General features: G+C 33.0%; 28 protein-coding genes, 3 long non-coding RNA genes and 2 other non-coding genes across 62 annotated transcripts; 20 read left to right on the plus strand and 13 right to left on the minus strand.

The window, feature by feature from the left end:
• Positions 1-58,220: 58,220 nt before the first annotated feature.
• LOC107426620 (sm-like protein LSM5) lies at positions 58,221-64,274 on the minus strand. Of its 2 annotated transcripts, XR_001582202.4 has the most exons (6): positions 63,729-64,274; positions 63,283-63,625; positions 63,050-63,173; positions 61,199-61,271; positions 60,783-60,879; positions 58,221-60,078 (listed from the first exon to the last, which is right to left on the minus strand). XR_001582202.4 is itself a non-coding variant. In XM_016036846.4 (5 exons), the coding sequence occupies exons 2-5, from the start codon at positions 63,548-63,550 to the stop codon at positions 60,847-60,849; spliced, it is 498 nt and encodes a 165-aa protein (XP_015892332.3). In that variant the 5' UTR covers positions 63,551-63,625; positions 63,729-64,273; the 3' UTR covers positions 60,595-60,846. The 2 variants fall into 2 exon arrangements, 1 of the variants encoding a protein (XP_015892332.3); XM_016036846.4 differs by lacking the exon at positions 58,221-60,078 and having other exon boundaries at positions 60,595-60,879; positions 63,729-64,273.
• Positions 64,275-77,032: 12,758 nt separating this feature from the next.
• Positions 77,033-79,961, minus strand: LOC107426599 (sm-like protein LSM5). Its single transcript, XM_016036825.4, has 4 exons — positions 79,776-79,961; positions 79,557-79,680; positions 77,703-77,775; positions 77,033-77,384 (listed from the first exon to the last, which is right to left on the minus strand). Exons 1-4 carry the CDS (start codon positions 79,807-79,809, stop codon positions 77,352-77,354), a joined length of 264 nt encoding a protein of 87 aa, XP_015892311.1. The 5' UTR covers positions 79,810-79,961; the 3' UTR covers positions 77,033-77,351.
• A 1,419-nt stretch (positions 79,962-81,380) lies between these two features.
• On the plus strand, positions 81,381-85,943 carry LOC107426778 (uncharacterized). 5 transcript variants are annotated; one of them, XM_025077248.3, is made up of 4 exons: positions 81,381-81,631; positions 82,658-83,979; positions 84,248-85,437; positions 85,534-85,943. In XM_025077248.3, the coding sequence occupies exon 3, from the start codon at positions 84,271-84,273 to the stop codon at positions 85,414-85,416; it is 1,146 nt and encodes a 381-aa protein (XP_024933016.3). In that variant the 5' UTR covers positions 81,381-81,631; positions 82,658-83,979; positions 84,248-84,270; the 3' UTR covers positions 85,417-85,437; positions 85,534-85,943. The 5 variants fall into 5 exon arrangements, with proteins under 5 accessions (XP_024933016.3, XP_015892545.3, XP_015892546.3 ...); XM_016037059.4 differs by having other exon boundaries at positions 82,658-82,886; positions 84,260-85,437; XM_016037057.4 differs by having other exon boundaries at positions 81,382-81,631; positions 82,658-82,886; positions 83,841-85,437.
• A 543-nt stretch (positions 85,944-86,486) lies between these two features.
• LOC107426648 (uncharacterized) lies at positions 86,487-90,024 on the plus strand. 4 transcript variants are annotated; one of them, XM_060820414.1, is made up of 6 exons: positions 87,283-88,105; positions 88,190-88,274; positions 88,373-88,465; positions 88,670-88,860; positions 89,292-89,526; positions 89,673-90,024. In XM_060820414.1, the coding sequence occupies exons 1-6, from the start codon at positions 88,100-88,102 to the stop codon at positions 89,690-89,692; spliced, it is 630 nt and encodes a 209-aa protein (XP_060676397.1). In that variant the 5' UTR covers positions 87,283-88,099; the 3' UTR covers positions 89,693-90,024. The 4 variants fall into 4 exon arrangements, with proteins under 4 accessions (XP_048336829.2, XP_048336828.2, XP_015892371.3 ...); XM_048480872.2 differs by lacking the exon at positions 87,283-88,105 and adding an exon at positions 86,487-86,651 and having other exon boundaries at positions 88,373-88,860; XM_048480871.2 differs by lacking the exon at positions 87,283-88,105 and adding an exon at positions 86,488-86,684 and having other exon boundaries at positions 88,373-88,860.
• A 904-nt stretch (positions 90,025-90,928) lies between these two features.
• Positions 90,929-95,379, plus strand: LOC107426547 (F-box/kelch-repeat protein At3g24760). 4 transcript variants are annotated; one of them, XR_009640876.1, is made up of 3 exons: positions 90,929-92,377; positions 93,099-93,256; positions 93,416-95,379. XR_009640876.1 is itself a non-coding variant. In XM_016036751.4 (2 exons), exons 1-2 carry the CDS (start codon positions 91,246-91,248, stop codon positions 93,149-93,151), a joined length of 1,185 nt encoding a protein of 394 aa, XP_015892237.3. In that variant the 5' UTR covers positions 90,929-91,245; the 3' UTR covers positions 93,152-93,332. The 4 variants fall into 4 exon arrangements, 2 of the variants coding, with proteins under 2 accessions (XP_015892237.3, XP_024933477.3); XR_009640877.1 differs by having other exon boundaries at positions 90,933-92,377; positions 93,144-93,256; XM_016036751.4 differs by lacking the exon at positions 93,416-95,379 and having other exon boundaries at positions 93,099-93,332.
• LOC107426572 (uncharacterized) lies at positions 95,318-98,326 on the plus strand. The gene is made up of 8 exons (XM_016036791.4): positions 95,318-95,452; positions 96,321-96,401; positions 96,485-96,573; positions 96,834-96,908; positions 97,158-97,261; positions 97,353-97,577; positions 97,707-97,769; positions 97,943-98,326. Exons 1-8 carry the CDS (start codon positions 95,330-95,332, stop codon positions 98,041-98,043), a joined length of 861 nt encoding a protein of 286 aa, XP_015892277.1. The 5' UTR covers positions 95,318-95,329; the 3' UTR covers positions 98,044-98,326.
• A 3,706-nt stretch (positions 98,327-102,032) lies between these two features.
• On the plus strand, positions 102,033-105,512 carry LOC107426600 (protein SULFUR DEFICIENCY-INDUCED 1). The gene is made up of 4 exons (XM_016036826.4): positions 102,033-102,257; positions 104,238-104,450; positions 104,558-104,713; positions 104,817-105,512. The coding sequence occupies exons 1-4, from the start codon at positions 102,147-102,149 to the stop codon at positions 105,216-105,218; spliced, it is 882 nt and encodes a 293-aa protein (XP_015892312.3). The 5' UTR covers positions 102,033-102,146; the 3' UTR covers positions 105,219-105,512.
• Positions 105,513-110,003: 4,491 nt separating this feature from the next.
• Positions 110,004-111,641, minus strand: LOC132799544 (RPM1 interacting protein 13-like). Its single transcript, XM_060811622.1, has 3 exons — positions 111,218-111,641; positions 110,819-110,905; positions 110,004-110,722 (listed from the first exon to the last, which is right to left on the minus strand). The coding sequence occupies exons 1-3, from the start codon at positions 111,422-111,424 to the stop codon at positions 110,537-110,539; spliced, it is 480 nt and encodes a 159-aa protein (XP_060667605.1). The 5' UTR covers positions 111,425-111,641; the 3' UTR covers positions 110,004-110,536.
• A 5,861-nt stretch (positions 111,642-117,502) lies between these two features.
• LOC107426771 (pantoate--beta-alanine ligase) lies at positions 117,503-119,548 on the plus strand. Its single transcript, XM_016037044.4, has 4 exons — positions 117,503-118,311; positions 118,661-118,774; positions 118,999-119,130; positions 119,272-119,548. The coding sequence occupies exons 1-4, from the start codon at positions 117,661-117,663 to the stop codon at positions 119,395-119,397; spliced, it is 1,023 nt and encodes a 340-aa protein (XP_015892530.3). The 5' UTR covers positions 117,503-117,660; the 3' UTR covers positions 119,398-119,548.
• Positions 119,549-119,774: 226 nt separating this feature from the next.
• On the minus strand, positions 119,775-122,825 carry LOC107426772 (vesicle-associated membrane protein 722). The gene is made up of 5 exons (XM_016037046.4): positions 122,209-122,825; positions 121,149-121,290; positions 120,937-121,057; positions 120,667-120,729; positions 119,775-120,198 (listed from the first exon to the last, which is right to left on the minus strand). Exons 1-5 carry the CDS (start codon positions 122,396-122,398, stop codon positions 120,055-120,057), a joined length of 660 nt encoding a protein of 219 aa, XP_015892532.1. The 5' UTR covers positions 122,399-122,825; the 3' UTR covers positions 119,775-120,054.
• A 3,223-nt stretch (positions 122,826-126,048) lies between these two features.
• On the plus strand, positions 126,049-128,589 carry LOC107426577 (uncharacterized protein At4g13200, chloroplastic). Its single transcript, XM_016036797.4, has 3 exons — positions 126,049-126,443; positions 127,324-127,478; positions 128,167-128,589. Exons 1-3 carry the CDS (start codon positions 126,236-126,238, stop codon positions 128,404-128,406), a joined length of 603 nt encoding a protein of 200 aa, XP_015892283.3. The 5' UTR covers positions 126,049-126,235; the 3' UTR covers positions 128,407-128,589.
• A 324-nt stretch (positions 128,590-128,913) lies between these two features.
• On the minus strand, positions 128,914-132,696 carry LOC107426551 (guanine nucleotide-binding protein-like NSN1). Its single transcript, XM_016036757.4, has 9 exons — positions 132,420-132,696; positions 132,056-132,300; positions 131,404-131,512; positions 131,135-131,308; positions 130,673-130,890; positions 130,294-130,558; positions 129,989-130,168; positions 129,659-129,870; positions 128,914-129,387 (listed from the first exon to the last, which is right to left on the minus strand). The coding sequence occupies exons 1-9, from the start codon at positions 132,436-132,438 to the stop codon at positions 129,052-129,054; spliced, it is 1,758 nt and encodes a 585-aa protein (XP_015892243.3). The 5' UTR covers positions 132,439-132,696; the 3' UTR covers positions 128,914-129,051.
• An 89-nt stretch (positions 132,697-132,785) lies between these two features.
• On the minus strand, positions 132,786-132,870 carry TRNAM-CAU (transfer RNA methionine (anticodon CAU)). The gene is given in 2 exon segments: positions 132,786-132,821; positions 132,833-132,870. It is a non-coding gene; the product is annotated as a tRNA-Met (tRNA).
• Positions 132,871-136,532: 3,662 nt separating this feature from the next.
• On the minus strand, positions 136,533-136,617 carry TRNAM-CAU (transfer RNA methionine (anticodon CAU)). Its single transcript is given in 2 exon segments — positions 136,533-136,568; positions 136,580-136,617. It is a non-coding gene; the product is annotated as a tRNA-Met (tRNA).
• A 747-nt stretch (positions 136,618-137,364) lies between these two features.
• LOC107426566 (uncharacterized) lies at positions 137,365-142,332 on the plus strand. 5 transcript variants are annotated; one of them, XM_016036781.4, is made up of 10 exons: positions 137,375-137,502; positions 137,572-137,684; positions 137,890-138,088; positions 138,296-138,610; positions 138,761-138,983; positions 139,515-139,655; positions 139,754-139,875; positions 140,182-140,386; positions 140,673-140,920; positions 141,881-142,332. In XM_016036781.4, the coding sequence occupies exons 3-10, from the start codon at positions 137,979-137,981 to the stop codon at positions 142,047-142,049; spliced, it is 1,533 nt and encodes a 510-aa protein (XP_015892267.3). In that variant the 5' UTR covers positions 137,375-137,502; positions 137,572-137,684; positions 137,890-137,978; the 3' UTR covers positions 142,050-142,332. The 5 variants fall into 5 exon arrangements, 4 of the variants coding, with proteins under 4 accessions (XP_015892268.3, XP_015892267.3, XP_024933396.3 ...); XR_003057325.3 differs by lacking the exon at positions 137,375-137,502 and adding an exon at positions 141,243-141,473 and having other exon boundaries at positions 137,509-137,684; positions 141,881-142,019; XM_016036782.4 differs by lacking the exon at positions 137,572-137,684 and having other exon boundaries at positions 137,365-137,502.
• A 7,310-nt stretch (positions 142,333-149,642) lies between these two features.
• Positions 149,643-150,555, plus strand: LOC132805375 (CLAVATA3/ESR (CLE)-related protein TDIF-like). Its single transcript, XM_060820145.1, has one exon. The coding sequence runs from the start codon at positions 149,834-149,836 to the stop codon at positions 150,221-150,223; it is 390 nt and encodes a 129-aa protein (XP_060676128.1). The 5' UTR covers positions 149,643-149,833; the 3' UTR covers positions 150,224-150,555.
• Positions 150,556-153,852: 3,297 nt separating this feature from the next.
• LOC107426629 (uncharacterized) lies at positions 153,853-161,026 on the plus strand. Of its 2 annotated transcripts, none has more exons than XM_016036859.4 (17): positions 153,853-154,021; positions 154,333-154,453; positions 154,591-154,679; positions 155,044-155,194; positions 155,291-155,429; positions 155,960-156,053; positions 156,309-156,446; positions 156,867-156,967; positions 157,588-157,701; positions 157,814-158,040; positions 158,139-158,197; positions 158,271-158,456; positions 158,552-158,675; positions 158,919-158,977; positions 159,458-159,603; positions 159,729-159,893; positions 160,547-161,026. In XM_016036859.4, exons 1-17 carry the CDS (start codon positions 153,955-153,957, stop codon positions 160,844-160,846), a joined length of 2,280 nt encoding a protein of 759 aa, XP_015892345.3. In that variant the 5' UTR covers positions 153,853-153,954; the 3' UTR covers positions 160,847-161,026. The 2 variants fall into 2 exon arrangements, with proteins under 2 accessions (XP_015892345.3, XP_015892347.3); XM_016036861.4 differs by having other exon boundaries at positions 153,866-154,021; positions 154,581-154,679.
• Positions 161,027-162,066: 1,040 nt separating this feature from the next.
• On the plus strand, positions 162,067-164,954 carry LOC107426628 (probable serine/threonine-protein kinase PBL26). 2 transcript variants are annotated; one of them, XM_016036858.4, is made up of 5 exons: positions 162,067-162,880; positions 163,159-163,349; positions 163,456-163,645; positions 163,832-164,223; positions 164,320-164,954. In XM_016036858.4, the coding sequence occupies exons 1-5, from the start codon at positions 162,757-162,759 to the stop codon at positions 164,701-164,703; spliced, it is 1,281 nt and encodes a 426-aa protein (XP_015892344.1). In that variant the 5' UTR covers positions 162,067-162,756; the 3' UTR covers positions 164,704-164,954. The 2 variants fall into 2 exon arrangements, with proteins under 2 accessions (XP_015892344.1, XP_015892343.1); XM_016036857.4 differs by having other exon boundaries at positions 162,069-162,880; positions 163,153-163,349.
• A 1,074-nt stretch (positions 164,955-166,028) lies between these two features.
• Positions 166,029-168,778, plus strand: LOC107426546 (thiamine-repressible mitochondrial transport protein THI74). The gene is made up of 3 exons (XM_016036750.4): positions 166,029-167,091; positions 167,199-167,619; positions 168,284-168,778. The coding sequence occupies exons 1-3, from the start codon at positions 166,531-166,533 to the stop codon at positions 168,601-168,603; spliced, it is 1,302 nt and encodes a 433-aa protein (XP_015892236.3). The 5' UTR covers positions 166,029-166,530; the 3' UTR covers positions 168,604-168,778.
• Positions 168,779-170,659: 1,881 nt separating this feature from the next.
• LOC107426553 (uncharacterized) lies at positions 170,660-173,560 on the minus strand. Its single transcript, XM_016036758.4, has 5 exons — positions 173,406-173,560; positions 172,776-172,849; positions 172,541-172,638; positions 171,691-172,007; positions 170,660-171,234 (listed from the first exon to the last, which is right to left on the minus strand). The coding sequence occupies exons 2-5, from the start codon at positions 172,782-172,784 to the stop codon at positions 170,816-170,818; spliced, it is 843 nt and encodes a 280-aa protein (XP_015892244.1). The 5' UTR covers positions 172,785-172,849; positions 173,406-173,560; the 3' UTR covers positions 170,660-170,815.
• Positions 173,561-176,684: 3,124 nt separating this feature from the next.
• On the plus strand, positions 176,685-179,911 carry LOC125424000 (L10-interacting MYB domain-containing protein-like). Of its 2 annotated transcripts, XM_060820130.1 has the most exons (4): positions 176,685-176,824; positions 178,087-178,461; positions 178,698-179,039; positions 179,145-179,911. In XM_060820130.1, the coding sequence occupies exons 3-4, from the start codon at positions 178,710-178,712 to the stop codon at positions 179,712-179,714; spliced, it is 900 nt and encodes a 299-aa protein (XP_060676113.1). In that variant the 5' UTR covers positions 176,685-176,824; positions 178,087-178,461; positions 178,698-178,709; the 3' UTR covers positions 179,715-179,911. The 2 variants fall into 2 exon arrangements, with proteins under 2 accessions (XP_060676113.1, XP_048336047.2); XM_048480090.2 differs by lacking the exon at positions 178,087-178,461 and having other exon boundaries at positions 176,691-176,824.
• An 84-nt stretch (positions 179,912-179,995) lies between these two features.
• On the plus strand, positions 179,996-181,370 carry LOC132805422 (uncharacterized). Its single transcript, XM_060820355.1, has 3 exons — positions 179,996-180,487; positions 180,579-180,810; positions 180,898-181,370. Exons 1-3 carry the CDS (start codon positions 179,996-179,998, stop codon positions 181,368-181,370), a joined length of 1,197 nt encoding a protein of 398 aa, XP_060676338.1.
• A 563-nt stretch (positions 181,371-181,933) lies between these two features.
• LOC107426745 (transcriptional corepressor LEUNIG_HOMOLOG) lies at positions 181,934-190,029 on the plus strand. 4 transcript variants are annotated; one of them, XR_009640885.1, is made up of 20 exons: positions 181,934-182,239; positions 182,337-182,403; positions 182,787-182,868; positions 183,016-183,113; positions 183,422-183,531; positions 183,655-183,938; positions 184,061-184,133; positions 184,257-184,365; positions 184,814-184,863; positions 184,974-185,237; positions 185,704-185,775; positions 186,021-186,242; positions 186,586-186,724; positions 186,810-186,919; positions 187,431-187,580; positions 187,792-187,947; positions 188,045-188,161; positions 188,267-188,464; positions 188,979-189,352; positions 189,452-190,029. XR_009640885.1 is itself a non-coding variant. In XM_016037009.4 (19 exons), exons 3-19 carry the CDS (start codon positions 182,837-182,839, stop codon positions 189,120-189,122), a joined length of 2,328 nt encoding a protein of 775 aa, XP_015892495.1. In that variant the 5' UTR covers positions 181,934-182,239; positions 182,337-182,403; positions 182,787-182,836; the 3' UTR covers positions 189,123-190,029. The 4 variants fall into 4 exon arrangements, 3 of the variants coding, with proteins under 3 accessions (XP_015892495.1, XP_015892496.1, XP_015892497.1); XM_016037009.4 differs by having other exon boundaries at positions 188,979-190,029; XM_016037010.4 differs by having other exon boundaries at positions 181,934-182,215; positions 188,979-190,029.
• A 1,459-nt stretch (positions 190,030-191,488) lies between these two features.
• LOC107426809 (E3 ubiquitin-protein ligase PRT1) lies at positions 191,489-196,161 on the plus strand. Its single transcript, XM_016037098.4, has 7 exons — positions 191,489-191,842; positions 192,055-192,083; positions 192,221-192,400; positions 192,965-193,300; positions 193,423-193,626; positions 194,340-194,434; positions 195,242-196,161. Exons 1-7 carry the CDS (start codon positions 191,772-191,774, stop codon positions 195,626-195,628), a joined length of 1,302 nt encoding a protein of 433 aa, XP_015892584.3. The 5' UTR covers positions 191,489-191,771; the 3' UTR covers positions 195,629-196,161.
• A 3,254-nt stretch (positions 196,162-199,415) lies between these two features.
• LOC132799547 (autophagy-related protein 9-like) lies at positions 199,416-201,602 on the minus strand. 2 transcript variants are annotated; one of them, XR_009634258.1, is made up of 4 exons: positions 200,538-200,598; positions 200,220-200,286; positions 199,629-199,683; positions 199,416-199,521 (listed from the first exon to the last, which is right to left on the minus strand). XR_009634258.1 is itself a non-coding variant. In XM_060811632.1 (3 exons), the coding sequence occupies exons 1-3, from the start codon at positions 201,548-201,550 to the stop codon at positions 199,510-199,512; spliced, it is 249 nt and encodes an 82-aa protein (XP_060667615.1). In that variant the 5' UTR covers positions 201,551-201,602; the 3' UTR covers positions 199,416-199,509. The 2 variants fall into 2 exon arrangements, 1 of the variants encoding a protein (XP_060667615.1); XM_060811632.1 differs by lacking the exons at positions 200,220-200,286; positions 200,538-200,598 and adding an exon at positions 201,369-201,602.
• A 4,425-nt stretch (positions 201,603-206,027) lies between these two features.
• Positions 206,028-208,590, minus strand: LOC132799510 (uncharacterized). The gene is made up of 3 exons (XR_009634227.1): positions 208,282-208,590; positions 207,509-207,556; positions 206,028-206,401 (listed from the first exon to the last, which is right to left on the minus strand). It is a non-coding gene; the product is annotated as an uncharacterized LOC132799510 (long non-coding RNA).
• Positions 208,591-212,810: 4,220 nt separating this feature from the next.
• On the plus strand, positions 212,811-216,266 carry LOC107426578 (cyclin-dependent kinase inhibitor 3). Its single transcript, XM_016036798.4, has 3 exons — positions 212,811-213,603; positions 215,443-215,637; positions 215,776-216,266. The coding sequence occupies exons 1-3, from the start codon at positions 213,110-213,112 to the stop codon at positions 215,843-215,845; spliced, it is 759 nt and encodes a 252-aa protein (XP_015892284.3). The 5' UTR covers positions 212,811-213,109; the 3' UTR covers positions 215,846-216,266.
• A 5,233-nt stretch (positions 216,267-221,499) lies between these two features.
• Positions 221,500-224,208, minus strand: LOC107426597 (uncharacterized). Of its 3 annotated transcripts, none has more exons than XR_007242760.2 (5): positions 223,895-224,208; positions 223,549-223,661; positions 223,094-223,191; positions 222,555-222,762; positions 221,693-221,914 (listed from the first exon to the last, which is right to left on the minus strand). XR_007242760.2 is itself a non-coding variant. In XM_016036821.4 (5 exons), exons 1-4 carry the CDS (start codon positions 224,097-224,099, stop codon positions 222,042-222,044), a joined length of 450 nt encoding a protein of 149 aa, XP_015892307.3. In that variant the 5' UTR covers positions 224,100-224,207; the 3' UTR covers positions 221,693-221,914; positions 222,032-222,041. The 3 variants fall into 3 exon arrangements, 2 of the variants coding, with proteins under 2 accessions (XP_015892306.3, XP_015892307.3); XM_016036821.4 differs by lacking the exon at positions 222,555-222,762 and adding an exon at positions 222,032-222,075 and having other exon boundaries at positions 223,895-224,207; XM_016036820.4 differs by lacking the exon at positions 222,555-222,762 and having other exon boundaries at positions 221,500-221,914; positions 223,895-224,207.
• A 3,309-nt stretch (positions 224,209-227,517) lies between these two features.
• Positions 227,518-232,957, plus strand: LOC107426607 (BTB/POZ domain-containing protein At5g48800). Of its 3 annotated transcripts, none has more exons than XM_048480072.2 (5): positions 227,518-227,792; positions 227,878-227,938; positions 228,981-229,047; positions 229,375-230,547; positions 230,713-232,957. In XM_048480072.2, exons 1-5 carry the CDS (start codon positions 227,657-227,659, stop codon positions 231,244-231,246), a joined length of 1,971 nt encoding a protein of 656 aa, XP_048336029.1. In that variant the 5' UTR covers positions 227,518-227,656; the 3' UTR covers positions 231,247-232,957. The 3 variants fall into 3 exon arrangements, 2 of the variants coding, with proteins under 2 accessions (XP_048336029.1, XP_015892320.1); XR_009640751.1 differs by having other exon boundaries at positions 227,522-227,938; positions 230,713-232,082; positions 232,196-232,957; XM_016036834.4 differs by having other exon boundaries at positions 227,522-227,938.
• Positions 232,958-234,687: 1,730 nt separating this feature from the next.
• On the minus strand, positions 234,688-237,006 carry LOC107426813 (cytochrome b5). Its single transcript, XM_016037102.4, has 3 exons — positions 236,755-237,006; positions 235,260-235,326; positions 234,688-235,145 (listed from the first exon to the last, which is right to left on the minus strand). Exons 1-3 carry the CDS (start codon positions 236,839-236,841, stop codon positions 234,892-234,894), a joined length of 408 nt encoding a protein of 135 aa, XP_015892588.3. The 5' UTR covers positions 236,842-237,006; the 3' UTR covers positions 234,688-234,891.
• Positions 237,007-239,283: 2,277 nt separating this feature from the next.
• Positions 239,284-241,292, plus strand: LOC107426592 (large ribosomal subunit protein uL13w). The gene is made up of 4 exons (XM_016036813.4): positions 239,284-239,651; positions 239,784-239,900; positions 240,027-240,114; positions 240,948-241,292. Exons 1-4 carry the CDS (start codon positions 239,380-239,382, stop codon positions 241,089-241,091), a joined length of 621 nt encoding a protein of 206 aa, XP_015892299.2. The 5' UTR covers positions 239,284-239,379; the 3' UTR covers positions 241,092-241,292.
• An 18,928-nt stretch (positions 241,293-260,220) lies between these two features.
• LOC112489152 (uncharacterized) lies at positions 260,221-264,153 on the minus strand. 4 transcript variants are annotated; one of them, XR_009640793.1, is made up of 4 exons: positions 263,270-264,153; positions 263,063-263,181; positions 262,523-262,664; positions 260,221-260,592 (listed from the first exon to the last, which is right to left on the minus strand). It is a non-coding gene; the product is annotated as an uncharacterized LOC112489152 (long non-coding RNA). The 4 variants fall into 4 exon arrangements; XR_009640792.1 differs by having other exon boundaries at positions 262,523-263,168; positions 263,574-264,153; XR_009640791.1 differs by having other exon boundaries at positions 262,523-263,181; positions 263,574-264,153.
• Positions 264,154-264,602: 449 nt separating this feature from the next.
• LOC107426674 (uncharacterized) lies at positions 264,603-265,372 on the plus strand. The gene is made up of 3 exons (XR_007243159.2): positions 264,603-264,736; positions 264,870-264,986; positions 265,114-265,372. It is a non-coding gene; the product is annotated as an uncharacterized LOC107426674 (long non-coding RNA).
• The last annotated feature ends 17,464 nt before the right edge of the window (positions 265,373-282,836 follow it).

Here is a 282,836-nt window from a genome sequence, read left to right on the forward strand (position 1 = left end):
GCTTTTTGGGTCGGGTCAACAAGAATTCGGGTCACTAACTCTAACAATCTCCACCTTGACACGAATTCCATATAAGGAATGAAAAAACATACAAAACTCCAATCTTCGATAAAAGTTGCCATCCTCTTCCACAAAAGCCCCTAAAGGCAAAGCTCAACAACAAACACCAATCAAGTCCAAGCAATGCTCAAACTTGGCTACTAGAAGTGCCTTGGTCATCATGTCAGCAGGATTATCATGAGTACTCACCTTGCTGACAACAATATCTCCACGAGCAATAACATCACGTACAAAATGATACCGAACATCTATATGTTTTGTCCTCTCGTGGAACATCTGATCCTTAGTGAGATAGATAGCACTCTGACTATCACAATTGATGACCGTACTCTCCTGCTCAGAGCTCAACTCACCTATCAACGCCCTTAACCAAATAGCTTCTTTCACCGCTTCAGCTATAGCCATATATTCAGCTTCTGTAGTTGATAGTGCAACTGTTGCTTGCAAAACAGACTTCCAACTGATAGAAGTATCTCCAAGAGTAAATATATAACCAGTAGTGGACCTCCTTCTATCAAGGTCCCCAGCAAAATCTGCATCAACATATCCATTTACACCCTCCTTACTTCCACCAAACTCTAAACAAGTGTTAGTAGTGCCTCTCAAGTACCTTAGAATCCACTTGACAGCTTGCCAGTGTTGTTTGCCAGGATTAGCCATATACCGGCTCACAACACTAACAGCATGTGCAATGTCAGGACGGGTACACACCATAGCATACATCAAACTACCAACAGCACTAAAATAAGGAACATGTGACATATACTCAATATCTCTATCCGACTGTGGTGACATATCAGCAGACAATCTAAAATGAGTAGCTAATGGAGTACTTACAGGTTTAGCGTTTTTCATTCCAAAACGCTCCAGAACTTTCTCAACAAAAGATCTTTGAGTCAAGAAAAGTTTACCTGCAGATCTATCTCTCTCAATCTCCATACCAAGAATCTTCTTTGCCGCTCCCAAATCTTTCATCTCAAATTCACCACTCAATTCTGCTTTCAATCTGTTGATATCGGATTTCTTCTTGGCCACTATCAGCATATCATCAACATAAAGCAACAAATAGATAAATGAGCCATCTTCCAACTTCCTAAAATACACACAGCTATCATATTGGCTTCTAGAATAGCCATGGCTAACCATAAACCCATCAAACCGCTTGTACCACAGACGAGGGGATTGCTTCAAACCATACAAGGATCTTTTCAACAAACACACATGATCCTCTTTTCCTTCAACCTCGAAACCTTCGGGTTGCTGCATATAAATTGTCTCCTCAAGCTCACCATGCAAGAAAGCGGTCTTCACATCTAGTTGCTCCAACTCTAAATCATGCATAGCAACTAGCGCTAACAAAGCACGAATAGAAGTATGTTTAACGACAGGGGAAAATATATCATTAAAATCAACTCCCTGTACCTGTGAATACCCCTTCGCTACTAAACGTGCTTTGTACCTCGTATCTTCAACACCAGGAATGCCTTCTTTCTTTTTGTAGACCCACTTGCATCCCACAATCTTCTTATCCTCTGGAGGTAATGCCAACTCCCAAGTGTGGTTCTTATGAAGCGACTCCACCTCTTCCTGCATAGCAATTAACCACTTTGCAGAATCCTCACATGAAATGGCTTCATAATAGTTGCAAGGATCACTGGGACTCTCGATCTCCTGTGCTGCAACACAAGCAAAAGTGACATAGTCAGCTAAACTAGAGGGCTTCTTGATCTCCCTGCGAGGTCTATCCTTGGCAATCGAATGCTCCTGCACCTCCTCAATTCTCTCTTCTTCCACATGAGTGGGTGTCTCAAATGGGCCTGAAACTGAACCATTCTGTGAAGTACTTACTTCCTCCACCCTAAACTCCACCTGCTTTGGCACACTGTCTGAAACAACGAGCTCCTTTTTCGGATGCAGCATTGCCATCTCATCAAACACAACATCCCTGCTAATCACAACCTTAGATGACTTTGGATCAGGAAGCCAAACTCTGTATCCTTTTACACCCTGCGGGTAACCAAGAAATATGTCCTTCTTCGATCTAGGCTCAAGCTTACCATCATTAACATGAACATAGGCAGGGCATCCAAACACCTTCAAATCTAAATAATTAGCAGGTTTTCTAGACCATACCTCTTCAGGAGTCTTGCAATCGATTGCTGCCGATGGAGAACGATTCACCAAGTAGCAAGCTGTAGCAGCTGCTTCTGCCCAAAATTCCTGTGCTAACCCAGAATTCGACAGCATGCATCGGACTTTCTCCATAAGAGTTCTGTTCATCCGCTCAGCCACACCATTTTGCTGCGGAGTTCCTCTAACTGTGAGATGTCTAACAATCCCTTCGTTTCCACAAAACTCATTGAAAACACCATCACAGAACTCCAATCCATTATCTGTACGAAGGCGCTTCACCTTTCTTTCCGTCTGCTTCTCTACCAAAGCTTTCCATTGCTTGAAGATAGCAAATACGTCATTCTTGTGCTTCAAAAAATATACCCAGACCTTCCTGGAGAAATCATCAATGAAGATCAACATATATCTGCCACCACCCTTAGAAGCAGTACGTGCGGGTCCCCAAAGATCTGAATGAATGTAGTCTAGAGTACCTTTGGTTTTGTGAATTCCAGTATTGAAGCTAACTCTCTTCTGCTTCCCAAACACACAATGTTCACAAAACTCCAACTTCGAGATACTCCGATCACCAAGCAAACTCCGTTTGCTCAACATCGCCAAACCTTTCTCACTCATATGACCCAATCTCATATGCCACAAACGAGTAACATCCGAATCTGACATGGACACTGAAACAGCAGCCGACCCCATTACCACAGAACCCTGTAGCCTGTATAATGTACCAACCAGGCTAGCTTTCATCACCACCAAAGCACCCTTCAGAACCCTCAAAACTCCACCTCCACCAGAAAAAGAACAACCAGACTTGTCCAAAGCAGATAAAGAAATTAAATTTTTAGACATATCTGGAACGTGACGTACCTCAGATAGTGTTCTGATAATTCCATCATGCATCTTCACCCTTACAGTTCCAATGCCGATGACACAGCAAGGATGATCATCTCCCATCAGCACAACACCTTTATCCACCGGAACATAAGAAGAGAACCAATCCCTATGGAGACAGATGTGAAACGAACAGGCTGAATCCAAAATCCATCCCTGCTTGCCCGAACTATCCTCAGTCACTGAATAAACATCTCCATCTTCAATTTCCTCATGTGCGACACTGGCTTCGGCATGTTCCTTACTCTTTTCATTATTTTTATTCTGAAGCTTACGACATTCAGTTTTGATGTGCCCTTTTTTCTTACAGTAGTGACAAATAAGGTTTCTGAACCTTGACTTCGATCTTGGCCGACCACCACCATTGTTATTTTGATCTCTAGATGATGTTCTACCTCTAACAATCAAACCCTCTCCTCCGGAACTCCCAAAATTATTGTTATCTGAACTGCTGGTCAACTCCTTATCAAACAACTCCTTAGAATATAAAGAAACTTTCACGTCCTCCAATTTTAGGGTTTTATTACTGTAAATCAAAGTCTCCCTAAAATTTTTATACGATGGAGGTAAGGAACGCAGTAGCATTAGGGCCTGATTTTCATCATCATATTTAATGTCCATGTTCGCCAGATCCAACAAAATAGTAGAAAAGTCATCTATGTGTGTTTTAACAGATGTACCTTCAACCATAGAAAGGGTGTATAGACGGTGCTTCGCAATCAGTTTCGTTGTGAGATTCTTTGTGATGTACAAAGATTCCAACTTGTCCCATAAGTCCTTTGTTGTCTTCTGATCAAGGACCTCCCTCAAAACTTCATTGGACAAGCATAGCTGAATGGTGGATAGGGCACGCTCATCAACCTCGGCTTTCTTTTCGGCATCCCACGAAGACGGCATCTGCTCCTTGCCAACCAACGCCTTGTGTAAACCGTTCTGTGTCAAAATCGCCTTCATCTTGACTTGCCACATGGAGAAATTCATGTTGCGCTCAAATTTCTCAATGTCGAACTTTGTTGCCATGATCGAAAGAAAAAAAAAAAAATTCCCGAATAGATCGACGCGGCTCTGATACCACTTGTTACGGAATTGGGAGAAAAATAACTAGCAACGGAAACAAAGAAAGCGAAGAACAAACATACAATTTACGTGGAAACCCTTGACGGGAAAAACCACGGGCAGGGAGAAGCAAATCAAATATCGAAAAATTGGTACAAAGGTGAGCAAAATTTCGCGATACCCTAAAACCCCAAATTACAGCCGAAAAACCCCAAAAACATAAAAAAATATATTGTACGGAAGAAACCCTAAAATTGAACAGGTCCGCTTCCACCACAGAGCCCCAAATTTTTCTCCAAAATTAGTTTCACCAAATGGGTCGCACCGCGAGCTTTTCGGATCGGATCAACAAGAATTTGGGTCACTAACTCTAACAATTACTATTATTTTTTGTTGATAAAGATAGTATTTTATGTTAGAGATGAAGAAAATTAACCATGCGATAAATTGGAAAGAATATTCCAACTTGGAAACCTATTTTCCCATCCGAAACCCAAATGCTTTTCATAGTGCGTTACGGAGTTGTGATCAGTATGACTAAACTTTATATGCTTCAGCATTTAACGCGAAACTTCCAGGAGAAGAACATTTCCACTTCGAAGAGGGAAAAAAAAAAAAAACATGAAAATCCCCATTTCGTAAGTAAAAGAAAAAAAAATTATATTCAGTCATATCATAGAGAAAGGGAATAAAAAATAAAAATAAAAATAAATAGAATTAGATTAGCAAGTGGTCGCGTGGGCCAACATGTCAACGTGCCTTTTTTTCCATTAAGAACGACACTTTTCCCACCATGAAATCTCATAAGCACAAATGGTTTTTTTTTTTTTTTTTTTTTTGGTTGTAAGGGACAAAAGTTTTTTATTAATTTTTATTTTTATTTTTGTTGGTAATGGCCCTAATGGAGACGAATGGTAAAGTCATAGACCCAGCCAAATGTGTCTGTCTTGGGCCTGTGCAGGTGCAGCTGTGGTGGCCTAAGTTGTTAGTCGTTAGCTCGTGTATCAATGTGTGTGTTTTCGGCTGCCACTCAAATTCTTCATGTTCCGTAGTCAGTACAAAAAGCCTTTTTTTTTTTTTTTTGGGGTGAATAGGGTCCAATTTTTTTGGATGTACGTAAAAAGTTTCGCTGAATATATATTTCTTTTTGCCTGCTTATTCCGTGGAACTCTTGTTGACGGGAAAGCTTAGTACAACCCAATATCTAATCCGATGCACTCCAATCACATAACCGACCCATATTCTGCCAAACACGATGCATATCCGACTTTATCTTTTTCGCTTTTTTGTCTTGTGTGTTTTGTAAGCATTTATCTACATATATATATATATATATATATATATATATGGAGTTATACAAGTATAAAAAGCATTTTTTTTTTTTTAAGAAGCGGGTTGATTTAATTAAATTTGTTTTATTGTCATATTTCATAAAAATGTCTCGGATGTTTCATTTCTTACAAGATTTTTTTTTTTATTTGTGTATATCAATTAAATTTGATTAGGGAATTTTTCAAACTTATTTAATTAAACATATCTTCGATGAAATTTCGGAAATATATGTCTGGTTGGACCGTTGAGATGTTTTATTTTTTTATTTTTAGTTAAGTCACACTACAGTTGTAATATAAAATGTAGAAAAGAGTATAATTGAAACCTAAAACTTTTGGAAGTGAAGAGTATATCATTAGACTAACTTATTTGTGAACCTTTTGCTAATGGAGAAGATTTTGGCCTTGAATTGATAACCTTTCTCATCTAATCAGTAATCACATGCGATGTGAATAAATAAAGGGACAAAACAGAACATTTATTCAGCAAAAAGGAGAACAAGATCTTCGGTGATTGGCGCTCCTTTAACTAATCTCTCCCAAAGAATATACGACCAACCTAAACAAGTAAAATGGAAAACCCCACTAGTTTTTCTCCACCAAAAATAGTAGTACTTGGTGCCTTGGATGTTACTTTTTCCTAAACCATATATTATTTTCATTCGTTAATTTTATTCTTTTTTAAAATAAAATGACAAAGAAAAAGGATGTGACAAAAAGTCCATTATAGTACTACATGTGGAGCCCGACAAATTCATTAACTAAAATCACAAGGCAACATTTATAGGTTACATTTGCTGTTGGTCCCCAAATATCAATAATTGTTAAATAATTAATATATACAACTCATATTTTATTTGGCGTAACATGTCTGTGAATAAATAACAAAAATCCAATACAATATTACTTGCTATAATGCGAACCCTTTGTATTCATATGCTGCATCATTAATTTGATTTTAATCACAAATAATAACTCATTTATAACTCATGATTCAATTAATTTATACATGGTGGTCGGCGTTGGTAAAATATATCTATATATATATATATGTATATATATTAAAGTGACTGTTATTAGTCAAAGTCCAATCATATATTAGTCAAAATCCAAACATCATGCAACGGTCATTTTCATCTTTCCTTTTTATGAGATTCCTCCCTTCCAATACAGTTAATTAGTAATTATTAAGAACTTGCAATGATAATGGGCAAGATAATATTGCATTTGGTCATATGAAGGCATTACAAAGCTAGATTTTTCTTTTTTTTAGCATTCGCTCTGAAAGCTATAAATGAAGACTCTTTCATCATAAATTACCTTTACTCAATTAATGAGATTCAACTGAAATAGTAAAACTAAAGTCCTTTTATCCCAAATTTCAATTTTCTACTTTACGTTGAAAAACTTTATTAATCAATTTGGTGATGGATTATAGGGTCCAACACATCCAAATCCAAAATGTTCAAACCCTGCTAGGTCCCCTATTCCCTCCACCTTTCTAAACGCTTCTCTCTTTCGCATTCCTCATAAAGTCGTCAAAAGTGGGCCCTACACGATTTTCTGATTTCTCTCCACCCACCTACCTTCTTCTTCCCCAACTTTGCTTTGCCTTTTATTTTATTTTATTTTTTGCTTAGCTTCCTTCCAACTTTTTTAAGTTATACCATCATTTTTTTTTTTTTCCTTTGCTGAACTTATACCATCTAATTTTGATAATTTAAGATGGTTGGTGACTTGATGTGACATTTATGTGTTAGAGAGATAGCCTTACGTTTTTGTTTTATTATTAATAGTATATATTTTTTAAATTTGTAATTTGGTGCATGACTTTGTTGGGTATTCATATGATTAGAAAAGCTGCTCAATGTTAGGATATTATATAGCATTAATAAAGCTTTAATTATTTTCTTGAACCCCAACTTGATGATAAGTGTTTTTCTAACTTATGTAGTAGTCATAAATGTAATAAAATTTATAATTTATTGGTTTTGTATAAGGAGTATAGATGTTCCAAAAATGACAAAATAGTAATGAATGTACAAAACAAAATGCTGATATAGAAAGAACATATCGGAGATCTAATTTCACCTTCTTCCTTTTTATTTGAAAATTTGAGGAAGGTTTTTTTAGCATCAGGGCTGATCCAAACAGGATCTGAGATTTTTTAGTAGAGCTAGCTCATTGACATATGGATTGTTCAAACGGACCACACAAACTTCTTATTAATATAAACAACATGATTTGAAAGAGAATTGAAAGTAACAACTCTATCCATCGAAACCAATTATAATAAGAAAAAAGAAAATTAAATAAATGTGTGAGAAAGCTTAAATATAAATCTAATCCCATTGCACCTGCATGCGCAATTAACTAAACACAAAATAAATAAATAAAAATTCAGTTCGATTAAAATCTTGTTAATTTAATTTGCCTCGAAAAGGGTTGTTGATCAATGCTTCCAAAAATATTTACAGTCAACAGACCTATCAATTTACCTTTACATTTTGACATTTTGATTTTGCATATAATATTTTTCATCTCTTATATATTTAAAGACTGACCCCCACACATTGAATTGATTTGGCGAAGCGAATCTTTGACAATATCATTTAATTAATTTGATGGAAAAAAGTACATTTTTGATATAGCTTAAACACTACGAAACGGAGTTGGTGAGACCACTTTCATCTCACTAAAACGGGCAAAGTGTGGATAAACCATATATAATATATAGCTTCTGATTCTTGATTCAAATTTGAGGGTGATTTGATCAGTCAAAAATATATAAGAATTAGATAAATAATCTAACGATTATATAACAAAAGAATAAACTTGGTTTAACAATCGGAGATGAGAAAAAAAAAAAAAATATTATCCACTACAGGCTATTGATATACATTAAAACAGAGTATATAGAGGGGGGAAAATATCAATCCTATGGTAGTGTAGGAACGGAAGAGGGTGTGAAATGGAAATTTTTTTTTAAAAATAAATGGAATGGAATAGAATAGAAAGAAATGAAGAGTGGAGCATTTATTCAATTAGATTTTGAAATTAACATAGGAATCAACAACATATCAAATTATTTTGACCAAAATACCCTACATACGATATAATTAAACTAATTAATTTTTATTTTTATTTTAAAAAATAACTTAAAATTTCCAGAAAAGCATAATCTGGGTTAGATGTTGATGGTGTAATTGAGGAGAGACAACGTCCTCGGGTCTTGGCATTGTCATGTGAAAGTGGAAGCTTCCTTACCTTGCTTTTAGTCTTTAACGAAATGTGTATTTTTATTTTTTTTTAATTGTATCATCATCATCACTACTATTATTATTGTGTACAGTTTCTATTCCCTTCTAACAGTTGCACTGAAAATTAACTCAGACTCAAGTGTTTCTTTTTTTTGGGTTTCAAAACTGGTATAAAAAACCAAGAGACTCCGTAAAAATTTAATGGCGAAAAAGGTTATGCATATTCTGCAACCGAACCAGGAGGTGGGAATGACGACGGAGTTGCAGAAGGAGGACTTGAACCCACCTGAAACCGGTGAATTTAGAGGCACCGCAGCTGAGCCATGGCCGTTCAAGCCCAAAACCGGAAGCTTATTTCCGAAGAAGAAGAGGTCAGTTAAGAAGATGGTTCTCCGGTATATAACTCGAAGTTTCTCTATTTTCAGCCGCCGCCGTCCTCCACCGCCGTCGTCCTCCGCCGGTAATTTTCATCTGGACAACGGTGAAAGCTGTTTCACGACGATCTTACCGCTCAAACCGATCGACGGTGGACTCCAAGAAGAGTTCCCGTCTTCCGCCGTCTTCCTCCGCCGTGCTTTGCCACCTTCCCCCGGAAACCATCACCGCGACTAGGCGGAATCTGTTTCGGAATAGGTGGAGCATAAGAAGAGCAAAGAAGATAAGCCTCAGTCTGTAGTCTCTGTATAGCAGCATGCGAAAGGTCTTTCTGTGTCTGTCTCTGTTACCTGGTCTCCATTAATTAGTAATGTCTCTGTTATCTGTATTTTGTTCCTGTCACTGTTTGGTTTTTCTATATGAGAATTCTAATTATCTTAATTTTGATTATAAATTCATTGCGTCCCTTCTTGTTTTTCTGTATGAGAATTCTATATTATCTTGATTTTGATTATAAATTCATTGCTTCCCGTGCTTCTTCTCAGTTAAAATCCATTCCCTGCCTAAGGTATAAAAATGCTTTGTTCTTCACTAAAAGTTGTTCGGAAAGGAAATAAAAATAAGATTTTTCGTACAACTTCATATAATCCAGAAAAAAAGACCAACCCTTTCTTCTTCTTCTTCTTCTTCTTCTTCTTCTTTTTCTTTTTTTTTTTTTTTTTTTTGGGTGAATTTAGAGTAAGAATTGAAAAATTTAGAAATGGTAACTCATTGGTCTCAAATATTTGCAAGGGAATCATAGGAAATGAGCAAAATGTTGGATTTTTTCAATTTTAGGAATCATATGGTCCCAATTCCTTGAAAATTAACCAACTTTGCAACGGGATAGAATTTATCTGACCCTGAAGTGACCGTAATAAAAGTAAAACTGAAACAATAGATAGAAGCTAAGTTTGCTCTTTTTTCCATTTTTCTGATATTATCTTTTCATTCAATTTTGAGTCCGATGTCAAACTAGGCTTCATTCAATGATATTAACCCAAAAAAGCAAAAATAAAAAAAAACAAATAAAACAAATTCCCTTTCAGCAACAACGATAAGAAATTTTGCTTCAATCTCCTTGGTACTCGATTTTCTTTCCTTTTCTTGGTGTCCCAAATCAATCCTATCCCGGTCACCAATAAAAATTCCGTTGCTTTTTTCTTTCAAACCCACTTTTTTACCTTTGGTCCTTTTGGTAACAGTAATGCAGGTCTTAGAACCTGGTGGTTCAACCTTCCATTGTGGTGTTTAACTAGTTCTTCTTGTTTCCAATTGAATCTTGTTAGATGTCTTGCAACTCTTTTCTTTATCCTTATTTTTTTTGGTAAATACTGATATTCATTGCGAAAGTTTTCTTTATCCTTGTTCTTATGCCAATGTGTTAGTAGGTGAAATGATATATTAATTTTAACTTAATTTTGTATACAATATTCAATCTTGAATTTTATTAGGTTTATAATTCTTATATAAGATGGGACCCAAAGTTGGTTTCTCTCTCTATCTGACACATCCCCGCCTATTTGGGAAGCTTTCGTCAGTCTCATAGAATATTTAGGACATGCTAAACTTTTGAATTATCTCATTTGTCAATGTTTTATTCCTTATCCTCCTAAGTCCTGACCATTCTGCTAAACAATAAAACAATTACAATGGATTTCTAAACTAGGAAACTTGTGTTGAGTGGGTAGAGTTCTGTGTACATTAAAATTGAAAGGCATAATTTTAAAAAAAAAAAAAAAGTGATGGATTTGTGGTGATAAGCTGATCCATCATTTTATTATTATTATTTTACACAAAGATGTAATGATATATAAACTGAATAAAAAAAGCAAACAAAAAGCTAGCACCAATTGGATACTCAGTAATGAAAGTAGTTTATTGACTTCAACTTCTAAAGCCTTTGAAAGCACTTACTATTTTATAAGATTCTAAGAGTTCCTACAACCTTTTTTGTCAAAATATATATATATATATATAAATAAAAATAAAAATGAAAATGAAAATAAGACAACCCTTTGGCAAAACGCTTTTTGGTGCTAAAATCCACAAGCATACCACCCTATCTTGATTTGCATTCAATTTTGGAAAAAATAAAAAAATAAAAAAATAACACAACCAGATTGATGCTTATAGTAATGAGACGATCGGCTTGTGATTGGAAACTGCCTGTAGCATTTTTGCTTCTTTGGCAGAAATAGTTATTATTATGCTTTTTTTGTGTACATGTGTATTTCATTATTACTATAATTATTATGCAGTGTGAACAGTTTGAGTTTGAGCTTCTATTTCTATTGCCTGCCAACATTTATACTTAAAAGTCGTATTTAAAACCGAGAGAACAACATAGCACAGAGGAAAACTTTGTTGGTGGAAAAGGTTATGCATATTCCGCAACTGAACCAGGAGGGGAATATGGTGACGGAGTTACCGAAAGAGGAAGCGGACCCACCTGAAACCGGAGAATGGGGACCCACCGCAGCTGAGCCATGGCCGTTCAAACCCAAAACCGGAAGTTTATTCCCAAAAAAGAAGAGTTCCGTTAAGAAGATGATTTTCCGGTATATTACTCGAAGTTTCTCTGCTTTCTGCCGCCATCGTCATGCACCGCCTTCGACCTCCGCCGGAAATTTTCAGCTGGACGACCGTGAAAGCTGTTTCATGACGGTCTTACAGCTCAAACCGGTCGACGATGGTCCTGAAGAAGACTTCCCTCGTTCCGCCGTCTTCCTCCGCCGTGCTCCGCCACCTTCGCCGGGAAATTTTCAATGGGACTAGGCGGAATCGGTTTACCATGGATAACACCATATATGAAATCTATGGTCTTTATCTTTTTTTTTTCTTTTTTTTTTTTATGTAATAATCTGGTTTATTAATTAGTTGTTTCTCTGTTATCTCTGTATTTTGTTTGATTGATTTTTCTGATTGAGACTTCTAAATATCTTGAATTTGATTATTAATTCATTGCGTCCGTAGCTTCTTCCAAGTTATAATCCATTCCCTGCCCAGAAACTACGGTGTGTGTAAAGTTGCTCTGCTTTTCACTAAAACGAGTTCAGGACGGAAATAAATTTAAAAAAAATAAAAAAAATAAAAAATAAACCTAAAGATTTTTCATACAACTTTATAATTCATAAAAAGGCCAACTGTTTTGCGAATTTATGTAAAAGATGAAAAATTTAGAAATGGTAATTGGCAACTCATTGGTCTCAAAGGTAGGAGTTTTCAATTTTAGGTACTTTTGGAAGCTAATTTCATGAAAATGACCCCCAACCTTGTAAAAAGTTGAATTCAACACACTAGGAAATGACCCTATAAAAAGTGAAGTTAAAGCAATAGATCGAGCTATATTTGCTCTTTTTAGCATTTTCTTTTCTTATATGATCTTCTCATTCAATTTGGAGAGCCCAATGCTATCAACCCAGAAAGCAAAAAGTAAAGAAAAATTCCCTTTTGTCAAAAATCATAAGAAATTATGCTTCAATCTCCTAGGGACTATTTTCTTCCCTTTTCTTGGTGTCCCAATCCTATTCCGGTCACCATTCAAAATTCTGTTAGCTTTTTTCTTTTACACCCACTTTTTTACTTTTTGGTTAAGAGTAATGCAGGGTTTAGGATCCGGTGCCCAATCTTCCATTGATGGTGTTTTCGGTAGTTCTTGTTTTCAATTGAATCTTGTAAATGTCTTGCAACTATTTTCTTTACCCTTATTCTTATGCCAATGTGGGAGTAGGTGGAATGATATATTAATTTTAACTTTATTTTATGTATAATATCCCATCTTGACTTTTATTACGTTTATAATTATATAATATCACATACGGGATTTAAAATTAAGCAAAACTTAAATATTTAATTTCAGCAAAAAAAAAAAACTTAAATATTTAAATGAAATTTTCCATACAAATCCCAAATAGTACGGAACTGTCAGAAAAGCACACTTGCAACAACTGCTGTCAAGAGTTGGCGTTTATTATTATTAATTTGCAACAATTATTTACTATTATTTGTACGGACAATATAACCAAAAAAAAAAAAAAAGTTAGGTCAAACAAAGTAATCTTTTTTATTTTCTTGACCAATCAACAACACCTAGTAATTATCATTTATTATTATTATTATTCTTTTGTGGTCAACAAAAATGAACTCACAGTCAATCTATGTTTTCTTGTTAATCATGCTCTTGTCAATTCGGAAACTTCCAAGAACGTGCATATGCTTAAGGATACAATTTAGAAGAAGTTGTCCACCGTATAAGAAGGAAAAAGGGGCAAAAAGGTCAAATCTATTTAATAAAAAATCCTAATGAAAGCAAATGGGTCATTCCGACCAGTTACATGAAACTTAAAAAATTGATATTAAAATCGAAAAAATCATCAAAGTCCTGGTCAATTGTGGGCTGTAGCTTATATATAGATCGTGGGACATTCTTTTACTATTGTCGTTGTAGCTTATATATAGATCGTGGGACATTCTTTTACTATTGTCGTTTTTTGTTTGTCTGTTTGGATTTTATTTCAAGATTCACTGTTTCAGTGGGTCATGCATGCACCATATTCAAGTAGCAATGAAAGTTACATCCACAATAACAAAATAAACTAATTGAAAGCAACAAATTAAGAAAACCAATAAAATATACATTGGAAATTGTCCGCAATTGGTTTCAATATTATTTTTTCCATTGATCATATTCAATAGAACTGGTTATAATAATTTAATTAGAACTCACACAAAAAGTGTATTTTATTGAGTAAAATAATGAAATAGAAGACATGATCAAAATCGAAAAGAAAAAAGAAAAAAATGAAAGAAAAATAAATAGTATAATAATAATAGTCATTATCAAGTGCACGTGGGTGTTTTGACCCCCGTCCCATTTAACCATGCCCGGCTCTCCAAAATATTTTAATAATTTTTTTTTCTTTCACTTCCTTACTGTCTTTTTCATATATCTTCACTTTTATGCCATTATTGTAATTTCACTAAGTTGGAAGGTCAGCGTATAATTGAAGTTGTATATATATATATATATATATATAGAAAGGTGGATTTTGTAAGTTAGCCTGTTGCAAAACTTGTCTGACTATGCTTGGTTTACTTTTTTTCAAATAAAATAAAAAAATTGATTTTTTCAACAAATATAATAATTTGAACTTTCAAAGTTAACGTCTATAAAGGTTTTTAAAATTTTATAAATGTTTAAAATTTCTATAAATTTTTATTCTAAATCATTTTTATCTAACTTTTTTAGTGATTTTGAACTCCATTATTTCAAATAAAGTATTTAAATTGGTTTTCTTGAACAAATATAATAATTTGGAATCTTGAAATTAAATTTTATAAAGGTTTTGTATATTTCTCCAAATCTTTGTCTTAGATCATTTTCATACAATTTTGTGAAGGTTAAGTATTCCAAAGTTTCAAATAAAGTATTAAAAATAGTTTTCTTGAACAAATATAATTTGAAATAAACTTAATAAATGTTTTTAAAAATTTTTAAATTTCATCAAATATTTATTCTAAATCATTTTTATCTATTTTTTTAAAATAATTTTGAACTTTATTGTTTTAAATAAAGTATTTAAACTGATTTTCTTGAACAAATATAAAAATTTAGAATTTTGAAATTAATTTTTAAAAATGTTTTTCAAATTTCTCCAAATGTTAAAGACTTTTCCAAATCTTATTTTTTGATCATTTTTATACATTTTTGTAGAGATTAAATATTCCAAATTTTCAAAAAAAAAAAAGTATTAAAAATGATTTTCTTATTTTTTGATCATTTTTATACATTTTTGTAGAGATTAAATATTCCAAATTTTCAAAAAAAAAAAGTATTAAAAATGATTTTCTTAAAAAAATAATAATTTGAACTCTAGAAATTAACTTTTATAAAGGTTTTTAAAATTTTCCCAAATGTATAAAATTTTATCAAAATTTTATTTTAAATCATTTTATCTAATTTTTTTGTGATTATGAACTCCATAGTTTGAAATAAAGTATTCAAATTGATTTTCTTAAACAAATATAAGAATTTGGAGTCTTTAAATTAATTTTTATAAAGGTTTTTAAAAATTTCCCCAAATGTCTATAAATTTGGAGAAATTTGGAAACATTTGGGAAAATTTGAAAAACTTTTATAAAGGTTAATTTCAAAACTCTAAATTCTTATACTTGTTCCCCCCAAAAAAAAAAAAAAATCCAAATTTAATACTTTGTTTGAAAAAATGAAGGTCAAAATCACCAAAAAAATTAGATAAAAATGATTTACAATAAAGATTTGATGAAATTTAAATATTCGGGAAAAGTTTTTAGAAACATTTATAAAATTAATTTCAATAGTTCAAATTATTATATTTGTTCAAGAAAACCATTTTTAATACTTTATTTGAAACTTTGGAATATTTAATCTTCACAAAAATGTAAAAATGATATAACAGAACTATTTAAAGAAACGTTAAACTTTTGAGCAAATTTGAAAAACCTTTGTAAAAGTTGATATCCAGATTCCAAATTTTCATATTTGCTCAAGAAAATCAAATTGAATACTTTATTTGAAACAATGGATTTAAAAGTCACCAAAAAAATATTGATTTAGAATAAAGACTTAACTAGATTTCAAACATTTTGAGAAAATTTAAAAACATTTATAAAAGTTAATTTCAAGAGTTCGAATGATTATACTTGTTGAAGAAACTATTTTTAATACTTTATTTGAAACTTTGAAATACTTAATCTTCACAAAAATATATAAAAATGATAAAAAAAAAAAGTTGGAGAAATTTTAAACATTAAAAATTGGAGAAATTTTAAAAATTCAGAAAAATATGAAAAACCTTTATAAAAGCTTTCTCCAACTACAAACGCACATAATATTATCAGCAATTCAGCACAACGAGGGCTATATATTATCATACTAATTTAAAACTTATTCATATAATATACACACAATATCATCAAGATCAACAAAAGGAAAAAGGCAAAGAAACAATAGAGCAAAAAAAACATAATTAACACTAAGAAACAAACAAGCTTAAATAATGCTATTTGTGCTCCGAACAAAACTTGCGAAGCATGTACCTTTGCCTACTATATATATATATATATATTTATATATATAAAAGGAAAAAAATTAATGTGAAGAATGCGATAGTTAGCACTAAGAAACAAACAAGCTTAAATAATGCTATTTGTGCTCCGAACAAAACTTGCGAAGCATGTACTTTTGCCTGCTCTATATATATATATATATATATGTATATATAAGGAAAAAAATTAATGTGAAGAATGCGATAGTTTCTAATTTTATACTTTGTTTCTTTACCTTTTAGCAAAAATTTAAATGAGAAAAGCTTTGATTTTTTTACGTGAATTTAGATGGTTGGTGGGAAATGGGAATGATGATGGAAGTATGTTGAGCAATAAAGATGTGTCACAAGCACAAGAGACAAGACCGTATAATTTTCATATGAAAAACTTGCTTTAATTAAGAGAGTAAACCTGATAATTTATTATCTACAAATAATAAAAAAAACCTGATATTTTATTTTTGTTATTCTTAAATAAATAAATAAAAACTGATATTTTATTTTTGTTGTTCTTATATTTTAGAATATGTTATATATTTTGTGTTAAAAAAAAAAATAGTATCATAGATTTGAAACTAAATAGTTTTACATCATATGACATTCAGTATGAAACTTTCTAACATAATAATGATATTTGTCAAAACACAAATTATAAATGCTAAATTCGCACAAATTATGTAAACTCTTAATCTCGTTGTTAAATATTATATTTAGTAAAAACCTACAGCTCATTTATTAATGTATTAGGGTCTTAGTGAATTTCATTCATTTTTAATTGTAATGAATGTATATACCTACGGGAATTAATGGATGTACTTTATACTTAATCGTATTACTTTGCAATATCGAATATAAATGTTGATTTCAGATTGGGGTAGACGCTTGGACAGAGGTCTATGTATGTATAATGTCCAAAGAATGATGGGGAAACAGAGGAAGTGAAGTGGGAGGGAAATATGAGAATTTGGAGAATATTATTTGACATTTGCTCCAGTTCCAAATTCTAATTTTGTAATGAAAATTGACCTGTACTTCAACCTTTATATTATTCGTATTGGTTCTAAAGCTGGTATTTATTGTACTGTGAGAGACCAGAAACACGGCAAAGAGGAAAATTAAAGTTTATGGATGGACAAGGGTGATTAATGACCTGAATCCGGACAAGGAAAGTGGTGGGGTTGCAAGATTAATTAGCTATGGAAGTGGACCCAACTGCAAATAAAATGGAAGATTCGCCATCCAACTTTACTAAAATTAACCAGAAAAAAAAAAAAAAGTCTTTTATTCCATTGATGAAAATATTGGAAAAAGATTGCCATTTTTTATGTTTTATTCCATTAATAGAAGAACAAACTTAAACATGCCTATTTGAGGAGCTCCGATATTATCCATTGAGTTAGTCTGCTTTTGACAATGAGCTTAAGAATTTAGAAATGGTGGTAACTAATTCATTGGTGTCAAACAATTCCAGAGAATCACAAACTACAAAGGTGGACTAAAAGGTTTGATTTTTTATTTATTTATTTATTTTTAATATATGTACTTTGGGACCTGGGGTTATGGTGCTATTATTTAAAAACAAAAACTAATTTGTTAAAGGTAGATTCCAATAAGATACTATTTAAAAAGTAGAACAATAGAAACAGTGCTATTTTTCCATTTTCATTTTACTATATGGTCTTCTCATTCAACAAGGAAATTAAGATCATTTGTAGATTGATGGAGACTGAGCATCATTGAATGCTACAACCCAAGAACCAAAAAACCAAAAAAAAAAAAAAAAATGTGATGGATTTTAGGTACCATGTTAACTTTCTATCCTATATTTAACCCCTTGTGTATTTTGGTGCCAAAATCCACAAAAACACCCTTCTATTTTTATTTACTCTCAATTTTGGAAAGAAGGCCCAAAAAAAAAAAAAAAAAAGGACAAAAGGATTGGTGCTTAGTAAGGGGACGGTCTGTTTGTGGTTGGAAACTGAATTTCACCAAACGGCACCCACTGCTGTGGTATTTTTGCTTCTTTTGCCGAAATTATGTGTTTTTCTTTCCATAGGGGACAAGCCAATGTTAATGTTCCCTCAATGTAAATCTTTTTAGTGCTTAAAAAAATGGCTATTAATGTTGATTGCAACCTGTATTGGATATCTTTTTTGCTTTGTACGTGCACAGAATGAAAAACCTTGCTGCTATAACAACATTCAATGGGGGTTGCCCCACTCCTTTTGGTAATTACATAATGGCCGTTAGTAGAAGTACAAAATGGACTATTGTCGAAGTTTAAATTGAACCCACTTCCTTTTTCCACAGCCAAGGATTGAGCAGAGGAAATTTGAGATTCCTTAAGGTATTTGAAAGTTGTAAATATTATTATATTTTTTGCTTTTACATACACGACTAAAAATAATAGAATATATGAAGAGTGATACAAGCCACACGTTTTATGTTAGTATGTTACGGCATTGTGGGAAAAAAGAAGAAGAAGAAAAGGTTGTGGAAACAATCCAGAAAATTCCTATATTTTTAATTTGCATTTCTTTAATTACTTAACGTTTCCCACATAAAATAACAAAAGTGACTACTATTACCATCGTGGTCAATATTCCAAATAAAATGACAAAAAAGAGTTCAAATAAGCATATTAATAAAATAAAAACGTTTCTTTTACTACAGCTATTACTACCATTGTGATCATTTTCCCAAAATAAAATGATCGACAAAATGATTATAAGTTAAGATGTTTCTTTTTTTTTTTTTTCTCAAAAAAAAATATTACTTTCAACCCAAATTGAAACTTTATTTAAAAGACGTAAAGTAAAATTTTACCACCCGAGATAATTCTTTTTCATTAAAGGTGGGATTTGAGCTGTTTAGTATAATATCTATTATATATAAAAAGTTTTATTATCTTAATGAATAATAATAAAGAAACAGGTTTATCAAACTGAAACTGAAAGTAAAAAAGAAAGAAAGTATGAAAAGAAAAGGAATATAAAAGTTCAACCAAAGAACATGGATATTGAAATGGATCATGACTCATGAGGGTGCGTGGTAATTTTTGAGTTATAAATATAATATTATATATACATATGTACTATAAAAGTAAAAAAGAAAGAAAGCATGAAAAGAAAAGGAATATAAAAGTTCAACCAAAGAACATGGATATTGAAATGGATCATGACTCATGAGGGTGCGTGATAATTTTTCAGTTATAAATATAATATTATATATACATATGTATTATAACAGATTGCATTATGCATATATTGATTTAGAACACAAGGGCATGGAAAGGATAAGAAGTAAAGAAAATAATGTAAATAATATAATGGTGATTATATTTACCAAAAAAAATATAATGGTGATTATGAAGGACACGTGGAGGTGTGTGTTTGACTTTTTGACCCAATGGTTAGCGAGAATGCCCCAAGGGAAGGAGGCCGGAAAAGCCACAAAAACTCTTTTCCTTTTAATTCAAGTGCTACACGGTATGAAATACAGACATAGTTTATAACCAAACCAAGTTTCAGAAAATTAATAAAACCAATTCAATTAAGCGCCAGAAAATAAAAAACCTAAAACCCACGAGAGAGAGAGAGAGAGAGACTATAAAGCAAAACAACCATTTAGACCGGAAAGAGGTTATAGACACGGCCGAGAAGAAGGTGGTGAAATCGCCGATCATGGTTGGAACGGAGGCAGAGACAGAGAGGGGATGGCATAAAGCAAAAGCTGCAGCAGCGACTGTAATTCCTGCAAAGAGAAGGTTAGTGAAGACTATGATGCTTCATTCTATTCTCCGACTTATTGCTGGAACTATTAATTCTCGGCAGGCTCACAAGAGTCACAACCTCAATGCCGAAAATGGCAGCTTCAACACCAAGACCAACCGCATATATCCATTTCCACCATAGCCTCTTGTCTTCAGCTATAAGTGCCATACGCTGCTGCAACTGGATCATAGGCCTTAAAGCAATATCGCTCCTACTTGTATTTGGCCTTTGTTGTTGTTGTAGAATTTTTTTTTTTCTCTTTTTGTTTTTTGCTCTGTTGTTGTTGTTTGTAGATTTGATATCTCTCCTACTTGTATTTGGCATTTTGTTGTTGTTGTAGATTTGTTTTTTTTAGCTCTGTTGTTGTTAGAGATTTGTATAGGGAAGGGATGGGTTTATATATTTTTATCTGCAGGGTAATCATTTTCATGTTTCCTAATCGATTATTATTATTATAAATGGTCGGTCCAAATTCCAAAATCTTGGCTTAAACTGGTTTCGATGTGTATTGATCAGTAATATTTTTCTAAAGCTTAGTCCAAAAACACCATTAAAGAATTAGTACTAGCCAGCCGAGTTGAAGCAGGCAAGACAAAAGAAGAAAATACGATTAAAAAAATGGGACCGGTACTATTCGAAAATAGTATTATAGATATAGATAGATGTGGCCCTCTTTGTCATCATTGTGAGTGGTTCCCCATGCCGGAATGATTCGATGTCACCGAACTCCTCGCCGGAATTGAGAATTCAGCTGCAGAGTAGAGTAGATCACTTTTTTATCATTTAGCCGCTTTGGCTCTGTTTTGTCTCAACGTCTCTTCGTTTGTTGTTGTTGTTATTGTTGTTCTCTTTGGGTTTCGTCAAATTCTCAGCTTCTATAATCTTTTCTCTACTCCTTCTCCATTTGTCGCCGGCACGTGTAACCACTTCCGTAGCTGATCCATTTGTTGCCGTTTTTTCCAAAATATTTGTTTCTTCTCCTATATGGTCCATGATTCTTTTTATTTTCGGCATTTTCTTTAGCCTTTCTTACTTTTCTTTTTTTCTTTTTTTGGGTTTTACAATAAAGAACAAAAATTAGCTTGAATTTCTTTTTTTATTATGACTCTGTTTGGATCAAAGAAATGATAATTCAATTTCATATCAAAATTAGTAATCCAAAAAAAGTTAACACCTTAATATCAAGGGAAGTGTTACAGAGAAATATTAAAAAAATAAAAGCTCACAACCCAACAACCCATGAGCTTAAGAGGTATTGAGTTTAAAATTAAACAATTTTATTTAAAAATTAAAAACACCTTATATTAAAAATAAAGTTTACAAAAAAAAAAAAAAATCTAAAATGATAAAACCTATATACGAAGAGAACTGTTAAAAAATTATAAGAAAAAAAAAACTCATTTTCTATTAATTAAAATTTTTAAAAACTAATTCAATTATAATACCTTAAAGAATTAAATGTGCAAGAAAAAATAAATTATAGAACAGTGATTTAAATATCTTAAAAAAAAAAAATTTTCAATTTCCTTGACAGGCTGCTTTTCCATGGGCACCTAAAAAAATGAGGTCAAAACTGAGAATTCGTTAAAAGATAAATAATTCATATTCAGATGACACTGGGTCTTTCAATGCAAGCCTTTAATCCATATTTTCAAAGGAATGCCACGGAAAACTCATTCCAAAACATATATAATAATTAGGCCAATATTGCTTATGGTTTTATCCATAAATAAAAACGTCTTATTTGCAATGGCAATGCTGTTATGATATTGATTGATATATTCAAATAATTTAAATATAAATGAATAAATATTTAAATTAATTAAATATTATCACATTAGATAAATAATTTTGATGATCGGTGACTGTAGCTGATGGATAATTGGTCTGTAAATATATTAGCTTTTGGATCCGTTGGCCTTTTTGCCTTAAGTGGGTTGGGCCCTATCAAATGAAGCTGTGGTGGGTTATCTTCCAGTGTGAGAGGTACCACTTAAATTCCACTTGCTTGCCGATGATGAGGATGATGATGAGGAGGAGGCTGCCGCAAGGACTCCGGTGACAATTGAGTGTGAGTCTTGATCAGAGAGTAGAAAAGTTGGCGGTGGACTCTCATCTTGCAGGATAAACATGGTACTTGAATCACCGTTCATCAGGCTAGGGTGTGGCCGTGTGGGGCCAGACCCTCTATTCCTTTGCCATATTTATCTTAGAGCTATTTTCAGAGTGTGGCATAATGTCTGATGTAATCATTCTCTAATTTAATCTAAATATTTAATATAAATTACCTTGAATAAAGCAAGGGAAAAAAAAAAAAAGGATAATACGTGGAGTATTTCTCTAGTAATTGAAGGCTAATTAAAAAAATTCTATTGAAACAATAAATTTAAGTTTTTTCCATCCTGCGCTGAAAATATTCAAAACCCTCACCCATTCCCTCCCACATGATTTTCTCTCCATCCACCTACCTTTTTCGTCCCCCACTTCTTGATTGTACAAAATTAAACAATCTTTATTTCAACTTATTTAAAGTTATACAATCTTAATTTTGATTTAAGATGGTGCGGTATTTGTGTGTTCGAGAGTTGGCTAGCCTTATGTTTTCAGCCAAAAAAAAAAAAAAAAAAAGAGAGAGAGAGAGTTTTAGCCTTACCTTTTTCTTTTATTATTATTATTATTTTTTTAAATATGTAATTTTGTGTATCACTTTTCCGGGTATGCCTTTGATCAAGAAAGGTGCAAAGTTAGACCCTTATTGTAAGGATATTATATAGTTTCAATGTAAAGATTAAGTATGTTCCAAAATTCAAATATGCCAACATAGTGCTTAGTACCTTCTTTTTCATCACACCACCTCCTCGATAAGAAAATTGTTTACCAACCTATATGTCCCCAAAAAAAAAAAAAAAAAACAAAAAAAGATGTATTATTATTTTATTGATTAAAATTTTGATATAAATTAAATATAAATGAATGAAACCAAATAAATGTTACCTAATAAGACATTAATTAATGTATTTAACAACACCAGAAACCACTGGCCTGCTTTATCCGCATGATGATCAATGCCCAAAAATATTACAACCCTCGAAAAAAAAAAATGTTACAGCCCTAAGCTATACACGTTTATAATTCTACATTCTTTTTGTATATAATATTTCAATATCTTGCCCTTACTTTATCGACATTTATAGAATAACTTCTAAATTTATTTTTTATACCAACGCTGCTACATGTATCAATCTATTGACTTTTTTCTCCTATGAATATGATAAATATAATTTTAAAATGTTCACTCAATTTTTTATCAAATGATACGTTTGAAAAAATTATTGATGGATAAAAAAATAAATATTTAAATAAATCAATTATTTAAAAATAAATCAATTAAATATTATCATATTATCTATATGATTTGATAAACTTTATTATTATTTTTTATTTTAGTGCTTGATAGGCCATATTAATAAATGGATCTATAAAATTACAACTTTGGTGCACATATAGCATATTAATATGACTTAATTCTATTGATAGACCTAGTTTCTTTAGGTTATCTTCAAAACTTTAAGTGAATAGGTGCATAAAAATTGAGGTAGCTTGTGCATGCTCCTTGGTAAAAAGCATTTTCTTAATTTGTTTTACCATTTTTTTTTCTGCAAATTTGAAGATTTAATAGGGAACCATTGGAAACTCTAATAATGAAAATTAAGAGTGAGTTACACTTATTGCAAACATATTTATTTCTCTAAAGTATTTGATATTTGTCATTAATTAGATGAACAATTCATGGTTTCTTTGAAAAATAATCATAGAAAATGATGGGGGAAAAAGAGAAGAAGATCTTAATTCCTTTAAATTTATATGTTTTGTTGAGAATTTTGTGAGTTATCTCTTCTTCATAGTGGAATTTTTGAGATCTCGCTGCCTGTGGATGTAGGCAAATGCCAAGCCACGTCAATTCTTTTGATTTCTGTTCTTTAATTATTTCTCAGTATTTCTATGTGTTTAATTCATGTGCATTTTGACAGATTAATAAATCATCTTCAAATTGATGATTGGTAGTGCTTCTATTTTATTCATTTTTAATGATAAGCTTTTTTTTTTTTATTAGAGAAAAATATATTTTAAAGTGTTTCTCCAAATAAATAAAAGAAAAGTGAAAAAATGAATAAAATAAAATAAAAAAGTACCCGAAGCATTGATTAAGGTATCAAAATATCGAAAATAACCTGATTTTACAGTTTGTAAATTAATTAACCAAACAATCAATAAAAAAATATGTGAAACGCTACAGAATAAAAACATTTGCAAAGAACAATTTCAAGCAAACCTTTTTAGATTGTGAAATTGGTCTCGTATCAGCTATGTCCAATATATTATAATGTCCATTCAAGGTAGGAATTCTCACCAACCAAGTAAACCATCACATCACTTCATTAAAACCAAGATTTCCGCGTTCTATGTGACTGTCACATCGTCATCCTCCTCAGCTCGTAATAAGATCCTTTTTGATATAATCCAATTCAATTAACAAATTAAAATCCCAACCTTACCGTATCTCATCAATCGCAGGTTGAGAAAGAGGAAAAATGTTATCACACATTAAAAAAATATAGGTTATCCCCGGGCTCATTGTTGGAACGTGTTTGAAGGAGTTAATGGATATGGAAATATCTCAGAAGCTTCCCTACAAAATGTATTCCCTTCTAAATTTTCGGTAGGCTTAGAGCTTAGTTTGTGTATGTTCGGATGAATTTTGTTTCTGATTGTTTGGTTATAAGGTTAAGGAATAATAATATGTTAGCAACAAATAAAAAAATTAAAAAAGAAATTAAAAAGAAGAAGAAGGAGGAGGAGGAGGAGGAAATGCATTCCCTTTAAAACAATGAAAGAAAAGTGGAGGAAAATGTTTGGGCTCCTCCTCCACCTCTCATTGTCTTTGTTTCTTGTCTTTTCAAGTTATTTTAATTACATTACTCTGCCCCTTCTTTAACAGGAGGGACTCAAAAAGGACCTTGGTAGTTAACGTATAGTTAACGGAAAGAGCTATTTGGAATTTAATTTGGAATCATAAATAAATAAATAAATAAACAAAGAGAATGATGGGTTGGTTGATTTTGTGATTCATGAAAATGTAACTCAAACTTTTCTTTAGGTAATTTTATACACGTTATAAAATATGTTAGTTATTTTATAGTTTATACTTTCTATAAATTTTTTTTATAATTTGTTTTTTTAGATACAGTAATAATTTATATCTATTTTATTTTTGACAATTTAAAATTAAATATGCATACAGTTCAACCTATAATTTCACTTTGTTTGAATGTCAGAAAGACAAAAAGGGAAAAAAAAATTAGAGTAAAAATAGGGGAAACTATTATAATTTTTCTTATATTTGATTTAATAATTTGTAAAAAAAAAAAAAAATTTACATACAATCTTTTACATATATTAGAAAAAGGTTCAAAGGAGAGAGAGAGAGAGAGATAGAGGTAATAAAGAGAAGACTGTGAACAAAGAGAAAAAGATAAGGGGACAAGAGGGGAGAAAGAGAATATTAGAAGAAGAGGCAACCACGGAAAGATAGATTTAAAAAAAAAAAAAAAAAAAAAAAAAAAAGGACACAAAATCGGTACTATTTAAGCCATTTTATTTTTGAAAATTATTATAATACTAAAAAATTATTAAAATTGTAGTCCAACAGGTAGTGGTAATAGAATTAATCCTTTTCTATCTCACTTTCGTGTCTCCCTCCTTGCTAACTTTTTTTTTTTTTTTTTTTTTCAGGAAAATAATGGGCAAAGGGTAGTTTTGTAATTCGAACATGTATCACTTTTCTTCTTCGTTTTTTACTTTCGTCTCTCTTTCCTTTGCCAACTCTGTTTATTTAAACGTCCCAAGAGCCAGGTTGCAGTGCCGGTGTATATTGAGAGAGACGGAGAGGAAAAGTCCATCGGAGGAAAAAGAAAGAAATGATGATTGTTCTGAATCGAGAAGGAAAAGTTGTTGGGTACAAGAACATGGAAGCGAACCCCACTGGAAAAGGAGAATGGTGCGGTGGAGGCACCGCAGCAGTGCAGCCACGGTTCACGCCAAAACCTGGAAGCTTGTTTCCAAAAAAAAGGAGGTTAGTTAAGATGATGATTTTCCACTCTATAACTCGCAGTTTCTGTTTTTCCAGATCACCGCCAGGTTCCGACTGCAACTTTGAGCCGGACATGGGAAATAGCTGTTTCATGAAGGTCTCAGAGAAAAAGGTGGAGCATAAGAAGAGCAAAAAGATTCATCCCGTTTAGTAATAATCATATAGTTCTATGATACGTTGTTTCTTCTATTATCTGTAGTTTGTGTTTTTGTTTTCTGTATGAATTATGGTTTAATTAACCTGTTTTTTGATTAATCAATTCACGCGCGTCTCAGAAGATTTTGGATTGTTTGGATGCTTTTCATGGATTTTCCGATGGGTTAAATGGAAAAAAAAAAAAAAACACTTAGATTGAACAAATTAAAATCCTTATGAGTTAAAAGATCAATCCCCTAGCTAAAAACCAACATAGGTTGTATAAAAATTAATTCTCTGTTCTCGTATACGAGTTCGGAGTGGAAATAAAAAGTAGGATTCATTTCGCATACAACTTTTACGCCCTGTTTTGAACTCAGAAAATGTGGAGGAAAAAAAATGAGAGGAAACGAAAGAGAAAAACAAAAGATGTGGGGAAAAATAATAGAAAATCGGTAAATTTGAAGTTATTTGTAGAAAAACTCTATAGAAAAAAGCTTCTCTATTGTCAAAATGAAATTTTGCTTTGCTGAAATATCAGATAGGGAGAGAGAGAGAGAGAGAGTGGAGACAGACAGAGAAAGTACATAAAAAAATAAAAATAAAAAAAGAAGACAGAAACAGAGAAAGAAGAGAGAGAAACAGAAATGCGAGGGAGAGGAGAGACACACAGAGAGAGTTATAAGAGAGAGAGAGAGAGAGAGAGAGAGAGAGAGAGAGAGGGGAGAGGACCCAATAATTTTTTCCAAGAAATTCCAATTTTGGAAGAAAATAGAATTCCAAGCTTTAATTTTAATTTTTCCTCTCGTTCTTCCTTTCTTTCATTTTTTTCCAAATTTATTTTAAAACCAAACATGGGGTTGTAAAATCCCTCTACTTTTTTTCTTTTTCTTTTTTTTCTTTTTTTTCTCCCTTAATAAACAAGAAAAGGCCATCCCTGAATTGCTTTTGATAATCATTTAGGGAGAAAAGACGAGTTCAAAATTTTAGAATGGTAATTCATTGTTCTTAAAGATTTACAGAGAATCAGAAGAACTGCAAAGTTGGATTTGTTTTTTAGATACTTCCGGATCTCTGGGGCTCCTGTTCCTTTTTGATGAAAATAACCTTGCCAGAAAGGTGGATTTCATAGGGCCCTATTAAAACTAAAGCAATGCACATTTTTTTTTTTCTTTTCATTTTCTTATATAATCTTGTCAATCAATTTGGAAAGTAAGATAATTTAGATGGTGGGTTTTTTGCACTGTGTTTGGAGGAGATTGAGAACTAAGCTTCATTCATCAAAAATACCAAAAAAATAAAATAAAATAATAAAATAAAATTCTCTTTTGTCAACAACGATGAGAATCAAGTAAATTGTGGAATCTCCACTACGTGTACATCATCAATCCCAAGACCTTCCCTGGCGCTTTTCTACACCTATTTGCTTTTTTACAGTAATCAGTAAAAGTAAGGCAGTGTTTAGAACTAACATGGTGCCCCAAACTTCCATTGTTGTAAATGCAATTTTTACATTAATTTTGACTTTATTTATATATTTTATAATATTCAATCTTAGTTTTAGTTTTATTTATACATACATATATATATATATATACACACACAATAAATAGGACTCAGAAACGGTGTCATTTCACTGCAATCTCCCCAGTTTGGAATCTTTACGAAAATGTTGATTTTGAAAAATTCTCGAAAGTTTTCAACAAACTGGGATTTGGGAAAGCCTGGGATTCGCCTTGCTAGATGAGCCTTCCTAGTCTCATACAATATTCTGGACATGCCAAAGTTTTATGAATTAAATTTCAATTTTGTGTTCAGTGGGTAGAGTTCTCTGTGCACTGAAATTGATTGGATAATTAAAAGAAAAAAAAAGAAAAGTAATGGATTTAACTGCTTTATCCATATATTTAATATTTTTTGGTACCTGAAAAATGGCTCTTGACGTTGATTGCACCTGTACTGGGTAATTTTTCTCTCATAAACAGATTGAATGAATCTCTTTAGCCGTATCATTTTTGTTTTGTTTTTATTTTTGATCTATTTTTCATTATCATTGATATCAATTTCAGTATACCTGTTAAGTTGTCGATTTGCGTACAGTTTCTGCGAGTGAAAGTACAATTGTTGTTTTCAAAGTTGAACTTGAATTTAACCCACTTCGTTTAGATAAATAAGCAGAGGAAAGTTGACGTCAATTTGGATATTTGAAACCAATATATATATATATATATGGAAATATTTTTCTATATAAAATATAAAAAAACATAAACTGGGTAGAGAACGAAGGGAGAGAAATTAATAAATTTTCTAAAATCAATCATAATATATATATATATATATATATAACAATCCCTTTGGGGAAGTCAAAAAGATATAAATATAAACACCTAAACTATACAAGTGACTTGAACCAATGAGATATTTGCAATTATTTCCTTCCTTGTAGACATGATTAAAGCAATCATATTTCAAAATTAGTTATTAGAAAGGAAAAATAAAAGTATCTTCTAACTGTCCTTATTCCAAAAAAGAAGAATATTTTAATTTAGAAAAAAAAAAAAAAAAGAACCGTAACAAACAAATAACAAGACAATTGCTTTCAAGGATATAAGAATGATAAGATAAAAGGAGAGAGAATAGTAATGAAATTGACTTTGTTTTTTTTGGTTACCGAATAAAATTATCTTTGTTCATCATCATAAATTACAACGCCTTAAATAAGTAAAGTAGTGAAGTGGTTAAATTTTTGAAAAACTTAGATTTGGATCATCACTACAAATGGTGTTATTGCTTATATGACTGTTGTTCACTAAAATACATTTAATTATGTGATGATTTTTATTCTAAAAACCATCTAAATTACCAAATGTATATGAATTTTATAATAATTATCATAATAATGACAACAAACATTGTTTTTTAGATATTTTCATTATTTTGTTTTTAGATATTTTAGTTAAGTTAAAGGTATCTATAAAAGTCCATTTTTACACATTTATTTAAAAAAAAAAAAAAACAGAATATTTCATTTACATCCTTTGGAATTTGCAATAAATACAAAAAAATTCCCCAAATTTTTAATAATATTATTCGCACCCCTTAAACAAATTTATATTACTCTTATATTTTTACTTTAAGTTAAATTACTTTCTAAATTCCTTTTATTTCTTTTTTTTTTCTGCAATAATTAATTTGAAAACTTCTAAGTTTTTTTTATTTTTAATTAATTTTTATTTGAATTATGAGATAATTTTTCCACTTTTTATAAAAGAGGGCTATATAATAATTTTAATTACATAAGTTTTTTTAAATTATATATTTGATAAATATATTTAAAAAATTATAATATATTTAGTTGAATATATTCGATAAATTATCACTTGGTTAAAAAAATTATTTATTAAAATTATGGCCTAGTTGTTTTCTTCCAAACTGAAAGATTAAACCTTTGTCTAAAATAAAATTAATTAAAATATAGATTAATATAAATATGAAGTTTTTAAATTAATTATTGTAAAAAAATAATAATAAAAGGAATTTTGTAATTAATTTAACTTAAACAAAGATATAATGGTAATTTAGACTCCTAAAAAAAATATGGATAATATTTTTAGAAATTTAAGAGATATATTTATATGGACGGGACCCTAGGGAAGGAAAAAAATATTTAATATATGGGTCCTATTTCTGTATTAAAAGGGAAGTAAAAACTCCGATTGTATTAAAAGTTTTTCTTATTGTTTATATAAATAATGTATATTTTGTCGAAGAGAAGAAAAAAAAGTTGATCCAACAAGGAAATTATTGTAGCTATTATTTTTCTTTTCAGCAAACAAAATTTAACTCAAATACAATTTGGAAGAAAATTTGCACTGCATGAGGAGGTAAAATAAAAATAAAAAACTAAAATCCATCTAATAAACTCTACGGTCTACACAACGTCCCCAAGTTAACAATAAAAGATTTCGTTCCAGTGTTTATGGCATCTCTTATGTATTGTACGTGGAGATATGAAACGAAATTAATTTTGGTGAGAACAACAACATTCAAAAGGCAATAAGTCATTTTTAGAGATTGGTGGAAGATTTCCCTGAAAGTTCCTCAAATGACAATTCCACCAAGAGGGAGATGGTGATTGAAGGATGGACTCCTCCAGTTGTTGGCCATTGGAAGTTCAATATTGATGCTGCCTTCAAAAATAAGCAAGCGGCTCTGGGTTTGGTTGGACATGATCACTGGGGGAAGCTTGTTACAGTGGCATCAAAAGTTATGTGGTGTGAAAACTCTTTGCAGGAATTAATTAGAGCTTTGGAGTTTGCTCCTGCTTAAGCACAGGCCAAAAATTGGAGGAATGTTGACTGGTCTTCTGATCCTCAAATGGTTGTTAAATGAGATTTGTGGGGAAGGAGAGCCCATTGGCTGGCACACCAGATATGAATCTCTTTCTATTCGTCACAGGTTCAGTAACTGAAGCTGGACTTTAAAGTGGAACTCTAAAACGTCCAATTTTTTAGCTGATAGTGTTGCAAAATTTTCTCTTGAGAATTGCTATAATCTCTATTTTGACGTCTCCAATATGGAGAGCATTCCTGTTATTTTTCTATTTACCAAAGAAACAAACACTAACTCTTTTTCCCCCCCTTTTTTTTTTTTTTTTTTTTTTTTTTGGTCTTTTAGCAAAAGCTGTTGCGACTGTAGTTACCGCTAAGAGGAGGTTAGTGAAGACTTTGATGCTTCATTATGTTCTCCGACTCAGCGACATAACCAAGATCGTTAAAAATCATATTTAAAATCAAATTGTTATTAAAAATTCATATAAAGAAAATCAATATTTAAAATTAAATTATTATAAAAAAATAATAGTATTCAATTTTTATATACATCAAAAAAATTATACTAATAACTCTATCATATTGTTACAATTCAATTATTATAAAAAAAAAATCGTAAATCAAAATATAATTCTATATTTAAATAATTGAATTAAACTATGCATCAAACTCTATAAATTTTAAAAAACAAACAAACATATCATATGATTATGCATATGAATTAAAAATTAATAAAAGCAAAAAATCTTACTTATTCTCTTTGTACACAATTAAAAAGCAAAACACCATTGAAATCAATTTCAATTTGTTTTTGTTTCTTGTTATTCAACCTTATAAATTAGCTACAGGTGGGAAATAAAATGTTTAGATTGATTAGGTTACCCTTTTTGGCTAAATAGTCCATACCCCTTTTTTTTTTTCCTTTTTTTTTTTTTTTGGGTAATATAAATAGTCCATACCCATTAATAAAGAAGTAGCTGGCCAAAGTAGGAACGCAGAAGAAGTGAATATGAAAAAACCGTGGAGTTTACCGATCCCAAAACTGCCAAAAGACAAAAAAAAAAAAATATATATATATATATATATAATAACAAAAAGAAAGAATAAAGGTACCCATTTTTAATTAATAATTTATGAATAGAAATATCATAAATCATAAGCCGACCGTCATGTTTGGCCGTACTATGTTACTATTATTGATAGATTGATAGATAGATCATGGATGTCGACCTTTTTGTCTCTGGGTTGGTCAATCATCGTTCGTGGGTCCCAATGTTGACCCTCTTTCTTTGTAAACTAATCGAGGACTGCTTGCAGCACTCACTTGTACGCCCCCCAACACATTTGCCAACTTCTACAGCTGACATGTGTCTTCTATCTTTTTTCAACAGCTCAAACAAAAATGTTGACCTTTTCTTTTTAATTTATTACAATACTGCCATTTTATTCTTTAAATACAAAACTCATTATTTTACTTATGTTTCTTTTCTTTCTTTTTTTTTTCTTTTTTTTTTTTTTTTTTGTTTAAGAATCTAATTTTCTATCTACAACATATCCAAAATAATAATAAAATTTATATTTGATCATACATAGCTAATTAGTATTATTTTTTTTTATAAAATATAGATAATTAAAATAAAACAAATATTTTAATATAATTAAGAAATTTCTTAATTATATTAAAACTATTTGCTTTATTTAAATATATATTTTTCATAAAAAAAGATTAATTATCTATTTATAAATAAATATAAAACTATTATTATTTTGGGAATATGTTTTGTCACTTTTTAAAACATGTAAATAAAAATATATATTTTAAAAAAAAATTAGGAAAAGAAATATGTGTAAAATAAGAGTTTTGTATCCAAATTAAAGGAATGACAATATTGTAATAAATGCAAAAAAATAAGTTGGAATTATTGTTTTAAGCAGTGCATTGGTTTTGAAAAAAATTGTGAGACATATGTCAGCTGTAGAAGTGAGCGTGTGTGCAAGTGAGTGCTGCTAGCAGTCCTCTGAATTTTATGAATAAAGAAAACCAATAAAATATACATTGGGGATTGTCCTCAATTGGTTTCAATATTATTTTTTCAATTGACTTTATTCAATAGAACTGAATGTATTAATTTAATTATAACTCACAGAAAAGAGCATTTTATCGAGTAGAATAATTGACTAAAGACATGATCAAATTCCCAAAAAAAAGTGAAAGAAAAAGAAATAGTGATTGTAGAGCGCACATGAGTGGCATCCCGTCCTAGCCAACCGGAACAAACCCTTGGCCTCTGCCCTTGCTGGTGCCCGGCTCTCCAGAGTATATTTATATTATTTTCTTTCACTTCTGTACCATTTTCTTTTAAATATATAGAGGGTAGTAATTTGATAGGCTATCTATTTTACTTTTATTATCATTATTTTTTTAATATTAAAAATTTAATAAAAATAAATATTTTTTTTAATTAAAGACAATTAAATTTTCATATAATATTTAAATAATACTGAATTAAAAAAAATTAAAAAATTTATATTTTTTAATTTTATTCTTATTTATTTTTGTGCCATATTAATATTTAATACCATAAAATAATTAGATTGTTTAGTAAATTAATATATATATATATATATATATATATATATATATATATATATATATATATATATATATATATATATATATATATATAAAAGAAGAATTGTCAAAACTCAAACCATAATTTGAAATTGATAGAACTTATGTGAAGCTGGAACCTTGTTCTTAAATATTATATTTAACAAAAACCTACAGCTGAATGATTAATGTATTAGAGTGTTAGTGAATTTCACTCATTTTTAATTGTAATGAATGTATACCTACAGGAATTAAAGGATGTATTTTATTCATTTACTTAATTATATTATTTTGCAATATCGAACATAAATTTTGATTTAAATGGTGTTAGACGCTTGGACAGAGGTCTATGCATATATACTGTCTAAAGAATGACGTGATGGCGAAACAGAGAACGTGAAGGTGGGAGGGAATTGTAAGAATTTGCAGAATATTACCTGAAATTTGCTCCGATTCCAAATTCTAATTTTGTAATGGAAATTGACCTGTACTTCAACCTTTTATATTATTTCAATCTGTTTTGGTACTGAAGCTGTCATGCATTGTAACGTGAGAGACCAACAACACGGCAAAGAGGAAAATTAAAGTTAAAGGATGGCGAAGGGTGATAAATGACCTGAATCCGGACAAGGAAAGTGGTGGGGTTGCAAGATTAATTAGCTACGGAAAGTGAGCCAAAGTGCAAACAGAAAGGAAGATTTTCCATCAAACTTTGCTAAATTTAACCAAAAAGAATCTTTTATTCCATTGTTGAAAATATTGGGAAAATATTGCCATTTTAATGTTTTATTCCATTAATTGAAGATAAATCTTAAACAAGTCTGTTTGAGGCGCTCCTTATTAACCATTGAGTTGGTCTGCTTTTGACAATGAGCTTAATCATTTAGAATGGTGGTAACTAATTCATTGGTGTCAAAGAATTCCGGAGGGTCACAAACTACAAATGTAACACCCCGTTCCGAACCATGTCGGAATTTTTGCACGTTGACCGATGTTGACTGTTGACCGTTGACCGAAGGGGTCAAAAGTTGACTTTTTTACCTGGTTGGAATTCTAGGTTGACTGAGGTACCGTTACAAAGTACACGTTGGCACGAGTTTGTAGACTGGTAGCATGTCGAAATCGGAGCTACGGTTTGAAAGTTTTCAGCAAAACAAGTTGAGGTCCAAACTGTCCAAGGGGTGCCGAAGTTGACTTTGTATTCATGCAAGGTTGAGCGTTGACTCATGCGTGGTTGTGAAGTGCTCGTCGATACGAGTCCGTAAACTAGCGGCACGTCCGATTTGGACATGTGGTTTGAAAGTTATGGACCTGTAAAGTTTTTCAAATACCGTATTATTTTAATATTATTTTTACACGTATAACGATGTGCCACGTGTGACTCAATGAAGGTGGCCATGTGTCACCATGATGAAATGCCACATGTCAACCATGTGAAAAATCAAATTATTTTATTATTTTTGAATAATAATATTATTATTAATATTATTTAATTATTTTTTTATTTTTATTTCTTTTTCTTTTCCTTTTTCTTTTCTTTTTCTTTTTCTTTTTCTTTTCTTTTCCCCACGTGGGAAACAACCATTTCCTTTCTTTTTTTCTTTTTCTTTTCTTTTTTTTCCTTTTTTCCTTCTTCTTCCCCGAGCACCAAACACGCAGACAGTAGTTATTTTTCTTCTCTCCCGACCGTCCCTCTCTCTCTCCCGTGTTTTTGAATTCCGGCCACCTACACAGTACACGCGCCGGCCGGTGACGTGCGGAAGGAGGAGGCGAGCTCGGCCGCCAAGTTTCACGGCCAGCCGCAGCCGGACGGGCGCCGATCGGGCCGAAGAAGCCACCGGCCGCCGGATTTTCTCTCTCCTCTTTTCTTATGTTTTTCGGCCAGCCCACTCCCAATTGAGCCTCCTATCCCCCTATTTTGGGTCCTCTGAATCCAAAAATGGCCTCCAATCTCAAAAATTTGAAGCGGTTTGAAAGATTCCTCAAGATCAAAACCGGCCGAAACTTCCCGACCAAATTCCGGCCAACTCCGGCGGAATTGGGGTCGATGGAGACCGGATTGGTGATCCTCGTCCCACGAGCTTCGATTCGGTATATCATTCGACCATTTTGGTTAAAGTTTGTGTTTGAGCCCCGGGTGCCGGGTATTCTTTATCCGATTAAAATATTAATTTATTTGACTGTCTGTGAATTTTGTTCTAGGAGCACCGGTGAGTCGTAGAATTGATCCCGTGGTGGATTATGGATTAATTGCGTGCTCCAGGTGAGTGACCCACCTTTAAAAATATTTTTGGGGTAATTAATTGTATTTATGTGGTATTAATTTGATATCTGTAATTTGTGTTCATGTGGTGTATTTTAAATATAATCAGGAAAAATATTATTTTATATATATATTTACCCATTGGTAATAAATGGAAATTTTGGGGTCATTAGAAATTCTCGATTATTATTTTATTGTGGTTTAATTTATTATTTATGCATGAGCAAAGTGTATTTTGATAGTATTTGTACGTGGTTTTCAGTATTGATTTTTCGGGCATAATTGGATTAAATATTTTACGAAAATATTTGGTTAAATTTTATAAATTATGCCTGCGGTATTTTTATGGTTGCATCTCGTATTTCGAGGAAAATTGTGATTTGTGGTTATCAATGTTTCGTACTGGGTTATTTAAATAAAAATATGTGGGATGGTGTTTTGTAAAAATTTGGTATACTTCCCACGGTGGTTTTTGAAAAAACGGTACGGTTGGTTGTTTATGTTTATTTTTAGACGCACTCATACAGTATTGGTGTTCTGGTGTATGGTGTATGGACACGTGGTTTAGCACGCGGTTATTATATGGTTTAGCGTGCGGTTATTACTTCACCCGTGAGTTGCCATTGGACCGTGGGCAGGCAAGGTTATTGTTGTGCACAGCCGCCCCCCTCCTTGGCCGGGTGATGGTTTTTAGCAGTCGGTACTGTCGGGACGCCGAAGTGACCACTGCAGGTTTCTCTCTTTAACCTCCCGCCAGTCGGTGCTCGGGACGCTAGGTATCGGAGGGCATCACCGGTATATGGTGTGGTGCGTCGGTGTAAATTGCAAATAATGGTTTAAACCCCAAAGGTGTTCAAAATTTATTTACTATAATTTATTATATTTTTATTATATATTTGGGGTATGTTTCTATTTATTTATTGTTTATCAAATGGTTTAATCCCTTGGTTTTTGGGAGGTATGAACATTGGGTTTTGCGAAAAGGTTTTAAAAAGGGAACATTTCAAACGGAGCGATTGGTGAGAGTTTTGAGGGAAATTATTATTTTCCAACAGTAATTATTATTTATTTATTAATTGCTGGTATTTGTTCTATTCCTTAATTGCTATTACTATTATTTTTATTATCGTAAAAAGGTGTTCAGTAGTTCGGGTTACTCACGGAGATGATTAGCATCTCACACTCTTAAATTCCGTTCCCCTAGGTCCAGGTTGGAGACGTTGATTGTCCGGGACGAGCCCAACGTCTCAGTTCGTTGCCGAAGGTTCAAGAAGTTTTTCTTCCCTTTTTCCTCTTGAACTTGTATTGTTTATTTATCTGTCATTTTATAAATTCCACATTTGTTGTATAATGCTCTGTATACTGTATTGGACGTGTAGTTGTTTTTAATGCACTGGGTTGCTGCTGTTGTTTTATTTTGAAGTGCTGCAATTTGTGGAATCAATTTGTAGTTTGTGGGAGGAATAAGGGGATATTTTTTTGAAGTGTGTTTTCAGTGCAGGTAATTTGTGGTAAGTAAATCCCTTAGGGGAGGCTCTGCCGGATTTTCCGTTGGAGAGTTCGGTAGGGTTTCCCTGGGATCAGGGCTGTCTAGGGTTCCGGGGAAGGAATTCTGGACGGGTCCTGACAACAAAGGTGGATTAAGAAGTTTGATTTTTATAGGTACTTTGGGACCTAGTCACCTGGGCTTATGGTCCTCCTCCTTAAACAAAAGCTTCGTTAAAATTGGATGTCTAATCAAACCGTATTTAAAATGTAAAGCGATAGAAACAATGCCATTTTTCCATTTTCATTTTCGTATGGTCTTCTTATTCAATATGGAAATTAAGATGATTTAGATGGCGGTTTTTTCTTTGCATTGTGTTTGTAGATTGATGTAGACTGAGCTTCATTGAATGCTACAACCCAAGAACGAAAAACGAAAAAAATAATAATAAAAAATAAAAAAAGAAAGATGGATTTTTGGTATTATGGTAACTTTCTATCCATATAATTAACCCCTTTTCTTTATTACCAAAAAAAGACAACCCCTAATTTTGAAATAACATAAAGCAGTTGTATTTTGGTACTAAAATCCACAAAACACCGCTCTATTTTGATTTACTTTCCAATTTTGGAAAAGAAAAAAAAAAAACAAGTGGTGCTTAGTAATGTGAGAGAGTCTGTTTGTGATTGGAAGCTGAATTTCACCAAATTGCACCACTGCCTGTGGCATTTTGCTTCTTTTGCCAAAATTATGTCTTTTTTCTTTCCCATAGGGAATAAGCCAACGTTAATGTTCCCCTCAATGTAACATTATTGCTGATACAATTAATAATATTCCTTGGGGTCGCCTCAATTTGCGTATTATGGCTGTTAATTAGTAAAGTACAAAGTGGGTTATTCTCAAGTTGAAATTGAACCCACTTCCTTTTTCCACAGCCAAAGATAAAGCAGAGGAAATTTGAGATTCATTTGGGTATTTGAAAGCTGTAAATATTATTTTATTTTTTGCTTTTGTATACACAACTAAAAATAACAGAGTAAATGATAACTGATACAAGCCACACGTTCTATGATAGTAATTACAGCATTATGGGGGGAAAAAAAAAAAGAAGAAGAAAAGGTTGTGGAAACAATCCAGAAATTTCCAATATTTTCAAGTTGCATTCCTTTGTTTACTTAACATGCCCCACATGAAATGATATGAGTGACTGCTACTAGTATTGCTATTATCACCTTCGTGGTCATTTACTCCAAATAATATGACAAATAAATTAAAATAAGCATACATAAAATGAGACACGCCAAATAAATTGACAAAATATTAAAAATATAAGCACATGTAAAATAATATGTTTCTTCTTGTTAGAAAAAAATATAAATAAAATGAAAGTTTATATTTCATGAATTTAAGTTTTTGGAATAAATGATATTTTAATATGATATCAGAGTCAGAGATTCAAGAGGTTCTGAGTTCAAAACTCAACAACTCAATCAAAATGAATAATAAATTAAGAGGTTCTGAATTCAAAACTCAATAACTCCATCTAAAATGAATAATAAATTAAAAATATACGTAAGGATCTAGAAAAAAAACTAAAAAAAGCGGGCCTCTACAACTCCATACAAAATAAATAATAAATTAAAAACACATATAAAAACCTAAAAAAAAAAAATCGGGCCTATATTTGAGAGAGAATGTTAGAGAAAAATATAAATCAAATAAAAATTTACCTTCCATAAGCTTAAACTTTTGGAATAAATGGTATTGGGCCTACATTTGAAAGGGAATATTAGAAAAAAATATAAATCAAATAAAAATCTACTTTCCATAAACTTAAACTTTTGGAATAAATGATATTTCAACACTTCTAGTACTGCTATTACCACCATTGAGAGCATTCCCCCAAATAAAATTATCGACAAAGGGGTTATAGCATAAGTTAAGATTTTTTTTTTAAAGAAAAAAATTATTACTTTCAACCCAAATTAAAACTTTTTTTGAAAGACATGAATGAAAATTTATCACCCGGAAATAGTTATTTTTTATTAAGGTGGGATTTGATCTGTCTAGTATAATATATATATATATATATATATATATATATATATATATATATTATGTGTATATATTATACTATAAATTTTTTTATAAAAATACCATTACAACAACAAAAATGCTATAAATTTTATATAAAAATAGAAAAAAAAAACATCAAAACTCTCGATATATTAGAGGATATATATATATATATATATATATTTTTTTTTTTTTCTTCTTGTTTTGTTCTTCATGGAGTACACATTAAAACTACGTCCAAAAACAAAAACAAAAATTGAAAGTAAGTAAGATAGAAAGTAATAAAAGAAAAGGGATAAGTTCAACCAGTAAAGAATATGGATATTGAAATGGATCGATTCATGAGGATGTGGCTTGATAACTTTTCGTTTATAAATATAGTATTATATATAAATATGTAATATAAGAGATTGCTTATATGCGTGTGTGTCTATATATATATATATATATTGATTTAGAACACTAGGGGATAGGAAAAAAACAAAAATTGGATAGAAAAAATAATAATAATAATATATAGTTAATGGTGATTATGAAGGTAACCTGGGGATGTGTGCTTGACTATTTGACACGATGAAAAGTGAGAGTTCCCCAAGGAAGGGGGGCCGGAAAAGCACATCAATTTTTTTTCGTCTCATTCAAGTGCTACGCGGTATGACAAATATACACATGTACTTTAAAACCAGTCCACCGAGTTCATAAAATTCATAGAAACAATAAGCGCCAGAAATAAAAAGAAAAACCCAACACCCACAAGAAAGAGAGAGAGAGAGAGAGAGAGAGAGAGAGATGGCTATAGAGCAAAACCAAGACGGGAAAGAGGTGGAGAAGAAGCCAATCATGGTTCGAACAGGGACAGAGACGGGATGGCATAAAGCAAAAGCTGTAGCAGCGACTGTAATTCCGGCGAAAAGAAGGTTAGTGAAGACTTTGATGCTTCATTATATTCTCCAACTTATTGCCGGAGCTATTAATTCCCAGCAGGCTCACAAGCTCAACGCCAATAATGGCAGCTTCAACAACACCAACACCACCTTCATATACCCGTTTCCACCACCATAGAACTCTGTCTTGAGCCGCACATGCCTCGTGCGCTGTTGGAATTCGATCAGGGATCTTAAGCCAATTATATCGCTCCTACTTCACTTGTTGTAACTGGCAGTTTTTTAACTTGTTATCATTGATTTGATGGTTTATATATATATATATATATATATGTCTGCAGGGTAATCATCTTCATGTTTCCTAATCGATTATTTTTATTATTATAATATTTATATATGGTCCAACTTCCAAAATTCTTGGCTTTAACTGGTTTCGATGTATATACCCAGTTCAGTACTATTTTTATACAGCTTAGTCTAAAAAGACGCCGTTAAAGAATTAGTACTAGCCAGCGAAGTAAAAGTAGTAGCTAGGGAAGAAAAAAAGAAGAAAATATGGAGTTTTAGTTCGAGTGATCCCCCCCCCAAAAAAAAAAAAAGCCAAAAAGAAACAATAAAAAGGTGTGAGGCTTTTTAATCAATAATTTTTATGAATATAAATATCATATAATCCGACCGGGACGATTGGTATTTGTCTCTGTGTCCGTGGTTCCCATTAATGCTGGTACGGTGCGTTTCTTTTTGGAATTTGTCAACTTCTCAGCTTCTTAAATCTCTTCTCTGCCTTCTCTTCTTCATTTGTTGCCGGCGCGTGTTAACCAGTTACATTTGTCGCCTGCTTCTCCAAATTATTTGCTTCTTATTCCTATTATAGCCCATGATTCCCCCCCCCCCCCCCCCCCCCTTAATTTTTTCAGCGTTTTCTTTTCCCTTTCTTACTTTCTTTTTTTTTTTTTTTTGGGGGGGGGGGGGGTTTGGGGTTTACGATATGTAACAAAAATTAGCTGAAATTTTGTTTATTTTCATGACTGTGTTTGGATCAAAGAAAGTGATAGGAAAAAAAAAATTAAGAGGAAAACAAAAAGGAAAAAAAGATGGGAGTGAGAAAGAAGAGAGAGAGAGAGGAGTGCGAGCCAGGAGAGGATCCAGTTTTTTCTAAGGCTTTGTTTGGAACTCAGAAAATCTAGAGCAAAAAGAAAAAATGGTAAGAGGAAAACGAAGTGGGAAAAAATGTGAGGAAAAATAATAGATTCAACTGAAAAATCTTTCCTTGTTTGAAACAGGAAGGAAAAACCGATCTGAGTGAGAGAGACTTATAGAGAGAGAAAGGAAAGAGAATTATAGAGAGAGAGAGAGAGTGAGAAAGAACAGAGAAAGTTCTGTCTGAGAGAGATATATAAAGCAATCAATTTGCGAGGAAGAACCAGAGAAGAAAGCGAGAAGCCCCACAGTTGGGAGGAGAATTGAAATTCCATATTTCAATTATAATTTTTCCCTAAACCTTTCCTTTCTTATTTCTTTTTTTTCCCAAACTTATTTTAGAATTTTTCTTTTTTGAAGCAAACTTATTTTAGAATTTTTCTTTTTCTTTAGGATTTTCCAAGGTTCAAACAGACCGTAACAAAATTCCATTTTTAATGCTTTAGAGAAAAATACAAATCCATCTTATGTTGACATTTTTTCTCTACTTTTTCCCAACTTATTTCACAACCAAACAAAGGAATTCAAAATCCTCACATTTTTTTTTCTTCTTCCTAAGAACTTTTAACGTCCAAGCCAGAGCTTATGTAAATTAAATGCTTGGTCAATGTTGGGAAATGGGAATATGATGGTTGTACGTTGATCAATAAATATGGGCTACATTTGCAAATGGAAAAAAATCTTGTGTTTAGAGAGTGAATCTGATATTTTATATTTAGTAATTTTTTTTAAGTATTAGTTAAATATTTTATGCATATGGAGTGACTTTTTTTTCTTTAATAAATAATCGGCCTCAAAAATTTATATATTTTTTTGTGAATTTCGTTTTAAAAAATTTATTATATATTTGCGTGAATAAAAAATCAATGTTAAACTACTTGGATCAATATATCATTGCCAAGCATGCCTTTTAATCTTATTAAGGTAAAGATGAGGTTTTAAAGGCCCCTTTTTCACTTACCATTTGAGTAAGGCACAATTGGAGTTTACCAAAATTGAATCCACAATATCGGACTTACAAAGTGACGACACAATCTGTTTCCTTCCATTTGCTCTACCTTTAGGTGCTCATATGTATTGGCTTTGTTAGCTACTTTTTTAGTAACAACAATTCAATTATTTCTTTGCTTTTACAGGGATATGACAAATTATACTTGGTTACATTAAGTTTTCTTAGCCACCTAGACAACTAAACAATGTATTTTATTTTTTACGTTCATTAATTTTATTTATTTTATTCACTTTATTACATTTGTTTTAGAGTAAAATCGTCGAAAAAGGAAAATGTGTTAGTAAGAGAAGAAAACCAAATTAGCCAACCTTTCATGTGAAGGTCAAGCGCCTTGGATTCCCTTGAAAGAAAAAAGCAAAATCAACAAATGAACAAACCATTTGAAATAAATCAGACCAAACAGTCAAAGCAGAAGGGAAAAAAGAAAGGAGAGAAGGGGGGGGGGGGGGGGGGGGAGGGGGGGGGGTGTGTGGCGCTGGAATCGGACCAACCAGATTTTTAAAATTTGGTAAGACAGACTTGTCGTTTACTATTGGGGGAAAAAAATGTTCAGTCACAAAACCTTGTCGAGCTGAATCTGAATAACTAACAGGTAAATGAACTTCAATCTTTCTTTCTTCTTCTTCTTTTCGTTTTATTTTTTTTGTTTTTTTTTTACTACGAAGACGAATCTCAATCTAAGCATTCGTGAATATAAGTGATGCCAGAAATAAACGTCACTGATGATCATCACAACGTTTATTACTAAAATCATCATCAACATCAAATTCAATGCTGTTATCAACGCCCATTCCGATAATCAGCAACCAAGACTTGAATCTTTATTTCATCTTTTCCTTCTTTTTTTTCCTTAAATTTTTGTCCAACTTCTCCGTAATCAAGCAAACTCATTATTCATTAATCAGCTAGTTTTTATTAACTTATCCTTTCAAATGATTCAGACAAACAAGTTATGTACCCATTTTTTTTTTTTTTTTACAAGTCAACAATGTCATTATCAAGTTATTATTGAAGCCATAAATTTAGTTATAAACCCAACACACGCTAAAAATGGAAAACCTGATTACAGAACTATCTTTCCCATATTTGCAGAAATGATGATTGGTTGACTCTGCACTAGAAAAGGAAGAAAGAAAAGAAACAGCATGGAAGAAGCATAGAAAGGTGCTTCGCAATAATACAATCAGAAATCGAACCAAAAATTGGTAATCCTTCAAGCAGACAGAAAAAATAGCCAGTATAACTTTCTCCAATTACAACCAGACGGAGAGACAACAATGGAAACAGTTTATGATACGTCAATGGATAAAAAAGCCATTAAACGTCTAAAACGGTAAAAAAGTAAAGGTTATATCGATATATTTAACAATACCAACGACTAATTAAACATTATTAGAAAATCCCTTTACGATTATCGTATAACCATGTCACCTAGTAAATGAACAAAGTGCTGACGTAGAAATAGTATCTTGAAGACCTAAATTCTCACATGAAGATGAAAGAATATCACTTACTCTGATTCAGGCGAACAGCCAGGGTTAAGCTGCAATGTGCAAAAAGCTTTTTTAGAACAGTACTGGATGGGTTTTAAATATTTAAAGAAAAAATTTTCCATTTCCTTGACAGGCTGCTTGTCCATGGGCACTGACACAAATGAGGTTAATGCTGAGAACTTTTAAAAAGATAAATAAATCACATTCAGAACATTGGATTTTTTTATGCAAGCCTTTAATCCCTATTCTCAAAAGAATGCCATGGAAAATTCATTCCAAAGTTTTCCATGAAAGTCAAAGCATACTTAATAATTAGCCCAATATTGCTTATAGTTTCTTCCATATAAGAAAATCTCCTATTACTTAAAAGCATTTCCAATGGCTTTATAGATTGTAAAATTTTATTTGTTACATAAGATATTTATTAAAAAAAAATTGATTCTATCCAAATACCTTGATTAAGCAAAATAATACTTAGTAAGAATTTAATCTTTTTTAAAACAGTAAATACATAAATATTATCAATTATTATTATTTTATTTTAAAAAATAATTATACGTATCATTAATTAATTGAGATTTAAATAAAATTATTGGAGATTAATTTTAAAATAACATTCATACAACATAAATTGGAAGCTTTTTCAAACTTCACATCATATAAATTGTATTCATAGAACCATTAAAAATGTTCTTACAATAACAATGTTATTATGATATCGATTGATATCTTTAAATAACTTAAATAGGAGTAATAAACTATATCATTCAATTTAATATTATCATAATATTTATTAAATAATTTTGCTAACTCTATAATGTTGTTGATAACATAATTTGGTGGCGGTGGCTATAATTGGTATTTTAATATAACTTTTGGATTTTTTACCTTAAGTGTGCTGGGCCCCATGAAATGACGTTGTGGTGGGTCATCTTCTAGTGTAGGAGGTACCACATAAATTCCTTTTGCTTGTCTGTGATGATAATGAGCGTTTGCCTAGGACTGCCAGTGACAATTGTGAAGTGAGTCTTGATAAGAAAGTAGAAAAGTTGGTGGCGGATCCCCATCTTGTGGGATAGAGATGGCCTTTTGACTCACCGTTCATCAAACTTTGGTGTGGCCCTATAGGGATAGGAATGACAATTTGTCCCGCACGACCTAATCCCTGCAGTGCACCCTCCTTAACGGGGCAATTTATCTTCAAAAATCGAGATTACGGGATAAGCTGGGCAAAGGTTTAAAACCCGGACCGGAGAAGGGGAATAAACACCCTATTCAGAATCTGGCACGGTATATATATTTATTTATTTGTTTTTAATTTTTTCTAGTTTCATTTACATAAACCATCATTTTCTTTTTTTCTTATAAGCTTCAACACTAAGCCCTCAACTTTAGCGGCCGACATTAATGTATTTTATTGTATTTTTCTAGTATTTTGATCACTTTATTTACATTTTATTCATAAAAAAAATTGTATAATTTTTTTAAAAAAAAATTATATGAAGGATAAAAAAAAAAAAAAGAGGGAAAAACCATCCCGCCACGTCCCCGATTGGGGAATCCTTGTCCCCGCCCCACCTATAAAGAAACAGGATAAATCGTAGGGACGCGATACAAAATTCCCCATGGGGAAGAGGACGAAATTTTAAAAACCGGCTTCGTCTCGCGTCGTTGACATTCCTATGTGGGGATGGTCTATTTTCCCATATTATCTAATTGCAATCAGCAAAGGTTTAAAACCCGGGCCGGGGATGGGGAATAAACACCCCACCCAGAATCTAGCCTGGTATATATATTTATTTATTTATTTTTAATTTTTTTCTAGTTTCATTTATGTAAAACATCATTTTTTTTTTTCTTATAAGCTTCAACACTAAGCCCTCAACTTTGGCCGCTGACATTAATGTATTTTATTGTATTTTTGTTGCATTTTAGTCACTTTATTTATATTTTATTCATAAAAAAATTATATAAATTTTTTTTAAAAAAATTATATGAATGATAAAAAAAAAAAAGAGGGGAAACCCGTCCCGCCACGTCTTCGATTGGGGAATCCCTGTCCCCGTCCCCGCCCCTCCTATAAAGAAACAGCAAAAACACCAGGGACGCGATAGAAATTCCCCACGGGGACAGAGACGAAATTTTAAAAACCAGTCCCGTCTCACCCCATTGACATTCCTATGTGGGGATGGTCTATTTTCCCATATTATCTAATTGCAATAGCAAATGTTTTCAGAGTGTGGCAATCTCAATGTAATCATTCTCTAATTTAATCTAATATTGAATATATATTACCTTGAGCAAAACAAGAGAAAAAAAATAGAGAAAAAGGATAATACATGTAGTATTTCTCTTGTAATTGTAGGCTAATTAAAGAAATTCCACAGAAATAAAAAAATATAAGGATTTTTTTTTTTTTATTTAACCACAATTTTCAATTTTCCATCTTAGGCAGAAAATATGCAAACCCCTCTATGCCAACCCTTCCACATGATTTTCTCTCCACTCATCTACCTTTCTTTCCTGTTTGTAGGAAATCAAACTATTTCCAATTTATTTAAAGTTATACAATCTTAATTTTTATTTAAGATGGTGTGATATTTGTGTTTTCAGCCAAAAGAGAGAGAGAGAGAGAGAGAGAGAGAGAGAGAGAGTTTTCCTTATGTTAATATTTATTATCATTATTTTTTAAAATTTGTAATTTTGTGTATGATTTTGCTGGGTATGACTTTGATCGAGATTAATGATTTTCCAAAAACCAAATATGCCAAAATAGTACTCGGTACCTTGGAGGTTCCTTTTCATCATACGGCCTCCTGGATGTGGAATTGTCTACCAAATTATATGTAGAGAAGAATACATATGCATTATTATTTTGTTAAACGAAATTTTTAATACAAATTAATTATAAATAAATGAACCCAAAGAAATGTTTTTGATAACATTGCCCTTCTGTGTGATCTAACTAGCTGCTCCGCTCTGAATACCCGACCCATTCACCTGCAATAAAGCTGGAACAAGGTTTGGGGAAGCCTTGTTTAGTCCTTTTGATGCTAAAGTATCCTCCAGGGAGAGATTAAGTTGTTTTTGTTAGAAGAGTACGTATAGACTTTTTGTTTTTTTTTTTTTTTTTTTTTTTGTTGGTGCTGGTGAGGTTCAAACCTAGCTTAGGCTGGAATGTTGGTGTCTCTTACCATTAGGGCTATCACACGCCCTCGAAGAGTACGTATAGACTTACCTTGTGGTTGTGGTCTTCATGCATTTTCCTCAGGGTTTTCTTGAAAAATAGCCACCCCACTAATCCAATCTTGAAAAATAGCAAAAAAAAAAAAAAAATTTGTTTTTTAAATCTAGCCAATTATAGACAGAAATGCCCTTGATTAAATTGAAAATTACAAAATAGTTTTTCTCTTACCCTTTTCTTTTTCCTCCTTTCTCAACAACCTGTTCATCTAAAAAAGAAAAAAATATTCTCGCATCTCATCTACTCTCACTCTCTTTCTTGTATTTTCTCACTTTTGAAGCTAAAGTCAGATAAAAAGGTTTTCTTTTTTCTTATTAGATGACACATTCTTACATTTCATCTCTTTTTTCTTACTCTTGGATTTTTTCACTTTTGAATTTTTTAAAAGTTTTTTAATATGGATATGTAATAAATTAGTTTATGAGTTATTGTATTTGAGTTTAAAGATGTTTAAGTGACATATGGTGTGAAAATAGGAGAAAATTTCTATAGAATTGAAAAATCGTGAAAACCAATAAAATGAAGAAAAATTAGCGAAAAAGATGTACTTCCACCATTTTCCTCCAGTGTGTCAGTTTTCGCTAGTTTTCCTCTAGTTTTCCACGGTTTTCCGCTAATTTTCTACCAGTAGGAAAACATTTTATTTGGTGGAAAAAAAAACAGAAGCGATTTTTTGTGGACAATTAATATGTTTATTCAGTATTATTCATATTTTTATATATTTATTAATTTAGTTTAATGTTATTTATTTAATTTTGTAGTAAAATGGAAGATGATAATATTGTTATTGAGGTTTTATACAATAGAACATTGGTACAAAATGATGGTGGCCATTGGGAGTATTAAAATGGTCAAAATATAATGGTTTCCATCAGCAAAAAATGCACAAAAATTGGAGGATAAGATTTTCAATCCTATTGAGATAGACCAAAATGAATATTTGTTAAAGCTAAAATGGATATATGAACGACATACTGCAGGTGTAAAATTGATGAAGCCTGTAACTGACCATATGGAAGAGCAACTCAAACTCTGTAATTTGAAATCTATCGGGTTACATGTGAAGGTTGTTAATATGTATAAGTTTTTTATGGAAGGTGGGAGTTTAGAGGGCAAAATTAACGTCCAATCAAAAACATGCTCACACATAGTCTTCGATCTTGATCAATATCTTCATGATCATTGTATTGCTGCTTGCAAAGAAAGTAAAAGTACTCCTTATAGCATGTGCTCTCATTACTATACTACGGATACATATCGTGCAGCTTATGCTAAGTCTATTTATCCTATGTTAGATGAAAAACAGTGGCATACTTCGGATAATGTGTCAAGTCATATTACTCTTCCACCGAGATAGACGCGTAGGCGAGCTAGTAGGCCGAGAATGCAACGCATACCATCTCAAGGTGAAGTTGTTACTGGACGTAGATGTAGTCGATGAGATGATATTGAACATTATAGGCAGAAATATACGAATCCATTATCTTACGCTTCGAATTAGAAAGTTTTAATTTAGTGTTATGGTTTAATATCTTTTGTACTATGGATATATTTTCTACTCAATGGTAATGCCTTTTTATGTTATGATAATGGTATAGTACGTATTTAGCAATTTTATTTTTAACATTTAATCCCAAATGAAAAGAGGCATTCTGGAAATAATTTTGATCTTTAGTTTACAAAAAATTTTTTGAATGTCCAAATGATTTTGAAAAGAAAAATAAAATGTATCATTTTTTTTCTTTTAATTGATTATTAATTTTAAAAATTAATATATTATTTGTTAAATCCATCTTCATCTTATATATTATTTTGTCTCTACTCTCATTTTTTTTACCCCAATATTAATTTATTGATCTATTGAAAATTAATTTTTCAATTGAAGGAAATTAGTTTTCTATAAAAATAAATATTTTCTGACATTTTCTAATAGGAGAAAAAAAATTTCGACACAAGGAAAATGCTTCCGTTTGGAAAATTTCCAACAAGCGGAAAATTTTCCAGAAGCTTGAATTGAGCTGTATCTAAGGGGTTTGTGCAAAATGGAATTCTAATAAACATGCTACATTTTCTAAAAGGTAAATTAGTTATCTTTACATCAAAACTCATCATTATCTTCATTTAATGAACATCAAAATCCATTCTTATCTTTACATTTAAAAGGCTAATATAAGAAAAAAGATACATCTATAAACATGACGAAAGTAACAAAAATAAAAATAAAAATATAAAAATTATATTATACTGTTAATGAATGAACTACCTAACTCATATGCTTAGTTTCTTGTTGTAACCCTCATGAGCATTCTCATTGTTCAGCTGTTGAACAACATTAAATTCATCCATATCAGGTGAACCAGTTATAGAATTAAGAGGAACTGGTATTGCTGTATTTGGTTCCTCCCCAAACAATATTCTATTCTTATCTTCAGCTATTACCCCACGGCCATTTTCAACTTGTTGGCATTTGCACATCATATTCTCCAATAAATTAACTCCACTTTTTCCATGAAAAACACCATCCGAACCACCCTTTGAAGCATTGAACCTCAAGCCTTTCTATAACATTCTTGTATTGCCATGCACTTTTTCTACCACTAAACTTCTCCTTCTTACACTGTTCACAGCGGATTGAACAAAAATACCCTATTTACATTGCTAAAACATGGATTAAAACAATAAACGATAGGCGATGTCCCAGACAGAACTTGCAGAATAGCTTCCGAAGTAGCCATTAGGCACAAAGTAGACAATATTCGATTAATTCCTAACCACTATACTAAATATTTAAGAGGACGACCCTTTGACTTGGTGATTTAAATAGCTAAGGGACCTATATAAGCAAAAACAAAAACAAAAACAAAACAAAAAAGAAGGAAGAAAATTCAAATCAAAACTTATTGAAATTTGCAATGAAAACATGATAACTATCAAGGGCCTATTTGGCCATATTTTTTTGTTTCTGTTTTCAAAATATTATTTTCAAAATAGAAAATAGAAAAATGTTTTCTGTCGTTTCATAAGAACAATAAGCGTTTGACCATTAATACTTGAAAACAATTTTCAAACTAAAAAACAGAAAAGATGTTTAGCTAAATAACTTTTAAATTTTTTTTTAAAAAAGTTTTCATTTTTTCTACCTCTTTTTTTATTTTTTTATTTTTTTTTACATAAAATGAACTTTTTTTTTGTATTTTTTTTTTTTACATACAAGGAATCTTATATATAATATATATATATATATATAGCTATAATAGGAAATAAAAATGAAGATTACAGTTTCATTAATTAAAAAATTAAATTATACATGTCTAATATAATATTTTCAACTATAAATATTTATAAAATCTCATATTAACATAATAATAAAACTATTAATTATTATATGTTACCAGTATAGTTAAGCCATATGTTTAGACCTTTTTGATACTGTTGCATAGGAAAAATAAAAACAAAATAAAAGAAAAATACAATGGAAGATAAAGAAAAAAAAATAACTTATAGAAAAACAATGAAAAGTAAAAAATTAAAATTAAAAAATTAAAAAAATAATAGAAATGGAAAATAATAAAAAATAATGGAATAAAAAAATAAAAAATTAGAAAAAAGAACAAAATAGAAAAAAGATAGAAAGAATATTTGATAAAAAATAAAAAAAACAAAATAAAAAAATAAATAATTAATATAAAAAATATTTATCTAAAAAATTGATAAAAAAATAAAAAAAATTAATAGATATATAACGAAGAAAATAGTTGATGTAATCTAAAAAAATTAAAAAAAATAATTTTTTTTAAATCATACTATTAGAAAGAAAATAAAAAAAATTTAATTGGATATATTTATCAAACCATAATATTTTTTTTAATAATTTTTTCTAAAATATTCTAAAATTTTGAAATAATATTTTATACACAAACACAAATTAAAAATAAAAAAAAAAAATAAATTAAAATAATATATATTTTATTATTTTTAAAATAGATAAAAATATTATTTTAATATTTTTTAATTTGTTTTTTAGAATTATTTTTAAAAACTAATGATGAAACAAATAATTTTCTTTTCGAAAATAATTTTATATTTTAAAGGAAAAAAAAACTGTTTTAAATCTCATTCTGCATAAGTAAAAACAACACAAACAGAGTAATTAAACAATGGAAAATACTCATCATTAGTCATGACAAGCTTTGTAGGAGATTTCCTTATGCTAATTTAACATAAACAAAATTTCAACCAGGGAATTCAAAACAAAGTCTGAGAAAATGACAGTAATTAGTTCAGAAAATTAACTATATCTTAGATCCATAAAAGAGATTCATAAGGCTGAGACAAAATAAGAAAGACAAATGAAGCAGAGAGACTACAACTTTCAACTACAACACCATTGGAGGCCTAAGATTACCACCAATCGTCTCCACTTTTCCATAGCAAAACACAGTAGTTTTGCTTCAATTAACCCAAACAAAAAAAAGAAGAGAAAAATAAAAAGAAAAAAGATTATAAAACCATATTTTCTCACCTAGGGTTGTAATCTGTTAACTTTTTCCTTTCCCAGAAAATTTTCTCTAGAAATTAAGAGGATTTTGGACAAACAGAATGTGTTTTTTCCCTTTATTTTTTGGTTGTTGCAGATGGGATTGAGTTTCTCCTGGTTTCTTGGGCGCGACCGCTGAACCATAACAAACAGACAGCGTCGTTGAAGGCAGCGAATGGGGACGGACAGCGAGGCTTTGTAATTGGGCCTCTCCTCTCCTCTGCCTCTGGATGGCGACAGCAATCGAGCTTTTTGAAAGGGAAACTAGAAAGGAAACCCTAGCTGCATTTTGAAAGCCGAAGAGAGAAAAATAAACCGAGAACAGCAAAAGGTTAAAAAAATGTGTTTTGATAGAGAAAAAGAAAAAAAAAATTAAATAAAAGATATTTTGGTTCAGATAAGTAAAAAGTGGGCTAGTTTTTTTTTTTTTAAAAAAAAAAATTATTTTTCAAGTTTGGATTTGTACGGTGGTTATTTTTCAAAAAAATATTTTTCCTCGTATGGTTCCATTTGACGAATTAGGACTCGACAGCACATCGACTCGCCTCTGCTTAATACCCACTGATTTCCTCCATTGGACCGGGCTGTCAATCTGACAGGCTATCAAACTCTTTTTTTCCGGATTCACCTCAGGCCGGGGACTCGAGGCCATAATGGCAATCATTGAGCGGACAGTCCGGCCCCCACGTCCGACTTTGAGTCTAGCTACAGCCTTGGTCCGTGTTCCACTAAACTTTGGGTTTCATTTCGTGACTACGGGGCCCAATTATCCAGTATTGGGATCGATCTAACCGGCTTAACAACTCGTGGCCCGCTTAATCCGCATGACTAATGCCCCAAAAAAAATTTAAAAAAAATAAAAAGAAAATTAAAAAAAAAAAAAAAAAAAAGGGTCGCAGCCCTAAGCTATAAGCGTTTATATTTTTTGTATATAATACTTCAATCTCTTGCCCTTACTTTATCGATATCTATAGAATGGCCCCATGCACTAAAGTTATTCTCAATACTGGCGCTCCTCTGCCTGTTAAATCTATTGACTTTCTCCGCCGATTTTTATTTTTATTAACAAATGGATATGTAAAACAGCAACTTTGCTGCACATATAACATATTAATATGAATTAGTTCAATGAATGGACCTACTTTCTTTACATTACCTCCAAAACTTTTATGCAATAGTTGCATAAAAAAATCAGGTTGCTTGTGCATGCTCCTTCATAAAAGGCATTGTCTTCTTAATTTGTTTCTGCGCTTCATCTCTATTCCATTTATTACCATTTCTTTTTCCTGAAAATTTGAAGATCTAATAGGGAACCAATGGAAACACTTAAGTTAATGAAAATTACTGAGAGTGACTGGTGAATTTTTTCTTATAGCAAACAGATTCATTTCTGAAAAGTATTTGATATTTTTCATTAATTAGATGAACAATTTATTGATTTGAAAACCTAATTCGTCTAAAAATTCTATGTTTCTTGAGAATTTTATAAGTTATATCTTGTTCATAGTGGAGTTTTCGAGGTCTGCCTGCCTCTGGATGAAGGCAAATGCCAAACCAGGTTAATTCTTTTGATTTTTGTTCTTTAATTATTTCTCTATATTTATATGTGTTTAATCTGTGTATTTTGACCGATTAAATCATCTTCAATTTGATGATTGGCAGTGCTTGTATAGGTGTTTCTCCAAATAAATAAAAGAAAAAGGGAGAGAAAAAAAAAAAAAGAACGAAAAGTAGGAATTTTCAAGGTTTCGCTAAATGCTGTAAGACCACCAACCGAACAAAAAAACCCATCACTTTCACTGAAACCAGGAATTCCGCGTTATTTGTGACCATGATGACATCGTCCCCCTCATCTTGTTCTAATAATATCCTTTTTACTTATTTGATCCCATTTAATTTAACAAATTGAATTCCCAACTTTACCCTCTAATATATCACATAAACAGCCCGGTTGAGAGAATGTAAAATTGTCATTACACATTTAAAAGCTTTAGTTTGTCATCCCGGCTCATTGTTGGAACAGCTTTTGAAGGAATTAATAGATGACGGAAATATCTCAGAAGCTCCCCTACAAAATGCATCCCCTTCTAAATTTTATGGAGGCTTAGCGCTTAGTTTGGATGTGAAGATGAATTTTTGTTTTTCAATGTTTGGTTATGAGGAATATGTTAGCAGCAAATTTAAAAATAATAAATAAATAAAAGGGAAATACATTCCCTTTAACAACAATGAAGAAAAGTGGTTGGAAAATGTGGGGCCCCCCTCCACCTGTCATTGTTAGTTTCTCGAACTTTAACTTGCGCTTTTGAAATTGCACGTATAACATTTGTTTTTCTGAAACTCCTTTAAGTTATTTTAATTGCATTACTTTACCCTTAAAAATGAAAATTTCCAAAACCCTCGTCTTTGCCAACTCTTTTTATTTCAACCTCCCAAAAGCCAGGTTGCAGAGAGCTGGTAATATAAACTGCTAGAGACGGAGAGGAAAAGCCCGAATATCTACCATTAAAAGATGATCGCTCTGGATCGAGACGGCAAAGTGGTCGGATACAAAAAAATGGAAGCGAACCCACCCGCAGTCGGAGAATGGTGTGGTGGTGGAGGCACCGCAGGAGAGCAACCATGGTTCAGACCAAAGCCCGGAAGCTTGTTTCCAAAAAAAAAAAGGTCAGTTAAGATGATGATTTTACACTACATAACTCAACGTTTCTGTGTTTTCCGACCACCGCCAGGTTCCGCCGGCAACTTTCAGTCGGACATGGGCAATAGCTGTTTCATGATGGTCTCAAAAATAAAGGTGGAGCATAAGAAGAGCAAGAAGATTCATCCTGTTTATTAGTAGTTATATGTTTCTCCAGGTTGTTTTCTCGGTTATTATCTGTATTATTTTTTGTGTTTCCGTGACTGAACTGTCTGGTTTTGTGTGTGAAAATTATGGCTTGATTAACTTGCTTTTTGATTGATTAATTGATGCCCTTCTCAGTGGATTTTGGGTTTTTTTGATGCTCTTTTCATGGATGTTTGATACTTTCCTACTTATTGAACAAATTTAAATGCTTATGAGTTAAAAGATCAATCCCCTGCCCAAAAACCCACACAGTTTGTATGAAAATCAATCCCCTGCCCAAAAACCCAAAAACCCACACAGTTTGTATGAAAATCAATAACACCCCCCCCCCCCCCCCCCCCCCAACAAAAAAAAAAAAAAAAAAACAGGGGGTCATCTCTGAATTGCTTTTGAGATTCATCTAGAGATAGAGTAGGAGTTCAAAAATTTAGCAAACGTAAGTCGTTGTTCTCAAGAGATTTCCGAAGAATCAAAGAACTGCAAAGTTGGATTTTCTTTTTCTTTTCTTTTTTCAGGTACTTTATGATCCCTTGAGGTCACGGTCCTTTTCCACAAAAAGAACCTTGCAAAAAGCGGTAGATTTCATCAAACTAATGCAATGCTCTCTTCTTCTTATCCTTTCTTTTCTTTTTTTGTTTTTTTCAATCAACGTGGAAAGTAAGAGGATTTTGATTTTTTTCAATCAACTTGGATGAGACTGATATGGAACTAAGATTCATTCACCAGTATTACCCAACGAAAAAGGGGGGGAAAAAAAAAACAAATAAACACCAACACTACTACGAAGAAACACAAAAAGGGGAAACGAAAAAACAATTTCGTTTTGTTAGCAACGATAATAATTAAAGTAAATTACGAATCTTAGTGGGACCCTAAAGCCACCACACTTAATACGACATGTCATCAACCGCTTCCCTTGATCCTTCCACGCCCACCATTTTGTTTTTTATTACAGTAATCAGTACGACAATGTTTAGAACTTACTTGGTCTCCCAAACTTCCATTGTTGTAAGTGCAATTGATATTATTAATTTTAACTTTATAAATAATATTATATTATAATATGCAATCTTTGATTTTAGTTTTATTTAATATACACAAACACACACAATAATTGGGATTAAGAAACTGCGCTATTTCACTGCAGCACAAGCTGCCCAGTTTGGAACCTTTACCGAAATGTATATTTAGGAAAATTCTCCAAAGTTTTCAAAAAGCTGGGATTTGGGAAAATCGGAATTCGCCTTGCTTGATGGTCTCCCTAGGCTCACAGAATATTCTGAACATGCTAAAGTTTCTGAATTAAATCTCAAATGTTTTATTTCAATCTTGATGAGCCTGTGATACTAAACAAATAAAACTGTTAATACAATTTTACATTAGGAAATTTGTGTTGAGTTGTAGAATTTGTTAGACATAAGTAAGTTTGATATAAATGATAAATTCATATTCTAATAACTTAAATTTTTAAGATTATTAATAATTTAATATACTATAAAAGCTCAAAATTTTAAAAATTTAAGTTTAATTCCATTGAAATTGAAAAGATAATTTAAAAAAAAATTCCAAAGTTAGAACTTGAATTGAACCCACTTCATCTAGATAAACAAGCGGAGGGAAGTTGACTTCAATTTGGGCATTTGAAACCAATATATATATATATATACATATATTACTGCTTTCATGTTATTTTTCTAAATAAAATATAAAAGAAATGCATAAAATGGGTAGAGAATGAAGGGAAATAAATTAATAAATTTTCTAAAAACAATCATATATATATATATTATATAGTGAACAATAATTCACCAAAAATATATATATGTTATATACTTTTTGTGAGCAAGGAGGCTAAGGCATAAAAGGAAACTAGACAACAACTAAAGAGGAAGCAACAATTTTAATTGAATCAGAAAAGACAATCAAAAAATATAAATTTGCACCTAAATTATAAAAGTGACTTCGACCAATAAGATATTTGCAATTATTTCCTTCCTTTTAGAAATAATTTAAAACAACCATATTTCAAAATTAGTTATTAGAAGAAAAAATAAAATTATCTTCTAATTGTACTTAATCCAAAAAAGAAGAATATTTTGATTTAGAAATTGTAAGAAACAAATAACGAGACTTTCATCCAAAAAAATAATAATAATAACAAGACAAATGCTTTCAAGTACATAGAAATGATGAGATGAAAAGGAGAGAGAATAGTAATAAATTGACTTTTTTTTTTTTTTTTTTGGGTAACACAATAAAATTAACTTTGTTTATCATTACAAATTTCATCGCCTTAAATAAGAAGAAAAGTAGCAAACTAGTTAAGATTTTGAAAAATTTTAATTTGGATAGCCAACGGTGCTAATTACAGATGTATTTATGCTGATATGTTATTGTTCACAAATTGCATCTAATTATAACAAATTTTTTTTATTTTAAAAATCTAAATAAAAAAATTAACATTTTTAAACAACTATGTAAATTATCAAATAAATATAAATTTTGTAATAATTGTCATCAATTGAGACAGACAAATATTTTTTTTAGACAGTTTGGATATGACAAAGGCTTCTATAAAAGTATATTTTTCTACACATTTATTCTTATTAAAAAAAGGAAAAAAATAGGAGTTTTTCCACACATTCCGATTCCAAATAGTACGGAAGTAGAAGTATTGGAAAAGCACACCCAATCGTTCACCCTTTCTTTATTAAATATTTATTATTGTTTCGTTTTATCATAGGTAATGGACGGGACTCTGGGGAAGGAGCCAGGAAGCCACGTACAAGGCTACAGAGTGAACTTACTATTTATATAAATAATTTTATATTTTGTCACAGAGAAAAAAAGAAGGTTGATCGAACAAGGTAACTATTGTAGGTATCATTTTTCTTTCCAGTAAACTAAATATTAACTCAAATAAAGAAAGCCTACTCAAATACAAATTAATGTTGCCTCAGTAAAGAAAAATAATAAAAATAATATAGTGGTCATTATCAGAATCATAAAGCATACCTGGGTCGTGCATAACTATTTGGTCGGTGTGCACCCATCGAATAAGGGCCCACCCAAGGCCAATGGCAACGAGCCAGGACGGGGGGTGGAAGAAAGAAGACGGCATAGTAGTATAATATAACCAAGTTCCACAGGATCACAACCCAAGCATACCAGAAAGACCAAAAAAACCCCAAAACCAAGAGAGAGAGATAAATGGTGGTAATTATTAACCAAAACCAAGACGGTACAGAGACAACGGAGGTGGTGGAGATGGAGGTGATCATGATTCGAAAGAAAGCTGCAGCGACTGTAATTCCGGCAAAGAGAAGGTTAGTGAAGACTCTGATGCTTCATTCTATTCTCCGACTTATCGCCGGAGCTATTCAATCCCTGCAGGATCACAACGCCAATGGCAATAATGGCGACTTCAACGCCAATCGCATATACCCATATCCACCATAGACGACGACGTCGTATAACGACTCCTCTGTCTTTGAGCCGTACGTGCCGGTTGAATCCAAGGGTCTTAAAATTAAAGCACAGCTAGCCAACTTGTTTGTATTTCGCAACTTTCATTTTATAGTTTGACAAAGTTTGTAATTATAGCTTCTGGGTAATTATATTTACTTTTCATGTTTCCTAATCAGTACTCTGTACTAAAAAAGCTAGATTTTATTGTCATATATATATATATATATATATGGTATCCAATTCCAAAATCTCGGCTTTAACTGATTTTGATATTTATATAAGTACTGTTCTTTTCCCGGAATAGTATATCTGTAAATATATATATATATATATATATATGATGGAAAGCTTAGTTCAAACTCATTTACAAAGAAGTAGCTGGCCAAGTAGGAAGACAGAAGAAGAGATTATTGATGAAAACCATGGAGTTGAGCGATCCCAAGACTGCCAAAATAAAATATATATGATGATGAAAAAGAAAGAATAAAGGTGACCCTTTTTAAATTAATAATTTATGAATACAAATATCATGAATCATAATCCGACCGTGGTGATTGGCCGTAATATGTTACTATTAATGATAGATAGATCATAGGTGTGGCCCTTTTTGTCTCTGGGTTGGTCTATTTTATCATCGTTCGTGGGTCCAAATGATGGTACGGTGCGATGTCAACGAACTCTTCGCCGGAGATGAAAATTCGGCTACGATTCACTGGCGGCGAAAATGGAGGAGTCAAGAATAATACATGCAGAGTAGAGTAGAAACCATTTATTATCTAACCCACCGCCGTCTTTATCCCTTGAGCCCCTTTGGCTCTGTTTGTCTGAACGTCTCTTCATTTTTTTATTTTTAAATTATTAATTTTTTTTTCTTTTAATTTTAAAATCTTCTATTTTTGTCAAAGTCTGAGCTCCTAAAATCTTCTGCTCTTCATTTGTCGTCGGGCGCGTGTAAACCACAGACCGAAGCTGATTTGGCAACCCAAACAGGAGGATGGAGCTCCAGCGGCGCGCTAATAAAACCGCCGGCCTTTCTGTACTTCCATGCCGTCCCGGTCCTAGCCAACCCGATTAACCCCCGCCCTACGCGGTGCTAGCCCATGATTTTTTTTTTAATTTTTTTTTAAGTATTTTATTTCCCTTTCTTACCAATTTTTATTTCTTTAATATGGAACAAAAAATAATCTCAGAAGATTTGATACTTTCTAAATTTTTACGTGTTTCTTTCTTTGATAAATTGGGGAAGATGGATTTTGTAGAGCAAATTTCTAGTTATCACGGAGTAACATAGTTTTTTTGTTTCTTTACTCTTAGTAAAAATTTAGGCGTGCTTGAATTTTGATGTGACTTGGCCATGGTCGGTGGGAAATGGCTATGATGGATTATGTTTTTTCTTTTTTGAGATAAAATGTTGGAGGGTATGTAGAGCGATAAAGATGGGCCGCAAGACCAAACCTGCTCATGGAAAACTTGTTTTTGAGAGTGTGTTTAATATGTTATTTTTATTATTCTTATTTTTTATGATTTGTTATATATTTTTCTGTTTGACTATTGGTGACTTTCACTCATTCTTAATAATAATGAATGTATTAGTGACGAATCTAGTAAGCTTTTTTAGCAGCTCCAAGTTCATTATTTCTTGGCTTTTACCAGATATGCCAAATTGTTCTTCGTACCTTACAATATGTTTTCTCAGCCTCCTACGGGATTTAAACGATGCGTTTTACTCTTTCTATTCATTTATTTATTTACTTATTAGCATTATTCTCATTTTTATTATTACTCACCACTATATAGTCTATAACATTTATTTTAATGTCAAATTGTTTGAAAGAGGAACATCTATTGGTGAGAGAAGAAATCAATCAGACCAACCTTTTATATGTGAAGATAAAGCGCCTTGGATTCCCTAAGAAAACAGAAACGAAAAAAAAAACAAAACAACAAAAACAAAAATAAACGAAGCATTTGTAATAAATCAGACCAAACAGTCAAAGTCAAAGCAGGAAGAGAAAAAATCAGACCAACCATATTTTTAGAATTTGCTAAAACAGACTTGTTGTTTACTCGGGAAAGGAAAAAGAAAATTGCTACATCAGTCATTAAAACCCGGCTGAACTGAATATGAAAAACTGAATATGGTTTACCAGGTTAATGACCTTCAATCTAAATATTCATGATTGTCGGAAATAATTGAAGCTAATCATAAATGTCACTCATGCTCATCACCAACACCATCATCAATATCCTTTGCAGCGCTGTTATAAACGCCCATTCTGATTATCAGCAGCCAAAACTTGTATATTCTTTTATTTTCCAGTTTCTCTGTCGTCAATCACCTAGTATTTATTGAATTCACGTTTAAAATGAAATGATTCAGACAAACAAGTATCAGCATTTTTATTTTTTTTTCTGGTCCACAATGTTATTATCAAGTTACTAATGAAGCGATAAAATTCGGTTGCAGCCAACACATGCTACTACAAAACCTGATTATAAAATTATATGTCGCCGCAATGAGGGTCGTTTCTGCACAAGAAAAGCAAGGAAACAGCATGGAAGAAGAATATGTGTAGAAGGTGTTGGGCAATAAAAGGAGAAGTTCAAGAGAAGGTTCTGTGTAGGGGAACAGAAAAAGCAGGCTAAGAGTTTGAAATAGGCAGATGAACATGAGGTTATTATGCTCCTCTTGATTAGCAATTAGGTTAGACATTTTAAATTCTCAATAAATGCAATCAGAAGTTGTAGGAACCAAAAATTGGTAACCCTTAAAGCAGATAAAAAATATAGCCAAAAGTTTCTTAAATTATCACCAAACAGAGACAGCAATGAAAACCGTTTATGATATGTCAATGTATGAAAAGGCCATTAAACATTTAAAATGATAAAAGGTAAAGGTTATATCAATGTATTTAACAAAAATAATGAGTAATTAAACATGACTAGAAAATCCCTTTACGATTATCCTACAACCCGTCACCTAGTAAAAAACAAAGTGCTGATATAGAAATAGAATCTTTGAGACCTAAATTCTCATTATTACCTATAAGCTGTCAGCTCCCACCACATGATGAAAGATCGTTCACTGCATAGACATCCATTGTTACTCACTCAGATTCAGGTGAACCGCCAGGGACAAGCTGCAATATGCAAAAAGATTTTTAGAACAGCGATTTTAATTTCTTAAATAAATATTCATCTCCTTGTTGGGCTGCTTTTCCGTGAGCATTTATACCAGCAACTGACTGAAATGAGCTTAAAGATGAGAATTTTAATAAAATAATAAATAAATCATATTTGGGATATTGGATCTTTCTATGCAAACATTTTATCCATCTTTTCAAAAGAATCCCCTGGACAATTCATTCCAAAGTTTTCCATGAAAATCAAAACATACATAATAATAAGGCCAATACTGCTTATGGTTTCAACCATACAAAGAAACCATATCTCACTTACAATGGCAATGTTGTTTCCGTTCAATAGAATCTGGTCAAGCTTGGTTATCCGTCTTCCTTCAGCAGTGATCTCACTGACATTTGAAATAGAGAAGCAGGATACCAAACAATCACGAACCCTTGCAATACAAGGTTTAACAAATCACAAAACTAGACTAATCGTTGTGGTAAGACATGCAGATGATACACAAGCAAAAGAAAGCTGAAAGTCAAGGGCAATGGGGTTGCCAAAGCCAAAACAGTTACAGTAGCAGCACACAATTAAGCAATAATATCACTTAGAGCCATACAAGAAAAATCAGAAATGTTTATGTTTACCATTAAAAGAACAAAAACTGTACCAATTGCTCAAAACTGGAAAATAAACCCCATGCAGGTAATAAGATACATGCAAAATGTATGACAAGCCTAAAACTGATGGGATGTAAATGGTTATCACTTTTCCATTTTGCTTGAAAGATAGGAAATATAAACTAAAAGGAAAATATAAACTAAAACATTTACATGTATCATTTTGTACTCATAAAGTATCTATTGACCAACCACTATTTCATATAAAAGCATTGCATCTGATAACTATCTATCTAATGGAAACACTTCTATAAATCAGATATTGTTCACATATGCGAAGCTCTAACACATAAAAGATGCCATTTCAAAACCCTCCTTTTAAGTCCGCTCCTAAACTAACATAAATCTACCTTTCAAACAATCCTCCTATGAGAGCCTCAACTCAAAGAACTTTTAGTAATCATTAACTCAGCTAATATCCATTCATCCTATGTCTCAAGCATTACAAGCTTGTATCAATAATTTGAGTTACTTCAGAAAGATAACTAGTTTTCGTTTTCTAACAAGATTGAACATAATTTAAGTTGAAACAAGTCAGAAAACATGGAAGAAAATTGATAGATAGATCAAAATAAAGAAATAAGGGTATGCTCGGGTTTGCAAAATATGATATATGGAGCACGGGACAGTTTGTAGGTGATTGGTTCTAAAGTATATAAATCGGTAGAAAGAGACAAATGCCATGCCACCTGCAAGTCATTTCAGCGCACAAACATCTGTCCCTTCACTTTGGTGCTTTTTTGTGTTAAATCTCAGAATACACATTCTTGAAGATGAGAAGGAGTCCACCGTCAAGAAAAGTTGACAATAGAAATTAAAAAGATTTAAGGGGTTTGGTTTTTTGAGTTTCTATTACTAAAACCTTTTAATTTTACAATTATTCAAAGCACAGAAAATAAGTGCAAAAATGAGTTCAGCCCTAGCATTCAAGAAGTATACTAAAAAACCTTCAAAATGAAAAGGGTAAAAAAAAAAAAAAATTAAAGGCAAATTTCGGTATAGAGTTCAAAATGTTTTTGGAAAAAAAAATAGATGTGCAGGTTTACATCCATGGAAAGAAGAAATGAAAAGCAACTTAATGTCTTAATCCACACAAAGAAATCCCAGCATTTTCCAATTTAGTCACCAAAATCTTGGGGCCATCAAATACTTCGAGATTTCTCTTAAAACAGCCTTCAACCCCATCCTGCTCGATGTTCTCTTATTCTCATTCTCGTGATATACATAAACGAATGGTTAATTTAAGCATTATACAAGCATGGAATAAATAAATGGGAGACAAGCACAGAACCAATTTTTTAATCCTACTTTATTCTTCCTTTCTCAAAATTTCCCGGCAACCAAACAGAAGAAGGAAGATAACCCAGAAACAGAAATTCAAATAAATCAATCCGCCAACTTGCATAATCACTAATATAGGAATAAAACTAGCAAAGTAAAATAAAAATAATATGCATTAGGGATTTCTAATCTGAGCGCAATGTAAGCGAAAGAATCATACTATTCGGTGACGTCTTCGAGGACCATGTTGACGTAAACATCGAATCCCCTAAGAGTGCCGACGAGCTCCTTGTCACCCTTCATTATTACCCATATTTTGGAACCTATGCAGCGGTCGATCAACTCTGCAAAATTTTCCACCAAACCAAAACCATAAAAAAAAAAAGGAAAAGAAATCAAACTTTTTTCCCGTTTGATTTTCCCCGAGAAAGTGATAGAAAGAGAATGGCAAACCTGAGGGGAGTAGCTGTGAAGGATTGTTAGCCATGGATGCAGAAAACTCTGGCCGTGGTAGAAGCCGATGGTTATGGAGCTCCTCTCGGCTGCAAATAAGAGCTGCGAAACTTGAAAGTGCGCTAAAAAGCTTGGAGCAATCACCCGGTTCTCTTGGTCTGTATCCTAGATCAACCACCTTGGTGGATCCATATCCACAACCATCTGATCTGGGACATCGGCACCCTCGAATGGTATCTTCAATAACTAGTAGGTCTAGTACGTTCATAACTTGATATCCTGGAGTTGGGATTCAGTTATCATGATCCGACCCACACCAAAGACCCAAGATTGAGTACCAGAGCTGCTCATAGCAACGTACCAAAAAGAAGAATTTGATGAGTTCATATTCTCCAGATTTGACTATAAACCAGATAGTGAGGATGAAAAAAAAAAGCATAAGCTACCTCGTTCGTGCTTCCGTCTTTCCCGCTGCCATCTTCGGTGGATGTCCCCCTATCTCTTAAAGCTTCTATGCGAGCTTTCTTGCCTAGTGACTAAGGATTTTCACACTTGGTGGTCTGGATATGCGGCGAAGGTTTTTCATAAACCAGTAACTGAAGTGTTAGAGGGATTCTCTTTCGAGAAGAATCCCGGGAAGAAGGAGTCAAATCAGCCTACGATCATCTACTGAAAAGGGGGCCGGGCGTAGCGCGTTCTTTTTTGGGACACATAGGCTATTACAGACGCATCATTAAACACTTTGCGAAGCGCGGAATGGACTCATTGCAGAAGAAAGGTATAACGGTTGGGGACCGGAACAGGATTAAGCCTTTAAGCATGCCGATAAGTGTTTGCTGTCAGTCCCGGTTTCCGGATTGGAATAAGGCGTACTACCATGATTCCAGGGGCTTCTTCCTCTCATTATTCCAATTCTCCTCCAGGGCCCTGTCACGGCCCGCTTTCTCAGTTTTATATTTGTTTTTTTAATTTTGGAGTTTTCGGTGGAATATACATAATAAATTGGATGGGCATTCAAATTTAGAAATTCTTTTCACGATACCATTTAAACACTCTACACTCACATAAATTTTAATTACGGATAATATATTTTTTATTTTACCTTTTCAAAGTAAATATTTTTTATATTTGAAAAAAAAAAAACTAAATATATTTTTTTAAAACTTTCTGCCATTAAAGAGTATTAGCACCGTTTATGGCATGGTACGTTGGGTACCGCACACTTCCGACCAGCATCCCTTTTGCGGTTTTTTTTTTCATAATTCTTAATTTTTTTTATTATAATTATATATTTTCATGTTTATAATTTTATAATTTTATAAAAATATCCTATTATAATTAAAAAAATATTAAAAATATATAGTATAATATATGTTGTTTTTAATTTTAAAATGTTTTATTTATTTATTTATTTATTTTAAATCATCGCGGAAGGTTTTTCAATCAGTATTCAATTTTTCGATGCTGTCGGTAACTCTTTTCAACTTTTGAGGTGGTAGATGGTACTTGAAGTACAAAATAATATATAAACTAATTAAGAGCGAAAAAGGAAAAAGAAGAAGATTTATTTATTTATTTTTTTGTAATGCGAGGGGTCTACTAACTTCCTCTGAGCTGTACATTTTTCTGATGTAAGGTGCATATATTCAACAAATATTATATGTAAAAAATAAATATTTAATAATTAAAATTAAAAAAATAAAAAGATATTTTAATATTTTTAATAGATAAACAACTTATATAGAATTACTTTGATATTGCAATTAAAATTAAAGATGTAAATTAGTGGAAATAAAAATATCGATTAAGAAGCAATGTACGAATGAGGACACGTGAACTTTTATTTTGGAGGAATAAATCTTTAAAATATAATAGTTTATAAAAAATTATTGCATAATTCCCATCCTTTTGTCACAATTTTTGTTCTAAAAATAAATTGTAGCCTTGGCCTTCATTTTTGTCATTTTTTTTTTGTATAAATATTACATTAGTTTGTACTCAATCACGTTTAAAATTTATAAAATATTAATAAAAAAAGTAAAGCATCCAATAATAAGGCTACCATGACTGTGTCCATAAATTTTATATTTGTGGTCCTTGAAAACATGAAAAAATGAGGTTACGTTATTACTTTTGCAAAAATAGGTTATGGATCGAAATTTATATTTAGTCATAAAAAAAAAATAAAAAAAAAGTTAACTTCCAAAGAGATGTTTGCATTAATATTTGTATCATTTTTTTTTGAAAGAAGATTTATATCATTTAAGAGTGATTTCAACTTCTTGTTAAATTTGTAAATTTGTTCAGATATTTGAGTCTGTTATTTCATAAAATAAATAATAAATTAAATTCAATATTTATATGAGAAAAAAAAATAACAAGACAATAATGAACACGCAACACACATCGTCATTATTATATAAACTATAAATAAAGAAAATGACAGGATGAAGATGATATGGGATCAATGAAAGATAAATTAAACTAAATTTATGTTGGTGGTTAGTCACAATTCAAAGATAATCTGTGTACAAAATAAAATGGTTGGTTTGACATGATAAATTCAATTTGAGATTAAATATATATATATATATATATATATATTAAGGAAACACATATGTTCAACTCAAATTAATCAAAACCCGTTCTATTTTTTTTTCGTATCTTCATTTTCTATTGATATTCAACATCAATTTAGCTAAAAGCTAGTTTATAATAGCTTCTGTTCAAAAAACTTTATTTAACATAAATTTACCAAATTTTTAATTTTAAACCCAAATAAACCGATTCAAAATCTTAAATATATAACAAATTACTCAAAAAATATCATATATTAGCTAAATTTAAAGCACACTACATAAAAATCAATTTTACAATATATACAATATACACAGCAATAATATCTATGATTTTACAAATAACCCAGTTAAGAAAAGGAAAAAAAAAAAAAAAAAGATGATACTTATCGAGGGATACTTACTGAGGAAGAATGATGAAAGCCAGAGTAATAAAAAAAAATAAAAAAAAAGGAAGAAAGCAAGGTTTTTATTTGTTTTAAATGGAAAGCTTTGCAAAATACAAACAGTGCTTTTAATGGTATACTGGACAAAGGGAAAAATAAAAGAAGGGTATGTACATCATTTGCAATTTTTATTAAAGTTAAAATGAATATAAAAAGATAAAAAAAAAAAAAATCACAAACAAATAGATAAATATATTAAAGAAGAAGGGTAATGGACCAAATTCCTCTTTCCACTTATTTAGGTGATATTCCAGGCCCGACTTCCTACTCAGTGTGTAGCTACAGCCTCGGTCCGTTTTGCCACTAACTGTTTGGGCTTGCTTTCTTGATTTTTACAGCACAATCATCCATTATTGGGATTGATCTTAGTGGCCTTGGACCAGGCCCATAGCAGTTTCGTAATAAGTATTTAACAACTGCTGGCCTGCTTAATCAGCATGATAACTAATGCCCAAGAAAAATTATAAAATAAAAAAAGTTGCAGCCCTAAGCTACAAACATTTATAATTCTATATTTTTTGTATATAATATTTCAATCTCTTGCCCTTACTTTATCGATGTTTATAGAGTGGCCCCATACACCAAAGTTGTTCTCAATAGTGGCGCTCCTCTACCTGTTAAATCTATTTCCTCTGCCGATTTTTATTTTTTATCAATAAATGGATCTGTAAAACAGCAACTTTGGTGCACATAAAACATATAATATGAATTAGTTCAATGAATGGACCCCCTTTCTTTACATTTACATTACCTCCAAAACTTTAATGCAATAGTTGTATAAAAAAATCAGGTAGCTTGTGCATGCTCCTTTATAAAAAGCATTGTCTTTCTTAATTTGTTTCTGCGCTTCATCTCTATTCCATTTATTACCATTTTCTTTCCTGAAGATTTGAAGATTTAATAGGGAACCAATGGAAACTCTTTAAGTTAATGAAAGTTACTGAGAATGACTGGTGAGTTTTTGCTTATAGCAAACAGATTTATTTCTGAAAAGTATTTGATAGTTTTCATTAATTAGATGAACAATTTATTGATTTGAAAACCTAATTCGTCTAAAATTTCTATGTTTCTTGAGAATTTTGTGAGTTATCTCTTGTTCATAGTGGAGTTTTTGAGATCTCCCTGCCTGTGGATGAAGGCAATTGCCAAACCATGTCAATTCTTTCGATTTTTGTTCTTTAATTATTTCTCTATATTTGTATGTGCGTAGTCTGTGTACTTTGACCGATTAAATCATCTTCCACTTGATGATTTGTACTGCTTGTTTTTCTTTCTAGCTCTTTTTTTAATTATTAGAAAAAACATTTTAAACTATTTCTCCAAATAAATAAAAGAAAAACGGAAAAATAAAAAAAGTAGGAATTGTCAAAGTTTTGCTAAATGCTTTTAGGCCACAACCGAACAAAAACCATCACTTTGCCTGAAACCGATTTTCGCGTTGTATGTGATGGTGACATCGTCCCCCTCATCATGTTCTAATATCCTTTTTTTACTTATTTAATCCCATTTAATTTAAGAAAATTAAATTCCAAACTTTACCATCTAATATATCCTATAAACAGCCCGATTGAGAAAGTGGAAAAAATGTTATTACACATGAAAAAATATAGTTTATCCCGGGGCTTATTGTTGGAATGTGTTTGAAGGAATTAATGGCTATGCTGGAGATATCTCAGAACCTTCCCTACAAAATGTATCCCCTTCTAAATTTTCGGTAAGCTTAGCGCTTAGTTTGGATGTTCGAATGAATTTTGTTTCTGACTGTTTGGTTATAAGGTTAAGGAATAATAATGTATTGGCAACAAATAAAAAATTTTAAGAAGAAAGAAAGAAAAAAAAAAAAAAAAAAAAAAAAAGAAGAAGAAGACGAAGAAAGAAATGCATTCCCATTAAAACAGTGAAAGAAAAGTGGTGGACAATGTTGGGGTCCCTCATTGTCTTTGTCTCTAATATTTTCAAGTTATTTTAATTGCATTACTCTGCCCCTCTTTTAACACGTGGGTGGGACTCGTAAAGGAGAAGCTTGCCATGGTAATTAACGTATGAGTTAACATAAGGAGCTATTTGGAATTTAATTTGGAATCATAAAAAATGAATAAATAAATAAACGAAGAGAATGATGGATTGGTTAGTTTTGTAACTCATGAAAATGCAACTCAAAACTTTTCTTTGGATAATTCTACCAATGTTATAAAATATGCTAGTGCTTTACAATCTATACAAATTTCTTTTAAAATTTATTTTTGTTAGATATATAATAATTTATAAATATTTTATTTTTAACAGCTTAAAATTAAACCTACATACAATTTAATCCATAATTTTACTTTGTTTGGATGTCAGAAAGACAAAAGGAAAAAAAAATTAGAGGAAACATAGGAATTTTTTTTTTTTGTTTCATATATTTGGTTTAGTAATTTGTAAGAGGGGGAAAAACAAAAAATTACCGACAAACTTTCACAGATATTAAAGAAAGGAGAAAGAGAGAGTTTCAAAGGAGAAAGAGAGAGAGAGAGTTATGAAGGAGAGAGGATTACGTGGGAGATAAAAGAAGAGAGAGAAAGAGAGGAGAGAGAAAAGAATATTAGAAGAGAGAGACATGAAAAGAAAAGTAAGATAATCCATATTATCTAATAATTTTTTTATATTTACTATTCATTTTATTTTTGAAGATTATTAAAATATTAAAAAACTATTAAAATTGTAATCCAGCAGGTAGTGATGATAGAATTAATCCTTTTCTGCCTCTATTTCTTCACCCCCTACTTATCAATAGAGGGTAGTTTTGTAAATTCTATTTTGGAGAATTTCCCTCGTTCCTCCCTCGGCTACTCTGTTTATTTAAACCTCCCAAAGCCCACTTGCAGTGCCGGTATAGACTCTGAGAGACGGAGAGGAAAAGTTCCTCGGAGGAAAAAAAAAGAAATGATGATTGTTCTGATTCGACAAGGCAAAGTTGTAGGGTACAAGAAAATGGAAGCGAACCCAACTGGAAAAGGAGAATGGTGTGGTGGAGGCACCGCAGCAGAGCAGCCACGGTTCACAGCAAAGCCAGAGAAGCCACGCTTCACACCAAAGCCTGGAAGCTTGTTTCCAAAGAAAAAGAGGTCAGTTAAGATGATGATTTTCCACTATATAACTCGAAGTTTCTGTTTTTCCAGATCATCGCCAGATTCCGCCTGCAACTTTGAGCCGGACATGGGCAATAGCTGTTTCATGACGGTCTCAAAGAAAAAAGGTGGAGCATAAGAAGATCAAGAAGATTCATCTTCTTTAGATCTATACAAGTTGTTTCTCTATTATCATCTGTAGTGCGTGTTTCTGTTTTTGTGGCTGTTTTGGTTTTCTGGTATGAATTATGGTTTAATCAACTTGCTTTTTGATTAATCCATCCGCAGAAGATTTTGGATTATTTGGATGCTTTTCATGGATTTTCAGATCGGTTCTGTGGTGTGTGTTTTTGTTTTGTGACTGTTTTGGTTTTCTGTATGAGTTATGGTTTAATTAACTTGCTTTTTGGTTGATCAATTCACGCGCGTCTCAGAAGATGTTGGATTTTTTGAATGCTTTTCATGGATTTGACAAACGGTTTAATAGGAAAAAAAAAAAAAAAAAAAAACTTGATTGAGCAAATTGAAATGCTCTGTTCTCAATGAACGAGTTCGGAACGGAAATAAAAAGTAGGATCCATTTCCCATACAACTTTTAGGCTCTGGAACTCATAAAATGTGGATAAAAAAAAGGTGAGAGGAAAAGATGGGGAAAAAAAAAAAGATGTGGCAAAAAATAATAGATTCCTCTCAAAAAAAATTTTGTGGTTTAATAAAAATACAAGAAAAAAATGGTAAATCTGAAATTCTTTAGAAAAACTCTTTAATAAATTGGAGTTTTGCTTTGCTGAATTATCAGTTAGAGAGTAAGGAAAAACAGAGACAGTGTTTGAGAGAAAGAGAGGGTTAAACCACAAAAAAAAAAAAAAAAAAAAAAAAAAGAGGAGAAAAACAGAGAAGAAGGAGAGAGAGGATAGAGACATGGAGAGTGTTGTGTGAGAGAGAGAGAGAGAGAGAGGGTAGAGAACCCAATAATTTTTTCCAAAAAATTTCAATTTTGGAAGCATATAGAATTCAGCATTTTAATTTTAATTTTTCCTCTCGTTATTCCTTTCTTTTTTCTTTTCTTTTTTTTAAATTTATTTTAAAACGCAACATGGGTTTGTAAAATCCCTCTACTTTTTTTTTTCCCCACCTTAATAACCTAGAAAAGCCCATCCCTGAATTGCTTTTGGGTACTTTGGGATCCTTGTCTAAAAGGCGGATTGCATCAGGCCCCTGTGAGAACAAAAGCAATGCACCCCTACGAGAACAAAAGCAATGCACTTTTTTTTTTTCTTTTTTTTTTTTCATTTTCTTATATAATCTTCTCAATCAATTTGGAAAGTAGGATGATTTACATGGTAGGTTTTTTGCACTGTGATTGGAGCAGATTGATGTAGAACTAAGCTTCATTCATCAATGCTACCCAAAAGGAACCCAAAAAATAAAAAATAAAAAATAAAAACTATTATAAAAATGCATAAAAAGTGAAAATAAATAAATAAATAAAGAGAGCAATTCTCTCTGTCAGCAACGATAAGAACTAAATGAAGAGAACAATTCTCTCTTTTGTCAGCAACGATAAGGACTAAGTAAACTGTCATCAACCGCAAGACTTTCCCTGGCTCTTTCTACACCTATTTGCTGCTTTACGGTAATCAATAAAGTGAGACAGCATTTGGAACTAACTTGGTGTCCCAAACTTCCATTGTTGCAAATGCAACAGATATATTGATTTTGACTTTATTTATATATTTTATATGTTATATAATATTCAATCCTAATTTTCGTTTTACACACACACACACACACACACACACAATAGATAGGACAAAGAAACAGTGTCATTTTACGAAAATGTTGATTTTGAAAAATTCTCCAAAGTTTTGAACAAACTGGGATTTGGGAAAACCCGGAATTCGCCTTGCTTGATGAGCCTTCCTAGTCTCATACAATATTCTGGACACGCCAAAGTTTTATAAATTAAATTTCAATTTTTTTATTTTTTTATTTTTTTATTTTTTTATTTTGATGAGCCTTCCTACCTGTGATGCTAGACATAAAACAATTACCACAATTTTAAATTAGGAAATTTGTGTTCAGTGGGTAGAGTTCTCTGTGCACTGAAATTGAAAGGATAATTGAAAGAAGAAGAAAAATAATGGATTTAACCGCTTTTTCCATATATTTAACATTCTTTTGGTACCTGAAAAATGGCTCTTGATGTTTTTTTTTGGGTAAAAAAAAAAAAAATGGCTCTTGAAGTTGATTCCACCTGTATTGGGTAATTTTTCTCTCATAAACAGATTGAATGAATCTCTTTAGCGGTATCATTTTTGTTTTTGTTTTATTTTTTATTCTGTTTTTCATTATCATTGATATCAATTTCAATATATCTGTTAGGTTATCGATTTGCATATAGTGTCTGCGAGTGAAAGTACAATTGTTGTTTTGAAAGTTGAACTTGAATTTAATCCACTTCCTTTAGATAAACTAAGGACGTCAATTTGGGCATTTGAAACCAACATATATATATATATATATATATATATATTCGGTAAGTCAAACAGGTATTTATATAAACACCTAAACTAAAAAAGTTACTTGAACCAATAAAATATTTGCAATTATTTCCTTCCTTGTGGACATGATTAAAGCAACCATACTTCAAAATCAGTTATTAAAAGGAAAAATAAAAGTACCTTCTAATTGTACTTATCCCAAAAAAGGACAATTTTAATTTAGAAGGAAAAAAAAAAAATCCGTAACAAACATATAATAGGAAAAATGCTTTCAAGGATATAAGAATGATAACATAAAAAGGAGAGAGACTAGTAGTAAAATTGACTTTGTTTTTTTTTTGGTAACAGAATAAAATTAACTTTGTTAATCATCATAAATTACAATGCCTTAAATAAGTAAAGTAGTAAATTGGTTAAACTTTTGAAAAACTTAGATTTAGATCACCAGTGATGATAATTACAAATGGTATTATTGCTCTTATGCCTATGGCTATTGTTCATTAATTGTATTTAATTATGTAATGATTTTTATTCTAAAAATCATCTAAATTATCAAATGGTAGATAAATTTTATAATAATTATCATAGTAAGAAAACAAATATTTTTCTTTAGATATTTTTTCTATTTTTTTTAGATATCTTTGTTAAGTTAAAGGTATCTATAAAAGTAAATTTTTTTACACATTTATTCTTAAAAAAAAATTAATATTTTATTTACATCGATTGAAATTTGGAGAAAATATAAAAACATTCTTTAAATATTTAATAATATTATTCACACATCTTGAAGAAATCTAAATTAGTCTTATGTCTTTAATTTAAGTTAAATTACTTTCAAAGTTCCTTTTATTTTTATTTTTTGCAATAATTAATTTGAAAACTTTCATTTGTTTTTATATTTTTAATTAATTTTATTTGAATTTTATGAGATAATTTTTCCATTTTTTCATAAAAGAAAACTATATAATAGTTTTGATTGCATAAGTTTTTTTTCTTAACTAAGTTATATAGTTGATAAATATATTTGAAAAATTATAATATATTTAGTTGAATATATTTGATAAATTATCACTTGGTTAAAAAATTATTTACTAAAATTACGACATAGTTTTTTTTTTCAAACTGGAAAATTAAACCTTCATTAAAATATAAATTAACAAAATTATGTAGTTTATAAATTAATTATTGAAAAAAATAATAAGTAATTTATCTTAAATAAAAATAATCTAGACTTCTCAAAAAAAAAAAATGGCTAATATTATTAAAAACCTAAAAGATACTTTTATACCTGTTCTCATATTTCAAACGTGGAAATAAAATATTTTCTTAAAAGAAAAATTCTACACATTCCAATTCCAAATAGTGCGGAAGTGGAATTACTGGCAATGCACACCCCAACTGTTCACGCTTTCTTTATTAAATACTTATTATTGTTTCGTTTTATTGGAGGTTTATGGACGGGATTCTAGGGAAAGACAAAAATTTTAAAACTTCGATTGTATTAAAAAAAAATTCTTATTGTTTATATAAATAATGTTTTATTTTGTTGTAGAGAAGGAAAAAAAAAGGTTGATAAAAGTCACACACATTCCTTATTACATATATATATATATATATATATATATAAAAGACATTTTTCACATGTAGGCCTATATAGTAATTTAGAATTCAGAACACGTTTATTTATTTAATAAAATAATGGTGAAATTGGAAAAGAAAACCCGCTTAACTCGCAAGGGTACATTGTTAAAAAAATAAAAAATAAAAAATAAAAACTCGCAAGGGTACATGATAATAATAATAATAATAATAATAATAAAACTACAAGTGCATGTGGGTATGTATGACTATTGGACAGTGAGAAACTCAGGGAAAGAGTGGGCCCACTCAAACGGAGGAGGAAAGAGACTGGAAAGACTGTAAATAAATGAGGAAGGAGACTGGAAAAGACTGTAACACAAACCCCATTTGCTTTCTTTTTGTTTTGTTTTTTTATTTTTTATTTTTATTTTTAAGTCCAAGACGGTATGGTGTAACCAAGTTCCACAGGATCACAACACAAGTGTTAAAAAAAAAAAAAAAAAAAAAAAACCAACCCACAGGAGAGAGAATTATTAACCAAAACCAAGACGGTACAGAGGCAACGGAGGTGGTGGAGATGGAGGTGAGCATGGTTCGAACGAAAGCTGCAGCGACTGTAATTCCGGCAAAGAGAAGGATAGTGAAGACTTTTATGCTTCATTCCATTCTCCGACTTATTGCCGGAGCTATTAACTTCAACACCAATCGCATATACCCATATCCACCATAGACGACAACGTCGTTGTTTGTTACCGTAGCTTTTGGGTAATTATATTAATTTTTCATGTTTCCTAATCAGTACTCTGTACTAAAAAATTCCTAATCAGTACTCTGTACTAAAAAAGCTCTATTTTATTGTCATCTATATATATATATATATGGTCCAAATTCCAAAATCTTGGCTTCAACTGGTTTTTGATGTTTATATGATATAAGTACTTTTCTTTTCCCGGAATAGTATATTCTGTAATAAAAAATAAAAATTAAAAAAGAATTAAAAAAAAAAAGAATATTTGATGCAAAGCTCGGCTCAAACCCATTTATAAAGAAGTGTACCTGGCCAAGTAGGAAGACAGAAGAAGAGATATTGATAAAAACCATGGAGTTCAGTGATCTCCAAACTGCCAAATATATATATATATATATATATATAAATGATAACGAAAAAAAAACCATGGAGTTCAGTGATCCCAAAACTGCCAAAAAAAAAAAATATATATATACATATATATATTTATGATAACGAAAAAGAAAGAATATTGGTGACCCTTTTTAAATTAATAATTTATGAATACAAATATCACAACTCATAATCCGACCGTCGTGATTGGCCGTAGTATGTCACTATTATTGATAGATAGATAGATAGATCATAGATGTGGCCGTTTTTGTCTCTGGGTTGGTTTATTTTAGAATCGTTCGTGGGTCCCAATGATGGTTCTGTCCGATCTGTCTGAACTCTTCGCCTGAAATGAGAATTTGGCTACGATTCACGGCCGGCGAAAATGGAGGAGTCAAAGAATAATACATGCAGAGTAGCGTCGAAACCCATTTATTATCTATCCCACTGCCGTCTTATCCCTTTAACCCATTTGACTCTGTTTGTCTGAAAGTCTCTTCATTTTTATTTATTTTTAATATTTATTTATTTATTTATTTTTAATTATTTTAAAATCTTCTATTTCTGTCAAATTCTGAGCTCCTAAAGTCTTTTTTCTGTCCCACTCTTCTGTCCATTTGTCGTCGGGCGTGTGTAAACCACAATCCGGAGCTGATGTGGCAACCCGAACCGGAGGCTGGAGCTACACCAGCACGCCAATAAAACCGCCGTTCTGTACTTCCACGGCGTCCCCGTCCTAGCCAACGGGAAAATTAACCCCATTGACCCCCGCCCTTCACTCGGTGCTAGCCCATGATTTTTTTTCTAAGTATTTTATTTCCCTTTCTTTACGATTTTTATTTCCTTAATATGGAACAAAAATTAATCTCAAAGGATTTGTTACTTCCTAAATTTTTACATGTTTCTTCCTTTGATAAACTGGGGAAGATGGATTTTGTAGATTAAATTTATAGTAATCATGGAGTACCTTAATTAGTTGTTTGTTTCTTTACTCTTAGGAAAGTTTAAGGCATGCTTGAATTTTGATGTGAATCGGCCATTGTTGGTTGGGATGGATGTATGTTTTTTCCTTTATCGAGGCTAAATGTTGGAGGTATGTAGAGCGATAAAGATGGGCCACAAGACCATATTTGCTCTTGGAAATCTTGTTAATATTTTATTTTTATTATTCTTATTTTTTAGAATTTGTTATATATATTTTTGTTTGACTATTGGTGACTTTCACTCATTTTTAATTATAATGAATGTATTAGCGATGAATCTAGAAACTCTTTTAGCAGCTACAAGTTCATTATTTCTTGGCTTTTTCCAAAATGCCAAATTGTTCTTGGTACCTTATATTATGTTTTCTCAGCCTCCTACGGGAATTAGAGGATGCATTTTACTCTTTCTATTCATTTTATTTATTTACTTATTAGCATTATTACCATTGTTATTATCACTCAGCACTATATAGTCTATTACATTTGTTTTAAAGTGAAATTGTCTGAAAGAGGAAAGCGCGTTGGATTCCCTAGTAAAACTAAAGAACAAAAAAACAAAAACAAAAATAAACGAAGCGTTTCCAATAAATAAGATCAAACAGTCAAAGCAGTAAGAGAAAAAATCAGACCGACCGGATTTTTAAAATCTGCCAAAACAGACATGTCGTTTACTCGGGAAAGGAAAAAGAAATGCTAAATCAATCATTAAAACCTGGCTGAAATTAATCTGAAGAACCGAATATGGTTTAACATGTTAATGACCTTCAAACTAAATATTCATGATTGTCGGAAACAATCGGTGCTAATCACTGATGTCACTGATGCTCATCACCACATTCATCACCAACACCATCAACATCCATTGCAGTGCTGTTATAACCGCCCATTCTGATTATCAACAGCCAAGACTTGTATATTTCTTTTATTTTATTTGTTTATTTTTTTATTTTCCATTTTCTCTGTCGTCAATCACCTAGTATGTATTGAATTGACGTTTGAAATGATTCACAGAAACAAGTATCAACATTTTTTCATTTTTTCTGGTCAACAATGTTATCATTAAGTTACTAATGAAGTCATAAAATTTGGGTGCAAACCCAACAAATGCTACTACAAAACCTGATTATATAATCATATTTCCATATTTGCTGCAATGAGGGTCGTTTCTGAACAAGAAGAGCAAGGACACAGCATGGAAGAAAAATAGGAAGATGAAGAAAGGTGTTGGGCAATAAAAGAAGGAGTTCAGGACAAGGTTCTTTGTAGGGGAGCAGAAAAAGCAGGCTAAGAGTATAAAAATAGGAAGATGAACGTTAGGTTATTATGCTCCTCTTGATTAGCAATTAGGTTAGACACTTTAAATTCTCAATAAACACAATCAGAAGTTCTAGGAACCAAAAATTTGTAACCTTCAAGCATATAAAAAAATATAGCCAAAAGTTTCTTAAATTATCACCAAACAGAGACAGCAATGAAAACCGTCTATGATATGTCAATGTATGAAAAGGCCATTAAACATTTAAAAGGACAAAAGGTTATATCAATGTATTTAACAAAACTAACGAGTAATTAAACATGATTACAAAATCCCCTTACGATTATCATACAACCACGTCACCTAGTAAAAAAACAAAGTGCTGACATACAAATAGAATCTCGGAGACCTAAGTTCTCATCATTACCTATAAGCTGTCGGCTCCCACCAAATGAATATGAACGATCACTGCCCGCATAGACATCCATTGTTACTCACTCTGATTCAGGTGAACCGCCAGGGACAAGCTGCGATATGCAAAAAGATTTTTAGAACAGTGATTTGAATTTCTTAAATAAATATTCATTTCCTAGTTAGGCTGCTTTTCCATGAGCACTTATACCAGCAACCGACAAAAATGAGCTTAAACTGAGAATCTCAATAAAATAATAAATAAATCATATCTGGGATATTGGATCTTTCTATGCAAGCCTTTTATCCATCTTTTCAAAAGAATCCCATGGACAATTCATTCTAAAGTTTTCCATGGAAATCAAAACATACATAATAATTAGGCCAATACTGCTTATGGTTTCAACCATACAAAAGAACCATGTCTCACTTACAATGGCAATGTTGTTTCCGTTCAATAGAATCTGGTCAAGCTTGGTTATCCGTCTTCCTTCTGCAGTGATCTCACTGAAATTGAAATAGAGAAGCAGGATACCAAACAATCACGAACCCTTGCAATACAAGGTTTAACAAATCACAATACTAGACTTATCATTGTAGTAAAACACGCAGAGGATACACATGCAAAAGAAAGTTGAAAGACAAGCGCAATGGGGTTGCCAAAGCCAATACAGTTACAATAAGCAGTACATAATTAAGTAATAATATCTCTTAGAGCCATACAAGAAAAATCAGAAATGTTTATGTTTACCATTAAAAGAACAAAGACTGTACCAATTGCTCAAATCTAGAAAATAAACCCAATGCAAGTAATAAGATACATGCAAAATGTTTGACAAGCATAAAACTGATGAGATGGGAATGGTTATCACTTTTCCATGTTGCTTGAAAGAAAGGAAAATATCAACTAAAACATTTGCATGTATCATTTTATACAGATATAGTATCTACAGACCCACCATTATTTCATATAAAAGCATTGCATCTGATAACTGTCTATCTCATGCAAACACTTCTATAAATCAGATATTGTTCACATATGAGAAGCTCTAACACATAAAAGATGCCATTTCAAAACCCTCCTCTTAAGTCCACTCCTAAACTAACATAAATCTACCTTTCAAATAATCCTCCTATGAGAGCCTCAACTCAAAGAAGTTTTGGTAATCATTAATTCAGCTAATATCCATTCATCCTATATTTCTAGCATTACATGCTCGTATCAATAATTTGAGTTACTTCAGAAAGATAACAAGTTTTCTTTTTCTAACAAGATTGAACATAATTTAAGTTGAAACAAGTCAGAAAACAGGGAAGAAAATTGATAGGTAGATCAAAATAAAGAAATCAGGGTATGCTCGGGTTTGCAGAATATGATATATAGAGCATGGAAAGTTTGTAGGTGATTGGTACTAAAGTATATATATCGGTAGATAGAGACAAATGCCATGCCACTTGCAAGTCATAACAGCGCACAAACATCTGCCCCTTCACTTTGATGTTTTTTGTGTTAAATCTCAGAATACACATTCTTCAAGATAAGAAGTAGTCCACCATAAAGTACCGTTGACAATAGAAATTAAAAAGATTCAAGGTGTTTGGTTTTTTGAGTTTCTGTTACTAAAGTCGTCTAATTTTACAATTTTTCAAAGCACAGATAATGAGTGCAAAAATGTGTTCAGCCCTAGCATTCAAGTAGTACACTAAAAAAAACTTCAAAATGAAAAGGGTGGAAAAAAAAATTAATGGCATTGGGTTGATATAGAGTTCGATAAGAGTTTGAAAAAAAAAAAAAAAAAAAAAGTTATATGTGTAGGTTTACATCCATGGAAAGAAGAAATGAAAAGCAACTTTACGTCTTAATTCACACAAAGAAATCTCAGCATTCTCCAATTTAGTCACCAAATCTTGGTGCCGTCAAATACTTCGAGATTTCTCTTTAAACAGCCTTCAACCGCATCCTGCTCGATGTTCTCTTATTCTCATTCTCATGACATACATAAACGAAAGGTAAATTTAAGCATTATGCAAGCATGGAATATAAATAAATAAATGGGAGACCAGCATAGAACCAATTATAATCCTACTTTATATTTCCTTTCTCAAAATTTCCCGGCAACCAAACAGAAGAAGAAAGATAACCCAGAAACAGAAATTCAAATAAATCAATCCGCCAACTTGCATAATCACTAATATAGGGGGAAAAAGGACTAGCAAATTACAAACAAACCCTAATATATATGCATTAGGGTTTTCTAATCTGAGCGCAATGTAAAAGAGAACCATACTATTCAGTGACGTCTTCGAGGACCATATTGACGTAAACATCGAATCCCCTAAGAGTGCCGACGAGCTCCTTGTCACCCTTCATTATTACCCATATTTTGGAACCAATGCAGCGGTCGATCAACTCTGAAAAAATTTCCCCCAAACAAAAACCAAAAAGAATTCAAACTTTTTTCCCGTTTGATTTTTCCCGAGAAAGTGATAGAAAGAGAATAGCAAACCTGAGGGGAGTAGCTGTGAAGGATTGTTAGCCATGGATGCAGGAAACTCTGGCCGTGGTACAAGCCGGTGGTTATGGAGCTACTCTCGGCTGCGAAACTTGAAGGTACGCTAAAAAGCTCGGATGACAAATCTGTCCCTTGCCCGCTTTCTCTGTTTTATATTTGTTTTTTAATTTGGGAGTTTTTTGGTGGGATATGCATAATAAATTGGATTTGTATTAAAATTTTAATTTTTCTTTTAATTTATTAAAGAAATAAATTAGTGAAAATAAAAATATCGAGTAGGAAGCAATATACGAATGAGGGAGGACATGTGAACTTTGCTTTTGGATGAATAAGTCTTTCAAATATAATAATTCATATAAAAGTGTTGCATAATACTCATCCTTTTGTCACAATTTTTGTGGTAAAAATAAATTGTAGCCGTGGCCTTCATTTTTATTATTATTTTTTTATAAATAATATATTAGTTTTTATTCAAGTCATGTTTAAAAATTATAAAATATTAGTAAAAAAAGGGTCAAACATGCAATAACAAGGCTACCATGACTATGTCCATAAATCTTATATTTGTGGTCCTTTAAAAAGTGAAAACAAAAAATGAGGATAAGTTATTACTTCTGGAAAAATAGATTATAGATCGAAATTTATAATTAGTCATAAAAAAAAGGCTAACATCCAAAGAGATGTTTGTATTAAGACTTGTATCAATTTTTTTTTTTTAAGAAGATTTAAATCATTTAAGAGTTGAATTTAACTTCTTGTTAAATTTTTAAAATTGTTTAGATATTTGAGTGTATTATTTCATAAAATAAATAATGAATTAAGTTCAATATTTATACGAGAAAAGAAGTATGCAACGCATATAGTCATTGTTATATGAACTATAAATAAAGAAAATCACAAGATGAGGATGATGTGGGATTAATGAAAGATAAATTAAATTCAATTTATTTTGTTGGTTAGTCACAATTCAAAGATAATATGCGTACAAAATAAAATGGTTGGTTTGACAAGATAGATTCAATTTGAGATTAAAAAAAAAAAAATTATGTTTTTTTTTTTTTTTAAAGAAACACATATGCTTAACTCAAATTAATCCAAAAAATCACTTTTAATGTGGTTGAATCGATGTCATGATAGCAAGTATTTTATTTATTTTGATGGAAGATAGTAAAAGTATTAATTAGTTGAGATAGTTTTGGGTTAAAATACACCACAGAAATTAGAATTGGCTCAGGCTCTGTTTTTAAAAACCATTTTCCAGTTTTTTTTTTTTTTTTAAAATAAAAACTCTATTGCCGTCAGATTTATTTTTTAAAATAAAATAATAAAAAGGCAGTTTTATTTATTTATTCGATATTACAAGGCAATTATCTTTCAAAGCACAGATAAGGGGGGTTATTTTATTCTGATGTTCAAAAATTAAAAAAAAGACACCATAACAGTACAAAAAGCCCAATCCAATCTCAAATAGGTGGGACCCACACCCAGCAGATGGATGCCACGTGTAAGTATGGGTGTATCGTTTTAGGCGAAGGCTAAGGCAAAGCGGTGCCGATCTCTCCAAAAGAGAGAAGGAAGTAAGGAAGGAAGGCGGTTGTAGGCTGTGCAGCCGGTGGGTTGTCTTGTCCCCACTTGAGCCTCCATTTTGGCCCCTATAAATATATTTATTATAAATAAATAAATAAATACATTTTTACGACTATAAGAAAGAGAGAGAGATAGAAAGAAACCCCCATTTACCAATTAACAACAACATTAATTCCTACGACCCAATTTTCCTTCTATATATTAGCAACTTCTTCACGCAATCTTTCCAACGCCATTGTCAAGACGGATTTTTTTCCCATTTTGTAAACCCTCTTCTTCATTTAACTCTTAATTTCTGTTTAAATCTTGATCTGATAATTTATTTGCTGATGCTTATTCACTTTGATCCTTGTTAAATTCTGTGTTTTTTTTTTTTTTTTAATTTTTTAAATTTTTTTAAATTCATATGTGCCTGAATAAATTCTGTTTGGATCTCTTATTCTTTGGAATTTTTTATTTTTATTTTTTTATTTTGTTAGAATTTGGGTTTGATGGGATGATCGGAGTATTATTTGGGGTTTATCTATGGCTTTGGATACTTAGTTGGACGATCAAAAATGTTTTTCCATATGGGTCCAGGAATTGCGTCTTTTTATTTCTTTCTCATCATTCAAAAAGCGCGATTCATTTCGATATATTGGTGATAATTGGATTTTTGTTAGGGATCTTCTTTGCTTTGCTGTGTATTCGATTTCAAGCAGGGGTTTTTGGTTTTAATTGGTCGGTGCTTTGTGCAATTGTAGGAAATTTCTAAAGCATGTTAACCTGTTATTGTTGATTAGATTATGCTAGTTGGATGGTGTATATATGTTGTAATCTCTTAACTTATGGCATCAAGGTCAAGGATATTTATATTGTTTAACATCTCATCTCATGTGTATACCTTGGTTGTGAAAGTTATAATAATTTTGATATGCTTATGGTACTATGATTTTGCATCTCTAAATATTAATGATATAGATATTGGGTGAGTTTTAGCAAATGTCGGCATTTGTTGTTTCGATGGCTATGCCCCATTTCCAATGCTACATTTTGAACTATATTTTGTAAATACTATATGTAAGGTGTTTTCATTTGTTTTACTTCTCTAATTTCCTTATTGGTGGCAGTAGATTGTTTAAGAAACGAGTACGTTTAAATGGCTTCTCTTTGTTATTCATTCCTTTTAAGTATTTCTATTCTTTGAAATGCATCTGATGCTTCTTGGCTAAGAATATGTGATGCAGTTTTTAGATCATTCAGTTTTTTATGTGACTCTTTTTTCTTTCTGTTTTGTGGTATAACTGCAGGTCTTCTGGACTTATTGTTGACCTTGTGGCTTGAACAGTAGTTGCTAGTTACTTATTCAAAAACTGTATTCATTGAAGTTTTGTAGTGCTATCCTTTGCTTCAGTATTTATCCTTAATTTGGAGCATTGTATGAGTGATTTCCTTTTGATTCTTTAAAGACAAGTAAAGATTCATAGTTTTAAAGATTCAGAGCTTCAGTAGGGAATATATTTAGAGCTCATCCTTTTGGTAAGTATACATGTAGTTGACATTATTTTGAATATTTTCTTAATAATACACTTTTATCATGGGTTTCCATTGAGTTTTATTTGCTGTTGATATGGATCATATAATAGTTAATCTTGATGAATAATTGTATTAGGCTTTAGATAATATTTATCTGCATTCAATGTTTATTTATACTCCTTAGCTTGTAGGTTAATATTGATAATAATTTTATTTGAAGATGTCAAATACCTTTCTTATGATTTTTTAAATTTATAATTTTTGGTTTGAAAACAAAGAATAGTTTGGCACTAATAAAATGTAATGTGATCTTACTGAGGTTCATTTCTCCATGACTGGCTTCATTCTGTATGTTTCTTGTAAGCATCATATTATTATCAAATTTTCACATATCTTTTCACATGTTATGTATTTTTCTGGATTTAGTTCAAGACTTCAGTTTTATTAAGTTGTATGTGCACCACTTACTTGATTGAGTTGTATTCACTGGTAAGATGGTTGACTTATATAATTTACATAAAGAAAGAGATGTGCTTCATGATATTGAGACCCTGATGACAACTTAAGAATTGTAGATGTAAACAAGTCTGGCAGGCTGATTGAGGTGTCTATTGAAAACAAATGAGTAAGATGAAAGTAAAGGGAAAAAATACTCTTTGAGTTTGTTGTGTAGTTGGAGAAATAGACATTGTATTTGTTAAAGTATAGTTTTGCCTTGGTCTTCACAAAGGCCATGTATATGTTTGTTTATATATTCAACTACTTCATTAGGAAGTAAAACAGTTTGTCTGTATCCATGTGAGTGGGAACACTTGCCTGATTATAGAAATGGGTGATTGGATTGGAACCTTTGAAGCTTTACCTTTTTGTTAAGAATTCCTTGATGGATGTTGGATCAGGCATTATAATTGGTGAGTGTGAATATTATGAAAAACCATCCTTTTCTCAATGTTTTAGTCAGAACTACATCCAAGAATTGTGGATAGGCTGTGAAATATGTTGTTGTGCTGCTGGTTGAGTGGTGATAATGAAAACAGATGGGTTAACTTCTTAACTAAATATGTCGCAAGAAGTTTTAAGAGGTAAAATTGGAAAGGTGAGTATCATGTCATTACATAGACTTACGTTTTTAGTTTAGTTCTTGTGATCTGCTACTTTACGCGCGCGCGCACACACACACACACACACACACACACTCTGCGGGTGGAGGCATATTTGAACTCATTCTATGCTTTCTTTGTATCTATGAATGAGGGACAATTTTTTCTGTTTATATTTTTAGCATTAGTTAGTTTTTTTTGGTTGATTGAACATTTGAATTATGCATGGTTGTGCTTATCTACTAATAAGTTCAATGTATTTAGTAAATTAAACAGTATCTTTCAAGATGGCTGGTGTGAAACGAAGATTATGTAATGATTCTGATACCCATGCTCTTCACAAAGAACTGGAGGAGATCTCATGCCCTATTTGCATGGACCATCCCCATAATGCTGTTCTCCTCCTCTGCAGCTCGCATGAGAAGGGTTGCAGATCTTACATTTGTGATACTAGTTACAGGCATTCAAATTGCTTGGATCGTTTTAAAAAGTTGAAAACCAATACTAGGAACAGTCCAACTGTACCCAGTTCTTTGGATTTAAACTCATACGGTTCTCATGATACTCATGATATGCATGCATCTTCAAGACCAAACATGAATGAAGCTAATGATAATCACAATCTAAATGAAAGCAACACAGTAATATCTGATGAAGAACCACAAGAAAATAACAATGAAGATCCAAATAGGCATTTAGAAACTCAAGAAGGTGTTGTGGAAGCAGTTGATTCAGAGTCCGTTCAGGAAAGGGTCGAGGTTGATGAGTTAGATGCTGAGAATTCATCAGAGTCGAAATTGAGCTTAAAATGTCCCATGTGCAGAGGAGCGGTACTTGGCTGGGAGGTTGTAGAAGAGGCTCGAAAGTACCTTAACTTGAAGAAGAGAAGTTGCTCACGAGAATCATGCTCATTCATTGGTAACTACCAGGAATTGCGTCGCCATGCCAGGAGGGTTCATCCAACTACCCGTCCCTCAGAAATTGACCCATCTAGAGAAAGAGCCTGGCGACGCCTTGAACACCAGAGAGAGTTTGGTGATGTTGTCAGTGCCATTCGTTCAGCTATGCCTGGTGCTGTAGTAGTTGGAGACTATGTCATTGAAAATGGAGACAGGCTACCTGGTCAAAGACCTGCTACATTTGCTGAATCTAATGGGCCATGGTGGACTATGTTTTTATTTCAGATGATTGGTTCCATTGACAATGTTGGGGAATCAAGGTCTCGATCAAGGGTTTGGACAAGAAATCGGCGTTCGGCTGGAGCTTTTTCTGAGCGTCGGTTTCTTTGGGGTGAGAATCTCTTGGGTATTCAGGATGATGAGGATGATGAGGATGACTTGCGTATATTAAGTGACACAGGTGAGGATGCATCTCCAATTCCTAGAAGGCGTAGGCGTTTGACACGGTCAAGGTCAGATGAAGATCATCCATGAGAAACATCTCATTTATTGCTGGTAAATTTTCCAGTTTCTTGATGCAAATTTGATTTCTACTGGAACTGTATTCCCTTTGGCCTGACCCAATTGATGTCCTTACCATTATTATTCCAGTAATACGCAGAAAGCTGTCATCTGAGATTTTTAGTGCAAAGAAACATGGTTGCAGAATTCCATCAGCGTGGTGGAAAGTTAGCAGACAATGTTTTTATGAAGTTTGGAGACATAGCGATAGGAAATGACAGCGATTTTAGCTCTGCTACAAGGCTCTCAGAACATAGGAAAAGCAAGGAGTTTGAAATTATACCCATGGATGCCAAATCAAGTCCGCCTTGGAAGCATTTAAATTTGGATGAAGATGATGTTCACACGATGTGATTGCTGTTTTAGAACTTGTTTGATAGTTTTAGTCTGATTTCTCTCTTCCTGCTTGTTTCCCTCCCTGTTATTGCATAAATGTTATGCTTTGCAGTTGTTTCTCTAATGAAAAAAGTTATGTAGAGAATGTTGTCCCTACTTTTTTACGCTGCCTAGCTCATGATCTACTCTTTTAAGGTGTTTAGCTAGCGGTTTACGTTATTTCAATTAATTGCTCTGAATTGACAAACCAAGCCAATGCCACTTCTTCTTATGATGAAGTGTCAATTATGATTGGATGATACCAGTTCAAAAGAATTCTGAAGTCTTCCATTATTAACAGTAACAAAATAGAGACTACTTAGAGAGACTTTGCTACTTGCTGTGTGTGGGGTTTGTTTTTTCTTGATGAATAAAAAAAAATAATAACAATAATTGAAAGGGTAGAGGTTGAAGATGATGAATAAAAATAATACGAACAATAATTGGAACGGTAAAGGTTTGATGTACCCTTGCAACATGGACCGATTTGCCCTTAGCCATATATTAACATCTAGCCTTATGGAGGACTTGTTTCCACTGATTGGGACAGCTTTAGAGTTTATACCAGCCAACCTGCACATGGGTTTACGTCAAACACGTGATGTGGCGAAAGCTGCCATGTGTATTTCACATAAAAGTGGTACAACAATCTTAATTGTATAAGCAAAGACTATGACGTGGCTTTCTACCGTTGATATTGGTTCAGTGGCCACGATAGATGGAATCGCTTATGCAGTTGCTGCCACAAATGGCTAGGCGCTAGATCATTCCATCAAAATCTTTGAAAACGAAATGAGGAAGAAGCTCAAACACAAAGACAAAAAACCAACAAGGTTAGCCTCTAGTTCTTAGTTCTCGCATTTAAGGTAATTTACAATGTTGTCCTTTTCATATTTGTTGTCAGATTATGCGATTCCTTTTTTGCTAAGCCAGAGAATAACCATGTTATTATCTTCTTATTGCTGATTCCCCATGTGAATCCCAAACAAGTTCTTTTGTGTGCCCACACAGCTATTACAGATTTACGTAGACACTTTCTTAAGCACAAGAATATCTACTTGCCCACATGCTTTTCCACATGCTCTCTTGATCCATGTCTTTCATCACTACAATTGACGATAATAATTTGATATTATCATCGACTGCAGAAAATAATAGTAATGGTTTGATATAGACACATGCAAAGTTAGAGACAGAAGGGATTGAGGGTATCAATCTTGGGGATCATTTAATTTAATCAGGCTACGTTTAGGCCTGCCTAACCACAAAGAGCAAAAAAAGTTTATTTATTTCTTAATCAATATTTTAATTTTGAGTTGTGTTTTCGGGACAAATTTTCTTGTTTTTGTCTTTCTTGTCTAATTGAAGTCTTGTTTTCAATATAAAGTTACATTTTCTCTTTCTTTTTTTTTTTTTTTTTTTTTTTTTTTTTTTTTTTTTGTCCTTTGAAATTCTTGTTAGCAAAGATTTTATAAGATACAAAATATTTTGGGGTCTTGTTTGTTGCTAATGGTCCAATAATTGGTCTTGGTTGACTACAGAGCTTCACTACGGTGGAGAGCCATTTTGATGAGTTGTATATGTTTAATATATAAAATGACAAGACACTAAAATAATCAAACGTATTAAGATAGGTTTGACGGTGGAAATTCTGAATCGGATTTACTTTGATTTCGCTTCTTTCTCAAAGGATTGGATTGTCAAATGGAAATGAAACTATTTTGGTTAGCAAAACATATTGGTTTAAACAATAAACCAATCATGTTGACAATGTTTTTAATTAATCATGTGTTTATTATTTGCTTTAGAATGGTAATTGAATAGTTCCTAATTAGAACACCCAAGTAAATCTTGGACTAGTAACTTCCTTGACAATGATATGTGCACCAGCCAGCTTGATGAACAATGAACATACAAGTGTATGGCCAATACAAATGCCAACAATGCTAAAAACATATTTGTATTGTCTTACCTTAAACCAAAATCTATTTCCTTTATACCAACCACATGAACATGTTTATATATCAATCTCCATGTTACAGGGAATCCCCAAGCCAACCCTTCCCCACTCACTGCTTGGTTGTCTCTCCATTTTCCTTAGATTCACTTCAATTTTTCTTTGTCTTCTTCTTCCCAAACTTTCAAAGATTAGACAGGAATCTTTAGCACACAGACAGTACAGGTAGATCTCTCAGTGCTGTCCATTTGACCAAAATAGTCATCCTCTCTCACTCCCTCACATTTTTTGCACTATATAAAAGCAGGGGCAAATTACAGAGACATGCAGGTAAAAAATTGTAAGACTACATTTTCAAAATAATGGCATTCATTCACATCAAAAGCTGATGTCCCTCTTGGTGAATTGTAGCAGATTCTTCGATGGCTTTTTAAGGAAACACATGAAAAATGTATGCACAATAGTTCTGGTCCTAGCAAGCCAAAGCAAACAGATTGCGGTAAGATAAAATGTTCATAAATACAACATCAAAACCATGCACAGTAATTGAATTTGGCTTATACTAATATGTCTGTTTATTTTTTTTGTCTTGTTCAGATCAAGAAGCTACACCAAAACATATAATTGTTTGTAAGCATTCTGGGGCTTATCGAAGATCAAAGAAGAGCGTTGAAGGAAGCAAACTGGATAGTAAGAAGTTAAAGAAAATTTTCCTTTTATGTAGAAAAGATATAGCAAGGTCTTGCTTTTACAGCACAATTAATTTGAAGAGACCTGGTAGCATTAACCAACAACAACAAGATTGGATAAATTCCATGAAGATGAAGAAAGAAGATATTGCTCGGGGACTAGGTATTAGTAATAACAAGATAGATTCTGCTTCTTCTCATGCAGGAAATAAAGTTTTACCAATCAGCGAAGCGACATTATCAACCTCAACCAGCACAAATGAACCATGCAGCACATCAGAAAAGAAGGAAAAGCTCAAGGGAGATAAAACCAAAACCATGTCAAGAATGAAAGAGCTGTTGAGATGGGCTGCTGCTTCAAAATCAGAGAAGGCAGCAAAATTCATGGGTCGAAAGGTCAAATTCTTTAACCTTAGTAGTAAAACCATTTTTGCTGCAAGTTTGCTAGGTACCAAAAATGAAAAAGAAAAAATAGAATCCTCAAGAATCTGTTTGATTTTATATATTTGTTTGGATATTTTTAGTGTGGACAATGAAGAGCTATTAATGATGTGTAAATTGCCAGAAGCAGGTTTACAATTGAACTATGTGTGTAGTCAATATTAATGTTATTATGAAATCTCTTTGCAGCCATTGATGATTGGATCTGGCCACCATCACATTTGCATAAAAAAAAAAAAGTTAACTATTGTAAATATGATTAAGGAGGAATATGAACACAAAATACAATCTCTTGTTTTCTGATAGCATAATAATTTATGGGTTATTAGTGATCATTTAATCGTTTGATTGTTGGCTTAAAAGCAATTCTGTTTTGCTTTTCTCAGGTTCTACAATTCAGAAACAGAGGAGCTCTGAAATCAGTACCAGATGATGATCAACTAAGCATCGAATCGCCTAAGATCAGCTTTAGATGGGATGTGGAAAGCTGTTCCACCACTTTATCTGCTTATTCAGCCATTTCAGCTATGAGCATGCCTTCATTATATTCTACCACTATTATTCATGATGGAGATCATTGCCTCCCTAGGAAAGGAAATTGGATCACTACAGACTCAGAATGTAAGACAAAAATTTCCTCCTGTAATTCTATATTCAAATTTTGTTCTTTCTTCGTTTCTTTCCTTTTTTTTTTTTTTAAAAAAAAATTAAAAAAAAAATCAAAAAAGTAATTTTCCATTCTAAGAATTTCTTTTATTGCTCAACAGTTGTGGTGCTGGAGCTATGAAGAAAAGGCCTAGAAAAGATCTTTCAAGTGGTTCACATCAACGGTTGAGAAAATGTATTATATTTGGTTAATTTATTAATTAATGGTTTTTTGTTGTCTGTGAAATCTAATTTTTGTGAGAGATCATTGAGGATTTTTAAATTAAATGTAAAACAATCTAAGGATCTGATATGTACCTCCTTAATGAACATGGCCTAGCTACATCATAATCTAACTCCATAATAATCTTCCACCCATTTGTGGGATTAAGGGAAGGTTTAGCATATTCCACTCAAATCCATGGCTAATAGGCAAGGCCAAGATTTAAAATAGTAATTTTATATTTTCATTTTTCTATTGATGATTGATTAGGAAATCTTTCAATTTTTTATTTATTTATTTATTTTTTGGGTTAAAAGAAGAGCTAACCGTACATACTTACAAAATGAGTGAGATGCAAAAGACACCCATTGTATATGCATGATGGGAAGCAGAGGATGAAAAACATGCTTATTTTTTTTTTAATGGATTAATTTATGAATCTTTCAATTTGTATCTTATTTTAATTAGAAAAAAAAAAAAGGATGAGAACACTAATAAGAAAGGCATAAAAGTAAAACACATGCAAACACAATATTTTCTTTCGATCTACTCTTTTCAATTTTATAAAAATGAAGAAAAGAAAAATTTTTTATTTTCAATTTTTCTTTAATTGAAAAGAAAAATTCAATTTTATAGCTCTTGTCCAACAAATTCAATTTCTTTTTGTTTTCGTTTTTTGGTGAAAGTCCAACTATCAAAAAAAAAAAAAGAGTTAACATTAAAGACAATTAAACTTTTAAAACGGTGAAAAGAAAAAAAGGTCAATTTGAATGACATACGCCTGCTTGACGGATGGAAAATCCATGTTAGTCTCCAACCCATCTGATTTAACCACCGACCTGTGACCCCTTCTCAATCATTTGAATTTTGACAGACCTTTATGTAAGTAAAGATGGACAACTGTTGGGCTACCAAGTACCAACCAAACAAGTATGGATTTCATGTGCAAAAGAAAAATAAAAAAGAAAATTAATAAAAAAAAAAAAAAAAAAAAGAAGAAGAAGAAATTGGAAACCAGCAAGGCGATCCCTCTGGATAACTACTACTGCTACTGCTGACTTATATAATTCCAGATGGTCAACTACCTTTCTCAACGACAATTCCCAAGCTCCTTTAGCATTAATATTAGCAAATAGTACTTTTTTGTTTTTTTTTTTTCTTTTGGTTGGGAAATAGTAATTAATACATTGAAATATATCACCATTTGTCACTTGGACTATTTCTTCCAAAATTTGTAACATTTTCACTTTCAGTTAAGTCTCGTAACCTCGTAAAACCCGCAATGCCACCAAATTCATCAAAAGCGCATATGCTTCATATCTCCCTCCAACTACCACCTCTTTCCTTTGTTCATTCATTTCACACCCAGCTGCTCTCTCTCTCTCTCTCTCTCTCTCTCTCTCTCTCTCTTTCTAATTTCTGTCTCTCTGCAAGCCCTTATCTTCACCACCTACCAAAAAAAATTACAGAAAATGACAGAAATCAGCAATCTTAGCTCCGACCTAACCGGGCTCATCCTCTCCTACCTCCCCATCCCAACCCTCATCCGAGCTTCCACCGTTTGTAGGCTCTGGTACTCTATCATTTCTTCGCCGGCTTTCTCAGCCACTGCTTCCCAGACCCACCACCAGAAGCTTCCATGGTTTTTCCTCTACGGTATCCACAATACATCTTCCAAGAACAACCAGTCCTTTGCCTTTGACCCACTTTCCAACCTCTGGTTCTGTCTACCCACCTTCCCTTCCCATCACCAACCCGTCTCTTCCTGTTTCCTCGGCGCCGATGGGTTTTTGCTCACTACCGCACCCAAATTCAGCTACTGCCCTATACTCAAACGCTCTTGGCACACCACCTCTCCGCTTCGATTCTCGCGGATTAACCCTCTTCTGGGTGTTTTCGGTGGTGGGTCCGGCGTGCCTAGGTTCATCGTCGTCGGCGGTGTGAGATTCATCGGAAATTTGGTCGATATCGAGGACCGTTTGGCTGTGGAGATATACAATCCCGGTTTGGATTCTTGGGATCTCTGTCCCCCTTTGCCCGCGGATTTCAGGTCTGGGAATTCCTCGCAGTCACTCTCGTCGGCTTTGTTTGGACGCAGATTCTATGTTTTCGGGATATATTCTTGCTTTATTTCGTCCTTTGATTTGGATAAACATGTTTGGAGCCGTGTCCAAACGCTTAGGCCGCCTGGGGTGGTCTTTTCGTTCTTGATTTCGTGCTGGGATCGGCTTGTCTTGGCCGGAATTTGCTATTCGCCGATTGGGCCGTCGTTCAATCTGTGGAAGATCGACGAGGAGACCATGGAGTTCAGCGAGATTGCGATTATGCCACAGGACTTGCTGTACAGCTTGTTTGATAGCGATGAGGATGATAAATTCGCGAGTTTGAAATGCGTGGGACTGGGTAATCTTATATACGTGTTCAACGAGGAGTACCATAGGAAATACCCAGCTTGTCTCTGTGAGATTAGCAGTGAATCTGGAAAATGTAGCTGGACAAGAGTTCCTCAATTGCCTTCCCCAGTTAATAAGTTTCACAAAGTCATTAGCTTTTGTTCTACGGTTTCGCTACAAAACATTCTTCCGGGCGAGGAGGAAAATGTTGGTACGAATTATTGATGTTTTTAAGTTCAATTCTTTTGGGTTTGTTTTCATTAATTGTATCTTTTACTGTTATCTTAATTGCCATGATCATAAGGAAAACTGTCTATCTTTAAAGATTTTGGAAATGAAATTGAACTGTATGTACGAATAACAATGGTTTAATTAAGTGAAAATATATATGCTCCTTTATGAAATTTTCTTCTTGTTTGCTTGATTTTTCGGTTTGGCATTTTCTTTTTCACCTTCATCATGTGCTCAAGGGTATTTGAGGTTGCTTGGAAATACAGGTTTCCAAGGTACTTACGGCCAGTTATAATTATGAATTTAGGTGTCTCTTTTCTGCAAAGAACGAAAGGAAAAGGATTTTGTTTTCTCCTTATTAAGTTTGGTGCAAAAATGTCTTAACTGCATGCCATATGTTCATTGTTTACCTGATAAAATAACTCTTATATATTGGTTTTGACGACCACTTATAGGAGTTCATTGTCAAAACCTCTCCTTTGTCAAATTGTGATGCAGCTGGTATCCTAAATGGCACCTAGCTGGCTTACCTTTATTTTTTTATTAGCCCTGTTTTTTAGATTTCAGTAATTGTAAAACTATGCATATTAGTTTAGAGAATCAGTTATGTTATCTTGTCTGCTGGAGGAAAGCAATGCCTATGAATGTTTTACCCAGCCTTGCACGGTTTAGCCTTAGATTGTCAATTTTTGGGATTTCAGATCTGTGTTGTATTTGTGAGAGAGCTTCTTCTTTCAATGAATCAGGACTTTGAAGCTCTTGCTTCAGGTCTGTTTGTCTTTGGTTATTTCTTCATCAAATTGTCTACACTTACAGTTCTGCAAACTTATTGCTAGAAATTGTCAATCTCTTACTTAAGGTTAGTATTAAACTTAAATTCTGTTTTATTCTGTTCATGTTTGGTGTATATTCTAATCATAATCCTATTTGTTATTATCCATTATGACTAGCTAATCAGTGATGAAATTAGACCCCATGAGTTCTGTAAGCTAATTGTCAATGTGTTTGTTTACCAGAGATTAGTCATATCTGTAAGCTATATTTAACACTTAAAGAAATTTCGTTTCAAGTTTCTCCTCGGGGATGTGGGGTTTAGAAGGAGGGTATTATGTTTAGAAGATCAAAGTCCACCAAATTTCATTTTTTTGCCTCAGGATGGCCTCCTATTTTATAACTCTGTTCCATGGTTTATGTAAAACAGAATTTGCCACAACCTTTTCGTGCAAATCTTTTTCTACTTGATTGATAAATTAAAATATGTATGTGTATATATATATATATATATATAACATATCAAGTGTTATATAATATTGCTGTCCTGTTATCCCTAATTGTGGTGGAAGGGTTGGATTATGGCGATTGGTTGTTGGTATTAAATGTTGTTTGTGATGCCAATAGGTATCATGACTAGAACATGTTTGTGATGGGGCATAACTACATCTCCTTGCTAGAAGTTCCTCCACCCAATAGTAGCCCTATATGAAATATATATGCCCTAACCACAAAGTCCAATTCAATGGGGCTAAGTGTCACTGCAAAGAAATTAAACCATTAAAGGGATAGTCTGGAGGCGCTTTTCTAGTTGTGATGAGTGAATTTATGTGGTTTTAACTAGATGGTGGGCGAGTATAGCTTTAAAGTGTATTGGAAAATGTTGTGTAGTTGGTATTAAATTAAACGACCTGCATATATATATATATATATATATATTTTTTTTTTTTTTTTGGAACTTTAATTAATTATTCAAACTTTCATTATCCTCGACTTGGAGTTTTTGAAATGGCTTGTAACATGTAGCGTGAGAAAACGGATTGTATAGGAAGTAGCATGAAGTTTATTTATGTGTTAACGTGCGGAGTATTTTGGATCAAATATAATGACTATATATTACTAAAATATAATGAATATATAAATATATATATACATATTGGAAAAGAACATAATAAGATATATGATTTATAAAAAAAAAAAAGAAAAGAAAAAAAATATATAAATTCATATTGCAACATTAGATATATATTATTTTCTCATTAATAATGAAAGTTAAACGTGAATAAAGGAAATATGCAACGACAATGTCAAGTTTCTGATCGACGAGCACACGCTATTGGGAGTGATCGGATGAGATCTTAGACAATTTTGACATTTTTTTATTTAATTTTATTTCGAAATGAAGTTTTTTTATTTAATTTTTTTCTTCATAAAAAAACAGTAAAGGTGAATAAATGGTCATATAACTTATAAGAAAATAATTGGAAGCAAAAAAGAGAAAAGAAAATAAATAGACAATAAATGGTAAGAGGATGGAATAAAAGAATCCTATAAAATCTAGACCTTCCTATTGCAAATAATACTAACAATAAATATTTGAATAATAATAATAATAATAATAATAATAATAAAATCTAGAGCTTCCTTTTCTTTTTTTTTCTTTTTCCCCTTTTTACCTAATAAATCTGGAGCTTCCTAATTAACTTGAAGCACAAGAAAATTGTAAAAATGTCAACAAACAACAAAAATGAACTAAAATAATATATATATATATATATATTATAAAAAATAAAAACCTCCAACTCAAAATATATGTTAGGATAGCCAATCTTCACCGTACGTGAAACGCACGCGCTATGAAGGTGAGCTGGTCTTTGCAAAGAAATATATAAAATATTAATAAGAAGAACACGGATAAAATCCAAATGGATCGGGTATGGAGCTACGCTGCGGACCCGTAAACTTGTTAAAGGGCTGGAGCTGGGCGAGGTTTTAGGCGATTTGGCCCTTTTAACAATACACTCTCGTTCTCTCTCTCTCTCTATGCTGCGTTTTGTCTTCCGCTAGGGTTTTAGGGTTTTCCTGTCACTCTCTTTTGTTTCTTTCTTTGAGCTTTCTCTTTTGCTTATCTTCCGAATCTTCCACAAAATCCCCAACAGCCATGGATAGATACCAGAGGGTTGAGAAACCCAAGCCCGAATCCCCCATCAACGAGAACGAGATCAGAATCACTACCCAAGGCGTTATCAGAAACTATATCAGCTATGCCACTACTCTGCTCCAGGTTAAACCAACCACCTTCTCTTTGTTCTCTCTCTCTCTCTCTCTATATATATATATATATATATATATGTCTTTGCTATCAGAGTTTCGTTTACCATTTTTTTTTTTCCTTTTTCAATGGTTTATTGGGTATTGTTTTGGTCGACTCACTAGCTTTATCTATTTGGCCATGCTATAGTATTTTCGATTGTGTGTGTTTTTTGGGGTTTTGATTAGTTATAGGTATGTTTGAAGGCATGTATTTATGTTAGCTTATTGTTGTGTGGACTAATTGAACTGTTGCCTGATTAGGCTTTGGCTATAAATGGTTAGTTTTAGCATCCTGTTTTATTTTTCTTTTTCTGTCCATCATTTTGGCAATTTATAATTCAGCTTATATAGACGGGGATTAAACTCATTGGCTTTTTTGCCACTAACTAAGTTAGCTGAGCAAGCAAGGAGTAATGCCTGAAATAAGTTATTAGTAAGTTTTAGTGCATCAGCAATGCCAATGCTGATTATTGGCATTATAAAAAAAATGGCTAAGAATTAGGCTTAATGACATTAAACTCGCACGTCTGTGGGAGGATTCCAGTGTACCTAAACTACGTAGGCAGACCGCCATATCTACATAAATGGATGATATGGTCCTTCTTTGAGCTGTATTCCCATGTATTGAAAGTTTGAAACCCTGTAGTTTAGTGGCTGTTATATTCTAAGCTTGTAAGTGTGAAGAAAAAAGGGAAACTTAATCTGTGGATGCCTGATCATTTTGTTTTGCATATGGCAAATTGTCAATGATGGCTGCTTCATTTTTTCATCCAAAAGCATTAACAAGTTACATATTATTATTATTATTGATTTTTTTTTTTTTTCATTTTTGTATTTAGGAAAAGCGTGTAAGAGAGATTGTCTTGAAAGCAATGGGACAGGCTATCAGTAAGACAGTTGCCATTGCAGAGATTATAAAGGTGGGTATTCTTTGCAAGACAATCTTTTCAGTTCACCTCTCTTTAATCTGTGACTAATGTTTCATTTCAACCCTATAAAACAGAAGAGAATTCCCCGCTTGCATCAAGATACTGCTATCAGCTCAGTAAGCATAACTGATGTATGGGAACCCATTGAAGAGGGCCTTGTGCCGTAAGTTTCTGGTTTTAATAATATCTAATTATTATGCTTAAGTGTATATTCGCTCTTGTGTGCTTGCTTTATGTGTATGTACGCACATGCATGCACTTCTTTGATTTAGAGTTTGCTTTCTGCAATAATTAGTGAATTGAATTAAGTATTTTTTCATGCACGTGTATGCAACAATGTGTCTTTTGATTGTAGGTGCAACATACTTTTGTGTTAGTTTTTGGTCACGTGTAAATGGTACTGAACATTAATATCTTATGCAGTGTGGAGATGACTCGCCATGTGTCAATGATTTCAATCACTTTATCAACTAAAGAGCTTAACAAAAACTCTCCTGGGTAAGTATTGAAAAACCTTGGACCTCTTGTCATGTAGTGTTTTTTTTTTTTTAATAGAAAATGTTAGATTTTCTTTGATTGTACTTACCATTTTGGTTTTATAAAAGCTTCTATCTGCTTATGAGGCTATGTTATGTATAAAGTAGTAAATAATTAAAAATTCTTTATTTTTTTTTGGTTTTGCTACTTGATTTTTCCTTTTTTATTCCCCCCCATTATACTTATGAATATTATTTAAATTCCCTACAGCTACCAAGCACCATATAATGTGGAACCATCAAAGCCACTGCCTAATAATCAGCAGCCGCAACAGCCTAAACAAGCTCGCATTCCTTATAATGCTGTAAATGAAGGTGATACTACTTTTGAGTTATTAATCAGAAGCTATTTCCATAGCAACTTTCTCTATTCTTAATTCTAACGGATGTCTAATTTGATTCGTAGATTCATATAATCGAGGACGAGGACGTGGTAGAGGTAGAGGGAGGGGCTGGAACAGGGGTGGATATGGCAACTATCAAGGTGGATATGGAGGCAATCAAAGTGGGTATGGCGGTAATCAAGGTGGATATGGGGGCAATCAAGGTGGGTATGGTAACTATCAAGGTGGATATGGCAACTATCAAGGAGGATATGGAAACTATCAAGGTGGATATGGAAGTTATCAAGGTATAAAATTCTTAAATAACTTGTTGCAATATTTCTCTGTGAGGATTTTTTCTTCCTTTCTGATTTAATAGATGCTCTATATTTTTTTTATATCTTACGTGATACCTGATTTACATTTGTTTTCAATAGATAACGGTGGATATTCAAATCGAGGCAGAGGTGGTGGGCGAGGCAGGGGTTGGGGCTATCGTGGTAAGTTTACTTCTGTTAATGTGTATGCAAAACAATACATATTTCTGCCTGCTTTGCTGATAAATCTGCAGTCACATGGATTTAAAAGATATTTGAATAAACATTTATGCATTCACTAAATCAACAGTGCCTTTTTTGGGCTTATCATTTTATGCATTTGAACCTTTTTATAGGTGCAGGATATGAGAGAGGCAGGGGTGGTGGTGGTAGAGGGTATGGCCGTGGCAGAGGACGAACAGGTGGCCGCTCAAGGGGAGGTGGCAACCAGGCATAAGCAAGCCACAGGTGTTCTTTTTTGGGATTTAGCTAAATGCTTGCCTTTGTCCTGTGGGAGGTGAATATTATCAGATTACTGTTTTAATAGCGTGAAATATGGGTTAAGAAAATTTGGGCGTTGTTAAGCAGTTTATATTTTGCAATGTTTTTCCATCTTGCATTATATGGATGTGGGCAAGGTTGTTTTGTTGCATTTAGCCAAAGTGCAAAGTGGTCAGTTTAACGATGTAATTCATTTTCACCTTCTTTATTATTGTTGCCGATATTGTATTTAGATTTTAGTTTTTTTTGTTTTTTGTTTTTTCACATATCTTAATTCCTTAAAAAGCATTTTTCTCATCTCTTCGCAGCGTCCTGTTTCATGTTTATACAAGTTCATATTAGCAGTTTATGTTGCTTTTTATTTATTTTTCTTTTTCCACCTAAATTTGGAGTAGAGATCTGCTTGGAAAGATGGGTTTGGTTCATAAAAGAACAACTCAGTCTATGCCGGGCGAATTCAATCTCTCAATGTTTACAAACTTTTGTTTTTTTGTTTTTTTGTGTTTTGAGTCCAACAAGTAAATGACCAAATGGGATATCATGGCTTGTCCTCTTAACTGACGTAAGTGACGCTATTTAACAAAAATAAAATATAATCAATAAATAAATTAAAAAAAGGTAAAAGACCATTGTCTCCCTACTCGAGTATGAACCACGGCCGCCCGTTTCCTTAATGAGGAAAATGAGAATCTTCAGTATTCAACAACACAGCTATTGGTCTGTATAAAGACTGATTTGAATGCTAAAATTATAACGAGAAAAAATGTTAGCGTAGGACATTTTTTTGTTTTTTTGGATAAATTATTTGTTTGCATCACTGTGACTATCCAATAATAGCCGCACCTACCATTACAGTGCTTTAAAGCAATTTTTCTCTCTCTTAGTTTCTGATTATTAACATAGTTGCTTTTTTTTATTATTAATTTATAATTAGTCGTTTATTTTGTTTTATCCTTTTGGCATTTGGTTTCATGGTTTCCCACATCTATTCGTAAAATATTGCTTTTCCAGGAACAGCGGCCAATTATAAGGAATACAGCTAAGAAAATTAATCACAAAAGCCATTAACTTTGGTTTATAAAAATTAGTTTGTAGGAAATTAAGATTCAAATGTTAATTATTTATATATCTCTTTATATTTGGTTTAATTTGCTTTTGAGTGGGATGGAATGATTTTTCAAGACTAAAATGTTATTGCATCATTCGTTAATCAAATTTTAGTTAACGAAAACCATTAGTTTAATGTTACAATTTTATGGTGTTAACAACTCTTACTGGTTAAAGAAATCATTAGCGGTGCACTTTTACATAAAAATCTAAAGGAAAAGTAGAGTACTTATCTGGTTATGTAGCAACTGATTTTAAAAAAAACTTGGAACACCCAATTTTAAAATTGAGATCTGTAGCATTTCTCAGTAATAATGAAATTGATGTGGTTTTTTCGTAGCCCTTGGGCATTGCTAGGTTTAGCTTTTCTTTTTCTTTTCCTTTTGCTTGTAGAAATTGCTAAAGAAAAAATATATACATACTCAAAACTACTCTTAGCTCGAAAAATAAATACATTTTTATATAATATGGTTTCTTCGAAAGATGTCATTAACATTCCTATTTAATTCAACTATTAATCGTGCCTTTGCCAAACTATGTCCCACAGCTCAGATGATAAAAGTAATGTCAGTCGTGTTCCTTTTTCTGTTTCTTTTTTCTATTTTCTTCTTTTGGGACAGAAGCAAAATTAATGAATTGAATTTTTGTAATCTCTCAATTTACAGTGGTTAACTTATATTATAAAATACATTCAGTTTTTATAAGTACTATAATTTAAATGCAGTATTCGTGTAGAGGATCAATATAATAGAAAGAAACTCTCTTGCCAAAGGCAATAAAATTACTAGAGCTTAAAAAAAAAAAAAAAAGACAGATAAACTTTTATATGACATGTATGGGTATGCGACACTGTCACAGAGTGAAATTATTATTTGGAAGTATCATAGATGCATCTAATGCATGAATATGTCCAGGTTCATTTCAGTTTTCCTTTTTGTGAATGTTGCAGCCAATCCAGCCATTTGTGACCCAGTTGCTGGGAAAGGAAATCAAAATTTTCAACGGTGAACGAATAATTCTGTGTTGGCGTACATAGTGTTTGAGGTTGAATTTTCTACTCCATTACCAACCTTCGTAATTAGGCTTTTCCACCGGTGTTTTCTCTTGAATTGTCTCCATTTGATTTATATTTATATATATATATATATATATTGATAATCAATGTTACCATTAATGCCATAATGTTCACGCTACATAGATTGGTTCCCTGAAAAAAAAAAAAAAAAAAAAGAAGATATATACAGAAATGATAATATGTGCTAGAATAAAATTATTTTTTTCTATTTAAATTTAAATTAAGAAAAATACTTAATATTTCAAGTAAATACTTTCCATGTAACTGCATGTAAATAATGGACCTGGTTGTTTTTGTTGAATATTTATGTGTATTTGTTTTTTAAACATTATAAATGTATTTCAAAACACAAAAATATTCAACAAAAACAAGCAAACGACCCTGATTTGTAAATAACAAAATGAACTAGTTGATATATATATATATATATGCCTTTTTTTTTTCTTTTTTTTTTTTCTTTTATCAGGTTAGTTGATATATGCTGTCAATAGCTTTCAAAAAAATAAAATAAAATAAAATAAAGAAAGAAACCAATAAATTTAAAGACCAAACTCATGAGAAAAGTAAGGCACGCACCAATTATTCAACTTATATGGATATATAGATTGGTTTTGTAATTATAATATATAGTTGGCCAAATTGTACCTAACGACTTTAAGGGCTAGGTTCAGCTGTACAATATGTTGTACAAGAGTCAGCGAATTTATAGAAATATTTTCATTGGTGGTACATGGAGAAGTAAATTCCATAATAACTACATTTATTGCATCGAGTATTTGAAAGCCAATATTTTCATTGGGGTTAGTCAAATTGTACCTAAGAACTTTAAAGGAATATTCACCAAAAAAAAAAAAAAAAAAAACTTTAAAGGATAGAATGTGTTCTATAAGAGTCTGCCAATTTACAGAAATATTTCCATTGGTGATACGTGGAGAGATTAATTCCACAGTATTAATTACATACACTGGGTAGAGTATTTCAAATAAAATAAAATAAAATAAATATTTGTACTCACAAACAACAACCACAAACTTGTCGTCTCCATGAAACCATATAATAATTATTCTCAAAAAGTCGATGGATTCTTTCTTTTTTGAAAGAAAAAAAGTCGATGGTTATGTAAGTATTAATTACTTTGACAAGTTCGTATTTAATATTAAATAATTTTCTATGTACTCTACTTTATAAATCCCATCTATACCATGCTTATTGATTTTAATCAGATATAAATTTTGTTCCTTTACGGAATCACCAAACCCCAATAGTCTATAAGATTTTTTTTTTCTTTCTTATAAATTAGAAATTGGCCAATCTGATTATGATTAAACAAATAGAATTTAGTGTTTATTTAATTTTAACTCAAAAACAAAAAGAATTCCTATCACAACCTACAGCCGGATTTGTTGTCTAAATGAAGCTAAAAGAACTGTAATGATCAGGTACATTGAGATACATATCGTTTACAAATATAATATTTACAGGATATCCATACCATATTGGTAATTTTATGTGTCTGATTCAGAACGGAGGGATATACCACTGATACTACAAAAACAAGGAATCTTGGATGATTACACGTGTCATAATCAGGACGTTGAAAAGACCCTATTGGATATTGAGCAAGCAAAAAAAGTAAAAAAAAAAAAAAAAAAAAAAAAAACACTCATAAAAATGAATTTGGGCAAATAAACTGTCTAAGTTCATATCTATCATCTCATAATGCTTCTATATATTGCCTTCCTCTTTCCTTTTCTCTCTCTAGAGGGGTAGCTCGGGTACTAAAAATTTCTTTTCTTTCTGTTTTTCTTTCTTATTTAAAGGGAGAGAGAGAGAGAGAGAGAGAGAGAGAGTGAGTAAAAGAAAGAAAGAGAAGGAAAATGGAAGGCAGTTCAACAAAGAGCACAAAAGGAAAAAAAGATGAACTTTATCATGTTATTCACAAGGTTCCTTCTGGCGATACTCCTTATGTTAGAGCCAAACATGCTCAGGTTTCTTCTTCTTCTTTGACTTCATTGTCTTTTTTACATCGTTTGTAGGATATCTAACACTTATTAGAGTTTTCCATATAATCTTCTTGCATAACCTAATGACAAATCTTATACTTCATGCTCTTTTACTTACTCTGATCTCTCTTTTAGTTGATGGCACCCTTTTCTGTTTCTAATTAATTTTGTATTAAACATATATTTGCTTCTTAAAACTTAGAAGTTACTGTTCCTTGTAAATAAATCTCAGATTGCCTTTTTCCCTACTGATGACAAGTAATAGGACTAAAAATAATTCATCATCATCTTTTGTGACTATATATGGATAAGAAGACCGATAAATATACAAGAAAGTGCTTTAATGAATGTGAGCATCTCTGTGATATTTTCTTGCCTGATAAATGATTTTTGTTGTAGAGACAATTTTATATTTCCTATTTAAAGTCACAGCTGAAAGGGATTTTTTTGGTAGCCTATTTTGTTAATAAATTTCATTTCAACCTTTTGTTTTAGATGCCCGCAAATGAAATTCTTTCTCTTATCTGATGTTTTTGTTGTGTTTGTAAACCAATATAGTGAAATTAAGTTTACAGTTTTATGGATTGTTTTATTCTAACTATATTCTTATGTGGGTCGTCTTATCTTTCCATAATTTATGTTCCGTGAGATAAATGCAACAAATTGAAGAAAACAAAATAAATGTTTTCATTAATTTAAGTTAACTTAGACGCAAAACCTTGGTTTTGAATTTAATTTATTTATGGGATCAAAAGTTTTCAAACTTTATTTTTCATCGTCTATTTTTCATCGTCAATTTTACATAAATAACTTTGATATGTCAACTAGACAAAACCTAAGATAGACTTTGAATTTCCAACTAACATTCACATGTTTAACAGCGAATACCTGAAGATTTTTCTGTCATCTACACCATTATAAACATATTTTTGATGATAAAAAAAAAAAAAAATTATGAGAAATTGTAAGGATTATACTAACATTTCTTTATTTTTACAAGTTTTGAAAATTTGTTTTTGTATTAATAAAAATCACGACACGATTGATATTCAGTAAAGTGAAATTTTGTGGGTGATTGGGTATTTGTTATGCGCCTTTTTTTTTTTTTTTTTTTGAAGGGCCATATTTATTGGTTACACTCTGATTTTTTGAAATAGGCTATTTATGGGAAGTTCAAAAATTTTTTTTCTAGTTTATTAGGGAAAACATTATAAATTTGACCATTAGATACGAAGATGAATAATTATATGACTATAATCTGGAGTTTCAATGGCACCGGCTGGGGACCACGAACATCACTATTGTCTATATGCACGATGTAACATTATATGAGCCAACTTTTGACATGAGTCCATGATGTTCTATTTGGGTTATAAATGTGCCCATTTAACTTTTTGGGGCCCATTGAATGAATTGGAATCCGACACTTCCTTTCGTCTAGTTTCGTAAGCAGTCCTTTTTTAGCTATTTTCTTTTAATTTTTTGATGTTAATGTATTAGAGGCCTTCTTTTAGAAGCTACAGGTTTTCATCATCATCATATATATATATATATATATACACACACACCCTTTTATATAACCAATTTGATTAATTATGATTTATTTTTTCAAAACAAAAAAAAAAAGGTTAATTATGATTTTTTAACATATAAAATTAATATCTTAGAAATCAATTTATCTAAAAAATTAATTTCTAAAGTCAATTTCTTGTATATTTGTGTTTGTTTCTTTATAGCTTTTTCTCGTTTTAAAGTACAAAAGTTGTCAACCTTCTTTGAATAAATAGTATGATTGATAATTCAACAAAATTTTTTCTTTAAGAAAAACGAAGGAAATATATAAAAATTGACACATTTGTATTTTCTAGTGTCTTAGTCTAAGAAAATCCCGATAGAATTTCAATTCATTTAAAATGTATTGTAATAGGTATTTTTGTTTTTGACATGATATACATTTTTCATCAGCTAGTTGACAAGGATCCAGAAGCAGCAATAGTATTGTTTTGGAAGGCCATAAACGCAGGAGATAGAGTAGATAGTGCCCTAAAGGACATGGCAGTGGTGATGAAGCAACTGGACAGAAGCGAAGAAGCCATTGAAGCTGTCAAGGCATTCAGAGGTCGTTGCTCCAAACAAGCCCAAGAATCACTTGATAATGTCCTCATCGACCTATACAAGGTACGTTAGTGGCTAGTGATTGATAAAAAACTGTTTTCTAATTTCATATAAAAGAAAGAAAAAAATAATAATAATCTAATAATACTCTGCTACATCATTTGGCATAGAAATGTGGGAAAATTGAGGAGCAGATAGAGTTGCTAAAGAGGAAGCTGAGATTGATCTACCAAGGGGAGGCATTCAATGGAAAACCAACCAAGACTGCACGCTCTCATGGCAAGAAGTTCCAGGTCTCTGTTAAGCAAGAGACCTCCAGATTGTTGGTACTTTGTCTTTATACACCCCAAAAACCCAGTTTGATGCTTGCAACGTATTACAATCTCTCTATCGTCGCAAAAACCCATCTTATTAACTTGATTTTGACAGGGAAACTTGGGCTGGGCCTACATGCAAAAGTCCAACTATATGATGGCTGAGGTTGTGTACAGAAAAGCCCAGATGATCGATCCAGATTCTAATAAAGCCTGCAATTTAAGCCTGGCGTTGATCAAACAAGGTCGATACGACCATGCACGTAAGGTTCTTGAAGATATTATACAGAGAAGACTTCCGGGTTCCGATGATGGTAAGTCAAGGAAGCGAGCTGAAGATTTGTTAACGGATTTGAAATCCAAACAACCTCCGTTGGAGTCGTTCGATCTATTGGGCTTGGATGATGATTTCGTCGAAGGGCTTGAACAGCTGATGAATGAACGAGGCCCATTTAGATCGAAGAGACTTCCTATATTTGAAGAAATCTCTCCATTTAGGGATCAATTGGCATGTTGACCAACCTTGATGTTGTTGTTGTTGTTCATATTGGGGTGTCTTAAGTAGTTGGTAGTTTGGGGAGTTCAATTAGAATAATGTGTCCTTTGTAAATTAGAAAATAATTACGACGGGTGTTAGGAAGTTCTGTATTGTTAGTTTAGGATAGTAACTCCTAGAATCTCGCATTGGTGGAAAAAAAAAATACGAGATTTATATAGGATTGGGTTGGTCCACAAAATAAACTTTGTTATTGACCAAGGTCTTATTGGTTTCATCTGAAAGACCAATATTTTGGTTTACGTTTTTATTTGATTGAGTGGTGTTATGCTTGTTAGTTGGATATAGCAGCAGGGCTAGCTAGACACTTGATTCTGTGATAATGGGATAGGTGACAAACAAACAATATTGAGTGGTGGAACGTGGATAAGTTAAGGCAGGGCAAATAGATAAAACAAGTATCCGAAATTTTTGAAGTTTGCATTTTTTCCCCAACCTGGAAGCTTTTTCTTTGAATTTTCCATGTCTCCTCTTACATCAGTGGCGTGACAATTTGGTCCATACCTGGATATGCCTGTACCCAGTTAGGAAAGATCGAGCTTTCAGAGTTCTCTGACCGACATATATAAAAAATTGACCCCAGAGTTTTCCTTTATATATATATATATATATAAACAAATTAAAGAGATAATACCGCAAGATCTGGATTTGGAAATAAGAAAAAAACCAACAAATTCTTTTGCAGTTAGTCAATATGACAAATATATAGAGCCTTTTATCTTCATCGTCATCTGGATGAAGATGGTATTTAATTTTAAAATTTTTATTTGAGAAAACATTTGATAAGGGACAAAAGTGTATTGAATTTAGTTAACTGACGGACCCTTTAAAAATATATATATATATATATATATATCAACATTTGTTCAGCAAGCCTAGCTAGCTTATAGTAGCTCAATATTTACGCATTGGCATTCTTATCAAGACACTGCGGCATTTTTTTTCTTTACAATCGATTCTTCTATTCCTTCCCAAGTAATTCTCATTAGGCACTTTTGATACTCCTTGGGTGCAACATTAACATGTGTGCGGTCGCAAGTTGGTACGTGCCAATCAAAATTCAAATATTCCATCAAAAAAAAAAAAAAAAAACTATGCTGCAGAGACATCCTACATGTAGCAGAAGTGATAGTATTAGTTAAACTCTCAAATTTTAACCTAATTTAACAAAAAGATATTGTGCAATCATATTTATATTCAAATAATAAAGCATTCAAACTCTAATGGAGGATTTTAATTTTAAATTATTAATTATGGTTTTATTTATGTGTCTTACCATATTACTATATTACTAATTATAAACCGAAAGATAATTTTTAAAAAACAAATAAATATACTTATATTAGTTATTTTTTTTTTATAAACATATGTATAATATTAATTATGATTTGTCTGACACATTCTAAGTATAGAATGTGAAAACATATTGATGTAGTGGAATATAGCCTCACACCTTAATTTAATAATTTAAATTTAAAAAATATAACTGTGCAAGAACGACAACGTACCTTTAAAACTCATACCACGTGATATCAAAAAGAAAAAAATATATTAAAAAAAAAAAACTCATCTTTTAATGATAAATTCATTGTTTTTTTGAAAAATATGATAATAAATAAATAAATAGTAGGGAAGCATGTGCATGGCTTTTCTTGACAGCTTGTTAGAAGAATTTTCGAAAAAGACCTCAGACCCGAATAAGTTGGGGCCCCGACTCGGAGTTGGAGTTATTGCAGTAACAATAGTGAGTAAAGCACTTACGTAATGTAATTGTAGTTTGTAGTTGTCATATTGATATTAATATCTGCGGAATTTTTGAGTTGTCAAGGGGTAATGGGTTTAGTTTACTGGAGAGAAGAGGAACAATCCAAAGTTGACACTGCTTTGCACACTTCATGTTTGATTTCCCAACAGAGTTTGGAAGGGGAAAAAAATAAAAAATAAAAAAAATCACTCGTTAAGGAGAAAAAAAAGGAAAAAAGAAGAAGACAAGGAATGTGAAGACGCTTTCAATCCTTTTTATAGCGGTCTTGTATGGCTTAAGGTTGGCATAGATGAGAAAATAAAAGGTCTTATAGTCTCTCTCTCTTTCTGAAAGCCCTAGTAAATCATATCATTCCGATGGCAAAAGCATGATTTAATTAGTAGCGCTGCTAATTAACATCAGCATAAGCAGATATGCACGCTGAGCAACAGTGACACGAGCTAGTTCCTAGTTATAAGCTCAAGGTAGAAAATGATAATAAACTTATTTACTTTTTGTGCACTGCTAACAATAAATATGCACTTGAAGAATCCTTGTCTTGCAGACCTCATCCCACCATTCATAATGTTGATTAAAATGGTTCAATTTGTCAAAGATAACACATCTTCACTAAATGGTAAATAAAAAAATGGGACTTATAATAATAATAATAATAATAAGCCAATGTTAAAATTAGCAATCATCGAAGTAGGTGTACGTTCAAATCGTTTGGCCAAACCAGACACAGGCAGACCGAGACCCTCCACCTTCTCGTTTCTGTGTTTTGTCTTTTATTTTGCTATTTATTTATTTCAGTTACTTGTTTTGTTTTTTACTTACTTCCTTATTTGCCCCTTTTTAAAGTTTATTTTTACATTTTTGCTGTTCTTATCTTTAGCTAAGCAGTTGGAGTGTAGATTAGATTTTAAGCTAAAAAATGGTGTACAAACACATTTCTACAATTCCTAGCTAGTAGTATATATAGAAACCAGCTCTAACGTAATTGACCACCATCGGCAGCAGCGCAGCTCGGAGGCAAGCTATAAATGTTGTTTGTGTTTATTGAACAAGGCTGTTGGAAGCTATTTACCAGTTATATATGGGTAACCATTTGAGACAAGTAAAGAACCCGTAGGTCGGGGGGTAAGAAAAAAAAAAAAAAAAGACAAAAATGATAACACTCTACAAGTTGAGAGAAGCTTCAATACACCGGATGAATGTGTAAGTATTATACATATATTTTGTGTGTTAAAATTTTTTTTCTTTAAGTTCTAACTTTTAGCTTTTAATATTAATGTTGCAGATATAATTTTTATTAAAGTTTTTGTAGTTTATTTGATTCAATTGTTTTTTTTTTCCTATTATTTTACCTTTTAAATATTATTCTTCCCTTTCTTAATATTTTATTTTTGTTGGTGTCCTCTTTTTGGCTATCTAAATCCATTGCTTAAGAACTAATAGAATTAAATCAAAATTTTGTTTGTATTATTAAACTATAAATTAATGTTAGGTATATTGTGATCTCAAAGATCCTATTGAGAGCTGCTTGGCTCAACGTAAATGGAGATTGAAAAGGATTTCATTTAGACTTGGAAATTGAAGAGAACCTCAAAACCATGGTTATATATATCTTTAAGAAGATGAGCTAGAAAAAATATTTAAGAGGACTTGGAAAACAAAAAAAATTAAAAATTAAGGCTTATATGGATGCCACTGACTAATGAGAAAACTTGAACTCGCAAAATGGATGGTAGACGAACAGAGGCCCTAGGCCCGAGCGACAAGACCATAGGCTCCAAGTCCAAGAGTAAAGTCTAAAGGCCTATGACCCTAGGTACAGGATGGGAATGGTACAGGCCCGAGGACTGGGCGTAGGCCCATACCTTTCTTTGAAGGCCTCAGATCGTGTTCCAAATGGCTCTTTCGCAGTATGTTGGGGAAAACGAAATTAGTATTTTCATCATCTTTCGGATGTTTGGTTCCCTTAGCCATGTGTCTTGCGGGTTACAGTATTCAATAGATTGATATATTTGGACACGTATGTAAGCTTTTCATGATTCATGAATTACAATTCTACGTTTTTGAACAACAAATTTCAAGTTTTGTTCACGTAATAATTGATCAATCAAATGAGAAAAAAAGAAGTTTTTGGATTAGAAGATAATGCTAATCATATATTTTGCATGTTAAACTTTAATAATAACAATTTGAATTGAATGCATAATTCATCATTAAAAAAATTTAAAAAAAAAAAATTTGGATGTTTAATTAGTGTAAAACAAGCAAACCTCCATGCTTAAGTGTTTTCTAAAAAAACTTTTAAACTTTTATAAAATAGATTCGACATAATATTTAAAACAAACAAACCTTTTAATATTTAAAGTATTTTGAATTTATTGAAAGTTTTAGATTTGCTTTTTTTTTCATATCTAAACCGAACTTAATTTTATTTTTTTATTTTTTACAATGTAGTATTTTATATTTGGTATCTCATTTTACATTTGATAATAAATAATTATTTAAAGTTATTACGGTTTGAAATATCTTTTTTCAAGAAACAATTGATAATACACGCTCTTTTTGGGCAAATGGCAGGGCCATAAATGGCTGTGATATTCTACTCTTTTTGAAGGCAAAGAGCCCCCAAACCAAAAATATTTATATATATATATATAATAATAATAATAATAATAATAATTAAAACGAAACGATTGATATGTTTTAATAATAATAGAGCAGCAAAAAATTGCCATCAAAATTGTATTGGATAGCATAAGTAGGCGGGTGTTTCTTTAAAAATTATTTTTGAAATAAATAAAACATAATATTTCTTATGAAAATTGTTTTAAGATTGCAAACCAAATGCAACCTCAAAAGGTTTATTAATAGTTCTTTTGACGAACATATGGCAAAGTAATTAAGAAGGCGTATAAATATCTGGAAAACAAAATATGCAAACATCAACAGTATAGAGAGCATCGTTGGATAAAAGCTTGGTGGTATTGTTAATGGTCTAAATTGCACATCATCGTGGCCTTTTGACAATTTGTACAAGAATGGAAAAACTTGGGATCGAAATTATCCATGTGATGAAATTTGCCCCTCCAAATGTTAAAATTACAAGCGAGGTAGGAATTTGTTCTCGTTCTTAACAAATCCTGGAGCTGGAAGTTGGCTTCTAACTTTGAGTACTTGTGATATTTGAGGCAGACAAGTTGGATCGTAGTTGCCATCCACTGTTAGTCATAACAAATCCATTAGCTTGGAGTCCGCTTCTAACTGTTTGTTGGATATATGCAGACAAAGTCATATCCTAGCTCGAATCCATTGTTAGTCGTAACAAATCCTCTAGCTTCAAGTTTTCTTCTTAACTTTTTCTTGGATATATACAGTCAAGTTATTAGATGAGGAGGAAACATGGATAGCATTAGCAACAGCAGGCCTAGAAACTTGATTCTGTTTTAATGGGCTAGGTGACTTACTCGCACTACTAATATTGACTACTGGTGCAACCTGGTTAAGGTGAGGCAGGGAACTAGGTAAGCAAGTATCCTAGATTTTTGAAGCAGATAATGTTGTTGCAATTTTTCCCAAACTTGAAGTTTCTTCTCTGAATTTTCCACGTCTCATCTTTATCAGTGGCATGACAATGGTCTGTACTGGAGATGCCATTGCCCCAACTTACACATGGTGCAAGCGAGTCACAAACATAATAGTGACACTGCAATTTACATAACAGTAATTACTAGAACATGCTCTGCCTAATATTTTCCAATTCCATAAGCCATATACCTATGAGCAGAGTGATCTAATTTACCTGGTTGCAGTGTCTATCGTGAGGGGTAGTACTGAAAGGAAAACTGACACAAAGATGCCGGGAATGAGGGCAGTCTCTGCATGCAATCTGCATCCAAATGTCCAAAAGAACTAATTAAAGGATGGCAACAGATATCCCAGCCATATCAAAGGACAAGGGATTTATGGTACAAGACGACAATGGGAACACTCAATTGGATAATGAAAAAAAAAAACAGGGGGAGGTGTGGGTGGGAATTTTATTAAATATAAAACCAATCAGTAAAAGATGATGCAGCTCAGCTGAATTAACTCAGTTGTACACATCTACCAAGCAAACACGCAATATATTCCTGGCAAATTCATGAGACAGTAATAAACCACTTCAAACTAAACATAAATTTGATTGATACATACATACCTGACCCTTCTCACCAACGATTAGCAACTCGTCCAACCCAAACCCAATCTCAATGGCCGAATAGTCAACAGGTTTATTATGAGGGTCACCATCCAAAACCACACAATCATCGTCCACATCTTTCATTGTCCGCCTCCAAGACTTTTGACCTCGGCTTTTGGTTGACCTCACCCACGACCACAACATCATCGGAGTCCTGTTCTTCATCTGAGCTGATATCCAATACCACAGATCCCAGATCTTAAACCCTAAAAGAAATCTTTAAAAAATTCTCCCAAAAATCCAAGGTTTAAAAGAAAATAATAATAGAGAAACAATTATATTTAAATGAAACCCAGTGTTTAATATATTAAAAAACAATAATAATTAAAGAAAGTAAATGTTGGATTTTTTGGAATAAAAAACACAGCAAAACCAAAGAGAAAGAAGCTTAAATTGGTGTGGTCTCAACACCCTCGTTCATTATGGATATAGCATATAACTACAAGTTTTCAGAAACAGTAAACAATCTAATTTTCACCTAGTACAACGGTAATCATATTGCTAAAAGACAAGCCATATTTTGGCTACCTAATATAACAGTGTTTTTATCAAAAACTGAAAGTACAGTAACTAATCATTACAAAACAACTTATGACAGCAACAAAAGTGACATTACACTAACACTCCTCTTTGGCACTTTTGCTGGAAACACTAAGATCATTTCTTAATGTTTCAAACATGTTTCTTGGCAAAGCTTTTGTCAAAATATCAGTAAGTTGGACCTCAGAACTGCAATGAACCAGCTTCACTTCACCATTTCTTTCAGCTTCTCTCACAGCATGATATTTGACTGGAATATGCTTTGTTCTTCTATGTTGATCTGGATTTTCAACAATGAAAATTGCAGACTTGTTATCACAGTATATTGTGGTAGCTTCTTCTTGCCTTTTATTTAAATCAACAAACAACTTCCTTAGCCATAAAGCTTGATTTGAAGCAGCAGTAGCAGTGATATATTCAACTTCAGTTGTGGATTGAGCAACTGAACCCTGTTTTTGTGAGCTCTATGAAAAAGGACCTGAACCAAGAGAAAATAAGTATCTTCAAGTACTTTTTGAATCCTCCATGCTTCCAGCCCAATCACTATCAACATAGCCCATCAACTTGCCTTCTTCTTGCTTCAAAAAACAAAATACCATAGTCTATGGTGCCTCTAATGTACCTTAGCATTCTTTTAGCTGCAGAATAATGCATATGTGATGGAGCATGCATAGATCTGGAAAGCAGACTCACAAAAAACATAATGTTAGGTCAAGAAGCACATAAATACAGCAAACTTCCAATAAGGCTTCTATAAGTTGAAACTTCAATCTTGGCAGCACCATCTTCAAGTTCAAATTTTTTATTGTAAACCATTGGAGTGTCAACTGGATTACACTTCTCCATGTCAAACTTTTTTAGTAGTTCCACAACATACTTCTTTTGGGATAAGAAAATGCCATGACTAAATTGATATATCTCCATGCCAAGAAAGTAGTTTATCACTCCTAAATCTGACATTTTAAATACTTTTTTCATTTTAGATTCAAACTCCAACACACTTTATGAATCTCCTCCTGGAACAAACAAGTCATCAACATATAGAGAAACAATCAATTTTTCATCATTTGAACCTGACTTCACGTACAAAGTAGGCTCATTCTCACTCCTTTTAAATCCTTTTCCAACAAGGTATGAGCCAGTTCTGCTATACCAAGCTTTAGGAGCTTGTTTCAAGCTATAAAGAGCCTTATGCAATTTATAAACCTTGTCTTCCTTTCCTTAAACAACAAAGCCTTCAGGTTGTTTAACATATACTTCTTCCTGCAAGTAACCATTTAGAAATGCAAATTTCACATCTAAATGGTAAACTTTCCAGCCCTTTTGAGCGGCAAGTGCTAGTAGAAATCTGATTGCTTCATGTCTCGCAACTAGTGCAAACGTATCTCCATAATCAATACCAGGTTGCTGCACATAACCTTTAACTACCAATCTTGCTTTATGCTTATTTATTGTACCATCAGCATTGACCTTGGTCCTAAAGACCCATTTTACTCCAATGGCCTTTTTGCCTTGGGGTTTGTTCACCAATTTCCAAGTTTTGTTTTTGCTTATCATATTGATTTCCGTTTTCATGGCCTCTCTCCATGTCTCGAACTGATTTGCATCATTGAAAGTAATTGGATCACACAATGCTAGGTTCCATCTTTCATATTCATCATTCAAGGGTCTTGTACCTCGAACATCGGATAGAGGTCTTATAGCTCGGACATTAGACAAGGATCTTGTATTTCGGACATCAGACAGGGGTCTTATAGCTCGGACATCGGATAGGAGTCTTGTATCTTGGACATCGGACAGGGATCTTATATCTCGGACATCGGACAGGGGTCTTATAGCTCGGACATCGGACATGAATCTTGTATCTCGGACATCGGACAGGGGTCTTATAGCTCGGACATCGAACAAGGATCTTGTATCTCGGATATCAAATAGGTGTCTTGTATCTCGGACACTTCTTTCGGACGCATCAGTGAAGGGTCTTGTGCCTCGGATGCTTATCTCAGATGCATCAGTCAGAGGTCTTGTACCTCGAATGCATCAGTCAAAGGTCTTGTATCTCGGATGCTTTTCTCATATACATCAGTCAAGAATCTTGTACCTCGGATTCCAACAGCATCTTCATCATTTGAATCATTCTCATCCTGAATCTCGTCATGTTCTTGGATAAAATTCTTTTCTAAGGCTTGAACTTCACTCTTTTCCCAATTCCAAACAGCAGCTTCATCAACTTTAACATTCCTACTAACAATTAGGTTGTTAGTTTTCTAATGATATACTCTGTACCCTTATGTGTTGCTGCTGTAACCAACGAAAATTTCCATATCAGCTTTTTGATCCAACTTGTCTCTCTTAATTTCAGGAACATGTGTATAACAAATGCTCCCAAATATCTTCAAATGCTCCACAGTAGGCTTGACCCCATACCACACCTCATATGGAGTTTTAAACTCCAATGCTTTAGTTGGTAATCTATTTAGCAAATACACTGAGGTATTTATTGTTTCAGTCCAAAACTTCTTTGGTAATTGGTTCTCAACCAACAAGCATCTTCACATCTCCATAATAGTCATGTTCTTCCTCTCACTAACCCCATTTTGCTGAGGAGTATAGGGAGAGGTCAGCTGATGTTGAATTCTAGCTTCTTTGCATTGCAACTCAAACTTTTGAGCTGTATATTTAGTCCCATTATCAGATCGTATCACCTTGGTGCTACATTTTGCTTGATTTTCTACCATGGCTTTAAAGCTGGTGAAAATCTCAGCAACTTCAGATTTTTGTTTCAGAAAATACACCCAACACATTCTGGAGAAATCGTCTATGAAAGTGAGAAAATATCTACTACCGTTGATAGAATTCTCACTCATAGGTCCACATACATCACTATGAATTAACTGAAGCTTTTCAGAGGCTCTCCAAGCGCCTTTCGAAGGAATGGCAGCCTTTGTTGCTTACCAAGCTGACACACTTCACACACTTCTAGGTTTTTGCTAACAGCAGGCATATTCTCCACCAATTTCTTTTCATGCATTAGATTCAGAGAGTCATAGTTAAATGACCAAGTCTTTTATGCCACAACTTAGATTCATCACTAGTTTTGGCATAAAAAACATTATTTCCCTTCTTGTTCCACTCTACCATAAAGCTTTTATCTTTCATTCCAACATTTAGAATTTCACTTCCATGTTGATCATATATTATGCAAGACTTATTTTGAAAATTCAAATAATATCCATTTTCAAGTATTTGTCCTACACTTAACAAGCTTTGATTAATTTCGGGTACATATAACATATTTAAAATGAGTTTAGTACCTGTTGAAATTTCCACAGCCACTTCTCCTTTGCCTTGAACTTGAATAAAATCTCCATTTCCTATTTGCACTTTGGAAACAAAGCTTCTATCCAAGGTCTTGAAGAGATTAGCATCATGAGTCATATGTTGAGTGCAGCTATTATCCACCAACCAAGCTTCTTTGCTGCCGTTTTCTACATGACATATAGCAACAAATAGCATTTCCTCACTTTGCCATGCTTCATCAGCAACTTGTACTTGGTGTGCTTGTTGCACTGGTCCTCCTTTGTTTTTGCAAACTTTTTCAATATGTCCCAGTTGTTTGCAAACTCTACATTGAACATTTGGCCTAAACTAATAATATTTTTCAGGATGGTTGTCCTTTTTACAATAAGAGCACTTCGTAAACTTCTTTCTTTCACCTTATCTGCTTGTACCAGTACCATGTTTTCCTTTGACATTACTTCCTCCACCTTATTGCTTCCTTTGATTATTGTTTGCTAGAGCCTTACCTTTTTGTAATGCTAAAAAAGCAATTTCTGAGGTTTCTTCTTGTCTTATAGATCTTCTTTGTTCAGTTGCTTGTAAAGCATTAACAAGCTCTGACAAAGAAATCTGATAATCTCTTGACTCCTCCAAGGATGATATCTTTGCTTTGAACTTTTTTGGTAAGCTGACCAGCACTTTCTCCACCACTCTTCTATCTCTTAGTTCCTCTCCAAGAATTCTGATCTAGTTTACTACTTTCATAAGTCTGTCAATAAAGTCTTTTACCAACTCGGAATCCTTCATTCTTAAAGTTTCTAACTCCCTCCTCAAGTTCAATACCTGCATTTATCTTGTTCTTGCACTTCCCTGGAACTCTTCTTTCAGCTTGTCCCAAAACTCTTTAGCTGTAATGCAAGCCATAATTCTGGTGAACATCACTTCTAAAACACCAGCATGTAAGACAGATAAAGCCTTAAATTTTTTAGCAACCTCCTCACTATGTTGCTTTATTTGAGCAATAGTGGGATTTGTTGTCAAAGGGGGAGGATTTCTTTCGGTCTCTACTACTTCCCACAAGTCAAAAGCTTGAAGGTAAGCTTTCATTTTTATAGACCACATGGCATAATTTTTTCCAGAAAATATAGGAGGTGATGGAGCAAAAAAATGAGTTGAAACCATTTAAAAGGAAGGAAAGGTAGAAGGAAGGTTTCTTGTATTTTTTATTATTTCACTCACAGCCTCTCTAAGATCATTAGGGCTCTGATATCATTTGTTGGATTTTTTGGAACAAAAAATACAGCAAAACAAAAGAGAAAGAAGCTTAATCACAAGTTTTCAGAAACAGTAAACCACCTAATTTTCACTTACTACTGCGGTAATCATATTGCCAAAAGACAAGCCATACTTTGGCTACCTACAAAGTACAGTAACTAATTATTACAAAGCAACTTATGACAGCAAAAAAAATAACATTACACTAATAGTAAATTCAAATTTCCATAAATATCTTCTACAAAAGGGTGAGGATTTTTATTATTATTATTTTTTATTTTGGAGGGAAATAAAAAAAAGCGGGGTCAGGATTTAGGCGGGAGGTTTTCTCTAGAAGGATAGAATAATATTTCAAAAAAAGTTTTAGTTAAGATTGCAATTGATTTTGGAGATGGTATAATTGGAAACATTGGGTGGGTTTGGAGACATATTTGTAGACTTTCTCTGGGAATTAGAAAACTGAGCGAGCGAGAGAGAGAGAGAGAGAAGGTTGATGATTCTGCCGAGTAAGAGAAAACTGATTGATGAGTAAAACATAATATATGTTTTACTAGCTAATCAGAGAGAGAGAGAGTGACAGGGATATTTATGAAATTTGATGTTTCGAGTATGGACAGATTTGGCATAAAGAAAACTACTTGTGGTGCTTGCGATGGAGGCGATGGACGACCCGTGATGATGATCATGGAGAAGGAGAAGCCATGGCCATGGAAACGATACCTTGCATTAGAAATCCTTCCTGCGAGAAGTCAAAGAAAGCAGTTGCTAGTCAAACCTTAATTAATAAAATTGAATAGTTTATGAAATTAAGCATAATTCCCAAAGGACACGTTCAGATTTCCATTGCATTGCATGACACAAGTGAGTAACATGATAGCTCCTTCATTAGTCTAGTTTTGTTATCCACATATAAATGTGTTTATTAGTCTTTTGTTTATTATTGGATCTTATTTTATTTATTTATTCATTTTGCTAAGAGATAGAGAGGTTTTTATTTATAAAAGGGCAAAAAAAAAAAAAAAAAAGTCAAGATTGAAAATTTTATTCAACGATTGAAGCTGAAGTGTCCCACCGAACCTCGGAATCCGAAATGGACAAAAAAATAATATTATATATATTTAGAATGAAAAATGCCGCCATCTATATATATACCAAGAAAAGAACGAGCCGCCATACGCCCGTATACACTAGCTTCCTCAATTTCATTTTTAAGCCATCTCGTCATAATTTCCTTCAAGCTTTTCATTCAATACCTGTCTGTTCACCTGTAAAAATTAAATTCCTGGAATTTTTTCTCCTCCTGAAAAATGTCCACCAACCCCAAATTCTTGGAAAACAAACACAGCAAAAGCTTTCCTAGTTTCTTAATGCCGATGGCGAATAAAAATCCAGTGATAATAGAGGACAAAGACAAGATGAGGAATTGGTCAAGGGCCATGAGATCCCAAGGCAAGACTATTGGCTTGGTACCCACTATGGGATACCTCCATGAAGGTCATATATCACTCATCAAAGAAGCCCAAAAGCACGCCCAGATTATAGTAGTCTCAATCTATATCAATCCAGGTCAGTTCTCTCCCTCTGAGGACCTTTCCACATACCCATCCGACTTTCATGGTGATATCCAAAAGCTCATGTCTGTTCCCGGTGGTGTTGATGCTGTGTTTCATCCCTATAGTCTCTATGATTATGGATCAAAAACTGGTTCTGGTGGAGTGGATAGAGAAGGGGCTAAAGAGAAAAAGGTTGGTGTCGTTTCCTGTGTGGAAGATGGGGGATTGGGTCATGAAACATGGGTTAGAGTTGAGAGGTTGGAAAATGGTTTGTGTGGAAAGAGTAGGCCAGTTTTCTTTAGAGGGGTTGCCACCATTGTCACCAAGTTGTTTAATGTAGTTGAGCCTGATATTGCTGTGTTTGGGAAGAAGGATTATCAGCAATGGCGAGTTATTCAGCGGATGGTGAGTTCTGAGTTCTTTCTTTTTTCTCTTTTTTTCGTGGGGAAGACAAACAACCAAATTTGTGAAAAAATGATTGCTTTTTTGAAAAAGTTTGCAAAAATGTTATTTTTTTTAACATTCCATGTACCCAATGCCTACAAAACTTTATTAAGATGTTCATCTTTAAATATCTAGTACTAGTTAGTTCCAGAATCTTGCTATGGCTAGTTCTTTTGAACCTGACCACGTTAAAACCTGGTTAATGTATAGTAATCTGTTTATTGGATTGTAGCAATTTCAGTTTTATAGTAACATGTAGTAACTTTATAGAACTGCTATATTGATAAATCAATTTCTTGAATTCATGCAGGTTCGGGATCTTGATTTTTCCATAAAAATAATAGGTTCTGAGATAATGCGTGAGACTGATGGTCTTGCAATGAGTTCACGCAATGTGCACCTCTCACCTGAAGCAAGGGAAAAGGTCTCTAAATTTCGATCTTTTAGTTTCCAAATTCCTTTTAAAACCTTTTGTTGGGTTTAGTGCCTTGCTCAATAAAATATGAAATATCTAGTTTCTCCTCAACTTTCTTAGTTTTGTTGATAAGGGTTTTCAGGTAATGGATATGCAATTTCATATATATAATGGTGTATTTTTTTTTTTTTTTTTTTTTTGAAATTTTCTTTCTACTTTTTTGTCATCTCCAGGCTTTGTCCATAAATAGTTCATTGTCAAGAGCTAGATTGGCTGCAGAAAAGGGTCAAGTTAATTGTAGAGAATTAAGAGACGTGGTCATCAAAGCAATAGAAGAAGCTGGTGGAAGAATTGATTATGCTGAGGTGATGCTCTTAACATTCACCTCACCTAGGAATGATGCTTCTTTTGGACTAATTGAGAATTTTAGATGGATAAGGAAATAGTGCTTCGTTATTTGATTATGCTAGGAATTTTCTAACTTCATGTTCGTCTTTTGCTAACAGATTGTAGACCAAGAAAGTTTGGGGGAAGTGGAAGAGATCAGAAGTCCTGTTGTGTTTTGCGTTGCTGCCTGGTTTGGAAAGGTTAGGCTGATAGACAACATGGAGATAAAATATATGAGAGATTGATTTTAGATGTGCCCATCCTTTGTCCTTCAAATTCAGTCCATAAATTAACAAGAAATTGGACTACTTTCACATTTTTGTATTTGGGGGATCTTATAGAGGCACGCTTAATCTGCATATTTTCTTTTTATCTTTGGAAAAGAAATTATCTTAATGTATTTTCTACAGGCAATCAGGCAGTCTCCAGATCTTTTTATATTAAAGCCATAACATTTTCTACTTACAAGCGCAGGGTTATCAGTCGTTTGTGCTGTTAAATTGGTACAATAATGCTACTATCATGCACCTAAAAAATTTTGATTAAAGAAAAAGAACTTGAACATAATATCCACGACATTGTAAGTTCAAGTGAATGAATTTGAAAAGTTTGGAACCGTTAATGAACCAACCACACTGATTTTTCATTTGCAATTGCTACAATGTTTGACACATCTATTAGTATAATTCAATTGAACAAAAGGGATCAAAAACCTTCCACGCATTAAGAACCTAGAAGAGAAAGAATTCAAGAGCACAAACTATACAAACATTGTCTTACAAAATATAAACTGCAGCAGAAGGAATGTGTAAACAAAATAGCTATAAGTAGACCAACAATGAAAAACCGTAACGGGAATGCCAATCCTTGTGATTATACTGATAAGAGTGTAATCAGGACCATCAACAATTGAAGCCACCACAAGCAGACAGAACAATGATAAGAATCAAGGCAATTAAGATACCCAAAACTATTAGCTTTATCTTCATATTCTGCAACCACATCTTCCTCCTCATCTTGGTTCCCTGCTGCCTGAAGTCTTGTGCCTGCACATGAATGAACAGTTGCATTGCATAATCAGGCAGAGAAAGAAGCAGCAAAGAATGCTTTTGAACCTCACATAATGGAGAAGGCACAAAACTACTTTAAAACTCGTATATCCAACAGTGACAAAAGACAAATAATCGAACCCAACCCACAACTTCATTTTGTCTATCATCAGGGATTATGAATGTCCATGAACTATAAAAAGCAAAAGCTTGGCACTGCTTAGGGTTAAGTATTTGGCTAAGTAATTCAACTGGTAATTTCCATCTGAAAATATTGGTGCCAACCAATAGTCAGGACCGGTTAAATCAATGACATAACCAGTCACATAAATATCAATTAGCCAAAAGAAAAAAACAATTACATAATATCAGAACCTGCTCTTCTACATGTGCAAGTCTAATTATATTAGTCTTCTAGTCTTTTTCCTATTGCCATGGTAAACAAAAACAAATGAATTTGCTGACCTGAGAATGGAGGTTTTCTGTTTTATCCACCAGAAGTTCAATCTTCTCTCCACGGTCAAGGACCTAAACCAAGAACATAATCAAAATTAATAACAGCACCAAATAGGTCTAAATTAAACACATTATTATGATCCATTAAGTCAGTTCGATCATTCAATCCAATAAAATGAAGTGAGGGAAAATGAGAAACAGAACCAGTACAATGTAAAAGGCTATAATTGGATTCAAGAACCAGATTGATAATTATAAAAGAAAACAATAATTCCTTACCTTTTCGATGTTCTCCATCATAACTCCTTTAACTTCTGATACCTGAGCTTTTACTTTAGCAAGCTTACTGATCTCCTCGGGATGATCAATACAATACTGCATATGCTCCTTTAATTTGGGCCTACATATAACCCCAAATTGTTGCATTGACATAAAATCATAACTTTCAAAAGTCAAATTCAGTTGGGCATCAAAAAGTAAAAACTGATTACCCAAACTCCTTGCTCAGGCTATTTGCAACTGCTGTTGCAGCTTTTCCTCCTCCATATCTCTTGGTAAAGTCCTCCTTGATTCGCTCAAGAAAGGCAATGGGAATCTGTCGTCCTGCGGCCTCAACTGCAACCACACAGTAGGCTGCATCGTGCAAAAGATGATCTTAGTTCAAGTCCAAACTCCTATCAAAAAAATTGCACCAATTTTCCAGGAAAGAAAGAAATGATAAGCATAATATGTGTTACTCTCTTCACACCCACAGACCCACTTATTCTGAACCTTCTCTTCTAGACGATAGCAGTGAGTAGTATACTTTTCAATTGGACCCTCAAAACTAAAAGAGGAGACTGTACTTGTCCTGCATCTGATCTTCCCTTTGATCTTCTTAATGTAAATATAAGATATCACAACCTTCCTTTCGATATTCTTATTTACAACTTATCAATGCAAATATAAAATATAACAAAGCAAGCATATGAACTTCGCATAATTACATCAATGCCAAAGAATAAGGCCATACGGTATTGTACCATGTGATTTTGAATCACACATAAACTCATATTTCTTTTACCCAAAAAAGAGCATTCACAAATCACAAGCCAGCAACTAATGCTGAATTTTGCATCAAGTCAGAACAGCAATCCTTTTTTAGTTCCCGACTTCCATCTGACAGAATCTATAATAAGCAAAACGCAACCTAAAACGAAATAAATTGACAAAGAAATATCTTACTTTCTATATGTGGGTAAGGTTGTTATACCTCACTGGAAATGAATCAAGGCAATCTAGAGCTGTTTACTATTCCCTTCATTCAATTTGTCAGCAAAACCCTCTAGAACTAGTCATAACTAAATATAACGAGGCTCACAAATACGAGCTTGATCATTAAAGCTATACAAGTCTATTAAAGTAACAATTAAAATGCATCATAGTCATACAAAAAACACCTCCAGAGCACCACAAATCGAGCAAAAACATTAAAACCAAAAAACATAATCAAGACCTTGATCAGAGCATCAGAATCTAGGGAAAAAAAAAAAGATCTGAGAGAGAAATTACTGAAGCCGTTATCGACGAGGTAGTTGAAGGTGTGTCCATCGCAGTTGTAGGTGAACTTGTTATTGGTAGCAGGAAGCTTCTGGAGGCACTGTGATGCTATGCTGGTGAAGTTGCCTGTAAATTCCGTGAACTCTGCCAGGATCACCGTCCCACGCGCCACGAAGCTATAGATCAACGACTGCTGCCCCATCCCCCAACCCCTGATCCACCACAAGAGAGAGATACAGAAGGTCTCACACAGATATAGAGAGAGAAAGAGAAAGAGAAAGAGAGAGCGGCAGTGAAGGTTTTGTTGCAGAGAGAGATGAAGAAGAAGAAGAGGTCGATTTTATTAAGAGAGAAGGAGAAAGAAGAAGAAGAAGAAGAAGAGAGAGATGCAGAGAGAGAAATGTTTGATGTTTGTTTTTGCTTAGATGGGAAGCCTGGTAGCGAGGGTGTCTTTGTTTATGACTTTCGATTAACTTAAGCCACCCTCCATTTCCATGTAAATAACGGTAATGCCACGCTGCTGCAAAGCTGTTAGCTGGCTGCTTTTGAATGTGTTTGAAAATTTGAAATATTTGAATTCAACAAGAACAATGTGACACCTGATAGATAGATAGAGAGAGAAAGAAAGAGCCCCTCTAGAAATTTGAGAAAAAATCTATCTGCGTTTTCCGAGCGTTGAAAATATCAAAAAACATTTTTTGAATATTTTTTTAAATGGAAATTTTATTTATATTACTTTTCGAAACAAAATATTAGATACATATATATATATATATATATTTTTGTTTCCACAGAAACTACGGCGGACCTTCTGGACCATTAACGTCAACATTTGACAAAATTTATATCCCGTCATCACTCATATTAACGTTAACGTTGATCTGATCCATCTCTTAAATATATCTTACAAGTTTTTTTCACATCCATCGTATTCAAGTTCATAGGAAAACAAAAACAAAAACAATAATAATAATAATAATAATTTCCAGGCAATGTATGAAATCCCAATTTCCTAATTCGGGATATTTTTTATCAAGAAACAAAAAAATAATAAAAAGGGGAAAATTCGAATGTTACAATTCTATATAAATTTGAACATCTTAGAACTTGAAACCAAATTCTTGTAGTGCATACACAATAATGAGTTCAAAAATTTAAATTAGATGGTAGATCAATAGGAAATTTAACACTTTATCTAACCCATAACATTAAAATTTACGCTTTGGTTGGATATTTCATGGAAAACTATTGGCTATCTAATTTACCTTTTAGAATAATAATAAATAAATAAAGGAAATAAAAAAAAATTAAAAAAGGAGGTTGAGATCCTAGTGATGTTTTACCAACTGAATTGCATTTCAATAGAACCACCAGAACTATAATTTCCCTAAATTATAAAAGCTAATTAGTTGGCCGCAAAATGATGCTACCTCACCCCGATGGTGGACTTCAGGCCTATCTTTTTTTCTGATTAAGTAATTAATTATTTTTGCTTCTCAGACCCAAAAATAGTAATAATAATAATAATAAGTTTTATATTTTTGTCCAGTCAAATACTCAGAAATTAATTCAATATTATAAATCATGCATCTCCGATAAACTCAAAGTTCATATCTTATCTGAAATAGGAATAAAAGTTTGGGGGTTGGGAATTTTGTTTTACTTTTTTTAATTATTAATATTATTTTGTTGCTTGTTTTACTTGTTAAATAATTAATTGATTGGTGTGACGCCAGCTAGGGAGAATTTGACCAAAGTCAGGTTGAAGCTGTAATAATATTAGTCTTCTTGCCGTTCTTTCAAAAAAAAAAAATATATATATATATATATATATATTTCGCCTTGCCGTATACAAAAATTTGAAATAATAAACAATGAATAAATCCCATGTTGCGTGACCAGTTAAAATAGTGATTAAAAAATTTCTAACATGATAGGAATGTTTTTATCTTAATGTGAATTAGTTGCTATTTTTAATCGTTTTTTGGGGACAATAGCCAAAGTTGGAATTCTCCGACTCCAATATCAATAAAAATAAATAAATAAATATATAAAATGTTATTTTCCTATGTGATATGATTTTACTGTACTATATTTACAGTTATATGAGCTTAAACTCAAAAAGTATATTCATAAGTTTTTTTTCTTCTAATTTTCTTTCTCATTGAAAAGTTGTAAATTAAAATGAATTGATTTCATATGATTTTTCATATTTCAATGTGTTGTAGCGAGCGATTCATGGGATTTTTTTTTTCTTTTTTTTTCTTTTTTTTCTTTTTTTTTTAAAGCTTAGAACAATCAAATACACCAAAAGGAAATCAAACAAACAAAAGAAAAAAATTTCTACTACCTTGGGTAACTTCTCCAGCACGACAACTCATCTCTAAATACGCAGCTAGAAGAGATAAAAGCCATCAGTTTTACACACAGGAATTTAGGTCAACTCTTAATTTATCCATTTAATTTCAAACCTTTAACAATAAAGCAGCTTCCACACAGATGACAAAGAAGAAAAAAAGTTGAAATCTCCTCATCTTCCAACCTTGTCAACTCTGCGACAATCTGTTCAAACCATTTTCAATCTCCTTTTTATTTTTTTGGTCAATACAAAGCACTTCTTTTTTACCAATCAGTTAGATAATCTTCATGAAGCAAGCCACCACAATATACAGCTTCCTACAATAAGAAAGTCAAGCTTATAAAGAGAACCTCCACTTTGAAAATGATTGTATTTGTATAGCCATGAAATCCTTCCCTATGTACAATATATCTAGCCCTCTTGGCCCTAAACCAAAATCAATCTGGTTCTGTGATGAACTTCTGTGTAGCTAATTTTGCATTTAAAGCTTTATTAACATCAAAATTAAGGTTCTTCAAAAGCCCAACCCTTCAAAGAAAGCCTTTAGTTTGGTATTAGGTTGTTTTGTGCCAGTGCATTATTGAACATATGAACGGACCTAAATTGTATCTAAATCGATTTTTTTTTTTTTTTTTTTTAAGGCATCAAACAGAAATTTGTAAAATCTATTCATCATTTAGTGGGATTCAGCCTGAAGGGCTGCATTTGACTAAACAAGTAAAGTTTTAAAAGTATTTTTTAAAGCTGATTTTAGATAATTGAGAAGAGTTCATTGCGCCTCTCCTATTAGTTGCAATTTTTGAAAAAAATGGTTGCATCATTCTATATTATTATACCAATTTTTAACGCGAAGAAAACAATTGCAATTATTGACTGTTTCCTTTTCATAAAAAACAATAAGCAAGCAAATACATAGAATGCACATTTTGGCAGCTGGGCATTGATGAAATAATTGATCTAACAAAGTTTTGCCATGCCAGCTTTAGACAAAAGCGGGTTCTGCCAACTGTTATCTCTTTTACAACTTACTTGTTTCAATCTTTCAAAAGCAACAACCTTGTTTCTATCAAAAAGTAATCCAGATCCCAAGTATATCTCCTTGGAATTTTGGAATAGTATTGTAATTATTATTTTTGGGTGTAGAGCACATAATAAGATTCGTCCTAAGTGACTTCTTTGGGTCTTTGAATTGTCTAAAGCCAAGAGACCCTTTGTAATATTCATCACAAAAGCTCCACTCTACTTGGCCATCTGCCTTCTGAATGTCTATCTAATTTAACCCATTAAATGACTTATTTTCTTCTACTTCTTCAAATATGTTTCTCCTGGGAAGTTTAATTTGTTCTTTTTCTCTTGTTTTTTTGGTCACACTCCCTAGTTTATTTTGTCTTAGTGGGCCTTGAGGCAGCATTTTTTTTTTTTGTGTGGCTGTGGACCTAGGTCCGCCCAAAGAATTGTCAAGTATAAACTTTCGGATCGTACCAATTGATTACAGATCCAAACCCAAATTACCTAGCAGCTTTGTTGTACGATTTTGGAACTTCGGATGTGAATGAACTCAACCCGCGAAGCGACTGCCGTCCCGCAAGATTTTTAGCATTGTCCGATTGATTGATATTTGATAATAAAAATAGGGAGAGAAACGAAGAGGAAGCGACAGAATCTTAGATACTAATCGAAATGAAAAGTGGGGTTTCAGCTTCGGCTTCCTCGCCCATTTTTCCTTCTTTGCCTTCGAAACCCAAAACCACCCATGTTTTCTCTGCGTCCAGATTAGCGTTTCCTCGTACCTTATTTTGGTCAGACCTCAAGGTCCAAGGGGTTAGATTTTCTACGACAAAGGGGTTGGTTTGCCGTAGCAACAGCAGGCCTGGTGATACTGGTTCTGGTACTGTCTCACTCTGTTTCTTGCTTCTGTCTATAAAGTTGTTGTGCCTGTCGAAATATATATGGGTTTGTCCCAATTCACTTTCTCTTTGAATTTAAGAATAAGTTTTCTGAAAAATGAGTAGTATTTCTTTTTCAAATTTTATTGGTAATTTCGGAATGAGCTCTTGGTCCTGGCCTCTCGCTCTTTCTCATCATTCAGGTCGTTTGTCTCAGTTTTTAGCTGTTACATGATTTGGTTCATCGCAGAATATGTGAATTGACCGTGCGGTTTTGTATAAGAAGTCATTGAATTCTTTTTTCTTTCTTTTTTTTTTTAATGTGGACATAAATGAATAGTTTTGCTGTAAAAGCCTGAAGATTCAATGGACTTTTTTATTTTTATTTTTATCTTTTTTGGAGAATGAATGCACCTGAGGGAATAATGAAATTTGTCTTGCCTTTATGTATATAGGTGCTATCTTTCCCCAGAATAAATGGAGCTTTTATTGTGAATTGGATAATACTAACATACTGTTTCTTGGATGCACTGATACCTCATATCCAGGGCATGCTAATATTGTGTTTCTGCTGTGTTTTATGATTGATTAATTTTGGTGGATCATGTTAATGGAAATAAAGTAAACAAAGAGGTCCGGCATTTGAAAGCTATCTTGTTAAATTGTCTTTTCATTGGCAAATTTTATACAAGGGCAGCTTATCTAAAGCTTAACATTGATATATACTGACAGGGATGGTATACATCCCTCATGTATATTTCCACATGATGTATTTAGATACCAGTTTATGACTTCTTCCACTGCCCTTGTTTGTTTTATTTCTACTTTTTCTTCTTCTCATCTCTTCTGTTGTCCTTTTGATCAATTATTTGAATGTCACAGGTGATAGTGAAAGCCGGAGTGTTTTGGATGCATTTTTCTTGGGAAAAGCTTTAGCAGAGGCATTGAATGAGCGTGTTGAGTCTGCAGTAGGGGAGCTTTTGAGTACAATTGGTAGGCTACAATCCGAGCAACAAAAGCAAGTATTGGACTTCCAGGTACATACATATTTTCTATTTTTCCAACGATTTCGTTTTCATGTATTATATTTCTTCCTATCATGCAGATTCAACTGCGTTTACTTCTTGTGAAAGATTTCGTTCAAAGTTGTTTTCTTCTTTTTAAACGCTGAAGTCTGAAAATACATGTTACATGAGTGCTTGCGCGTTTATGTGTTTTGCCCCGAAAAACCATGCAATCTGTGCATTCCTTTAAATATCATTGATATTTATACTAGGATCTTTGAATACATAATGTATAGCAACAGTTCGAAGTTGGAACGTGGATAACTAGAATTAGGAATTTATTTTAGAAAATCATATGTAATTGCTGTATATGTAGGGTCTCGTCTTACAGAAGTTGAATGACCACCATATGCTATATACAGGATCCCGGGAGAGTAGATTTATCCATACGTAGTCTAATACATTGTCATTTTTGCTTGAAATTTGTATATAATTATTACAATTCAATCAATGGAAGTTTCAGCTTTGTTGCTACATCAGAATCACATAGAGAAAACGTGCTGATAATGGTTTGTCTTAACCATACGTTGTTTCAACTAGTCAACGTTTGAAACCATCATGATGGTCCAGCGTTCTCATCTTTGGTTCTCCCTTTGATTAATGAACGGTGAACATGGTACCATGGCAAAAAGGCTCATACTAATTTGCTGATTACGTGCAGGAAGAGGTACTGGAAAGAGCCAAAAGAGCGAAAGAGAAAGCAGCACGTGAAGCCTTGGAGGCACAAGGACTCACTACCAAGCCTGTTAAAGCAAACACAACGCCACGTCCTAATGGTGCTCCTTTAGTTTCAGTAACTTCTTCCCCAACTTCCGATGATTTCGTTCCTGTGGAGCAATCCTCAACACAACCAGATACTACTGATCAAGACCCTGTTTTAGGAGTATCAGATGAAGACTGATATCGTTGTCTTCTAGTGTGAGTGGCCGGCAGATTGCGGTAGCCTTTCATATGATATGGTAGGTTTATATGGTGTAAATGGCCGGCCTGCCTTTGATCGAACAATATAATATATAATTAGCATAAACAATTTACATGGGACATTTCTTACAATGTTTTCATCAAGTTAAGCCCCATTCACTTACATGTTTCTTTTTAGCGTTTGTGGGTACGCCAAAGATGGATTGCACTATTTTAATAACGGATCCACTCTTTTTTTTTGGGTGAATAAAAAAGGTTGGTAACTTTGAAGGAATCACTTGAATTGTTCGTCCGACCTATGGGACGAAAAAAGCAAAGCCGTTGGTCTCACTCCAAAAAGTAAATTACGGAATTTTCAAAGGAAACAGATAGACTACTTACCAAAAACATACGATACATCATTCAATAACTAGATCAGGTAATTGGACAAAAATTTTCTTCCATTAGAGGATCCAAATTCGTAAGTAAATATTTTTAGAGGAAAAAATTAAAAATAACAATTGAATATATATATATATATATATATATCTAAACATTTGATTAAAGAAATTGACAACTTGATAAGTGAAATACAAGGAATCTAGAGGCACCTTATTGCCAATTATAGGCATTTTTTACCAGTAATTTAATTATCATCTTCACTCTCATCACTGACATCCATGGCAGATCCCTTCTTCACGAAATCCACCTTAAAGTCATAGTCATCATCCATGGCATCCACTGAGGATGATTTACTAGCCTTTTTCCGTCTCTTTTTCTCTGCTCTCTTCATTTTTGTATTCAGTATACCTTCTGCATCATACAGCTTCTCATTTTGCCTGCTATTAGCTGTCTTCCCCTTGGCCTTGCCACCATCATTTTCTTCTCCTAGCATTGACTGATCATCGTCAATGTGGTCATCATCCACATTGCTGAGACTTTTGTCACCTTGAGTTGAAGTTCCTTGCTCTGTCTTATTATCCTAAGTACGACACATGCAGAAAGGGTAACACGGTCAGGGGAACAAGTTAAAATTAGATGATGACAAAATCTATAAAAACCTCTCAGTTATACTTTAAATCATATTTGTAATAACAAAAGATCATAAGCATAAATTAACATCGGCAAACATAAAAAGAGGGGGTAAAAAATAATTGGTTATTACTTTTTCATATTGACAAGGCATCTTGCAAATGAACATTAAGTAACAGAACTACTACAACTGAAATCTTTGTGGTTATCAGGACACAAACCTCTAACATGGCTTCGTCAAATTTGAGAGGTTGGCCAGGGGCAACTTCAACAGGCTGGAAATCATTAATGGACTTGAGGCTTCCAATGAATGATGATTCTCCATTGTAAATTTCATCAATATTAAACTCCTTTCCAAGCTGTGAAACAATCCTTGCTTCTTCAGGTTCTCCTTGATCCCTATTTGGGGGCATAGTGTAATATGGAATTTTACCTGAAACATATCAAATAGACTCATTCTTACCAGTTACAACTTACATGTTTCCCTTTGACTCGCAGATTATTTTCCATTTCTTAACTTATATTAGAAAGAATTGCATAGAAATGCTTACCCTCGTTCCAGTCGTGCAGAACAATTCTAGCTGCAGCTTCAATATCTACAATACCACCCTTTTTAAGCTTACCCCTAAGGGTAGCCACCTTCTGCAGAAAGTCATCAACAGAATCAAAGCTTGGGAGCTTGTAAAGGGTTACCAATATCCTTGCTGGGCAAAGCTTAAGAATTTCCTTCACTGTTTTATCCACAAACAAGAGCAAAGTAAGTAGCAAATTAGAATCTGGCAAAAACAAATTTATAGGTTTGTTATAGAGGCAATGCATCTTTACTTCCAAGCATACATGAAAACAGGTTAAATACCTGGAAGAATTGGGTCATCTAACTTTTCAATTCTTTTGCAATTCCGAAGAGCTATCGACGCATCATTCTCTCTAGACTTTAGCATTACAACACCAGGGCAATCCAACAGTTTGACATTCTTGTCTAACTGAACTTCTTGCATTGATCTGGTTAATCCAGGAGTAGCACCAACATTGACCACATGACACCTCTTCAAGCTATTAATGAGACTACTCTTACCAACATTGGGCAGGCCAATAACACCGACTGTAATTGACTTCTTGATCTGCCAAAGAAAAAAAGAAATCCTTAACAATCCTTTAAAATATACATATATATATATATATATATAGAAAAAAAGAAAAAATCCTTACAATAAAAAAGAAACAACAAAAAGTACCTCATGGCTTCTTGAGTAATTCTTTAACAATTTGATAAGCGTCTCGGCTCCAAGACAATCACTTGTCTGCAGAAGGTTACTGGTCTTCGCTGCCTTCGAGGAAGATTTCCACCCTAAATTTGATCTCTGCTCTTGAGTGCTGCACTTGAAAGCAACAGCTGGTAATTCTTCTCTAAGATAATTGAGCCACTTCTCAGCAGCTTCTCTCGGGACCAGATCTGATATAGAAGCAGCATTCTAATAAATAAATGCAGAATTGTAGATACAATGATGTAAAAGAAACTTCTAACAAAATCTGACATTCTTTATACTGAAATGGCCCAAAAACCAATGTAATGTTGTTAGATAGTGAAACTAAATTAAGTACGCAGCTTCATCAAGAAAAATGTGTATGGCTCGCATACATATACATGTGATTATGCCTTCAAAAACACAAGAGTAATACCAAGGTAAAGAAATTACCAATTTTATTTAGCAGCAACACAAGATGCTTATCAGGACCTGATTTCATCACCAACTTTTCCATATCCATACATCGTGTACCCAAGGGATCCCGAGCATCAAGTACTTCCAAAATGACATCAGATGCTTCTATAACTTTCACTAACTCCTTGTAGAAAGCCCTATCTGAGTTGTCTGTACATAAAAAGGAACAAAAGATAGAGGTAAATTTCAATTTAAGAATGACCTTCCACAAAGAGGACATCTTCAAAAGCACTTAATTAATATACCTCGGCTTTTCACGAATCCAGCATAATCCTCATTACCCTTTTCCTCATCTTTTTCAGACAGTTTAGGGATATCATCATCCTCTAACAATCCCAATTTCCTCTTTTGCGCCTGTAAAAGCACATAATACTTTATTATAAACAAAGACAGAGGCTTATGCAGTCTCCTTTGAATTTAATTATCAGAAATATATGCAGTAAAGAAGTCTAATCTTTGAATCTAAGCACGGGGAAATGCTAAGAAAGTCTGGTGAATACTACAAGCACACACACTCAAAAGGGACAATGCAAAATGAGAGCTTTCACTGCAACGGTAAACCTACTTTCATAAACACACAAAGTCCTTTATAACCAGTATTTGATGAATCACAACCGCAAGAAAAATGAAGTCCACAGGCCATTGCAAAAGCAGAATCTTAGTGAAATCGTAAACGCCACGAATTAGCAAGTGTGTGCAAATGCTCATAAAAGCTCTAAACAACCAGCAGTGAGGAAATAGATGAAACAGTAACATTATATGCAAAATAAAATAAAATATACTAAAACACCAAATGACCATTGCCCAAAAAACTTAAAAACAAAAATAATTTTCTTTTTTGAAAAAAAAAAAAAAAAAAAAGCAATAATAAGCAAAATGCAATAGACGAAGCAATACCCTCTCCTTGCGGGCGGCTTTCTTTTGCTCCAATTCCTCAAGAGCACGAGCTCGGCGAGCTTCGAGGGCCTTGAGCTCCTGTTCCTTGAAAGGCCAGTCATTGGGGATACCAGGATCTTTCTCGACCTTGCGCTTGCCGCTGAAACCAAGCTTCTTGGCCTCCTTGGCTTTCTTCTTGTGGTGCTCCTTCACCTTCCTTATGATCTTGTACTTCTTCCTCAATGGAACCCTCTTACTCTTACTCTCTGCCCAACAATTTCACAGATTTGATCATCAATATCATATTATTACAACAACATCAACAAAGATAAAATAAATAAAATTTGCGGGAAGCATGGAAATAGGGGATTTTGTATTCACTTACTTTTGCTCCTCTTCACCATTTTTGCTTGGATTTGATATTAGAAATATAGGAATTTCTTCAACCTACTATTCTATTTGTTATAAAAAAGAAGATGGTTTCGTTGTTTTTCGGAGAAAAAAAAAATGAAGAAGATTTTTGGGGTTTGGGGTTCACCTATTATTATTCTGTGTGTTACACATTCATACTCGCGGAAGAGAAACGGTGCAGCGGCTGTTTTTCAGGCAAAAATTCTTTTAGGGTTTTGGCAAAACGGTAGGCTTTATGTCGTTTAGGGTTTTTCAACCGGGCCGTTTTCCTCCTCAGTCATAAGAAGGGGGAAGTTGGGCCCCACTATAAAATGGCAAAAATAAGAAAGAGTAAAACAATTGGGGTGAGAGAGGCTCGAACTCTCGACCTCAGGATCACTCAGAAGCTATGAGACCTACGCGCTAGCCAACTGCGCCACCACCCCCTGTTGTCTTTTGTTTCAACAGCACGGCCTATTGTAGGGTCGGAACTTGTAACCTTCAAATATCAATATACTTTCATTGTTCATTCTTTGTTAAAGGAATTTGCTTTGTATAACAAGATTTTCTTGTATTTCAAAAATTTTTAATTCTTTCCGAGTGGCAATTTTGTCCTTTTATCTTTTATCAGTCCTTTTGATTTTTTTACTTATATAAAGGTGTGTTTAGACCATAAATTAATTTTAAACTATTGATATTTGATTATTCAAATATTGTTTTAATCATTGGTTAAATGCATTATCTCACAAGATTTAAAAGTGAGAAAAATATCTTACTAGTATAAATGAGATTTGTTAAAAACATACAAAATGCAATAATTTCATATTGGAAAAATACCAGCATTTTGGAAAGCTATTAACTTATATTCAAACTTTATTAATATTTGAAATGACATTTCTCTCTGCACATAATTATAATGTAACATTAATCTGTTTAGTTAATTGCCCTTAAAATCTGCTATAGTCAACTAAGAGATGGTTGGAATTTTTTTCAACAAATTCAAATGACAATAAAATTGTCTTTTATTAGTCATTCCGATAACCAAACCAATCATCAATCCGTGCAGTCTAATTTTATATAATATGTAGATATTATCAGATATGAATCCTTCATATGCTTTGTAGCTTCTAGGGCAAAATCTGAAACATATAGGATAAAGAAAACTCAAATCCTTGGAGAGCCTAACTACAACCGGTTTATATTATATAATTTACACTTTACAGTACAGACAAGTCACAGTCTATACATTCTCTCTTAATTATTTACTTCGTGATTTCTCCATTTCAGCCGCTGCAAAGAGACCCATTTAAAAACTACTGCACCATTGATACGTATTAAAAGATAATTTGCCTACCAATTAACCAAGTCCAAGATATAAAAAGCAGTTATATGATAATAATATACATTGTTAGAGAAAAATATAACTAAAACTAAAACTTATATTTCATTAGTCCAAAAAGGCAGGCTTAAGTTTGAAAGGAATGTTAGAAAAAAATATAAATAAAATAAAAATCTACATTTTATCAACTTAAGTTTTTTGAATCAGTGGTAATTCAACATATATATATATATATACACAATCAGTATCTTACAACTTCCACATAATAAATGACTTGATTGATTAAGGACATTGCGGCGAAAAAATTCCAATGTTATTGTAAGAACTAGAAAAATTCAAGATAATTTTATGGATAAATGCATTTTAGTACCCTTTATAATCACAAATATTTCAATTTAACATTCTAAAATCAATTTTGACACATTCATACCCTCTATTTAAAAAATTATTTCAATATGGTTCAATTGCATTAAATTTAACGGATTCCGTCAAATTGAGGTCAGTTGCACCTCACATGACCCCTCAAAAATTATTTTTTATTATTTTTTAAATTTCATTTGTTTATTTTGTAGGAATAAAAGAAAAAAACACTTTAGTAACCTTTGAAACCACTGAATTTCATTTTGAATCCCTAAAATCGATTTTTTCACATTGATAAAGAATATTAGATGTTTAACAAAATTTAAGAGCTAAAAAAAAAAATTAGATGCTAAAAAATTTGTAAGAGCACGACAGAAATAACAGATAGTAAAAAAATTTTGACAATCTTAAAAAAATACCAAATATTTAAAAAAATTTAAGAGTAAAAAAAATACAAAATAGCAAAAAAAAAATTAAAGAATAATAAAAAATATCACATATTCAAAAAATTTTCGAAAGCTTCAAAAAAATATCAGATATCCAAACAATTTTGAAAGCCAAAAAAATTACAAAAAATACTAGATATTTAGAAAAAAAAAATACCCAGAATCCAAAATAAAATAAACTAGATGTTAAAACAAAATCTAAAAGTATGGAAAAAATTATATGGTAAACAAATACTAGATGCTTGAATATTTGATACTTTTATTAGACTCTCGAATTTTTTTTTAATACCTAATATTTCTTATCATGCTTTCGATTTTTTTTTTTTTTTTGCCATCTAGTATTTTTTTGGACTCTCAGATTTTTTTTGAGCCTTTGGAATTTTGTTGATGCTGTCAACAATTTTTCTACTATCTTGTCTTTTTATTGTGTTTTCAAAATTTTATCAGCATCTATTTTTTTTAAACTATTAGATTTTATTAAATATCTAATATTGTTTATCAATGTGAGAAAATTGATTTTAGAAACCCAAAATAAAATTTAGTGATTTTAGAGGGTATTAAAATGTTTTTTTTCTTTTACTCTCACAAGACAAACAAATGAAATTTAAAAAATAAAAAAAATAAATTTTGAAGGGTCATGTGAGGTGCACGTGATCCCAGTTTGATGGAATCGGTTAAATTTAACACAATTTGATCATATTAAAATAATTTTTCAAATAGAAATATTAATGTGTCAAAATTGATTTTAAAAGATTCAATTGAAATATTTATGATTATAAAGGATATTAAAGTATTTATCCCATAATTCTATATTATTTATTTTTATTTTTATTTTAATGTTTTGGGTTTCTACAGCGCCGTCCTATTATTTCTAAGCACGAAATATGAATCCCGCAGGCAGCTGGTGTATCACGAATGGCCCTACGGTGGTATTCCAGTTGGAGCATTCACCACTTTTGAAAATAAAAACACCAACGTTGAAGTAGTCGAGTACACCTTCGGTAATTAATAACTTGCTGTGTCCCAAGTTATTCGTGCCTCCGAGGCCCAAAAATCCTCTCCGCTTTATGCCCTTTCTCTCTACCATTGCATATTATTTGTGTTTGTATTTTTATTTTCTGTCTGTGTTCGTATGTGATTTTATTTTATTTTATTTTTTTCGTTTTTGTGTCTCTGTTTTTTTTTTTTTTTTTTTTTTTTTTGCCTGGTTTAATGAGCAGCAAGTGCTATATTTTTAGTTCTTTTTGCTGATTATTATCTCATTACGGCAAAAATATACTAATCAGTTAGAAAGTGAACTGTTAAAACCAAATTAACTAATTAATTAATTAATGAACAATGTTAAACGTTTAAAAGGGAACAAAAGAACCTCAGTACTAATTAAGCTACAGGTATAACCATCCATTAATGCCTTTAGCCAGTAACTGTATATTGGCCTAGCTAATGGTTGATTAAATAGCCTTTCAAATCCTTTGGCCAAACCATACGATTCATTTAGCATTAAAAGGGAAAAAGATTAAAGGATTTGACAAAATATATAGATCAAAATATATGCAAATAATATATATATATATATATATATATTGCATCAAATGGAGCTTCGTATATATGTCACTTGAGGTTAAAGAATTCCAAACTATATATATATATATATTTATGGAAAAGACAACATGGCAAATAAATTATCATAACGATCGTTAAATAGGAGTCCACCAAAGCTTGTTATGGCAAGGTGGTTCTTCTTTGAATTTTACAATGCCGACAAGAGCCAGAATTGACACCTACGTAACTGCGTGAGGAGTGATTGCCAGACAGCGTGTCATTGCACAGACCACTGTAATACCATGCGTCATTGTAATAGGAAGGTGGGTTTTTCAACTGGGCCTCGGTAATCATAGTTGAGCTGAAAATAAGGAAGCAATAGGTACGGCCCAGCTCAGAAAACTGAAAGTGCAAAATAATATGGGGTGAGAGAGGCTCGAACTCTCGACCTCAGGATAACTCAGAAGCTATGAGACCTACGCGCTAGCCAACTGCGCCACCACCCCAGCTGCAAATACGAGTCGACAAAATATGTAAAACAAGCAGAAAATTGCCATACCAATTCCATACTTCATTTGTTAGTCAAACTATAAGCTCAAATGGGAACCGACTAAAGGCTTCATGTTGACAAGCAAGTTTCATCTATTCAATTGTATTACATTCATCAACATGTTTAATTTATATGCTAAAATAACATGTCATTTTGCTATTATTTAAAAAACTAATGAATATTTACAAAAATGAATAAGGAATATTAAAGGGGATAAACCAAAATCATTACATTACCCATTGAATATTCACATTATATAATAGTATGTCATATTATATAGTATCATTTTTATTTATCATATGCAATTTAAATTTAACATTTTATAGTCGCACATAATAAATATATAACATAAACATGCAAATCTCTTATTATTATAAATTTTATTATACGTTCGTTTATAAATGGTTTATAATATCATCTCATCCATATATTAGTTGATTATATGGAAAAATTTTGTTTTAAGCTAAATAAAATAAATTAGTCTATTTTATTCAAAAAAACAATATATGTAAAATAATGCTGATACTATCGTATCCTCTCCCAAAAGAGAAAAGAAGAAGAAGAAAATCACACACACACACTTAAAAAATATTAGGATACTTAAAAGCCATTAAAATAAGCAATCAAGAGAGGTTCGATCTTCCGAACCGCATTTTTGCACACAAAGAATTTGAAAAAATGAAAAGAAACCAACTAATAGGCCGTTTCGTTTTAGTTGGGGATAAAGCGCGGAAAACGAAAGCTGATATAAATATATACATTTTTGGCGCTTCCTTCTAAACGAAGCCGTTTTTGGGCGATTATTCTTGTGCTCGCTCTGCGTTTGACCGTGAGAAATCAGGTACGCACAAATCCAATCCTCATCGTCTCCTATCTCCGCCCTAATTCCTAACCTCTTCTTCTTCTTCAGTTTGAATAATTCCCAACAAATTTAAAAAAGGCTTTGAAATTGCCCAACTCAACGCAAACCCTACCCCTAACTCTCAGTCTCACATTGCTCTTTGTGTTCGTGCACTCCGCCAGGTAGATTCATTTCAGATAGTCATATTATTCAGTCGTAAATTTTCAAGTCAACTTGTATTTTATGAAACAATTTTCAGGTCAACTTGTATCCGATGAAACTGTATTTTACTTTTCTTACTGTTATATTTATTGATATTGACTACTGGTCCTAATCTCTACCTTCATGGAGTTTCCAACTAAATTATATGCACATTTCCTTTTGCAGATCAGGCATGGTACGTGGGGGTGTATATGCTCGATTCATTGGGTGTATGGGTTATACAATGTGTTGATTGAGGGGAAAGGATTTAATCAATGGCAGAATATGTGGCTTCTTCTTCATGTATCAAGCTGCATATGCAGAGAGGTTGCGTCAGAGAGGAGGGATTCAAACCCAGGAATGTACATTTCCGGATGGTACAAAGGTCCGCATTGAATTTTTTATTCTATTGCTTTTTGGTGTTGCCTGTTGAGCTTAACTTTCTGCAATTGGATTTTGACCTGTGGGAAATTTTATTGGCAATAAGTTCTTCTTATTTCTCCAGTTTGTTGAAAAAGTCATAATACTATGTTTTCTTGGGATAGAAGTTTATGTTTTGTCTCACCCTTATAGACTCTGTTTGTGACTTTAGGAAGTATTTCTATGCAAACTGGAACTCTAGTTGGTTGCCTACATGGAAAATGAAGGAGCTCAATGTTCCTAGAAAGTCAAAACTGTATGCAAGTCCTTGTCTCAGGAAGCATTCCTTTAAGTGTTCTTGTTTGGGGTCCTTGGTAAATCCTGAATCTGCAACCGCCTCTGAGTGGGTGCCAATTGTCGATCAAGTGCTTCTGATGGCCAGTATATTTCTTACATATATGGCTGGAATTATCCCTGTTGATAAATCTTATCAAAAGGACATCTCCAGTGACAATGTGGTTCCGGAGAGCCCATCCTCATCTGGTAGGTAAGGGTAAGCGTTTTGAGAATTCAAAGACTGAAGTTTCTGTCTTCTGTTCATTTTGGATAAGTGATAAATTTTATTTGGTTCTTTAAACTGGGTGTGTAATGGTTCTCTCTTGTCTTAGTTACTTGAGGTGTCTTTATCTAATTGCAGTGGAACAACTAATGAGGACCAAGTTAATTCAAAGTATGCCTTGGATGTGGTAAAGGAGAAACTTTTGAATACTTTAGATGCATTTGAACGTACAGCCAACATAGGAAACATGGTTCTTGAATATGATGAACGCCGTGCAAAACGACCTTTGAATTTGAGTGCTCTTGCTGATGGTCCAAGGATAAGATTACTCTGGGCTTCTTTTCAGCGTATTGAGGATGAGGCAAGCACTTTGTCAAATTGTCTTGTTTTGCAATGGTTACTTTGCTGATTTTTTGGTTTTTTTTGAAGGAAAATGCTCTTCACTTTATATGAGTAGCATAACAAATTTGAATAAGAAGATAATTTTATCTTCAATTAGGGCTAATTTGACAACCTTGATTACTTATTTATCAAACATTTTTTTTTTCTTATAAGTGGACAATATAAATACACTAAAAATTTGGCTTATGCGTTTACTAATTATTCTCCCCAAATTTGGGTTATCTGTTTGCTAAATAATCTCTACATCTCTGTCCCCCTCCTACTTTTTAATTCTAGGATTCTCACCACCTCATTAATTACTTCTGTAGCCCAGTTTCTGGGAAGGTTACATTCAAGTTGTTGTTATTCTAGTGTGTGTGTGTGTGTGAGAGAGAGAGAGAGAGAGAGTGCGTGAATGTGTGTGTTTTTCTTTTTGCTCTTTCTCTTATTTTGAGTAACCTTGAATTATTATTTCATTCTGCTTATATAATATTTCAGAAAATTTTTGCAGGTGAATGATGTCTCAAACTCTGGAACTTTTAACATGGACAATAGGTTGACTGTTTTTTCTGAAATAATTCAGAAAACCTGTGGGCCTGCATGCATGACTTGGCTGGAAAGAGAGCTTTGCCTTTCAAACAATAATTCTCATGTAAACCTTTTCGACTTGATGTATGTCACTGTATTTTTTCCTTATGAGGCTTACTGACATGTTTGGGTTTAATCTCCATTTTGTTTCCTTCTGTCCAGGCATTGGTTTCTATACTACGTGCAAAGTTGAAGGGAGACGATCGTGTTCTGAACATTAGGAAGTCAGGCAAGGAAGACTTATATGCAGATTTATTGTGCTTTCTTTGTTTTGGTTCTATAAGGTAAATTCAGTGTTGAATGCCACATTTGTTTCTTCTAAACTTGTTTAGCCTGTTGGTTCTATTTTATTATGTTTGTGTAAGATGGCTGAACTATATATTTAGGAGTTAATTATGAGAATGGAAAATAGATAAGATGATGCTGACCATAATTTTTGGCTTGTGCAGACTGATAGTTTTTGGAAATAATTTATGTTTTATTTATTACCTTATAGCTTGGTGGTATATTTTTCTGTTTAAGGTGCTTGTTGTGACTGACCTGCATTGTTATTTCTTGGAACACTAAATCCTTTTTTCAATATCGAGCAGGGAGGGTTGGTGTTATGATCGTAGTCTGTTTCTTTTGAATGGAATTTCAATATTGGAAGATTTGGTGATAACTTTAGCAGATGAGATTGCAGGAATATATTTAGAGCTTATTTCTGTTGACAGCAATCTCTCAAGTGAAATGCATAGCATGTGCTTGGCAATTTGTACTTTATCAACCCGAGATCTTCAAAGATTACGTAATGAGGTGCATTTTTTGCTATCTTAGTAGTCTGACGGATAATCTCTATGCACAACTAGATCATCATATAGTGCTATTCTTTAAATTTTGCATATTCTTGCCTTTTCCCTATTTCCTTCCATTTATAAGTATGTTTCTAGTGTTTGTGTTTTCTTTTATGTTTGTACAGTTTTTTTTTTTTTTTCCTAATTATTATTTAGTTTTAAATATGTCAATTGTGTTATATTATTTAATTTATTTGTTGTTCTTGGCAAGAACTTCTAAACTTAACCAAGACATGCCTTGTTATTAGGTGGCTTTGAACCAGTGGCTGTATCAAAATATGGACTCAGTTACATCAATGTACGAGGATCGCTTTGACCTACATACGCTTCAAAGCCAACTAATCAAGGAACCAGGCAATAGGCATTCAGAAAATCAATGGTGGAAGAGGTTTACACAGAAAAAATCTGAAACTGGATCATCTTCATATTACGCTGTGATAAGCCAATTCTCCATGCCTGTAAAGCGGACAAAAGAATTGAGGGCCCTGACAGGGTGGTATGTTTTTTCTTTGTGCCCCTGCAATTTTCTGATCCTTTTGTGTATTCCAGAACAATGACCATTAGGTGGATATATGCTGTTGCTTGATTAAATCTTGTAATTAAGGAAATTATATGCATTTATCTTTCACTTTTTCTTTATATCACTTTTAAGAACAATAGCTATACAACTTTCTTTACTCTAGAGTTAGTTATCTCTTATCTGCCAGAGAGAACAGTTGTATGGGCTATTTCCTGTATAGGGTGCAAAGGTAGGTGAAAAATTGTGTTCTAGACTGCTTTTGACTCTCATTTTTGTCATGCTTGCTCCAAAATTACAGTTACTGGTTTATGGAATTGCAAAATTCTCATTACCAGTTTATGGAGCCGTGCATGGATGAAATAAACACATACTTACTAGATGATGCAGTGGGGAAACTCTTGAGGTGATCACTCAGTAGGTTGCTTGATGGAGAAATGCTGAATGAAAAAGTTTGACAGTGCCTAGACTGGAATGGTAGTAGTTTGGGAAACAGAACATGAGTTGGTGCAAGTTCAGATGCTTGAGGAAGGTCAGCAACTTAACCAACTCAATAGTGTTGGAATAATTCCATGCTTCAAGACGACATATGGCTGTGGCTGCTTGAGGGAGTAGTCCATTATTAACTTGACTAGTTACTGATAGGTTTGGTTATGGGTGCTTTATCTGTTGGAGACTAGCTCACAAGTATTCATTGACAAAATTATAGGGAATAAATTGTGCAACTAAATGCACGCATGGTTTAAGAGCTAGAAGTGTGCAAACTATATTGTGTAGATAAATATTTGGGCAACTATTTACATAGATAAGCAATTTATGTTTTTATCCATTTAAATTTAAGTTCATGTTTTGTTATGCAAAATTTTCTTCCTGGTTAGTTCTTCCATTTCATTTTGGTATATTAAACTGTAATCTTGATCGATAATTTGTATATTACAGGAGGTATTACTTCAGCCTATTCCTAGAGTTATCCGACATCAGCATGCCATTGATTAGAGCTGTTGTTAACAAAGTCAGCAATGCTCTCTCGTTCTTTTTAGTCACCTTGATTGGACGCTCATTAGGACTCATATACACCGGAATTAGGCAGTCCCTCCGATGGAAGTGAGATAAAACGAAATAAGGGTACATTTCTTTACACTGCTTACTGCACTATCCCGTTCCCCACATTTTCTTGCTGTGGTGGTAGTCAGTTAGAAGAATTTGATTCAAATATCATGTCAGATTGCAAAATTCAATTTTGTATGGACCATTTAGGCACACCCCATATCTCCATTGTTTGAGAATCTGAGATTAGAATCAATTCAAAGTTAACATCAATTTTGATAGACTCTCATCAGATTCTGTCCAGACTAGTTAACTGGCAAATATGAGAATAATCTTTCATATTATTCTGTGGGTCGCTGTTTCCTTTTATTCCGTGATATTTTGGTTGATGATAATAAGTAGTTCCCAAATCCCTTCTATTCTTCTTAGTCGGAGAAACTGCTTTTGATGAAAATCTGTTCCGTACTAATTGCAATCTCATATGCTTTAGTGAAAAAAGCTATTTAAAACAGTCAAATAAAAGTTGTCGGCTAATGGATAAGCAACTTAATATAAATTAAGTGGATGATAAGGTAGGGATGATCTAGTCAACTTAATAGTCGAATTCATTATAGGCTTGCATGGTTTCGAAGCTTTTCTTGACTACGAAGGCTGCAAAACGTACAAATATGGCAATAAAGTTGAAGCAATCTTAAAACCATGATTACCATCTTCCCCAATTTAATCCCATCGATGCAGAGACAAAGCAAACAAATTTTGTAGATTTATTTCGTTATTAACTTGAAAGATGAAGATGGCTGTGAAAAAGTTGATTCTAAGAGGCTGACCAATCATTCAACAAAATAAATATTTGATTTTGGAAATTTTTTTTTGAATTTCTAATTAAACTTTTTCTTTGGCATAACTTCAGCGCCAAGAGAAGAAAACACAAATTGGAAAATCTATTCTGCTTGTCTCAAACTTTTTACTTTTTATGTTGGAAGGTTAAATAAAGTTCATTAACGTGTAGAAGAATAAAAGGAATTGAATGTAATATTTTTATTAAATTAAATCAGCATAAATTTCAAACTCCGAATATATAGTCTAAAAGAATAGTAAATATAAATTGTTTTATAAGAGATTGGTATTCTCTATGGCATGTATGAATCAATTGATTTGACAAAATAGAATAATGGAGTACGATTTTAATCAACTAAGTAAAACCAATGGTCTGATTCGCGACTCATCATTCATAATATATTTGTTACATTTCCTATTTCCATTAAATAAAAATATTGTCTAATTTGTCATGTCTCTTTCATACGTGTGATTTCTTACTAATTTAACCTGAAGAAAATGGTGGGAACACGAAGGGGTGAGAAAATGACGGGCACATTTATATAAATGATATATATATATTTTACTTTTTTCCAAAAGATCACAAAAAAGCAAAAGCTATAAATCACATATTTCAGAAGATAATCCTTGTGCCCTACCATCTTTACATTGTAATCTCTTTTGCTAAGAAACTTCTATTATTTATACACTAATCAATTCATTGTGTCCACACCTTTCTATAAAGCAAGCTCTCCCACTCTGAGCTTTTCTCCTTTATAACTGACCTAATTATGAGCAACATTATTGGCACAACTTAGGGTATCCATACTCCAAAATTAGGGTCAAAACGCACCCTAAATTCACTAACACTACAGTCGGGTAAAAAAGAAAAGTACTATTATATCATCCTTCAATGAGTACCTTCCATTGTTATTTTTCTTTTTGGGAAAAAAAAAAAAGGAACAAAAAATTGATTAATGGAAATGTGATGAAGTTTTCGATATGACATTGTCAGGTTATGGTACATTTTGTCAATTGTGTGTGAAGAACTTTGCGGACACTTGACAGCAGCCTTTCTGCGGTTTGTACTGTTTTATTTTCTCTCACAATAATTTGGACTTAGAAAAAAAAGAAAATAGAGCAGCCAAAAAAAAAAAAAAAAATGAGAGAGAGAAAAAACCCCTGTATTTATGTTTGTCATCGTATCGAGAGGCTCAAAATTGACAAGAAAGCTAGAGAAAATGGAAGAAAACGAAAAAGGAGGGTAAAGGCATGATTCAAGGGTTGATGAAGCATCACTATCCAAACCATACAGTAAAGGGGAAGCCTAAAGATTTAGTGTTTAGAATTCAAGCATAATAACCTAGCCGTGGACATGAGATTATAGAATTATATAAATATTCATTTTGGATTTATATAAATATATTGTACGTGTAAATGGACCACACTGGTCTCGGCCACTTTGAGAGACCTTTTTTTTATTGCATATGGTTGCCTGGTGAAAGGAACTCAACATGAGACCAGTGAGGCAACTGAAACTGTAGTGATTTGATGTTGAAAATGAATCTCGATGTGCAAGCCATCTGATTGATGGAGGGGTCAAATTTATAAAAGCTGATTTTGCTTTTTTTGGTGTAGTTGCAATGGATGTTTCCTGCTTTCGTATGCCACATATTTACTAAATCTATATTATTATTCTTCTTATAATATGAAATATCCTCTCCATTTCATTTTTGTTAGCCATGCATACTGTATATTTCAAAAGATTTTTTTTGTTCATTGTTTGCTGAAAAGAAAAAAAAAAAAAATACTATACAATAAAAATGTTTTCAGAATAATATATTACAGTTTCAAAAAGAGTTTTGCATGCATAGGTCACCAATATATTTTTTTGTTTCTTTTTCCATCCATATTTGACCAATCTGATAGGTATATGAAAATGGATCAAACCAGGGAGCTAAGATTTGACTATAATTGTTTGACTGTCCATCCAAAAGTTGAAAAAATGGATTATTATAAGGCTAGCGGCCGGGCTCGATAAAAAGTTGGCCAATTAGCTGTTCAACCAAGAAAACGAAAAAAAAAAAGAAAAAAAGAGAAGTGGCATTTCGGTTTAGCCAATCACATCCATAATATTTTCTTTTAAAAGTTAAAAAGAAGTAAAAAGGAAAAAAATTTGAAAAGAAAAAGGATACTACTCCTTTGGCTAGGCCTCTACATTATTTATTCTACGGGAGAGACTGTTTGGGTGGCAGAAAGTGCCAAACATATGGCTTCTGATCACCTCTGCCTTAAAAGTATAGAATTGACCAAACACTGTTCAGTTGTTCAATATGGGCATCTATTTGAGTTCAAAATGCGATAAAAAGTGACACTATAATCTATGTAGTAGTTTATAAACACTATAATCCATGTAGTAGTTTATAAGGTGTTGAGTTTATCCCTATATTTGATTATGAGTTGCCTAATCATCTATAAATTGATTCAAGGCTTAATTTATAGAAAATATTGTAGCTTTGTTGTTCTGGAGGAAGAAATTAGAGCCTCCAAAGTCTAAGGGAATAGAAGGAATCTGGTACTTACTTTTCAAAAAGCCTTTGGAATTGGGTTATTTATACATGCTATTACCTGCTGCATATTAGGATTAGACTAATGGATTTTTTATTTTTTATTTTTTATTTTTAACTTTTCCCCCCTGATTGGGGTTTTTGATGAATATCAAAAATGGCATTCTGGGTTACCATATTTTCCAGCTTTTAAACTAATTAACAATTTAAAGAAGAGCTATCTCTAACAATTATATTTATACAATAAAAATCTAATCATTTGTCAGAAAATTATTTGCATCACTTCAGTTATTTCTTCTCCAAATTAATTCTAAAAAGGTTTACTGAATTAAGATAGCATCTTGCACTTAAATTGCCCCGATTACATCAAAGAGACAGAAGATAAAAGTAAAAACAAATTTAAGAGACTTGAAGCAGAAGGAAATAGGGTTGAATTATTAGTATATATTGGTTCAGTAGTGGCAAATCAGTTTGTCATCTTTAAAAGCTGCAGCTTGCGATGATATATACCACAGGGGTCCCAAATATCTGAATTGGTAGGGTCTCAGGGTCTGATTGACATTTATATATTTATATAGATACATAGATATATTAGATAGGGCTAGACAGGATTATTTGCTAATGTGCTACATATGAATATGACCCTACAACTTATAATAATGTTGGGTACAGCTAATAAACTAAGTAACAAGCTTTACATCTTAGACTGTCTATGTTTTCTATTGCCTTCAATACCATATCGACATTTTTTTCTCAGGCTAAAAAGGCAGGGTTGTGGAGGGGAACATCGCCTAAGACAAATAATTAGGGTTCAATTAATTTGCATCAAAATTAAGATTATGAAACAACTTTGAAAAGAAATTTAATAAAGCAATCAGTTGTATATATACACTCCACTATCATGAAGCCAATTATACATGTCTTCTTATTTGAATATATTTGAGTGATTTTCAAGATTCTCCAAATTTAGAGGTCCCAATCTTTTCAATGAATATGTAGTTTAAGTAACTACTAATTTTGAAAAATTATCATATATAATTTGAAAATTCTAAAATGGGTATAGGAATCTAATTCCTAATAACGAAAATCAAATCAATTAATTGACTGCTCTACTTTAATATAAAAAATAAGTAATAAGCAGCTTCCATGTGTCTACAGAACTATTCAACATATGAGTGATGGAGAAGAAAAATGAAAAAATAATAATAATTATTATTATAATAAATAAATAAAGATGAATAGCTAGGTAATTATTATATGCTTTTCAAAGCGATTCCTAGCTCGCACCAAGAAAAGTGCTAGCTTTGGACATTCCCTTCGCACCTGAAATTAGGAATGAAATTCAGAACCTTTCCCCACCCCCCCCCCCCCCCCCCCCCCCCCCAATTAATTAATGCCGGAAAACAGAGGAAAAAAATTAGAAATATCGAACCGATGAGATAAAAAGGTTGTGAAAGTATGAAAACAATGCGGATCTTATATTCTTGATTACGTCTAGCATGTGATTTCTTGGGTCACATCCATATATACTTAAATAATGCCATTATATGTGTATCTTTTTACTCTCTCTCTCTCTCTCTCTCTCTCTCTCTCTCTCTCTCGCTCTCCCAATATATCTAAACACATATTGTTTGTATTACATATAACGTACGTAGTACTTAGAAGAAACTCTTTTCTTAAATAAGCACGACTTTCTAGCCTTAAAAAAGGAAGAATAAAATGACCAACTTTCCCACGCTCAAAAATAAAAACATATGACTGATGGTTTATGTCTGCCCTCAAACATATCCTTGATTTGTAAAGGTCATTAATTTAATCAAAGTTTAAGGTCATTTTTGCTTCTTCTTCTTCCTTTCCTTCTGTCTCTCATTAATCATTGGAGATTAATAATTTCATCCTTTATAATGGGTAGCTCACAAGATTTATAAGAAGCAACTTTGTATTATGTAAAATTTGGTATTACAATAAATTAAATCTGATAATTATGTATATACAAATTAATTAGAGCTAATTAATCGGCACAAAGGGATAATAAGAAAGGGTTGAGAGCTTACATCAAATTGTTGACATTTTTGAGCAATAAAAATAGTATGTTCTTGGGTTTGCTGCTATATATATCTTATCGCTTACCTAACCCAAGAAAATTATACATTAACAATATGGCCTGTCTGTCTTGTCTATGAGGTGTTGAATATAATCATTCCTGATTTATTGGTTCTTGCACACACCAGCTAAAAATAATACGCTATAAAGTTTTTAAAGGTCCACTTCATTGACTTTTTAGCCCCAAAAAAAAACGTTATGGAAAATTATTAACATACAAGGTACACCAGCACATGGATAATGGCGTTTCTTTTAGAGGAAGCTAAGAGACTAAGAATGTGCTTTGGTCGATGGATTTGGTTTCCAATATTAATGAGCTTGTACTTTTTGTTATATAATATTTTCTATAGTATGACATACAAGTAATATATATAAATGGTGACGAAATTTCATATATCTTATCAAATCAAACAGTGGATTTTATTCATTCCTTTAAGATATTGGAAAAAAATTAACCAGACCACATAAATCACATCATAATATATATGTATACATAATTTATCAATCTGAGTATCTGATAAGGTGGGTAAGAAGTTTGTATCAACAAGGACAGTGTTGAATCACCCTAAATCTTAAGTTTGGTACCACAAATATTAAGATATGAAATATAGCTTTTGTCATTTCTATAAATTGGTCTTCTTTTCCCATATGTGTCCATTTACATGCATTGATCTCTCATGCAATTCCAACTTGTTAATTCTACCCAAAAAAAAAAAAAAAAAAAAAAATCGAAAACAAAATCAAATTAACCCAATTAACAGAAGAGAGTTACAAAGAGAAAAAGGAATCCAAATATTCATAAGGTACAATACAACATAGTTTTGATTGCTGCTTAAATGTATATGAGGAAGAGAGTGAACAAGAAAGAAAGAGGGGGTGGTGATGAGAGTTGTGAGCAAGGAGGAGACTATATATTGAGAGTGAAATTACAAAGAAAACCTTAACGTACAATCCCTATCTCGAACATATATATTTTACCGAGGTAGCGGGGGACCCATGCATCACCCATAATGGGAGACATGCATGTCTTTTGCCTTCTTTCACTGTGCATTTCCATTGATCTCTCTCTCTCTCTCTCTCTCTCCATGAGAGAAACGCCCTCTTTTCTGTTCTCTGTTCTCCGTTTATTAGAGAGAATAGGATGCTTTGCTTTCCGTGTGCTTTCTTCCCATTTTTGTTTTCACATCACTCTTTTCATTTTAGAACCACTCTCCTTTCAAGCGCTTGTTGCCTTAATTACCTTAATTTACTCTTTTTTGGTGTATATATTATAAATCATTTATTTATTTTAATTTATTTTTCTTTAAATTTCTCCAAATTTTATTAATATGGTACTTTTAACTAGAATTGATTTGCTAAATAATAAATAATTAATAATATTGCTTTTTTCTTTAAGAAATTGATTAGGTCATTGAGAATTAATCTCTTATGTATAGACTATAAAGTTATATCCGTTTAAAATCTAAAATAATGTATTGGGAGTTTGGGAATCACGCGGCAAAGAAGGCGAGTGAAAGCACACTGGTTGCATAAAAAACTAAGCAAAGAACAAAATCAGTATATATAAATTTTTTTTTTTTAAAAAAAAGTATTAATTTCCTTCATTAGGGTTCTCAAAGTCAAAGAAAGATTTCTTGAGCAACCGTCCAAACAAGAAAAGCCACTACCCCTACATCCACCACCTCTCTTTTCTTTCTATCTGTTGCCACTGGCTTTACCTTTCAAGATTCTTTAATATTTGAATTACACGATGGCCCATATTATTAATTGCCGTTTCGATTAATTAAATGACCATTTTGCCCTTCATTAATTTTACATTACTATAATCTTTATAATTCCAAAAATTACTAATAATGATCGCTTAAAATGGAAAATATATATTTATATTTTGAAAGCATTAGTTGTGTGTTACCACATTTTACTCCTGCATCTATTTATTTATTTATTTCTTTTTTGGGTCGATTCTGCGTTTCCTTGTAACTACATATATGATATATTCTTATCATATATACAAACAAAATACATATAAGGACAAAAAAATGTCTGACTCGATGAGAAGGGCATTTTTGGTCATATGCTGCAATAGCAAAATTCAAAATCCATTATTCATCTATATAATACAAGCAAGGTGATTTCGGTAAATTGCTATTAATTCCATTTCATCACCTTTCATATATACTTCCATCTTAAGCTAGTTAATTTGGTTCTCAGACAAATGCGTATCGAATTTCAAAACCTCCTTTCCATTCACTTTTGCTGAAGCTTCTCCTTCCTCTCACTCTCTCTTTGTTGCCTTTCTTTCTCTTTTCTCTTTCTCTTTGTCTCCTTTTTCTCTTTCTATTAGCCTTGGAGCTGGTTCATGGATATTGAATCCTTGTGGGCTCTTGGGGGGTGGTTTCTTATTCCAATTTGCATGGCAGCACCTAAAACATCGTCTTCCATCTTCGAAATCAATGCGAAATTGCAACCTTTCCTTCTCTTCCTTGTCCTTTTCTTCGTTTTCCTTCTTCTTGTTAGTCCATTAAAATCATCCACAAACCCATCATCATCATCATCCATGGCCTCCTCAATTTCTTCCAAAAGGCTTCTTTTGGATTCCTCTCCATCATCTGCATCCGCTACATATGCCGCAAACTTGCACCCGAAGAAAGCTACCAAATCGCGTACTTCTTCTTCGGATTCAGCGAGAAGAGAATTCGGAGCCGCAGCTCACGAAGTTCCTAGTGGCCCCAACCCAATATCAAACTAGGTTAAGTGGTAAATTTGGAAGAAGAAGATGCTGCATCATCATGAACCAGTTGAGGGAGAGAAAGAGAGCAAACATGATGGGGTTCGCAACGGCAAGAGAGATTTCATTGGGGTTTTTCTTTTTCTTTTTTGTCATCTTTGTAGTTATTGTTTGAGTCCGCCATTAATACTGCTTTGTCGTCAGTGAGAGGTTTGTTACTCATATATGGTTATCGTCATCATGTTAGCATTACTTTTTTTTTTTTCTTTTTTCTTTTTTTTTTCCGCTAGAAATGTATAGCAAGAGATACTTATATATTTTTCTATATTTATGTATCCTTCTTATTTGTTTTATATATATATATATATATATATAGATGATATATAATATGGTATGGTTTAATTAACTGCTTTTTTTTTTAAGTATATTATTTTTATTTTCCTTATAGTTAAAAGGGAAATAATTGCTTAGTTCCTGTCTTTTATGCTATAGTACTAATATTTAAAAATCTCGAAATCTTATAAAGAAATTCCAATAATTAACTTGGTGTTCATTAGGTTTTTTGTTAATGGGTCAAGAAATTTTTGCAAGCTTGGTAGCTAATTAAAATATTGATAATTTAGTAAAAATTTTATTAGAAACACAAGCTTTAGAAATAAGCGATATGTGGAAAGAGAATATTAAGGAATTCCTTTATTGTTGTAACCAAATTAGGAAATAAATGAACCAAAAAAAAAAAAAAATTTGAAGAAGAAGAAGAAGATTGCATGAGGTTGTTTAACATTCAATTGGGTATTGGGTTTGAAAGTCAGCCAGGCAAAAAGGGGAAAGGAAAGGAGGAGCAGATAAGAACGGAATCTGAGGCAAAGAGGGGAACAGAGTGGTGTCAGATCTGTGTGGTACACAGTAGTAGTGAGTGTGTATAGCAGTACGTGAAAGAGAGAGAGAAGGAGAGGAGGGGTTTTGTTTTTCCTGTGAAATTATTTGTTGGGAGTGTTTGGGAAATTATTTGTTGGGAGTGTTTGGACTTTTGGCTTTTGTCTTCTCAGACACATCATTCGAGAAAAGCTGATACCAACCAAACAACCAAAGTCCAGTCATGATTTGATAATTATAACTGTATCATTTCCCTGTTGTTGAATAACTTTCTAAAATCATATGCTTTATCATTGTTTTTTTTTTTTTTTTGAAATTTAATTGTTCTCTAAGATTTATTACATTATTTTATTATTAATTTTTATCATGTTTCCGAATTAATGCAAAAACAGTATCACCTTTTGTGGATGTTAATGACGTCATTAACATCCACAATTGAGACTTCTTTCCTTTTCTTTTTCTTAATTTGTTTTTTTCGTGGAAAGGAAAATATTTCGGCCTAAAAAGTATATATGTCTTTTTGTTTGCACATCTACATTTCATTTATTCAAATGGAACAGTTGCATTGGTAATTTGATATTTACCTTGATAAAATGGAGGTACAAAAACAAGTTGTTTGACAACTTTTATTCCTTTTATTTTATTTTATTTTTTTGCTGCGAAGATCATTTTATTCTCATTAGTACTCAAACAATTCAATGAAAGTGCATCAAATTAAGAAATCTAGATAAGAGATATGATACTCTAATTTCCATCCGATATATAATCTGGACCACTTAATTTTGATCTCAGCACTTATTCGAGCAAAAAAGAAAAAAAAAGGAACCATGCACATTAATATATTCTAACTAAAAGAGAACAATTTTTTTCAAATATATATATATATATATATTATTTTAGCTCTGAAATAGACAAAAAGGAATGAAAATATATGTGAGCTTTATGAAAATATATGTGAGCTTTCTTTTTATTATTGCTATATATATTATAATCAAGAGTCCAAATTCAAAACCCAAAAATGCTTAGTTTAGTTAAAAGTAAAACTCCCATTAATAACCGGACACGCCCTTTTGATAATTGACTTGGTATATTGAAAGCCTTATATATTATAAGGCAATGCACTAAAGGGGTAATTAGGAAGGAGCTATAAAATTAAGAAGATATAAAGAAGAGGCAACGGCCCCCCCCAAAAAAAAAAATAATAATAATAATGATAAAAAAGGTGATTTGAAACACAATGCTGGAGCACACTTTAGAACCCTGATAGTTATGTAGGCCAATCGAAAAAAAAAAAGAAAAAAGAAAAAAGTAGAAGCACCAATTTATAAATCAAAAGAAAAAGGAAGGAAAAACAAAACAAATCAATAAAGAAGAAACCGTACTAAATTGACGCCAAGATCATGTAATATAATGATGATTATTTGTTTTTCTGTGACTATTCTTTCTTGGAGAGAGGTAACTTTTTGGCCATGAACTATTTAGTTAATCTCTATTGATTTGAATCAATATAGCAAAGCAACCTTCTAATATTGATAAGGACAACAGTTAATCATTAATGTTTACCCTTTTAGGGGATGCCGCGGGCACCAACATATATTATGTACCATTTAGGCGTTTACCCTTTTTCTATCTATCAAAATTTTTGCAAGTTGATGTCCAATTCTTTCAAAATGGTTGTGCTTTTTTAAATTCTTGCAAGCTTCTTGGATATTTCTTCACCATTATTATTATTATTTTCTATAAGATAAAAAGGTTAGAAGTCTTGAAATTATTTCCATTCTCTACTCCTACAGCTATGCAGAGATGGCATAATTTCCCCATGAATTCATGTCCAAGTACCTTTCCAAAAAATAAAAAAAATAAAAAAAAATGGAAAAAGGATGAAGAAAGAAAAGTATTAGGTGCACAGAAGGTATGAAACTTTTTTTTTTAAAATTTTTTTATTTTTATAAATAAATATGGGATAGAAACAAGGACTGTATTCCCCACCCCAATTTTCCATAAATATATAGTTTTAGCTTGCTGACATTTGAAATTTAGTTATATCAAAAATCATAATATTAAGAATAAAATTGTATCTATGCCGTTTGATATTGCAAATGTTGAATAAACCTCTTTAATTAATAATTTAAAATTAAAAACTTAATTAAGCAAGTAGCAATACTTAGCATTCCTTTGTTTGTGGGCTAAAGAACTAGAAGGAGAAATATGTGAATAGAGTCTAAAATTTTTTTTATTGAATTTCCATTCTTTCGTTTTTTTTTTTTTTTTTTTTTTTGGTGGGAAGTCATTCATTTCTATTAAAACGGAGGTTGAAACCATTGAGAGTAATAGCTTAGCATATGGAATTTTTTGGAACCATTACAACTGTGGGTTCAAGAGTCGTGATTGGAGTCTTGATATGCTCCATTATTGCTTCAGAACTTTGAAAAAGTCTCATGCTTCCATGCTTCATGACGAGAGCCATTGGCTTGATGTAGTATTAGGAGATTTCTTTTAGCATTGAAAATTAAAGAATCATTACATCAATTACAATCAGTTTCACAACCCCTACAAAGTTTTCGGTGACGGCTAATTGGATACTTTAAATTCAAACCCACAAATAACTGTGAACCGATTGTAATATGGGCCTTATATCAAGTAATTGGGCTATACAATGTAAAATATTTCTGCATTCCGGCACATCGTCTTATTCTCCGATATGAAAACTCAAGCCCAATAATTTAATGTAGTTCAGGCGGGCCCGGCAGCCTAAAACCCTAAGCCCAACAGATAAACCCCGCCGACGTTTACTTCAGCATCAGCACCGGGAATTGAGAAAAATCTCTCAAGTTCAAGCAAAATTCCATTTTCTCTAAGAAATCATTACAGAGAAAATGGCGTTGAGATATCGGCGTTTGAGAGAAACCTCAAGGTTATTCTTGTCCCAGCGAATTTTCTCAGGTAAACTTTCTTTAATCCTCCGAATTTCAAAGTTTCATTTTTTCCGTTAAATATCGTTTCTTTCGTTTCAATTTTTTTTTTCTCTCCTTTAAATGGAATTCGAAGTGGATATTAGGCATTTATGATTATTTGTTCGGTCGCACAGATGTACTACTTTTGTGTATATGGCATTTATGTAATGTATGCATACATACGCATTATACAATCAATAATATTTCCAGTATATATATATATATGTGGATTGTGTAAGGTATTACAGTAAACCATATTGATATGACAGTCGTAGTTTCTTGTTAAATTCATTTGGTCAGGTGATGATTGTCAGCAATGTAGACCAGTTACTAAATTACAGGTCTTAACTAAAATTCCTCAATCTCATGCTGGGGAGAAAATCAATACAAGGATGTTACGTAACGCATTTCATCATCAGCGGTAATTATATCTTATTTTCTATCCCATATTTCAAGATTTCTAGTTCCAGCTATTCGTGGTGTTAGACTTAAGCATGTACATGTAAATGTTTAGCAGTTTTATATCTTCACTAACTTCGGAATGACAGCCTCTTTCAGGTTCTCAACCGCATCAGAAGTACAAAACGAGTCTACCCCTGAATCTGATTTTGTGTCCTTTATTAAATCCACTGTAGATGAACTTGAAGGTATTGCCTGTCATTTTGTTGTCTCTCGTTTAAGTATTTCAAACTATGTGTTGAACTGTGCTTCGGGGATTAAAAAAAAAAGAAGATAATTTGTTTAGGCATTATATCATTTGGCCAGCTAAATTATGGTGATGATGACAATTTTTGATTCATTACAGTTGGGATAATCTTGTTTAATCGACTTAAACAACTATATATAATTTTTCTCCCATCTAGGACATTTTGTCCAGAAGAACGCCTATCCGTATGCGAATATAATTTCCTTTTATCTATTTATATGGACTCAAACGTTCATTTTGGTCGAGAATGAAGATATTATTGACTTTTCTCCTTTCATTTTAATTCTGTTTATATGGATATACAGGGCCTAGTCATTGTTGGTTGACCAAATTTGGAAGATACAAAAGTTTCCCTGAAAGAGATGGAACTTTCTTGGTACTTGCTGGACAGTTTTTGGAAACAACAGGCTGTGAACCCATCGTTACATTTGAGAAAGTAAAGTTACTTCAGCAAAGGTGGAGAATTTTTGTTACTTGTTTTGTTCCAGTTAGAACTCGATGAAATTCATCCTATATCTTCCACTTACTCTCCCTGTGCATATTCTTCCGCAGATTTCCTCAGCTTTATGTTATCGGTTTTCAACCTGGCAGTGCAATTTCTTCGTCTGCAGACAGAAGTGACTTAATCCAATTAATGGTGAAGGAATACATTACATTTCCCATTTTACTGTCGAGCAAGAACTTTTCTGAGGTGGGTAATACCCTTTGTTTCATTTGATAGTCATTTATGTATACAAAAGTTTTCTTAGTTGTAACACTTTAAAATATTACCGGCTTTATTAGCTTGTTTAGGTTCTTCTATTTTCTTTCTTTACAGTTCCAACAAAACCAGGTGCTTAACTTTAAAAGTTGGAAAGCATGAAATCTTCAAAGTATTTATGTTCTGGGGGGATGGACGGGGAAGAGGTTTATTTGGGAGTTGATACTGCTGATGGTCCAATATATTTTAAGCAATGGATGATGAGAGAGAGAGAGAGAGAGAGAGAGAGAGAGAGAGAGAATGTATCGGGGAGAGAGGTTTATCTTGGAGTTGATAATAAAGATGCTTCACAATATTTCTAGATATGGATATATCGATTCTAATCAACAAATCTCATAGAATTAACTAGTTTCTCATTTAGTTTTCAATTAATGTGTAGATTTATCATGCTGACTCTTTAATATTAACAAATTTCTTACTGCTACTGTTGCTTTAGATTGATTTTTCCTTGATCTCTACAGCTGGCAAACGGGATATGCTACATTCTATTTAAAGATTTCAAGAGTCCAGTATTTTTTCATGATAATGGCCTAGATCTTCAAGTTCTTAACAAAGGTATGCATATTTTGCACGCTTCATGGTGTTAAATCTTTGTTTACAATATAGCTTTTCTGCTTATGACTCTCAATTAATAAATATGTTACTGTGAATGTTTTTCAAACATCCTAAATCTAATTTGCTTTCCTTCCCATGAAATTTTTTTCCATGTAGGAAACTCAAAAGCTCAAAAATTGTAAATTTTAGTCGAGTACATTATCATGTACCTGCACATATTATGTGTTACTTTATCATCTCATTGCTCTTATGCAGCTCTTGAGGAGTTAAATGTGCAACAAAATGGAAATTCTAAGCCACCCAATAACTCGAAAAACACTAGTCTGAAGCAAGCTGAGATCATTAGGGAATCATATATGTCTTCTCTGCAGAACTTCCTTTTTCACTTCCCAGGTATAGGCCTTTTATGCATCATCACTGCCTTGCCATATGACGGTTGTTTCATTAGTTTGTACAGTGTTATGTTATTGATAACTTCTGCTGTTTAAGATTTTCAAATTCTTTAATGAAATTTTCTCACTTCTTGCAATGCTTGACTATTATTTACCTCAATTATATCACATTCTTTTGTAGTATTTGGGTTTTTGGAAACAACAACTTCTTGTGTGGTTGCTGTACACACCATAATATGAATTACACAAACAACCTGTGCATTCTGTTATGTAAATTGTTAAGTATAGATATACTTGTTTATATAGTGCTTTTTTCCAGTAGACCATGACATGACCCTTGATGGTTTCCTTGTTTCCTAGTTTTTCTGGTGTGATCAAATAGGATTTTTCTCTCTCACAATCTGCGGTGTTTATGTTACAGGCTGCGTCTCTGGTGATGAAGATGGGAACCGGCTATTTATATCTGATAGCAATCATCATCGAATTATCATAATTAATGGCAGTGGAAAAATTCTTGATTGTGTATGCAAACTATATCTAATTAGTTCAAGTGAAATTGCCTTTTTTTTTATTTTTTTTATTTTTTTAAAGGCATGTACTTTCTTGTGGCTTTTAGTCTTGTTCATTGGTAGATATCACACTGTCTTATTCTTTGTACGGAAACTGTATCTAATTAGTTCAAGAAAATTTTCAGTTTTCCTCATATAGTGAAAAGCATGTGGGTCTCTATTTTCTTTCTTATCATCTTGTATCATGCTTCCCCATCATTGTCAGGTGTAGATATAAAACAGTGCAGAATTGCTTTACGTGGGAGTCAGTTGCCTTTCTTGGCAGACAGCAACCTACCTCATTTATATTCTTGAGTAGTATTATATAGAAACATTTTATGAATTAGCATTCTTCTTTCCTAGGCCAAATTTTGGTTTACATTTTGTTTTTAGAACATAAATCAATCCTATGCATGTGCTGATATCCTTACAGCCTTCAGAATCATCTATAGATTTTAAGCTATTTTTCTTCTAACATAACAAGGCTGTTTCCAAGAAAAGTTTATGTGGTATTTCTCAAGTCTGTATTCTTATTTACTTTACTTGGTAGGTTTTCTGAACAGCAAAAGGTTTAGATTTACTGTTTTCTGTCAGATTGGTTCTTCACCAGGTTTCGAGGATGGAGAATTTGAATCTGCAAAATTTGTGCGTCCAGCAGCTTCATTTTATCATGCTGCTGAGGATTGCCTATATTTTGTTGATTCTGAGGTATGCATTGACTTGTACCAGCTCTAATTTTCCATTTCTGGTAGAATCTCTTACCCAGCATTATTTTACATCATTTTGTTTGTTTTGCTTGTGGGCGTCTCTATGAACTAAGAATCATGCCATCAGAAGAGCTGATATGGAGAGGCGTGTCGTGGAGACTCTCTGTCCAGCATCCAACACTAATAAGAAGAATTTTCAATTCTGGACCTGGATAATGGATAAGCTAGGTTTTGGAAGCAACTATGATGCAAAATCTGTAGCAGTTGATGTCCAATCACTATTGTTTCCTTGGCATTTGATAAAGTCAGTTGATGATAGTTTATTAGTCATAGACCGAAGGTAACACACATTTTTATTGGCATATATTTCTTAGAGAGGGAAAGAGAGATATATATTCAAGTTGGGTTGGTTTGATTTGTTTTAGCTATTTTTTACAGATTTGATACTTTATGGACTATAGATTTGGCTTCAGGAAAAGTAAAAGAAATTATCAAAGGTTTGCTACATTAGTTGCTACTTTATTATATGTTTTATTAGATTATTTCTAACACAATTCCAATCATAAAAAGGTTTTCCAAAGATTCTGGAGATATGTGAACAGCAACTCTTGGAGAAAGTATCTCTTTTGAAACAGATACCACAACATTGGCTGCAACATCAAGTTGCTGCTATCTGTTCACCATCGGAGCTTCCATATGTTGGTTTCATGTCTTCATTCACAACCTTGCAGAATGACCTAATCATTTGTGACATGGGTACCAACTTATTATAAAGAAAGAGAACTCTGCCTATTCGTTTAAATTGATTGTATAGCTTTTGTAATTATCTTTTCGTTTTATATGTTACATAGCTGGACAGAGGATTTTGAAACTAAGTGGAGAATCTAGAGACCCTTCCAACTTTCAGTTTTCAAATTTTGGGATTCTTGGATTGCCTTACTGGGTGTCCTCCAGTTTGGAGAAAGTTTACACTGTGTGAGTGCATTTTTAACATCAGATTCCTTTTTGCTATGGACTCCATATGTTTTGGATTCTTTAGTGTGCTCATGTGTTCTGCAAGAATATGTGAAAACTTGTTCCATTATGAATCCCAGATTATTATATGATATTATATTGTTATTTCCTAATGTATGCAAACTTGTTCCTCACTGAAGTTACAACAGTGTATTGATATTTTTGAAACCGACTAATGTTTCCCAATTTCTGGCTGATTGACAGTATTGATGGGCTACAGGGAACACAGATTGATCATTTTCAATGTTTCAGTTTGTTGCCAGGTATTGACTTCTGAAAGTTGGATATGTTTTATTTGTTGGTCGCTAGTTGACAATGTATCTCACGAAATTTGAGCGTACCTTTGTTATTCTTAACGTTTCCAGGTTTAACAAAATTGTCCGCCTAACAATCTTCACTGATTTATTCTAAATTTAAGTTTAAACTTGTGTTCTTGATGATGTAGCATAACATTGTTGCCTAAGAATGGTCATATCAGGTTCCATGGGGGACCTTTGTAGGACTGGATCTTGTCGTCAAAGTGAATAGAATGAAGGATATGGCCTATTCACATAAAATGACAACATGATAGAGAAAAAGTGTAGGGGCTGAACTTGGAGACATAAAAATTTTCTTCCAGTTGTTTAAATCTTTCACTTCCAAGATTTTAATGTTTCAATCTAGAATATTCTTTTGCTTCAAACTCTGCACTTTAACATAGTTTTATCATCTGACACCCTGTAGCTTTGTGATCTGAGTAACAGGTAAAGTTGACGTACAATTAAATGTAGACATCCCTGCAGACACTGAACTCGTAGAACAGTTACAAGAAGGTTGTATATGGCGCCAAGCAAGAGGCGCTGCTACTGAAATCTCAGGAGTGGAAGAAGCAGCAGAATCATTAGAGAAGGTTTGAAGAGTTACAGAGTGTATCTTTTTAGCAAACATCAAGGATTGATGGTTGAGAGATGGTTCTTTACTCTCGGTTTGTGTTTTCTATGTTTTCAGTAGCTTAGAGCTCTTGGGTGAATGCAGGTTGGTGTTTCCCAACAATGGTATGATGAACTGGATAATCTAGCATTTTCAACACCTGATGTAGATTTAGCTCTTGAAGACAACAAAACTACAAGTGACGCAAGTTTTCGAGATGACAGAATTCGCATTAGCAGTTCTGTCAATACAAGTCCTGGAACAAGCGAGGTATGCTCATTCATTTTTCTTCTGCCTCTTTTATCTGTTTGTTTCACGGTTTTGAAGATACAAAATTGGTAGCAGTGAGGAAACTCCACCACCTTCTTGTCAACTGCTCTTGATACTGAAATATGGGGCAAAGCAACTCCCACCCAAATTTGCAAGATCATGCCTATCAATGACCACCCTTTCTCATTTAGAAATGATTTTATCAAATGGCAACCAATAAAAAGTAAAAGTAAAAGAAAAAGGCATTTTCAATTTTTTCTTTTTCCCGCTTTTGTCTTTCGACTTCTTAAAGAGAAAAAAAGTATAAGCTGTGGCTGTCTTAAAACCCAACTATATTCAGTTTAAAACAAAACTGGAGTTGCAGTTATCTGTCAGTTAACTAGATTATACCTTTTAGCTGTAGACGAGAAAATAACTGGAAAATGTATTATGCTGTAAATGTTCTCAAACTGGCATGAACAACAACTAATAAAATAATGAATAAGGATGTAAGGTATAGTATCAGTTGGGAAGTAGAAGCATTTGTGGAAGTTTGGAAGTTTTTAGCTGCTTTACAAGTTGGGAGTCTCTGTGTAAAACCAAATATTTGCCTTACCATGCAGCCCCAGCTCAGCCATTGTAGTTCTAATATCTTAATTATTGTTACCACACAGGTTATTGTAAATGCAGTACTGTATTTAAAACTTAGAAAAGAATCAGATATACCAGAAGATGATCGAGAGAAATGTGCAGAAAGAATTGTGGATATTTTGAGCCCGCAGAAAAGTGGAAAGATGGCAAGAGATTCATGCATTCAGTACCTGTTAAAAACAATGAGGGATTTGAGAGATGTGATTTTCACAAAACCTCTACACGTGAGGATAAAATTGGATTGTCTAGATCATCCAAAAGCTGATAATCTAAAAGATATCATCTTGACAGAGTCTTCCATTGAGGTGAATGTATCTCTTTAATTCATAATAATTGCAGATGCAGAATTATCATTATTTTGTGATTTATATATTATAATTTCATTCCTTGTTGTAATGTTGTAATTGTCATGGTGGTTAAAGTTAGAATATCAGTAAAGGCTGTTTGGATTCTCCTAATCCTAAACATGATTATCAAATGCAAAGATTTTTCAATGTTGTTTTGGTTGGAATGCTTACTAGGATTTGTTATCTGTATGTGTCGTCGTTGAACACGTATTAGTGTGAATTCCGAGAATAAATATTCCTCACACGCTTTGGGCCCGACGTCAGCTTTCGAAGTCTATTCAACATTCAAGTGAGCCCAGATTGACTGGGACAACTTTGTTTTCGTGATCCAAAACAAAAGGAAAATTTAAAACTATTTTTACCAGAACTTTTTTAAGACACTTTTTTTTTCTTTTTTCTTTTTTTTTTTTGAAAAATTGGTACAGGCAGCTTAGGTGGATTAACAAGCTTAAAATAGATTGACAATTGTCAGATAATTTCCTAAAACAAATTGTTTCTAGAAGTTCTAATATTCAATTATGCTTCAAGTTTGTTGTCCCAAAAAAAATAGAAAAAAAATTATGCTTCAAGCTTAAGATCAGTTATTATCCACAAAAAAAAAAATAAAATAAAATAAAAAGCTTACGATCAGTTGACAGATAATTTAAATTATGCAACTCAAAAGTAATATTAATTCATTTTTAACGTGTTATTAGTTATATACTACAATTGAGTTTGGATCACATTTAATAATTTGTGTAGATTTTATTTTAGTTTTACATTTTTCTTACATATATCTAATTTCTTATATCTGAAAGCTAGAAACTAGAAACTAAAATGCTTTTTGATTGCATTAAAAAGTAATTCTGCTCGTAAGTTAGTTTATCATTTATATTGATGAATTGAACTACACAACTAGTATTTATTCTATATATATATATATATATATATATGGTTTTAAAAAAATAAGTATTTATTCTTCTTTTTCTGCTTTGTGGGTTTTCCTCACAATTCCTACGACGGAGTGCTACTTAGTTAAGCAAACCCAATATAAAATATTTTACCGAATCATAATTAATTGCCTTTATGGAGTGCTCCTTAGTTAAGCAAACGCAATATAAAATATTTTACCGGATCATAATTAATTGCCTTTATGGCCTTCCACTAAAATATATGACTGTATGAACGTTTTTGGCAACAAAGGGCACAGTGCCTTAGACACGCACAGAGTTTGGCCACCATGACATGCAGTTTTATAACCTTATTATATATGCAGTTTTGACTTTGATTTTAAATCTATTTTTGTCAGCAAAAAAAATATAGTAATATAAAGTTTTAACGGCTACAAAGTTTGCTACTTTAAGATGACATCTGTTAGGACACCGTCCTAACCTCCCTACCATCTTTCTCTCCATGTTCTGCGGAAACACCAAAAAAATTTGACCTTTTTTTGTTTCTTACTGTCATCCAAGGTTGTTTGCCCTCGCCTGGGACACAAAACGAAAAAACAGAAAAAAATAAAAATAAAAATAAAAATTTATATTTTCATGGTGGTTTTGTTCTTTTTGGGGTTTTGATGTGTTTGCCATTTCCATTCTGGTTATCCATGGAATCTGGTTTGTACTTCGCAACTTCCAAAATTTGAAACTCCTGAAAAAGAATCTTGGGACGTTAAATTGTCTTATCGAACTCTCTTTCCAGAGTGTTTCTTTTTTTAAAACGTAGACAAAGTGTTTGAAAGAATATTTATGTGATCAAATTTTTTTTTTTTTGGTTATCGAGACCATGCATAACGAATCTGCTTAGTTCAAAGATTTTCTGATTTGTATACCTCGTTTGGTTGGAAAACAGAGGATTTTGAAAAAGACTCGAAACAGGGTAAAAAAAAAAAAAAAAAAATTTAACAAATGAGTTGCTTTTCGTGTTTTTCATCCCATGAAAAAAAGGCACCTAGGAGAGCAAATAGTGCAAGGAGGGCACAATTGCCTCCTGCTGTCCATAAAGAACCCGTTTCACAGCCTCACAGACCTGGTAAGTTTGATTTTTACTCTGTGCTTTGCAAAAACATGGTGGTTTTTTTTTTTTTCCCAAAGGACAATGGCTCTCCCTGTCCAAACAAACTTATCCTAGCATTTTTCTACAGCATAGATTCCTATGAATCTCTGAAATTTACATTAACCCCTTTTTTCCCTTCAAGCGTTTCATTAGCATTGAAATGCTTGGTTTCTGGTTTTATATATATTTTTAGTAAGAAATACAGGCAATTTTGACTGGGTTTTCTATTGCAACTTCTTTCTTTTTAGTTACAGAAATTCCTAGAACAAAGACCCCAGCACCAGCTGAAGCTGCAAATAAAGAAACTGGTAACAACAATATTGCTGCACAAACTTTCACATTCCGTGAACTTGCTACAGCAACAAGAAATTTCAGACAGGAATGTCTGATTGGTGAGGGTGGATTTGGAAGGGTTTATAAGGGGCGGCTTGAGAAAACTGGCCAGGTTAGAAAGCATTGCACTTGTTCTTTCTATCTTCCATTTAAAGCATTGCTCAAGACATCAATATTATTGAAGAAACTTTAGTGACATTAAGGTGAGCTTATTTCAGGTTGTAGCCGTGAAACAACTTGACAGAAATGGATTGCAAGGGAATAGAGAATTTCTTGTTGAGGTGTTGATGTTGAGCCTCTTACACCATCAAAATTTAGTAAATCTTATTGGATACTGTGCTGATGGTGAACAGAGGCTTCTGGTTTACGAGTACATGCCCTTGGGATCTTTGGAAGACCATTTATTGGGTAATATCTTTTTCTTTAATTAATCTTCAAGTTCTCTTAAGAAATAGATTACTTTTCGAAAATTATGAAACCCGACATGGAAAATCAATTCCAACAAAATGTATTTACTTAGTATGTTCAGTATTTGGTATTAGAAATTCATATTGCTGTCTTAATTTCTCATTCACTCTACTTTTAATTTTTCAGATTTTCCACCAGATCAACAACCTTTAGATTGGTACAAGAGAATGAAAATAGCTCTGGGTGCTGCCAAAGGTTTAGAATACTTACACGATAAGGCAAATCCTCCAGTGATCTATCGCGATTTAAAGTCCTCCAACATCTTGTTGGACAAAGATTTCAACGCAAAACTCTCTGATTTTGGACTAGCCAAGCTAGGACCTACAGGAGACAAGACACATGTATCATCCAGGGTAATGGGAACATATGGGTATTGTGCCCCAGAGTATCAAAGAACAGGCCAACTCACATTGAAATCAGATGTATACAGTTTTGGAGTTGTTTTGTTGGAGCTGATAACTGGAAGGAGAGCAATTGACACCACCAGAAATAGTGAAGAACAAAATCTAGTCTCTTGGGTAAATTCCATCACTCTCTCTTTTCCTTCTTTTGATTATGCATATTAATATATTGAGCTGGCTGTTTTTTTTTTTTTTTTTTTGGCTTTTTATCAGGCACATCCAATATTCAAGGAACCTCATAGGTATGGAGAATTGGCTGATCCACTCATTAAAGGAGATTTACCTGTTAGAGGATTGAACCAAGCGGTGGCGGTTGCAGCCATGTGCCTTAATGAGGAAGCTTCGGCTCGCCCCTTGATGAGTGATGTGGTCACTGCTCTAAGTTTCTTGGGGACAGAACCAGAACATGGTGCCACAGCTATAAGTCTTCCTTCTCCACCAATTGAGCATAACATGTCTGGTGCACAGGCGAAACCTGAAGACGAAGAAAGCATGATCAAGGAGCGGGAACGAGCTGTAGCAGAAGCAATGGAATGGGGTGGTTCACATTCAAGACACAAGACAAAATCACGATCTACAAGTGCTTCATCATTGTAAAAGATGAATATGTATACATGTACAAAACAATGAAAAAAATGTTAATAATGTTTCCACAAACTTCTTGATTCTTTTTTTTTTTTTTTTTTTTTTTTTTTCCTTTTCTCTCCAAAGGCGATTCTTTTCTTTTATTTTGAAGAGCGTGTAAAAAAATTGTTGGGTTGTCAACAAGCTCTGAGTTGAATAAAGTGAGAGAGTAAAGCTATCTGTGAAAATATTTGATGCCAAGATCAATAAGAAAGAAGCTGTTATGAGTGAAAAATCTTATGACACATATGTTAATCTTTATACATATGATTTGTTCCATATTCCGGTATTTTGCCCAAGAATTTATACCATGTTGTTCAAGAACGAGCGAGCTTATATACAAGTTGTCGAAGAAAACTGGAATACATAACACATAAATTACAGAAGGATATGACCAAAGGGCTGATAGATGGGAAAGAAAATCCCAGTTACAGTAAACGTTTGAGAGATGAATTGGAAGTAAATTTCCAGTAACTGTATAAAACCTCTATCAAATTCTGAGGGTTTTTAGGATTCTAGCAGATTAGTTTGCTTCCTGTAAACACAATTAAATTCTGCTATAAGTAGGTGCTAGGTGGTTCCAAGAAAAATCCATCCATATTAAAAACATACCATATGAAAATCCCTAATCATAAAAAATTTATTAAAAAATGTTTTTTTTTAATTATAAAAGTTATACATATTGGTTTGCATGGCATTAATGTTCACTAATACAATATAATATATATATATATATATATATTTATTGCCATCCATAATAATAAATACTCTTGAAGATATGATGTGTTACCAGCTTTATATCCCTTTTGTGACATTCCGATAATATATAGCATAAAATGTTATATACATACATTACTCATGTACTAAAATGTAAAAACTGTTTCTTTATAAAAATGCAAAACTATTCATTCAAAAGGGGGGGAAAAATAAGTTTACAATTCAAAAACAATTCTAAATACATGACCAAATTAGAATTAATATTCTCCTACTCCAAACATACAACTTATCAACTAAACATGCAAATAAACAAATTTTATGGATTATTTAAAAAAAAAAATTGACAACGCAATTTAAAATAACAAATTGTTACATGCATTGTTTTATAACCGTACTACATAATTGTTCCTATAAATTAAGAAATGCATCAACACCCAACTTGAACTAGTTCCAATAAATATAAACATAAATACCAACAATTTCTCTTTTTTTATTTTTTTTCACTAGCTTTGTATGGGCCAGGCCAACATCTAAACGTGTTGAATTTAGAAGTTTGGTAAACGCACGCGCTTCTCCTTCAATTAACAAGCGACAAGGATCAGAACATTCATCCACCATTCGGCCCAAGGAGCCCCTTCTCTCTCCGTCTCTTTCTCTCTCTTTGGGAACTCTTTCTAAATTTGCAAGAATCTCTTATTTTTAATTCCGGTTCGATTCCATTGGCCGGGTAAAAATTTTCACGTCAGTTTCACCATTACAGAATCGCTATTTCTAACAACATTTATTACCCAGATTTATTCCAATCTTCCAATTAAGGCCATTTGTTTATGAATATCATCTTATATATGATCGCTGATTCGATTGCTATTCTACTCAGATCCTTGACAATCACGTGGTCCTCCTGATATCTACCACTGGAATTTTGAAATTTTTTTTAATTTCTGCGAAGATTTGAGCCGAATTATGAGATGGGTCTTCGTGTTCGTGTTCGTCTATTAAAAAGGAGTTGGGTTTAGAGGGATTCGGGAATTGGGGATTTGTAAAATTTTCCCGAGAAAAAAGATTTGTGGGTGGGGAAAAAATATGAGAAGCAAAACGTGGAGATGGGTTTTGGGTTTGACATATATAGTTGCCGTGGCAGCAATCTGGATAGCTGCGAGTTTTGTGGTACAGTCGGTTGTTGATGCCGGTGTATCTCCTTTCCTCATAACGTATATATGCAATTCACTGTTTGTGGTTTACATTCCCTTAGTTGAATTAGGACGCTATTTAGAGGATAACTATGGAGGTTTATGGCCTTGGGGAAGTAAAAGCAACAACACTGACCCTTCGAAAGAATTAGTAGAGTCTGAGAAGACCATTCTTCTTGGAAAGAGTGATCAAAGTGCAAATATTGAAGCAATTGAGGAGGGGCAAATAAGACAGCATGGAAGAGTTATTAGTTCAGATCCAATCCATGAGTTCGACGAGTTTGACAGTTCTTCATCAAATCAAAATGCAGTCGGTGAAGATTCTGACAAACAAGTTGATGAAAGAGGGCGTTGGACACGCACTAGAATGGCAAAAGTTAGCTTTTTGATATCTCCCTTTTGGTTTTTGGCTCAGCTCACTTTTAATCTTTCATTGAAGTATACCACGGTTACGGTGAGCATGATTTTGAGTTTTGTATTGCACATATTGCTTCTATTCTTTGACTTTTTTATTCTATTCATTTGGGTTTGTGATGAGTTTATTGTTCATGTTGTTTGCAGTCAAACACCATCTTAAGCAGTGCATCCAGCCTTTTCACATTTTTGGTCTCTCTGGTATTTTTGGGTGAGAAGTTCACTTGGGTGAAGCTTGTTAGCGTTCTTCTTTGCATGGCAGGAACTATAATAGTAAGCTTCGGTGACTCAGAAACTGGTTTAAGTGCAACTGCTTCAAACCCACTTCTTGGAGATGTTTTTGCACTTGTCTCAGCAGGGTTGTATGCTGTGTATATTACCCTGATTCGCAAGAAGTTACCTGATGATGATGAAAATGGTGATAATCCCAGTATGGCTCAGTTCCTGGGATTTCTAGGCCTATCCAACCTGATTATTTTCCTTCCAGTGGCCATTATACTTAATTTCACCAAGCTAGAGCCCTTTTATGTCCTTACTTGGAAGGAATTTGGTCTAGTTATTGGTAAAGGTTTGTACCTGACTTAAACTAATCTTTATCTTCATTGATTATTAAATTGTTTACTTTCTTTTATCTTCTTGAAATTCTGTCGTTGTATATGCAAATAACTAGGAGATATAGATATATACTAGCGACAGCAACACGTTCATTTATTGCGACTTTTTTATGTCCATAGAAGTCATATAAGTAATTTCTCTCTGCTGGTCCTTGAAATTAATCACCAGTTTTCTTTAGTTTTGCAACAATGCTAATGTTATAGGAGAACTATATTATCAGTACTACGGTTTTCTAGAGAGACAAATCTTTTGGATTGGTACTGGCTTCATTGACCAGTGTAGCATCATCAATTAAGTACTAGTAGTTCTGCTGAAAACCAGAAGCACAATATGGCAAACCCTTCAACCCATGTCAGTTGTATTTATCTATCAATCTGTTGGATTTAATAATATTTCAAGTAATTCCATATGTTTTTTGGAACTTATAAGTTACCATATATTACTTCTCTTGGAAAACACTTTTGCTTCAATAACATGAGACAATCATGTTGTTCGTTGATGCACAGATATAATGGCATAACAAGTAGCTAGATTTCTATCTCTGTATGTTATGATTTTCAAGAGTTCTCTTACCAAACCTATACTCGAGTAATATTGATATTTGGCATTGTTTTCAGGTTTGTTAGACAACGTGCTGAGCGATTATTTATGGGCCAAGGCTGTTCTCCTGACAACCACAACAGTAGCAACGGCGGGTCTCACAATTCAGGTCCCAATGGCAGCGGTTGTTGATTCTCTGACCGGCAATGCCCCTCATCTTATGGATTACCTTGGAGCTGTGGCTGTAATGATCGGATTTGCTGGTATAAACATTCCTTCTGATGCCTGTAGCAGATCAAAAGAAGCTACACTCGAACTAGAGAGTGAAAATATGGGTACGGCTGATCAAGATCCCATTTCATCTAGCAGTCGTGATGCAGCAGCTGTTATTTCATAGTATATGGTAATTTGCTGGTTACAGTATCAGAATAATACTTTAAAATACTTTTAAGGGTAATCATTCATACGTAAATGTAACATATTCTTCCATTAAATAGATTGTTACAATGTATTTTTAGAAATTTTTTGGACACTGATTTTAAACAAGAAGGAAAGAAATTTAATTTCACGAATCCATTTGACTGATGATCAAACTACCCGCTTACTATGTACCTACTTTGATGTTTTATTGGTCTTTTTTTCCCCTTCCGTTGAAGCTTATGCGAGTTTACGTACTAGCCCCATTGTTCATAGCATCTAGAATACGTGGTCAAACCCTTTTGTGGAGTCTTTCACAATTGGAGGAATTGCATTTCAACTTAGACATAGAAAGAAATGGCCGCCGCCAGAGACACTACAAGGATCCGCTCCAAATATTTAGTTTTATTTCATTGAGGGAAAGTTAAGTAACTGGCAATTACATCATTTTGAAAATCTTTATAATAACCATAAGCATACAATCTTTTCTTCCACCCCCAACTCCGATGAGAAAATCTTACAAATTTATCATAATAAAAATTAAAGAGTTTGTGAAAGAAGAGAGAGAGAGAGAAGAAGAAGAAGAAGAAGAAGAAGAAGAAAGTCGAAAATCTACTGAGAATTCAATAAATTTGGAAAAAGTTACAAAATTAAAGAGATTTTGTTACATTTTTTTTTCCCCCACTTTCGAGCCATAGAGCAAACAGATCTACAATGGGAATTCAATAAATTTGGAAAAAAGTTACAAAATTAAAGAGATTTTGTTACAATTTTTTTTTCCCCCTTTCGAGCCGTGGAGCAAACAAAAATTTTCATACATCATAAAAGAATTTGACTATAAAAGCGTTAAAACATGGGTTTTCAGTTATGGCCACTTAGGATTTTAATTTTAATTTCCTCAACCTCGTTTCTCCAGCCATGAGTTGTAATTAACTCCAATGCAGAACTTGTATTCATATGCCATAATTTCTTTTGAAGCCAAAACTTCAGAAAAGGAAATATAAAATAAAGAAAAATGTAAGGTGCTTCCGCTGGGCTTAGTTTGAAATTATGATAGTTTGTTGAACATGAAATTGGATTTTAAACAAGCAAACCGCTCGCTAATGGGTGCATTCAACTAATACATGATTAACAATAAGTTATAAAAGCAAGAAGTATTAATGGAGAAAATCCTCCAGAGTAACGGTAAATTTGTCAAAAAGAGGATTGGAAGAGTTAATCTGAGCTTCTTGTAGAAGGTGAGAGGGATGATTTACACCACGTCACACGTAGGCTGTTGGACTAGCGCCACTTGGACCTTCGATTTGGTTCAAAAGTTCTTTCCAAGTGGTGTGATTTTTGGCCTTTTCAAAAGGTGACAATTGAAGTTGGTGAAAATCTTCTCCAATTGAGGCTCGTGTACTGGTTTTGAGGTTTCATCCAATAAAATCTTCCAGCCTGGTTCATCTAATGGGGTATAAGATGAAGTTGTGACACGTGGTTAGTCTATGTACTCAACCTTATAAGGTGTGTCTAGTAATGTAGGTTTGAGGTTGTTTAGCTCACTCTCTTTTTATAAGAAAGACCAGAGGTTCCAAGGCCTCTGATACCTTACAATTATGAGGTCACTGAGCTGAAGTCCTCACTATTTGAGTTTCGGACCTGCGCTCGCAAGGTGCTTTTAAGGTTGTTTTTTATTTTATTAGCCTGCTTAAAGCCAAGTGGGTTGAATTTGTTTATTTGAAATATCCTAAAAGAATTCCAACTATTATAAGAGAATCCAACTTCTTATGACCCCATGACATTCTGAAGTGTCAATTGCCTCATTGGACAATAATATAGAGGTATGATGTTAAGAGGTTGCTTAATTTGATATAGAAAACAAAGTTGGTTTCCTGTTATGGCCACCTACTATTCTACTTTTAATTTTTTTAATCATTTCTCTCCAGATTTGCGATTATAGTTTCCTCCCGAACTTATCCAGATATACCCTAATCTCTTTTGAATCCAAAACTTGAAAAAGAAATTAAAAAATAAAAACAGGAGAAAGAAAAATGTTTTAAGTGTTTATGCCAGGTTTCGTTTAAATTAATGATAATTTTAGTTCGTCAAACATGAAATCGGATTTTAATAAGTGAACCCGTGAAGGGGACATTGAACACCTACTTGACCCACAATAAGTTGTAACACAATAAATTTTCAAAATCATGAACCTAACTTTGTGGCATGACTGAATTTTGACTGCCATATCTCTGCATCACTCTTCTTGTTGCAAGTGCTGCAGCCTCACTCGCACGCAATGTTCCTGTTGCCATGAGCGCACCAAATTCCGTCATAATCTCTTCTTGCACTTTATTTCGAGCATTCCCAAGAGGATCCACAGTCCCTTTGGCAATGGACTTGGACTGTTCTACTTCAGGTTTCTTTGAGCTACTTTGCTCCTTTAACTTGTTTGGCTGCCCTTCAGATTTTTTTGATTTGTTATCAGCCTCCTTTCTGTTTGGTTGCCCACTGGATGAATTCGATTTTGAAACATTAACTGTCTGCTGCGCCACCGAACCAGGCCTGAATTGAGGAACTTGAGGAACAGCACCAGCCTTCAATGTAGTTTCCAAATTCTGAATCATTGGCACTGCAATAGAGAGGAAACAAAACCATGTAAAACTGAAGGCAGTACATCAAACATTTCCTTGGTATTCGTAATTAACTGCTCCATAACTCCAAGCCAATCATTATACAATCTCTTTCACATCAACAAGCAGGAAAACGTAAGCAACGTATATCAGACTATAAACAAGGAAAACAGAAAAATGGACACAGAAAGAAGTTGCATATTGTATGCCAATTGCACTGTTCTTTTCTTTTGCAGCTCTCATAAGCTGTCTTAAATTAAAAGCATCTAGTACTCTTGTCCAAATTGTCTTCCAAGTTTACGCAATTGCAATTTAATGACATTCGTAGAAACCTTTAGTCAAAAGAACTTACTTCACATAAAAGAATTGCATACAATCCGATGCCTTCAGCATATCAAAAAAACAATTAGGTAATACTGTATGCTAAGAAGGATAAAAATAACAACCACACTTACATATAAGAGCACCCATCGGACTGCTCATTACTTCATTAGGAAGCTGCAAAATATAGTCCGGTATTGTACCACCAACCAAAAATTGTGCAACTTCATTGCTAAAGTTGTTGCAATTGTGAGTAAGCAAACTGTATGTTTCGGCTGTGTAACGTGGACTGATCTCCTGCAAATACATTTCAAATATGTCCTTGGGCACATGTGTGACACCTAAATCTACCACTTGGATAGGGGTACCATATGGGGTTGATCCAGCAGGAGAATGCTGTATGCCACCCCCAAAATAATATTCATTACCATAAACCACAATTCCTGTGTGCCTGTCATGTGATAATCAAATGCCAAAAAAAAAAAAAAAAGCCACTTAGACTTAAAAGTGCATTATAACTTGCAATGTAAAAGTACACCTTCAAAAAAGAGCCCACTAACTCTGCTTTAGCCTAAAGTATACCACAGAAGCAACTTCAACAAATAAGACAATAATCTACATATTGAATGTAAAAATACTGCTCATAACCATCCAAATTAATGTGCCAGCTGTCCAATTGACCGAGAATACAGGAAATACAAATAAAACCTTTTGATAAAATCTCAAATCATATATCGAATACATCCATCTCCCCATTATACTTTTTGTTCCCTAATTACACAGATAACAATTTGATCATACTAATCACAATACTCAATAGACCATGAAACACAAAACAAACTTAATAATGTCACTATCCCATACGAACTATTAAAGATAGATGGTAAGGATTAAACTTTCCCGTCCTCTACATAGAAACAATTGTAATTTGTCCAATACCACTATCCTATACACTCTTTTTCCTGCTTAAACGAAAACACTCACCATATGCCCTCAATGGCTTTCCCCAAAAACGTAGTAGAAAGTTGCCGAGCTAGTCCTTGGCTTAGGTCATATACATTCAGAGTAACCCTGTGTCCCTCCTGCCAACCAATTTCATAGTTACGAAAGCATGAGCCTAAAGCATTTCTCAATACAAACTTTAAAAACCAAAAAAAAAAATAATTATAAAAAAAAAAGGGGTAAGATATCAGAGTTGGTTTTGAAGGTAAATTCACACCTCAGCCATCTTCGCGGTCTTGAATTGCTCAGTAGTGAATAAAAAACACAAGTGATGAAATATCTAGTGAAGACCTATTCATATCACACAACCAAAACTAATTAGGAGTGTACCCAATAAAAGGGTAGTAGAATATTAATAAATTCAAAAATACGGCAACAAAGCAATTCCGAAAAGCAAGAGGAAATAATAAAGACGGGTCTTCAATTTTAAACACGAGCCAAAATCGTATCTTTCACATCCAAGCAAGCATTTTTATCTAAAACACAAATTTAAAACGAAAAGCACAAACAAATTTTACACCTACACTATCAGAATTTATTAGAATAAGACACGAAATCGATCGCAAAAACCCAAAATTTTACAATTTAAAATTCCCACAGCCTAACAAACAAACAAAAAAATTACACCTTTATAGATCTCAGGATTAACAAACAAATTCAAATATTCTACATAAGCAATTTCGCTTTCAAACACCGAGTCCGAAGAAAAATCAAATCTAAAAACCAATCAAAATCTCAAAAATAGAAAAAATCTACCTCAGGTACGAAGAACTAAGTCAATGGCAATTTCGATTGAGGGAAAAAAAATAAAATTGTACGACAAGAAAATGCCGCGTGAAAAACGTACCGCAAGGCAGGCGGAAGCCGGGAAAGAAAGCTCCTTTCTGTTTTGCAAGTCGCACGGATACGCAGCTCAACGACGAAAACAAAACGAAACTTGGGCTTTTAGATCTTCCTCCTTTATATAGTTGGGCTTGTTCACCTCCCAGATTCTCTATGACCACCCAGAGACGCGGGATTCCACGTCTTTCTATGACCTTCTAGAACTTACTTACCACTCATCTTTTGACACGTGTAAAATAACGTACAACTTGACTTGTATTAAAAGTAAACACCAAACCGCTACCGCCCCTCGCTCCCTGCATTTGCATTGAATTTCGTTTTTGTTGTTTTTTAATTCTTTAGTTGTACGCTTTAACGCTTTTCAGGAGTGGGGACTCGGACGGTTGAAGAGGTGTTGTCTTGTGGGCCTCGCATGCGTGTGTCTCATTCAATTCAATTTTCATGTTTTACATGTCAATATTTGTGGGCTATAACAATAACGCCCCATCGAATTCTCCTTGGTGGTTTTTTAGTCTTTTCATTCATCTTTTTTAAGAAAAAGAACTACAATATTATTATTATTAATTTGTTTTGCCAAAAAGGAAAATTTTATCATTATTTTTTTTATATAAGTATTTTGCGTACAGTATGGTGGTGACAAGACACTTCCAACTTCCAAACTTCGAGATGAACAAAATAATAATTCTATGCAATGGTGATAATTAATTAAAGCACAAAAAGTCTTTTTTTTAGCTAATATACATGCTATTATTATTAAAAAATAAATTTTAATTATATTAAATAAGATTAACTTAATTAATATACACGTCACATTAACATCTATAAAATTGTGGATGTAAAAGCCACTCTCTCTTTTTTTGTTTGTAAATTGTTGTATCGATAAAAAAAATAAAAATTAGCTAAAAATATTTTATTTGTTGTCTAAATTGATAGAATTATTAATTAAATTAGTTTGATCATCCCTTTCTTTTGATGAAAAAAAAAATAAAAACATTTAATTGTGTAAGTGTTTGAGGATTTTTTTTATCATTTATAATGATTCTCCTTTTTTAATATTTTAAATCTAAAATCCAAATACTGAAGGAATATCAATTAAATATTCAAGCAAAAAAAAAAACAAAGAATATCAATTAAATAAAACTCATTTTTTTTTTTTTAGGCTTGCACTATCTTGGCACTTTATGATTTTTTTTTTTCAAAGACTTCATTTTTAAATTTATTTCATCTCATAAAAGGTAACACTGTGTATAGTTCTCCAATCTAGTATACATAGTTCTCACTCCCCATATGAATCCGCAAGTAGTGTGATTATATCTTTAATGGTATATTTGAATAAAAATGAAATTGATATAAATCTAATTTTTTTTTAAATAATAATTTAAATTTTTTGAATATTTTTATAAGGTAGAAAAATATAAATCTAAAAAATTATATTCCCATCAATATAGAAAAATATATGAAAAAATTATTCTTATCTTAGTCATTTTAAGAATTACAAAAAAATAATTTTAATTTTTTTAAAATATATATTTATTATTAATTTATTATACAATCTTAAATTTTATTATTCATAAATCATAATTTTCATATTACTTATAAGAAAAATTAATTTTGAAAAAACTAAATTCTTAAAACAAATTTTCCTCTGAATTTTAATACATCCTAAACGGAATCTAAAAGTAAAATCGAACACTTTTTAATATAAATCCAAATAATTTCATCCAAAAACATTAATAAAATCAACACAGTTATATTTATATCAGTATTAGAAAGAAATACTGGCAAATACCAACATGATTTCAAAACCCGGGCCAAATTTGTTCTCCAATAGTGTCTATTAACATCATCTTTCTCTGTGAATAGTCTACTAAATGCAAAAATATAGAAGATAGAATTAGAATCTTCCGGACGCAGAGCGATCTGTGTGCATGGGGTAAAGCGGTGGGTCTACTTCCGGGTGGGTAAAAGAATGCTTGACATATGGGGCTTGACGTGAGGTCTGGTATGCTTTTAATTGACATGACATCAATCATTTTTGCTTGTATCCGGAAGTGAACTGGATCATTTCTGCGAATACCCATGCACCCTCTCTCTCTCTCTCTCTCTCTCTCTCTCTCTCTCTCTCTTTCAATATATACAAATATATTTGCTATTGTTATAGTAAAATATTTATGTACTCATTGTTATTTATTATTGGTAAATTTTTTTTGTGAATATTTATTATTGGTATATTGCTTTACACTTTAGTAAGCAAAAGTACAGCTTATTTGGTAAAGTTTGTCAAAATCTTCTAATTTTAAGAAAAATATAAGATTAAAGTATTCAAAAATACTATTTATTATTAGTGATACACGATTAACAATAAAAAATAATTTAAATAATAATTATTAAAGATATATTTTTAAATTTTTAATATAAAATTATAAAATTAAATGGTAAAATTATAATTTATCGCATCAATCAAGATCAATTTCAATAATGACAAAAAAATAAAATTCTAAAATATTTGAAAACTTTTGAAGTAAGAAAAATATCGAATAGTTTGAAATATTTTTGGATACCAATTTTTTAAAATTACAAATAGGTTGAAAGTGAATAATCCTTTCAAGTTATGAGTCATTTTTCAGGATATTTCGTATAATTTATCCCACATTTTAAAAAAAAAATCATAATCAATTTGAAGAAAAAAATATGAAAAAAAAAATTGATTTAAGATTTTTATTATTAATTAATTAAGCACCAAAACAAAAACCGAATGGCCGAAAACTAAAATAAACAAATAAACAAATAAAAAAAAATTTGTTCCGAACCTAGTGGTGAAAGGTCCCCAAGTCGTCAACATGAAGCAGAAACAGCTCCAAACTTCACGAGAATTACATATTCAGCCACTTTCCATTAAACGTCGAACACATTTCACTGTCATACTCAGTCAGCATCACCCTCCGGATGCAGGAGGCGAGCGCGTGAGCAAACGACCTTTGTTACGTATTCAAACTTGTTCGACATATAACAAGAAGCCTCGGTGAGACAGCCGAAGCGGTGGAGCCGAACCTAAGGGCCTGTTTGGCCAGCTGTTTTCAGAACAGTTTTCTGTTCTTGAAAACAGAAATTTGTTTCCAAAACAATTTTATACCTGTTTGGCCATTTGTTTCTAAAAACAAATTCTGAAAACAAGTTAAAAAAAAAACAAAATTGGGAAAACATCAAAAAGATGTTTCCACCTGTTCTTTCACCTTGGCCTCTCTTGTCTCTCACCTTCGTCACTCGCCCAGCCCCTTCACTGGCTTGCGAAACGTTCACCGCTCGTCGACCCACGCACACCAGCTAATCTTCATCGAACAGATCTCGAATAGTCAGCCGTGCCTTCAACAAAAACAGATCTCTGCTGAAGTTCACCGATCTCTGCTGAAGTTCACCGATCAGGTTTCCTCTCTTCTCAAATCTTTCAATACTGGTTGGATTCTCTGTTGATAAATTGTGTTTGTAATTGTTTTAGATTTGGGTTTAATTGCTTATTATTGATTATGAATTTTTCTTGGGTTTAATTGCTCATACCAATTCCACGATATGGCAAAAAAAATTCAGTCGGGACAATAATGATCCAATTCCATCAAAGAAATTAAATTAGGAAGTTCTGAATAATAATTGCTATTAGTTAATAATACAGCTATTTCACTTCACCCACCTCTTTTACGATAGCGGTTTTTGGTAAAACTCTCTTTTTCTCATGGAGATGTTGATGATGATGATGAAGAGGTTGGCTCAGTTTCTGGTTCTGGACTTATGAAGAGCAGAGTCTTTTAGAAATATATGTAGGAGGAGTAAAGCTAGTTTCCAGCTCTTCTCCATTTTTGTAGTAGAGGACACCCAAGATGATTATTTGATGGATCCTTTTGTAAGGTTGTCCAAATACGGCTGCAGCATTAAAGAGAGTGAAAAAAAAAATTGGTAGGGTTAATTAGTCCTTCAATAAGTCCTGACTGAATTTTTTTTGCCATATTGAATTTCCCTTTTCTATGCCTTTGCTTTTTTGGTGATCTGGGTAAAAAGCTATACAGAAGTGTGTGGGTATTTTCTTTTTTTGCTGTGAGACAAGGACGCCTAAAGCTTTGGGTCTGCAACACTCTTCCACTTAGTTAAAGTAGTGAACCAAAATACAGGACCAGTTGATAATTAAATCTTAATAGTTTCTTTTAACAAATTAATTTTCTTTACAATCAATTTATATATAAACTGGCAGGCTGCTCTGCTCATAAAGAAGAAATGACTTACCACTAGGAGCAAAAGAATTATCCCAAATGCTGGGAGTCCTCCCATCTTCGTTTGCTGCTCCTTCCACCTTCCATGGAATAATATCTTTAACATAAACATCATTAATTACTTCTATGGCTTCTTGCATGTATGTATTTATATATATATATATATAGTCCAGCTCTTATCATGAGATTTTATTTTTAAAAAAATGCATATATTTAAAATGATATATATGAGAAAGCTGATTAGCTGAGGTTCCAGCGCCAAAGAGAAAGCCAGTAGGGAATAGACAAAAGTTATTCGGATTGTTGTTTGTTTGGCTACTTGGAATAGACAAATCATTATCTTTATGGTCCTACCTACCTACACACGCATTGAATTTTCCTTTTCATGGGGATAATTATGAATTATTCTCTTTAATTTTTTTATAGATTTGTTATAAGTGCAAGTGTGGCCTAATAGAGAGACATGTGGACACCTTTTATGTTTACATGAAACCGTGTACACATACATACATATACAAACAAAAGAAAAAAAGATAAAGGATGGGATGTTTTGACATGTGTATGTATATATATATATATATATATGCATGGAGCCAAGAAAAAGTTTGTGTGGCTAAACAAAAGACATGTGGATACCTTTTCACATGTTTATATATATATAAAAAAAAAAAGAAAACAAAGCATATGGAACCGTGTGCTTTTATGGATTTTGTCCAAGTTCTACATGTATATATATATATATATATATAGAGGTGGAAATTACATGTATATAAATATATATGTAGGTGGAAATTTCTTTTGGTGGGTTTCTTTAGATATATATATATATATATATTATTATTTGGATGAAATATATATATATATATATATTATTCACGTTGATTATTTTTCTTGCCTTTTCATTGATTGTTTTATCTTTGTGTCAGCATGGAATTTGTCTCTCTCACTTTCTATGATGATTCCCTTCGTTGAAACTTTTAAATTCCTAGAAATGTTGATGATGATTGCTTCAATTCTGCTGTTTGTTTTTTCTGTAGTATATTTGTGCGATGTCAACTATGGAAAATGATGGTGGTGATGATTCAACTCTATGGAGTGCTACCAATGAAAAGATTTATATAGATGTTATGGTAGATTTAATAAACAAAGGTGGTATGAAAGATGGGCAGTTCAGTTCAAAGGAATGGACTAATATGCTTGAAGCTCTGAATAATAAGTCTAAAAGAAACTACAACATGAAGCAAATTAAGCAGAAATTCAATAGGCTTCGAAGTAAGCATCGTGAGTTTAGTGAGCTGTTGCAACAAACTGGATTTGGTTGGGATGCTGAAACTAATACTGTGAATGCTACAGATGAAATGTGGCAAAACTATATACGGGTATATGTACTTTCGTTTGAGGATATACAATATATTATTATTATTATTATTAGTATTATTATTATTATTATTATACGTTGATGAATATATTATTTATTCTTTTAGGTGCATCCTAAAGCAACGCAATTTCGAAAGAAAGGATGTGAGCATTACAAGCTATTAGGAATTATATTTAACAAGTCAACTGCTACTGGAGTGTTTCGTCATGCATCTACTAGTGATCCACCCAATACTGATGATGAGATGGAATTGGAGGCTGAGAGTGCACATGTTAACATTAGTCGTGATGATCCCTTTTCTACTCTCGATAAATTAACAAGCAATGTGAGGAAACGCACTGCATCATCTAGCTCAGAACGTAGAAGTAAAAAGGAAACTAGGTCACAACAAATGAGTGATGCAATCCAAGCATGGACTGAGACAGCAAAGGCAAAGACAGAAGTTGCTAAAGCTAAGGCAGAAAAATATAAAAGTTTCTATAGTGTGGATGATAATAGTATTGGTAATGCAAAAGATTGTTCCATTGCTACATGTGTGAGCCTTCTTGAAGCAATAGATGGAGTTGACAATGCTACTTATCTTAAAGCAGTAGAAAAGTTGAGAGAGGCAGATTGGAGAGAGATATTTATCCATATGTCTTCGCCTAGGAAGAAGGCTTGGTTAGATAGTCTTTAGCTAGATTATCATATATCATAATTATATCTGTAGTGGGATTTGATATATTAGGATTTAATTTTTTAGATTTTTGTATGTTTTATATGTTTGGATTTTTATACTTTATATGTTTAGATGATATGTTCAAATGAATGCTATGTTTGCCTACACTTGGTTAATGGTGTGCTTGATTATTGGATGGTTAAATTGTTTTAGAATTTGAGATCTTTTAATTATTTCGTCTTAATATATATTTATATTTTAATATTGTATGCAGGAAGGACAATAGGTAAAACTCATCTATGGATGATATAAATAGTTCCTCTTCTTCTAGTTCAGATGAAGAGTTTCAAGACTTTATGATGTTTCTTGATGTATGTGAGTACACTAAACGTTTTCTAGAAAAAATACCTCAAAGAACTTCAATGTTGAGTGGTCAAAATTTTATAACAGAATTGTTGAATGGGAGTGAAAAAACATGCTATGAGTTGTTTCGAATGGACAAAAATATTTTTCTTTCTCTTTGTACTTGTTTGAAGCAACATGAATATTTGAAAGATACTAAAGAAGTTAGAGTTGAAGAAGCACTTGCTATGTTTCTTATAATAATTGGTCACAATGTGGGAATGAGACTTATAGCGGATCGTTTTCAACATTCCCTTGAAACTGTGGATAGACATTTCACTTTGACACTAAGAGCAATATGTAGACTTGGAAAAGAATTGATATGTCATACAAACTCTCCATTGCCTTCACATATCGTCAACAATCCAAAATATTTTCCATGGTTTGAGGTAAATACTTGCTTTTGTAAATATAATTTATGAATTTTGTTATTCTTAGTTACTTTTTTAAAACTAATACTATAATATTTTGGTGTTTTAGAAATGTATTGGTGCAATTGATGGCACACACATAAGCGCACATGTTCCTGCTGAAAAGCAAGTTAGCTATAGAGGTAGAAAAGCTATAGTGACTCAAAATGTTTTATGTGCATGCAATTTCAACATGATGTTTACTTTCGTTTATGCTGGTTGGGAGGGCACTGCAAATGATTCAAGAGTTTTTCTTGATGCAATTACAAGATCTGAGAATAAATTTCCATTACCTAAAGAAGGTAAACATAAAAAATTTGATTGTCTTATTTGATGTTTTTTAATAACCAAAATTTCCATACATGATTTCATTTTTTGTATCTTTTTAGGTGAATATTATGTTGTTGATTCTGGATTTCCATGTACCATGGGTTTTCTTCCTCCATTTCGAGGTGAAAGATATCATTTGCAAGAATATCATGGTAGAGGTCGCCAACCAAGAGGACCAAAAGAATTGTTTAATTATAGACATTCTTCACTTAGAAATGTTATTGAACGTTGCTTTGGTGTGTTGAAAGCGCGGTTTCGAATTTTGAAAATGATGCCACCTTACAAGCAAAGTAGACAACCTTTGATAGTTATAGCTTGTTGTACACTACATAATTTCATTCGAAAGTCGGCACAAAATGATGTTATGTTTACACAATGGGAAGAAGAAGAACAAGAGATTGAAGATGAAGAAGCTAGTACAAGTGGATCAAACAATAGTATAGATTTGTCAGACGAAGCAGCAACAGCTATGGCAGCTTATCGCAATCAGCTTTCACAAGTAATGTGGCATGACTATGTTATTCATATGTAAAATTAGTAATTTAATGGATATTTATAGTTGGAGATTTTATATTAGACTTATAAAATTTAATTTCCTATTAGCAACAATTATTTTATTATATACTATCAACTACGTTTTATTATATAATAATAGACAAAACAATTCAATGGAAAAAAAAGTTTTATTAGATTTCAATATATATTTTATATTATATATGTATATAATTCATTAATATGGAAATGAATTAATATTATGTAAATATATATAAATATATTATAGCTACATATATTATATATAAGGTTCTTTGTATGAAAGAAAAATAAATAAAAACCTTGTATGTAACCCAAAAAAAATAAATAAATAAAAATAAAAACAAAAAACTGTTTAAAAACATGTAACCAAACATATTTTCTGTTTTTTGGTATTGAAAACTGTTTTCAAAAATTAATGGCCAAACGCTCTTTGTTTTCATAAAACAAGAGAAAACAGTTTTCTGTTTTCATTTCTAAAAACAATATTTCAAAAACAGAAAACAGAAAACATGACCAAACAGGCCCTAACCTATTAAACATCGCATTCCCTTATTTTTTCACTTGGAACTCGGAAGACTTTCGATCCGAGCCTCAGATTTGGTCCTCTCTCTTTCATAATAAGCATCCTGAAAGTATCTCGCTGATTTTCGATTCCTGCAGAGCTTCTTCTTTTTTATTTATTTATATTTTTCTTTCTCTCTTTCTCTCTCACTGTTGAAGCTTGAGCTCCTCTACTTCAGTCACACTCAAAAGGAGCTCGGAATTTTCTCGGGAAAGCGCAGAATTTTCTCGACAAAAGCGTGATGGGAAATTTCTCTCTTACGCTTTTGGAAACTTAAGCGAGTTAGTTTTGAGATCCTCGTTGCTGTACGGAACTTTCGTTTTTTGTTTTTGAAGTGAGTAGTGATCTGGTTTTAATTTTGCTGAATTTTGTGTAATTTTGGTGGTTTCTTGAATGATGTAGTTCATCTTGGTGTTTGTTTGGTGGAGATCTTCTGCGATGCTGTAGTAGTCTTTGATCCATTGGACTGGTATAACTTCGTCCTTAGATTTGACGAGAGCTATTATAATTATGCAATATATATATATATATATATTATATTTTTAAGCTTTGCTGTTTTTCTTGGTTGCTGAGAAACGAAGGAGGAAAGAAAAAGATTCTCGGAGTTTTACATTATATTCTTTTTCTGATTACTGAGTATATGGAAATGAAAGATTCAGTTCAATATCCAATTGGTTTTTAGTTCAGAAATAATTTAGCTAATGAACAGGCAGATAGTACAACGGTTGAATTTCCGTTTTATTATTATTTTTCTTGTTTCTTTGGAACAAACGGAACGTTTGTATTTCCTCTGGATTATATGTTTGGAATTTATTGACAAGAGATCTGAAACTCTGAATTATTTGATCGCAGACCTGAACAGTGATCATCTGTGATCATTTTGTTTGCATTTTTAATCAAACATGGCCCAGAGTAATTGGGAAGCCGATAAAATGTAAGCGCTATGCTAATTGTTTTCTATTCTCTTGCTGATGTTAGTCGTTATTTTAACTTAATTTTTATTTTTTTCCTTTTTTTATAACTTGAAGTAATTATGAGTTTAATGTATTATATTTATTCCTTATTTTCTTTTATACAACAGGCTCGATGTTTACATTCATGATTATTTGTTGAAAAGAAAATTGCATGCTTCTGCAAAAGCTTTTATGGCTGAAGGGAAGGTTGCCACAGATCCAGTTGGTAATGTTATAAGTAGAAATTTGATCGAAATTTATAAGGCTATTAGATTTTATATATACACAACATATATGTATATATATATATATATATTGGTAATTTATTGGAAAAGTACTAAATCTGGTTTGAGTTCACAAAGCACCATTTATGGATTATACTAGCATGAGACCTCAGCGTTTCACTGCAGATGGAGAACACTTAAAACACTAGTTATATACGAATATAATTTCATTTCACAAAATGCTAAGTTATGTTAGCTAGAGTCATCAAGTTAAAGAAACTGGTACCTAAATTTCAGTTTGAATGTGCAGCAATTGATGCACCAGGAGGATTTCTCTTTGAGTGGTGGTCTGTCTTTTGGGACATATTCATAGCGAGGACAAATGAGAAGCATTCTGAGCCTGCTGCTGCTTATATTGAGGTGCTTCTCCTGCATTATGTTTAGCATTCATTGATATATATATATATATATATAAACCTATGTTGCTGGTGATTTTGCGAATTTGTTTGCCTTTTGTTTGTGTTACTATATCTTTGTATTCAGGCACAACAAATTAAAGCAAGGGAACAACAACAGCTGCAAATGCACCTCATGCAGCAGCGTAATGCTCAGTTACAGCGCAGGGATCCCGGTAATCCTGCTCTTGGTGGTTCTATAAATGCTATAAACTCCGATGGAGTGATGGGACAACCATCAGCCAGTGTGCTAGCCATGAAAATGTATGAAGAACGTATGAAACATCCTCACTCGATGGATTCTGAGACATCTCCAGCACTAATTGATGCTAATAGGATGGCCCTTCTTAAATCTGCAACCAATCATCAAGGGTAACTTTGTTTTAGGTTTTCTTTTTTTTTTTTTTTGGGGAAAAAAAAGAGATCCACATTTTGATTTTACTTATCTGGATGGACTAAGTTATTCATTTTTCTGTTTCTTCTTGTTGATTCAGCCAGTTGGTACAAGGGACTTCTGGCAACATCGCAGCCTTGCAGCAAATCCAGGCACGGACTCCTTTGACCGCTGTAACTACTTAGAACCATTAGCTCTGTTCTAGATTTGCCTTTATCATGTATTGTTTCTTTAACCCTATTGCTTTCCCTTTTCTTTACCACCACACTGAGCAATATAATATCTGGAGATTGTAGGACATCAAAAGTGAAGTCAACATTGGTGCAACTCAGAAAAGTTTGCCTATGGATCCTTCAATTTATGGGCAAGCAATTCTGCAATCAAAATCTGGACTTGGTGGTGCAGGTAGTCTGCATTCCTGGATATCGCCGTCTATCCCCCTCACCCCTCCCCCTCTTGAAAAAGATATTTTCGGCACTCCTTTCAGGAAAGAAGAAAAGAGTTGCAGAATGTTTTTGGATTACCTATGCCTAGCAAATGACTAGCTGCATTGTAATTTGAAATAGCTGGAAATTTGACATGCAGAAAGTAAATTTTGTAATCTCAAAATTCTATCATATTTTTATGATTTCGTGTCCTTTTTATGGATGGGAAAATAAATAACAAATAAAAACGTAAAATACTTTAAAGTTAGGGGGTAATAAGGAGGATTTATTTTCTAAAGATAAGGCTTCCTTGTAAGTCATATTCTTTTGTACTTGTTAGCTAAATTTGGCAAGTTGAGATTGAAATGATACTCATTAACTTTAATAGGTTGTAGATGCAAATATAATTGCTTTCCCTTCTTCCTCAGGATTGAATCAAGGTGTTACTGGTCTTCCTCTAAAAGGCTGGCCCTTAACTGTACGTTATTGAGTTATTCATGGCTCTTGTTTTCCTAGATATTCTAATCTTCATTGCGTGGATGGTGAACTTACATAACTTCTCATTGTGGAATCCACTTAAACATACAGGGAATTGACCAACTAAGACCAAACTTGGGTGTACAAGTACAGAAGCCTAATCTACCGATCCAGAATCAGTTCCTTTTGGCATCCCAACAACAGCAAGTCTTGGCACAGGCTCAGGCACAAAACCACTTAGGGAATTCAGCTAGTTATGGAGATATTGACCGTAGGTTTTGTGGACTGCCTAGGGCTAGCATGAATGCAAAAGATGGTCAATCCTCAAGAAATGATGGATCCATATGCTCTCCTGTGCAATCAAGTTCACCAAAGGTAACACTCTCTGTATCAGCATCCATGATAGGCAGGTGTTGATGCACATACACACAATAATACAAACGCTTAGGATATGTAATTTTGTTTACTGATGGAAATATTCCCTCCCTATTTTAATATCATCACAATAAGCTTTGTCTTTAAGATTTTTTTTATGTGACTTTTCCGCGACTGTTCTTGCCCTGTATTTATTAGAATATCTTAAAGTCAATGGTTAGAGCAGTTTTGTATGTTTGGAATTTACTATTGGGCTTTCTCTGACTGTTCTTGTATTTGCATTTGAAACAATTCTGTCTTGTAGTGTTTAGATCAATTCTTAAAGTGGTAAACTATCTATGCTTCTGTTTGGAATAACATATTTTTTTATTTTTTTATTTATTTTTTTCTGTTGAAAATTATTGATTCCAAATGGATGAGTCCTTCAAAAGTTTGTATATCATAATCTTCAATCATTCTTTAACAGATGAAGATGGCCCAGATGCAACACTCATCTTCTCAACAACAAGACCAATTGCAACAGCAGCAACTACAGCAGGTTGTTTAGTTATTCAATATTGAGTACAGTACTTAATAAATGTGACCTCTGAGTTTCAAGGTTGCTTAGGGACGTTAATTATTATGTCATAGTATATTACATAATTGCTTTGCCATAAGCTGCTTGACAGAAACACGCAAACAATGATAAGTTTTGTCATCAATATGTGCATTTGAAATTTTAAAGTCCTGATGCCTTTTCATTTTTAGATTACTCTGATAAAGAAGTAATGATTTTTTTTGCAGAATAACAGAAAAAGGAAACAACACTCTTCCTCTGGACCTGCTAACAGCACCGGTACAGGAAACACAGTTGGCCCTTCACCTAGTTCTCCAGCTTCAACTCATACTCCTGGTGATGGAATTAATACAGCCAGTAGTCTGCAGCATGGTAATGGTATACCAAAAAGCTTGATGATGTATGGTCAAGAGGGAACAGGAAGCCTTGCTATGTCTTCAAACTTATTGGTATGGATACTTCAAGTTAGAAATGTCAAATTCTTTTTATCCCTTCCTTTGCTAGCCTAGCTGTAGATGTACAAAATTAAAAATATTGCCACCCCCCCCCAAAAAAAAAAAAAAAAAAAAAAAATGTTCATATGGTTTTCCATCAACTTCGAAAGTTTATGCAGTGAATAACTTATTGTTTTTTATCGTCGTTTTTGCCTTTTCTATAAAACATTGCTATTTGGTTAAGCACTATATGTATGGAAATCTGTAAGTAGATGTTATTGGTTTATCTGTTTTATAGATGCTAAGAAACTAGTAAACTGGAAGGTTCTGTGCTTTAAGATATCATTTCCTGGTGCAGGAAGACATGGATCGTTTTGGAGATGTTGGCTCTTTAGATGATAATGTTGAGTCTTTTTTGTCAAATGACGGAGATGGACGGGACCCCTATGGATCAATAAAACAGAGTCCTACTGAGCTCCGGAAAGAGACCTCTAAAGGTAAACTTATAAGCATGTAGTGCATGTGCAGAGCTACATGAACTATATGCAGTCTTCTTAGCTGTGGGCATTTCCTTCATCCCAGGATTTACGTTTGGTGAAGTTGGCTGCATGCAGACCAGAAACAGCAAGGTTACCTGCTGTCACTTCTCTTCGGATGGGAAGTTGCTAGCTAGTGCTGGACATGACAAAAAGGTATTATGCATGATATGATAGTAGGAAAGCCACATTTAGGAATGCGACCTACCAAAAATGGATGTTGTAATTGTTTTTATCCGGTACTCATATGAACAGCATATATCGTGCATTCTTACTATATGGCATGTTTGAAGGTATTAGGATAGATTAGACTACTTATCTCAACTTTCAAAGTATGTAGAAAATTCCATGATGCGATTGAGCCAAGAGGCCCTTGTGTGATGGATGCTTGTAAGTGTTGTAATGGATTAATTGAATTCTGCCTAGATTTGTTTCTAATATAATATTACTGTTAAATTACATCATGTATTGGCTTCAATATTTTACCCTCAAATTCAGAAACCATACCGTATTATAGAAAAACAGTAATGACTGGTTAAGAAGACAATATAATTTAATCATATGTGTATATTTGGTTGTTAAGGGAAACTGGAATTGATATTTTTTAGTATTTAAAAGGAATCACAGTAAATACTGATTCAGAAGTTACTTTCTTTTTTCATATCAGGTTGTTATCTGGAATATGGATTCTCTGCAAAGAGAGAGTACACCTGAGGAACACAAATTACCTATTACAGATGTTCGTTTCAGACCGAATTCATCTCAGCTGGCAACAGCTTCAGTTGACAATTCTGTGCGATTATGGGATGCAGCCAATGTAAATTACTTTGCTATAGTATTTCTTAAATCTGGGGGTAACTAAGTTTTAAATCTGAGTCAGCAGTAATATTTTTATCTGATTCTAGCCTCTGAAGCTCGCACTTTCCCTGCTGTTTGCTAAGTTTGTAACAAAATGGAATTTGAAGTATGCAGATTGTATGCATTTGCACTATATCACTATTGTTCACTTGTTTGTGTTATTGTGGCAGCCCAACTACTGTTTGCAAGCATATACAACGCACAATTCAGCTGTTATGTCCCTTGATTTCCACCCTAGAAAGACTGATTTATTCTGTTTCTGTGATAATGACAATGAAATTCGCTACTGGAATATCAATCCGTTCTCCTGTGTTCGTGTTTCAAAGGTTGGCTGTTTTCCTTTCTGATACCAAGTCTACTGTTTACATTTTTTTATAAGCTCATTAGAGTAACAGATAATTTTATCTTCATTGCTTGGATTAGGGAGGTACTGCACAGGTTCGTTTTCAACCTGGAGTTGGACATCTACTGGCTGCAGCATCAGATAAAGTGGTGTCTATATTTGATGTTGACACTGACAAGCAAATACACTCGTTCCAGGTACTGTCCGTCTAAATATTCCCCTATTAGTTATTTCTGGGCTTGAGTAAATGATATGACCATGATTTAAATGTCTTTGTAATATGTTGTCGATATCCCTATCAGGGACACTCTGAATTGATAAATTATATATGTTGGGAAGCAAATGGAGACCTTTTGGCATCTGTTAGTCAGAACCTGGTGAAGATTTGGTCATTGGCTTCAGGAGATTGTATTCATGAGCTTGGCTCTAATGGGAACCAGTTTCATTCTTGTGTTTTTCATCCAAGTTATTCAACTCTCTTGGTGATTGGGGGAATCTCGGTAGGTTGTTTATTCCTTTTGTGGTACATAATGATAGAAAACTAGTGACCATAACTAGCGTATAAAATGAAAACCCTCCACTCATAGATTTATGTGATATGCTGAAATATTTGTATCCTAATGATAATAATACTGAAAGCAACAAGCAGCTGTTTGTTTTTAGCAATTCCTGCTTGTTCAATGATGGCGATATAATGCATCAAACAGAAATTAAATTGTAACATCTGTTCATGCATATTAAGCACATTTTGTCATCACTGAGACTAGTTTACATGTTATATGCATAAGGTTTGGGTGAATACATAACATTGTCAATCATTTGTCATTTTCATTTCTAGATGTGACTTTTTTCCCCCTTCTCTTGCGGGTTTCATCCCATGGTTATCTTTGGTTTTCTGTTGTGTAATCAGAGTTGTATGGAGGCCATTACACTGATATCGATATTTTCATGCCCTTGTTAATTGAAAGTATAATTTGAAAAGCTGATGGTGGTTCTTATATTCGTGACCTGCAGTCTTTGGAGCTTTGGAACATGGTTGATAACAAGAGCATGACAATTGCAGCACATGAGACTATAATATCAGCTTTGGCTCAGTCACCTGTCACGGGCATGGTTGCATCTGCAAGTCATGATAGTTATGTGAAATTGTGGAAGTAATCTCAAAACTTCGTCGCTAACATCCCACACTAAAAAAAGCCCTTCTAGTAGTACCCAGAAATCTGGGGACTTGCAGTAACAAGGCTATTAGAGTGATTTTTCCGCAATAGCTACTAGTATAAATGTCGTAATGTTTCTGTTGTTATATGTAACAACTTATAAAACAAGCATTTCATCATCGTTCTGTTTGAATGATGATAGTGAGCAGTCTCGAGCATGTCTGATGGAAGGTGAGATAGGATAGTCTAATATAATTTCTTAATTTGCCAATATTCCTGTTCAAGCAAAGTATATTATAAGTGCAGAGCCTTGGCTGGTTTGGCATACAGGTTCTTAAAAATTGACCAGTTAGAACGAGTACTGGTGGCCTTGTTCTGGCGTCATAACTTCAATCCAAACACGGACATAGCTTGCCTACAACTACGGAGAATTTATGTTCCCTGGTCTCCATTTCAGAGTCAGGACGGCTAGTTTTTCTAGTTCTATTACAATGAGAATAAGAAACAAAGATTGCACATGGAGGAGGATTGGCTGAAGGAAGGAGAAAGTTCGTTTTTCTTTGTTAGTGTTATTTGCATGAGAAGCACAGATTGCACATGAAGGAGGATTGCTAAAGGAAGTTCGAGGCACACGTCACTCTGGAGAAAGTTTGTTCTTCTTTGTTCGGTGTTATTTGCTCCTTTCCCAAACTAAATAGAAGTATTACGAAACAATGCCTACAGAAGCCCACAGATTTTCTGGCTATGGGACTTTTTTGGGCCTAAGAAGTGCAAAATTGGGCTTGAGTTTGCATGACAGACCTTCGTGAGGATTGCTAAAATACTCGATAATCTAATTAGAGGATTTGGCGAGTTTATTTTGTGAGGACGTAATACTTATGGTTGTTATACCATTCAATTTTATTTTATGTTTTTTTATTTTTTTTTTATAATTTCTGGCTAACTACTATACCACTCAATGATTGCTGGCCCTTATTGTTATACTTTAGTTTTCGTGCAGCGACCAAAACACAAAGAACAAGTCAAAAACAGAATCGGAAACGTATAGATTCTGCAAGTAAAAGACTGCTTATCATAGCTAACGAAAGATGAACAGAACAGACCACGTGCAATCCACTAGTAACCAAACACAAAAGTCCATGCACGCATAAGCATGATGCTAAATGCCACGGACAAATGCCAAAAGTGGCAAAATATCGAAAATGCAAATTTTGTTTCTATCTACCATGGGGATAAGTAAAAATATATATATTATATACATAATATTTGAAACTAAAACGACCTAAGATGCCGATTTTGCAAGAAAATTAAATGATTTTCATACTTTTTTCTTTGGGGCTAGAGGTATATATAAAAAATTACCATGAAACATTTGATGTTGTAATAATGTTTATAGCCCCTTTTTTTTTTTTTTTCTTTTTTGCTTCCTAGGTTTAGCTATGAATTTGGTATGTGCCAAATTTCTACGGTTTGATGAAAAACAAACAAATAATGGAGGAAAACGATGATTTACCCCAAAAAAAAAAAAAAAAAAAAGGCTTAGAAATCATTATTGAAGTGTAACGTCAATCTATTTTCAAAAAATTGATTAAAAAAATAGAGAAAGATTTCATGGTTGAATTGTTACCGTCTTTGACTCATGAATCAGAAAAAAAGTACCACGAGTCAATTAAATGAGTTAAATGTACCAAAGCTACCAATCACTTTCATATCTTATTCTTCCACTTTCTATTCGATACTCTGCATAAAACAAAATAAAAGTAAAAATAAAAAATTGTACATACAAAAAATAAATAAATAAAATTCGATTCCTTAATTGACGTTCTCTTATTTTCCCAACGATAAAGGCAAGCAAAACGTTAAAAAAACAAAATTTATCCCACTAAACAATTGAAAAAGTGTATTTCAAAAAAATAATAATAATGGAAAAGGTGGACCCCAGCTGTAATAACAAAAATAGAAAAGCAGCAGCGCACGTGTACTATTTGGCACAGGTGGTTCTTACTATTACTAGCTGCCGAAAACCAAAAAAAAAGAATGAAAACAAAATAAATAAAAGCAGCAGCCATAAAAATAGAAATAAAAATAAATAAAAAAGTGAAATAAAATCTCATCCACGCATGGCAAAGACTAGCATTACAGCCCTAGAAGAGAATAAAAAATTGTCTTAAAGCACGTTATGTAATGTAATTACACGGTATAAATTCAACCTCCCATAATTATCTATTACCCAAAAAAAAAAGATAAACAAAAAACTTCCTATAATTGTGTACAATATCACGTACAAAAATAAAATAAAATAATGTAAAATCCTTGTATAAATACTACTACATGTTCAATAATGTGAGGTTTGTAATACCACGTAACCCAAATTAACAGTAGACTTGCGTATAAAAATTTTTCGTCCTGCTTTTTAATTTTTAGATTTTAGTAGTAGATCTCTCTCTTCCTCCTCAAACAAACCCTGTATATATAATTAGGTTCCACATAGATCTCTCTGGAATCTCTCTCATCTTCTTTCCTTTCTCTCTCAAGGGTTTTCATTTTTCAAATACTAAACCCCCAACCTCTGCGAAGCCATTTTTGAGATTTCAAATTCGCATAATTTATTATTATTAATTTTTTTTTTCTTTTTCTGTGAAAATTTTCCATGGAAGATCGAACCTCTGATGGCGTTAAATCGGAGGAGATCTCCGAATCTTTTATATGCTGCGTTTGCTTGTAAGTTTCAATAACTAATATCAGAAAAATTATCATTCGTATTATTTTGAAATTTGTTTTATTGTTTATTGATGAGGAAAAAGAGGATATGGAGCTAATTTGATCAGAATATGAAATTGTACACAGCGAATAGTGCTCATTTGATTCGGTTTTATTTTATTTTCAATCTGTTGGAAAAGTACTAATTTAAGCTATGATTCTTGATGGTGCAGGGATCTTCTTTACAAGCCCATAGTGCTTTGTAAGCCAGTCTCTGCTTTAATTGCCTTAAAAGACATGAACATTAATAAAAAAGTTACAATTTTTTTATTTTATTTTTCAAGTGAAGCTCTTTATCTGCATGTTTTAGTTGAATTATTTGTTTTAATTCTGATGCAGGCTGTGGACACGTTTCATGTTTTTGGTGTGTGCATAAATCCATGAATGGTCTGCGTGAGTCACATTGTCCGATTTGCAGGAATTCTTATAACCATTTTCCTACCATCTGTCAAATGCTTCATTTCTTGCTCCAGAAGATGTATCCTATCGCCTATAAGGCTCGGGAATTGCAAGTTTTAGGTCAGTTTCGTCTTCCTTTTTTTTAATGATACAGCCAAGCTTTCCTAGATTTTTTGCGCAGTTTCAATTTGGCCACGTGCATCTGCGTTTTTTTGAAAGTGCATTAGAACTTGACCAATTTTGCTACTGAAAATCTTATGAGACAATGAATGGTTGTTTGTCTAGCTCGTAATTGAACTTGCTGGTAGCTTAACGTAGTCATCTGGACTAGTTCAACTTGTCAATTCTTGTGGACACTTAAATTGTTCTGACGAGCAGATTTGAATACTTTTTGACGTTTGAGATAATTTAATTCTTCAAAAACCTAACTGAAGGTGATTTCAAAAGTTGTGTGGTAAGAAGTCGATCAATAGTCTCCTGGCCCCCTGGTATTTGATGCAGAAAAGATTATTAAAATCTTTAGCTTATATTGAAGCTGTTTAACGATCAAAAGATAAAAGCTACCAGCTGCAATGTAACTGATATTTATTAATGGTGAAAAGTTGTTGTACATGTATATATATATATATATATATATTACTGTTTTTTTTAATCTAGTTCGTTCATTGACTCTTGCTTGTGCAGAAGAAGAGAAGGAAAATGACTGCTTCTCACCACAGCTTGATGCTCATGCACATAACTTGCAAGCTGATCAAGATCTGGAAAACCCTGCATGCAAGGAATCTTCTGCAACTATGAAGCAGTTAGATTCTATTTCACATATTTCAGATAATGGTACAACTGTACCTGAGCAAGGCACCAATGGAAATCCAGAAGCAACTGGGATTGCTATTGACATAGACAAGAATTTCCCTCAAAATCAACATAGCGGGAATTGCAAGCAGATTTCAGTTGCAGATGTGCTATGTGCTGCATGCAAACAAATGCTCTTTTGTCCTGTGGTTCTGAACTGTGGTCATGGTACCATCTGAACTTACATTAGCCATTTATTTCATTCCCTGTTTGCAAAGTGGCTTTATTTCATAAGTAATTTCTTCTTCTTCTTTTTTATTTTTATTATTTTTTTTTTTTTGAAATGCCAGTTTATTGTGAAAGTTGTGCCATTGGCATTGCTGGTGAAATGCTTAAGTGTCAAGTTTGTCAAAGTCCACAGCCAAAGGGATTACCCAAAGTTTGTTTGGAACTTGGTAACTTTCTGGAGGAACAGTTTCCTAAAGAGTATGCCCTTAGAAGAGATGCTGTACGGCTCAAAGAGGTTGACTCAAATCGTGGATGGCAGACTAATGGTATGTCTGAATACGTAGTCAATTCATTGAGTTTTACTATGACGTGGATTGTAGACTTCATATACCAATAATATCTGTTTTTGTTTTAGCAGAATTCGCATTTTTTTTTTTTTTTTTTTTTGTCTCTCATGAAACATCACAAACACTGTTAAAGATTAGATACTTTAATATAGTCATTATTGATAAACGTAAAGAGAGATTGTTGAATATTCCTTTATGGATCCTTTCAAGCTTTATCATTTATTTTTTAATGGTTACTCAGCTTCCTCATCTAGTGATATTCAGGAAATTGTTTTGGTTGTTTTAAGAGAAGAGAGAAGCCTTCTTCTCATGACATAGATCCTGGTGTAAGACTGTAAGTTGGTTCATTAACTAAAATATTTGAAAGAATGGAGTTATTCTGACTTATATTATGATTACAAGGGAAACTGCCTTTATTTTAATTAGTAATTGACTTCCAGATTAGATTGTGTATAGTTCTGATACTACTCATAGCTGTCCAGCCGGTCCTAAATTTAGCTTATTTCGTATGTCAAGCTACACTCAAAACTCAAAAGCTTATGATGATAGTAAACAAACTCAATTATCTATATCAAGCTAACACACACTAGCATGCTAAATTATGTGCTGCAATGATGGCCTTGTCACATGTGTCATTTCATAGATACCATGAATATTTTGGAGTTGCATTTACTGTTTGAGTGTATGCGCAGGTTCTACTGAAGGTGGTAAACAAGCAGACATTTTAGCGTGGTGGTCTGATCCTCATTCCAAAGTTCACATGAATGCTGGTTGCGATTCTTGTGGGGTAAATTCCTCGAAAGAAGCCCTTTGTTTTTTCTGTGTGAAGTGTGCCGGTGTGTTGATTTCTTGTTGCTTTGTCATTTAGCACGGGGATGTTTCATTTGGTCACTCTGATATATTAATGGCTGTGCATGCAGACATTTGAAATATCAATCATAAGTTTGGACTTAGTTGATGCATGTAGCATGTTTGCCTCTACATGGACGAAACAATGTTCACTTTTACATGCTTATGTTATAAAATGCCTTAAAGTGGGTTAGGTATTTTCATTCTAGGAGCAATTATGATGTTATAATTTGAATTATGATTATCATTAGGATGCTATTATTAATTCTGTAAGTATACTCTAGGATGTGATGGTGACAAAACCATAACTATGCTGCATATTTTCCTTTTCCTGGTATTACTAGAATATATATGCGTGGTAATGTGAACATTTTATATATATTTTTTTTCCAAATATGGCTTAAAAAGGTAGATGTTGGTCACTAATCTTCTTAAAAGTTTTTTGTAAACTTGATATAGACATGTTGTACCAGTGGCCAATAACTATTTATGTGGTCTGTTTCTTTGGATTGCTAAACTTGATAGTGTTATTTCTGGAGCCTTGGTTAAACTTAGAACATATTGTGTTGGGAATGATGATAATCTGAGTAAAAATTGTCAAGCATAAAATATGAGGGTGCTGATTGTCTCTTCTATGTAGGTGGTCCAACTTTTAAACTAAAGTACAGTTAAATGCTTTCATTATTTTTGTATTTAGATTGGCTTGACATTTCTTCTGTACGGTAAATAAGTTTTGTTTTTACAGATGTATCCAATTATAGGGGATAGATATAGATGCACGGATTGTGTGGAGAAAATAGGATTTGACCTTTGTGGTGATTGCTATAATACTCGTTCCAAGCTTCCAGGTCGCTTCAATCAGCAGCATACCCCAGAACACAAGTTTGAGCTTGTACCATCCAACATGATTCGTAATATAATGTTGAGACTAGTAACTGGACCGATTGATGATGGTTCTACTCTGTTGATCACGGCCGATGGTTCAGAAAATTTAGAAGATTTGTCTTCACCTCCTTCTTTATCTGGTGTTACAGAGGAAAATGTTGAGAACAGTCTGGCTATTCCAGCAACCTCCGGTGATGGTGCAGAGGAGCATCAAGATGATTCCCAAACCACCGAGTATTTAAACTGAAAACCCCACAAACATCTCCTCATGGGGGTTGGAGCGGAAAGTGGATTGCTTCTGTATCCAGTAAAATTTGCTCACAGCCACTGTACATGGTATTTTATTTTCCATTTACCTCTGCAATCCATTTGGCTGTCGAGCTTGACCGCATGTAGCCTTCCTGGTTTCTGCGTCTTCATGTTCAAAGCCCAGATTCAAGCTGCCTCTGGTATGTGAGATTACATTAGACCTGGTTTCCACATCAATGGCAATGGACGCAGCGGCAATGAGTTTCGGTGCCTCAATGTAAATGGTGCTGTTCTTCACTAGGATAATATTTACGCGAGACTACTGTACAGTTTCTAGAGCTTTGGTTTACTCACATTGTTTATTTGCATAGTATTATTTTTTTTAATATATATTAGTAAAGAGATAAAAAGAAGAGTTTGTTCAGTGTAATCTGTCGCTGTAATGTACATACTGTATAATCTGTATTTCTTAGTCAAGGCAATGCAATGGATGAGTAATATATAATAATCGTCTTGTATCTTCAGTTTGAACTCTACTGTGTGCATCCTATTTTTTTTTAGAGGAATTTGGTCCAATGTCCCTTTTAGAATGGCTATGATGATAAATACTCTTTCATCGGTCAATTTTTTATTTTTGTCCTTTAATATCCATTATATCCCTTTAATATCCATTATATCTTTAAAAAAATTTTAAAAGATCTGTATGTTCTTTATTTTATATTTAATATAAGGAAATCTTTTGTACCTCCTTCAATTTGGCTTTTGGGTTCTCATAAAAAACCAATGCTGAGATTAGAAAGAGGACCAAATCTAAAGACAACAAGTTTGAGTTCGAAGAAAGCAATGCTTAGATTTTCAGGCTAATGCTCGACGATGCCCATCTTCAATCCCACCTTTATTTCTACGAGTATTGGAATGCTTTTATCTTCTCACTTGTGGTTGTTTCTTTTCTGCTGCTTCAGGAATACTTGAATGGTGGATTGGAAGAATCTGGGTCTTTAGCAAATTGTGGTTTTGTTCCGATTCTACTAGGATTTGTAGGTGTTTTTAAGTTTCTAATGTTGCTCGCCAAGGTTTCTTTTAAAAATTCAGCTTCAAGGAGGCCGGAGAAGCCGTGAATAGAATCACCAAAAATTCTGAAAACGTTATCAAATTGGCAAAAAGATTTGACTATTGTAGGGCCTTCGATAATTACCGATGAAACCTATGGTAATCAATTTGTCCTTGCTGGAAACATTACCGTAGGTTTCATCGGTAATTACTGAAACCCCTATGATAATCACATTTTACCAATTTTTTTGCCTCCACAAGTCCTCTAATGTGTGTTAAATGCAACAACATGCAAAATATACATTCTTCAATGATCCTAAGGAGAAAAAATTCCAAAAGTTTGGAAAAAGTTCTCAAATTGCCAAAAAAAATTTATTACCGTAGGGTCTTTGGTAATTACCGCTGCAACCTATAGTAATCAATTTATCCTTACTGGAAATATTACCGTAGGTTTCATCGGTAATTACCAATGCAATCTACGGTAATCAATTTCCTTGCTAGAAATATTATCGTAGGTTTCATCAGTAATTACCGAAACCCCTGTCGTAATCACAATTTACCAATTTTTTAGTGCCCACAAGTCCCCTAATGTGTGTTAAATACAACAACATGCAAAATATACTTTCTTCACTGATCCTAAAGAGAAAAAACCCCAAAAGTTCTGAAAAAAATTCTCAAATGGGCACAAAAATTTGATTACCGTAGGACGTTCGGTAATTACCGATGAAACCTACGACAATCAATTTGTAGTTGCTAGAAAAATTACCGTAAGTTTCATCGGTAATTACCGAAACCCCTATGGTTATCACATTTTACCAATTTTTTGGCCCCCACAAGTCCCCTAATGTGTGTTAATGCAACAACATGCAAAATATACATTCTTTAATAATCCGAAGGAGAAAAAATCCAAAAAATTCTGAAAAAGTTCTCAAATTGCCAAAAAAAAATTTATTGCCGTAAGGTCTTCGGTAATTATCGATGCAACCTTCAGTACTCAATTTGTCCTTGCTGAAAAAATTACCAAAGGTTTCATCAGTAATTACCGAAACCCCTGTGGTAATCACATTTTACCAATTTTTTTGCGTCCACAAGTCCCCCTATGTGTGTTAAATGTAACAACAAGCAAAATATAATTTCTTCAATGATCCTAAAGAGAAAAAACCCCAAAAGTTCTGAAAAAGTTCTTAAATGGGCACAAAAATTTGATTACAGTAAGACCTTCAGTAATTACCGATGAAACCTACGATAATCAATTTGTAGTTGCTAGAAAAATTACCATAGGTTTCATCGGTAATTACCGAAACCCTTATGGTTATCACATTTTACCAATATTTTAGCCCCCACAAGTCCCCTAATGTGTGTTAAGTGCAACAACATGCAAAATATACTTTCTTCAATGATCCTAAGGAGAAAAAATCCCAAAATTTTTGAAAAGGTTCTCAAATTGGTACAAAAATTGGATTACCGTAGGGCCTTCGGTAATTACCGATGAAACCTACGGTAATCAATTTGTCCTTGCTTGAAAAAATTACCGTATGTTTTATCAGTAATTACCGAAACCCCTATGGTAATCACATTTTACCAATTTTTTGGCCCCCACAAGTCCCCTAATGTGTGTTAAATGCAACAACATGCAATATATACATTCTTCAATGATCCTAAAGAGAAAAAAACCCCAAAAGTTCTGAAATAGTTCTCAAATTGGCAAAAAAATTTGATTACCATAGGACCTTTAGTAATTACCAATGAAACCTATGGTAATCAATTTGTAGTTGCTGGAAAAATTACCTTAGGTTTCATCGGTAATTACCGAAACTCCTATGGTTATCACATTTTATCAATTTTTTGGCCCTCACAAGTCCCCTAATGTGTGTTAAATGCAACAACATGCAAAATATTTTCCACTTTATTCGACAGTTAATGAGAAATGAGGGTAGATGAGAAATGGAAGATGGTTCCATTTATTCGACACTTTCATATCCATTTATTTAAATATTTTCCACAACTGCACAATTAATTCCTTTCTGACTACTTTCTTTTGGACATACTACCATAGAGCCGCATTTTAAAAGAGATTGGAAGAAGCTTTCAAGCTGGGAATAGTTTCCAATTTAAAACTAATTAAATTTCAATGCATACCATTCAAACAAGTTCAAATGGTCCCAAACTAGAGAGCCAATATTTGAGAACTCAATTACCATCCATTTAAATTCTCATCCTTCTTATTTCTTACTTTTCCACATCTCAAACAATATGGAGAATTTAATAATGAAATTGGGTCCTTACATTTCATCTTGACATGAGAATCATGTAGAAAAACTAAAAACTAAATCTGAATTAGCAAGAGAAAAATGTACAAGTGTTTTATGAATAAAATCTAGAGAATATTACAACTCCTACAAAAGGCTATGTTGGTATCAATCCTAATTTGACCCAAAGTTTCCCATTAATGTCAAAATCTCGAACACCAATTGGCATTACAATTGGTATAATGCCAAACTTTAGTGACAGCATTAAAAACATACGGGGCACCTCCACTATAACAAAGACAGATTTGATACCTAGATGAAATCAAACGAAATATCTACGGTTAGTTACAATAGTTAGCATACAAGTTTCAAAGAAAATAATTAAATACCTAGAGTATCCATAAAGAAGTATAAAGGTTCAAATATAACAATTGAGGCAATAACTCATACCCAGTAATAATAGAGGAAAATAGTAAAACACACTTGCCTTCATGAACATTAAGGTAAGACCCAATCCCATGGCTTGTACCATGCCGATAATCAAGACCATTTTTCTATAGTGGAACTCAAGCAAGAATGTCTAGGGCATTACCTGTAGGAAAATGAACATGTACCTTCCTATCACACAATCTTACAAGAATATGGCCAATACATTTCACTTAAAATGAAATACATAATTTAAAAAATAAAATAAAATACCGTTGGTTCCATTAGGAAATTGAGCATTCCCAAGTGCAATATGACCCTTGAGGACCTGCAAAATGAAGCAAAGAAAATTACTTTGCAAGACTTGAAAAAATATAATAATAATAATGATAATAGAAAGGAAAAATAAAATAGATTAGCACTTACTGCAGTATAGCGTTTTCAACTATATCACTTTTTAACAAGAACATTTGAAAGTAGTTGATAAAGTATGAATTAACATATCCATGTCAGAGTTCATTTTAAAAGTGGAAAACCCTTTATTTCTCTTGATATATTGGAATTTGTTATGCATAAAATGTCATGCTAGCTTTTGAAAGTGGTTGCTAAAGTAGGAATTAGCATATCTATGTCAAAGTTCATTTGAAATTGGAAAACACTTTATTTATCTTTATATGGTGAAATTCGCCATGCTTGCTTCAAAAGCAGGTTGTGCCCATGCAATACAACTTAAGAACCATCACCACTCATGTACATAATTGACAATGTCAGAGATACCTCTTTTGAAGTTCACAGGTATCATATAGAATTTTCAACCATTACCACTTATTATCATATAGAATTTTCATTTGAAGTTCAAAGTACCTTTTGTACTGCACAAAAACTCTCCAGCTTATCGCTTGCAGTCACCTCTGTCAGTTTAAGTGTTTGCCTGCAATCATTGCATCATTATTTGATTAGTGTGTATTGAAACTGCACAAACAGAGCATTGCATGCAGACACATAGAAATATACACAAGCTATGTACTGACAAGTTGTTTGATACGGTTTATGTCCTTTTACATTCCTCTTTCAGGCAATATTTAGGCCACAATACATCTCAACTAGTATTTCAATCAAATGTTAGATGTTGCATAACAACCTAAAAAAACAAAAAAAACAAAAAACAAAAAATGAACTTACAATTGTTTTTTCTTAGTCACTTCGTCTCCCTCCAAGAAGTAACCAGAAACCCCATATATCTTCTGCATCTGTATATGCACTAAAAGCTTAGACATCTTTTTTATTTATTTATTTTTTTTTAGTTTTATTGTTTTCATAAAAATCTTTTCCTCCAAAAATGGTATATTGACTACTTGTCCAAGAAATAAACAGATGCACAAGTTTCACGAACTACCTGCTTATCCAACTAGACAAGATATTGCACCAATGCAATGCCATCTTGAATGTTTGCTTTTTTCAAACCTTCCAACTCCACTGGGTTCTAAGTTTTTAAATTATCAGTTGTAAATAAAATAAGGAAAAATCAGAATTCAAACCAAATAAATTGATTGCAAAAAATTTATTCATTCTAAGATATTGAATTGCAAACAGAAAATTAGACGTGCCATGTTTTTACTGGAAAATGAACAAAAGTCAAATCCTTGGATAAAATCATAGGTTTAATGATATCAAGTTTTTAAACATTTTAAATTTCCTCATTATAAAAGGTTGTCTAACTATTTGAGGGTTATCTCTAATTTGCATTGCCACCTTGTCTTTTAAAAGGTAAGGTATAAAGTTCAATAAAGCATCTAGGATAAGAAATAACCATCCCTTGAAAAGAACAAACTTGTAAGAACTACCAAATTTAAAAATAACTTCTTATCTTCTACATATTGTCTAAGAAATATGAAATGGACATTTTACATATTACATCTTGATATATGTCCAACTGTACGCACCAATCAAAATATGTATCTTAAATATGAACAGAAATCCATGACAATAAATGCACGGTCAAGTTTAGCATACCTATCAAACATGCTCTGTAGTATGCACCAATTTAAGGTCCACTCAAGGGTTTTAGTCAGTATCAAATGATGGTGCTTTCCCTTTGAACCAGATTTGACAGTTGAACCAGCACCAGGAGTATAGAAGAAAAACAACCTCAAATTTTCCTTGTTTTTGAAAAATTGAACACATGGTATACCCATAATACCAGCTGCTTATGCTATTTCTGGATTTTCCTCAGTACCAGTTTCAACAAAATGTATATTTTGATCAAACTCGTCAATCACCTGCCATAAAAGAAAGTTATTAAAAGGAGGTTACTGCATTCTATATGAGGCATCAACACTAAAATAGACAGATACAGTTAAAGCATGTGTTTCTTCACACAATGAGATGTTACCACATAAAATTGGTTTTTCATCATGTCATCCCAAATATTTCTAGCCACCTCCAAATCACATTAGGCATCAATCATTGTAAGAGTTGATAGTGGCATTGAGATTGAATGTCATGCAAAAGTGAAACATTTTTTTATTTGCATACCTTACTAAGAATTGGCTTCAAAGTCCTACATGGACCATATGTTGGAGCTATATAGTACGCATATAAGCCTTGGACTTTCATGGTACAACTTACTTTAAAAAAGAAAAGAAAAAAAAAAAGGAAAGAAATTTTACAAGATTTGAACTAATAAAATATATCAAACTCTCAATAAATAATAGAACACAATATTCATTATATAAATGTAACATCAAAGACAAAGAAAATACACCTGCCCCTTATGTTTTGTAAGAGTAATGTCAAAACCCTCCTGAACGTCCTTGTCTGTGAGTTCCTTCTTAACCTCCTGAGTTTTGGGCTATCAAAAGTAAAACTTATGAGGCCAAATTTTAAGGACATTCATAGAGCTTGGTGTCAGGACCTGTCCAATATTCCTCACCGGAACTCTAGACCAGTTCTAATCCCAGGAAAACCCTACCGGATCCTCCAATGGAGAATCCGGCAGAACCTCCCTTAAGGGTTGGACTTTCCAAAATTTTCCTGCACTGAAAATACACTTCTATATACACCACCTTATTCCTCCCACATTACTAAAATTTAAGTTTCACAACTGGCAGCACTTCGATAACAAATTATATAAAAAGGCATATAATGGAATTAATTTAGTAAATAACCAATTAAAATATATCATCACAGATTCTGATCCGCCCACACCACCCACTTAGTGCTGCACATGTCAATTACACTTCAAATATCGTATTACAAATATGCCAATGCGTAACATAGAAAAAAAGGTAAAACAACATCACATTAACAACAAAATAAAAACAATAACAACGTTTTAATGATAATGGTATTAATGTAACTTGCCTTAGGGCTATGGTATTCCCATACGTGCATTAATGTAACTTGCCCGAGGGCTATCACATAATCACACCTGCCCAAGGGCTATCTCACCTATCCAAAGGCTACCACTTGCGCGAAGACTATTATACTTGCCCGATGGCTATCTTTCTTGCCCGTAGGCTGTTATACTTATCCGAAGGTATCATATGGTAGTAATAATAATATAATAACATCGATTAAGAATATTGGTAAGAAATTAAATCACAATTAGATAACATAACATAAATACATAAAATCATATCTTAAAATCCATAGCATAAAATGAAATATGCATGCTTGTAATGGAGATACGTACAATACCTTCTGACATGCTACGTGATCCATGATTCCAGCTGTCGCCGGCACTTTGCTACCAATACAAACCAGGGTGGTTGCCTATATTGGCCGTCCGATCCCCTGGACTCGTAGGCAACATGAATATGGGGCTAGCTCTACATGGACCACATTGGTTCGTCGTCTCCGTATGGTGCGGTATATGCAGTATAATATCAAACAAGATAACATACAAATATATGTACGAACATAAAAAAAATACTTGATGCACCATACTATATACCAGTGGTGCCCAAAGGTACCCAGCGTCCCGAGCACCGACTGACGGGAGGTTAAAGAGGAAAACTTGCATACGGTCGCTTCAGCGTTCCGACAGCACCGCTACTTAAACCGTCATCCCGGCCATGGAGGGGGGCGACTTATGGCCAATATCAAACTTGCCTGTCTTCGGTCCGATGGCAACTCACGGGAGACATTACAACTTGCGCGTTTATTATAATCACATATACAGTACAGAATACCGGTACGTGTATGGATGCATCTCAAATAAATAACCATAGTTATTATTAAAATACGCAATTTTTCCAAAATTTAACGTGGGAATTATACCATTTTTCAATTTTACCATCCCACATTTTTCTTAAATAACACCAGCATAAATCCACCGATAATAATATACAAATAATTTTTCCCCAAATCATAAAATCAATTAAATAATATTCCAAGGGCATCATTATATAATTTGAAACCACCAAACTTAACCAATATTTTCCTCGAAATATTTAAAGCCAAATCATGCCCAAAAATACTATTAAAATCCAAATACACTTAATTAAATGAAAACACCTTGCTCATACATAATGAATACAATTAAATCACAATAATAAAAATCAAGAATTCCTTAATAAACCAAATTTCTATTTAGCATCAATGAACATAATAAAAGTTAAATCATAATTTCATAAAATTAGTCTCTTCCACAATAATTCAGGTCAACACAATTTGGCATTTTCAATGTAAATAATAACTTAGATAAATATCCAACACATAAAATTCATTATTCAAATATTTAATTAACACAAAATATATTTAATTTAACAACCCACAATATAAATATGAGGCAATATATATATACTAAATCAACATAACTTAGCATTACAAATTTAAATAGCAGTTTCTTAAATATTAAATACATATGATCTAATAAATTCTATATAACGAATATATTTAAATCACATTAAAATAACACATTAAAATCAAATAACAATATCTCTTAAAATTTAAAACATATATGATATACTTCAAAATTTTGAATGATATAAAATGCATATATATAAATGTCTTGATGCACACAAGTACATAGATATATATCTTCACACACACACATATATATCCACATATATATATAATTATGTATTTTCATATAACATCACACATCTCCATATATATATATATATATATATACATATATATATATATGCCCATTAACAATACATATAAATATATATATATATATATATATACATACATAAATGCATCCTATGTTTACCATACATGTGTCTATATATATATCAATCTATACACATGATAACTATAATTTTTGTATAATAATTCCAATCAACATAACAGATAAACTCACAAAATCTATAACAATCCTTTTACACCTTCTGCTTAATATTATCAACATTGTCCACTCTAATTTGATAGAAAATCAGATGAACCCGTATGGCCTAAACTGCAAATTTGGGATTTTTCAATATCTTGACAATTAATTCAAATTAACCATTCCTTTAGCCTTTAACAATCATTAAGAACCCAAATGTAATGGCAATTGGCTAAGGACTTGTCCAATCTCTATCCAATTTCAACATAAACACAACCTAGCCCCATCAATGGCAACTTACTATATACTCAATTATAATTCACATTCTAGCTACCAATTTGAAGCTTATGATGAGAGCATCAAGAAGATACCTTCAATTGGTCGAACCGCCGCCGGAGGTCACCGGAATTCTACCGTGAGGTTGCTGCCGAAACGGGTCTCTTGTCATATCTCACGAATGAACCAGATTTGAGCCAATCCAAGCTTGGAAATGGATTCAGGGGGCCCAAATTCATGGGAAAGGACCAGTCACGCCGCCGGTAACCGTCGGAAAACTGGTCAACAGGGAGGACGCCGGCCGCCGATCCCAGCACGTCCGTCGGCCAACGGCCGGAGAATCGACGGTTGAGCTTGCCTGGCCGTGGGCCGTCCCATCGCCTGGCGTGTGTGGCCGTTCGATGGCTAGAAGAAAAGACGCAGACCGAGAGAGAAGGACCCGTCGGGAGCAAGAAGAAGAAGGATCAGGGGGCTGGGTCCCTTTTTTCCCATGTGGGGGAAGGAAAAAAAAAAAAAGAAAAAAGAAAAAGGAAAAAGGAAAAAGAAATAAAAAGGAAATAAAATAAAATAATAAAATAATATTATTGTATAAAATAATATGGCATTTAACCATAGTTGACATGTGGCATCTCACCATTGTGACACATGGCACCTTTTATTAAGTCACACGTGGCACACTGTTCACATATTTAAAAATAATATTAAAATAATACTGTATTTGAAAAACTCTACAAGTCCATAACTTTCAAACCACATGTCTAAATTGGACATGCCGCTAGTCTACGGACTCGTATCGACGAATACTTCACAACCATGCATGAGTCAAAGCTCAACTTTGCATGAACAAAAAATCAACTCCGGCACCCTTTGGACAGTTTGGACCTCAACTTGTTTTGCTCACAACTTTCAAACCGTAATTCTGTTTTCAATGTGTTACTAGTCTATGAACTCGTGACAACGTGTACTTTTTAATGGTACCTCGATCAATGTGAAATTTCATCAGGAGCAAAAAGTCAACATTTGACCCCTTTTTCGCTAAATGACGGTCAAACCAGGTCAACCTTGGTTAAAATTGAGAAATTTCCCGTGTACTTCGGGACGGGATGTTACATTGGAATATAACACAGCTTTGAATTGAAACTAAACAATAAAATTTCTATAATGATTCATATGCATTTAATGCACTTAACATTATTGGAGGAGAATAATTGAAAACCAATTCAGTGCATTATAATTTTTCAGATAACTCTTCATGTTATTTAGTTGTCAAAATTTTGTCTTACAACCTAGCAACATTAATGCAGCTGTATATCGAACTTGTTACTATCATATAGCAAATACACCTTCCTTTCGCAAATTTGTTTTAGGTAGATTACCACCAAGAAAAATAACTGCTATCAGAATTCTTATGGTGAATTACCTGCTCTATGTAGAATTCAAATAATCAACTCACAGAGTTTACTGTAGTTGATAGAAGATCTTCAAAACTCTTCAACTGAGGTGCAACCATTATGCAGAATTTGTTAGGAGTCAAATTTCAAATGTACAAAACTAGTATCTCAACCTAACCACAAAAATTAAATGTTTTTCAATGTAGAAAACATATGAATATTAATTTGAGCAACAAATGAAATATAATATCTGACTCTTATCCAATATCACAAGGCAAAGAATATTAACTCCAAAATATATAATCTTTTTGATGATTATTGGAGAAATTTCCAATTGGATCGTCAAAAATTGCAAGTGGGATAGTCTGAGGGGGTTTAATATAGAAAAATGGAATAGGCCTTAAAATTTTCTAATATGTGATCATCACATTCTGCCATCAAAATGTATTTGTAGCAACCTAAGAACTAAAATTATAATTTAATATATACCTTTTTTCTTGAATGAATCATGACTAAAAACTCTGTAAAGGTAAATGAAATAAAAATATATTCCAAATATTTATGTCTTTCATTGATCATAAAGTTGTGTAAAGTTCATTTAAATATACTTTTGGTTTAATATTATACCTCCTTTTTTGAGCCACCAATCTCCACCATAACTTATTATGTCTTGGCAAGATGAAAAATGCAATCCTAAGATAAACCAAGCCCATGAGTTATCCTTTGAAAAAAACATTATAACCCATTGTTACCAATGCATGTAATATATATATATATATATATATATATATATATATATAATAGTTTGTGCATGAAAGAAATAAAAAATAGGGGCGTAAATTTACTTTTTCACTAATTAAAATAGAAGATGAAAGAATGGATTTATATATCGCCTTTAGGCAATCCTATCCATAAATGTTAGAACCATTTGCTTTCAACTGTTAAAAAGTCCATTTATTTTTCCAAAAATACCAACGCATAACATAGAAATTTCACATAAAAATTAAAAGTCATTCTTCCTCTGTTTCCAATGGTACATTTCAAGAACCCAACATCCCAATATTTTTAATCAACATCTCCAACTAGATAAAAAAAAGTAGTGGTTAATCTCCAGTTGATCATAAAACATATTGAAATTACCTAAGAATTCATAATTCATATTAAAAATATATATATATATATATATATATATATAGTTTACAATCAAGTACCTTGATGCATGTTTGGAGTTGAGGCAATGGATTCAGAAAGCCATTGGCCTTGAATGTTGGAATTGTTTCATAGACAGATTTGAAGAAGCAAGATTTAAGGTAGAGAGGAAATGAAAGAGTCTCAAACTAAGATTGAAAATTGTTGAAAGCACATATATGTGAAAATCTTGCTAATCATAATAGTCTGCCTCAAAACTATATCTTCTTCAATATTATATACATATATATATATATATATATATATATATATATATATATATATATATATATATATATATATATGTATATTTATATATTCATCACAGTCAATATTCCCGTACAAACAAATAATCGTTGAAACTAAATTTAGAATCTTATTCAAATCTAAATTTGTTTTAATTTTGAAGATCTTAAAAAGCTAATAGAAAAATTATGACTAGATTCAACAATCTCATTATGATCATATAAGAACCATTGCTTCCCCTCTAAAAAATTTACAAAACTATGTTTTACTTTTTCCACAAAGATCATAAAATAAAACTGATACTCTAAAAAAATTCCCAAAACTATGTTTTACTTTTTCCACAAAGATCACAAAATAAAAATGATATTTCCTATCAAACAGCCCTTTGTTCTTAAACCTCATTCATTTTTCATTCAACGTCTCTACCTTGATATAAGGCATTGGGACTATAAATTATATCTCCAAAAATATAACATATCTTTCACATTTTTCAGATAACTTTTAAAGACCATAAAAACCTATAATGAATCAAATGAAAATTAACAATTACCTTTTTCTTCTTCCAATATTGCAATACCTGAAGGGTGGGTCTTGAAATGATGTTTTATGATGCTATTAATATCTGTAATGTTATTGACTTCCACGGTTGTCTAACCATCCAGTAGTTGTGGTCTATTCAGTTTTGAGGTGCTTATAATACAATGAACAAAGAAACTCTGCATCTCAAAGCATCCACTCCTTCGCACCTAGTTAACTCGCCCTATCTCCTTGACCCATCCCCCCTCTGCCAAAATCCCAAACCCCCATCTAATTATTTCCCAACAGCTGATAAAAACAAAATAAAAGCAGACCCAGAAGAAGAGAAGGAGGAAGGACCAAGGGTTTGGTTGTAGATCTACTCGCCGACCAAGTAGAATGCTAAGGCAGTGAGTCCAAAGCCAAGACCCAGAAGACTGTGGCAGAGCTAAAAGAACTCTCCGATAGCTACCTCACCATTCTCTCTCACTTTCTATTCCTCTATTCTTCATGCCCTGTTAAAGGGAAAAAATGAAATAGCTTTTCTATTTTAAAAGGGCAACTTGAGAATATTAAAAATTAAAAGGATAAAACGAAAAAATTTGAGAGAAGGTGGGTAGATTTCGTTAAGGGTTTTCCAATAGGGGTATAGGACCAAATTCTCCTTTTCTTTACTTTCTTTAATGGGCCGCTATGATCAACCCTATGTATGCAAGTGGCTCATTAATAAATTGGGATTGGGGATGAGGCCGGTTGGCCTCTTGGGCCTCTTTCTTGCTGGTTGTCTTATAAAGGAATTTCAGTAAAATAATGTGACTTATTTTGATTTCCAAAGATCTTATAAAAGTCATCAAATTTCGTTTACAGAATCATACTAGGTTCTCTTTACATTATTTTAGGGTATAGGTTTTTTATCAATTATTAATCTCTTTTTATCATATTATTTGGTAAACAAACTTTTAAATACTGCCAGGCCTACTAAGATAATGTGACAGATTGACAACGTTATTATTTTATTAATTGAAAAATTATTATAATTTAAATGTGAATAAATGAATGTTGGGAGTGGATAAATATAATTAGAAATGAACTAATAAAATAATAATACTTTATTATTTAGTAAACATTTTTGGTAGACTTTTTATTACTTCAATATTATTTTTATTTTTATAAAACTAAAATTATTATTATTGTTATTATTATTATTATTGTTATTATTATTATTATTATGCCGATATTATTATGTTTGGTGAAAAAATAAATATTGTTATTAGTGAAAAAGAAAAAGATATCTGCAGAATTCTTAAAAAAAAAATAATAATAATAATAATAGATAATATGAGTAGATAAATGTCCAAAGGAGTGTGTTAATATTAATAAAATAAGAAGAAAAAGTAATAATTTAAAATAAAAATTAAAAAAAAAAAAAGATGGGAGAGAGAGAGAGAGCGAGAGAGAGAGAGAGAGAGAGAGAGAGAACGGATTTCTACCCAACGATCTAAAATGTGTGCAAAATACGCGCTCTGTCATTGGTTCAGATAGTACCAAAATCTGCAAGCCGTCAGTCATCACCTGAGTCTTGCCCTGCAAGCTGCGTTTATCGTAACGGTGGTTTTAACGGGAGCCGATTTCTCCAATGCATTTTGAGCGTGCAAAACACGCACGTGGTTAAGGCGTGATATTAAATTTACCGCCTGGAAAAAGCGGGAGGACGTGAAAAAACGATTGTATATGGTTGATAAATTTTAGAGATCTGAGTGAGCAAAAGTCATGATTGGCTGAGTTATCACACGTTGTGCCATTTGTACGGATCTTCACCACCCTAGGGAAATTAAAAACCATTTTGTTTTATTTTTTTTATAAAAAAAAATGGCTGTGAAATTTGAGTCACCTTCATAAAATATGGTTTTTTATGGAATTTTTCACGTATTTGGTACCTATGGGTTAGGGCTTTCAGGAGATTCTCTCTTGAAAGTTTGGGAACAGGTTTAGGGATTTTCAGTCCAATAGATTCTTTTTTTTATTTTTATTTTTTTTTGGGGTAATAATCAGTCCAACAGATTTCAATTGTATGATGTGCTATTCTATTGCATTGTAAACATTAGGAATTATATGATAAAGAAATAAAACTTGAGTTCTCACTATGTAATTCTTCAATTTGATTATGGCCTACATAATTTTAACCGGTAAAATCAAAACTTCTTCTAATTCTTTTTTCCTTACTTTTATTAAAAAGAGAAATATTTATATCTTTATATCATTTTATGATTTGGGATGGTTATTCCCGCCACCGCCACATGATAATTCTCTTATCCCCCTATTTCGATGTTTAATATATAGTATTGAGTCATGATCTCCACACAAAAGTTTCAATTTGAGCATAACAGGTTTAGGGAGTTTTAATGTATAATTATATATCATTTTAATATTCCCATATATATAATTAAAATTTTATTTATTAATTTTTTATTTTAAAGATATAGATCTTAACCAAATCTAAAATATTAGTATCCATATAATTTTATTATAACGGCAGTGAGTTTCTTATTGTAATGAGAATAGTTAACATCAAACAATATATTGTAGATATAAATGCTTCACAACCTATGTTAGGATGGAGGATTTACATTACCATAGTTAATCTATATATGTTGGTTTAAACTTTAAACTTTTTTTTTTTTCTTTTGATGAAAATTAAACTTCAAACCATTTGAATGTTGTCCCATGGAAAATACATATATGTAGAGCATAAATATGGTTTTGAAAAATTAAAAATATATATTTTGCATGCTTCCATTCACAAATAAATAAATAAATAAGTAATCAAATGCCAGTTGAATCTAAGTATTTTATTTGTAGTTCAGAAAACAGCTTTTTTATCCGGAAATATATTAAATTAAAAACCGTAGTAGAAGTTTTAGGTAATTATTAATTCAGTCAAATACTTAAAAAAAAAAAAAAAAAGTATGAAAGGGGTTTGAGAAAGGTTTTGGCGGGAAATTTGGGGAGGAAAAAAGATTCTCTTGGAATTGTAGTGTTTTAGGGAATTAATTGAGGTTGACGTAGTAGCATTGATAAACGTGCTTAAACAAAAATAAGCCCATTTTTGTACTAAAAAGCCCTAAAATTGGGAAAAATAACGTCTGTATTATTAATATTCGTATCCCTAATAAAGAACTAGTTTTTTTTTTTTTTTTTTTTTGGTTATTTTATTGAAAAGCATTAGTTTTTTTGTTTAAATTAAAAGATAGTTTTTAGAGCATTTCAAGAATACAGCAGCAAATGAAAGTGTGTAATGATTTGATAGCTGGCGAAATCTAGAGCCTATTTTCCCAACCTTCTTATCTTCCTCATCAGTCCAATCCACTCACCAAACCCTTGTCCATCTGCTGAACCTGTGTCTGTCTTTCCACAAAGCTTTTCATAAATATTTTTGATTTGCTAAATGTCTGTCCTCCAAAAAAGAGGCTCTGAAAATGAAATATCCATTTAGGAAAAGTTTACTTGGCATGAACCACAAAATGAACATTGCATTCCCAAAGGCCATAAATTAGACCGTCTCTTAAATATGATATTGAGCAATAGCTATGAATAATGATTGGAATAATTACCAAAAAGTTAATTGGAGTTTTCTAACGGTTGGTTTGTGGTTGAATTTTTGTAGCCTATGAAAAGCTTTTTTTTTTTTTTTTTTTTTTTTTTTTTGGTTATTTTTGTTGGACATTAGAAAAAGATGAAGTTGATAGGCTAATTGATAATAATGCATGCTTTGCAATTTTATGTGGTTGTTTGAAATGATTGCAAAACTAATGGTCCATGCATTATTTCATGAGTTTTAAGTGCTATTATACATCGACTTTGTAAACTACACTAGAATTTTGACACTCTGCTTTATTCATATATTAAAAAGGAGAGTTGGGTTTATATTGTGCATTATTATTATTATGTTTTTTTTTTTATTTTCCAGAACCAGCAAAGAGCTATATATAATCACTATAGGCAACTTGATATGTAAATTAATGTTGTGTGGCCTCTCTTCTTTATTTGTTCTTAATTATACCTTTATAACAAGTTCCTCCATGGATAACATAGTGACAGTGACACGGACCTAATAACTTTGTCTCTAACAATGATATCCAATTAGAATCTCCAACTTCAAATATTAAAAAAAAAAAAAAAAATTCTACACCTATATATATATATATATATGAAATTTGAACCCAATTAAAGAGTGCTCTGATTAATTAAAATTCGGGAGATCAGAAAAGCAAATGTAGATGATCCTTTAATATCTGTGTATATTTAAAAATATCCTACTGTTTCAAGATTTTAATAAAAACACTATCTATTTTTTTTTTTTTTGGGTAATAAGGAAAAAAAAAAAAAAAAAGAACTATCTACAACTCTATAGACAAATGCTTATTTTCACACACGGATTTTGCTTCCAATAACAGTTAAAAGGACCTTTTTGTAATTTCGTAGTAGCCAAAATCATTTCTGAAAATAAAAAATAAAAAAATCACGAGAATATATAGAGATATAAAAGGGGAGAGAGAGAAAGAGAGGAGAGAGAGAGAGAGAGAGTAGTGTAGTGTTCCCTAGACCTCAACCCTAACTTTTAATCCCCCAACCTTCACTGCTTCAGCCCCTATTCCCTCCTCTTTCTTGAGTCAGCATACAAAATTGGTCCCTCCCTTGTTCCCTCCTCTTTCTCTCTCTCTCTCTCTCTCTCTATCTCTCTCTTCCACTCACTCTCGCTCGCCATCATCGTCATGAAGCTTTGAAAAAAAAAAAATAAAAAAATAAAACCAAACAAAACACAAACACAAACAGAGCCGCAAACACAACAAAAGAGAAGAAATATGGGAAAGTACATGAAGAAATCTAAAATCGCTGGTGACGTTGCAGTCATGGAGGTCTCTCTCTCACCTCAGTCTTCTCTCGGCGTTCGCACCAGAGCCAAATCCCTAGCCCTTCAGAGACAGCAACAGCAACAGGAACGAAAATCAACCACCATTGTTGAACAACAACCAGACCCAGATGACTCTTTTTCTTACCTTCAGCTTAGGAGTCGCCGCCTTGTCAAATCCCCGTTGCTCGGCGACACCAAGAACCACCATAGTCATCATGAGAAGGTTTCCAAGCGCTCTAATGGTAATGGTTGCTGTGGAGAAAACCAGCCCCCAAAACCCAATGTTTCCGGACCTGATTCGAGGTTGAGGATGGATTCGGTTGACCCGGTGGATTCGGGCCTTGCTCGGTCGGTGGTTTTTGAGGGACAAACGGAGAATGGAAACGATGTGGGTATAGAGATTTCATTCGGAGAGAATAACTTCGATTTTGAAAACAGGGACAGGTATATTTCTTTTGCCTTTCTATTTTTCTTTCTTCGTTTTGGCTCTGTTTTTTTCAACGTGCATATTCCCCATGGCGTCAGTGCTCTGTTTTTTTCTAAATAGATTTTAGAATGGAGTTCAAATATGGAGCTTTTGCCTTTTGGGTATTTGTAAAATTTTTCGTTCAAGAGGGCTTGCATTCATTTTCAAAGAGCCTCTTTTTCTCACCACCAATAAGAAAAAAGAGTAATTTTTTTTTTCCCGATATATTTTCTCATTAATGAATAAATAATAATAAAAAAATGTAACGGACGTTACAGCATATGCATAATGGAAAATCTGTATCTTTTTGAATTATTCTAACCTCCTTCTACAACTTCAACTTGAGTTTTTTTATTTATTTTTATTTTTTAAAATTTTTTATTCTATCTTTCACGTTTGGCTTCGCCCTTTTCTTATTTTCTCTCTCTTTTGTTACTGTTGGGTTGTGGAAGTGGAACCATTGATACTAGACAATCATTAGTTTTTCTCCCTTCTACCTTTTTACCATTTTTGTTTTCTTTTTGGTTTTGTAACTCGGTTACTGGTAGAATACGGAAAACAAAGTTTCCTTGTCATCTGCTATATGTTTTTCTGTGTATTTTCTGGTTAAAGATGTTGGTCTTTGAATACTTTTTTTTATATTTTTACTCGTGTTTTGTTTTGAGGTTTCTCTGTTCTTTGATTTGTTTATGTGTTTTCATTTTCATCTGATGTGTTGGTGCCATGGCATATAAATGCTTTCATAAAAGAGCAGTGACGTTTTGTGACATTGAGAGGTTCTTTAATGTAATAATTCACAGTAAATATATCTGTGACTTGGTTAAAACTCTAAGCAGAGTTATTAATGTTGCGAGTTCTATTTTCCCATATTCAGGAAAATTGAATTAATGCTATAATGCTTTTTTTTTTTTTTTTTTGGTTTTTTTCCCCTCCTCTTTTCAATAATGTTACCAGATAGCCAAATCAAAGTATGGCCAGTACAGTAGATATCATGGGTCCCATATTATATGGTTATGTCTGCTCTGTAAATTTGTTTAAAATCTAATTAATTTTGTCTAAATTTATATTATAAGCTTGAGGCCTCAAAGCATTTCGGTCAAAATATTGTTGCATTAAATGGGGTGAATAATTCCCCATTCCATCATGAACTTTTGTGGGGAAAAAGGGGTAAATAAGTATAAATTTTGTTAGCATCTAGGAAAAATCCCTTACGATTTGCAGCTTAGTTTGTGCCATTTTTTCATTTAATGCACAAAACAGCGTTAGAGCAATTCTTTCACTTCTTATATGTTAAAATGCAGATTATAAAAAATGTAACAGAATTATTTTCTGTGATACTGGCAGCAATAACTCGTGTGCCCCATTTGTGTTAGCAATGATATATCATATTCATGGGGCCTAGTTAGCACCGGTACATGTATGTGGGATACTCTCCTTTTAGGGCTTCCAGTAGGTGACAAAGAGTTGCAGATCTTATGCTTTTTATTGTGCTGTTGAAGACTTGCCAAATTGGAATTTGTCCTATTTAATGCCTCTTATCCGGGTTCTTTTGTCCCTCATGATATGTGTTTCTTACCACACTAATAAGTACTTTAAAAAAAATAAAATAAAATAAATTCTATATCAAGGACGAAGAAAACAAAAAAAATGAAAAAAAAAAAAAAATTCAGGATTTTCCCCTTGTGTGGAGGGGATTAGTTTTCGTTTCTTTTGCTATTTTTAATTTTGTAGATTTTATAATATAAAATTTGTATGGATTTCTTTCGATTTCAATGTGCTCATATTATTTACGTGCGTACGGCATGATTGTGTTCCAGGGAAAGCACACCGAGCAACTTGATACGGGAATCGGACACGTTAGGAACCCCTGGTTCAACCACGAGACAGACAAACTCCAATGCGTCTAACCGAAGAGTTAGGAATGACATACAAAGAAATATCCCAACAGCCCATGAAATGGAGGAGTTCTTTGCTGTTGCAGAGCAGCAGCAACAGAGAATTTTTATTGACAAGTATAAATTTGCACTACTGTTTTTTTTAAGTGTGACATTTGATATATGTTCAAGTGGTTGTCCAAGTTATTTCCAGTAGAAACAATCAAGCTTAACGAATACCTTGATGGACCTTATTGTATGCATGCTGTTTAACAGGTACAACTTTGACTTCGTGAATGAGTCCCCACTTCCTGGAAGGTATGAATGGGTAGAAGTAATTCCCTAATCCGGACGCATTCGCTTGATGTTTTAAGCCCTGAACTTCTAGAGTTAAAAGACTACTTATTTCAATCAACATTGCAAAGCTCAAGAGTAATTTGGTAATAGCAAGTACAAGGCCAAACTTCATTGTTAAAGAGAAAGGAACCATTTGTGAAGACATTGGTGAAGAGGGGTAGTTTAGGGGCTTGATGGTTCTGTCCTTGTAATTTTAAAGGGTATATCTAATTTCTAGATTTTCTTTTGCTTACTTTGTTTTCTTGATTTCTAAACCTTTTGTCAATATTTAGGCAGTGAAGAGCTGGTCTCTTTGGAAATAAATGTAACTGATTCCTTTTCCCATTATTTTGTCTCGTCTTTTGTTTCATGTACCCTGCATTTTGTCAAACTACTAATGAAATGAAATATAACCTGCAGTTTGGATTTAATTCTTGATGGTGATATTTTTGAGTGAGTAAATCTAATAAAAGATCGCCTTCTGCCTCGGGGTCGTTTTCTGGTTTAGCTAGTGATTGTCTTATTGTGTGGTCGATTTTCTATTGGAAAAGAGGTGGTTTGGTCTAGATGGTTATATATCTTGGACTGGCTGGTTAGACTGAATTTATATTTCTTTGTAAATAACCCAACCCTTTCTCTCCATTTGCTAATTTCTGTGATTACTTCTCAATAGTTTAAATTACTTTTTTTTGTTGGCTGCCCATTTGCTTTGATGTATCAAATTACGATCTGGCAGTTGAATAGAGAAACCTGCCCTTCTATACTAGATAGTTCGGATAGAATGGCTGATGGTGGGGTTAGGCTCTGTAGTTTTGGATTGTTGTGTAACTTGTGATGGTATTTTACTTCTGAGCTTCAGGTTCTGACATGGAATTTTTGTTGATTTTAAGTTTGTGGAAAAATGATCCTTTTTTATTTTATTTTTTTGTTTCTTACCATTGTTGAGAGAGTTTGTGGTGTTAGAGCTGTCACAGTTATCAAGTGGGCATTTATTGAATCTGCATGAATGCAAAAGAGAAGAGGGGAGAGGTCTGGTGGGGATGAAGTTTTATTTTTATGAAAAAAGAAAGAAAAAAACTTCTTGTTGTTATTGTTCACAATCACATGGGACATTGTACTGTTCTGACGTTTGATTGCCTCACACTTTACAGGTTGCGACATAATGTTCAACTTAGATTTGATGATGTCCTATTCTCTCTTCCATCCCTTTCTACTCTGCTTGCTTGTTTCTTCAACTTGTTCTGAGCGTACTGAAACCTCTCGGGGCAAGTTGGTCAGTCACAATGCATTCTTTTAAAGACGTGTAAATTTATAACTTTGTATCTTTTTTTTCTTTCTTTTTTTTTTTTTTTCTCTCATATTAATAGAAAATTTAAAATATAGTCATTTTAGATCTAACGGATTTAGATCTCTTATTCCATTTTCAATGAATTTATCTCTCTTCCTACCTCAGTGTTTATTTAACTTTCACAAAGATATTAAAGTAAGAGTTGTTAGCTCTTGTTAGTCCCTGAACTGTGTACATATTTGCACTTTAATATTTTTATTAGTTTGACCCTTAAATTTCAGTTTTTGTTACATTTTGATTCTTATAACTTTTTTAACGAAGTTTTTAACAATTTTGAGGCATGAAGTGCACCTCTTTCAGCATAAAAAACAAAGAAATTATACAATTAGACAACCCTATAAAACCTCTTTATATTGTATATTGCATATCCCAAAGCTGTTAAGCAAATGAAAAACAATTCATGAACAAAGTGTTTTAAAACTAAAGTTTCAAGATCAAAATACTTCCCCAAAAAATTTCAAACATCAAAATGCAACTATGGACATAATTCAAGATAATAGCCCTAAGTAAGTTTACCTCACCACAAGTAAATTTCCATATAAAAAAATAATGGCTTTTACCTCAAGAAACAAAAATGTAAAAAGGCAGTGGCGAGATAGGTAAATAGAAGTTATAGATACAACTTTGTCTCCCAATTGTTCACCAAAAAAGTAGACTTTTTCTTTAAAAAAAAAAAGAAAAAAAGAAAAAACAAACTGTGTCTCCTAATGTGTAGTTGATGTTCCTGCCAAGTTTGTTAACAAATTCTGGAAAAAAATAATTATAAAACAGAGCCCCGCAAAATGAGGAATTTGTAGAGTTTTCTGGAAAAATTCCTTTTTCTAGACAGAGGCAGAGGGAAGAGGGGTGGATTTGTGAAACTTTGTTCGTGCTCTGCTTTGGAATCTTACTCAAAAAGGAGCAGTTGAATGCTAATAACACTGATGGTAAAAGGTGCGAAAAACGTTCCAAGCCCCTCAATGGTGGTTGCACACGATGATAGCGTACAACTACCTGCCTGTCAATGATCAGTGTGGTTGAGTGGTAGGAAATGAAATTATGTAATGTAAGGCTATGCTTTTCCCTTATTTAATTTTACAAAAAAAAAAACACTTTGATTCATCAAGAAAATATATCTCTTTGTTCTAATTTTGGTTTTGGGGATTTTAGTAAGTTGTCATACTTTCCCGCAATCCTGTCGGACTGATAACTAGGCTAGCATTTTCAACTGCACAGATTTTTTAAAATAAAAAAATAAAAAAATGTTAATAATAATAAAAATTGAGGCTCTTGCATAGACAAAAACACCTGTGTACATACATCAAAGATCATAAAAAGCAAATTGAATTTCATTATACATACATCAATATCTAAATATGAACAAAATCCAAAAGAATCCAAAATTTTCTACCCTGGTAGTCCCTCGTCGCCCTTATTTTATCATGTGACATTTTGAAAATATATGTTATGGTGGTGTGATTTGATACAAACATGCTGTTAAATTCCATATTTCAACACTAGACTACAGATTATAATCTGCCGCTCAAGTACAAAAAAAAATAATAAATAAATAAATAAATAATAAGGAAGAAAAAAACAGCAAACTACATATGTAATGCACAAACATGTTGAACGTATTCTTTTATGTGGGAACACGACATTTTGAGGACTTGGACAAATTTTTGAAGCATATAATGTTGGTATAAATTCTATTTTATGAAAAAAAAAAAAAAAAAAAAAAACAGGGGAAAATACAAAAATCTAATAAAACGATGGCTGTCGGTGACTGAATCCTCCTGTGACAAAAATGATACTATTCACCAAAAAAAAAAAAAAGAAGACAAAAATGGTACTCGCGCATGGATGGTTCAAACTACAAGACTTCAAACAAAGGACAGCTTCTGCAGCTGACTTTGATGTGAATGTAATCATCTCACAATGTTTTCCTGGTCCTTGGTCGTCTAAACCTTATGCCCGTTATTTACTTTTATTTATTTATTTTTGAAATTTGGGTTTGGACACGATTCAAAATTAATTCAAATTCATCCAAAATTGATCCAATTTCTAATCAGCATTATATCATGTTGATGTAATAATTTATTTTTAAAATTTTTTTTGAAAGAAATATGTTTGCTATTTCACCATTTTATGTTTATGAATTTTTATATAAAAAATTATATCCTTTTTTTTTTTAAAGTGAAATGCCCACAATTTTCATTAATTATTTTTAAACTAAAATTAGATTAAAAATTAAAATTAAAATAAAATTTAAAATTTTCCTCTAATAAAAATAAATCTATTAGAACAAAAAATTAAAATAATTTTATATGCCCAAACAGCCAAAAAAAAAAAACCAAAACAAATTAGATTAAAAATTTAAAAATAAAAACAAATTTAACAACAATAAAGTTTGTAAAAAAAATAAAAATAAAAATACATTTTTCTATTTTTTTCATTTTATATCAGTGGTTTTTTATTTGAAAATTTGTATCTATTCCTTTTTTATTTCAATTGAAAATTTCATAATTAACCAAACATTTTAGGACCTAAAATTAGAAAAAAAATCTAAAAATTAAAATAAAATTAAAATTTTTGGTCTAACAAATATAATTTTATTAGAGAAAAAATTAAAAATAATTAGACCAAAGTACCAAAATAAAAATTAGATCAGATATTAAAAAATAAAAATAATTTTTGTTAAAATTTTTTTGAAAAAGATTGGACCATTTTATAAACCAAAATGGTGGCCAATTGAAAAATGAAAAAAATTAATTAAAATGGACCAAATTGAAAAAATGGAAAATTGACTTTCATTTTATTTTTTTTGTCTAATTTTTTTTATCTAATTTTTGTTCTACCATTTTCGAAAGGTTTATTTTTTGATCAAATGGGAAAATTTTTCAAAAATGGAAAAATAGTTCATAATTTATTTCAATATTGATATTTTGGTCTATAATTCATTTGATCTAATAAATTTGGACAAATGGAAAAATTTTTCAAAAGGGAAAAATTAGACTATTTTAATCCAAGTGTATAAAATGGAAAAATAATAAATAATTTATTTTCAATTTATTAAAATTATTTTTATTTCTGAAAAAAATGAATTATAGCATTAGCATGAATTAATATATTATATCAAAAAATAAAAAATAAAAATTATACCAAAAATTTAATTATTTTTATTTTAATTTTTGGTCTAATTTTTATTTTGGTGTTTTGATTTTTTTTTATTTTTTTTGGTTTGGGCATAAAAAATTATTTTGAATGTTTTTATTAGATAAAAATAATCAATTTCATTTTAATTTTAATTTTTTGGTTGAAATTTAGAAGAAAAATATTTAACTATGATTGTGGGTATTTTAATTTAAATAAAAAAGAAATGGATACAATTTTTCAAATAAAAAAAACCATAAACATAGAATGAAAAATAAGAAATTTTTTTTTCAATTTTATTAAAAAACCTCTATTTTTTTTAAAAAAATGTTCTTGTTTTTAAATTTTTGGCATTTTGTCCAATTTTTTTTTTTTGGTTGGTTTGAGCATAAAAAAATATTTTTAGTTTTTGATCTAATAAAATTATTTTTAGTGGACCAAAAATTCCAATTTTGTTTTAATTTTAATTTTTCTATTCAATTTTACGCCAAAAAATATTTAATTAAGATTGTGGGTGTTTTAATTTAAATAAAAAAAGAATAGATGCAATTTTCCAAATAAAAAACCATAAATATAAAATGAAAAGATAATAAATATACTTTTTTTGAAAAAAATTTAATTTTTTTTATTTTTTAGGAAATAAATTATGATATCAGTATGATATTATGCTGACATCATCATCATTAAATTTAACTGCAATATTAGATTTTGCATCAATTTACATTGATTTTGAAATTTTAAAGTTAAAATTGCCGAAATCAAAATTTTAAGATCAAAATCGCATCTACCCCAAACTTATGAGACTAAACTTCATTTTTCCCTTATTATTTATTTATTTAGGTGAAAATGCCCGTGTTTACTTGGGCATACCACTTTGAGGACAAGACCATGGTCCGGACGGGCTGGTCAAGTCCTCTTTCAATTGCATATCAAGCCTGTTGACAAAAACCACTCCATTCAGCCTAACATGATACCTTTCCACATACAAGAAACTTTTTCCTCTTGTTCTCAAATTTATGCATTCTTCCACGCAAATATAACAACTTCTTCTTCCTTTTTTTTTTTTTTTTTTTTTTTTTTTTTTTTTTTGTTTTATTGTTTTTCAGCTACATTAGTATTTTAGAGACAGTGGGAATCGATTGATTGTTCCACATTTTGGTTATAACTTGCAAAAACCATCGAAAAGCAGTCAGGGTAACAGGAAGAATTTATAAACTGCTATTTGACAAAACAAATAAGTCATTAAGGCAAGCAAGTTAATTTTGTTGACAAGACACTATTTCATCATCAGAAAAAAAAAAATAAAAAAAATTCCATGTAGAGGATTTTCTTTTCCACTAGCCAGAAGACCATTTTACAAAACCCTTCCTTCCTAAGTAATATATATTACCGCCACACAGCCCACGCTCCCTGCTTCTGCCGCTGAAAAAAAAAAAAAAAAAATGCAGATTTCAATGGTGCTATGATGTAGGAGGCAGCAAATTTGCTGGACGGTTTGTCTCGGCCATCTCAACTTCACATGCATCGGTATCTGTTGATTTTCCGTGCCCTGATGCCATCTCTTTGAGCTTTGCTAGTCGAATAGCATGGAGCTCATATCTGATTATAGACAAGTCAGAAAATGCATATCATTAGAGAGAAAGAGAAAGTGAGATGATGACAATCGAAATTGGAAGAGAAAAAGGCAAAATTCACTATTACGTTCCAAATACTAACCAGGCATTTGTTAATTGTTTATTCTTCTAGAAACTAGAAAGAGCCTAATAGAAGATGGAATCAAATCAAATATATTATTCTTCAGCCAGTCCAATTTCTGCAAAATGTTTTCAAAGTTCATCTAGCTACAAAAATATGTTAGCCAAGATAGTGAAACAGTAACAAATTCCAGTTACCACAAGCAAGGAACAACAAAGTCCATCCTAAGTTCTACTTTGTCAGCCTATGTTAGCCAAGATAGTGAAACAGTAACAAAGTCCAGTTACTACAAGCAAGGATCAACAAAGTCTATTCTAAGTTCTACTTTGTCAGCCTAAAATAAAGAGCTTTGGAGCTACTGCATTCGTGGTAAAAGGAAAAAGAGATTCATCTGTTCATCCAAACTGCCAATTAGTTATAAGGTAACATTTAGTGCTACCTCCGTCGAAAGAGACAAAAAAATAGTTAAACATAACGATAAATTTAAACTGAGGCTGGAATAAACACTCGGAATAAGCGGCAAAGATAGAGAGGGGAAAAGTACATAGCAGTGGGTATCATGAGGCTGTTGGCAAAGTCGGCCATGGTGGTAACATAACGGTGCAGTTGTTGCTTAATGTCACTGCAGATACTTGTACTAGAGGTGTTCGTGGCAGAAGGCTGTGGAATGCGACGACTGAAGTGCTGATGATAGTAGAGGCAGCAGTAGAAAGGGGTATGTGTAATGGCTTATACATGATGACATAGGAGCGCTGGTGAAAATGGTAATGAAGCCTTTCATTTCAGAAAATAAAATGTCTGGCAGCAGTTATGGAGCATAAGTCATGAAGAAAGGTTTTTAGCAGCATTTCAGAAATTTATAGGTCAGAATAAAAGGTTGAGATAATGTAACATTCTAGCCATGTTTGAATCGAAACAAAAAACAAAACACAGATAAAGTAATTGCATAAGCAGAAGGCAACATAAAGAAGTGAACATCCCTCTTGCAGGGACAAAGCCTGTCCATCCAGAGGAACCAATAGGAGCATCTCAAGAAAAAGTAACAATTTTTGGCTAAATAATTGAAAACCCATAAAAACTTACTCAGTCACATGGCTTTTCACTAGTGAAAAATATATTCTCCAAAATTGATGTTCCTTCAAGTAGCCTGGACATAGCTTATACCTGAGTTGTGAAATTTCCTGAAATATAAGAAAAGCATCCAATGATGTTTAAAAGCCAAAACTTGCTTGATAGCAAAGATTTCTGCTTTAATAAAATTAAATTCTGAACAAATAAATCATACAGGTTATTCTACCTCAAAATTTTTCATTTTTTTTGGGTCTTCCAAATTATGGATTACACAATAAATTTTACAAGGAACAATATTATAATTGAAATATCAGTTAGATTAGCTTTAATTTCAGATGGACCAATTATTATCTATTTCCAACAAACTTCAGAAAAATTCAACATGTGGCCAAGATTCAACCACAGATGACCCTCATTCATATCGATTACAAAAAGCATGAAATGCATGCGAACAATTAGAATATAACCTTCACTCTCAAGAGCACAGCCTTCGCATGTCGCTCTTGCCATTCAGTGAGATCCTTCCGCACACTGCCTGAAGTCGTTGGTAAATCATCACCATGTGTACCTTCCTCAGCAGCTGCATCCAATTAATAAAAAAAAAAGTCAAAACACAAATTCACAATCCGTTCGGTCGCTGAGAAAATGACGCAAAAGGAAAAATAACCAAAAAATAAAAAAATAAAAAAACAACCTTTACGACAAACCAATTGCATAAACCCCAACGATCAAACGTAAGATAAAGAATTAAACTGAAATTGAAATTTTTTTTTTTTAATTATTTCGAATGTTGTACGGAAGGAATAAGATTACCGGGCAGGGGGAACTTCTTGAAGGTTTCTAGAGTAAAGGTCTTGAGGAAATCGATGAATTTGTCAGTGAGTCCGAGTAGCTCTTCTTCTTCTTTTTGTTGCTCAGATGGTTGGTCCTGGTTGGGAAAGTGTTTTTGGAGATCTGGGTTTTTGGTCTTTTTCTCAGTGCTTAAAAGGCTGCGTCGGAACCACGAAGACAGGTCCATAGGGATGGCAGCGATGGTCTTTTTCTTCTACAACCAACCCTGCTTCGTCCCCCAAATTCCCCACCACCGCCTTTCTCTTCCGCCACTCCAGGCTCCAGCTTCTTCCCCTTTTTTTTAATTTATTTTTTATTTTTTAAATCTGTTCGTCTAGGACTCGAGGCCCAGATCTAATCGAACCTATTTTTGGTCTGGTTTAAAAAAATGGGCCTTTTACAATGAGACCAGTAGGTTTGGGCCTTTGATACATGGAATCTTCTATACTTGTACATTGATCGGATGGAGGAATGGAATCTGAAGACTGAAGCGCCTGCATAAGTTAGTTTTTAATTTTTTGCATGACCCAGTTACAATTTTATAAATTAATGGATATAATTATTTTATTTTATCATTACTGTTATTTATTTATTTAGAGTAAAATTAATTATTATTGTTATTTTTTATATTAAATATATAAAGATTTAAATTTGGAGTCATTGTCCAACTAAATAATAGGTTTCCTATTGGATTCTTCTCGCTTGGACCTAAGCTTGATTAGTTCTCATAAATGTTGAAGAAAGTATCCACTTTTCATCTACGACAGAGCTATTCAAGTCAAGAGCTGAGGAATGCTTTAGTGGTTGCAAAAATCTTTTTTCACCCTAGCGATAATTTCTTTTTTCACCACCAGGACCAGATATTTATTTATGTTTATCTTTAAATTATAAATAATAATGAAGCATTAAATAATTGAGTAAGAAAAAGACAAGGCCATAATTCAGCGGGGTCCAGTGTGAGGTCCCAAGGATTTTTAACAAATGAAGTAACATCTTATGGGTAGTGTAGGATTCTGTTTGGCGTGCACTGGGCTTCATGATGATTAGTGTAAGACTATGCCCTCTTCTCATACCATCCCACTCTTCTACAACATGAGCCATTATGCACGCTTTCATTATTCATTCAATCAATATCACTTCCAAAAAAAAAAATAATAATAATAATATCGGATATACTCAAAAAAAAAAAAAAAAAAAAAGGGAAAACAAAACATATATATATTGAAAAAAGCAAGTTCTAATATGCTTACCTATTTCAACATTTTCAGCTTCTTTTGTTTCATTGTCACATAAAAGTTTATGTTACCTTTTGTGACATGATGTCAATATTTGATTCTTATGCACATTTTTTTCTACTATTTATCAAAATCCATGAACCATACAATCTCAATCATTTTTGTCTGTTAGCTTTTCCTCTTTTTTTTTTGGGAGAATTGCATTCTAAAATGGTATTTGGTATTAAAAAATGAATAAAATTATACGTTTGAATTGAATGAATAAACTAAAGATATTCTTGTGATCTGATTTGCTTTTAAAATGGGTGGATGAGCAGGGTTTTAAGTCACATTCATAGCTATATATAATTTAATGCTTGGTTGGTTCCAAAATCGCGTTTGAGCATATTGATGACAAGGAAGTGTCGGAGATCTCCAACATGTTTAAGATTCGTGTTTTGATTGTTGAACTTACAACGAAATAAACAACTCCTTCATCTCCTTTTCATTTCAAAAATGCTGGTGCTATGTAACTTCATTTGATTATAACTTTCTAATAAAAGTGTTGAGTTTTCTAAAAAGCTATATTTCACTTTCTATTTAAACTCTTTAAACACTTAAAATTCTTTTAAAAAATTGTTTAAACACTCTGTAAATGCTAAAAAAAGAAAGAAAAAAAAAACATTTAGAAAATCATGTCAAATAAAGCCCATATAGTATACCTTTGTGCATTTGCTGATAGAAATATACAAAGTTGTTTTCTTTTCTCTTTTCTTTAATCACAATTCACAAGAAAACAACAATTTTGACTTCAAACTATTCCGAAATTTTAGATGCGGTCCAATAATATGATCCATAATAATCTAGTAGTACTTTGGGGTCCTGCCCTCCACATGCATGTCATGTACATGACCATACATGCCACACATGGCCTTGTGACTTTGACTTGAACAAATTTTTTTTTTTTTTTGCATGTAAGAAGAGTGGAATGGGGGTGGTGGTGGAAGATATCATATCAAATGATATCACGTAGTATGTAATTATATGTGGTCGGACCTACTTGGACCCACTTTAATAACCCGATTGTGACCCACTAGAGGTGGTGGATAATCATATATCATAAATTTGTCAAAAGAAGCCACACCTCTCTCTATCAATCTGTTGATTGTTCTCTCCTCTTTTTGACCTTTTTCTATTTTGTTTTTGCTTTTACTCACGTGTAAAGTGAGAATTTGTAAAAGCAAACAGAATTTTACTCAACTTTTTTTGTTTCGTTTTTTTTAATACCTTTGAATGTGAATAATAATGAACGAATAATAATGAACTTTCATATTTAATTTAGTTACCTTTTTTTTCTTTTCCCCTTATTGCCTCTTTAATTTTTCCTAGAATATTAAATATTCTCATTTATTGAAATTTTGATTAGGACTTCATATGTGTTTTTCACTACTTATAATATTTCAATTACCTCAAAAGAAAAAAAAAAGTTTGTATTTCAAATCACACAAGTCATATCCTAAAAGTAGGATGGTATTTGTCACTTGAAAGGTCTTTTGTGGGACTTGATTAAGATTATGCACCTAACATGTATATGAAAAAGACAAATGACTCAAAACAATTGTTTGATATATTAACTACCTAGAATTGAAAAAGATGAAATAAAGTATAGTGCTAATTAGAGAAATCAAAGCCATTTTTGCACTTTTTTATTCTACTTTCTTACATGGGAAACTTAATATATTAAAAGCCAAGACTTCATCGGAAAGAGAAAATCCTTGGATTGTTTCATTGTTGTTTGCATGGCTATTGAACTTCCAAGAAAGGAAAATCCTTCTTCTAGAGTTTCAGCAAGAGAGGAGCATGAAACCAAAACAGAGAGGCACTTTTATGGATAAGTTTCCAAACTCTCAAAGATGGATATATATGCAATAACCATGAATCTCCATTAACAAAAAAAAGCTACTTTAGGAATGCCTTAATTGATATCTAATAATCCAAAAAGGGTGTCTTTAATTCGCTTTATACCAAGAGCCCACCAAGAAAAGGAGGGGAAAAAAAAAAAAAAAAAGAAAAAAAATCTCAAAATCTTTTTTGGGCCAATATTTAAATAAGAGAAACTTGAGGCAAAAAAATCCAAAATTAGAAATATAAAGACGGACTCGAGGAATACTTTGCTTTTACCGTTAACACTTAACAGGGGGCAAAGAGTAAAAATTGTCAAACTAAATAACTACTCTGTTCCCGCTTTTTTTCCGCTATTCCTGATTGGATTTCGACTTTTCTGTCAAACAAAGTTGGAAACTTAGAAAACGTATCCTTTCTTTGCGCCACTTTGCCTGGTTGTTGTACAAAAGAAACAGAACCGCTATTATTTTGCTTTAATAAAACAAAGACATGAAATTAAAGAATAATAGTGTGATACTTAGAGCCGAAGAGACTTGGGAAAGATTTGAACCTGTGATATTGGAACCAAGAAAAATTAAAAAATAATAATAATAATAAATTAAAAAAAAGGCAGAAAAAAAAAAGCATGCCCCACCAAAGAGGCCCATTGCTTTGGACAATTGCAATCTTTGCTTTGAACACAATCTGTTTGACGAAAATGGCCAAAGAAGTTCACCATCACCAACATCTCCAACTGGGTCTCTGTCTCTCTCCTCAGTCCAGTCCCTTAACCCCACCTTCCTTTTTTCTCTCCCTTGACATTCCATTTTCTTCTTCTGGGTTATTATCCTCTATCCATGGACCGAGGTGACAAGCCGCACCCGCAGCTCTCTCTGGCTAAGAGTTCGCGGCAGCGGTGCAGTGAATGGTTTGTTTTGTTACTTCTTCTGTGTCTTAATGTTGTAATTCACTTCGAATTGTTTATGATCTCCTAATTTTTGTTGTGAGTGGTTTTTTGTAATATTCAGCTATTGCTTGAGTGATGCCTTTAATGGTGTATCTGATGTATTTTTTTGTGCCTTTGTCTTGTAATTTACTCCTATTTTAGTATGCGCTTTATTGCTGTCACAGTCACTTTGTAGTTTCTTTATTTTCTTTTTCTCTTAATTGTCATTTCAGAGGTGATGTTGTAAATTGTTTCTTTGCAGCTTTTTCTCTGCTTGGTGTTCTAGTTTACATAGATTATAGTTTCCTTAGCTTTCATTTATTTATTTATTATTACTTTTTTTGAAATTTGTTCTTGGTGAATTAAATGATTGATTCATTTACTAAATTTTATGTATGAGAACTTTAGAATCAGAATAAATTTGTTTGCTATCGGTGTTCATTTCTTTCTTTAAACTTCTTTATTTGTGTGATGGTGTTTTTTTAGAAAGAAAAAGAATAAAAGTTATGAGCTTTGGTTGTTCATTCTTCTAAAAGTTGTTTGTTTGCATGCATTTACTTTTATATATTGAACATATATGCTCCTAATCCCCTGTTTTCCTGTCTTAACTAAAAAAAATGCACAAATGGAGCTTTAGTGTCTTTGTCAGGATGCATTAATCTCAATTAAACTAGTCTTATTCTCTCTCAATAACATTCTTAAAAATCTTCAGTTGTCTATGGTTTTTCCTGCCCTCTGATATTTCACTTTATTTGTTTTATCAAATCTAAAAATATATATTCATAAGTTGCAAATATCTGGTTAATGAACCCCAGAGCTCACTATTATCTACTTGAGTCATAAGTTTGAATATTCTTGTGGTCTCTGTGCCTCTGCCTTATTAGGTTCTGTTTGAATCATTGCTCTCTGAATGTTCTTCTGATGCCTTGTCAACAAATAGTTATTATAGTTGATTATATCATTATTTTCATAACTGCAAGTGTTTCTTGATGATCGTGACTGAGTAATTAGCTGATATTCTTAGGATTTTTCGGGACGTTCCAAGCGATATTACTTTAGAAGTGAATGGAGGGATATTCTCATTACATAAGGTAATTTCTTGCCCTGTTTATTTTAAATATTCATAATTTCTGCATGGAAGCATAGCTGGTGATGGATAAAGCTTCCTTTATTCTTTTGCAACTGCTTTTGCTCAAATGCATTTGGTATATTATCTGCGTCATTAATATTATCTTCTTCAGTGTAGAAAAAAATGATTAAGTACATAGCTTAAATTGCAAATCTTGACCCTGTTGTGCATCTAGTTCAAACTTTGTTGACTATGTAAATCAGATCTTGATGTTTTAAACTGTGCATCTAGACTGATATTTTATTCTCACATACTTGATGGACTAACTGTGACCTTATTGTGAATGAAGTTTCCTCTTGTCTCTCGAAGTGGGCGAATCCGGAAGTTAGTTGCAGAGCATAGGGATGCTGATATCTCAAAAGTGGAGCTTCTTAATCTACCAGGGGGTGCTGAAGCATTTGAGTTGGCAGCAAAATTCTGTTATGGTATTAACTTTGAAATTACATCTACAAATGTTGCCCAGCTGTGTTGCGTTTCTGATTACCTGGAAATGACCGAAGAATTTTCAAAGGATAATCTTGGTTCTCGTGCTGAAGAGTATATTGACAGCATTGTTTGCAAGAACCTTGAGATGTGTGTTGAAGTTTTACAGCAATGTGAAAACTTGCTACCTCTTGCTGACGAGCTGAAAATTGTTAGCCGCTGTATTGATGCAATAGCATCAAAGGCTTGTGCAGAGCAAATTGCTTCAAGCTTCTCGCGCTTGGAGTATAGCAGCTCAGGAAGACTTCACATGAACAGGCAAGCCAAATGTGAAGGGGATTGGTGGATAGAAGATCTTTCTGTTCTTCGGATTGACTTGTATCAAAGAGTCATAACAGCGATGAAGTGTCGTGGAGTCCGCCCTGAGAGCATTGGTGCATCCCTTGTGAACTATGCCCAAAAGGAGTTAACAAAAAAATCCAGCTTGTGGAACCCATCTAGCCAGACAAAAGTTGATTTACTTGCAGGTTCAAATGGGCATGAAAAACTTGTGGTTGAGACAATTGTCAGCCTTTTGCCCGTTGAGAAGCTTGCGGTCCCTATCAATTTTCTTTTCGGGCTTCTGCGAAGTGCAATAATGCTTGATTGCACGATTGCTTGCAGGCTTGATCTGGAGAGAAGGATCGGATCCCAGTTGGATATTGCTACACTTGATGATATTCTGATCCCATCTTTCCGACATGCTGGTGATACTTTATTTGATGTTGATACAGTGCATAGGATTTTGGTAAATTTTTCTCAGCAAGATGATAGTGAAGATGATATGGAAGATGCCTCTGTTTTTGAATCTGATAGTCCTCATTCACCTTCCCAAACTGCGTTGTTTAAAGTTGCAAAGTTAGTAGACAATTACCTTGCAGAAATTGCACCCGATGCCAACCTCAAGCTTGCCAAGTTCATGGTGATTGCAGACGCTTTACCTGCGCATGCGCGTACTGTTCATGATGGGTTATATCGAGCGATTGACATATACCTGAAAGTATGTTTTTCTCATCTTTTCTTACAATTTTGTGCTCGTTTAGATTTTTTTACTATATATTAAAGACTAATTTGACATTGGGTGTATGGAAATGGTGTTTTATTAGTAGAATCAGTTTGAAGAGTAAATTTCTTACAATTACTGTTTTACAATGATCTATAACAGGCACATCAAGGTTTGTCAGATACAGACAGGAAGAAACTCTCCAAACTGATTGATTTCCAGAAGCTCTCCCAAGAAGCTGGTGCACATGCTGCACAAAATGAGCGTCTTCCGCTCCAATCAATAGTGCAAGTGCTCTATTTTGAGCAAATAAGGCTCCGGAACGCCTTGTGCAGCTCTTATGGAGATGAAGACCCCAAGCCAATGCACCAGTCATGGCGAATCAGCAGTGGCGCTCTAAGTGCGGCAATGTCTCCACGAGACAACTATGCATCGTTGAGGCGTGAAAACCGTGAGTTAAAACTTGAACTAGCTAGGTTGCGGATGAGACTCAATGATCTAGAAAGAGAACATGTTTGTATGAAGAGGGATATGGAAAAGTCTAACTCTCGTAAATTTATGAGTTCTTTCTCTAAAAAAATAGGTAAGCTGAGTTTCTTTGGACATAGTTCTTCAAGGGGATCAACTTCTCCATCAAGGCATTCGTATAGAACTGATTCTAAGGTAATTGAGAGAACGTGTGCAAGCACAGAATAGGTAATATTAATTTACAGTACCAGGAATTTTTTCAGTGTTTTGTTGAATAGCTGCAAGTCATGTTTATGGTGACCCTTTTTTCGTATGTGCTTTTTTTTGTTTCCCTTTTTTGGCCACCTTGTAAATGAGACGTGGTGCTTTGATTTAGCAATAGTTGGAGATCTTCTTGGTTGCAAGTGATGCTTTTGGGTGCATCTGCCTGTGATATTGTTTTAAATTTTTACATCTTCAATATAAAATCTTGACGTGAAGTTCCAGAAATGCTTAGTTACCAATAATATTTATTGACACGTTGAATTCATAACAATAGATTTTGAGGTTCCAATTCTTGTTTGAAACTTGAGCTTTATGCAAAACCGGTGTCATTTTTTGTTCCTTTCTGTGCATTTTGTGATTAACCCCCGGGTCATGATCATTACTGTGCCTAACTGACCCATAGGAATTATAATTCTCAAAACTCAATAAACTTTTCTCTTTTCCTACGTATTCAAACTTGGATGAAAAGCAAAAATGTGAAAAAGAGTCCAATGGTAGTTACTGATCAATGGTTAAAAATTTATATTATCTCTCAAAGAATCATTCCCTCAAATTAATGTTGCCAAAAAGAAGTTTTTGACATTTGAGCAGCGGCTTCAGGTCAATTAACGACGACACTTCAGCCAGTGTTGGTGTCGGGGAGAGAGTCCAACATATACAACAAACCATGAAAAATTAGTAGCTTATGCAGCCAAGGTAGGGAGGAATCAATATAAGATGGCATAGTTGATCAGATACAGAGTCTCTCAAGCTCCAAAAAATGGAAAATCCATCATATTCTGCAGCTCAGCACACGAACTGTATGTTTCTTGACTTGTTAGCAATGCTTTTCCGCTTCTCAGCAATATTTGGCAAGTGGAAAGTCACTCTAAGAGAGAGTGACTTACGAACACTGTCTGGTTTCCTCAAACAGGACTTTAAAGCTCTAGACTGTGCAGATGAATCTCCATCTACTCCTAATACTAGTTTAGGCCCTTCCTCGCTAAGTTTATCGAAACTACTGCTTTGTTCATAATTAGCTTGCCAAGCTCTCTTCTCCATCATAGTCCATACCAGAGACTCATTGCTTTCCAATTCTCGGTAAGTGTCTCTGTATTTGGTAGTAACCACCTCAGGACAAGACTCATCTTGGGAATATCGCTTCTTGAGCCGTCTAGGATCACAGCCAACTGGTTCGAGAGGACTGTGAGCACCGGTACAGGACATGAAGCCTCTGTTTATGACCCTGTGCTTTGGAGTCATCCCGGCACAGGACGTGGTCGGAGAAGAAGTGTGTTTGGAAGTTGTCGGGCGTGTTCGGGAGAGGTTGCTTGGTCGGGAAGGAAGAGAAGGAGGTCGGTTGCATTGGCCGCCAGCTTTCTTCATTGAGTCGTAGATAGTGTGGATAGGAACTATGTAATAGACTCTTCCTGGAGTCAAAACCGACTCTGGTTTAACCACAATCCATGGAAACTCAAAGAAGTCAGGGCGAGTGATGCAGTGTCTTGGGTTCTTGTTCATCACCTCGGAAGCAGTAATGGGTTCCTTGAGAATCTCAACATGTCGACCAGGATGAACCAGTTTCACTACATCTTCTTCCTTTGCCATAGATACCATTTTTTGAAGTAGATTGGTATCTCGTAAAACTAAGCAATTGAAACCAGAGGGAATGCAAAGTAGCCAAATTTTGTTCTTATAGTGTCTATTTTTCTCACTAGTTGATAAAAGGAGCGATAAAAACAATAAAAGGATCTTAGGAGAACATGAGTGTCTTGTTGGCAGAATTTGTTTATTGTTGTATAATTTTAACATCTATACCAATATATATAGATCATGTTGGGAAGATATTTTGTTTTCTACTGTTCTTTGTGGAACCCCAAGACGGTGAATGTTGATGCATATCTATAGGCCTACCCACCACCAAACCCCAAGAAAAAAAAAAGGGAAAAAAGCCACTAAGAATTAAAAAATGAAGACATTTGGGTTTTTGATTGATAAGAGGATAATGTATAAGAGAGAACAACAAGAAAGAATGATATTATATATATAAATGTATCATAGTTTTTTGGTCAATTATATATATTATACTTGTTGCTAATTCTACATTTTGATTATGTCACATGGCATGACAAAAAGATTATGTCTTACAAGGGATTGGCCCGCTGTATAATCTTTGAGTTGCTCAAAAAGTGGAAAATAAATGAAAAAAATAAATACTATGAAATTACGTATGAAATAACTAAGATGGTGATGATTTTTTTTTTTTTTTTTAAATCATTGTTTTGGTAAAATTTTTTTGGGATCGGGGGTGTAATTAGTTCTGAAACACCAAAGAAAGCGGCAAGTAATTTCTTGAAAATTCATGCATGGAATTGCATAGCTCATGGAATATTATATATGAACGGTAGAGATTATAAAAATATGCCAAAGCAAGGTCCATAGAAACAAGTTTAACCAAAAGTATCTGTGGGCGAATCAATTTCCCAAAGTCCAAATGAGCAGGAAACAGGTTAAATTTTCCGGATATAGCAATGAAAAAAACCACGAACATTATGAAACCACATAAGTGAATTCGAACTTTGTGCTGTTTCTTAATTTAATGTATTAGCTGTAATGTACTAGCCGCCCTCGATTTTAACCAAACTTGTTCACAATTGGGCTAATTAATCACGCGCAGTATCTAGCCTCTTTTTTTTTTTTTTTCCCCGAATAATAATAATTACAGTCAAATGCATGGACGATTTTCATGTTAACCGAAGATTTTTTTTTTCCCCCCACCACCAACTCTTACCATTCTAGTCAATCATCAAAACCACGGGTTTAGATCCGTGATAATCTTGTATTTGTGGGCCTTCAATCTGGACCATGGATAAGGTTGCCTCAAACATGAGGCGTTGAACAACATCACGACATGTCATATGATGCATCAGACTGATCAAGCATGTTTGTTGCCCTTGCACCAAAATAGGCTTAAGGATTGCTATTAAGCATTAATTCAGGTCCAATGAGACACGGCTCTGGCATTCAATGAATAATAATAATAATAATACAGAAAAAGCCATCGATCTGCTGCAAGCATTTTCATCACTTGCAAATTCGATATGGAGACTCCGTCTGATCATCAAAATCGTGGAATGCAAATTAACAATCAAATTGCAAATGTTGATTTATACCATTGGAGCCTTAAACGTAAAAGCAACCAACATCACAACCATCCAACGACAAGACGACCAATAAATTAAGCAATCTGAGAGGTGGAGGTACAAAGGACGAGCTGGCAAACCTGAAGAGATTGTCAATGTGCATTATATCCTTCTTCCAACAAGCTTGACAGCCATATGGATTATGGAGTTGTCAAAGTTGTGAAGTTTATAAAATGATTTTATAGCACCAAGAACAAACCAAAAGCAGAAGACAATCAGAATCTGAAGTTTCATGGAAAAATTACATTGGCAAGGAGAAAAAGCAAACATAATCTCATTAACAAGACCAAGTTAAATATCCTAACACCCTCTATAAGAAAACAGTTCCAAATTCCAGAATAATAACAAGGGGTCTCCCACCATTTATATCAACTTATTGTCAATGTCTTTCAAGTTTCTCTTGCGAAATCAATTTTTGTTTTTTCCTTTATGCTGTCGATTTGGTAAAGAAGCGGACGCCAACAGCCAAACCTAAAATTAACAGGGGAACAAGGAATTGGAGGAGCTTGATGACGAACTGTGGGGTCTTGTCCTGATTGTAGTGAGGCTGTTTGGGAGGAGTGTATTTGGTCTTAGTAGGAATGCTTGATGAATCGATATCTCCTACATAGAATTCATCCATCATTGCCCTAGCACTTGTACTGTGGCCAACATCCTCAAAATCATCAGTTGCATCCTTCCCTGGAAAAACCATACATCACATTAGGCCATCGACAAGTAGATTCAAATATTTCTGAATTAACATTTTAGAAAAGTCACGTTTAAGTAAATTTCAAGCACAACTGGATCATCAACCTGTGGCTGACAATAAGACTTCATCACCGCCAGGGTGGTCCTCCAAGAACTTTGTCACATCAAATACCTGCTCCCACAAATTTAAATTTAGTGTACAAAGAAATTGCAAAGAGAAGACCGTATAATATAAGTCATACAGCAAAAAAATAAATACAGGAAATTTGCCTAAAAAACTGAGTCAAATCTGCCAATGCAAAGTGAACCCGGGATAAAAATACAAATAGGGTACTTAAATTCCTAAAATCCAAACTCAGTGAAAGGATTTGGCAATTTGGGTTAACTTTAGGGTCTTGTGCAGCTTCTATTCTCAGTGTCATACTATTATTGTTCTTTTATAAAAGATTATCAATTGAAATATAAGGCTGTATGAACCTCCAAGGGAAAATCCATTAGATTCACTATTGGTTCTAACACAAATGGGAAACAAAAGGAAAAATTACACAGTACTATTATTGATAAGAAATTAATTAAAAAGAAAAGAAAAACCATGAAGTTTCACACATAAGCAACAGATGTAGGAACTTTACTTTTTGACAAGCTTTTAGGCCACACCAATTTGCTATGTGCACACTTGCATGTATACAAAGACCCATGAATTAATTGAGAGAGCTTTTCAAAAAGTGATTCTAGCAAAGTAATGTTAATATCATCAAAATGTATCCTTAAATTCATAAAGCGTAATCATATTAATCAGAATCAAGCAAAGATGAAATTCTTCCTTTCTTTGCACTTTTAAGACGGACATAGGAGAATTATCTAAAACTATCCTCTTTTTACTTCCACACTGAATTTTCAGTTTCAAATATCCTTTCTTAGGGTCCCATGCAACACTGTTCACAGATCCAATTAATTTTTCTTGGAAACAAATATAAATTTATCTTATATCTCACATCAATCAACTTACAAAGGGAAAACAAACAACAATAAAATATCCTTTGTATGATAAAAAGTTAATTGGACTGATAAAAAAGCCTGTCTTATTCTTTTCTCTTTCGAGGTCATATGGCCCTGATCTTCAATATGTAAGCGGTAAACACAAAGCAAGATCTTCGATAAACAAAAACGAGACTTTTTCAGAAAAATTAAATTCCTTTGTTAAAATTACAACCCTTTACTGGGATTTAAGCCCTCGGCATAAATAAATGATAAGAAATAAATTCAAACAGAAGCAGACAATGGAATATGAAATCAGATTAAACAGACAAAAAGATGGAACAAAATATCGAAGGAAATTCACAATTTCATTAAAAAAAAACCAAAAAAAAAAAACTTTACAGTCCAATGTCAACAATTACAATGAACACCCAACAATTCAAATTTCAAAACAAGAACTTCCCAGATCCATTCGACTCAATCCCAGTAAACCTTACAAATTCCTACTACATCATCCAAATACATTGAAACCAAACAAAACCCATCAAGAAAAAACAAAAATTTAGAAGGTAAATCATCAAGAACGCTCAAAAAATCGAATTATACAAAATTCAAATATTACCTTGCCCTCAATGACGAGCCAGCAGTTTTCGCGGCTGTTGTGCGCAGAGACCTGAGCCAAAGAGTAGACCTTGCGTTCCCCACCCATTGTTAGAAGAGAGTAGTCTCTCTCACACGCGTACTCTGTCCGAAACTGATCAAAGCTAATGCCTTTAGAACTGCACACACACAGGCGCTGTGTGTGGATTTGGAAGAGCAAAATAAAGAGAGAAAAGAGGGGGTTTGGTAGGGTCAATGTTTCATTCGGTGCTTTATTTGGGTTGGTGAGGTGCGATTGGCCTGTCACCAACCACCTGTTTTCTGGGTTTTATAATTTTAGTCCATTCTTTATTTAATTTTCACTTTGCCCCCTGTTTTTTTTTATTCTTCTTCTCTGATCTGTATTTTTTAAGCACACATCAAAATATTCAAGAAATAATTTGGGTAAATAAATTTAAATAAAAAATATTTATTTATCATATTATTTATTAAATAAAATTAATTAATATTTATTAAACATTATTAATTTTTTAATTTTAACAGTGAACTAATAATATATTATTAATTTATTACTATGTAAATATATATTGAAGTTCTTTTTTTTTTTTACGAATAATAAAATTACCAAATGAAGAATAACAAAAACGTATAGGAATCTAAACGTTTTTGGGTAAAAAATTATTGAAAAGAAATCATTAATGGACAACAAAGTTTAAATTTACCCATCTTCAAACATCTATTTGGAACAATCTTAATTTTTGACGGTGCTTGAAAAAAAAAAATTATCTTTGATGGATGTGATTGGATTAAATCTATTTGGACGGTGCTTGAAAAAAAAAAAAAATTACCTTTGATGGATGTGATTGGATTAAATCTATATGGACCGTGCTTGAAAAAAAGAAAAAAATTATCTTCGATGGATGTGATTGGTTTAAATCTATCGTATAGTAAATTTTAATAATTATGGGTCTTGGTCTGTTTGCAAATTTATATTTGATGTGTGGGTACAGGAAATTTCTGTTTATATGTTTATAAATGCATTAGATTATAAACTACACCGTCCTTTATTCAGCAAAAAGGGCACATGGACATCTTTTACCTTAAAAAGAAAAAAATAAATAAAAAGTAAAAAAAATGGACATTTAATTTGCTATGCAACGATTCAGAAAGTTTCATATGGACATGTCTTTCCCTTCGTTACCGCTTGTAGGCTTTGCTTAGAGTTCAAAGGCATCAGAAATATAGAATTAGACGCAGGAGTCAGACCTCGGCGCACACCCATGACTGAATCAACTACCACCTTACCTCATCTTCACATCCTATTTTCTTTTTATTTTTACTTTTCGTCGTTAAATCTCTCTGACTCCTCATCATTGTATATATATATATATATATATATATATTATTTCAGTAATGCCCAAAACTATACGTTTTCAAAACAAATTAATGTCCCTATCAAAATATTAATATTATGTCTTTTCAAAAAAGATATTAATATTATGATAATTAATTTATTTTTTTATCATATTTCTCGGAAAATTTTTTTCAAATGCTACATGGTAGTACATTATATTACAGTGGAATTTTTTTTCAGCCTCATATTTTTTTATTTTTTTATTTTGGGTGAAAAGGCTCATTCTCGTCCTTGCTTTGATGTAAAGAGGGTAACGTTGAATGCTAAACTTGGAGTTATCGCTTCTTGTATAATATATATATATATAAAAGAAAATAAAATTTTATAAATGACTAGAAATGGTTGGTAATTAGATAAAAGCTTATATTTATATTTAATAATCTAAATCCGGAAAAGCAAATAATGCAGTTGAGGTGAATTATGAGAATTTAAAATCATTGTTTTAAAAAAATTGTAAAATATGTATTTCTATATGGAGACCAAAATCACTATGAGATTGAGATGTGCAAAGTTTTGTCAAACCACCAATACTAATTTAATATTCTTATTTTTAGAATCTATTTTTTTTATTATTAGTTTTTTTTTTTTGCAATAAAAGCAAGATTCGCTTTCATATCTACTTTTTGATGTTTCATCAAAAAATATATCTACTTGATGATGAATATGCTACGAAAAATAGGTAGTTGGTTCCCCTATCTAATTCAATCACCTCAATCGTACGCATCAAAATTTGTCTTTACATTTTTTTAAACTATATTTTTTTTCTCCATAAAAGATAATATTGTTTTATATATTGATTAAGAAAAATTATAAATCGTGGTAGGTGAGGTGAGTCATGGAAAACAGGCTAATTAGTCTCCGATTTATATACTGTACATATACGTTCGATGGTTCTTTATACACAATCATGGAATTGTATACGTTTCTGACAAACCAAAACGGCAAAAATTCCCTCGAATTTTCCATGCAATGCATTGTAACGTTCCTCTGTGGTGTATACAGATTATAGGCCGAGCTGTCTCAGATTCCAAATGAGTTAGCCCGATCCAATTACATGGGCTAATTTCTGGAGTCGGCCCATAGCCATGTTTGCCGTTTTACCAGAAACCCTAGCTCTCTTTCCCTCTTATAGCCTCCATGGTCAGTCGCTAACAGAGAAACACAGTTGGGGAGCGAAACCAGAGGGAGAGGGAGAGGGAGAGAGAGAGAGAGTGAGAGTGAGAGAAGGCGAAAATGGTGTCAGGATCGGGCATCTGCGCCAAGAGGGTAGTGGTGGACGCAAGGCACCACATGCTGGGTCGGCTGGCGTCAATCGTAGCGAAGGAGTTGCTGAATGGACAAAAGGTGGTGGTCGTACGATCCGAAGAGATTTGCATATCAGGCGGCCTTGTCAGGCAGAAGATGAAATACATGAGGTTCCTCAGGAAGCGCATGAACACGAAGCCTTCTCACGGCCCAATCCACTTCCGCGCTCCCGCCAAGATCTTCTGGCGCACTGTTCGTGGGTCAGTTTTCCTTTTTTTATTTTTAGTTTTGATATTCTGTACTTCCTCTGATCGAATTGAAGCTGGCTTTGTAAATTCAACCATTGTTGTTCGTGGAGAATGATTTTATGGTTGTGTTTGCTTTGTTTGCAGAATGATTCCGCACAAGACTAAGCGTGGAGCAGCTGCACTTGCTCGCTTGAAGGCTTACGAGGGTATTCCTCCTCCGTATGATAAGGTGAAGAGGATGGTCATCCCTGATGCTCTCAAGTGAGTTTTCTCATATCCTAATCTTGCTGCCATTGTAAAATTATGATTTTTTTTTCTTTGATTTTGATTTGCTTTGGTTGTTGATTGTTTTGGTTTTATGGGTTTGGCTTGAAAACGTTGAATTAGGGTGTTGAGGCTTCAGAAGGGGCACAAGTACTGCTTGTTGGGTCGGCTTTCATCGGAGGTTGGATGGAACCATTACGACACCATCAGGGTAAGATAATTGCTTGATCACTTTTGTTTAGTTAATTGTGGATTGGGTTTCTAAAAATGGTTCCAATTATTATTTATAGATCATTTCATTGATGGTGGTGACTGTAAAGTGTTTATTGATATTTTGTTTAAAATAGAGTTTGTCTTACACTTTGTGCTTCTGTTTTCCCCGCTTAACAAATATAAAAAATGTTGGAACTTGCAAGACTCATTGTCAAACTTGTTGTCTTCTGCTTTCTTGAAAATTTTCTCAATTTCAATGGTGTGCATTGGTTTCAATAACGTCTCTGTTGTCATTGCATTTCTTTCTTTTTCCCTAGAACATTTCTTTGATGCATCTTCTTCAAAGCAGTCTGTTCATTTAGCTAATCAACCAATATAGTTTGTGTTGTTTTGTGTTAGCTGCATTTGTTTGAGAGGTTTATGTCAAATTGTTACAAGTTTTTGCTTGTTTTGGTGTCCCCATCTGGAGTATTCTCTATTCCTGCATTTTTGTACTCTCTCAAGTTTGTATGTAGTTAAGGTTGAAATAACTCGGAAGAAAATAAAGCAAAATTTCGATATTACCGAAATTATCCTGACCTAAGCTTTTTCATACAAGAATATCTTCAAAGAACCTACTTTTAAATGCTTTGTTAAGCAGCAACCAAAAGTTTTTATCATTTCAAAACTTTTTTGACTCAGTTTTTCAGAGAATAAAAAACAGTTAGGGTAGTGAGATGTAAGCCTGAAACTCTATAAGACATGTGATAACTTGTGTATGGTTTTGTCTTTGTTGATTGGTTTTTGGCAAGCTATATTGCTATTTTCTGAAATCTTGGATGTGTTCCTCAGGAACTTGAAAAGAAGAGAAAAGAGAGGTCTCAGGTAGCATATGAGAGGAAGAAGCAACTAAATAAACTTAGGGTGAAAGCTGAGAAGGTTGCAGAGGAGAAACTTGGCACCCAGCTTGATGTTCTTGCCCCAGTTAAGTACTGATTTTAGAGACTATGTAATAGTTTCTCACAGTTTTGTTGAGGATTATGATGTCTTAGTGAGTGAACCAGGTTTTCATTTTGTTAAAGAATTTGGGTCGCTTAATATTTTCAAAATTCCGAATGGCCATCTCATCTTTATCGGTTTGAGTGTAGAACTAGTCTTTCTTACATTAGTTGAATATACTTCATCAACGTTTCTCAACTTATATAGTTATTAAAACCGCACTTAAATATATTTGGATATGGATTTCATTATGTCCCTTAAAAGTTAAACACCCAAAAGAGTTAGAGCATTTGAACGAAAATGTATCAATTTGTTAGTGTGGATACTTGGGAGTCAATATGTGTATATATATATATATATATATATTTGTATATAGTACGAAACAGAGTCGTGAGGTTTATATATATATATAGTAGAAAACAGAGTCGTGAATTGCAGCTAGACTCTCACGTCTAACGTTTCCCAATTTATATGGTGAAGCTTTTATGTCCATTAAAAGTTAAAACCCAAAAGAGTTAAGAGCATTTGAACGAAAATGTATCAATTTGTTAGTGTGGATGTTTGGGACTCAGTGTGCGTGTGTGTGTGTGTGTGTATATATATATATATATATATATATGCGCACAAAAGAGTTCGCGAGTTGCAACTAAACTCTCTCTTCTAGAATATGACCGCAATCGAAGTGGTAAATTAAGTTGAGAACCATATCGCATGATGAACCGATAGTTTTCCACAATCATTACTACTGAAACAGTACATTGTGATTTAGCAAAAAGAAAGAGCCTAAAAGAACACTGCGATTCTATAACTGAAACCAGAACCTTAATGTTAAGGGTAATTTTTAAAGTACAAATTAAAGCACATTCATCAACACGATTTCTCATTTTAAACCGGATAAAAGAAAGATCTTTGACAGGTATCATCGCAACCTTCTCCTTAATTTCGCTTCTCGAATGCTTAATAGTCACATAAAACTAGTCTCCCAAGTTATTCATGAATCGGAAATAAGCATGTCTTGAAGCAGCACCGTTGAATACTAAAAGTCCCACAAACAGCCCAAAATCCATGTTTATATCCTACAGCGAGTCCAATGTAGAACCATGACATGTCAAACCAATATTCTCCACCACCACCAGATTAATTTGGAGTTGGCAATCTTTCAGCTTCAGAGCATAGATTTGTCAGAGGAGGTCCACAAAGTCCTACATTTCCTGTGTATTGATCAGCATCAAAGCTTTACAGTTGAGTGCTTGTAGGGATTTTCCCCCACAGGCTGTTATCAGACAAATCCAAGTAAGCTAGAGAAGATGGTTTGTCAAACTCTTTTGGAATATTGCCATAAAGCTGATTGTGGGACAAATCCAAGGATCCTAGCCGTTTCAATTGTTTGATCTTCTATGGAATGGTTCCACTCAAATGATTCCTTGATAGGTTCACGTGAACCAACTCACCGAGACTCGCTAATTTCATTGGAATTTTCCCACTCAATCTATTACTTGAATGATCAATGATTCTTAGTAGTCAGAGAATTTTATCATACTTGTACTCTAATCCTTTCCACATTGCCATGGCATTGTTTTTATATCTTCTTGCAGGTCCACCATGGAAAGAATATATGATGGTAACTATTTCACTACGTCCTCTTTGTTATGAGCCATGGAGTTGAAATTGTGGATACATAATGGAATTTCTCCTGATAAGTTATTTAGGGAAAGGTCCAATATTTGAATAGAATTGAGATGACATAGATTTGAAGGTATTCTCCCATAGAAATCATTTGATTTCAAGCTAAAGAGAATCAAATTCTCTAGGCTTTCTCCCCAATCCATGTTGGTATTTTTCCCTTCAAAATTTTTTGTCCAAAATCTAGCAAAAGTAACTCAGAGCTTCCATTCAAGTATGATGGTAGATTTCCTGATAAATTATTATTTCTTTAACGCGCAAGGTGCTGGTGAAATGGACAGAGGCCGTTGCAAGAGTTTTTAGAGAAGATAGATGACAAAGCCATTGTAAATTGTTGGCATAAATGAAATCATCCTAACTACTAAGCTTTAGAAAACGTAAACTGGTGAGATTTCCAAGCTGGAAGGAATAATTCCACTCAAAGGATTCTTGGGGAGGTGATGTGTGGGTAAATTTCTATAATTCCCAAATTACCTAGTCAGATAAACAATTAATCTCTATCTTATCATGATGACAAACTGATTAGGACTCTATGGTCCAATTTTATATGGATTGGGGACTCTAATACTATGCTGTTTTTACCCTTATTTTATTCCTATCAAAACCTATATATAGGCCAGATATTCAATTCTAGACACATAAAGTGAAAGAGGGTGCACTCTTTTACTTGTTGATTTTTGTATCAACAGTTTGGTGTGTCAGACAAAGGAAAATTCAAGTATTCTTTACCATTAATTTTTGTTGCATCCGACTTTAATAGCCGAATCGCACGGTCAAAAGCTTGAAAAATTATAAGTCACTCAGATTTTATTTTGCATTTTTACTCATTATCTATCATTTGGAGATTCTATAAATACCTTCAATCTGATTACTGCTGTATGGTATAAAAACTTTCTTTGTTCAAACAATTGTATCTGCACCAGAGCATGAGCATTAGATCTGTAGTATATGTATCAATTACAAGAAGAAGATAGCCGCATCACATAGACAGGCAGGTTTACCCCTTAATTAGAAGAAGATGCGACGAGTGAAAATGGAGGCTTATTAATTTGGCCTCTGTCATGATAAGAAGTCAGATTCCAACATTGACCCTTCGGAAACAACCTTAGGCATATTCACGGAAAAACAGATAAGAAAAAATCAATTTTATGATCTGGTTTCTTGCTTTAAAAATTATTTAAATTGCTGTTGTTCAATTACAGATTACAATTGCCGAATGGTTCATCTAGACTAATCAATTTAAAGCTTCATACAGCATCGACAGGGAGAGAAAGGGAACTTCTGAGTATTCAACGTACTAGGGAATTATTTCCATCCAAGTGTTTTGCATTTATTATTTAATTCTACAAGGATTCTTGTTGCAGTATAAATACATAGATATAAGGAGATTATCAGGTTTCCTTTGTCACATACTATGTAGCGATATTTTGCATTAAACGGTTTTAGCAAGAGGACCCGATTGAATTGATTTTAGTTTATATGTACATATTTATGACCAATTGGATTTCAGATTTGAATATATACTCCAGGAGCAACATATATTTATGTGAGCAACGTGATGGCATTGAAATAATGATGATTTTTGAAGAAAGTTGAAATATTGATGATCAAGTGACAAGCATACAAAATTGCATGTCCGGATTAATTGCATCTAAAAGATTTGTCATTGCCTATAGTCATCAAAATTTTTGCGGCGTGGAATATCATTATCAAAAGAATGTGCTGTTTAGTTTTCTCTTCTATATCCTATCCTAAAGGGAAGATTCAGTATCAATATTCATGGCCTACATGTGTATACATAACAAGGAATCACAAACTTCTTATTTTCCAGGATTTAAAAGATAAACAGGTGATTTCAGCATCAATTTTACATAAGAATGACCTCTTCCTGCAAGATTGTTGAGAATATCATTTTAATAAAAGATTATAGCTAATGGTGATTTCTTTGGTTAAAAAATGTTAATATCACACCAGAGTCATCAACCTTATCCACTTGCACAAAAGAAAAATCTAACTTTATTTACAAAATTTCCGATGAAAAATGATAACTGACTGATGTTAGTAGTATTTTAATTTTACTTGATTACATTAAAATCGTTTATTTTTCCAACAAATGTCAAAGAGGATTTCAACAACTGACATGCTCCCACCATAAATGTACGTTGATGCCTTGGAAAGTATTCTGGAACGAACTCAAAAACAATTAATTCTTACTTAAGATATTACCAAAATTAAAAATATTAATTCTCACTTAAGTGATATAATGAGGGGAAAAAAATAATCTAAAACCCTAAGTCACACTGATCCCAGGAGTATAGTTCTGAAGGCCTAAAGCTGATCAGTAAACAAGAGCACAGCCTGCTGTTTCACGTGTTAATAGATGTCTCATAGTCCCATAACGAATCACATTGGATACACTTCGGTGGTCTAATGGCTTTATGCCGTATATATTTTGGGATTTCCATATAAAATCCAACCTTACTAATGAACTTATTTAACAAAACACACAGAGAGAGAGAGAGAGAGAGAGAGAGAGAGAGAAAGAAAAGACAAAAAGGGAATTACAATGAAGGGCCTCATCAAGCATTTCAATGAAATGAAATTTACTTTAAATTCCAGTTTTCTAAAACTTTCATTATCTTTTCTGCCAAGCAAACAATTAAAAAAAAAAAAAAAAAAACTATAAACATATAACCAGAGAATAAACATAAAAAAAAAAAAATAAAATTAATGAAACAAAAGTAGATTGTTACTGTTTGTAACGCAGCATATTTTAAGCTATAGATTATTACTGTTTAAGTAGCATTCTAAGTATCTGACCTAATTTCAAGCTTAAGCATTGGGTCAATAGGATATGCTATTACAGAAAGGGCTAAGTGCTAGGAAGAAGAGGCATCTGGAAAAAGACAACAAAAAGCAATATTAAATGGTGATGAGAACAAGAAAGCAGATCCACAGGTCAAATTCGGACATTGATTTGCCACATAATCCCTTCAACTTCAGCGAACATTTTATCACAATCCTCCCAACTACACAGACACTGAAATGCGCAAACAGATTATATAAGCTGCTACATTAAGAGTATAGGTTACATTCAATAACATTACAAACCAGATTAGGATTGGAAGAATTAGATAGTGCGTGGAATTTCAATCAAAATCCAGACTGAAGATGTCAGGAGGAATTTGCAACAAAAGCAAAAGATTTGATGGTGTCTCTAATATATGTAGAAGGTTACAAGTTGCCTCAGAGTCAGGTTGAAAATGCAAAGCCTGTCTATAGCTCTTTATAGCAGCTTCCACATGACCACTGCAACACATGTTAAGAATTGAGTGTCTATCAATGGTTATACAACAAAGCTTATTGGTGAAGCATCTGAAACGAGCTATCTTAAGTGTATTCATGTTTCTTCCTGCTTACATGGTTGTAAACTGTACTTTCGATGTCACCCATCAACAGATAGAGAGAGATTTCCTTGACATTGCATTTTACTTGTGGACCTGGCTATTTCATGATACTCCTTTCCTATTATGCTCGAGGAATGGCCAACTATTGGAAATTGAAACCAAGACCTAACTTTATAAGCTGAAGCCAACTCTGGATGAGCTTCGGTCATAGTCGACAGATAGCTATTGCACACATGTGGTCCTGAATTGCTTCACTAGCTCTACCAATCCCCTTAAAGTGTTAATCCTATTGACAAAACCATTAGCTACCAAGGGATCAATGAGGAGGACTTCATCATAGCATGATACTGTATCTGCATAATTTCCCTCTGATGGAATCATGAGCACACAAGATTGAAGAAGAATCTTAAAACGTTTGAATAAAAGACCTACGAAGTGGAAAATCTAATTACTAGTTTTTGCTGCCCTCAATAACCTGCTTCCTATATATCTTTCCTATGGCTTTCTGCTTAACAGATATGTTGTTTTCATATGATATTTCATTTCTATACTTCAGTCTCAGAGTTAAAAGCATATGTTTGGGAGGTGCAGTTGTACGTACCCCTCCAACCATCCTGCTCCTCCCGCAACAAAAAAAAAAAAAAAGAAAAAAAAAAAAAAGGGGCCAAGTAAAAAACCCTTTATGAAGGTCCCCCCCCCCCCCCCCCCCCCCCCCCCAAAAAAAAAATAAAAAAAAAAAAAAAAAAAAAAATAAAAATCCACCACAGTAAATAATTGAAGATGCCAGTCATCGAACAGGAGCAACAGAGACTATCTAAAACTAAGAAATCTATCTTCCATGCATTAGCCAAGTTTCCATAGCACTCGGTAACATATGGATGAATTTGAAGAGCTTCTTCATCCTTTGCTATGCACATATCAAAATCATGCAATTGCAAACATTAGCACTTTCAATTAGAGTTCGTTCTTTCAGCTTTCCCAAACAGATAAAACACATAGGTAAGTATGGGTAAGAATCATTTCAATTAAAATACTTATACAAAAAAATTAAATAAACTTGACTGATAAAAATACTTGTTCATTTACCTGCCCCAGTAATCCCAATGAGGTGGAAAGGTCTCCATGTATTGGAGTTTGAGAAAAGAGCAAAAATAGCAGTCAGAGCCTATCCATCTATAAAGGTACACATAAGTAACATCTCCAGTCAGAAGAACAAGCTGATTGATTGTACCAGTTGTATATGTAAGTAAAGGCAGGATTTCCAACCAGTGTTATTCTGCAAGGATAGCTCTTTGGACCAAAAATTAGCAGTAATAAAAGACTAGATTTCACGCATGGCAAGTAAAGAGAGATCTCCACATTGATAATGCTATACTTGTGATTCGCTGATCATGAAAAACATAAAAAACAAACACAAAAAATTAAAAAAAAGATAAAACACAAAAATATTAAGAAGAAAAGACATATTATTTCTTTCCAAAATTAATATACAAAAATATTCTCTAATTTTTTTTTTTTCTGAAGTCTCTAAAAAAACTGTGTAGTCAGTAATCTATGTGATACAAGATTAAAAATTGAACACCTAATTATAAGGTTTCTACGGTTGCCTTTTTTGTAAGACAACTTGGTCATCAAGTAAATTTAGTCATTAAGTAAACTCACAGAACAAGTAAAAAACTCTAATGGGCTATGCTTTAGGCGAAGACTGGACCCCATAATTCTTTCCCTCTTGCCGCATTTCCAAAACTGATGGTCACCTACCATTTATACCAACAATGTCTCTACACAACTTCAACTTCTCTTATGCGAGAAACTTTGTAAACATATATGTTGGATCCTCTTTTTATAAATCTTCACCAATTTAAGTAATTTATGCTTTATCATAAATTCATAGCATTCTAGTTATCACAATGTACCTTGTAGTTTTTATGCTTGATACCTAGTTTATGGAGTAAATGCTTTAACCACAACATCTCCTTATCGGCTTCTGCTGCTCTCTGTTTCTATCGTAGAAAAAGTTATACACTTTTGCAATCTTAACTGTCATGTCACAACTCCTCTAGTAAAAATGTAAAGGTAACTTAAAATAGATTTTCTATTATCAAAGTCTCCGACTATATCTGCATTTGTATAGTTTTCTAGAACTGGATCACTTCCCCCTATAACATAAGCATACTTTCGATGCATCTTTAAGATATCTAAGAATCTACTTGACTGTTTATTATTGTTCCTTGTCAACATTTGAAATAAATCTACTCACGGTATCAATTGTATGAGTAATGTCCGATCTGGTTTACACCATTGCATACATTACACTTCCCATCATTAAAAAATAAGACTCTGAAGCCATCTCGTCTATCTCTACTTTGGATGATGGGCTTGATCTCTTACTTTATCTCAGCTTAAAGGCAATGGGTGGTGCTTGACTTGTTGATTGACGTATGGGAACTTGCTAAAAACTTTGACCAGCATGTGATCGTGCATTCGATGATATGTGGAGGTCCACTTAGGCTCATTCTTTTTGTCTCGATAAGATCTACCTCTTGATTGGTAACAAAACAATCCCTTCAACCAGGTTCTGATACCATTTGTTGTAATTCTCTGATCATGAAAAATATAAAAAAACAAACACAGAAAATAAAAACAAAAGATAGGCCAATGGTTAGGATTTGGAGAATCATCAAAAGGATTTCTATATTGCTTTTTAATATGTTCAGGTCTTTTTGTACCATCATTAGATCTTTGGAATTGTGTGTGGTTGCTGTTGTTGCTTTCTTTTTTCTCTTCAAATGTCATTTGGTGAACAACTTGATTACATACTTGGTGGACAAATATGGGAAAAAGTTGGTAGATTCAGGTTTGGGTTGGGTTCTTAATCAGATTGGTTGATTGGATAAATGCAAATTTGACGGTCTGTATGTCCTATTTCTTGCGATGTTTTGGTTCTTCAGGAAGTAATACGTTCCTTTAAATATTTGCATTTTGATTTTGTTTGCTATAAAGCAAATTTATTGTATTTTTTTTCTTTCTCTTTTATCAAATACCTTTCTTAGATTTTGCTTTTTATTGGAGTGGAAATATTTTTATAGAATTATTTCTATGAAGCTTCCTAGATATTCTCAAATTTTTTGTGTTTTTATCATTACAATATTCTCAACAATATATATATAATAAATAAATAAACTGTCAATTCTATATAGACAAAAGTATTGCCACATTATATAAGGTAATTTTATTAGTGGTTAAATTTTGTTTGAGCATGTTAAAGTCTTAAAACCGGGAGCAGTGGAGGATTTAAATTTGGATTGACTAAACTGTGCCACATCATTTTCTTTAGATCCAATAGCTATGGTTATTCCATGTCATTATTAGTAATTTGGAAATAATATCTCATTAGTTATTAATTGGTGCTAGTTTCCTTATATAATTTAAATATGCCTACCAAATATTAAGTTACTAATTAATTACTTTTAAGAAAAACATAATTGGAAAATATAACCAAAATAATACATAATATATTTGGACGATAATTATCTTTTAATGGTGTTATAATTAAAAATAAAATAAGAACATATGCTTTCAAATTTAAGTTGTAAAAATAAAACACATTACTGAAAACTCTTAGTCAAGTTCTTCGTTAATAAACATATATAAAAAAATCTAAAAACATTAACAAAAATATCCCATCTTCATCGCACCAAAATTTATCACACCAAAATTAATCACTTTTTCCGTTTGTCTGATATACATGTTTTTAACCTTTGGGTAAATGTAGAAAAACTTGTAGTTTTGAAATTTTTATAATTCATCTATACTTTACAATGATTACGTAGAAATATTATGTGATTTTTTTTCTTAAAAGCAATTAATTAGTAATTTAATTTTGGATAGACATATTTTATTAAGATATTTTTAATACTAAATTATATAAAGAAATTACTATCAATCAATAACTAATGAGATTGTTTCCAATTTAAGAGTAATGACATGCAATAATCATAGCCATTGAATCTAACAAAAATGATATGGCACAATTTGACTAATCCAAATTGAGATCTTCCATTTTAAAAGATTCATATATATAGATATATAATTTAGTTGATATTTCAAACCAATAGTGCATCCGTTTGGGTTTCCAAAAGAAATTCACATCCATCAATATGATGATAATCACAAATAATCTTTATCAATTAAATTAAATTAAGTGGGAATTTGCTTTTATTTTTTTTGTTTCTATAATATTAGAAAGTTTTTTTTTTTTTTTTTTTAAAGGCATTTGAAGATCAGGTAGACTCCTTTGCCATAGTTTACCATTTGAAGATCAGGCAGCTATTCTTGCTAGAGCTCTCAGCAATGGTGCTATCCCTGTGGGTGTCAATGGCAGAATAAAGGACCACCCTTTTAGATCTGGAACTTGAAGTCAAAAGATGGGGTAGTCACTCGAATTTGGGGAATTATAAAAGGATTATTCAAACTAAGTTTTTGGATCTCCATGTCATTATCTGATTTGGTTGGAGAATTGGAACTATCTACTGCTTGTTATATTTGGTTTACATGTGAAATAATTAAAAAGGGGAAGAAAACGACCATACAAGAAGGTGGTGAAAATCTTATGAATTGGTACATTGGATGGATATTTTGGGTATAAGATGGGTCTTCAAGCGTTTGTATGATGCGTACTTAGTGCTGTTCATGTAGGAGTCATCGACTTTGAGTAGTACATTGTGGTTTACTTTTGTCAAATGTCACCAAATTAGAACACTTTTTTAAGTTTTTACCTTTCTTTCTTTTCAAAATGAAAAAGGGAAAAAAGGCTTAAATAACATTTTTACCATGCTAATATCATGTAGTCAGTGTTAATAATATTTCTTCGTCACACAATGATCATTTGGCACATTCAAAGGTCTTTACTGCTAGTCCTATGTCTATGTGCTTTGCTTTCTGTAGATATAGACGCTTGTTGGCATTCCAGCCTTCCTTCTCCTTTCGACGCCTATCCGAAATAGAATCCAATATTTTTTGGTCCTGAATATTTGAATAGGACGAACAACTCTATGGATTGCTTCGAAACAATTAGAATTAGTCGGTTAACTGGAATGTGTATTATCCATATAGGGGTCAATTGAGAGGATCCATCGACCTGAGAGGCTTTTATAGCAGCCTAATTTACTAGATTTATAATTTTACTAAATCATATTATATACATATAGAAGGATTTTCTTATATAGGATCTTGAACTAGAAGATAGATGGATTTTAATTTTGACCATTAGATCTCATCAATGGTCAAGATTAATTAAAAAAAAAAAAAAACTGAAATCTCACATGACTTGTCTCCAATCCCAAACTTAAGCTGTGGAACACCATTTTTTCTCCTCTCCATCCAGATTCAAATCGACATAAGGAGCACCAATTGAAAGTTCATTGGGCACTTTCATTAGAGTTTTAAATTGATTAGAATTTTGTGTCTGGTTGAAAATCTTCTTCCCAAAGGATACAAGAACAAAATTTTTTTATGAAAAATCCACCATTACCAATTTCTTGTCTACCGCTGGATTTGCTATTTCATTGGGGTTTACTCTTTGACTTTCCATGACTACTTTCATGGCAACCAAACACTCATTTAAAAATCTTTTTCTTCTCATGCTTTACTCTTTAGATCTGGTTTGAAATGTGTCTCCATTGTGAATGAAGAATGATGGTGGAGATGGAATTTCTATGTGAAATTCATGATGGAGGAGGAGAGTGGTTTCTTTCGTAAGGAACCCATATGAAAGGTGGAGTTAGGAATGTACATGGCTAAAGTTTAAAATTGGGGCTTGATGAGAGAAAAAGAGTAGAGGGGCTTTATCTTTAGTTCTAGATCCTAAAAAAGCGACTATTTGTATACATGTAATAATACATTGAAAGAGGCAAGCATACAAATTGAGTTTCAAACTCATAATTTTCATACATATAAACATATACATATTCTAATTCCTCGTAAATTTAATACATATAAGCATATACATATTCTAATTCCTTTGTTAGAATAGTACTAAAATCCTGGGCTTTATCTTTAGTCCTAGATACTACAAAAGTGACCTTTTGTATACATGTAATACATTGAAAGAGGCAAGCATACAAATTGAGTTTCAAAACTCATAATTTTAATACATATACATATTCTAATTCCTTTGTTAGAATAGTACTATTACTCATATACATATGTAATACTAAAAAAAATGAAGTTGTTGTTGGCTCCCACGCTTAAGGACTATAAAAAATCAAAAGTCTTTAATGTGAAGTAAATGATATGAGTTAATAGTTCTAGTAACTTCACTCTCAACCATCAGACTTGGCACCTTTTGAAAGGTCAACAACACTGTTGACATTAGATATCAGATGAACCATCAAACGTATATAGTGGCCTATTGACAATTTCTTGAAGGGTTAATAACACTTCTAGTGGTGGATTATGAGCGGGGAAATTAGATACCAGATGACATTGTAGGGATCCTTGACAATGCCCTCACGTTCTACTCCTATCTCTGTGATCTCACCTACTGCAATTGCTTGAGTTTTCTTAGCCTTGGCTATTGCTTCATCTACATCGTCAACCATCAATACTGGACCACTTCGACATTAATCATTAGCTGCCTCACTAGACATACACATTAAAAAAAAAAAAAAGGAAAAAAGAAAAAAAAGCAACCACATCTATTACAACTAGAAGTAAAACTCCAAATATAGAACCACATAGACTCAGATTCATACAAAACCCCCTATCGGTTATCAAAACAGACTGTTAAAAACTAACAATATAATATACATTACATATTCAGAAACAAACACCCACATACAGATTTCTAGATTATTATGCACATTACAAGATAATCAAAACAGATTCCATATTCATTCTGACACTCATATTGAGAAAACACCTTCTCCACAAATCATCAATTCTTAGAGAATACCAAAATGGAACTGGCAGATTTCTAGACTATTCACAAGCCCACTGTTACGAAAAATAGAACAAAACAATAGCAATGGAAGAATAAAAACAAAACACAAATTTACATGGAAAATCACGGGCAAAGAGAGGCAAAATCTTATTGATCAAGATTGGTACAAGAGGTAAGCAAATAGAGCAGTTAAAAACTCAATACATTCAAAAACCCCCCAAAATCATAAAAATATATTGTACGGAATAAACTTAAAAATTGAAAAGGTCTGCGGTGTGAGACCGTAACCCACCACTGAGCCCCAAATTTTTCCTCAAAATAAATTTCACCAAATGGATCCCACCGAGAGCTTTTCAGATCGACTCAATAAGAATTCGGATCACCAACTATAACACCCACAAATCATCAATTTCCAGAGAATATCAAAATAGAACTAACCAACATAAATAGATTGCAAACAATGTCAAAATAGAACTAACCAACACTAACAGATTCCCAAAGAATATCAAAATAGAACTAACAAACAAACATCACAGATTATCAAACATATTCAGACTCACAAAAACCAAAATAATTCCCAAAAAAAAAAAAAAAAAAACCCACAGTTTCTCACGCTCACATATATTGATTTGAATGCCATCGACACAAAGCACAGCCGACACCTCATCTTCGAAATCTCTAAACAGTCTCAAATGAAATTCCACAGCACCAAAGGCCCTCCGGTAGAAGGAGACAGCCGCACTTGCATCCGTGGTCTCTATGTAAAACTGCGGCACAGGTCAAGATCAGGTCACGCATTCCCATATACTCCAGATCAAATGGTTAATCCTTTGGCGGTTTTAACAACATCATGCTTTTTTTGTAATTTCTTAACAACATCTCACTTATATATTTTGTATTATATATCGCTCAATAATCAAAGTATAATTAATAGTACTCATTAGCAATTTCTTAACAACATCATGCTTGTTTTGTTACAAAAATTTACAATTTAATAGCAACAAACATATGATTACTATTACAAATATATTCATATACAATATAATACTTGTTAATTACCTTTTGTTTTGTTCCCCAAAAAAAAAAAAAAAAATTACATTTTGTTTTGTTTCCATTGCGTTGAAATTGATCTGTCAACCGTTGGTTCTAATGACAGTTTTTTTTCGATAATTTGGTTTTCCATTTTTAAATTTGTTTTTGTTTATGTATATAAAATTATACATTTTTCATTTAAATCATATATTAAATTTGGAATAGCAACGGAGTAAAGTTAAAAATTAAGAAAGCAAACATTCATGATGTTGGAGGATCTAAGTTCAAAGAGAATTTGTAAAAGGGTCTTGTTAGCTGTCATTTTTTTCGAAAATAATTTTGGAAAAATTTTAAAAATTAATATTAAGGTTTTGTAAATATACTAAACCTTAGCATAGCTAAAATCATTGCATTTTTTTTTTGTCTATTATATTATTTATTCAAAACATAAATTCAGTGTTTTATAATTTAATGGTTTGGAAAAAATTATTGCATCCGCCAATGATTCAATGGGTGGGGTCAATAACTACTTGACCAAATAATTTGCTGTAAATCCATGCCTTCTAAAATCTCTCGCGCAGCACAAATTTCCTAGCAAATTAAGCTTTTCCTGATATTTGCTGTAAATCCATGCCTTCTAAAATCTCTCGCGCAGCACAAATTTCCTAGCAAATTAAGCTTTTCCTGATCTTCCTTTTCCTTCGCCAGATTCGTCATAGGTAATTAAATGTAATTAATTGACATCCAATCATACATTTTTTTTTGGGTAAATACATTCAATCATACTGCTGTGTGTGGGGTCAATAACTACTTGACCAAATAATTTGCGCGCTGTAAATCCATGCCTTCTAATTTCCTAGCAAATTAAGCTTTTCCTGATCTTTCTTTTCCTTCGCCAGTTTCGTCATAGGTAATTAAATGTAATTAATTGACATCTAATTTTTTAAAGCAATGCTACAGGTATTAAACTTTTTTATCAAAATTTTAGTAACCAATTACATGATAATTTTTTAATAATATTAAATTAATATTGTTTTATATACATATAAATCATTTAAAAGATATCAAATTATAGACATTGAAATTTTAGTAAGTAAATTTGATCATTTTAGAATTTTTTTTTCTCTCTCTAAATACATTCAATCATACTGCTGTTTAGATAAGCGGCTTCTTCTCACATTTTCCCACCGTGCTCCATGGTGGGAGTACTAAGCCATTTTATTATTGTTTGGTAGGAGAATTCATGAATTAACAAAACATATGTTATATGCAAGCAAAATGCTGGGATTTATCGAGAAAAGTCCCAGCATTTTCCCACCGTGCTTCATTTGTTATTGCAAAGGGATCTAGCTAAGTTTTCTACGGGACAGCCACTTCTTAAGCAAACACTCATGAGTAGTTCAGTTACCTAGCCCTTAAAATTAACAAAATAAAAAATAAAAAAATAAAAAAGGGGGAAAAATATTGCTAAAGATACAAATGCTTGGATAGTTAGATATATTAAATTTTACAGATAGTTTTTGTTTTTCTAAATATGAAAAATATTAAACTTTGAACCATTACGTTGTAGAAGTAATATTTAATCAAACTTCATCATATGACAAAAGAAAGGGTGAGAGTCTTATACCTTCTTTGCTTTATAGAAACCTCTTCAAATCTAGCAATGCATGAATGTTAATCCTAGGGTACAACCAATTTCCCAAATAATTCAAGAGCTGGTCAAAATAGCGACATCCGCAGTATGTGTCCAAAAGAAAGTCCACCAAAAACACCCAAAAATCCAACTCCAATTCCCATATAAAACCATGATCTTTCAGCTACAGAACTACCACCTGAATTAATAGAAGGGTTTGGTTCCGTTGGTTTGAGTGTCTCAATTGGGGTGGCAAATTATAAAACCTGATAACATAAAAAATGCTGGTATTGGAGATATCAAGGGTCATCAATTTCAACTGGGATTGTACCAACTAGGAAATTAACGATGCAGCCAACTCACAAGAACACAATTTCATTTGGGTTTTTTCGATAAATAGCCACCTTACAACTCCATTTTAGAAAAATAGCAAATTTTTTTTTTTTAAAAACTAGCCACCTTGAGACAAAAATACCCTTGATAAAATTGAAAATTACGCAAAAGGTTTTTTTTACACCCTTTCCTTTCTTCCTCTACACAGCCGTTCGTGGGGGTGGGGTTTCTACACAGCCGTTCGTGGGGTTTCTCTAAGGTCACTCTTTGCATCTCATCGCCTCTCACTCTCATTTTTTTGTATTTTCTCATATCTCAACCTAAAATCAGGTAAAAATTTTATCTTTTTTCTTATTAGATGAAAGTAAGGAAATATGTGTTTTTTTTGTTTTTTTCTCTTTCTCTTTTTTCTTGTAAGTTTTATTAGTTTAGAGTTTTTTAAGCTTTTTATTTGATATGGGTATGCAAGAAATTAATTTATGAGATGTTATATGTGATTTTAAAGATACTTAGGTGGCATATGGTTTGAAAATGAGAGAAATTTTGTGTAAAACTGAAAAATCGTGAAAAACAGTAAAAACGGAGGAAATTTGGCGAAAAAGATGAATTTCCGCCAATTTCCTCCAGTTTGTCAGTTTTCGCAAAATTTCCGCCAATTTTCCGCCAGTTTTCAGCCAGTTTTCCGCCAATTTTCCGCCAATTTTCCACCAGTAGGAAAAAGCTATATTTGGCCAAAAAAAAAAACAGAATCAACTTTTTTAATACAGTTAATATGTTTGTTTAGTATTATTCAAAATTTTATATATTTATTGATTTAGTTTAACGTTATTCATTTAATTTTGTAGTAAAATGGAAGATGATGACATTGTAATTACGGTTTTATACAATTGAACATTGGTACAAAATGATAGTGGTGATTGGGAATATCGAAATGGTAAAAATGTAATGATTTCCGTCGGCAAGAGATGCACAAAATCAGAGTTAGAGGATGAGATTTTCAATTCTATTGAGATAGATCGAAATGAATATTTGCTAAAGCTAAAATGGATATATGGACGATGTGCAAAAAAGTTGGATCCTACAGAAATACGATGTGATAGGGATGTGAAATGCTTTCTTCAAGAAGTGAGGAATGGAGGGATGACAATGATGCGGCCTCCATTGTATGTTGAGGTGATTTCGAAAGTTGAACATGTATGTAGAAATGTTCATCAAACAGCATTTGCTTCAGATAGTGGGAGTAATCTTCATTCTTTTTCTTGTCCTCCAATTGGCGCTCGTCTACCACAAGCTTCCGGTACTGAACCTATTCAGGCTACATCTCAGGAAATTATGGTTCAAAAAACTCAGTTTAGAGATCAAGTTGATGTTCGTGGGGCCTGGACATCATTTAACATTCATGAAGGAGTTGATGTTGGAGGTGACTATGCTGAACGGTTTCCTAACGACGAGGAGTATGAGCAGTTGCATCATATTGATCATGATGAGAATTACAATGCAGCAGGGGATGATGTTGATCATAATGATGTAGATTTTGATCATGAGTTGCTGGACAATGATAATGATATACATCCTGAAATGAACAATGAAGGAGTTGATGATGTTAGGGTTCATCGTGCTACAAGTGACCACATATCATCGAGCAACAGAAGTGGTTCTATGGCCATATTTTCGTCAAAGTTCACTGGCTGTGAGAGCATAGTAGTTGGACAATTATTTCGCAACAAACGTTACCTACAGAATAAACTGAGTATATATTGCATGCGAGAAAATAAGGAGTTCAAGGTGACACGGTCAACTACACAACGGTATGAGGTTGTATGCTTGGAAAATACTTGTAAATGGCGACTACGTGCAACCACATTTAAAAATGGAGAAATATTTGTTGTGAGAATTTTTGATAATGTACACAGTTGCTCGTTAGATATCGTGCATCGAGAACACAAGCAAGCCAGTAGCCGGGTTATCGGGCAATGTATCAAATCTAAATATGAAGGTATTGCACGTGTTTACAAACCCAAAGAAATTCAACATGATTTTTTGCAGAAATATGGGGTGAATATAAGCTACAACAAAGCATGGAGAGGTAAAGAGTATGCACTTAACAGTGTTAGGGGATCTCCAGAGGAGAATTTTGCTAAGTTACCTGCCTACTGTTATGAGTTAGTGTCGAAGAACCCTGGGACTGTTACACGTATCAAAACAGACGATAATAACAATTTTGTATATTTCTTTATGGCGATTGGAGCAAGCATTAGGGGATTTAAATCCCACATAAGACCCGTGTTGGCTGTTGATGCAACTACATTGAAAGGGAAATACAAAGGGTACATGTATATTGCATTGGGCATGGATGGCAATAAGCAAATATATCCTTTGGCTTTCGGCATTGGAGATGGAGAGAACGAGCAAGCATATACATGGTTTTTCTAAAACCTGAAGGATGCCATCGAAGATTTTCCAGATTTGGTGTTTGTGAGTGATAGACACCCCGCTATTGAAAGGGCATTACGCAAAGTTTTTCCCAATGCATACCATGCGTTGTGTACGTACCATATAAGCAGAAATATTAAAGCAAATGGACATGCGAAAGATGAATAATAATACAATGTTTCATGCTCGCAGCTAGTGCATATTTGGTTGAAGATTTTGAGTTTTATATGGGGCAAATTGAGGCAAAAAACAGTAGGGCTGCCCAGTACATTCGATCATGTGACCCTACAAGGTGGGCATGTTCTCTTTGTCCATATAGAAGGTACACTATCATGACCACCAATATTGCAGAAAGCTTGAATGGTATTCTGCTAGATGCTAGAGAGATGCCAATAGTAGCATTAATAGAGCACATACGGGATTTACTGCAAAGGTGGTTTTATGAGCGACGTACTGCAGGTGCAAAATTGACAAAGCCTGTGACTGACTATATGGAAGAGCAACTCAAACTACGAAATTTGGAGTCCATCGGACTACGTGTGAAAGCCATTAATATGCATGAATTTCTTGTGGAAGGTGGGAGTTTGAGGGGTACAGTTAATCTCCAATCAAAAACATGTTCATGCAAAGTCTTCGATCTTGATCAATATCCTTGTGATCATTGTATTGCCGCTTGCAGAGACCAAAAAATTGCTCCTTATGGCATGTGTTCTCATTACTACACCGCGGATGCATATCGTGCAGCTTATGCTGAGTCTATTTATCCTTTGTTAGATGAAAAACAGTGGCATGTCCCGGATGACGTGGCAAGTCGCATTGTTCTTCCACCAAGATGGACACGTAGGCGAGCCGGTAGACCGAGGATGCAACGCATACCATCCGAAGGTGAAGATGTTATTGGACGTAGATGTAGCTGATGCGGTGGTGTTGGACATTATAGGCAGAGATATACGAATCCATTGTCTTATGCTTCGAATTAGAAAGTTTTAATTTAGTGTTATGGTTTAATATGTTTTGATAATTATTTCATATATTGGATATAATATTTTCTACTCCACGGTGGAAGATTTATTAGCAATCTTTTTTTTTTTTTGAATTTAATCCCAAATGAAAAGAGGCTTTCTAGAATTGATTTTCAATCTTTAGTTTACATATCATTTTATGAAATGTCCAAATGATTTTGAAAAGAAAAACAAACATATATCATTTTTTCTTTTATTTAAAATGGTTATTGATTTTAAATGTCACTACATTTTTTGTTAATTTCATCTTCATCTTATATAATATTTGTTTCCACTCCCAATTTTTTTACCCTACTATTAACTTATATAATCTATTAGAAATTGATTTTCCAAGTGGAGGAAATTAGTTTCCGATAGGAGTAAATATATTATGCAACAATTTCTGCTTGGAGGAAATTTTTTCCAACAGGAGGAAAATGATTTCCGCTTGGAGGAAAAATTTTCCAACAGAAGAAAAACGATTTCCAATTGGAGGAAAAAAATTTCGCTTGGCGGAAAATTATCCAGAAGCTTCAATTGGTCTCTATATGGAATTTCCATCAGGAGGAAAATTTTTCCATCTGGAGGAAATATTTTCCGACAAGCGGAAAAGTTTACAAAATCTGCAATTGAGCTCGTAAGATGTTTGTGCATAATGGAATTCTAATAAATAAACATGACACATTTTCTATAAGGTCAATTAGTTATCATTACATTAATAACACATCGTTATCTTCGTTAAATGAACAGTATAAGCCACCATTATCTTTATTATTAAAAGGCTAATATAATAAAAAAGATGTATCTATAAACATGACAAAAGTAAAGAAAAATGCATCACCACCTAGCTCATATGCTTAGTTCTTTGTTGTAAGCCTCATGAACATACTTCCTCTTGAAGAACTCTATTTATCTCTCTCTTTCTTTATCTCTGTGAATGTGTGTGTAATTTTCTTAGCATGCACTTGTAACTCTACGATTGCAAATTTTGTGTTTCAATTTTCTACTCGATCCATCACTTGCTTCTCCAATGCTGAAAGAAATGGAAAATCAATACTATTAACAAAACTTAATTATTTATATATTGATCATATTGTTTAATTATATATAGATCATATTGTTTAATGCCATATACAAGTCCTCAAATTCTTAAAGACATCACCAAAGAAAAAAAAAAAAAAAACACCATGAAAAACCTCTCTTGGAATTTTTCAAACAAAAAAAAAAAAAAGAAAGAAAAAAATTAAAAGCATATTGAACAGTCAAATTTTAATTTGTAGCATAGATAACAGTGAGATCATACCCAGTTTCCTCTAATATTTGTTAAATCCTTCTTATCCACTTTATCCATTCATTGCCATCAAAAGATCATAAAACAGCTCAAGAACCAGAGAAGGGGAATTATGAGTAGAAATTGTATTTTAAAACTGCATTAAGAGTTGACTGTCAAAATTGTTTGACTTTAAAAGGAGAAAATTTTCCACCACAAGCATTAGAAATTACAAATAAGAGAAAGAAAACAAAAGAAGTTTATGAATTATTGTTTGCATGACAAGTAGCCAACCCAAATATAGCTTTGAAATTATTTTCAACATTTAAGTAGACACACCTTTAGGTGCAATGAAACAGGACAAGGCCCAAACATGGAGAAATGACCTTATCAACATGGAGAAATGACCTTATCATTCTTTTAAACAAACACAACTTCCACTCCTTTAATTAAGAATACACCTAATGCCTTAAAGCATATTGCATATATACCCCAAAAAAAAAATGTCCCTTACGTAAAGAAAGAAAATGATACAATTTTTGAGAATTTTGTGATATCCCTCCTAACAATACCGACGAAATAAAAATTACAAACTTAAAACATAGAAACAACTTTAACCTTTCTTTAAACATACACCCCAAACTAAATTTAAGAGGAATCTAGAGCCACCTACCACTTGACTACGAGACACACAATACTTGTTATGACAGCATCAATTTATTATTTTGGTGTTGGAATTTTAATTGGTAGTTCAACCTTATTCTTTTATCTATATTCCACTTTTCTTCCCCTCTTATGTAATTTTCACTTTGCCATTTCTCATAGGCATTAATTATTTTTTCCATAATTACAGGAAAAGAAATATAAAAGAAACTATATTCATGCACAAATTCTATGAGGCACATGCCACACCTCACCAAGGACAAAGGTTAGTAGTTTCCTTCCAAGATCAGTCAAACTATGAATATGTAGACTTGCGCAAATTAGCAATAGAGTGGTCAATTACTATTTATGAAGTTTCTTGAAGGCCAAATTATCAAATGAGCCCCATCATCCTAGCTTTCACTGAAGTGTGCAAAGTATAAAACCACTAAATATGCTGAATTGTGCAGAGTATAAAAACCAACAAATATATATTAAAAAAACGTGTCAAAACTAGGCAGAATATAATGTGAGTGTGACATGCAATCATTTCAGATTCTGTACTCTAGTACTTGCAACATTTTCACCATTCATTTATTAATTTTTATAGAAAGACATAAAATAGAAAAACTAACATTTAAAGCAAAGCCACCAGTTTTATGGTTGTTAGTCATGAGTTTCACATATTAATGACCTAATGCTCTATAAAGTATTCTGCTTATGACTTTTCACTTGTTATAATGGGACAGTGATTGCTAAGAAATGTAAAAAAATTCTTTGTTGTAAAATTTAAAAATAAAATAAAAAATACATTGTATATTGAGCATCTAAACAATTATAACTGCACATGTATCCAGATATTGGACCATTAACATATCCATCAATACTGATATTCTAATCTCAGCCATTATATGCTAGACAGGATAAGTTGAACATAAGATTGCTCTACAATGAAAAATAAAACAATTATAAAAATAGCTTATAAAAACATTCATTAAATCCATAATTGATTAGTAACTGATTCTCATAAGCTCAAAAATAGAAAATATACCTATCTTTCCATGGCCAATATCAACAGTGCATCTTGAGATTCGTCTTACTGCATAGAGTGACAATACTGCTTGCTCTGAAGCACAGAAGCTCGATATGTTAAATGTTTCAAACATCAGTTGTACTAACTATTCTCTAACAGCCTGGCAAAAAATTTCGCATTATTTATTCTTGAATAGAGACAAAGCAAAGCAACCATAGGAAATTTGGATCAACTTCAAAACAACATGAAAAAAAAAATAAAAATAAAAATAAAAATAAAACATGCACTTGCATATTTGTGTAGGCATTCACATAGACAGAAAGAAGTGGATGCATCTAAAAGATCGTCTGCATTATTCATAAACAGAATGTTTCTATGCTATACATTCTAGAAATATTCGAACATTATGCATAGTTCAAGAAAACAAAAAGGTGGTGGTTGTTCATCGTCATGAAGAAGAGATTTGAAATAGTTTTTGCAAAGATTCTGGGAGATCTTATCCATGGAGGAAAGCATAGAGATTTTGTTAATGGTTTTCATACCAATGAGAGAACTTACAACATTAGACGTTGTGGGTCTGATAGCGGTGGATATATTGGTGCACTTCATCACTAACGTTAAGATGGTCAATTATCCACTAATTCCAGTAGCTTGTGTTTTGATTCTACAAGACAAGCCTGCAATATATATTTAAACAAATTAAGTTAATTAACACATAATATTGAAGTTTAATAAGTTTGCAGCCATGCTTCTCTACTTGCTTACTTCCTCTGCCAGAAACTCACGCTGCTTCTGGTTGAATTTATTTTCTGCATTTTTCTTCACACTAACAATTTCAAGTACAACAACACCATAACCATCGACATATATGTTTACGATATCTTTCCGTACATTGGGTACTCGAGAGCCATTTATGATGTATCCATTGTATCGATCCAGAAATACTGGTTATTATAGTACTTGTTCTTTCCCTTATAATTTGATTATATGTATAAAATTAAATAGCCATTTCATTTACAAATTAGTACAAATTAAGTTCAAAGGGGGTACTGGTTCTTTGTTTACTCACCGTGTTGCTTCTACTTTGATGACCTTAAATTCATTGTCCTGTCCATCCTCTGCATAAAGGATAGGATTCCCAAAGTTTGATATCTTAGCGTTTAGAGCATCATCAACAAGGATATTAGCAGTTTTAATACCCCTATGTGCCATCTTCAGTTTATAATTCTCATGTAGATAATTCAAACCCCTTGCTATTTGAGAAGAAACTGTAAGCTAGGTTTTCCAGAGGTTGAAGAAAATAAAAGAGAGAGAGAGAGAGAGCAAGGGTGTCAATGGAGAGAAGAGGAGGAAGAGAAGAGAAGGAAACCTGACTCCAAGAGCCGAGATCTGTCGAAGAAATGCGATTCAAGACCTGAATTGGGCAGAAGGTGAAAACAGATGGTTTCGTGACCTCGTATTTGGCTGCTTCTTTACAGTTTGTTTTGCACATGCGGTGTTCAAAAATGGAGGAAATATGTGGAAATAGAGAAGGCGATATCAATGGTGTTGAGAGTGCAAAGAAGGTGTTTGAAAGGGAAAGTAGAAAAAATCCCTAGCTATCGAGATGGAAAGTAGAAAGAAAACCAAAAACAACCAAAAAAAAAAAAAAAAACACATGCGTTTTGACAGAGAAAAGAAAGAAAAGAAAAAAATCTTTATAAAGGGTATTCTGGTCCAAATTGGCTAAAAGTGAGTTAGTTTTAAAAAAAAAAAATTTTTTTTGCTATTTTTCAAGTTTACATTTATACAATGGCTACTTTTGGAAAAAATCCATTTCATTTCATCCAGTTGAAAAGGTGGAATCCAATTGGTTCCGAAATTCAACCTCAGAGAGTTCAACCCAAATACTTCAATTTGGATAGTTTGTCGAAATGGGTTTCTATTAACAGACTTCAAAAGGCCAAACACCAAAATCAAATGTTACTTCAATGAAGTCCATCAAGTGTAGACCTTTCTCATTCAGGCCCAAATAATAAAGCAACCAGTCAAGCTCTTTAAAATGCCTTCTTGTGTGCCATTGAAAGTGTTTAAATAGATTTCCAGTTACTGTAAATTACAAAGATTCCCCAAGAATTCTGGTAATCCTTCTTCAAGTCAATTTCTTAACAAGACAATACTTTCAAGACAATACTCTCACGGCCCAATCCACTTCCGCGCTCCCGCCAAGATCTTCTGGCGCACTGTTCGTGGGTCAGTTTTCCTTTTTTTATTTTTAGTTTTTTATATTCTGTACTTCCTCTGATCGAATTGAAGGTGGCTCTGTAAATTCAACCATTGTTGTTCGTGGAGAATGATTTTATGGTTGTGTTTGCTTTGTTTGCAGAATGATTCCGCACAAGACTAAGCGTGGAGCAGCTGCACTTGCTCGCTTGAAGGCTTACGAGGGTATTCCTCCTCCGTATGATAAGGTGAAGAGGATGGTCATCCCTGATGCTCTCAAGTGAGTTTTCTCATATCCTAATCTTGCTGCCATTGTAAAATTATGATTTTTTTTTTCTTTGATTTTGATTTGCTTTGGTTGTTGATTGTTTTGGTTTTATGGGTTTGGCTTGAAAACGTTGAATTAGGGTGTTGAGGCTTCAGAAGGGGCACAAGTACTGCTTGTTGGGTCGGCTTTCATCGGAGGTTGGATGGAACCATTACGACACCATCAGGGTAAGATAATTGCTTGATCCCTTTTGTTTAGTTAATTGTGGATTGGGTTTCTAAAAATGGTTCCAATTATTATTTATAGATCATTTCATTGATGGTGGTGACTGTAAAGTGTTTATTGATATTTTGTTTAAAATAGAGTTTGTCTTACACGTGGAGCTTCTGTTTTCCCCGCTTAACAAATATAAAAAATGTTGGAACTTGCAGGACTCAATTGTCAAAATTGTTTTCCTCTTCCTAGAAAATTTTCTCAATTTCGATGGTGTGCATTGGTTTGAATATTGTCTCTGTTATTGCATTTCCTTCCTTTTTCCTAGAACATTTCTGTGATGCATTTTCTTTAAAGCAGTCTGTTCATTTGGCCGATCAACCAATATAATTTGTGTAGTTTTATATATATACCATTCTATACTATACTCTCTCTCTCTCTCTCTCTCTCTATATATATATATATATATATATGTGTATCATGACTTGGAATTTAACCAAGTTCATTTTCATGATCATTTCAAAAATCAATTTTTATAATAAATGAAACTCTTAAAACGTATTCAATGATGTTTATTAGAAAATGAAAAATTAAAAAGTGTGATAAAGAGTACTATTAAAATAAGATAAAAATATCAATATTTTATTTTATAAAATTCTTTTTAATTTTTCATTTTCTAATAAATAATTAATATTATTTTTTTTTTCCTCTTTCTCTTTTCCTTTTTTTTTTTTAATCAATGGCATCATTTCCTTATATATATATCTATATATATATATGAAATCAAATAAATAATATTAATTGTACATAGAAAAATGACGGTATAGTAAATGCATGCATTAAAAATTTTCTACTTTTTATTTTAATTTTTCAATTTAAAAAGTGCACTGGAATTATGAAAAAGAAGTTTGATTTTTTAAATTAGAGAAAAAAAGGCTTTTAAAAAGCGTGAAAATATTCTTAAAAGATAAAATGTGAATATAAATGCATGCAACAAAAACAAATTTTTTTTTTTATTTTTCTAAAAAATTAAAACTCATATTAAATCCATTACCGCAGCAAGACAGGATTTTCTAGACCAGCCTTAATTTAGCCAATTACAAGTTGTAGAAGCTTAGTTATTATTTGAGGGAAACCTCAATTTATTTACATAATTATATATTTAAAAATATTTATGATCGATTTTCATCCTAAGGTAGGTTGTTGAATATACAAACCTGCTTGTTGGCCTGTGATATGTCTAAGTTGTTGAATATACAAACCTGCTTGTTGGCCTGTGATATGCTAACTCTTCAACTTGAATCATATAGACAAGTCAATGGTTGTTGGTGGTCCACATATAATAAATTCAGTAACCTAATGCGTACATAACAGGTCAAGCGTCAAATCCCACTTTTGATATCCAAATTGTTTCTTTAATTGTAACTTCTGAGAAAGAAGTCTGGGTGAGTCTCAATTATCTTATATTTTATTTGACTTCTTCTCACTTATTCCCATGGGGAACAGCAGAGCTCTGCCGTGTTGTTCTTGGTTGGAGTATTAATTATTTACAGTTAGGGGAATTTTATTTGGAAAATTCATGAATAAAACATGTATGCGAAGTCAAAAAGAGTGATTCGCGATTGCTAGCTTTTTTGCATAATATATAATAATATTGCCCGTGTGCGAGATCTATTATTAATATTTAGCCCCAAAAAAAAAAAAAATTTCTATATTAATAAAACATGAAACAAAATAAAATAAAATTAACTAGTAGGTAAACCTTTTACGTTCACACTTTGAAGTTGTGAATTTAACTCACTTTCTCCTCCAATCGAACCCACATAAGATAATGGAACAATGATTTTCTTCCATTTGCTTCATCCCTTTAGCTTGAATTTTTATGGTTATTGAGCTGGTAAATTAAACTAGAACTAAAAATAATCTTTACAACTTAAATAATGCACATATATACATAGATAATAAATAAAGATTCAACTGCATAATTATGCATCAGTAAAACAAAGATTCATTAAGTATATTAATAGGTCTTCATTTGTTATTACTCATGCATTCAAAGGTTGCTTGTTTGTCATTTCAAAGGGATCTCCGGCCAAGTCTTCTATCGGACAGTCACTTCTTAAGCAATAGTACGATCTGTAGTTCAAAAACCTTACTTTTATTTATTTTTTATTTTTTCTATATAATATATATACATAGATATATAGATATACATGCATTTATAAATTGTGGAGGAAAATTCATCATCCGGGTTTGAACTTAAAGCACGCTTAGAGTTATAATCAATGATTTTTACCAATTAGATTGTTTAAAAGAATAAAAAATTCCATCTTAAAAATTACAAGAGAGGGGGGAAAAAAATGCTAAATATACTATTACAAGTGCTTAAATTGTTGTATATATTTTAACCAAAAAAAAAATTGTTTATATATATATATATATATAGAGAGAGAGAGAGAGAGAGAGTGGGTTCAACATACATATTGATATGATGTGATTTTAAAATCAAATTTTTATTTATAAATCTTTTGATTGTTCGAAAAGCAAAAATTTAAACCTAATAGGCAAAATAAATGGTTATTTCAGTGAATGTTCAAGTGAAAAATCTTTTTTTTATTTTTTTATTTTTTTCTTTTTATACATGTTCAAATGAAAAATCTTGGAATTAAGTATAAACATCGTCTATTTAGTTTAAATTATTGTTTTTCAAAATCTATATAAGATGATGCTTTTTTTTCCCTGTAAAAGCATTGTACAATCGTCCATATAACATACATAAAGCATCATCTATCTACTTATCTAACGATTTTTTTACATTAATTTTTCTTTAAATTTTTATCCCTTTTAGGAAGATGTTTTTACTAATTTTGAAGGATGTTGAAAATGCCGTGTAATGCACTACATGCGTGATATTTTTAGTAACATCGTATAGTAGTGGACACTTCTAACGACATCAAATCAGAAATACTTTGTCTAACTATGTTTGTTGGTTTGCACAATTTCCAAATTGCATCTTCTACTAATGTTTGTCTTAGAGGGAGTTTATGTGGGGTCCAGCTTTTTATCTTCTAAAGCCCAAGTCCATTAAGGTTTCAACTCTAGAAACCTTGGAGAGAGCATTATAAATATATGCTCATTTTCAGTCTTGTAACACAACACATAGTATAGACAATACAGGTTTTGAAAGAGGCTGACAAAAGTTTTTTTTATGTATAAGTTTCATAGTAAATAATACATCTTTTTCTTCTCAATTTTCATACTTTTTGTCTCTCTTTATTTTTCTGTATTAGTTGTGTGTATTTTTGGTGATCAAAGGATCACAACAAGTGATATCAGAGCCAGGTTCCAGATATAGAGTTCATCGTCTAAAAGCTCAAACGACGTATTTGAGCATATCAGGAGGTAGACCTCATCGGGACAAAGAGAGCGAGCCTAACCGGACCTCCATCCGCCACTGCACGCGCCTCCACTCGCTGGTCAACTCACACGCGCCACACATGCACCACTCCAGATTAGTTGAGTGGTGAGCTACGCCTTCAAGTCAAGTTGAGCCGAGAGACAAGCTGCTGAGTCGAGTTCAGAGTCGAGCTGTGACATATCACCTGACACATCATCAGCCAGCTTTTTGCCATGTCATTCGATCCGCCACGTCATCCGACACGTTAGAACTGGTCCAAGATTTTTTTGAAATTGCATAAATGCCCTTACACTTTTGGTATTTGCAGGTTTTTCCAGAAGTTTTGATATTTGTAGATTAGCCTAGAATTTTTGAAAATTGCACTTTGACCTCAAAAATTTGAACATTCAGATTTTGGCCCGAGAAGAGTCAAACTTAACGTTTTTTACCATTCTGGATGCATTGGTGGACTCCATTTTTCCAATTTCAGCTCCAATTTTTCGCAAGACTAGATGTCAATGGACTAGTCACATTTGGGAGCTATGATCAAGCTTACTGCCATCAACTATGCACTTTGGAGACCTCGGATGGAAGATCTTCTAAATTACAAAGATTTGTCTAACCCCTTAGATGCTGAAGGAAAGAATTCCTATCCCACCAAAGAAGCGGAATGGAAGAAGATGAATAGGAAAATGATCGATCAAATCAGACAATGGATTTTTTGTCTTCCATCATGTTGCGCAGAAGACGGATGCATACACCCTCTGAAAGAAATTGGAGGACATGTACCAAGCCAAGACTACTCGGAATAAAGCCTTATTGATGAGGCATTTGGTGAATTTGAAGTTGAAGAATGGAACTTCTGTAGCCGAGCACACCAATATGTTTCAGAACTTGGTAAACCAATTGTCTACGGTGAAGTTACAACTAGGGGATGAAGAACATACACTTTACTTCTTAGCCTCTTCCATACAGCTGGGAGACACTATTGGCCTCTCTCAGCAATTCGGCCTTGAATGGAAAACTTACCATGGCTATGGTAACGGATGCCTTATTTAATGAGGAGCCCAGGAGAAAGGACATTGGCAATGATCAAACACATGCCATTATCACAGAGAAACGGGGGAGACAACAAGAAAGTACTCATGACAGGGGGAGAGGTAGGAGCCAGAGTAGAGGTAGATCCACAGATGGAAGGAGGAAGACATACAAGTGTCATTAGTATGGCCGAGAAGGACACTTGAAGAAGTATTGCAGGAAGATGTTGCGAGAGCAGGGGCAGAAAAGCAATCAGCCGAAGAAGGATGATGAAACTTTAGTCACTATCAAAAGATAAGTGGCGTATTGCTCTACACATGAAGAATCATGCCTTCACACTTCAAACCAAGAAGTCGAATGGGTAGTAGATACTGCAGCATCCTACTATGTTACTCGGCATATAGAGTTTTTCAAAACATATAAAGCATGACACTTTGGCATAGTGAAGATGGGAAATAACAGCTTGGCTAAGATCGCTGGAATTGGTAATATTCAGATTAAGACCAACGTTGTTCATATAATTACTTTGAAGGATGTTCGACATGTTCCAAACCTTCGACTCAATCTGCTATCAGGAATAGCCTTTGACAAGGAAAGCTTCGGCAACCACTTTTACAACGGCACATGGAAAATGATAAAAAGTGCTATGATTGTAGCTCGTGGACATATTTGTGGAATACTTTACAAGACTCATGTGAAGATTTATGTAGATAGCCTCAATATTACAGAAGGAGATGTATCTCAAAATCTGTGGCACTGTCACACGAGTGAGAAATGATTGTCTACCTTGACGAATAAGAAGCTTATCCCCATTTTCAAGGATACTGTGTTGGATCCTTGTAATCATTATTTGTATGATAAGCAACACAAAGTCTCATTTAAGTCATCTTCAACGAGAAGATCAGAATTGCTTAGTCTGGTACACTCTAATGTTTGTGGTCCTTTAGAAGAGGAAATGATGCTTCTCGGAAGGTGTGGGTTTATTTTCTGAAGATGAAGGATCAAGTTTTAGATCACTTCAAAGAGTTCCATGCCATGGTAGAGCGTGAGACATGAAAGAAGCTGAAGTGTCTTCGCTCAGACAATGAAGGTGAGTATACTTCCCGAGAGTTTGATGACTACTATAAAGGATATGGCATTTGGCATGAGAAGTGTCTTCGCTCAGACAATGAAGGTGAGTATACTTCCCGAGAGTTTGATGCCTACTATAAAGGATATGGCATTTGGCATGAGAAGACGATCCCTCGCACCCCACAACATAATGGTGTAGCCAAGAGAATGAATCGGACTATCATGGAGAATGTCAAAAGTATGATCAATATGGCTAAATTAACAAAGTCATTCTGGGGAGAAGCTGGTCATGCCACCTGCTATCTAATTCACAGATCACCATTAATACCACTGAATTTTGAAATTCTAGAGAAAGTGTCGTCTAGTAAGAATCCCCCATACTCTCATTTAAGAGTATTTGGATGTTTAGCCTTTGCACATATATTCAAGGAGCTTAGATAGAAGCTTGATACAAGAACTACTCCATGCATCTTTATCGGATATGGAGATGAAGAATTAGGATACAAATTATGGGATCCAAAGGCAAAGAAGGTTATCAGAAGCAGGGATGTGGTATTCCAAAAGAACCAGACTATAGAAGACATTAAGAAGCCAATGAAGTCTTCTAATACCAGTGCCCATGATTTGTTCCTGATCCAACACCGATACAACCCACCACAAATGACAACGAGGTGTATAGAGAATTACCAGAAACAAAACAGGAGAGAGAAGAGGATATTGAGCAGGGAGATGCTTAAACACCATAAGCTGCAGGACTATCACAACAGTCAAATGATGGTATGCCTCTTCGAAGATCGAACAATGCCGTATTCTAACAAAGAATCTCAATATATTTTGCTTACTGAAGGGGGGGAGCCAGAGAGTTTTCAGGAAGCTAATTCCCATCGAGACAAAGAAAAATGGCTAAATGCAATGCAAGATGAGATGAAATCTTTATAGAAGAACTATACCTATGAATTGGTTGAGTTTCCAAAAGGAAAGAAGGCACTGAAAGGAGAACCAGAAGGTTTTGAGGTTTCAGGAAAGGAGAACCTCGTTTGCAAGCTAAAGAAGAGTTTGTATGGTCTAAAGCAAGCACCTAGGCAGTGGTACAAGAAGTTTGACTCTTTTATGGTGAGTCAAGGATACAAGAATACCGATGCGGACCATTGTGTTTATATTCAAAGATTTCCAGATGGAAAATTCATTGCACTTTTGCTGTATATCGACGACAAATATCGTTGGACAAGATGCAATGAAAATTAGTCAGTTGAAGAAGGAACTTTTCCAAGTCATTTGATATGAAGGACTTGGGACCAGCTCAACAGATTTTAGGAATGCAAATAGCCTAAGATAGGAAGAATCACAAATTATGGCTATCTCAGGAGAAGTACATCGAAAGAGTGATAAAGAGATTCGGCATGGATAAGGCCAAACCAGTCAGCATTCCATTAGCAAACCATTTCAAGTTGAGCAAGAGATCATGCCCCTTATCCAAAATAGAGATAGAGGAGATGGCTTCAGAGCCTTATTCTTCAGCGGTGGGAAGTTTAATGTATGCAATAGTATGTACTAGATCAGACATTGCTCATGCAGTTGGTACCGTGAGTATATTTCTTTCAAATCCTGGAAAGAAAACTGGGAAGCAATCAAGTGGATTCTCAAGTATTTTAAGGGTACATCAAAAGTATGCTTGTGTTACGGAAGAGGTGATCCACTTTTACATGGCTATACAAATGTAGATATGGCCGGAGATCTTGATAGTAGGAAATCTACTTCAGATTATATTTATACTTTTGCTGGAGGAGCTATGTCATGATAGTCAAGATTGTAAAAGTGTGTAGCTTTATTCACGACAAAAGCATAGTACATTGCCGTAGTGGAAGCTGGTAAGGAGATGATGTGGTTAAAGCGTTTACTCCATGAACTGATCATCAAGCAAAACGACTACAAGATACATTGTGACAGCCGGAGTGCTATGAATTTAAGCAAGAACTCAATGTATCATTCTCGGACAAAGCATATTGATATTTGCTATCATTGGATACACGATGTGACTGAGCATAAATTGGCCAGGTTGATGAAGATTCATACGAAGGAGAATCCAACAGATATGTTTACAAAGGTTGTCACACCAGAGAAGTTGAAGTTGTGTAGAGATATAACTAGTTTAAATGGTGGGTGACCATCAAATGGGTGACCATCAAGTTTTTATAATGCGGTTGTAGGAGGAGAATTGTGTGGGTCCAGCCTTTTATCTTCTAAAGCCCAAGCCCATTAGGTTTTCAACCCTAGAAGCCCTATAGAGAATATTATAAATAGATGCTCATTTTTAGTCTTGTAATACAACACACAGTATAAACAATACAAGTTTTGAGAAAGGCTGAGAATTTTTTTTTATTTTTTTTATGTATAAACTTTATTGTAAATAATACATATTTTTTTTCTCAATTTTCATAGTTTTTGTCTATTTTTATTTTTCTGTATTAGTTGTGTGTTTTTGATGATCAAAGGATCACAATAGTTTAGTATTAATTGAGAACCATCACTTCTAACAAATTTTCTAGGTCTTCCCTACGGTCTTTTGATTATAATAAATGGGTAAAAAGAAGTGGTTGTTTCGGTGAATGTTGAAACAAAAAATCTTGGAGTTTAGTATTTTAATTGAGAACCATCACTTTTAACGAACTTTCTAGGTCTTCCTTATGGTCTTCTGATCACAATATATACTGGTGAAACTTCAGCTGCTAAAAAATCCAGGGTTGTGTCACCCAGATATTGGAGATCTCTGCTTATTATATTCATTGTTTTGACCATTTTTTCTGGGTCAAGAAATTAGTATCACATAGAGATCTAAAGCCAGTTAGAGAAGGAAACCCTGTGGGACCCACATTGTATTCTTGGAGTACTGGACTCTTTTTTTTTTTTTTTAAATTTAATTTAATTTAATTTCTTTTTTGGTTTTTTTCACATTACAGGCACACGCCAAAGTGAAAAAAGAAAAAGCACATTATAGGGAAACCAAACCATTTATTAAATATATTTGACCATTTGTTTGCCATATATTGTGCAGCTGGTAGAGGAGACTAGCTTTTAAAATGAAGGCATTATAATTTTGATGATAATATTTGATATCAATTTCCTCCTGAACGCTTTTTATGAATAACTATAATTATTTTTCTGAATCTGATATTATGATCTTTGGAATCACAGAGAAGGGAAAAAGGCTATCAAGAGATGCCACTAGCAGGAAGACTTTCTGTTTGATGGATGTTCTTTGAAGGACTTGCCTGAAGCTTTCTCCTCTGTTTAACTGCCTTTGTCTTTTTTTGCTCTTAATGCAGGTTCTTTTATACCAAAAATGACAGATATGCCACAAATTTAGATATTTTGGGTGGAAGCCATAAATTTAAATATATGTATGGATATATCCATATTTCTTTTCTGGTCCATATGAATATATCCATATTTGACAGCCAAAAAAGAGAAAAAGAAAATAATAATTTAGACATCTAAGGTAGAAGGAAGCATGTAAATTTTAGATGGGCTTGTTATAGACTCTAGGATTGAAAGCCCCATAAACTCCCCAGAATTCCTGGACTTCATCTTCGGGGAACATTCTTACTGGGGGAGGTGGGCAGGGTCCTCTGTCCCCCACAGACAGGTGCTTATTTGACAAGTCCAAGATAGCCAAAGATGTATGTTTAATGTTTCATGTATGACATGATGAAATAAATCCTTATTATGTTTTATTAAGAAAGAAATACAATACCTGAAGAAAAACAAAGATATGTTTCCATAGAATTCATTTGATTTTAAATATTACATCACAAAGCTAAAGAAATTTGTTTTCTACTTGATACTAGCAAGTTAAAATAAAAAAATTTACGCAATCTTCCATAAATAAATAAAAAGTGAAGGACCAAACGTCTATTCATCATAAAGAAAAAAAAAAAAAAAAGGCATATTCTGTATTTTCTTGCAACTTCACATAACTCTAGATTTTTATCCATAAGAATTTTGCAGCAATCTTCAAGTAGAGAAGATGGGGCTTCAACTCTGTTTCTTCAATCTGGAAATGTTTAAGCTGGGTAAATCAAGTTAGAACCCAAAAAAACAAAAAAATAAAAATAAAAATTTGAAAGAATGCAACATATATGGAGAATAAATATATATTGCAATAAGTGGTTTATATTTACATTGCCAATATCAATACGCTTATACATTTTCATTTTCTAGAATTCTTTTTTTTTTTTGCTTTTCTGAAAAGAAATAAGGAATTTGATCATTTTACAACAACCATTATATATTTCAAGAGAGGACAATTTTTCAAAAGCAATGTGATCCTTACATAATATAACTATTTAAGAGGTACGAGTGTACTCATGATGTCTCAGAAATAAAAAACAAAGTACATAAATTATGAGTTCTGACCCAATTTTAGATTTTAAAAAATAAAAGAAAAATAAAAGAGAAAGAGAAAGACTCTTACCTGTTGGGGCCTGAGGCATTGTTAATATAGTGCCATGCAAGCTTATACAAGAGGTGGTGAAGGTAGCCTGGTCTGCTGTAAATGTTGAAAAACAGAGTCCAACCAGAGACTCCCAGAAATGCAATGCCAAATCCAACGCCAAGTCCCATATAAAACCAGGACATGTCCAACCATTCTGCACCATCTGCAACATCTAATTCATCTCCTCCCATCAAGGTTTCCTTTTCTGGGCATATGGTTTGCAGAGGAGGTCCACAAAGTCTTGTGTTTCCCAAATACGCATCTGTAGATGCCTCAAAGCTTTGCAGCTGAGTGCTTGTAGGAATTTTCCCCTCCGAGTGGTTATAAGACAAGTCCAAGTATGACAAAGAGGAAATCTTGGCCAAGCCCATTGGAATTTCGCCAGAAAGCTGATTGTGTGACAAATCCAGAGAATCTAACTTTAACTTTGTTATCCCATCAGGGATACTTCCGCTTAAATTATCCCTGGAGAGGTTCAAATGTTTCAACTCTACAAGATCTGTCAATTGTGTTGGAATGTGTCCGGTCAATCTGTTACTTGAAAGATCAATGAGCTTGAGCAGTCCGAGAATCTTGTCATATTTATACTCTTGCCCTTTCCACGAAAAGCATGCAGTAGTTTCATACCTCCTTCCATAACCTCTTGAGGGATCACTAGTATAGTGACTGAAAAGACGAGTGTCATATTCATCTGGTTTAGTAGCCATGGTGGTAAAATTATGGAAACACGATGGAATGGTTCCAGATATATCATTGAGAGAAAGATCAAGAATTTGAACGGAGTCAAGGTAGCATAGACTTGAAGGTAATATCCCTTGGAATCTGTTTGATTCTAAAGAAAGGAGAGCCAAATAATTTAACCTTTCCCCATCCATTTTGGTACTCCTCCATTCAAATTGTTCTTTCCTATATCTAAAACTCTCATCAAAGTGCAATTCTTCAAGGATGAGGGTAAACCTCCAGAAAAATTATTCTGCCTCAAAATCAATGCTCGTACTTTATATAGCAAACCCAATGGACTAGGAATGTTTCCAGACAATTTGTTGCTTTCCAAATTGAGATATTGCAAATTTTGCCAACGCATCCATTAATTAGGAAGGCTTCCGGATAACATATTAAAAGAGAGGTCAAGAAAAGTTGTTGACCTCTCTATAGGTGCACATAGAAAAGGCTTAAAGATTGTGAAAGTATTATTGGAGAGATTCAAAGCAGTTGCATTAGCAAGAGAAAGTGGAATAGGACCACGAAATTGGTTGGAGCTCAAATCAACAGTAGGGTAATTATCGAACCTCAAGGGAAAATTTGGTAGGGTACCCTTGATAGAATTGAAAGAAAGATCTAGGTATCTTAGGTTATGGGTGATATTACAAAACCAATCAGGGATGGCATCAGTATTAATCCCGGTACTGGAGATGTCAAGGACAGACAGATTCAATTGGGTTTGCAGCCAGCTAGGAAAAGATGCATCATCCAACTTACAAGGACGCAATTTCATTTCAACCAATTGAAAAGGTGGAATCCACTTGTAATCGAAATGCAAAGTAAAAGAGTTGGAAGACAAATCCAGGTACCTCAATTTGGATAGTTTCTTTAGGTGCGCATCCGAGATCACTTCGGTGAATTTATTGAAGACAAATCCAGGTACTGCAATTTGGATAGGTTCTGTAGGTGGCCTTCCGAGATTGCTCCTGTTAAATAATTTGAAGAAACATCCAACACCTCAAGATTAGAGAGCTGCCCAATACTTTTGCTTAAGCTACCATTTAACTTATTGTGAGTTAAATGTAACTCCCTTATAGATGAAAGTTGTGAAAGATCAGGAATCGGACATCCAACTTCGATGTTTAAACGCAAAACCTCTAATGACTGGGTAGCGCAACCACTCAAACACTCTAAAATGTCTTCTAGAGTTCCATTGAAAAAGCCGTCGGAATAATCAAGTCCTAAAGACCGTAAATTGCAAAGATTTCCCATGGATTTTGGTATTCCACCCTGTGTATCTGTCATTAAATCAATATTTTGAAGAGACTTGATATTTCCAATATAATCTGGCCAGGGACCTGTTATTTCGTCTTCCCATATAGCAAGATTAATCAGGTTACAACTGACATTAAGCAGCCAAGGAAGTGTTATAGAATGCATAGTAGTACCTCCTATAACAAGATCGGTGAGAGAGTTGGAAGAATTTATATGAGAAAGAGATGAAGTATCTACCTTGTGAGGAAATCCGCAGTCCCATAATTCCAAGCTTGACAATGAAGGTGCCTCTTTAATAGGCTGAAGCCAATTCGCTGGTTTGGTGAGATTGAGATTTTGCAAATAAAGGGAGCTCAGAGAAGGCAGATGAGAAAGCCAATCGAGATCGTCTGCCGTCATTTGTTCATCGCTGATTAGATCAAGACAACTTAAGCTCGTGGGATTCCCAAGTTGGGAAGGAATTTTTCCACTGATTGGATTGTTAGCGAAGCTGAGATACCTTAGCTTAGTAAAAGCTCCAATAAAGTTTGGAGTTTTAGTAAAATCATTCAGACTAAAATCCATACGCTTCACGTACATTAATTCAGTCAAGGAGGTACCAATTTCACCACCAAATTTAGACGACTGCCCTGGAGAACTATCATATTCGTCGACGTATGGGTCATCATCCTTCTAGTTTTCTTGCCAATAAAAATCAAGCTCGACGACATGATTGGTTTGGTTCTCGCATTTGATTCCTCTCCACGTGCAACACTCTTCTTCGTTGCTCGTCCAGGAGGATAGAGTGTTATAATAATCTTTAAGGCCTCGTTTAAAGTTAAGAAGAGCTTGTATCTCCCTCTCTATGCACCGTACGTGATTGGTTTTCCTACCCTCTGCGCTGAACATAACCATGACTGAGATTAATAATAGTACATGTCCGGCCCACATTATATGAAGGCTAGGGGATCTACCATCTCCGATGAAGGTAGTCATATTGATTGATTATTTTGCGAAAGTACTACTGTAGCAATTGAGAGAATACAGTGCTGAAAAACGTTTGCATAGCTTAAGCTCCACGCAGATATGTACATATATATATATATATATATATATAAGGGTAGACAATATCACTTTGACTGGAGCAACGAAAACGTGTCTGTAATTAAATTCCAATTGGCATTCTGAACGTGTATGGAAAAGAATGAAACATTTCGAAGAAAATGTATCAAGCATCTGACATGGAACGCTCCAAAATTATTGCTTTTTGGTAGCTGGTCAACTTAAAGCATAAGAGAGATACGTGAATTAATATTAAAATAATATAATGTACTCACAAAATATATAATAAGCCACTAGTATACCTAACCGGCTAAACCATTTGACGTGTTACATTTGTTTAATTAAAACCCATTGGTGAAGAAAGATGGCAAGTTCCCTGGCAGGAATAGGTAATTTCTTCTCAAAGATATATAACTAAAGTGAGTGCATCTTGACGGAGAACCTTATTTATGATCTTAAAGAGGCATTTTAAGCTTTAAGTTAATATGAAATTTAGAAGGATTTCCATCAATGGGACAAGGTCCTAAACTTTCTTTTGAGTGCAAGCATCATAAAGAAGTAATGGAGCTTTTGTTGTATAAAATAATATAATGCTTTTTTTATTTTTTGGGTAAAATAAATAGTAAAATGCATTGGTAGTTTCACTAAATATATAATAAGCCAATTGCCTTATTACTTTCGTTTAATTAAACCGATTGGTCAAGAAAGGCATTTTTACGATAACGTAATGGAAGACTCGTAGAGCGTCCGCCTATGGGGCTTGCCCGCCCGACAGGGAAGCTACTTACAAATTTGCTTTTTGCAGTGGGGAAGAGCTTCTAAGAACCGCTGCGTAAACTACTTCTCTGGCGGAACTGAGGAATATTAGAAATTAATTAAACCCAGCTAAAGTGAGTACACATTGGCCTAATTGGATAATCTTGTTTATGAAAATAGAGGGGCTTAGGCATTTTAAGCTTTACTTGGCGTATGAAATTTCTTCAGAGCGGATGCATCATGGACAAGTTCATAGATTTGGGAGGCCCATTTCTGTAAATGGATTTTTGAAGTTGAGCCCGTTGGGCTGGATGTGGATTTGGCCCAGTTGTCATACGAGTCTGGAAAACATAAAGGAAAAGTCCAGAACAGGGATCGAACTGGCGCCGGCCAAGCCCAACAGATTTCAAGCCTGTCTCCTTAACCATGCGGACATATTGACGTTAGGGGTGGGCAAAAACCGACCTGACCCGACAAAACCGACCAAACCGAAGAATTTGGGTCGGTTTGGGTTGGTTTTTATTGTTTAGTCGGTTTGGGTCGGGTTATACATATTTAAATGTTAGATTTTCGGTTCGGGTTACGGGTTGGAAGGAATTTTAACCCACCCAACCCGAACCGAACCGTTTCATAACCAAAGAGCCATTTTGCAAAAATTATTTTCATTAAATTATTTCTATGAAATTTTGTAAGCCATTGATCTCTCACCATCTAATTACCACCGTTGGATTTCAAGATGAAAACACAATACACAACAGTGACAACACTCAACAGAACACAATCTCAGATTCTCACAAAACGAAATTGAAGCCCTAGCATTCGCGTCGCCAATCGCCACTCGCAGGCAGCATCCTCCGGCCAGCCACCACCCGATTGAACTCCCAAGCAACGCCACCACTCGTCACCCTCCCAAGTCCCAAGCTCTGCAGGTAAAAATCATTATATTTCTTATTATTATTATAGTGATTATTGATTGATTGAAATTGAAAGGAAATCTTTCATAATTTTATTTTATTTCGAGTTAGCAACTTCTATTTTATTTTTTTTTCGTTCCTTTCTGCTTCCCTTCGGATTGGAAAATTAAATAGATCTTTGCATCTCACACAATTCAAATCTTGTAACACTCAACACTTTCACGAGGCTCACTCTACATCCTAATTACACAAACACTGAAACACCTATGCACAAATTAAACAATTTTCCGGGAAATTGCAATCATCCTTCACAACCCAATTAAGCTAAAAACCCAGAAATGAAAGCAATGAAACACAGAAAACAAAGAGACAGAGACAGAAAGAGACTGACTTAGCTGAAGCAGACAAACGGAGTCTGGGCTCCACGGGACTCGGAGAAGCTCCTCTCATCTCAATCGATACAGCAACAAGATGAGAATGGCACCATCTGATTCTGATTTAGAGAAAAAACAAACACAAGCAGAAAAACAGAAAAATAGTATTTTTATTACTTTCTGGAAACACCCAAAAAAAAAAAAAAACATATTCAGAGAAAGCAAATACAGAGAACTGAAAATGAAAAGTAGAAAATACCCAGTTGCTGTGATCTATTTAAAAGAGTGAGTAGCGGAGCTTTTGCTGGCTTAAAAAGAGTTAAAGACTGCCATAGAAGGCAGTTAATTCATTACTTTTTCATGCTCTTGTCTAAAACCCGGTAATCCAATAAAATATTGAGTATTGACTCAGACTAGTCAAATTTCCTCTTAAAAGATAGTCAAATTTCACTTTTTTTCTTTTCCTGTTATTTGGGTGATGTTTAAGTTTATTCTTTTCTTGTGTAATGGTGTAGGTGCAGAATGATTTGGTTGGGGATAAGTGATATAAAAAAGAACAATGATTAAGAAAACTAAGTGGAAACTTTTTGGGTTATGTACAATTTCTTTATCAAATAATAGTAATTTTGAATCTAGAACTTTAAAAATATTTAAAAATTAATTTCTTTGTTGAACAATCTGTCATTGCCAATTTGATTCTTGCTCTTAATGGTTAAAAATGCATACTTGTACTCAATTATGTCATTTGCATGAATGATGGAAAATAAATATTATTTTTTTATTTCAATTCATTTATATTTATGCCCTAAAATCTTGTGCAAATCAGAGTGTTTATATTGTTGTTTGTTTGATTCAAATGGCTTATTTTGTTGAATGGTGGACTTGGCAGTATCTGTCCAATTATTATATAAATTCATCATAATAATGTTCATAATTATGTACAAGCTAAACTTAAAGTACAAGCTGCATATATATATATATATATATATATATATTTTATTTATATATTTATATATAATTATATATGAGGTTCTTTTCCTCAAGTCACTCAAAATTATTTATGCATAACTAAAACTTTTTGTCTTGATAAATATGAATAAAAACCTTAACTTGCATTTTTTGTTCACAATCGCAGAATATATTGGAAGAAAGCTACTTCTTCAGTCACCTTCAAGGACCAAACAGCTTGCCTGACTCACCTGTTGGACAGGCTTCTCAAACTCTCAGCAGTCAGCACTAATTTGGGCAGTGAATCTAATTCCTCTCCAAATGGTAGAACAGATGTGGCAGGTTTACTTAGCCTTTTTCTCGTTATTTTTGCATGTGGGAAGGTCAAAAATTGCTTTTGGAAAGTGTAGTGAAGCATAGGCTGTGAAATTGTTTGCTGTGAAGTTTGGAGATTGTGAAGTGATGTGTGACTTGATTGCTGTGAAGTTGTTAATATAACCTGGCCTGCTGATTTTGACAGCTATATGTATATATATTTGTATATATATATATATATACATATATGTATATGTTTATTTTGTTTTTAATAGGTTCTAGATGGATGAGGGCCACAATGATTTGTATGATATTAATGAATTGGAAGAGTATTTAAATGAATCAGATAAAGCTGAATCTCAACCTTCACAGTTGGATAAACCTTATAAAACGCAAAAGAGAAAACCTTCTAGGGCTCCATCTTGGGTTTGGGAACATTTTGAAAAAATTCCAGATTATGATCCAAATAATCCTAGGTGCAAATGTAAACATTGTGGGGTAGATTATGCATGTAATACCAAGAGATGTGGAACTAGTACATTGCGAAACCATTTGATGAACCAATGCAAAAAATACCCTAATAGGATGGAGGATAAAAAGCAACAAGTTCTTTCATTTGAAAGTGGTAGTAGCAATTTGGTCTCTATGAGTACAACATTTAGTAAAGAGGCATGTAGGCTTGCATGTGCAGAAATGATCATCATGGACGAGTTACCATTTAGCCACGTTGAAGGAGAAGGGTTTAGAAAGTTTTGTAATGCTTTGAACCCTAAGTTTGAACCGCCATCTCGTAGAACAATTTCTAGAGATGTGTTTCAGTTGTACTTAGATGAGAAAAAAATTTTGAAGAGTGTGTTTTCATTGAGGAAGCAAAGGGTTTGTCTTACGACGGACACATGGACTTCCATTCAAAATAACAATTACATGACTCTTACCGCTCATTTCATTGATGATGATTGGAAGTTGCATAAGAGAATTTTAAATTTTTGTATTGTGGAAAATCATAAGGGTGAGACAATTGGTAAGGTTATAGAAAATTGTTTGATTGAATGGGGTATTGAAAGGGTTTTCACAATAACGGTTGATAATGCTTCTTCAAATGATGTGGCTGTTAATTTTTTGAAAGAAAAATTAAATTATTGGAAAGGAAATGTTTTGGATGGTGAGTTTTTACATGTTCGTTGTGCTGCACATATTGTAAATTTAATTGTGACATTTGGATTAAAGGAAATCCATGATAGTATTGCTGGAATTCGTAATGCTATTAGATATGTTCGATCATCTCCTTCAAGGTTAAACAAATTTAAAGAATGTGTAGAGAAGGAG

Source organism: Ziziphus jujuba, chromosome 9, assembly GCF_031755915.1.
Source record: "Ziziphus jujuba cultivar Dongzao chromosome 9, ASM3175591v1".
Taxonomy (NCBI): Eukaryota; Viridiplantae; Streptophyta; class Magnoliopsida; order Rosales; family Rhamnaceae; genus Ziziphus; species Ziziphus jujuba.

Coding starts and splice junctions, on each gene's coding strand:
- LOC132805375 (XM_060820145.1), top strand. CDS start 149,834: ATGGATATTGAATCCTTGTGGGCTCTTGGGGGGTGGTTTCTTATTCCA.
- LOC132805422 (XM_060820355.1), top strand. CDS start 179,996: ATGGATGATATAAATAGTTCCTCTTCTTCTAGTTCAGATGAAGAGTTT. Junction 180,488..180,578: donor AATATTTTCCATGGTTTGAG/GTAAATACTTGC, acceptor TTGGTGTTTTAG/AAATGTATTGGTGCAATTGA. Junction 180,811..180,897: donor ATTTCCATTACCTAAAGAAG/GTAAACATAAAA, acceptor GTATCTTTTTAG/GTGAATATTATGTTGTTGAT.
- LOC107426607 (XM_048480072.2), top strand. CDS start 227,657: ATGCCCCACCAAAGAGGCCCATTGCTTTGGACAATTGCAATCTTTGCT. Junction 227,939..228,980: donor CGGCAGCGGTGCAGTGAATG/GTTTGTTTTGTT, acceptor TGATATTCTTAG/GATTTTTCGGGACGTTCCAA. Junction 230,548..230,712: donor CGATTGACATATACCTGAAA/GTATGTTTTTCT, acceptor GATCTATAACAG/GCACATCAAGGTTTGTCAGA.
- LOC107426599 (XM_016036825.4), bottom strand. CDS start 79,809: ATGGCTAACAATCCTTCACAGCTACTCCCCTCAG. Junction 79,681..79,775: donor TTCACAGCTACTCCCCTCAG/GTTTGCTATTCT, acceptor AAATTTTTTCAG/AGTTGATCGACCGCTGCATT. Junction 77,385..77,702: donor ACGGAAACAACATTGCCATT/GTAAGTGAGACA, acceptor TGCATATCGCAG/CTTGTCCCTGGCGGTTCACC.
- LOC107426578 (XM_016036798.4), top strand. CDS start 213,110: ATGGGAAAGTACATGAAGAAATCTAAAATCGCTGGTGACGTTGCAGTC. Junction 213,604..215,442: donor GATTTTGAAAACAGGGACAG/GTATATTTCTTT, acceptor ATTGTGTTCCAG/GGAAAGCACACCGAGCAACT. Junction 215,638..215,775: donor CAGAGAATTTTTATTGACAA/GTATAAATTTGC, acceptor GCTGTTTAACAG/GTACAACTTTGACTTCGTGA.
- LOC107426745 (XM_016037011.4), top strand. CDS start 182,837: ATGGCCCAGAGTAATTGGGAAGCCGATAAAAT. Junction 182,869..183,015: donor AATTGGGAAGCCGATAAAAT/GTAAGCGCTATG, acceptor TTTATACAACAG/GCTCGATGTTTACATTCATG. Junction 186,920..187,430: donor GTGCTGGACATGACAAAAAG/GTATTATGCATG, acceptor TTTTCATATCAG/GTTGTTATCTGGAATATGGA.
- LOC107426620 (XM_016036846.4), bottom strand. CDS start 63,550: ATGAACGTACTAGACCTACTAGTTATTGAAGATACCATTCGAGGGTGC. Junction 63,174..63,282: donor TTCACAGCTACTCCCCTCAG/GTTTGCCATTCT, acceptor AAAATTTTGCAG/AGTTGATCGACCGCTGCATA. Junction 61,272..63,049: donor CTCGAAGACGTCACCGAATA/GTATGATTCTTT, acceptor TTCAAATGTCAG/TGAGATCACTGCTGAAGGAA.
- LOC125424000 (XM_060820130.1), top strand. CDS start 178,710: ATGTCAACTATGGAAAATGATGGTGGTGATGATTCAACTCTATGGAGT. Junction 179,040..179,144: donor TGTGGCAAAACTATATACGG/GTATATGTACTT, acceptor TTATTCTTTTAG/GTGCATCCTAAAGCAACGCA.
- LOC107426813 (XM_016037102.4), bottom strand. CDS start 236,841: ATGGGTGGGGAACGCAAGGTCTACTCTTTGGCTCAGGTCTCTGCGCAC. Junction 235,327..236,754: donor GGCTCGTCATTGAGGGCAAG/GTAATATTTGAA, acceptor TTGTGGGAGCAG/GTATTTGATGTGACAAAGTT. Junction 235,146..235,259: donor AGTCTTATTGTCAGCCACAG/GTTGATGATCCA, acceptor TGGTTTTTCCAG/GGAAGGATGCAACTGATGAT.
- LOC107426628 (XM_016036857.4), top strand. CDS start 162,757: ATGAGTTGCTTTTCGTGTTTTTCATCCCATGAAAAAAAGGCACCTAGG. Junction 163,350..163,455: donor GGCTTGAGAAAACTGGCCAG/GTTAGAAAGCAT, acceptor AGCTTATTTCAG/GTTGTAGCCGTGAAACAACT. Junction 163,646..163,831: donor TTTGGAAGACCATTTATTGG/GTAATATCTTTT, acceptor TTAATTTTTCAG/ATTTTCCACCAGATCAACAA.
- LOC107426809 (XM_016037098.4), top strand. CDS start 191,772: ATGGAAGATCGAACCTCTGATGGCGTTAAATCGGAGGAGATCTCCGAA. Junction 192,401..192,964: donor TCGGGAATTGCAAGTTTTAG/GTCAGTTTCGTC, acceptor TTGCTTGTGCAG/AAGAAGAGAAGGAAAATGAC. Junction 193,301..193,422: donor GGTTCTGAACTGTGGTCATG/GTACCATCTGAA, acceptor TTGAAATGCCAG/TTTATTGTGAAAGTTGTGCC.
- LOC107426600 (XM_016036826.4), top strand. CDS start 102,147: ATGGAAGGCAGTTCAACAAAGAGCACAAAAGGAAAAAAAGATGAACTT. Junction 104,451..104,557: donor TCCTCATCGACCTATACAAG/GTACGTTAGTGG, acceptor CATTTGGCATAG/AAATGTGGGAAAATTGAGGA. Junction 104,714..104,816: donor AAGAGACCTCCAGATTGTTG/GTACTTTGTCTT, acceptor TGATTTTGACAG/GGAAACTTGGGCTGGGCCTA.
- LOC107426648 (XM_016036885.4), top strand. Junction 88,861..89,291: donor CAAAATTCATGGGTCGAAAG/GTCAAATTCTTT, acceptor TGCTTTTCTCAG/GTTCTACAATTCAGAAACAG. Junction 89,527..89,672: donor GATCACTACAGACTCAGAAT/GTAAGACAAAAA, acceptor ATTGCTCAACAG/TTGTGGTGCTGGAGCTATGA.
- LOC107426597 (XM_016036820.4), bottom strand. CDS start 224,099: ATGGACCTGTCTTCGTGGTTCCGACGCAGCCTTTTAAGCACTGAGAAA. Junction 223,662..223,894: donor CAAGAAGTTCCCCCTGCCCG/GTAATCTTATTC, acceptor AATTGGATGCAG/CTGCTGAGGAAGGTACACAT. Junction 221,915..223,093: donor GTGAAAAGCCATGTGACTGA/GTAAGTTTTTAT, acceptor GTCTATAATCAG/ATATGAGCTCCATGCTATTC.
- LOC107426772 (XM_016037046.4), bottom strand. CDS start 122,398: ATGGGGCAGCAGTCGTTGATCTATAGCTTCGTGGCGCGTGGGACGGTG. Junction 121,291..122,208: donor CCTCGTCGATAACGGCTTCA/GTAATTTCTCTC, acceptor TGCACGATGCAG/CCTACTGTGTGGTTGCAGTT. Junction 120,730..120,936: donor TGATGGAGAACATCGAAAAG/GTAAGGAATTAT, acceptor TTCTTGGTTTAG/GTCCTTGACCGTGGAGAGAA.
- LOC107426546 (XM_016036750.4), top strand. CDS start 166,531: ATGAGAAGCAAAACGTGGAGATGGGTTTTGGGTTTGACATATATAGTT. Junction 167,092..167,198: donor TGAAGTATACCACGGTTACG/GTGAGCATGATT, acceptor TGTTGTTTGCAG/TCAAACACCATCTTAAGCAG. Junction 167,620..168,283: donor TGGTCTAGTTATTGGTAAAG/GTTTGTACCTGA, acceptor CATTGTTTTCAG/GTTTGTTAGACAACGTGCTG.
- LOC107426778 (XM_025077248.3), top strand. CDS start 84,271: ATGGCTGGTGTGAAACGAAGATTATGTAATGATTCTGATACCCATGCT.
- LOC107426553 (XM_016036758.4), bottom strand. Junction 172,008..172,540: donor AAAGCCATTGAGGGCATATG/GTGAGTGTTTTC, acceptor ATCACATGACAG/GCACACAGGAATTGTGGTTT. Junction 171,235..171,690: donor TCCGATGGGTGCTCTTATAT/GTAAGTGTGGTT, acceptor TCTCTATTGCAG/TGCCAATGATTCAGAATTTG.
- LOC107426572 (XM_016036791.4), top strand. CDS start 95,330: ATGGATAGATACCAGAGGGTTGAGAAACCCAAGCCCGAATCCCCCATC. Junction 96,402..96,484: donor CCATTGCAGAGATTATAAAG/GTGGGTATTCTT, acceptor CCTATAAAACAG/AAGAGAATTCCCCGCTTGCA. Junction 97,578..97,706: donor TGGATATGGAAGTTATCAAG/GTATAAAATTCT, acceptor TGTTTTCAATAG/ATAACGGTGGATATTCAAAT.
- LOC107426547 (XM_016036751.4), top strand. CDS start 91,246: ATGACAGAAATCAGCAATCTTAGCTCCGACCTAACCGGGCTCATCCTC. Junction 92,378..93,098: donor GGGCGAGGAGGAAAATGTTG/GTACGAATTATT, acceptor TTGGGATTTCAG/ATCTGTGTTGTATTTGTGAG.
- LOC132799544 (XM_060811622.1), bottom strand. CDS start 111,424: ATGAAGAACAGGACTCCGATGATGTTGTGGTCGTGGGTGAGGTCAACC. Junction 110,906..111,217: donor TCGTTGGTGAGAAGGGTCAG/GTATGTATGTAT, acceptor ATTTGGATGCAG/ATTGCATGCAGAGACTGCCC. Junction 110,723..110,818: donor ACGATAGACACTGCAACCAG/GTAAATTAGATC, acceptor TGTAAATTGCAG/TGTCACTATTATGTTTGTGA.
- LOC132799547 (XM_060811632.1), bottom strand. CDS start 201,550: ATGGGTATACCATGTGTTCAATTTTTCAAAAACAAGGAAAATTTGAGG. Junction 199,684..201,368: donor CTACAGAGCATGTTTGATAG/GTATGCTAAACT, acceptor TTCATTTTGCAG/GTCCTCAAGGGTCATATTGC.
- LOC107426551 (XM_016036757.4), bottom strand. Junction 130,559..130,672: donor ATTACTCAAGAAGCCATGAG/GTACTTTTTGTT, acceptor TTTCTTTGGCAG/ATCAAGAAGTCAATTACAGT. Junction 129,388..129,658: donor TTGACGAAGCCATGTTAGAG/GTTTGTGTCCTG, acceptor TGTCGTACTTAG/GATAATAAGACAGAGCAAGG.
- LOC107426566 (XM_016036782.4), top strand. CDS start 137,979: ATGGCAGAATATGTGGCTTCTTCTTCATGTATCAAGCTGCATATGCAG. Junction 138,984..139,514: donor TTCAGCGTATTGAGGATGAG/GCAAGCACTTTG, acceptor AAATTTTTGCAG/GTGAATGATGTCTCAAACTC. Junction 139,876..140,181: donor CTTTGTTTTGGTTCTATAAG/GTAAATTCAGTG, acceptor AATATCGAGCAG/GGAGGGTTGGTGTTATGATC.
- LOC107426577 (XM_016036797.4), top strand. CDS start 126,236: ATGAAAAGTGGGGTTTCAGCTTCGGCTTCCTCGCCCATTTTTCCTTCT. Junction 126,444..127,323: donor GCCTGGTGATACTGGTTCTG/GTACTGTCTCAC, acceptor TGAATGTCACAG/GTGATAGTGAAAGCCGGAGT. Junction 127,479..128,166: donor AGCAAGTATTGGACTTCCAG/GTACATACATAT, acceptor GATTACGTGCAG/GAAGAGGTACTGGAAAGAGC.
- LOC107426629 (XM_016036859.4), top strand. CDS start 153,955: ATGGCGTTGAGATATCGGCGTTTGAGAGAAACCTCAAGGTTATTCTTG. Junction 155,195..155,290: donor GTAAAGTTACTTCAGCAAAG/GTGGAGAATTTT, acceptor ATTCTTCCGCAG/ATTTCCTCAGCTTTATGTTA. Junction 158,457..158,551: donor CCTAATCATTTGTGACATGG/GTACCAACTTAT, acceptor TATGTTACATAG/CTGGACAGAGGATTTTGAAA.
- LOC107426592 (XM_016036813.4), top strand. CDS start 239,380: ATGGTGTCAGGATCGGGCATCTGCGCCAAGAGGGTAGTGGTGGACGCA. Junction 239,652..239,783: donor TTCTGGCGCACTGTTCGTGG/GTCAGTTTTCCT, acceptor CTTTGTTTGCAG/AATGATTCCGCACAAGACTA. Junction 239,901..240,026: donor GTCATCCCTGATGCTCTCAA/GTGAGTTTTCTC, acceptor ACGTTGAATTAG/GGTGTTGAGGCTTCAGAAGG.
- LOC107426771 (XM_016037044.4), top strand. CDS start 117,661: ATGTCCACCAACCCCAAATTCTTGGAAAACAAACACAGCAAAAGCTTT. Junction 118,312..118,660: donor GGCGAGTTATTCAGCGGATG/GTGAGTTCTGAG, acceptor GAATTCATGCAG/GTTCGGGATCTTGATTTTTC. Junction 118,775..118,998: donor CACCTGAAGCAAGGGAAAAG/GTCTCTAAATTT, acceptor TGTCATCTCCAG/GCTTTGTCCATAAATAGTTC.